General features: G+C 53.7%; 11 protein-coding genes across 48 annotated transcripts in view; 5 read left to right on the forward strand and 6 right to left on the reverse strand.

The window, feature by feature from the left end:
* EPHB4 (EPH receptor B4) overlaps positions 1-2,340 on the forward strand; it is a 19,378-nt gene extending 17,038 nt beyond the window's left edge. For all 4 annotated transcript variants that reach the window (XM_075908440.2, XM_075908441.2, XM_075908439.2 and 1 more), the window contains 2 exons: positions 279-434; positions 651-2,340. In XM_075908440.2, coding sequence (XP_075764555.1) covers positions 279-434; positions 651-774 — 280 coding nt within the window. In that variant the 3' untranslated portion in view covers positions 775-2,340. The remainder of the gene's footprint in view (positions 1-278; positions 435-650) is intronic.
* An 8,679-nt stretch (positions 2,341-11,019) lies between these two features.
* Positions 11,020-58,004, reverse strand: ZAN (zonadhesin). The gene is made up of 53 exons (XM_089772717.1): positions 57,962-58,004; positions 57,595-57,735; positions 56,974-57,233; positions 56,529-56,607; positions 55,170-55,319; positions 54,691-54,858; positions 53,617-53,723; positions 53,436-53,502; positions 52,856-53,002; positions 52,429-52,697; positions 51,859-51,943; positions 50,354-51,592; positions 50,010-50,224; positions 49,749-49,893; positions 49,388-49,635; positions 49,042-49,190; positions 45,294-45,419; positions 44,742-44,880; positions 44,207-44,348; positions 43,595-43,791; positions 43,296-43,437; positions 42,931-43,047; positions 42,143-42,267; positions 38,187-38,332; positions 37,896-38,039; positions 37,564-37,659; positions 37,215-37,384; positions 36,923-37,128; positions 36,708-36,849; positions 36,357-36,604; positions 35,932-36,112; positions 33,957-34,068; positions 33,109-33,203; positions 26,737-26,913; positions 26,202-26,407; positions 25,791-25,935; positions 25,408-25,652; positions 25,110-25,274; positions 24,704-24,831; positions 23,726-23,997; positions 20,900-21,108; positions 20,668-20,812; positions 20,284-20,534; positions 20,047-20,176; positions 19,716-19,905; positions 19,187-19,348; positions 18,620-18,750; positions 12,818-13,017; positions 12,451-12,592; positions 12,073-12,222; positions 11,634-11,727; positions 11,401-11,453; positions 11,020-11,158 (listed from the first exon to the last, which is right to left on the reverse strand). The coding sequence occupies exons 1-53, from the start codon at positions 58,002-58,004 to the stop codon at positions 11,106-11,108; spliced, it is 9,288 nt and encodes a 3,095-aa protein (XP_089628843.1). The 3' UTR covers positions 11,020-11,105.
* A 3,871-nt stretch (positions 58,005-61,875) lies between these two features.
* Positions 61,876-76,193, reverse strand: ACTL6B (actin like 6B). 5 transcript variants are annotated; one of them, XM_075907724.2, is made up of 15 exons: positions 76,059-76,193; positions 74,476-74,626; positions 73,934-74,010; positions 73,388-73,553; positions 72,911-73,011; positions 72,132-72,229; positions 71,586-71,680; positions 71,263-71,369; positions 71,002-71,091; positions 64,710-64,771; positions 64,458-64,572; positions 64,118-64,198; positions 63,413-63,508; positions 62,736-62,822; positions 61,876-62,618 (listed from the first exon to the last, which is right to left on the reverse strand). In XM_075907724.2, exons 2-15 carry the CDS (start codon positions 74,498-74,500, stop codon positions 62,538-62,540), a joined length of 1,281 nt encoding a protein of 426 aa, XP_075763839.1. In that variant the 5' UTR covers positions 74,501-74,626; positions 76,059-76,193; the 3' UTR covers positions 61,876-62,537. The 5 variants fall into 5 exon arrangements, with proteins under 5 accessions (XP_075763839.1, XP_075763835.1, XP_075763838.1 ...); XM_075907720.2 differs by having other exon boundaries at positions 74,476-74,700; positions 76,059-76,183; XM_075907723.2 differs by lacking the exon at positions 76,059-76,193 and adding an exon at positions 75,391-76,049.
* Position 76,194: 1 nt separating this feature from the next.
* On the forward strand, positions 76,195-81,584 carry GNB2 (G protein subunit beta 2). Its single transcript, XM_075907728.2, has 10 exons — positions 76,195-76,376; positions 77,922-78,032; positions 78,279-78,317; positions 78,428-78,534; positions 78,895-78,958; positions 79,311-79,473; positions 79,630-79,696; positions 80,042-80,243; positions 80,528-80,744; positions 80,909-81,584. The coding sequence occupies exons 2-10, from the start codon at positions 77,976-77,978 to the stop codon at positions 81,013-81,015; spliced, it is 1,023 nt and encodes a 340-aa protein (XP_075763843.1). The 5' UTR covers positions 76,195-76,376; positions 77,922-77,975; the 3' UTR covers positions 81,016-81,584.
* Positions 81,585-82,146: 562 nt separating this feature from the next.
* GIGYF1 (GRB10 interacting GYF protein 1) lies at positions 82,147-118,966 on the reverse strand. 13 transcript variants are annotated; one of them, XR_012897471.2, is made up of 27 exons: positions 118,820-118,966; positions 103,356-103,527; positions 102,753-102,819; positions 102,576-102,658; positions 102,022-102,151; positions 101,168-101,263; positions 100,723-100,834; positions 100,358-100,466; positions 100,241-100,281; positions 99,637-99,846; positions 99,111-99,331; positions 98,686-98,821; positions 98,385-98,585; positions 92,205-92,350; positions 91,772-91,931; positions 91,199-91,365; positions 90,946-91,061; positions 90,568-90,675; positions 90,080-90,180; positions 89,921-90,003; positions 89,531-89,659; positions 88,839-89,000; positions 87,846-88,015; positions 87,579-87,736; positions 87,217-87,380; positions 85,043-87,106; positions 82,147-84,904 (listed from the first exon to the last, which is right to left on the reverse strand). XR_012897471.2 is itself a non-coding variant. In XM_075907719.2 (27 exons), exons 4-27 carry the CDS (start codon positions 102,608-102,610, stop codon positions 86,707-86,709), a joined length of 3,132 nt encoding a protein of 1,043 aa, XP_075763834.2. In that variant the 5' UTR covers positions 102,611-102,658; positions 102,753-102,819; positions 103,356-103,527; positions 118,820-118,966; the 3' UTR covers positions 82,147-86,706. The 13 variants fall into 13 exon arrangements, 12 of the variants coding, with proteins under 12 accessions (XP_075763834.2, XP_075763833.2, XP_075763831.2 ...); XM_075907719.2 differs by having other exon boundaries at positions 82,147-86,759; positions 86,965-87,106; positions 90,568-90,672; positions 90,961-91,061; XM_075907718.2 differs by having other exon boundaries at positions 82,147-86,759; positions 86,965-87,106; positions 90,961-91,061.
* A 1,137-nt stretch (positions 118,967-120,103) lies between these two features.
* LOC102446628 (chloride channel protein ClC-Kb-like) lies at positions 120,104-133,998 on the reverse strand. Of its 2 annotated transcripts, none has more exons than XM_075907925.2 (22): positions 133,824-133,998; positions 132,788-132,916; positions 132,425-132,553; positions 131,876-132,015; positions 131,485-131,562; positions 131,155-131,233; positions 130,790-130,915; positions 130,425-130,509; positions 130,138-130,239; positions 129,540-129,624; positions 129,284-129,463; positions 128,754-128,823; positions 128,470-128,580; positions 127,672-127,885; positions 127,142-127,275; positions 126,532-126,659; positions 126,272-126,317; positions 126,115-126,167; positions 125,807-125,854; positions 125,110-125,214; positions 121,333-121,419; positions 120,104-121,057 (listed from the first exon to the last, which is right to left on the reverse strand). In XM_075907925.2, the coding sequence occupies exons 1-22, from the start codon at positions 133,996-133,998 to the stop codon at positions 120,950-120,952; spliced, it is 2,412 nt and encodes an 803-aa protein (XP_075764040.2). In that variant the 3' UTR covers positions 120,104-120,949. The 2 variants fall into 2 exon arrangements, with proteins under 2 accessions (XP_075764040.2, XP_089628735.1); XM_089772609.1 differs by having other exon boundaries at positions 126,553-126,659; positions 133,824-133,988.
* Positions 133,999-135,605: 1,607 nt separating this feature from the next.
* Positions 135,606-137,177, forward strand: POP7 (POP7 ribonuclease P/MRP subunit). Its single transcript, XM_075908412.2, has 2 exons — positions 135,606-135,759; positions 136,093-137,177. The coding sequence occupies exon 2, from the start codon at positions 136,097-136,099 to the stop codon at positions 136,487-136,489; it is 393 nt and encodes a 130-aa protein (XP_075764527.2). The 5' UTR covers positions 135,606-135,759; positions 136,093-136,096; the 3' UTR covers positions 136,490-137,177.
* Positions 137,178-141,204: 4,027 nt separating this feature from the next.
* On the forward strand, positions 141,205-149,242 carry EPO (erythropoietin). 6 transcript variants are annotated; one of them, XM_075908410.2, is made up of 7 exons: positions 141,205-141,861; positions 144,686-145,337; positions 146,449-146,632; positions 147,526-147,656; positions 147,808-147,894; positions 148,050-148,214; positions 148,382-149,242. In XM_075908410.2, the coding sequence occupies exons 4-7, from the start codon at positions 147,612-147,614 to the stop codon at positions 148,520-148,522; spliced, it is 438 nt and encodes a 145-aa protein (XP_075764525.1). In that variant the 5' UTR covers positions 141,205-141,861; positions 144,686-145,337; positions 146,449-146,632; positions 147,526-147,611; the 3' UTR covers positions 148,523-149,242. The 6 variants fall into 6 exon arrangements, with proteins under 6 accessions (XP_075764525.1, XP_025036240.1, XP_089628384.1 ...); XM_025180455.3 differs by lacking the exon at positions 146,449-146,632; XM_089772258.1 differs by lacking the exon at positions 146,449-146,632 and having other exon boundaries at positions 144,955-145,337.
* Positions 149,243-150,873: 1,631 nt separating this feature from the next.
* TFR2 (transferrin receptor 2) lies at positions 150,874-168,305 on the forward strand. 3 transcript variants are annotated; one of them, XM_006114663.5, is made up of 19 exons: positions 150,895-150,936; positions 151,972-152,021; positions 152,406-152,610; positions 153,318-153,513; positions 154,046-154,186; positions 154,431-154,542; positions 155,161-155,283; positions 155,397-155,513; positions 159,271-159,410; positions 160,034-160,206; positions 162,221-162,340; positions 162,690-162,772; positions 163,652-163,715; positions 163,883-163,950; positions 164,661-164,731; positions 165,374-165,458; positions 165,567-165,794; positions 166,132-166,272; positions 166,642-168,305. In XM_006114663.5, exons 2-19 carry the CDS (start codon positions 151,989-151,991, stop codon positions 166,882-166,884), a joined length of 2,343 nt encoding a protein of 780 aa, XP_006114725.2. In that variant the 5' UTR covers positions 150,895-150,936; positions 151,972-151,988; the 3' UTR covers positions 166,885-168,305. The 3 variants fall into 3 exon arrangements, with proteins under 3 accessions (XP_014424830.1, XP_006114725.2, XP_014424829.2); XM_014569344.4 differs by lacking the exon at positions 151,972-152,021 and having other exon boundaries at positions 150,874-150,936; XM_014569343.4 differs by lacking the exon at positions 150,895-150,936 and having other exon boundaries at positions 151,716-152,021.
* LOC102462482 (phosphatidylinositol 4,5-bisphosphate 3-kinase catalytic subunit alpha isoform-like) lies at positions 167,484-183,660 on the reverse strand. Of its 4 annotated transcripts, XM_089772256.1 has the most exons (24): positions 183,521-183,655; positions 183,360-183,403; positions 183,216-183,251; positions 181,361-181,618; positions 176,952-177,114; positions 176,638-176,847; positions 176,026-176,276; positions 175,333-175,575; positions 175,047-175,132; positions 174,796-174,901; positions 174,470-174,622; positions 173,498-173,632; positions 173,140-173,264; positions 172,888-172,969; positions 172,528-172,692; positions 172,246-172,349; positions 171,554-171,725; positions 171,357-171,463; positions 171,132-171,253; positions 170,924-171,002; positions 170,477-170,647; positions 170,232-170,349; positions 169,950-170,101; positions 167,484-169,804 (listed from the first exon to the last, which is right to left on the reverse strand). In XM_089772256.1, exons 4-24 carry the CDS (start codon positions 181,547-181,549, stop codon positions 169,519-169,521), a joined length of 3,219 nt encoding a protein of 1,072 aa, XP_089628382.1. In that variant the 5' UTR covers positions 181,550-181,618; positions 183,216-183,251; positions 183,360-183,403; positions 183,521-183,655; the 3' UTR covers positions 167,484-169,518. The 4 variants fall into 4 exon arrangements, with proteins under 4 accessions (XP_089628382.1, XP_075764518.1, XP_075764520.1 ...); XM_075908403.2 differs by lacking the exon at positions 183,216-183,251; XM_089772257.1 differs by lacking the exon at positions 183,216-183,251 and having other exon boundaries at positions 169,665-170,101; positions 183,360-183,660.
* Positions 183,661-196,539: 12,879 nt separating this feature from the next.
* The window catches only part of ZCWPW1 (zinc finger CW-type and PWWP domain containing 1), a 115,531-nt gene continuing 35,128 nt past the window's right edge, over positions 196,540-276,942 (reverse strand). For 2 of the 8 annotated variants that reach the window (XM_006114661.5, XM_025180446.3), the window contains exons 6-17: positions 267,876-268,027; positions 267,487-267,618; positions 265,701-265,817; positions 261,113-261,233; positions 242,101-242,176; positions 239,686-239,790; positions 219,347-219,430; positions 217,532-217,598; positions 214,745-214,809; positions 199,630-199,681; positions 198,582-198,722; positions 196,540-197,953 (exon numbers count right to left, since the gene is read on the reverse strand). In XM_006114661.5, the coding sequence (XP_006114723.3) occupies positions 197,643-197,953; positions 198,582-198,722; positions 199,630-199,681; positions 214,745-214,809; positions 217,532-217,598; positions 219,347-219,430; positions 239,686-239,790; positions 242,101-242,176; positions 261,113-261,233; positions 265,701-265,817; positions 267,487-267,618; positions 267,876-268,027 (1,423 nt within the window). In that variant the 3' untranslated portion in view covers positions 196,540-197,642. The remainder of the gene's footprint in view (positions 197,954-198,581; positions 198,723-199,629; positions 199,682-214,744; positions 214,810-217,531; positions 217,599-219,346; positions 219,431-239,685; positions 239,791-242,100; positions 242,177-261,112; positions 261,234-265,700; positions 265,818-267,486; positions 267,619-267,875; positions 268,028-276,942) is intronic. The other 6 variants (XM_075907296.2, XM_075907294.2, XM_075907295.2 and 3 more) reach the window with 6 other exon arrangements.

Below are 276,942 nucleotides of genomic sequence, written 5' to 3' on the forward strand. Positions count from 1 at the left end.
GGCTGGAAGATCAGGGACTGTATATGGGGGGCTGGGAGTGGCTGGAAGATCGGGGGCTGGATAGGGTTGGTTGCATAATGGGGGATTGGATAGTCTCCCCCTTTTCCCACTCCTCCTTTTTGGCCCCCCCATCTCTTCATGCTACCCAACGGTGGCTTCAGCCAGAACCCCCAATTCCTGTTCCCCCTTGGGATAAACAGTTCTGATCTCAGGGTGTCTGGGAGGGGCAGAGCAGCCTCATGAGAATTGACGGTACCCCATCCCCCTCTCCCCTGCAGGCCTTCCCACCCCCTGCTGGACCAGCGGGCCCCCCACTGTTCCTCCTTCAGCTCCATTGGCGACTGGCTCCGTGCCCTCAACATGGGCTGCTACGAGGAGAAATTCAGCACCGCCGGGTTCAGCTCCTTCGAACTGGTCAGCCAGATCTCAGCCGAGTGAGTGCCTCCAGGGGCTGCAAGTTGAGAGTTAGGGGCACCCACAGAGCTGGGGACATGTAGGGCTTGGCCAGCAGGGGCTGCAGGTCAGGAATGAAGGGCACCGGCAGAACAGAGTGGAGTCTAGGGCTGGGCTGGCAGGGATGCGGGTCAGGAGTGAGGGGCACCAGTGGCGCTTTGGGGAGCTGCTAATGCCCCATCTCTCTGCCCTCTCAGGGACCTGCTCCGAATTGGGGTAACGCTGGCTGGCCACCAGAAGAAGATTCTCTCCAGCGTGCAGAACATGCGTAACCAGAACAAAACGGCCCCGTCTGGAGGAGCTGCAGGGGGGCGATTCTGACTGTCCTCCGACCCCTGGAGCTGGGACTTCACCGGATCCTGGGTTACTAATGGGACCCTGGTTGCACTGCAGGGCTTTTCCCCTGGAACTTGGGGGGGTCAAGCTTCTCCCACCCCTTCAGGGATTGCACTTTGTATATTTGAGCAGGAAGAGTTTTGTCGTTGGGGAGGACATGGCCTCTTGGTTGAGGGTTCCAAGATGGCTGCCCTCTAACCAAGTCTCAAGATGACTGATGAGCTCTTTGGTCAATGGCCAAGATGGCTGCAGTTAAGTCATCGCACAAGATGGCTGCTCTTGCTTGGGGGTCCCTAGGCAAGTGCCGTGCAGTGCTCATGCTCTCCTGAAGGCCAGCCATTGGGTGTCTCCCAAGATGACTAGTGGCTGGCTGGAATGCCCTTTGTGTGGGGCAACCAACATGGCTGATGGATGGCAGTGACTTCTGGAGATGGCTGCCCGTTGATAGTCCAGGTTCTCAAAATGACTGCCTGTTGGACAAGGAATGCATGATGGCTGCTCCGTGGGGGACACCAAAGCCAGGTGACCCTTAACATGGACATTCAAAATGGCTGCACTGCAGTCAGGTGCAAGGCTGGCTGCCAGTGACCAACATGGCCGCTCTTTCACTAGAAGCCTTATCGTCTCCCCCCAATATTTGAGCGGTAGTGATGTAATGTAATCAGGGTGCCCCCTCATCTCCCCAAAGATTGGGGGATGTCTCCCTGGTATCTACTTGAATCTCATCCCCTCTCCACCATGGGGGGGGGGAACTAAAAATATGGGGTTGCCTCCCACAAAGCCAAAGAATGACTGTCGTCAGTGATGTCATTGCTACTCAATGATGTAATTGATTTGGGATAGCCAATATCAGCAAAATCAGGGGTTGGGAGATGCCACCAGCCAGCTGCCATCTTGTGATGTCATAGGCATCGGCAGTGATGCCATTGCTGTGGCTATGTGATGTCATTGGGAGTGGCTATGGCAGTGATGAGAGAACTGGTGAAACGGAGGATGGATGATGTCAGCGCCAGATAACTCCAGGAAAGTAGTGTGTGGAATCATGATGTCTGCATAGGCAGCGTGTGATCTCATAGCCATATTGCATAATGATGTCATCAATGCTATTGTGTAACATCATCTCTGAATCATCTGGTGACAAGATCAGACAGGATTGTGATGTCACTATTACTAGCCTATGATGGATGATACTGTGCTACTGGAACTCTTGCCTACTCCCCCTGTGATGTCATTGAGCTGTGAGATCATGGTGGCTGGACCTTGGGGACGGGGGCAATGTCATGATGTCATTGTGAGGTCAGTACCTGGCACAGGGCTTTCACCTTCATATTGAAGGTGAATTTAATGTATGTGTGCTGTGACTTGCTTTTGAACCAAAGTTTTGGGGGTGGAATTGTGGGGGAGGTAATTTCCCCTGCCATTGATCTCCCAACAATGGGACCAGCCCCCTGCCCTGGAGCCAGGACAGCATACAGGGCATCAGGCTCTCCCCTGAGCCAGTGTGGAATCGGGGTGTCCCCCACCCCTCAAAATAAAGTGGGATTAAATCAAGTTAGAGGAAATGCTTGGAGATGGCACGTGATTGGGAGAGCTGCCAATTTTGCCTGGGGGTGGGGCCTCTGGGATGGAGGGGCCTGGATCAGGCTTGCCCCAGGCGCTGGGGGCTTGATGAGACTAGAGAGACTCTGAACTGGGGCCTGGGAACTGGGTTCTCTCCCTGGCTCTGGGATGTAGCTAGAACAGCTGCTGTTCCTGTGACCCAGGCAACCAGGACAGAAAGGGGAGGGGAGGAGGGAGGAAGGAAGCTGCCGCCCAGGCCCACCTCTACCCTTGGCACAGTGTGCGGACAAAAGGAATCAGTGCTGGCGGGTGGGGTCCCCAGCGCCATGAACCCCACCCAAGAGCTGGAAGAGAGCCCAGGAGTCCTGGCACCCTGCCCTGCTGTGGCCCACCAGCCCCTGCTCCTGCTATTCATGCCTTATGCACTCAGTTGATGTTTCCTTCCATTTGCACGTGGGGGGAGGAGCAGGGAGGGTTGATCTATAAAAGGGAAAGTTTATGCATTTGCAGCAGGGAATGTAAATACAGTGACAGAGGGAGGGGTTGAGCTAGCAGGGTCTGTAGGTGGGGAGAGGGGCAGGGCTGGGAGGGGCTGTGGGTTGGGAGTAAGGGGCACTGTCTGGGCTGTGGGGCAAAGCTGGGCTGAGGGGCTGTGGGTCGGGAGTGAGGGGTACTGGCAGACTGGGGGGCTGCGCTGTGGGGGCAGGACTGGGCTGGCAGAGGCTGTGGGTTGGGAGTGAGAGGTACTGGCAGACTGGGGGCCTGAGCTGGGGGGGCAGAACTGGTCTGGCAGGGGCTGTGGGTTGGGAGTGAGGGGTACTGGCAGACTGGGGGGCAGGACTGGGGCTGGCAGAGGCTGTGGGTCAGGAGTGAGGGGTACTGGCAGACTGGGGGGCAGGACTGGGCTGGCAGGGACTGTGGGTTGGGAGTGAGGGATACCAGTAGACTGGGGAGCTGGGCTGGGCTGGCAGGGGCTGTGGGTCAGGAGTGAGGGGTACTGGCAGACTGGGGGGCAGGACTGGGCTGGCAGGAGCTGTGGGTCAGGAGTGAGGGGTGCTGGCAGACTGGGGGGCCTGGGCTGGGCTGGCAGGGGCTGTGGGTCAGGAGTGAGGGGTACTGGCAGAGCTGGGGGGCTGGGCTGGCAGGGGCTGTGGGTCGGGAGTGAGGGGTACTGGCAGACTGGGGGGCTGGGCTGGGCTGGCAGGGGCTGTAGGTCAGGAGTGAGGGGTATTGGCAGACTGGGGGGCATGGCTGGGCTGGCAGGGGCTGTGGGTCGGAAGTGAGGGGTACTGGCAGACGGGGGGGCTGGGCTGGGCTGGCAGGGGCTGTGGGTCGGGAGTGAGGGGTATTGGCAGACTGGGGGGCTGGGCTGGGCTGGCAGGGGCTGTGGGTCGGGAGTGAGGGGTAGTGGCAGACTGGGGGCAGGGATGGGCTAGCAGGGGCTGTGGGTCGGGAGTGAGGGGTATTGGCAGACGGGGGGGCTGGGCTGGCAGGGGCTGTGGGTCGGGAGTGAGGGGTACTGGCAGACTGGGGGGCTGGGCTGGCAGGGGCTGTGGGTCGGGAGTGAGGGGTACTGGCAGACTGGGGGGCTGGGCTGGCAGGGGCTGTTGGTCAGGAGTGAGGGGTACTGGCAGACGGGGGGCCTGGGCTGGCAGGGGCTGTGGGTCGGGAGTGAGGGGTATTGGCAGACCGGGGGTCATGACTGGGCTGGCAGGGGCTGTGGGTCGGGAGTGAGGGGTACTGGCAGACTGGGGGCAGGGCTGGGCTAGCAGGGGCTGTGGGTCGGGAGTGAGGGGTACTGGCAGACTGGGGGGCTGGGCTGGCAGGGGCTGTGGGTCGGGAGTGAGGGGTACTGGCAGACTGGGGGGCTGGGCTGGCAGGGGCTGTGGGTCGGGAGTGAGGGGTACTGGCAGACGGGGGGCCTGGGCTGGCAGGGGCTGTGGGTCGGGAGTGAGGGGTACTGGCAGACGGGGGGCCTGGGCTGGCAGGGGCTGTGGGTCGGGAGTGAGGGGTACTGGCAGACGGGGGGCCTGGGCTGGCAGGGGCTGTGGGTCGGGAGTGAGGGGTACTGGCAGACGGGGGGCCTGGGCTGGCAGGGGCTGTGGGTCAAGAGTGAGGGGTACTGGCAGACGGGGGGGCTGGGCTGGGCTGGCAGGGGCTGTGGGTCATTAGTGAGGGGTATTGGCAGACGGGGGCGCTGGGCTGGGCTGGCAGGCGCTGTGGGTCGAGAGTGAGGGGTTCTGGCAGACGGAGGGGCTGGGCTGGCAGGGGCTGTAGGTCAGGAGTGAGGGGTATTGGCAGACTGGGGGGCATGGCTGGGCTGGCAGGGGCTGTGGGTCGAGAGTGAGGGGTTCTGGCAGACTGGGGGGCTGGGCTGGGCTGGCAGGGGCTGTAGGTCGGGAGTGAGGGGTACTGGCAGACGGGGGGGCTGGGCTGGCAGGGGCTGTGGGTCGGGAGTGAGGGGTATTGGCAGACGGGGGGGCTGGGCTGGCAGGGGCTGTGGGTCAGGAGTGAGGGGTACTGGCAGACGGGGGGGCTGGGCTGGCAGGGGCTGTGGGTCGGGAGTGAGGGGTATTGGCAGACGGGGGGGCTGGGCTGGCAGGGGCTGTGGGTCGGGAGTGAGGGGTACTGGCAGACGGGGGGGCTGGGCTGGCAGGGGCTGTGGGTCGGGAGTGAGGGGTATTGGCAGACTGGGGGCAGGGCTGGGCTGGCAGGGGCTGTTGGTCAGGAGTGAGGGGTACTGGCAGACGGGGGGGCTGGGCTGGCAGGGGCTGTGGGTTGGGAGTGAGGGGTACTGGCAGACTGGGGGGCAGGGCTGGGCTGGCAGGGGCTGTGGGTCGGGAGTGAGGGGTATTGGCAGACTGGGGGCAGGGCTGGGCTGGCAGGGGCTGTGGGTCAGGAGTGAGGGGCATCAGGCTTCTGTCTGTTGTCCCTGAAAAGGGGGCGAGCGACCTTTGGCCGCTTGGGTTTGCAGTGAACCCCCCGCCCCCAGTCGCTCCCTTTCTCCGAGTCCCAGCCTTGCCTACCCGGGTGCGCCCAGCTCCGCTCCGCTCCCCTCCCCTCCCCTCCAGTCCTCGCCGCCCACGGGCCCAGTAAAATTGATCCACAGCGCCTCCACGTGGCCCGTTTTGGTACTGCGCGTAACTGGCTCGAACGGGAACGGGGGCGGGTTGGTGGTAAAGCCCTGGCGGCAAAGGAAGGAGCCAGGACGCCTGGGTTCTTTCCCGCCGCGGGGGGAGCTGGCTGGGTCAGAGTACGGGGCTGTGAGCCCCGTCTCCTGAGTTTTTCCCTTGGATGTTTCCTGCACCATGTTCTGCGGTGTTTCCCAGAAATAAAGCCACTTGAATGTGAAGCAAAATCCCAAGTTTTTGTTTTTATTTGTTTCAAGTACAAATCAGAGACGTGGAGGACCCTCATGCTTTGTGGGGTGAGGGGGTCCCCTTGTCCCTACGTTCCCGAAGTGAGTTGGGGGGAATAGACCTAGCATTCTTAGCCCTCTATTCCAAAACCAGGGTTGGGGGGGGGGGAGGGCTGCGTCAAAAATCCAGGCGTGCCACCTTCAGGACCAGGCATCTGGTGCTGCTTCCATCAGCCACAACGGATTGGTTGGGGTGAGTGGCAGAAATCTAGGAGAGATGGTAAAGAGAGGAGATGAGGGGACAGCACCCCATGGGACATGATGGGAAACAGCTGAGCAAAGATAAACTTCAGTTTCAGGGCACTGTTAACTTCTGGAACTCCCCACCACTAGATGCTGGAGGCTAGAGCCAGAGTGGGAGAAGTGGTGGGGCACCAGGAGGAGGGGGAGAGGAGAAGGAGGCAGGAATATAGGGGGATAAGGGCTTGCAGCACCCTGCCCTCCAGAAGGAGAGAATAGCTGCAGTTGAGTCAAAGTAATGCACATCGAGAAAAATAACCCCAACTATACGTACAGTATGATGGGGGCTAATTTGGCTACGTCAAATCAGGAAAGAGAGGTTGGAGTTATCGTGGACAGTTCTCTGAAATCTTCCACACGGTGTGCAGCGGCGGTTAAAAAGGCAAATAGGATGCTAGGAATTGTTAAGAAAGGGATAGAAAATAAAACCCAGAATATTTTACTGCCCCTGTATAAAACTATGGTACGCCCACATCTTGAACACTGTGTACAGATGTGGTCTCCTCACCTCAAAAAAGATATTTTGGCCTTGGAAAGGGTTCAGAAAAGGGCAACTAAAATGATTAGGGGCTTGGAACGGGTCCTATATGAGGAGAGGTTAAAGCGACTGGGACTTTTCAGTTTAGAAAAGAGGAGACTGAGGGGGGTTATGATAGAGGTATATAAAATCATGAATGGTGTGGAGAGGGCGGATAAAGAAAAGTTATTTATTAGTTCCCTAAATAGAAGAACTAGAGGACACCAAATGAAATTAATGGGTAGCAGGTTTAAAACTAATAAAAGAAAGTTCTTCTTCACACAGCGTGTAGTCAACCTGTGGAACTCCTTGCCAGAGGAGGCTGTGAAGACTAGGACTATAAGAGAGTTTAAAGAGAAGCTAGATAACTTCATGGAGGTTAGGTCCATAAAAGGCAATTAGCCAGGGGATAAAATGGTGTCCTTGGCCTCTGTTTGTCAGAGGCTGGAGAGGGATGGCAGGAGACAAATCGCTTGATCATTGTCTTCGGTCCACCCTCTCTTGGGGCACCTGGTGCTGGCCACTGTCGGCAGACAGGATACTGGGCTAGATGGACCTTTGGTCTGACCCAGTACGGCCGTTCTTATGTTCTAAAAGCTAGGTGTTGTTAACCCGTAGAACTCCCCACCACCAGGCACAGCAGAGCTGGCTTTAATCTTCCACAAGATTCCACAGGGATGAGACTGATTTGGAGGGGAGTGAGAAGGGAAAGGTGAAACTATGAAGGAGGACATCAGGGGACAAGGGTAATTGTTTATAAGAAAGTCACAGGGGTAGACTCAGGGTACAGCAAGCACTATCCCGGCATTGTTATGAGCAATGAAATGTCAGGGTGGTGTTAACCTGCAGAACTACCCACCACAAGATTCTGCCATCTCCTACCTCTGACTTTAGCATCCCAGCCCGCTGAAGGTCCCAATTCGGTCCAGCTTCATCCCGAAGCAGCCCTGAGGATGCGGTGCCTTCTTGGTCCTGCCCCGAAACTTCCTCTGCCCGTTCATGAAGTCAGTGAAAAATCGGACCCAGGTGGGGTCGACGGAGGGGGGCTCAGGGGCATCACGCAGGGGACGGTTTCCCACCCAAGGGAAAAGGGAATGGTGAGCCACAGGGACGTTGATGGAGTGTGGGGTAGCCAGGGCATCACTCACTACAGCAAGAAGAGTCTGGAGATACAGAAAGGGACTTTGTTAAAGAGGGAGACCAGACGGCACAAAAAGAGAGAGAGACCCCCCCCCCCCCCACTCCCATCATAGCTCAGTCCCCAGACATGGTCCCAACTCTGGGACAGGAGTGGGGGCTGGTGGGTTAGAGCAGGAGGCTGGGAGCCAGTCTCCTCAGCTCAGGGAGGAGGAGCTGGTGGGTTAGGGTTAGAGCTTGGAACCAGGTTGCCTGGGCTCTTCCCTGGCTCTGGAAAGGGTGGTGGGGTGAATGGGTCAGAGCAGAGGGGGGGCTGAGCACCAGGACTCCTGGGTTCCATCCCTAGCAAGGTACCTACCTGGGGGGGGTGGCGGGGGGCCGGCGAGGTGAGGGGGAGGAGGAGGAGAAAGAGCAGGGTGGAGTAAGGCTCCATGTTACCCGTGTGTGCGATAGGCCCCAATCTGGGGTGTCGAGTCCTGGAGTGTCCCTGCGTGTGGTGGGGGCTCGGCGCAGTGTCTGGGTTCCTCTGCTTTCTCCTCTACCCCAGCCTGACTCTATAAAGGGCCTCAAGGTGGTGACGTTCCCATGATCCCCCCCCTCCTAGATGTATCACCCAGGGCAACAGATCCCTGCCCCCGCTGGGGCAGGAAGGGGTGGTAGCAAGGGGGGATGCAATGGGGGGCCATTGTGTGGGTTGTCGGGGTGATGAGTTACTGGAAGCAGAAGGGAGTCTGTAAATGGATGCTCTTCACTCCTGACCTGCAGCCCGTGCCAGCCCAGCCCTGGGCTCCCCCAGCCCTGCTGGTGCCCCTCATTCCCGAACCACAGATCCTGCCCTGCCCCTCCCCTGCCCTGTCGGTGCCCCTCACTCCCAACCTGCAGCCCCTGCCAGCCTGGCCCTGGGCTCCTCTCCTTTGTATTATTACATTCCCATCTCATGCCCTAGCCAAAGCAGTTTCATGTATTTCTCCAGAGCCCCAGGGTCCTCACACCCCCTTCCAGGCCTCACAGAATCCATCACACAGGGTAACCTGGAGGGGGCTGGGAAACATCCGGGGAGAACAGGGCCAGCCCCGGGAATTCAGCAGCAGGTTGCCCCAGAGACCAGGCAGCCACCCAGGGGGAATGCAGCTTCCAGCTGCTATGGGCTGGGTGGGAACCAGGCTGACTCGGGGAAGGGAGACAGGCAGGGGTTAAGGGCCTGTCCCCTCAAGGAGGCGCCAGCCTCTAACCAGGCTGGGAGTTTGAGACAGGAAGTGGCTCTGGGAGTCATCCCAAAATCCTGCCCTCCCCAGCTGTTAATTAACGGCCTAATCCCTGGATTAAGGAGCACAGGGGGCTAATTAAGACACAGGGGGATTAGGGCCCATTGAGCCAGGCCCAGGCCTGATGGCCCAGCGTGGGATGAGCCAGGCCATTGTGTGCAGTGCAGTGCAGTGCAGTGTGTGTGTGTGGGGGGGGGGGGGGGCGAGGGCTGACAGTGCCTCCTCCCAGCAGGGGCCCTGCTGAACCTGGCCTAGCTGGGATGGTGGGACCAGAGTCTCTGGCTGCCATGGGCACTGGGCCACCTGGGGTAGGGACTGGGGGTCAGCCTGGCCTCGTTTGGAAAGTGGGATGGGAAGGGGGAGTCCTGCTCTTCTGCTGCCCCAAGGGAGCTGGTTTAGTGCCCCCCAGTTGTGTCTGCCTCCGCACACCCCTTTTTCCTCAGTGCCCCCTGCCAGTGTCTCCCTCTCCCACCCCCTTTTCTTCAGTGCCCCCCGCCTATGTCTGCCTCCCCTCCCCCTTTTTTCAGTGCCCACCCTGTCTGCCTCTCCTCCCCCTTTTCTTCAGTGCCCCCCGCCTATGTCTGCCCCCCTTTTTTCAGTGCCCACCGTGTGTCTGCCCCCTTCCCCTTTTTTCAGTGCCCACCCTGTGTCTGCCCCCTTCCCCTTTTTTCTCTGTGCCCACAGCTGTGTCTGCATCCTCCCTCACTCCTTTTTCTTCAGTGCCCCCTCCTGTGTCTGCCTCCCCAACCCTTTTCTTCAGATTCCCCTGCCTGCCTCCTCCCACCCCTTTTCTTCTGTGTCTGCCTCCCCTTTTCTTTAGTGCCCCCTTCAGTGCCCCGCCTGTGTCTGCCTCCTCCACTTTTCTCCATTCCTCACTTTGCTTGCACTTGGTTTCCTGTCCCAAGCAGGATGCTCCTGGCCCTAGGTTCCCTCCTGGGCTCCCTCCCACCCTTTCTCACGTCCAGGCAGTACTGGTCGCTTGCTGCCCTGCACTCGCCCCTGGAGGCCTGGCTCTGGAGGAGGCTGGTTCACAGGCCACTTCTAGTGCCACACAGAGCCATAGCGTGCCCACATGTCTCAGCTGCTGCTCTGGGGTGGCCAGATGGCAGCTCATCTGTGGGGCAGCCCCATACTGGTGCTACCAATGTCTGTCCCTACCTTGGGTGTTGGCAGGTGGGGGGAAGGGGTAGTGCAGCCAAGCCTCAGAGAAGGGGGGTGCCCAGAGGAACCCCACATGGCCTCCTGCATCTCCATTTGGGACACCCCACTATCTGAGCCTGGTGATTCCCCCTCTCCTGACCTGGCCTAGGGGAAGGGAAAAAGCCCGGACTCCTGTGTTCCTGTGCTTAGCGAGCTATTCAGTAGGGCCCCTGGCTTGCCAACCAGATGTCATGCACTGACGCAGGCTCAGGGAGGCCATGACCTGGCCCCACCCACCCCTCAAAAGGCCAGGCTAAAAATAAAACTAGGCCAGCCCCCATCCCTGAGATCAAGTTGGGGGTGGGAGCAGCTAGGGGCTACCCAGGGAGACAAAGACACAAAGATTCCTACCACCCATGCGGAGTTCCCTGGCCAACCCCCTATTCACCAGCCACCAGGCTGACGTCAGACGTAAAAGGCCCCAGGGCTCCCTCCCACCCCGCAGTCAGGCCCCCCAGGGGCCGGTGCCTCCTACAAGGTCCTGTTCAGTGCTATCTCTGGGCCCAGCCCCAAGCTGAGTCCTGATTCAGGGCTGGTGCTTATTGGAAAGCGGCAGTTTTAGAGGGAAATGGGAGACAGAGCCCCCCGAGCCTCAGTCAGTCCCAACCTGCATTTCCCTACCAGAGGCTGGGAGAGAATCCAGGAGTCCTGGCTCCCAGCTCTAACCCACCAGCCCTCACTCCCCTCCCAGAGGTGGGGATGAGACCCAAGCATCATGGTGGACAGTCGGAGGTTGACAGAGCAGTAAACACAAGAACCAAGGCCAGGTAGTAGAAGTGGAAATTTATTCTCCTCCCAAGACCGTTGTGCGTCTCCCAGACGGTGGCGGCGGGAGGGGGAACTACACTGAGTTTGGCTCTGGGAGGCACCCGCAGTCACAGGACAGGCCCATCTGGTGGTAGATCTCAGGTGGGGCCAGCCAAGTGCTACTGCCCTGCCCTGGGTGACAGGCTGGGCTGGCGTGAGGCAGGTACTGGCCTCAGAACTGGGTGATGCGGATGTTGGCGGCAGCGCTCATGGGGTCCCCCTCACCTACAAGAGAGAGAGAGAGAGAGAGAGACAGAGAAAGAGTCACATTCACGTCCTTTGCCTGGCACCCACCCTCTGAGATGCAGCCACCTCGTTGGCAGAGCAGCTAGTTACCAGCAGTTTGGGACAGGAAGTGATGAATCCTGTTTCTCATGAGATGCCTTTAGGGGGATTTAGGGAGGCAGCTGGTTTCTTTCCCCAACTTTCCCGCCCTTCCACATGACTCCCCCCCACCTCCATCTTACCCAGGGGTGTTGGCATTAGGATGCTGCTTCTGTCTCCTAGACGAGTCTTCCCTCTGCAGGGGAAATGGCAGGATTAGGTACTGAATAGGGGATACGCCAGCTGGGGCTTCCCCAATGAGACCCATTCCCCGCCCCCCTGAGCATGCCAGTCCCTGCCCTGGGGCTGGGTGGGAGCCAGCACCCCCAAGAGGGGACATGCCCGTGCCCCATTCCCTGACCCCCTGAAATCTCACCTCCGTCTCTGGCGGTAGAGGCAGACTCCAGTGACCAGGACGAGGATCAGCCCCAATGGTACAAGGACTCCCACAAGGATGGCGGTGAGGTTATCTGTGGGCAGAGGTAAGACAAAGCTGAGCAGAGTGTGGGGTGCAGGGCTCAGCAGGGGTCGCTGTCCCTTGGGCGGCAGGGCTGGCCTCAGGAGTGGCACTAGAGGAACTGGGGGCAGGGAGCGGGGTGGGGCTCAGCAGGGGTTGCTTTCCCCTGGGCTGCAGGACAGGCCCCAGAGAGGCGCTAGGGGGCGCTGTGGGGCAGGGAGCAGGATGGGGCTCAGCAGGTGGTACTCTCCCTTGACATGCAGGGCTGGCCCCAGAGTGGCACTAGGGAAACTGGGGGGGCTGGGTACTCAGCAGGGGGCGCTCTTCACTGGCAAGCAGGGCTGTGGCAGTCCTGTACCTGGCGGGGGAAGGCTCTCAGGGGGCACTTCAGGCGTCACACGCTCGCACTCTTGTCCTTCGTAGCCCTCGGCACAGTCACAGGTGAACCCGCCGTCCGTCTCCCGGCACCAGCCCTCGTTCTGGCACGGGCTGCTGAGACACGGGCTGGCTGGAGAGACACAGGCGAGTGAGTGCCAGCCATCCCAGCCCCCATTTCCCTCCAAGAGCTAGGGAGCGAACCCAGGAGTCCTGGCTCCCAGCCGCCCTCCTCTAACCTACTCCCCACAGCCAAACCAAGATGCAGCCATGGCATGTATCATGGCTTCTGTGCAGTTCTCAGCCAGGGGTGATTCCCCAGCTCTGCATAGATGTGCTGGGCCCCTGGCTGCCCTCTCACCACGGTAGCAGCCCCAGGTATAGTTGGCGAGAGTGCAGATATCCGGCGCAAGGCAGCAGGGGGCGGGCTCGCATTGCAAGGTGCCCGTGTCTTGGCAGGTGCAGCGCTGGGTGCAGTCAGTCGTCAGGAATGTCTGGTTGATCTGGGGTGGGGTAGGAGAGAGTCAGCAACTGCATAGAACCCAGGCGTCCTGGCTCACAAACCACCCCCGCTCCTGCACTCCCACTCCTACTTCCCTCCCAGTACCAGAGACAGAACCCAGGAGTCATGGCCCCCGCCCCCTGCTCTAACCACCAGCCCCCACTCTCCTCCCAGATCAAAGCAGAGAACCCAGGTATCTGGGCAGGGACCCAAGCATCTGGCACACCGGGTAGTACTGGCCATCATGGCTGCATCCGCACTGGTTGTAGGGGACGCTGTCCAGATTGCTAAGCACATAACCGGGGTCGCTGGCACAGCCCTCCACACAGAGAGCATCGCAGGTTGAGGGTGCAGCCAGGTGGGCACAGCTGGCAGGACAGGCCGTCATGCAGGGCTGGTAGGTGGTATGGGCTGGGCAGGCCATGGCTGCAGGGAGAGACAGTAGTTAGTGAGGTTGGGAATGGGGGGGGCTCTTTGGGCAGGGGGCTGCGATTCAGGACTAAGTGGCACTGGGAGGGTGGGGGCTGCAGGCTGGGAGTGAGGGGCTTCACAGGCTGCAAGCTGCAGGTCAGAAGTGGGTAGTGCTGCAGGAGTGAGGGCACCATGGGCAGGAGGCTATGGGGCAGGAGTGAGGGGCACAGTGGGGATGCAGGCCGGGAGAGAAGGGCACTATGGGCAGGGGGCTGCATGTGGTGAGGGAGGGGCACTGCAGGGCTGTGGGTCAGGAGGGAGGGGCACCATGGAGCTGCAGGTTGGGAGTGGGGGGCATTGCGGAGTGGGAGTGAGGACAGAGGAATCATTTCAGATTTTGGTTGGGGAAGAAACCTATGCATATTGTGATGGGTAAGAGAAAGTGAGAGCATGGGGGGCAGACTGAGGACAGCAGCTTCAGCAGTGTTATTGAGCATGCTCAGTACTAGCTAAGCAGCAAATTTGGAGGGGGACTGATCCCATTCACCCTCCCCCACACACATATCACCTTTTTCTAAGGCTACTAAGATGGGGAAATTCTAGTTTTTCTGGCAGCTAACTTAGCGAATAGCTGGCAGAAGCCTTGTATCTAATTCCTATGTAAAAGAAAGAAAATGAAATAAATATCAGACTCACTCAGCTCTATACCAACACTTTCTGACATCTTGTGGCAAGTCCCTTAAGGACCCTGGTCAGCCTCAACATTGTAACATTCAGTCTTACTTTGTTACTAACTGCTGAGAGAGACACAGTCAGGACTCTTGGGCTCGCCCTCAGCTCTGGCAGTGCAGTGGGGTTACAGCAGGGGGCAGGTACATTTGGGCTCTATATAAGATCAGACCAATGGCCCATCTAGCCCAGTGTTCTGTCTGGCCAATGCCAGATGCTTCGGAAGGCATGAGCAGAAGAGGCATCATCAATTGATCCTTTCTCTGTCGCCAGTTCCCAGCTTTTGCCAAACAGAGGCTGGGACACCATCCCTGCCCATTCTGGTGAGATGGAGCAGCCACTCCTTGAACTTATTTTGTTCTTATTGGAACCCTGGTATAATTTGGGCCTTTCCACTATCTCCTGGCAAAGAGTTCCACAGGTTGACTGTGAAAAAATACTTTTTTTTGTTTGTTTTAAATCTGCTGCCTATAAATTTAATTGGGTCAGCTTCTTGTGTTATGTTAGTAAAGGAATGAATAACATATCCTTATTCTATTTCTCTACAACATTAATGATTTCCTAGATCTCTAACAAATCCCCCTCCCCACACCCTTTAGTCATTTCTTCTCCAAGCTGAAAAGTCCCATTCTTGTTAATCTCTCCTCTTATGGAAGCTGTTTCTTACCCCTCATAATTTCTGTTGCCTTTTCTGTACCTTTTCCAAATCCAATAGATCTTTTTGTTTTAGATGGAGTGAGCAGATCGGCATGAAGTATTCAAGATGTGGGCATACCATGACTTTATATAGAAGCAATATGATATTTTCAGTCTTATTATCTATTCCTTTCCTAATGATTCCCTATATTCTGTGAGGCCTGGTCTACACTAGGATCTTAGTCCAAAATAATTCCCCAAGATCAAATTTGTAAGCAATGCATCCACACTACCAAGCCTGTTATTCCGGAATAAAGGGCCATGGAATTCAGACTCTGTACTCCTGCATTTCATGAGGAGTAACGCTATTCCTGAACTTGTAAGTCCTAAATAATGTGAGTGCGGATGCTCCGGTGCTGCTAATTCAAATTTATTGGCCTCCGGAGGCCTCCCGCAGCTCCCCAGAGTGCTTCCTGGGGTTCTGAGTTTGAAGTAGCATGTCCACATTATCAGAACCTGCCTCGGACGACATTCGATTCTTCCCCGCAGTGAAGACACAGAACTTCGAATTTGTAAAACTGGGTGCCCAGAAGTTAAAGTCAGTAAATTCAAAATAATCTCCTAGTGTAGACATGGCCTTAGTTTTTAGACTTCCACTGCACATTGTGCATATGTTTTCAGGCAACTATCCACAATAATTTCAAGATCTCTTTCTTGAGTGGTAACAGCTAATTTAGACTCCATCATTTTTGTATCTTGGGACAGGGCCCTGCAACCCCGCACTAAAGCCCCTGCGGCAAGCGCTCTATTCGGGCGGCGGGGAGGCGCGCACCGGCATTGTGCCGGGTGTACCCACGCTGCGGACCAGCTGGCAGCCTCAGGCGCAGCGGCTGCGGCACGGACGCTGTGGGAGGGGTGGAGCTAGCCGGTGACGTCAGGATGACGTGCCCCTCCGGCGCTGGGCACGGCGGGAGTTTTAAATGCCGCTCCCGGGTTGTGTGGAGGAGGGGGATGTGGAGGGAAGACAAATGCCGGAGATTGGAGCTTTCGACCCCGGAGGACGGGTGAGGACACGAACCAGCGGCCATGGAAGGCAGGACATTGCAGACACCCGTGGAGCAACGGGGTCCAGAAGGCTGTCCGGAGCGACGAGCGGCTGGCCTGCGGAGTGCCGGGTAAGCCAGCAGCAGGGGAGGGGTGATGGAATGGAGAGGAAGTAGCCCAGGGCGGGGTCATATAAGAACCCCACAGATTGGCAGGTTTCGGCAGGACGCCCCTTTCAGCTGGACCAAAACCGGTCCCTGTCCTTTAGGGCCCTGGGCTGGGGCCTGGAAGTGAGGGTGGGCCTGGGCCCCCCTCTCCCCTCTCTACCCTTCTGCCCCTCCTGGAAAGAAATGCCAAGAGAGCAAACAAGGGGCGTTTCAGACATGTGTCGCCGGGGGCTGGTGAGAAAAGTACGTCATAGGGGGCGACGATAAGGGCGCGGAACAAGGGGGCACCAGACTATTCTGTGCGCACTCGGACGCCCCGAACTATCCCCGGAAGGGGTAAAACCCAGGCTGTGTGGGCACTGTTGGAGGACAGTGACCTGAATAGAATAGCGCCGCCGCCGTCAGAGCCAATTCCCCAAAATCAACGACGGGCGACGCTGTAGGGGGGGTCAGAATCCCTACATATCTATAGTTAGGATTTTATTTTTCCATGTGCATTACTTCGCACTTATCAACACTGAATTCCATCTGCCCTTGTGTTGCCCAATCACCCAGTTTGGCGAGATCCTTTTGTAATTCTTTGCAGTCAGCTTTGGACTTAACTATTTTGAGTAATTTTATAGCATCTGCAAATGTTGCCACCTGACTGGTTTACCCCTTTTTCAAGAACATTTATAAGGTTAACAATAGTGGTCCAAATGCAGATAATCCCAGGAGCACAACGCTCATTGCTACTCTTCTTTTAAGTGGAGGACCCGGCAATGTTTTCATGAGGGATCTATCCTCTGTGATTTGAATGCCCAGCCTTTTGTTATTCTTAATCATCTGCCTCCCTCTGTTTATAACAAACTCCCTGCCCCAAAGGCAAAGCTGCAAGCTGTTCAAACTCTATTGCAGTTAAGAGCTGCCTCTGGAGTCAGAGCATGCAGCTTTAAGCAGACTTCAAGTATGAAATCCAGGGGCTCCAACTTTTGGGCCCCAGCCGCCCTAACTGATGCCCTTGAGGGAGGGGCATTAAAGGGCTGCAGGTCAGGAGGGAGGGCACTATGAGGCTGTGTAGGGGAGGGTGGACACTATGGGACTATGTGGTGGGAGGGAGGGGTGCTATAGGGCTGCGGGTCAGGTGGGAGGACACTATGGGGCTTTGTGGGAAAGAAGTGGCACTACAAGGCTGTGTGTCAGGAGGGAGGGCACTATGGGACTGTGGGGAGGGGGAGTGCTATGGGGCTATGTCGGAGGGAGGGTGCTATGGGGCTGTTTGGGGAGGGAAGGAGCTAGGGGGCTGTGTGTCAGGAGGGAGGGCACTATGGGACTGTGTAGGGGGAGGGCACTATGGGGTGATGTGGTGAGGAAGGGCGCTATGGGGCTACGTGGAGAGGACGCTATGGGATTGTGTCAGGGGAGGGAACTATGGGGCTGTATCGGGGGGAGGGCATTATGGGGCTACATTGGGGGAAGGTGCTATGTGGGGAGGGCGCTATGTGGAGAGGGCACTATGGGGCTGTGCCGGGGGAGGGTGCTATGGGGCTGTGCCGGGGGAGGGCGCTATGTGGAGAGGGCACTATGAGGCTGTGCCGGGGGAGGGTGCTATGGGGCTGTGCCGGGGGAGGGTGCTATGTGGGGAGGGTGCTATGGGGCTGTGCCGGGGGAGGGTGCTATGTGGGGAGGGTGCTATGGGGCTGTGCCGGGGGAGGGTGCTATGTGGGGAGGGTGCTATGGGGCTGTGCCAGGGGAGGGTGCTATGTGGAGAGGGCACTATGGGGCTGTGCCAGGGGAGGGTGCTATGTGGAGAGGGCGCTATGGGGCTGTGCCAGGGGAGGGTGCTATGTGGAGAGGGCGCTATGGGGCTGTGCCGGGGGAGGGTGCTATGTGGAGAGGGCACTATGGGGCTGTGCCAGGGGAGGGTGCTATGTGGGGAGGGTGCTATGGGGCTGTGGCGGGGGAGGGTGCTATGTGGGGAGGGTGCTATGGGGCTGTGCCGGGGGAGGGTGCTATGTGGAGAGGGCACTATGGGGCTGTGCCGGGGGAGGGTGCTATGTGGGGAGGGTGCTATGGGGCTGTGCCGGGGGAGGGTGCTATGTGGGGAGGGTGCTATGGGGCTGTGCCAGGGGAGGGTGCTATGTGGAGAGGGCACTATGGGGCTGTGCCAGGGGAGGGTGCTATGTGGAGAGGGCGCTATGGGGCTGTGCCAGGGGAGGATGCTATGTGGAGAGGGCGCTATGGGGCTGTGCCGGGGGAGGGTGCTATGTGGAGAGGGCACTATGGGGCTGTGCCGGGGGAGGGTGCTATGTGGGGAGGGCACTATGGGGCTGTGCCAGGGGAGGGTGCTATGTGGGGAGGGTGCTATGGGGCTGTGCCAGGGGAGGGTGCTATGTGGGGAGGGTGCTATGGGGCTGTGCCGGGGGAGGGTGCTATGTGGAGAGGGCACTATGGGGCTGTGCCAGGGGAGGGTGCTATGTGGGGAGGGTGCTATGGGGCTGTGCCGGGGGAGGGTGCTATGTGGGGAGGGTGCTATGGGGCTGTGCCGGGGGAGGGTACTATGTGGAGAGGGCACTATGGGGCTGTGCCGGGGGAGGGTGCTATGTGGGGAGGGTGCTATGGGGCTGTGCCAGGGGAGGGCGCTATGTGGAGAGGGCACTATGAGGCTGTGCCAGGGGAGGGTGCTATGTGGAGAGGGCACTATGGGGCTGTGCCGGGGGAGGGTGCTATGTGGGGAGGGTGCTATGGGGCTGTGCCGGGGGAGGGTGCTATGTGGGGAGGGTGCTATGGGGCTGTGCCGGGGGAGGGTGCTATGTGGGGAGGGTGCTATGGGGCTGTGCCAGGGGAGGGCACTATGTGGAGAGGGCACTATGGGGCTGTGCCAGGGGAGGGTGCTATGTGGGGAGGGTGCTATGTGGGGAGGGTGCTATGGGGCTGTGCCAGGGGAGGGTGCTATGTGGGGAGGGTGCTATGGGGCTGTGCCAGGGGAGGGTGCTATGTGGGGAGGGTGCTATGTGGGGAGGGTGCTATGGGGCTGTGCCAGGGGAGGGTGCAAGCCGTACCACAGCCTGTGTGCTGTCTCCAGCTGGGCAGAAGCAGCCCCAGGGCCTGGCACTGCTGGGCGTAGTCACTGAGGCTCTGGCAGAGCAGCTCCGTGCTGCTGGGCACAGCGCAGACGTCGTACACGCAGTTTCTGGCGGGACAGGGCAGGTTAGAGACAACACAACACAACTCCCCCACAACACGACATCCACCAGTGCTACACAACCTCCCAACACCTCACAGCACCCCGCATTGCCACACTAGCCTGTCTCCAAATATTGCCCATAGCACAGCACCGCACGAATTGTCAGAGCGCGCGTGACAGCGACACACAAAAACATACACACATCCCAGCAGGGACACACATACACAGCAAAGGGTGCAGGGACATGCATGCACATCCACACACACATACTGGGAAACACACGTACAGCAGGAGGTCACAGGGACACATGCACGCACACACAAACATACAGAGCAGGGAGCTGTGGGGACTCACACACACACTGGCAAGGGACACATACACAGCGGGGGTTCAGGGACACAAACGCACACGTACACACACACACCACGAATGCATTACGCACTCCTGGAAAGTGCTGGGGTCCAGATGTCCATGGCAGGCCTGGAAGGGTCCCTGGGGATCAGCCAGGGTCCCACAAAGCCCCGTCCCGTTCACCTGCACCAACTGATCTGCGCTGCACATCACCTCAAATCCCGACTCCACCGCCGTCTCTGGTGCCTGTCGCCTGGGGGAGACCATGAGACACCCACTGACTGAGGTGGGGAGAGACTATGAGAGACCCACTGATTGGGGGAGGGGAGAGGCTGTGAGAGATCCACTGATTGGGGGGAGACCATGAGACACCCAGTAACTGGGGAAGTGGGGAGAGATGAGAGACACCCACTGACTGGGGTGAGGGGTGACCATAAGACAGTCGCTGACTGGGGCTTGGGGAGAGACTGTGAGACACCTACTGATTGGGGGTTTGGGGAGGGACTGTGGAACACTCACTGATTGGGGTGGAAGGTGACCACGAGACACCCACTGACTGGGGGAGGGGAGAGATTGTGAGAGACCCACTGACAGGGCCGAGCAAAGTTTAGGGGTCTTACCTGGTCCGGGGGGGCTCTATGTGACTGAGTTCCCTACTCCAGGGGCTCCTGACGGCCCAGCTCTCTCCGAATTCAGTGGGTCTGCGGGTCCTGGTGCCATCTGGCTTGGTGTATTCATTGTCCCGGCGCCCATCAAAATTCCCACACAGGCCCCCCACATAGCTCTGGTAGGTGGTTGGAAGCACAATTTCTGAGAAAGGAGAGAGAGAGAGAGTACAAACACAGTGCCCCCAAATCCAGGCCACTGCCCCGCTGAGCCAGCCAGTCCCTCCCCTGGGGCTGAGTGGGAGCTGGTGCCTCTTGGAGGGGACAGGCCGGTGCCCCATTTTACCTGAGTGGTCCCTGCCATTAAAAGAGACTGAGAGGCCAAAGTCTGTCTGCAGAAAAAGGCTGCGTCCCTTCTGAGTTACAATGAGCCCTTCCAAGGGTTGGAACGGGGGGGTCACATGCAGCCCATCAACCTAGCGGAGGCACAAAACAAGGAGAAGAACCGGTTAAACAGAGACCTCTTGCTTGGTGCTGAGATGCAGACACCTCTGGGGGAAGGCTGGTTCTATGGGGTGCTCACCACCAGTTTGCGGCCCTCCATCATGGTGACCTTGTAGCCATACACTGAGACATAGACCTCCCGCAAGAAGGACACACGGTGCCAAGCCACCCGGCGCCGGTTCCGGCCCATGATGCTCAGCGAGGGCAGGGCTCCGGGCAGCGTGGCCAGGGTGGTGGTCAGGGTGTAGGTGGCCCGGCCCTGGAAGTGGTAGACGTAGCCGTCGAAGGTGCGGTAGTGGGGGTCGCCGGAGATGGTGCACTGGTAATACTCTGGCAGAGGGGTGAGGAGATGTTAGGGGGTCTTTAGGGGCATCTCTGCTCCCTCCCCCACTGCCCAGATCCCTCCCAAATCAGTCGCGCTCCCCAGTCCCGCTGCCAGGAACCCTCCCTGACTGTCACTCACTGGTGGGTTTGCAGTAGCGGTTCCCAGCACTGCTGAGGGCGCAGTGGGACCCCATCTGGCACTGGAACAGCTGGCAGGAGGTGCTGCCATTCACCAGGCAGGTACAGCGCTGGCTGCAGTCACTGCTCAACCATGTGTCCCCCATCTGGAAGGATAGAGCCAGGAGGGTCACAACCTGCCTCCAACTCCTGCCCCATTTCTGTACACCTGCCCTCCCCCCCACTGCACTCACGCTATGGTAACCCTGCTGGTCATCCAGGCAACCGCACGCTCCCATGTCGACACAGGTCTCATCGCTCAGCACATAGCCACGGTTGCAGGCGCAGCCCTCCACGCAGGCCGCAGGGTTTGGGCAGCTGGCCGCAGAGTAAAGATTGGTGCAGGTGGCCGGACAGGGCGAGGCGCACTCAGTGTAGTGGCTGTGCGGGGGACATGGCAGGGCTGGAGAGACAAGGAAGTTTGTTTTGGAAGTTTCAATTAACAAAGTCTCCCCCCTTAGGATTTCCGTTATTGTTAGGGTGTTTTTTGTTTTTGGGGGAAATAAGGACATTTTTAAGGTCATCGCAGTCCAAAAATGTTGTTAAACTGTAGAAATGTCTATGGGAAATATCAGGAAATTCCCACCCAGAAAATCTTCACGTGACACTAAACTATGAAATAAATACAGCAATTCCAGCTGGAAAAAATATTAAACAAATCTGCAGCAACTCTGTGATATAACTATAGAATTTTAAATGGAAGAACTAAGGAAATTCCTGACCAGAAATCCTTCGTGTGTCACTAGTTAAACTGAAAAAAATAAAAGGCAATTCCCAGCCATGAAAACTTTGTGACACTAAACTATAGAAATCTCTGTGGAAGAGCAAATGAAATTCCTGGCCAAAATACTTTTGTGGACCTGAAAGGAAAATCCCAGGCAAATAGTTGTGAAGCTGGCTAATCCAAAAGAACAAAGGACATTCCCAGGCAAAACCATGTTGTACCATTGCAGGCTTTGCTGGGGAAAAAAGACACTTCCAGATAAAAACTTGGTGGAATTGGCTAAAAAATAAAGAAATTCACCAACAAAACAAAAGCCTTTGTGAATGTGGCTACAAAACTAAGGAAATTCCCACACAAAAACAAACAAACAAACAAAAACAAACAAACAAAAACAACCTCCTTTGTGATTCTGGCTACCACATGGGGACATTTCCAGACCAAAAAATGAGCAGGCCTGGCCAAACAAGAAAGGAAATTCCCAGACAAAAAATGTGAAATCTAGCAAAAACTTCAGGCAAGTCTTACAGGCAAAAAGGAACAAACAAAACCAACCCCAACTTTGTGAATCTGGCAAAAAGACTAAGGAAGTTGTTAAGAACATAAGAATGGCAAGACTGGGTCACACCAAAGGTCTGTCTAACCCAGTATCCTTGTTTTTCGACAGTGACCAATGCTAGGTGCCCCAGAAGGAATGAACAGGGCGAGAATCATTAAGTGATCCCTCCCCTGTCATCCATTGTTAGCTTCTGACAAACAGACTAGGGACACATCCCTGATCAGCCTGGCTAATAGTCAGTGATAGACCTATCCTCCATGAATTTATCTAGCTCTTCTTTGAACCCTGTTAAAGTCTTGATCTTCATAACATCCTCCGGAAGGGAGTTCCACAGGTTGACTGTGTGCTGTGTGAAGAAGTACTTCCTTTAGTTTGTTTTAAACTTGCTACCTATTAATTTCATTTGGTGACCCCTACTTCTTATGTTGTGGAAACAAGTAAATAACTTTTCCTTATTCACTTTCTCCACACCAGTCATGATTTTATAGACCTCGATCATATCCCACCAAAGGGTGCCTCTACACTGCACCCTAAATTTGAAATAAGATACACAATTTGCGCTATGCACATTGTGTATCTTATTTTGATTTTATTTCACAATAGCTTATTTTGAAATTTGGCACATCTATACAGTGCCAAATTTCAAAATAAAACACCGTTTTGAGCCATCCCTTATTCTGCATGCAATAAGGTTTGATAGGATGGAGAAATAGTGCACCCATTATTTTAAAAAATGTTTCGAAATAATGGGCGGCTTGTGTAGACGCAGGGTATCTATTTTGGGAAATAGCCTTGCAGTGTAGATGTACCCTTAGTCTCCTCTTTTCTAATTTGAAAAGTACCAGTGTTTTTAACCTCTCCTCATACGGCTGCCATTCCAAATTCCTAATATTTTTCGTTGCCCTTTTCTGAACTTTTTCCAGTGTCAAGATAGGCATTTGCAATGAGGCAACCACTTCTGCATGCAGTATTCAAAATATGGGTGTACCGTCGATTTATACAGAGGCAATAAGATATTCTCTGTGTTATTTTTTATCCCTTTTGTTAATGATTCCTAACATTCTGTTTGCTTTTTTGACTGATGCTCCACATTGAGTAGATGTTTTCAGAGAATTACCCACAATGACTCCAAGATCTCTTCCTTGAGTGGTAACAGCTAATTTAGTTCCCATCATTTTGTATTTATAGTTGGGATTATGTTTTCCAATGTGCATTAATTTGCATTTATCAAAATTAAAATTCATCTGCCATTTTGTTGTCCAATCACCTAGTTTTGTGAGATCCTTTTGAAGCTCTTCACAGTTACTTTGGTCTTAACTATCATGAGCATTTTAGAATCATCTGCAAGTTTTGCCACGTAACTGTTTACTCTTCTCTCTCTAAATCATTTATGAATATGCAGAATAGGATTGGTCCCAGTACAGACCCCTGTGCAACACCACCAGTTCCCTGTTTCTGTTAAATAGGAAACGTTGTGGATGTGGCTAAAACCATAGATGGTCCAAGTCTGCTGTCAGTGGTGGTGGGTTACAACCCCGAACAGCTCAAGTCACACCCCTACCTTGCCCTACCGGTTAGTCCTCCTTCTAGAAAGCAGCCCCTACCCAGGAAAGCAGCAGCCCTTCCATGTGGGCCTGGCTACACCGCTGCAAGCTAAAGAAACTCCCCAGCCCAAAGCTTTGCAATTTGCCAAGCTGGATGCCCCACAGGGAGCTCTTGGCAGAGCCTCATGGCTCTTACGGCAGAAGGTGCTGTTCCTCCAGGAGAGGCCAGCCACGCCCTGGCTCTTGCAGGCCTCGGCGTACACCTGGATGTTGTCACAGAGGGTGGAGACCATGCCCTGGTACTCGCACATGTCGAAGAGGCAACTCTGGATGAAGGGCTGGGGGGGCAGAACCCCATGGCAGGCCTGGTATTTGGGGGCCAGGATCTCTCGGCACAGGGCACTGAAGCGCTCCTTCTCCAGTGGGCTGCAGTGAGGCTCCAGGTCCTCCCGGTTGTCTGGCTGGCAGCTGGCAGCAGGACAAGGGCAGGTGAGTGGAGAAAGGGGTGTAGAGCAACTGTCTCCCCCCATGAATGGTTTAAACTAGGCTCCACCTCCACCCAAAGAAGTGGTTTAGTCCATTTCCCCTCCCAGACAATGGTTTAGCTTCCCCCCCCACACACCTAGTGAATGCTCTAGCCCACACCCCCCACAAGTCAATGGTCTACCTTCTCCCACAACCTGTGCCCTAGTGAATGGTCTATTCCAGTGCCCCATACTAGTCAATGATCCAGCCCACCCACCCCCAGACAATGATTTAGTCCATCCCCCCCACACCAGTCCCCCAACAGTCAATGATTTGGTGCAGGTACCTCTCTCTCATGGTCAATAGTCCAGCACAGGAACCCCTCCCAGACACCAAATCAATGACTTGCACTCCCCTTGGTCAATGGTCCAGCCCAGGCCCCTCTCACAGACAATAGTCCAGCCCTGGCCCAACTCATGGTCAATGGTCCAGTCCAGGCCTCCATTCCCAGCAGCCAATGATCCATCCCTGCCCCCCCCCCCGTGGTCAATGGGTCAGCTCACAGTCAATGGTCCAGCCCAGGACCCCTCCTCTAGTCAATTGTCAAGCCCAAGCCCCCTACTCTGTGGCCAATGGTCCAGTTCACTTCCCCCTCCACCACAGACAATGGTCCCGCTGTTCTCCCCCAGTCAGTGGTCTCTGCGCTTACCCCGGGTCTGGGTCGCCAGGCGCCTGCCAGCTGTTGCCGAAGTCAGTGGCGTTGGCGGCTGGGTGCCCACTGGGCAGGGCAAGGTCATCCTGGCTCTGATTGTTGTAGTTCCCGCACATACCACACACCTGGGAGAGGGTTCAGAGGTCAGAGTCACCTAAAGGTCAAGGGTCAGCCGCACCCTCCCACAGATTTGGGTCATGGGGCGGTGGGAGGAATCAGGAAGGAGTCTGGTCAATGGGGGCATGAACAGGATCTCGGGGTGTGGCCAAGGTGTGGTCAGACCCTGGGGTGTGGTCAGACAGGGTTCCCACCCGAGGCAGACATGACTAGGCAGGGGTGGAGCCATGAAGGGGTCCTGCTAATGGGGACAGAGCCAAACCCAGGGGGGTGGAGCCACGCTCACCTGGCTAAAGTAGGCGCCGGAGAGCTGGATCTCCAGGTGCTGATTGCCATCAAAGCGGACGAGCAGCCCGGCCTGGCTGCGCAGCTCCGTGTAGATGCCACTGGTGCTGATGGAGACACCGGGAACCCAGCCAAGCACTGGGGTGCGCACCCGCTCCCCATCCACCTGCAGGACAGCCTCAATCAGGGCTGACAAAATCCCATCCCAAAACGAGCCCCTCGCTTCCCTCCCTCACATAGCCAGGATGCCACTCCCTTGCCTGCTCCCATTCCCCCATGGCCCCTCTGCCCCATCTCACCAGCACCCGCCGGTTCTTCATGAGAGTGAAGCGTGTGCCACCAAGCTCCACATGCACCAGGCGCAGGTAGGAGGCCTTAGACTGGCCCCGCTCCTCGTTCTTCCCAGTGATGTTGAAGGGCTGCAAGCGCCCGTCCCTGCTGCACAGGCTCACCAGAGTATAGGTGCAGGTGCCCTGGAATGTCACCATGGCCCCGTCAAAGGTGAAGTAGTGCGGGTCCCCAGCCACATGGCAGGAAGCCACACCTGGGAGAGATGAAACCCGGGATGAGAGAGACACATACTGCTGGTGATGAGAAGTGCCCAATTCTGGGGCAGAGTGGCTGGTTACCCACTTTGCGCAGCGCTGGGATACAGCCACTTCTGGGGTGGGGTGGAGCCTACCTGTGTCCTGACAGCCCAGCAGGCCGTCCTCCGGCTGACACTGCTGCACAGGGCTGCAGCTCCAAGGCTCACAGCTGATGTTGTTGGAGCTCATGCAGGTGCAGCGCTCGGTGCAGTGGTCATTTGCCATCCAGCTCTCACCCACCTGGGGGAGTGGGAAACCTGATGAGCTGCCAGGGAGAGAACCCAGGAGTCCTGGCTCCCAACCCCCCTGCTCTAATCCACCAGCCCCCCCGGCCACTTGCCTCCCAGGAGTCCTGGCTCCCAGCCCGTCTGCTCTAATCCATCAGCTCCCACTCGCCTCCCAGGAGTCCTGGTTCCCAGCCCCTGTGCTCTAATTCATCAGCTCCCACTCGCCTCCCAGGAGTCCTGGCTCCCAGCCCTACAGCTCTAACCACTCCCCTGCCTCACCAGGTGGTATCGCCCATCACTGGCAGTGCATCCACATTGGCTCAGGGGGACGCACATGTCCCCACTGAGAATGTATCCTTCATTGCAGGCACAGGCTTCCACGCAGGGCAGGGAGAGGCAGCTGTTGGGGGCCCCTAGATCTGTGCAGCTGGATGGGCAGGGGCTGGCACAGGGGGTGTAGGTGCTGCCTGGGGGGCAGTTCAAGGCTGTGGGAAAGACGAGACCAGGAGGTGAGACACATCCATCTTGCCCAATGCTGATATGTGCCCAGCTCTGGGTTGGGACACCTCGCCTGGCACTAATATGCAGCCACCTCTGAGATGGGGCGGCTATTTACATAGGGATCCCTCACCCGGCCTGGGATATAGCCAGAATTCTCCTGTTAGCTGTGTTCATATAGAGCCACAAAGCTTTAGGTCTGAGAATTTCCCTACTTTTTACTCTAAAAATTAAACCTCAGAGTCCTGGTTCCCAGCCCCCCCTGCTCTAACACACCAGCCCCCACACCCCACCCAGGCATCCAGGCAGTGCTTACGGCACAAGGTACTGTTCCTCCATGCAATGGGGATCCCCGCCTGGGCACAGCCATCAGCATAGGACTGCAGGGCATAGCAGAGCGTGGTTGTTTCGCCCCTCGTGCCACACAGATCATAGTGGCAGGTCTTGAAGGAGTCCGCAGGGGGCACAGCTCCATGGCAGGGAGCAAAGGGGCCTGAAATATAGAAAGTCAGATGGGATGTGAGCATGGTGTGATGGAGTGGGGGAGTTATGGGGTGCTTGAAGGAGTTGTCTGCAGCACTCACTGTCTCTGGGTGTTACTGGTTTAATGAGGGGAGGGGAAAGGGAGTTTGTCTCAGGGACCAGCATGGAACTGGGGACTCTGACAAGTGTCATGGAGAATGGAACCCCCAGCGACTGGTGACCAGGAGACCCAGAGGAGATAGCACAGACAGTTCCAGCCAGTGGGAGGACAAGGGGCTGTGGGGAGAGGACCCCAGGGACCTGCCCATCTGGTATCATTTTTGTATTTGAAGTTCTAAGAACTGGCTCTGTCCTCGCATTTGAAATATTTGCTCCTGGGAGTTATCAACAGGCATCACCCAGCCTTTGTGTAAGGGTGGCTAGTCAGTGACAATGGGCCTTGGCTGGTGCCGATCCACAGCTGAGGAGCTTCCCTGTGATGGTTCAGACCAGCCCGTGAGCGATGGCTGCTCAGGCCTGAGTCAGGCATGGACAGTGACTGGTCACGTGACAAACGCCATTGCGGGAGGCTCTTTCACAGCAGGCGAGCAGTGGGATTCCCTCCAAGTGGGCAAGGGTAGAACGAGGGCCCTGGGGGCTCCTTCATCTTGTCTTCACTCCAGCTCATCCCTTCAGGGGCAGCTTTGCTATGAGCCCCAAAGGACTGATGACCCACCCTAGCAAAGGACGTATTCAAGGGACACAAGACAGTAGTTTATTCCATCTCTGCTGCAGGCCTCACCAGGAACTTTACTATTGGGGTACGTAATATAACTTCTTTAACAATTTTATTCTCAACCTTTTCTTTCTTTTATGAACAAGCCTTTAGCTGTTAGATTCTAAAGGATTGGGGCAGCGTGCTCCTTTGGGTGGGATCTGACATATAAATTGACCTGGGAAAGTGGCTGATTCCTTGAGATAAGAAGAACCTATTAGGATTTGGTGAGATTGGTTTTCATAACCTCCCGTCTGAATAAGGAGAGGTACTGCTTGTGGCACAGGAGACGCTGGAGTGTCTAAGGGGGTTGCCTGTGTGACTTCTTGTTGGCCCGTGTGGTGAACTGAAATGCATTTTGTGTCTGGTTTGGTGTCTTATAATGAATGGAGGACCCCCAGTCTTGGTCTGTAAGTCGCCCTGTTTCTAAGCAATTCTCTCTGGTTTGACCTTCTCAGTGGTGCCCCCAGAACCTGTTATATTACAGTGGTGCAGTTGTGCTTGGATCCACAGAGCTAGGTCAATTAAGCTTTGGATCAGAACTCCACACTATTCCAAATTTGAATTTTGGGATTGTGAGTTTTGTTGGTTAAAAATCACTTGCAATGAGTCAGCAACAATATGAGGATCTTGACAAAAAGGACCTGGAAGATTTTTGCTCACGGAAGAGAATCTCCTTTTGGGAGAAAGCCACAAATCAAGAATGCGGATCCTTGCACATGGACAGCAACCAGCAGACAGTGAAGGAACTGTAGCTGGAGCATGAACAAAAGCTTTAAGACATTAGTTTAAAGGAAAAAGAAAAGGTACATAAGAACATAAGAACAGTCATACTGGTCAGACCAAAGGTCCATCTAGCCCAGTATCCTGTTTTCTGACAGTGACCAACCCCAGGTGCCCCAGAAGGAATGAACAGAGCAAGGAATCATTAAGTGATCCCTCCCCTGTTACCCATTTCCAGCTTCTGACAAACAGAGACTAGGGACACATCCCTGCCCAGCCTGGCTAATAGCCATTGAGGGACCTAACCTTTGTGAAATCTATCTAGTTCTTTTTAAAACCCGGTTAAAGTCCTGATCTTCACAATCTCCTCTGGCAAGGAGTTCCACGAGTTGACTGTGTGCTGTTTGAAGAAAAATGTCCTTTTGTTTGTTTCAGACCTGCTACCTATTAATTTCATTTGGTGACTCCTAATTTTTAAGGTAGTTAAATTGGAGAGAGAAACTGCTAAAAGAAAAGGGGAAGATGCTGAAAGAAAGAGGCCCCTGCAAGGCAAATGGAACTACTGTCTGCTGAAGAGAAAGCCAGACAAGTTGCAGAGACGGCTGACCAACTTCAGCTATGAGGAGCTGCAGTAGCTGCAATGCCCTGGAAGTCCACCCCTTCTGGACAGCAGAAGCTGGGAAAGGCTGTGTCCTATTTACAAGGTTACTGAGGATATAGAGGAATTTTGGTCTACCAGTGAATGTCTATGCAATGTGAGCCGAATCCCAGATGACCGGCAGATGCCTGTTCTGATGACCAGATTGACTAGAAAAGCCAGGGAGGTATTTAATTAATTGGGGGGACAAGAAGCTTTAGACTAAGTATGTCTTAAGGATTCTGTATTGAGGCAGTTTAAGGTCACCTCTGAATCTCACAGGATTCAATTTCGGAAGTTTAGACTGTCTAGTGAATGCGCTTATGTGGAGTGTGCTCATAAACTGATGGGTTTTGTTAAAAAGTGGGATGGGGGGGGAGCAAATTGGCATTTTGAAAAACTGCTGGATTTGATAACTTTGGAGCAATTGTTGGGTACTGTTCCTGACCATGTTAGAGCAGCTGTTTGTGGACAGAGAGCCTGTGTCGGTCCTACGGGCTGCAGAGTTTGCAGATGCACACACCCAAACTGGGGCTCCAGAAGGGTTTAACCCCCCTAGTAAGAGTAATACTATTCTTCTCAATCTAGAAGAAGAGAAGAATTTAAAGGTGGGACTGGCCCCACTGCCATTAGAAAAGCTCATGAGCAAAAAAACTCCTACTCTAAGAGAAGACAAGTGGTTGTGTCGTTTGTGTGGGATACCTGGACACATCAAACCAGAGGGTCCAAATCTAACAAATAAGTCACCAAACCCAATAAATGCTAATCCTGCTCCTCTAAACATACAGACAAGTCCCACAGAGCCCAGCATGGGGGCCCTGTGTGCAAATGCTGTTTCTGTTGTCTCTCAAGGGCTTGACCTTAAAACTAGTATTAGCTAAATATGGGAACAATCATGCAGAGTTCATTAGTAGTGCTGAAGTTAATGGAGCCAAGTGCGAGGCGTGGAGAGATACTGCAGCAGAGATTACACTGGTTAAAGCCAGCCTTGTCAAGGAGGAAGATTATCTGCCAGAAGAAAGCCTGACTGTTGTAGCCTTGCCTGAGTATTTTGTAACAGAGCCATTGGCTAGAATCCATCTTACACGGAAGGGATTTGAGGCACCAAGGTTGTGGGAGTGAAAAATACAATTCCTGAGGATCTGCTGATTGAGCTTTGTTCAGTCAAGTTAGTGTCCTGAATGAAGCACAGGAGAGAAATGATCCTGAGCCTTTGTCTAAGGGGCAATAACTGACCCAGGATGGGTTTCTCTAGATGTTTGCCTGAGGAAGACAGCTGGGTGTCTATGCAGGAAAACTGGGTGTCTGTGAATGAAGTTTTTGAATGCCCATCTAATGTCTCAGAAGTGAGGCTGGAATTAGATCAAGCACACAAAGAACTCAGGCCAGGCTGACACTAGACCCGACAGGTCGGTTTATGGCACGCAGCTCCAGGTATACAAAATGTGTAGATGGAGTTGGCTTACTTTCAACTGAGCAATGGCAACTTCCCTTACTCCCTGCAGAAGGAGGAATACCAGAGGCCGGTGAGGGCTGCCCTCCTTGTCTGTAAAGGAAGCTTCTGTCTCCTTGTCTGCAAAGGAAGCTTCTGTCTCCTTGTCTGCAAAGGAAGCTGTCTCAATTTCCAGGTGGATGTCTGAAATCAGCCAGGGTGCTGAGACAAAGCAGAGATTGGCACCAATGGCTTGTTTGTGTGTGGCAGCAGCAGCATGTCTGGGGAGAAAGTTTCTTCCCAGTCCTTTATCTGCAGAAGGTGCCTCTCAGGCAGTAGTGGCTGAGGATAATGCAGTTGTCCCAGGGTTGGTTCTGGATACAAATGAAGCCCAGAAGGGAATGGTCCTAAGTTTGTGTCAGCTGGGGAGAATGATGCTGTAACTCAGTTAAATCTAGTTAGCGCCATGTCAGAATCCAGAGAGCCAACAATTCTGGTGCTGGTATTTTGCCTGTTGCTGGCGTGTTGCTGGGAAAGGGTGAAACAACTGTCTGATCCGGGTAGTACCTTAGCCACAGTAGCATAAAGAAACATAAAGGCAATTTAATTGTGGTGCCTACTGACGGTGTGGAAACTTGTAGCAAGGATGAATGGGAAACTGTTGAGCTGGAATTCATATGCAAATTTGACACCCTAAATCAACCATATTGCTTTCATGGCTAAATGCCAAGAGTCCCACACAAGGGAGAACATAGGTATCTACAGTGACTGGATGTTTATTGGATTCCAAACATTTGCCAGAATGTGTATGGATAAATTAACTATTTTCTTTAGCTCTTGGCAAGATCACATAGGACATATGGGAACCATGCTGCAAAAGCAGATAAAATCCTCTAGTGTTCTGACCAAGTTATACTTTGGCTTTGCAAAAGGATTCAGTGATACTGTTATACCATGTTGAATCTTACAATGATGAAGCTCATTTTAGACAAACATGGGTTTCATAAACTGTTCCAGTTAGACACAGATATTTCTAACATTGGATTAGAAGCTATAGTAACACACAGCCATACATGGGAAGGCCCTGTGATGCAGTCAGAGATGTTACTTCATCCCTTCCTGCATCAATTTTATATTGGGGGTGCGACATTATTGAATTGTGATATGAACGTGCAAAACATTTGTATATGTTTAGAACTGTTCTATGTTTGCACTAAATCTTGCGTCCTGTGAGGTGTCTGTCGAAAGCTGATGATTCACTGGCTCTGTTTGTGCTGCTCGTGGGCAGGTGTCATTTTTGAATTTGAACTTCTGAGAACTGGTTCTGTCCTCACATTCCAAATGTTCGCTCCTGGGAGTTATCAACAGGCGTCGCCCAGCCATTGTGTAAGGGTGGCTAGTCAGCGACTAGCAGCACTTCGCTGGCAATGGGCCTCCAGCGGTGCCGATTCACAGCTGAGGAACTTGGCTGTGACGGTTCAGACCAGCCCATGAGGGATGGCTGCTCAGGCCTGAGTCAGGCATGGACAGTGACTGGTCACGTGACAAACACCATTGCGGGAGGCTCTTTCACAGCAGGAGAGCAGTGAGATTCCCTCCGCGTGGGCAAGGGTAGAAAGAGGGCCCTGGGAGCTCCTCCAGCTTTGTCTTCACTCCAGCTCATCCCCTCAGGGGCAGTTTTGCTATGAGCCCCAAAGGACTGACGACCCACCCTAGCAGAGGACGTATTCAAGGGACACAAGACAGCAGTTTATTCCATCTCTGCTGCAGGCCTCACCAGGAACTTTACAATTGGGGTACGTAATATAACTTCTTTAACAATTTTATTCTCAACCTTTTCTTTCTTTTATGAATAACCCTTTAGCTGTTAGATTCTAAAGGACTGGCGCAGCGTGCTCCTTTGGGTGGGATCTGACGTATAAATTGACCTGGAAATGTGACTGGTCCTTTGGGATCAGGGGAACATGTTTGGGGCTGGTCCGATTGGTTTTCATAACCTCTTATCTATGTAGTGTGCTGGTGGTGGCTCAGAAAGTGGGTTGCTTGTGTGACTTCTTGCAGGCCAGTGTGGCGAACAGAGGTATGACTGGTTTGGTGCCTTTCAGTGAAGGACCCCCAGTTTTGGGCTGTAAGTAGCCCTGTTTTTAAGCAAGTCACCCTGATTTGACCTCTCCCAGGGGGTCCAAAGGAGTGTTTCCTCTAGTCTTTTCTATCCATGTGCACAATACATTTTGTTATGTGCACCAAGGCACCCAGGAGAATGTGCACCACCAAAGGAAACACAAACTTCTCTGGGTGCTCTGCACTGGAATCTCTCCTGAGCAGCTGCTCAATTGCTCAATTTACAGATGACAGTGGCTCAGAGCGAGTGGACTTCCCAAGGAGGCCCATGGCAGAGGCAGGCACGCTGGGGCTCAGAAAGCTGCAGTCCCAGGAGGCAGAGGGATAACCCCCGAGAGAGAGTGGACCCCCAAGAAGGGGCTGTCACATTGAAGGGGGGCCTCCATGACAGTCCCCTCTCCCCTCCCAGAACCAAGAGGGAACCCTGGCATCTGGCCTCCCAGCCCCCCTCCCCCACTCTAATCCACCAGCCCCCACTTCCCTCCCAGAACCAGGGAGGGAACTCAGGAGTCCTGGCTCCCAGCCCTAGAAGACTCACCCTGTGGGTCAGTCAGGGCTCCACAGCTGGTTGGTTTCTGAGCTTCCTTGCTGATCTCTGGGTCACATTCACCCGGGTCCCCAATGTTGGTGCAGCTGGGTGGAGGGAGGAAAATCAGCACCAGTCAAACATCCCCACTTGGGGTCACCCCTTTACACAGACACCTTCCTCGGTGCTGCGGAGAGAGTCCAGGAGTCCTGGTGCCCAGCCGCTACTGCAGGGGTGTTCAAACTTTTTTCAAAGAGGGCCAGATTTGATGAAGTGAACATGCGTAAGGGCCGACCATTTTGCCTGACATTCTTTGAACCATTAAAATTAAATGCAAATTAACTATTTTATGCAAAGTTTATTGCAAACGGCATACTTTTCATTTCGTCACATGGATGACAAATCTAAACAGGTGTTAAATCACTCTACCTTTCATATCTGAAGGCCAGATGAAAAAAAAAAATCCAGGAAGCTGAAATATATGTCAGGAACATTGTAAAGTACATTACATATTATTGGTAATAAAGGTTGTCTGTCAACTTTTAAGTTCAAAAAATATGAACAGGAACATAACACCAAGTATATATGTTGTGTCCAAATATATTTATAACTGATTTAGACCAACTGACATTAACTGAGATTTTACAATGTATTCATCTCAATACATATGGATTCGTTGGGGGCCATAAAAGATAGATATTGCCAAATTACCTGTGGGGCCGTATTAAACCGGAACACGGGCCGCAATTGGCCCGCGGGCCGGACTTTGGACATGCCTGCGCTACTGCTTTGACCTACAGCCCCCTCCCTCCTCCTAGACAGGCATCCTGGCTCCCAGCCCCCTACTCTCTTCCACTCACCCAGGGCTGCTGGCGTCCGGCACCATCCAGCTCTCCCCCAGGCGGTCGACGTTGCTGGCTGAGGTGCCATTAGGCATGAGGTTGTCGTCGGAATTCTGTCCATTGTAGTTGCCTGGAAGGCGAGGTGAGATGGAAGGGTGTCACTGGGGTTGGATCCAGGAGTCCGAGTGGGACAGAGGAGCAGTTGGGGACCCAGGTGTTCAGAAACTAGGCTGGGACATTATTGGACTGTGATACGAACATACTAATTATTGTTGCAACCACTGTTGTATGTTCGCCACAAATCTTGTACAAAGAGGGTCATGTTAGGTGCCTCTGAAAAGCGGATGATTTGCTGGTTCTGGCGATACCATTTGTGGGTGTGTATCAATTTTGTACATAAAGATCTGAACATTAGATCTGTGTCTGTATTTCTGATATCATCTCCTGGAGTAACAGCCACCCAGCAATTCTCCAGCTTGTCTGGGAAAGGCTGCTCCAGCTGATTGGCACGTCAAGAAGTACTTGATGGACAATGGGCCTTGGGAGGCACCACCCACATCTGATGAGCTTTTCTGTGAATGTCCAGACCAGCACGGGAGACACCAACTGCACTGACTGGACTTTCCTGACAACCTTCAATATGGATTGTGGCTTAGGGTGTCCGCCTGCAAAAACCAGAGTGTTGCATGGACAGGGGACTGGCCCATGTTGCTCCAAGCTCCATCTTGGGAGCCATTTCTCCAAAGTGAGAACAATGGGAATCCCTCCACATGGGCCAAAGATATAAAGGGCCTGGGGATTCCTCCATTTGATCATCAGTCCTTCTTACATCTGGAAGATCTTTGCTACAAACTGAAGCTTTAAACAAAGGACTAGATGACCCATCCCAGCTGTGGAGGTGCTCCAGAGACATGCCAGCAACTTCTTCCATCTCAGCTACAGGCTACATAGCTACAAGAATGTTAAAATTGGTGGGCGTATTTGATTCCTTTATCAATTTTAACCTTCCTTCCTTCCTTCCTTCCTTCCTTCCTTCCTTCCATCCATCCATCCATCTATCTAATTCTAAAAAATTGGCACAACATGCTCCTTTGGCTAAGGTCTGATGTATAAATTAGTCTGGGAATGTGGCTGCTCCTTTGGGACCAGGAGAACCTGTTTGGATCTAGCAAAATGGGTTTTCATAGCCTCTCACCTGGGTAAGGAGCGGTGCTGGCTGTGGCACAGGGGAAGCTGGAATGCCTAAGGCGGTTGCTTGTGTGACTTCTTGCTGGCCACTGTGGCAAACAGAAGTGTTCTCAGTGACTGGTGTGGTATCTTGGGGTATGTCTACACTACCCCGCTAGTTCGAACTAGCGGGGTAATGTATGCATACCGAACTTGCTAATGAAGCCCGGGATTTGAATTTCCCGGGCTTCATTAGCATAAAGCCGGCGCCGCCATTTTTAAAAGCCGGCTAGTGCGAACCCCGTGCCGCGCGGCTACACGCGGCACGGGCTAGATAGTTCGAACTAGGTAGCCATTCTGAACTATCTGTACACCTCGTTCCACGAGGCGTACAGATAGTTTGGAATGGCTACCTAGTTCGAACTATCTAGCCCGGGCCGCGTGTAGCCGCGCGGCACGGGGTTCGCACTAGCCGGCTTTTAAAAATGGCGGCGCGGCTTTATGCTAATGAAGCCCGGGAAATTCAAATCCCGGGCTTCATTAGCAAGTTTGGTATGCATACATTACCCCGCTAGTTCGAACTAGCGGGGTAGTGTAGACATACCCTTGTAGTGGAGGCCCCAAGTGTTAGATTGTAAGTGGCCCTGTCTCCAAGCAATTTGGCCAGGACTGACCGTCACTGCGGTGCCCCCCACTAAGTCTCTCTAGTACACCGAAGACCAGGTGTGTAAGTGGAACAGAGGAGGTTGGGGCCCCAAGCTCAGGGAACCCAACATATGAACAGCACAATGGCACCAGCAGTCCTAGGCGCTCAGGCCGCACTCACCACAGAGCCCACAGAGCTGTCCAGCATAGGATGAGGGCACCTGCACCTCGACTCGCTGTGTCCCATCATAGCGAACTCGCAGCCCGAAGTCTGTCTGCAGCAGGGCATAAGCGCCACTCACTTGTACCCTGAGCTGGCCCTGCGCCAGGGCCACCGGAAGAGTCACCCGTTGTCCGTCCACCTGCAGGAGAGAGGTGGGGTGAAGAGCACTGGCAGGCTGGGTTGGCAGGGACTGTGGGTTAGGAATCAGGGGCACTGGCAGAGCTGGGGAAGCCCAGGGTGGCAGGGGCTGTGGCCCGGGAGTGAGGGGCACCAGCAAATCTGGTGGGGAGCCCAGGGTTGGCCTGGCAGGGACTACGGGGCTGGAGTGAGGGGCATTGGCAGGGCTGGAGTGTGGGGGGTTGTGGGAGCAACAGAGGTCTCACCGTCACTCTGCGTCCCTTTAGCAGTGCCACCCGGTGGCCGTACACCTCCACAGCCACAGCACGAACGTAGGAAACCTGGGCGCTGGCCCCCCGGTGCTCATTAGCAGCCTCCACGGTGAAATTGGGGAGCCCAGATCTCCCATCACACACTCGGCTCAGGATGTAGCTGCAAGTGCCCATGAAGTGCAGGAGTCGCCCATCGAAGGTGGTGTAGTGAGGGTCCCCTGCCACCACACAGCTCCCCCAGCCTGTGGGGAGGCGACGTTAGACACTGCAGCTGCAGCCTCAGGACCCAGAGGAGACTGCAGCTCAGTGCTGGGTGAGGGGCCCGAGGATGGGCATGTTTCTCACCAGTTGGGTGGCAGCCATACTCTCCGTCCTGCAGCTGGCAGCTCTCCTGTGGCTGGCAGTCGGCAGCCTGGCAGTGGATGGCATCCTGGCCCTGGCAGGTGCATTTCTCGCTGCAGTCTGCATTGAGCCAGACGTCGCCAAGCTGGGAGGAGAGGTGAGTCATGGGGAGGCCAGGGAAGGGGCTGCCACACCTGTCCTCACCCCCCAGCACTCACCGGGTGGTACCCGCCATTGGGCACCGTGCACCCGCACTGGCTGGCCGGCACACACTTCTGCCCACTCAGCACGAAGCCCGGAAGGCAGTCGCAGCCCTCCACACAGCGCTGGGCCGGGCACTCGATGGGCACGAAAGCCGCGCTGCAAGTCTCTGGGCACAGCTGGGCACACAGGGCATAGGAGCTGTTGGCTGGGCACTCCAGAGCTGCAGGGCAGAGAGACAGGTGTGTCTATGGTAGCCAGGATGCCTGGGTTCTGGGAGGGGAGAAGGGTTGGGTTCTAGCTACTCACGGCAAAGTTCAGGGCCCCTCCAGGGGAACACAGTGGCACCCATGGCCTGGCAGGCAGCCGTGTAGGCCTGGAGCTGGGCACAGAGGGACTCCTGCAGCCCCTGGTACTGACACATGTCAAACAGGCAATTCTCAAAATAGGGAGTGGGGGAGATGTGTTTGTGGCAGTCCCTAGGGAGAGGCAGAGAGTCAGCACAGAGCCCCTCGCAGCACGGAACCCCCCAGCACCCCTCCCCTCCAGGCCCCCTAGTATCCTTCCAACTTAGCACAGAGCCCCTTAGCACTCCTCCCCCACAGCAAAGAACATCCCTAGTGCCCCTCCCCACAGCACAGAGACCCCCCCCCTTTACCTAAATGCCCCCTGGGGGTCTTGAAGCTTTTCACAGCTGGCCTTCATTTCGCTGTCTGGGGTGCAGACTGGCTTGTCTGAGATGTCGGGTTGGCACCTGGCAGGGGGAAATAACTTCAGCATTTATCACAGCTCCCGGAAGGGCTGGTTTCCTCCTGCCCCTCACGGCTCTCCAGTAAGGCTGTGCCCTCCCTGCCCCGGGGCTTCCTGCTAAGGTGCCAGACTCATGCAGTGGCAGGTAGTTCCACCGACATTCCCACTCTCCTGCACCTCGCCTAGCACCCAGTAGGGGGTAGCAGAGGCTGCGGCTGGATGGGAGGAGCTGGGACTCACTCAGGGTCCTCGTCGTCAGGGGTTTGCCAACTGTTCCCCAGCACATCCCCATCCGTGGCTGGCTGCCCATCTGGCTTCAGGTTGTCGTTGTTGGAGTTTCCATCATAGTTCCCGCAAAGACCACAGAGCAGCCCAGAATAGGAGCTGGAGAGGGGGTGAGATGGCAATGAAGGGACAGGGGCTGTGGGTCAGGAATGAGAGGCACTGGCAGGGCTGGGGGGGCAGGGGCTGCGGGTCAGAAGTGAGGGGCACTGGTAGAGCTGGGGGAGGGGGCCTACCAGCTATACTTACCTGGGGGCCTGGATTTCCAGGTAGTGGTTCCCATCCCAGCGCACAGCCAGCCCGAACAAAGTCTGCACAGCAACGTAGTGACCGCTGTGGGCCACAGATGTGTCCCGAGTGGGCTTGGCCGGCAGCGTCACACGTGTCCCATTGACCTGGGGGGAGATGGATGGGATTTTTCACACCCAGAGCAGGGAGCTCTCATTACCCACCCCAGATCCTGGAGCAGGGTGAAAACTGGGCAACTCCCAGCAAAGAATCTCGCTGGGAGGGGCGATATGTGGGGAGCGGGGCAGGACTGGGTGGGTTTGAGGGGATGATGTTATCTCTGATGAGACCTTACAGATCCCTGTTGCTACCACTGATCTATATTTGCAACAAACCTGATGCAAACGAGGGCAAGTGAGGTGTCGATGAAAAGCTAATGGTTTGCTGGTTCTGATCGTGTCTTTTAGACACATTGTAATACAGGAGGTTTCGGGTGGCACTGCTCAGAGGGTCAAATCAGGGTGAATTGCCTAGAGACAGGGCTACTTACAGCCCAAGAATAGGGGTCCTCTGCTATAAGGCACCTAACCAGTCACAAAGAACATTTCTGTTCCCCACACTGGTTAACAAGAAACTGTACAAGCAATTACCTCAGGCTATGGCTAGGCTACAGGGTTTTTTTGGGGATACCAGAGGTATTCCCAAAAAAACTCCACCATGTCCAGGGAACATGTCTGCTCTTCTGCTTTTTTTTTGGTGGAAGAGCAGATGCACTCTTTTGGAAGCCCTATCTTCCTCCTCCCATGAGAAAGAACGGCTCTTCCAAAAGAGAATTTTTTTTCCCCAAAATTTGGCCCAGTGTAGACGGGCCAAATTTCAGAAAAGCCTCTTTCAAAAAAATTATTGGAAAAAAGTATGCAAATTGCAGAGTACAATTTGTGTACCTTTTTCCAATAAAGCCCCGTAGTGTATACATAGCCTCAGACACTCCACTTCTCTGCTGACACCACCAGCTCTGCTCTGCACAGATGAGAGGTTATGAAAACCCATCTCACCAAATCCAAATTCCAATCCCAAATGACCAGCCACAGTCCCAGGTCAATTTATACCTCAGCTCTCACCCAAAAGAGCACACTGTGGTTTTAGAATCTAACATCTTTTAGAATCTTTTAGACTCTAAAAGAAAAAGAAAGAAATAAAGGTGAGAATTCAAGTTGTTAAAGAAATCAAATATACACACCAATTCAACTGCACAGCTCTTGTTGCGGGCTTGGAGCAGAGCTCATAGCAAATATGCTGCAAAGGTGATGAGCTGGACTGAAGAGAAATGCAGGAGTCCCCAGGCCCTCGTTCTACCCTTGCCCACGTGGCAGGAATCCCATTGCTCACCTCCCGAAATGGCGTTTGTCACGTGAGCCAGTCATTGACCATGCCTGACTCAGGCCTGAGCAGCCATCCCTCATGGGCTGGTCTGAACCTTCACAGCCAAGTTCCTCAGCTGTGGATCGGCACCACTGGATGCCCATTGCCGGCCAAGTGCTGCTAGTCGCTGACTAGCCACCCTTACACAATGGCTGGGCGACGCCTGTTGATAACTCCCAGGAGCGAACATTTGGAATGCGAGGACAGAGCCAGTTCTTAGAACTTCAAATACAAAAATGACACCTGCCCACGAGCAGCACAAACAGAATCAGCAAATCATCAGCTTTTCAGAGACACCTCACAGAGCCCACTTTGTACAAGATTTGGTGCAAACACAGAACAGTGGTGGCACCAGTGGTTTGTACGTTCATCTCACAATCCAATAATGTCACACACGTGTATCACTTTTGTACGTGAAGTTCAGAGTATTGGCTCTGTACTTGCATTTCAGATGTTTGCTTTTGGGGGACTGTAAGGAAGTGGGGCATTTGTGAAGGTTTGAAGGGGTTGCATGTGTAGGGAGCACTCAGTGTCCCCAGCTGTTATTGGTTTAATGAGGGGAGGAGGAGGGAGTTTGTTGTAACAGGGACTAGCACAGAACTGGAGACCCCCAGCTGGTGACTGGGAGACCCAGCTGGGCTGGCACAGCCAGGACTGGCCAATGGGGCCAATGGGCTGCAAGGAAAGGACCCTGGTGACCTGCCCAGCTGGTCTCAACCAGTGGGGGAGACAAAGGGTGGAGGAGAGGGGAGGTGGACAAGAGAGGACCCAGGTGACCCTGGTTACCTGGGCAGAAGACCGAGGCCAGGGGAGGGGCTGCTGGGGAGGGATTTGGGGGCTGGGCTGGAAGGAGGGGGCTGCTGGGGAGGGATTTGGGAGGCTGGGCTGGGAGGAGGGGGCTGCTGGCCTGGGCAGGGGGAGCAGGCAGAGCCCACCTGGCTGCAGGGGAGACTCAGACGAGCTGGGCTGAGGGGGGCCAGGCCTGCAGGCCTGAGAGTTCCTGTGCTGGGTTCAGTGCTCAATGAACCCTCCTGTGTGCCGCTGGCGGAGAGTCGCTCCGGTCTGAGAACAGGGCTGCACTGGCCCCCCTGCGAGTGGAGGCCCCGGGGGCCCAGAGCAAGTGGACTCCCTGAGGGGGCCCACAGCAGAGCCAGGTGCACTGGGGGCTCAAAGAGGGGCTGTCCCAGGAGGCTGAGGGGCTCAACCTCAGGAGAAAGTGTCTGTCTGTCACATCACCGAGGGTTTCCCTATGGACCGTATGGCCCAAGCGTGGGCATGACCTGTGAGTCCTTGACAGAGACAAGAGGTTTGGCCAATGTAGTGGGAAGGGACTATTCAGGCTGAGTAGGAGCACTTGATGGACAGTGGACCGGGGGAGGTGCAAATCCACAGTGGGTGAGCTTTTCTGTGTTTGCCTGCAAAGAACAGGCAGGTGCTTTGCCCATGTGTCTCCAGACTCAATCTTGTCACTGTAATTTTCCACAGAAAGGGCCACGGGAGTCCTTCCGCATGGCTGAAGCTATAAAAGGCCGTGGGAACTCCTCCAGCTGACCTCCTCCTTTCTCCGTCTCTAGGGTCACACCAATGGGCACATCCTAACCAAGGGACTTTCCAGTGATTTGGAAGTGACCAGAGACATGACTTGAACCAGCAGTTTTATTCCATTGCTGCTGCCAGCCAAAGCCAAGGAATTCTGTCCCGGGTGGGAGAGCTATGGCCTGCAGGCCAGATCTGGCCCCTGGCATACATGCATGCAGCCCATGGGCCAGATCCGGCCCCCGGCTTACTTGGAGTTGGCCCATGGCAAAGCTCAGGGTTTTCCCTGGCAGCAGGGTGAACCAGTGCTCATGCTGGGGGAAGCCCTGAGCTTGTTGGGGACCAGGTCAGTGAATTCTGGTTTTTTGCTTCTCACTTGTGTATGGCCCCGACTGATTTTTCTGTGGGTCAGTGACCTCCGACCCCAAAAAGGTTCCCCACCCCTGCACCGTTTGACGTGCACCTCTATTTCTCTTTTACGAATAAAGCCTTGGATGTTAGATTCCAAAGGATCGGGCAGCATGATTCTTGGATGAGAGCTAAGGTATAAATTGACCCAGGATGTGACTGATTCTTTGGGGTCAGAAGAAGCTTTTGATTTGGTGAGATGGATTTTCATATCCTCATGTCTGTACAAGGAGTGGTGCTAGTGGTGGCCCAGGAGAACCGGAGTCTCTAAGGAAATTGCTTGTGTAATTTCTTGCTGGCCAGCTGGCTGAGAAGTTCTCATTTGAGAAAGGAGCCCCAGTTTGAGGTGGTAAGTGGCCCAGTTTCTAAGCACTTCGTACTGAAATTGTGCTGATACTCTCAGTACTGATACTCTCAGAAGTGTCCCACCAGAGCCAACCCTGTTACTAGGGGCAGGAAGGGTCAGTGGGTGGGTAGCTGGGGGTGTGGATGGGTGAATGAAGGGAAGGAGGCAGGAAGAGAGGAGGGTATGGGCGGCTGGGAGGCTGGGGGCCAGGAAGGAAGGAAGGGGGGTGAGTAGCTGGTGGGCTGCGGGCTGGTGCTGGTCTCACCAGGACGCGCTGCCCCTTGAGCAGGGTGAGGCTGGTTCCCGGCAGGCTGATGTAGACCTTGCGCAGGTAGGAGATGCCCCGGCGTCCCCGGGCCTCATTCTTGCCCTCCACGCTGAACCAGGGCCCTGGGGGGAGAATAGAGTGAGAGGGGCATCGCTGGCAGAGCTGGCATCTCAGGGCACCCCCTGCATGCTGGGCAAAAGGCTGGTCTTGTAGCAGCCTGGGTTTGGTTCTGAAAACGGTGGCACGTCCCACACGCAGTTCTCACACTTCCCCAGCATTTCCCTGTTGTCTGTGCCCCGCTAATTAATGAACCTGGCAAACGAGGCTGGGGACTTGTTGGCTGGGAGAAGACACTATCTATATGGATCCGATGCTGGGTCCCAGGGCTCTGGCCCGTCTGGGGCCACATGTGACATGAAGCCCCCCAGAGCCAAGTAAGGGGCCCTGTTGAACAGGTTTTTGGGAGACTGGCTGTGTATCCCACTACAGCCACCTGCAGGGATTATGGACTGTCTGTAAGCTTCACCACTCGACTCACATTGCCTTTTCCTGGCTAACAACCTGCTGGGAGAATCAGCCGCCAGCAGGGCTTTGGCACAAGACCTGGTTCCCCCACTGATCTGGCCCGGATTCTTGGGAAGGTGGGAGCAGCTGGATGGATTTAGGGTCTAAATGCCGGGGGCAGGCAAGTGATCCAGGGGTTTATAACTGGGGTTGTCTGGGTGAAAGTGGGACCAGGCGCCCACCACCTACATCTGTTTCCCACACCCCATCCGGGCCCATACCTGTGTAGTTCCCGCAGGGCCGGGCCAGAGTGTATGTGCAGGTGCCCATGAAGTCGAACCGGTGTCTGTCAAAGGTTTGGTAGTGAGGGTCCCCAGAGACGTAGCAGGGGGCGCTGGCTGCAGGAGAAGAGAACAGAGGGGTTGGTCATGGGTGGAAGGAGGGCTGGGGGGCTGGCAAGGAATATGGGGGCTCTGAGATTCTAGGGGAAGCAGTGGGGGGTAGGGTCCCCAATCTGCTCCTGGCTCTGACCATGAACCGCCCCCAAGTTCTGGGTTTAACTCATTGGGAGTAGGAGGCAGCAGTGGGTATGTGGGGGAGGGGAAATGTGGGTAAGGGATGACTTGGAGGGGGGAAGGGATGTTACCTGTGGGGTGGCAGCCATACTGGCCATTGTGGAGGCCACAGGTCTCTGTGAGGTGGCACTGCCAGGCCTGACATTGAGTCCGGTTTCCCCCTTCGCAGCGACACCGCGACCCACAGCCCAGACTAAAAAACTCCTCGCCTGGCTGTGGGGGGAGAGAGAAGGGGTGAGTAGTCAGACATCCCCCCAAGATCCCATCCAGAGCTGCTTCCCCACCCCTGCCAGAGCCTCTCCCCCACCCACCACCCCACTCCACCACCGGTGACTTCTGAGTCCCTCCCTGCCTCTGAGCACCCCCTTACCTGGTAGTACCTGCCCCTGTAGCTGCAGCCACAGCCCCGCTGGGGGACACAGCTGCCTCCGCTGAGAAGAAAGCCTGGATCACACTGACACCCCTCCAGGCAGGGCCCCTGGCAGCCCATCACCCCAGCCTCGGGGCAGACAGCGGGGCAGGCTGGCCCGCAGGCTTCATAATGGCTGTTGGGAGGGCAGAGCAGGGCTGATAGGGAAGGGAGAAGAGGAGTAAATGCATCACACCTAATGCCCAGTAAATGCTGAGCCCCCATCCCTGGCCTACCCTCTCCCCTGATCCCTGCCCCATGGCTCCCCACGGCCTAGACTCTTTCCCTACCTCACAGTGCCCCCCGGCCAAGCCCTTCCCCCAGCCCCTGCCCCAGGGCACTTCTGGCCTAGCCTGTCCCCTGTCTCCTGATCCACAGCACGCCTGGGCTTAGCCCCTCTGCCCCATGGAACTGTTTGGCCTATCCCCAAACCCAACCTCACAGCGCCCCGTACTGGGCACCCGTGCCCAATAGCATCCCATGACCTAGCCCCCCTGCCTCATGGTGCTGCCTGGACTAGCTCTTCCCCTCTGCTGAGCCCTGCCATCCCCCCTCCTGCCCCGCCCCACTCACGGCAGAACGTTTGGTTGCGCCAGGTGCCCAGGGTGAGGTTTCGATCCTGGCACTGGGCCCCATAGTTGCCCAGAGCGGCACAGAGCTGGCGCCGGTCACCCTCACCCGCACACAAGTCGAACACACAGTCCCGGAAGAAGGTCTGGTTGGGAGAGGATGGGGTCATGGGAAGGTCCTGGCAATGGGGGATCCCATGGACCCATCCACAACCCTGCATCCCAGGAAGCCAGGGCAGGGTGTGCGGGGCACTGCAGGCCCCCCATGCCAGCCCCCCATGAACCCTGGACTCCTTGGTGAGGCCCTAAAACCCCCACAACCCCACAATCCCCTCGGCCCCCTCCCCACCCGTGATCCCCCAATCCCCTGCCACACTCCCATAACCATCCCAATCACCTCTAGCCCCCTCCCCATGATCCCTCATGGCCTCTGAATCCTCAATTCCACTAACTCTCCACCTCCACACTCCCTGGATCCCCCAATTCCCCCAGTCCCCCTAACCCATGGCCTCCACCCTAGACCCCCACGCCCCACTCACCATGGGGCTGAGAAGACTGTGGCAGGGGGAGAAGGGCCCATTGGGGGCCAGCAGAATCCCACAGGCCCTGGGTCCCTCGTACTCCAGCTGTGCCTCCGCCGGGCATGGAGGCGTAACAGAAGGGCTGGATGAGGTGCAGCTGCGGTGGGGCGGGGAGCAGAGAGGTGAGGCAGGCAGAAAGAGGGTTTTCCAGGGCTCAGGGCCACTGGGAGTCTGTGGAGTGCACTCTGTTGGAGGGGATGGGGGTGTATGGAGTGGTTGGGGGTGTGAAGGTGGCCTGAAGGAGGTGTAGGAGGCTTGGGGAGGCCCTCTGGGCTGTGTGAGGCGTGGAGGTTTTAGGAGGTTTTAGGAGGGCTGTAGGGGCAAGGGAGATCTGGAGGGCTGTTGGGGGTGTAAGAAGATTTGGGGGACACTATAGGGCATGTGCAGTGTATGGGTTGGGAGCTGTCATGGGGCAGTAGGAGACATGCAGGGTTGGGAGGTGGCAGGGAAGCCAGAGGGGAATGGAAGGTTTGGCAGAGCCATAGTCGGGCGCAAGGGGGTGTCACTCACTTGCCAACACTCCAGCTGTCCCCAAAGTCCCCAGCTGAGCTGACTGCATCCCCCATCGGAGTCTGGAAGTCATTGTTAGGGTCCCCATCATAGTCACCGCAGAGTCCACACAGCGAGCTCCAGTACCTGGGGGGTGCAGGGGCATCAGACGGGGACAGAGACAGAACTCCCTGTAAAACCCCCTCAACTCCCTACTTCTCCCCTGCCCAGAGCCATGCCCATCTAGTTCCTCCCAACTCCCTGTGATGAAGTGGGGATTGTGGGGATTTTATTCTCTTTGGGTACGTCTACACTACAGCGCTAGTTCGAACTAACGCATCTAGAACTAAAAACTAGTTCAAATTAGCGTTTTGCTAGTTCGAACTAGCAAGTCCACATTGAGTGGACTCTGAACAGGGCTTAAGGATGGCCGGAAGCAGTGCCGGCAGGGCATAAGAGGAGGACTTAGAGCGTGGAGATGCTGTCTCAGGCTAGCCGAGGGCTGCGCTTAAAGGGTCCCGACCCCCACCCCGGACAGACAGTTCTAAGGGGTGCCCCGCTTGCAAAGAAGTTCTGGCTTAGAGTGCCCTGAGTGCCCACACTGGGCACATCACACCACTCGGCCATCAGCCCAGCTGCACTTGCCGCAGGCTGCCATCTGGGGAGAGGGAGTAATTGGGGGGCTGCAGGAGAGCTTCCACCCCCAGAAGCCCGCAGAGCCAGCCCAGTCCTCCCCATCGGGGGCTCGTACCCCATTCCTCCCTCACCTCCTTCCACTTACCCTTCCCTAGCCCCCCTTCTTATTGATGTACAAAATAAAGATAACGTTTCTTCCAACATTGACTCTGTCTTTATTGAAAAAAACTGGGGGAGACTGGGAAAAGGAGGTGGGAGAGGGGAAGAGAAAGGCTGGGAGAGGGGAGGGCAACTAACATGATCAGGGGTTGGGAACAGGTCCCAGATGAAGAAAGGCTACAGAGACTGGGACTGTTCAGCTTAGAAAAGAGGAGACGGAGGGGGGACAGGATAGAGGTCTCTAAAAGCAGGGGTTGGGTGGAGAGGGTGCATTCAGAAAAGTTCTTCCTGAGTTCCCATAAAGAAGGACTAGAGGACACCAAAGGAAAGGAATGGGTATCAGGCTTGAAACTAGTAAGAGAAAGTTGTTGTTCTTGACAAAGCAAATAGTTAACCTGTGGAACTCCTTGCTGCAGGAGGCTGTGAAGGCTACAACTAGAACAGAGTTTAAAGGGAAGTGAGATCAAGTCATGGAGGTTGGGTCCATGGAGTCCTATTAGCCAGAGGGTAGGAGTGGTGTCCCTGCCCAAAGTTTGTGGAAGGCTGGAGAGGGATGGCACGAGACAAATGGCTTGGTCACTGTCTTCGGTCCATCCCCTCCAGGGTCCCTAGGGTTGGCCGCTGTCGGCAGACAGGCTACTGGGCTAGATGGACCTTTGGTCTGACCCAGGACGGCCATAGTAAGCTCAGGGTCGGGGGTCTCAGTGGACCCCCTTGATTTTCATGCACACCTGCTCCTGGGTGGCCAGGCTGGCAGCTCTCCTGCCCTAGATGGCCACTTTCCTGTGCCTAGTGCGGAGATCGTGGACGAGGTCCACGATCTCCGCACTAGCCCAGGAAGGTGCCCGCCTCTTGCGGTCCAGGGCAAGCTCCCGGGAGCCGCCAGCCTGGTCCCGGCAAGAGGGGGTGGGCTGGGGGGCATCAGGTGGGTGGCTCTGTGCCGTGCCAGGTGCAGGGTCTGTTAGCTGGGTGCTGGCTGGCTTGCACCTGGCACGGGCACCGTAGCCAGCCCGTGCCCCTTTAAGGGGTCCGGGGCCGGGAGGGGGGCATAGAGTTTCCCTGGTGTTGGCCAGAGTGGCCACCAGGGAAACCTGGGGAGGGCTAGCCTCCCACTAGTTCGAACTAAAGGGCTACACAGCCCTTAGTTCGAACTAGCTAGTTCGAACTAGGCGTTAGTCCTCGTAAAATGAGGTTTACCTAGTTCGAACTAAGCACTCCGCTAGTTCGATTAAAATTCGAACTAGCGGAGCGCTAGTGTAGCACCTATTAAAGTTAGTTCGAACTAACCTGTAGTAACCTCAGTTTCCCTGAGCATTGCACCAATACTAGATGGTGAGGGGGATTTTGGTGTGACAGCCTCCAGCACATACACAATGGCTGATGCCCTTCATAACCTGAGCCCAGGAGAGGGTACAGCCAAGTGATAACTCCCCACCCTCCCCAAGTAGGACAAAGTCTGGAGGAGAAACTTGGCTGGGTTAAGGAAGTATGGCTTGGATAAATGGACTGTAAAGTGGATAGAAAGTTGGCTAGATTGTTGGGCCCAACGGGAGGTGATCAACGGCTCAATGTCTGGCTGGCAGTTGGTATCAAGTGGGGTACCAAAGGGTCGGGGCTGGTTTTGTTCAACATCTTTAGTAATGTCCTGGATGCGGGGATGGATTGCACCTTCAGCAAGTTTGTGGATGACACTAAGCTAGGGGGAGAGGTAGATAGGCTGGAGGACAGGGAAAGGGTCCAGAATGACCTAGACGAAGTGGAGGATTGGGCCAAAAGAAATCTGATGAGATTCAACAAGGACAAGTGCAGAGTCACGGAAGAATCCCAAACATTGTTACAGGCTGGGGTCCAACTGGCTCAGCAGCAGTTTGACAGAAAATGACCTGGGGGTTACAGTGGATGAGAAGCTGGATAAGAGTCACCAGTGCGCCCTTGTAGCGAAGAAGGCTAACGGCATATTAGCGTGCATTTGTAGGAGCATTGCCAGCAAATCTAGGGATGTGTTTATTCCCCTTTATTTGGCTCTGGTGAGGCCACAACTGGAGTACTGTGTCCAGTTCTGGGCCCCCCATTACAGAAGGGATGTGGCTGCACTGGAGAAAGTCCAGTGGAAGGCAATCAAAATGATAAGGGTATTGGAGCACATGACTTATGAGGAGAGATTGAGGGATTTGGGTTTGTTTAGTCTGCAGAAGAGAAAAGTGAGGAGCGATTTGAGAGCAGCCGCCAACTATCTGAAGGGGGTTTCAAAGATGGATGGCAAAACGAGGAGCAATGGTCTCAAGTCTAGGGAGATCTAGATTGGCTATTAGGAAAAGCTCTTTCCCTAGGAGGGTGGTGAAGCACTGGGATGGGGTCCCTAGGGAGGGAGTGAAATCTCCATCCCTAGAGGTTTTTAAGTCTGACTTGACAAAGCTCTGGCTGGGATGATTGAGTTGGGATTGGTCCTGCTTTGGGCAGAGGGTTGGACTCGACCTCCTGAGGTCTCCTCCAACCCTATGAGTCTATGATTCCATGAATGCTGGGACCAAGAGCTGGGAGTGGGTCTTACTGGTTTGGGGTGCAAGGAGGAGATCAGGGGCCCTTGGCTCTGGGCCTCCCTCTTCCCAGATGGATGGTGCTGGCTGCTTCTGGTTTCTGTGCTGACAAGTCTGTTCTACACTGTCCCTGTCAACTAATAAACCATTTGTTCTACCTACCAGCTGTCGGTGAATGGGGTGCAGGGCCGGTGACTCCACTTCTTGGTAAGTCCCCTCAATCTCTGCTGACCCCCAGCCCTTTCCTTCACCCTTCCTGCCCCCTTCCCCCAACTTGTACCATCCCCTCCCCAACTCCTGGACTGTCTCTTGTTCCTGCTAACCCCTTCCATGACCCCCCACCAACTCCCCTGGCTCCCTGAACCCTATGACCCCAGCCCTCCATATTGCATCCCCTCTCACCCCCACTCCCTCCTTTCACCCTTTGCTGGACTCACTGGCTGCTGACCCGGACCTCAGCATAGTGGTTCCCGTCATACCGCACCACCATCCCAAAATCCGTCCGCACCTCAGCAAAGGTCCCAGACAGATAGACAGACACACCAGGGGTAGGAGCAGCTGGGAGGGTCACCTGAGAGCCATTCACCTATAAAAACCAGCAGTTTAGGGTTGTATAATCTGGGGTTAGACAGGGATCCCCATCTGGTGCTGGGATGCACCCACCTCTGGGGTGAGGTGGCTCCTTGCAGCCCCTAGTGCTGCCCTAGGGCCACCCCAGACCGGCAGGAGAGAGCACCCCCTGCTGAGCTCCCACCCCGCTCCTTGACCCACAGTGCCCCCTACCTGCACCACGTGGTTCTTTAGCAGGGCGATGGTGGTGCCTGGCAGCTCCACGGACAGAGCCCGGACATAGGCCACAGAGTTCTGGCCGAAGCGGTTCTCGTTCTCAGCATAGATGGCAAAAGGGGCCAAGGCCAGGCTGGCATTGCAGGGCCGGGCCAGGACGTAGGTGCAGGTCCCCTGGAAATCAAACTTCCTCTTGTCGAAGGTGGTGTAGTGAGGGTCGCCTGACGCCACGCAGGCTGCCGAGTCTGGGGGCAGAGAGGGCAGCCAAAGCTAAGCACTAGGTCCTGTGTCCTTCCCAGAGCCGGGGAGAGACCTCAGGAGTCCTGCTCCCTCAGTATGGAGTCCTGCCAGCACCCACCTATTGGGAAGCAGCCCTGAACTCCATCCCTATGGCTGGCGCAATACTGGCTGGGTCCACAGCTGGCATTAGAGCAGTGGGTTTCGTTGTTAGAGAGACACTGGCAGATCTCCAGGCAGTCTTCAGAGTAGATTATCTCACCAGGCTAGGGACAGACACAGGTGAGAGAACTCAGGAGTCCTGGTTCCCAGCCCCCTGCTGTAACCACCAGCCCCCACTCCCCTCCCAGGTCCGGGCAGAGAACCTAGGAGTCTGACTGACCTGGTAGTAGGTGTGGTTGTGGAAGCAGCCACAGTCGGCGTGGGGGACACAGTGCTCCCCACTCAGCAGATGGCCCGGGTTACACTGGCAGCCTGGCTGGCAGGGCAGGCTGCAGCTGGGGTGGGAGTCATTGCAGCGTGGGGGGCAAGCTGGGCCGCAGGCCTCATAGTGGGCGTTGGGGGGGCATGGGTTGGGGGTGCCTGCAGGGAGAGAGTCTGGTCACACCATGGCCCTGAGACAGTTGGGGTTGGTCTGTCCGCACTGAGCCTCCTGCCCGCAGGGATTATGGGACACTGGGAGGCAGGACGCAGCCAACCACCCTCTGCCTCCATGGGGCCACCCACCTGGCAGAGTCGAGGGGATCACAGAGGGGGCTGGAGACCCAGAAGTGGGGGCAGTGGCGGTTGCTATAGTGATGATTGTCGGGCTGCTGGGGCTGTTGCTGTTTACTTGAGTGGTAGTTGCCTGGGTGCTGCTGGAAGCAGTGCCAGTTACTATGGGGATGATTGCTGTGGTGCCGCTGAGGGTGGTGCCTGTTGCTATGGTAGTGGTTGCCATAGTGCTGCTGGTGGCAGTTCCAATTGCTATGGTGGTGGTGGCTGTGGTACTGCTGGGGGTAATGCTGGTTGCTAAGGGGCTGGTTGTCATGGTGCCACTGGGGACAGTGCTGTTTGCTATGGGGATGGTTGTTGTGCTGCTGGTTTCTATGAGACTGGTTGTTGCAGTGCTGCTGGGGATGGTGCCAGTTGCTATGGGGATGGTTGTCATGGTGCCACTGGGGACAGTGCTGGTTGCCATGGTGGCGTTTGCTGTGGTCCCACTGGAGGTGGTGCCAGTTACTATGGTAGTTGTTGCTGTGGTGTCACTGGGAGTGGTGCCAGTTGCTACAGAGCTGCTTTTCATGGTGCCAGTTGTGGTGGTGCCAGTTGCAACGAGGGTGCAACTTGTGGTGCTGCTGTGGGTGGTGCTGTTTGCCATAGGATTGGCTGTTGTGGTTTCACTGGAGGCAGTGCCAGTTTCATTAGGGCTGGTTGCCATAGTGCCACTGGGGGCAGTGCCAGTTGCTATAGTGGCATTTGCTGTGGTCCCACTGGGGACGGTGCTGGTTACGATGCTGCTGGTTGTCATGGTGCCACTGGGGGCAGTGCCAGTTGCTATGGTAGTTGTTGCCGTGGTGTCACTGGAGGTGGTGGTGGTTGCTAAGGAGCTGCTTGCCATGGTGCTGATGATGGTGGTCTCAGTTGCATTGGGGGAGCTTGTAGTGGTGCCACTGGGGTCAGTGTTGTTTGCTATAGGACTGATTACTGTGGTTCCACTGAGGGCAGTGCCAGTTGCTAGTGTGGCGGTTTCTGTGGTGTTACCGGGGGTGGTGCTGGCTGCTCGGGTGGTTGTTCCTGTGGTGTCCCCTGGGGCAGTGCCAGTTGTTATGGTGGCATTTGTTGTGGCCCCACTGGCGGCAGTAGTGGTTGCTATGGTGCTGATTGTCATGATGCCACTGGAGGTAGTGCTGGTTGCTATTGTGCCAGTTGCTGGCGTACAGCTGGGGCAGATAGTGGAGCTGGGAGCTATCGTGGCTGGTGCCTCTGGGGTGGGGGGACAAGACAGAGACACATGTGAGTAGAAGGGACACACTTGGCTCTCCCTGACATGGGTGCCATGCTACATGCCTTGCACACCCTCCTTGCATGCTTAACACACACCCTGCACACACCTTGCACACATCCGCGCACATGCCCTGCACAAGCCCTGCACATGACAACCCTCTGTTACTTCCCCTGCCCCCAGTCGGCTTGCCCACCCCTTCCCATGGACACAGCCTTCCCAGCCCAACCAACCCAGTGCCTCTCACCAGGGCAGGGACCCCTCCGCACCGATAGGTTGTCCAAGGCCACATCGAGGTAGGGGAGGTTGCCCCGCACCACTTCAAAAATGATCTAATTCAACAGAACAGAGTTAGGGGTCTGCCAGCCTACTCACCTCTCCTGCCTCTCTCCCATCTATCCCAGCCTTCCACCTGCCCTGAGATCAGCCCATAGGGCACATCTACTCCGGCCTCCCGCCTGCCCCAAGATCATTCCTGGTGGGCCCATCTACCCCAGCTTCCTGCCTGTCTTGAAATCAGTCCTAATGGGCCCATATACCCTAGCCTTCCATTTGCCCTGAGCATAATCCCTAAGGTCTATCTACTCTGGCCTCCCGCCTGTCCTGAGCTCAGTCCCCTGAGCCCATCTACCCCAGCCTCCTGCCTTTTCTGAGCTCAGTCTCCTGGCACTGTCCACCCCAGCAGCAGGGAGTTCCAGGGATACTGAAGTGAAAGTAGCAATCACCCAGATGATTCACAAATTGGGAAGCTGCCCCAGACTGGGGGTTGTGCCCCCTCCCCCACAGCCCTGCACCCTTTCCCCATACTCCCACTCACCTTAGTGGGCTGCAGGCGGCCGGCGGGTATGGTGATGGCGCCCAGTAGCCAAGCTGGGGTCTGGATACTGGTGCGAGTCCAGAGAGTTTGGGGAGGGCCAGAAGGTCCCCGGGCCAGCACCCGCAGCTGGGTCTCTGTGTGTACCACACCAGACATGTAATAGTAAAACTCCACGCAGGCGGCAGCAGGGAGGCAGTAATCCTGGGACTCCAGGTGCATGGACTGGCCGGGCCTCAGGCTCCCAGCCTCCGCGTAGATGTAATAACCCTCTGTGGAGATGGAGGAAATTCCCAGACAAGACATTTTTGGGTAAATTTACTTTGGGTAAATTCAGCTTACGGAACACAAAGTGAACGGCTGGGGGACAGATTGACGGGAGGGGGGGCAGGGCTGGGGGGGCAGATGGGGCAGCCCAGCCTCTCCTTACCCCCATGGGGATAGTCCCCCGGTGGGCCAGTCTCCTCAGTGGGCGTGGGCTGGTTAGTGTGGATCCACTCGCCATCATCATCCTGGGGCTGGGCCCAGCCGCACAGCGGGTCACTGGCATTGTTGAAGTCGCACTGGGTGAAGGTCTCTGTGTGGGGTGGGGCAGTCAGGTCAGAGGGGCTGGGATGCCCCTCCCTCGCACCCAGCTCCCCACCTTTCTGCAGCAGCGATGCCCTGCTAAGACTGAGCGCTCGCCCTGTCTGTTCTCAGCAGGGCCGTGCTACTCCACTTTGCCCTCCCCAGTCAGCGTCTGCAGGGCACGTTCGTGTTTGTGTGTCTTGCTCTCATGCCAGCCTGCTCTTGTGAACACATGGGCACCACCATGCTCTCCTGCCTGTGAATGCAGACTCAGGAGCAGGGGGTGGTGGTGCTTGCTCGTGCATTCGTGAGCGCACACACATGGGCCTCCTTGCATGTGCACTCATGCACAGTCTCCCTCATCAGCAGGCTGTCTAAGCCCCCCAAAACCGTATCTCACTGAGATCCCTGCCTCCCCCGTGCCCGCCCTGCAGGGGCCCTACCTTCGCACTGCCACACTCGCACACTGTCCACAGCTAGCCCCGGCTCTGGCATCTCACTGTAGCTACCCTGGAAAACAAACTGGGGGGATACACAGGGGTGTGAGGGGGTTAGATGGGCTGGGTTAGGCAGATAACATCCACTCCTTGGGGCCCATCCCCTGCCCCTCCTGCCCCTCCTTACCTGAATCTCATTGGTCCCACTATAATTCACCTGTCCCAGTTGCCAGGCTGCTCCCTGGTCTCCCTTGAGGCTTAGAAGGGGGGTCCCCAGATCAGCTTCTGTTGCCCCTGCAGGCAAGGAGAAACACAGGTTATACACAGGGTCCCCTCACCTGGCTCTTAGGGTGTGTCTAGACTACTGAGTTTTGTCGACAAAAGTGGACTTTTGTCGACAAAACTATACCTGCGTCTACACTACCACTGAGTTCTGTCGACATAACGTCGACAGAACTCAGCAGTTTTGTCGACGCTGGTAAACCTCATTTTACGAGGCATAACACCTTCTGTCAACAGAGTTCTGTCGATAGAAGGTGTTATCGCCTGTAGGGTTGCGTCTAGACTACAGGGTTTTGTCGACAAAGCAGCTTGCTTTGTCGACAGAACTGAATGTGTCTAGACGCTCTATGTCCACAGAAGTTTTGTCGACAGTATCTGTTGACAAAACTTCCGTTGACAAAACCCTGTAGTCTAGACGTACCCTTAGATGCAGCCACCTCTGGGGTGCAGTGGCTGGTTACGTAGGACTGTTCTTTGAGAACAATTGTCTCAGGCTCTCCACACATTCAGGCCCCTGTTGTTGCCTTGGGTGCCACTTTTGAGCCACCCCAAGTACAAGCAAAGCAGCCTGAGTCTGCCATGCGGCTGAGCCGATTGCTCTCCTCCATGCATCGCATTGGGGTGCTAATTTCCAGCACTGCTTTCTGAGGCATGGGGGCAAACCCCACCCCAGTTGGCAGCTATGGAGCAGGAAGGCCTCCCCTGCCAACAGAGATATCCCTGCAGCAGGGCTAAACTCCCAATATCCCACTGCTCTCACCAGCGCTTTGCTGGGAAGGGAATTTTCCTGGCTTTTTCTGTTAGGGCCAATTCAAAGTGGGGTGGGGCTGAAATATGGGGGCAGGGTCTTGTGGTGAGGGGTGTGGTTTAATCCAAACCTGTATTTCAGACCAGGTCAAGAAGCAGGGGCTACAGGGAGTGGGATGGGGTGGGGAGACAGACACAGCCCTGCCTGAGTCCCAGCTAGATCCACACATGCCTGCAGGGGCAGCGTAGATGTTGAGTGTGGCAGAGGGAGATTTGCCATGGATGATGTAGTAGAAACTCAGGGCCAGGCACCCCCCTGGTGACGAAAAGGGGGGGCTCCGAAGCAGGGCTCTTCCTCCAGCTTCCAGCTCCAGGAATTCCATCAGCATGTAGTAGCCGACTGTGAGGAGAGGACAGAGAGATAGTCACCACCAGATGCGGAGATTCAGCCACCTCTGGGGCTGGCAGCTGGTTACACAAGGACCCCTCACCAATGCTGAGATGTGGCCACATCTGTGGTGAAGTGGCCAGATACACATTTACCCTTCACCTGGTGCTGAGATGCAGCCACCTCTGGGGCAGAGCAGCTGGTTACACAGGAATCCTGGACTCCTGAGTTTGCCTGGGGAACTGCAAAGCCCATGTGGGATCAGGCCCATGTTTGGGACTCGCGGGGAAAGTTGGCACCTGGGGGAATTGTTAGGTACTCACATCCAGGCTTAGAGAAATCGTCCTGTGGGCCGACCCCTGCTATGTCCCCAGACCCAACCCATTGCTTCCAGCTGGCGGTGCTGGTACCAGGTGGGTTCTCCCAGCCACAAAGGGCATCAAGGGCATCGAAATCACAGCTGGTCTCACAGGCTATGAGAGAGAGACAGCCATAAATAACACAATGAAATGGTCCATGCATCCATTGCCAACACACTCTGCTATCCCTACTCCCTCCCTCTCGCCCCCCATCCCGACAAGTCCACCTGTCTCCCCTTCTAGCTTTCCCTCCCTCCATCCCAACACACATCTGCTTATCATCTGTCTATCTGTCTGTCTATCTCCACACATTCTCCTTTGTTAGCCTATCACTGTACCCACCACTCTATCGCCCTGTCTGCACCCCCAGACTCCCCATAACATCTGCCTGTCATTGATTGACCCTCTCTCAGCCCCCATCTGAGGCCCAATGGACTCACTACAGCTAACATGCTGGTGTCGGGCTATGTGCCTCACGGTGGACATGTGAGATCTCACCAGAAAGCTCCCACTGCATGCCTCCCTGCTGTGCTCGCCCAGCATGTGCCCTGGCCCTGGCACTATCTGCTGGTAATGTGGGTAGAAGTTCAGGCTGGCGTTAGGGGGCAGCTGAAACTTTGGCTTTCTCCAGCCAGAGAGAGAAGCCGGAGGGATCTTTCACCGGGGTGGCTTGTTTGCAGTGGAGTGTGCATGGAGAGTTCACTAGAAGCATGAAAGCACAGGCATCCCTGTGGTGTCCTGCCACACAACCCAGCGTCTCCCCACTTTCCCTTCAGGCGACTCCAGGTTCCTTGGCCTCCGCAGAAGATGTGTGACATTATTACAACGTGCACAGGGGCAAGCAAATTGCCTGGGGCCCTGAATTCCAGGGGGCAACCCTTGGTTTATTTCTGAGAAGCACCTTTGCCCAGGCTGGCAGACTCAGGCCAGCTGAGAGCAGGGGCCAGAGGGGGCAGATAGTTCAGAGAGATACAGGGCTCTGTGGGAGCCAGGCCCGCGGGTGAATCGGAATTTAAAGTCCAAGGAAATTCCAAGAGGAATGATTTGGGGAAGGTCAACCCACAGCGGAGCCAGAGAGCGGGGAGGAGTTGGGGAGGGGGTGAGCAAGCATCCATCTGTCTATACCAGGGAGGGGAACTTAAGGCCCAGGGGCTGGATGCAGCTCCTGGCTTGCTTGGATCTGGCCCCTGAAAGTGGGTTTGTGTTTGTGGGTTTTGGGGTTTTTTTTTTTGCTTCTCACTTGTGTGCGGCCCCTGACTGATTTTTCTGTGGGTCAGTGCCCCCCAACTCAAAAAAGGTTCCCCACCCCTGGTCAATACATACGGGAGCAGGGCCCCAGCTGGATGGAGATGGAGTCCAGGGCCAGGTAAAACTCTGGGGTGCGGGCGGCGCGGAAAACAGCCTGCAGGGGAGGGCACATACAAGGGCGGGGCATCAGACACAGCTTCAGGGAGCATCCCCCGGAGCCCCCCCTCTCATCAGCCCCACATTCCCACCCACACAACACTCTCTAGCCCACAACAATCCCCTTCTTCCCCCTCTGGCTTTCCCCTCCTCCCTCCAAGCCCTGCCCCTCCCACACCCATCTTCCCCTCCCCCAACTGGCCTCTGCCCTGCCCCTTCTCCTTCCTCAACCTCACAGCCATCACCCACCCAGTCTCCCTTCCCCCCTGCACGCCTCCCACAAAGTGTCCCCAGCTACGTGTATGGGGGTCAGCTGGTGTGTGGTATAGAGCCCCTGCCCCCACCAGCCATCCAACCCCCTCACCTTAAAGAGGCGCTCGGAGGGGGCCTTCAGGGTGATGGCTCCCCTCAGCCAGGCCGAGCTCTGCTGTCCTGTCCGGTTCCACTGGGGGACACTGTAGCCGGCAGGGCCGTGGGACAGCACCTCGAGCCAGGACCCCTCGCTCACGGTGCCGTACATGTAGTACAGGAACTCCAGGCACACGGCTGAGGCCACCTCCAACTCCGGACTGAACAGCTCCACGATGCTGGGGGCCCGGGCTGCAGGAGTGATGTAATACCCCGCTGGGGGGGAGGAGGGGAGAGCCGCCAGTTAGCCAGGGATCCCTCACCTGGCGCTAAGATGAGGCCACCTCTGGGGCAAGGCGGCTGGTTACACAGGGTCCCCTCGCCCAGCACTGAGATGCGGCCACCTCTGGGGCAGGGCGGCTGGTTACACAGGGACCCCTTGTCTGGCACTGAGATGCAGCTGCTTTTGGGGGGACAGTTGGTTATACAGGGACCCTTTGTTCAGTGCAGAGATGCAGCCACTTTGGGGTGGTGGTGTGGCTGGTCACATAGGGACCCCTCACCCGGTGCTGAGATGCGGCCACCTCTGGGGCGGGGCAGCTGGTCAGACAGGGACTCCAGCAGCCCTCCTTCTCACCTCTCTCAGGAGTCCCTTCTGGAGGCCCGGGGCTCTCCCCGGGGGCCAGGCCCTGGGTCCGGATCCATTCCTCGGCATGAGGCTGCGTCCAGCGGCAGAGGGGCTGTTCACTGTTGTCAAAGTCGCACTGTGCGAGCTCAGCTGGCAGGGGAGAGGGATGTGAGACCCCTACTGTGGGGGGCCGGGGAAGCTGCCAGAGCCCTACAGGCTGCCTGCCCCATGTACTTATGAAGAGACTGGGGGTCGGGGGGTCAAGGCCAAAGGGCTCGGGCTGTGGGCAGGTGGCCCCTGGCCCACAGTGACAGGGGGTGGACAGACAGATAGCTGGGGGGGCGGGGCTACCTGGGCCCCTGGTTCCAATACTCACCGACTCCAACAGAGGGCTCCTTGGGGCCGTGCAATGAGCCCATCCTGCAGAAAAAGCGTGGAGGGATTGAGGGATCATATCCAACCAGGCAAGGGGAGAGCCGTGACCCAGGTGTTCTGGCTCCCAGCCCTCCCCCGCCCCGTCCGCTCTGACCCACCAGCCCTGAAGCAGGAGCAGACAAGGACCCGTCAAAGGAGGCAGAGCCCCAGGGCAGGATGGGGCCGCCCTGAGCGGGCCCAGCGAGGTCCGCACTGCCCCATAGCACTCGGTGTGCAGAGGCGGCTCGCCAGGCCACGCAGTACCTAGAGCAGTGGGTCAGGCATGCGGGGGGGACACCACCACTATCAGCTTGAAGGGATCCAGCTGTCTCGCTGCGGGGAGAAGCGGTCCCGAGGAGCTCAGGCTGCCCCAGCTAAGCCAGGGGTCCCCGAGAATTAACGTTGCTTCCCTTCCTCAGTGGGGGATTGTGGCAGGGGGGAAGCCAACAGGCTGAGCAAGGGAGGGACCAGCCATGTGGCAAGGGGGCTGGATGGCAAAGGTGAATCAGGAGGGCAGGTTTTCCCAGGCGGGGGTAAAACTGCACAGATAGCACCAAGCCCCTGCTACCGGGACCACGCTGTAATAGCAAGTTAGCCTGCCCCCAGCTTGGGGTGGACACAGGAAAATGTGGAGAGAGAAAAGAGAGTCTGGAAAAAGCAACTCCACCAAGAATGGGAGGTTTGAACCATCACCTGGTTGACTGGAAATGTGTCCCAGAAGGGCAGGATGCCTTTAGGAAAAGCTTCCTACTTGTCAGGGTGGTTAAACACTGGAATAAATTGTGGAATCTCCATCACTGGAGATATTTGAGAGCAACTTGGTTAGACATCTATCAGGGACGGTCTAGACCAGTGGTGTGCAATGTATAGGTTGCGACCCCCTAGGGGGTCAAGGATGTCTTCCTGGGGGGTCGCCGCTCCGCGCGGCTGCCAACGGCTGGACCCAGCCCCCAGCTGCCCGGATCTGAGCACCACGCCACACGGCTGCCAATGGCCAGGTCCAGCCTTGGGGGTCGCAGTTAAAGAAAGGTTGTGTACCACTGGTCTAGATGGTGCTTGGTCCTGCTGTGAGGACAAGGGACTGGACTCGATGACTCTCGAGGTCCCTTCCAGTTCTAGTGGTCTATGAGTCTACGATTTCTAAACCGCACTAACAGCTTCTTCTTGGAGCAGCTGGTCCTGGGAAGCCACCAGGGAAGAGCCAATTCTCTCTTGACTCGCAAGCAGCACTCATGGGACCCGGGCTGAGCGGCGAATAGATTCAAACCCCTCAGTAACTGTGACTGTCGGGGCATTAGCTTTAACATCCCCTGTGGGGAAGAAAAGCCAGCAGAGATGCGCCCCACGGTCACACTGAATGACACAAAAGGGGAAACTGGTGGGAAAATGAGGCAGCTATGACATGGAAATGAGAAGCCTCTGTCATAGGAGTAAAATTCCTGCAAACTTCAAGAAGGTGGGTTTAAAACCACCACAAAGAGAGGCCCAAATTCAAGGGCTTTCCAAAATTCAAACAAGGTACTAACAGAACCCCCCTAGGCGAAACAGCAGAGTATGCAAGGCAGTCAGAGGGGAAAAGGCAACATGCCAAATGGGAAGGCAACCCTTCGCCAGGGCAAGAGGTATCTAAAACATCCGCTTGTCAAATGTAAAAACTAGAAAGGCCAAAAAGGACTTTGAAAAACACACAGAAAGTATGTTGGAAGCAAGAAGCCTGGTAAATAACCTGTTGGGCTAATTGGAGTGCTCTAACCCAGCAGCCCCACTGCCACCCCAGAGCTGGGGAAAAAAACCAGGAATCCTGGCTCCCAGCCCCCCTGCTCTATCCCAGCAGCCCCACTGCCCCCCCGAGCTGGGGAGAGAACCCAGGGAGTCCTGGTTCCCAGCCAATGACCCCCTCCCAGCCCCGCTGCTCTAACCCACCAGCTGCCACCCCCTCTCCAAGCTGGGACGAGCACCCAGGTGTCCTGCCCTCCAGTATCACAAACTCACCCTGCCGCAGCAGTGCCCTCCAGGGCTAGGAGAAGGCAGAGCCAGTATCTGCCCCTCAGGCCCATGATGGATGGACTCATGGACACCTAGGCTGAACCTACGGTTCCCCTAGGCAGATATACTCTCCCGCCCCCCCCCCCGCCTGCCTTGGCCCCACCTAGACAGGGACCCACAGACTTATCATTATTATACAGCTGCCTGTAATTCCCCCTCCACCCCACCACGTCAGCAAGACGTGGCTCAACCTTGTCCCCCCACCACACCTTGAGTCACAACCTGCTTTGAAGAAAGCTATGGCAGAGAGCCAGGACATCTGCCCAGAGCTGCAAGGGGAGCGAGGTCTGTTTGCTTGCAGGGAAGGGGTCAGGATTCCTGGGTCCATCCCTGAGTGTTTCAGTGGTTGGTATTAATGTTTAAGGATGGCCCGAGGAATTTGCTTGTTCTTGGGTGGCTGCCAGAATCGTGCTACTAATGTTTTCAGTATTCAGTGCGGCTGGCAGGGTTCCCATCATGCCAGCGGTTCCTAGGATTTCCCTCCTGACCCCCTGTGGCCTATGGGACTCCCTGCCATCAGACCGCCTGCCTGTTAGTATTCATTACTTCAATCACCCAGACACCTGGATGCCACCTTTCCAGCCACCTAGCTCAAGGTCCCAGTGTGCCCCCACCCTGCAGCATTTCTGTTAAGGACAGGGGGAAACTGAGGCAGGGCACTTCTTCCCTTAGTATTTATATTCTGTTGCCATAGCAGCACCAGTCAAACAGTCTAGCTCTGGCATCAGAGGATGCCAATAAAGTGCCAACAACTGGGTCATAAGCTCAAGTTGCAGGCACGGTGGATCTGGGGGCCCCATCCTGGTGCCAAGCCAAGCTGTGGGAAGAAGAGACTCCCCACAGGAAGTCCAAGAAGAGATTCAGAGTATGGGGCTAGGTGACTGAAGGGGCCAGGTTTCTCTGTGCTGCCAGCTGTCCTAGAACTGCAGCTTGGGGTTGAAAACAAAGATGCTTCTGATCTTTGGGGTTAAGGAAAAAACAACTAAAAGGTGACACTGCTGGAGTGTGCAGAGAGCCTGCACTGGTCACTCAGAGAGCTGTGAATGTCCCGGCTGTCACCAGCCCTGTGACACTGCCGGAATCTGCAGAGAGGCTGCGCCAGTCGCTCAGAAATGTGTGAACGTCCCGGCTGTCACTGACCCTGTGACACTGCTGGAGTCTGCAGAGAGGCTGTGCCAGTCGCTCAGAAATGTGTGAACGTCCCGGCTGTCACTGACCCTGTGACACTGCTGGAGTCTGCAGAGAGGCTGCGCTGGTTGCTCAATAAATAGCTGATGTCCAGTACCATTACTTGGGGGGCTACCCAAGGGGGAAGGGGCTATGTGGGTGACAGAAGGAGGAGAGCACAACCCCCCTTCTCCAGCAGCATAGGAGCAGCAGAGCTCGGGGAGGATCTCAAGTGGGGTGTGCGTGAAATTAATCCCTTGGAATGGGCAGGTTAGCTGGGTGCCCCCGCCCCCGGGGTCGGACAGGCAAATGCGTCAGCCCTAAAGGGTGAATGTCCAGGGAACAGGCAGGAGATAGGGGTGGGGTGGGGTGGGGCATGCCTGTGACAAACCTGCCCCACCCTGACCCAAAGGTCAGAGCCACCTGTGGGGCAGTAAATAACAGCCCTGTGCCTAGCAACTCCCTGCCCCACCCATCAGAGCTGGAATGCCATAGAGGGGAAAGCCCTGTGGGTCATTCCCTGCCTCCAGGCAAGCCTGATCCCCACCCCGTAGCAGGCTTGGACAGGGTAGAGGGGGCTGGTGGTTAGAGCAGGGGGCTGGGAGCCAGGTCTCCTGGGTCCCTTTGGCAGGCGGGAGGCATTATGAAGACACCACTTTCCGGTTTTATCCTTTTTGGATGTTTATTGTGGAGCATTCTCTAGACTCCACATTCACACCCATGAAAATGAAACAAATCAATTAATTAACCACGTAATGAGCTGATAGGGGGCACAGGCAGAGAAATGGGGAAAGCCCAGGGCATGGGGAAATGGCACAGGTGATGGGGGGTCATGACTGGGAGGGAGCAAGGAGAGAATTGGGCATGTGCCTGTCTCCCTCTGAACTGCAGGGGACGCCGCCTCCCACAGGGCACCCTAAGGTCTGAACTCAACTGCACTTCCTCAAACAATACCCACTAAATTATGGGGCTCCCACCCCAGCTCCCTATCTGTGCTTTGCTTTAGCTGATGTCCCCAACAGCATTAGAAATGGGGAACTGGGAGCCAGGACTCCTGGGTTCTCTCCCCGGCTCTGGGAGATAGTGGCCGAGGGGCCCTGGGAGGGGAGAGGGCAATGATGAAAGGATAAGAATTGGTGCGCAAGTGGGGGAGACTGTCTCCCATGTGACCCTCCCCCAGCTCATCCCTCCCTGCCAGGCAAATATGTTGTGAACATGATGGTTAAAGACACGACAGGAGGCGTGGAAGGAGAGGGGCGGGGAGGAGATGCCGGGGGCAGAAGCCCATTGGTCCCCAGTCAGACCACCAGAAGATGCCGTGTGCCTCAGGGGCATTTCCGCTCCACACATTGCTTCCCGCCCTCCTCGTACTCTTGCTTGGAGATCCACATCTGCTGGAAGGTGCCCTGGGGAGGAGAGACCAGGATAGAGCCCAGGACTCAGTCCTGGCAACCAGCTGCCCCCACCCCAATGCCCAAGCCAGGGAGAGGATCCAGGCATCCTGCCTCCTCAGGGTCACTCACCAGGGAGGCAAGGATGGACCCCCCAATCCAGGGGCTGAATCTCCGCTCCATGGTGCTGTTGCTGGCAATGAGTTTGAGGCGCATGCTCTGGGGAGAGGGAAAGAAAGAAAAGTGGGGAGAGTGCCCCGGGTGGCAGGCACTGAGCATAGACACGGACACAGAAGCAGGGGGCAGCGCTGCGTGCGCACTCACACACACACACTCCTCCCCCAGATCTTCCTCCTGAGACACACACACACCTCAGCAGGGGGCGGTACCAAAAGCACACACACCAGCATGGGGCAGCACCACACCTTCTAGCAGGGAACAGCACTAGGCGCAAGCCGCACGCACACACCCATATACAAGCCCCCCCAGCATAGAGCAGCACTGTGTGCACACACACCAGCAAGGGGCAGCATCGAGAACACACACACACACACACCAGCAGGGGGCAGCACTGTGCATGTGTGCGCACACACCCACGCCTCCCAGCATGGGGCAGCACCATGCACGCACACACACCATCAGCAGGCAGTGATGCACACACACACACACCAGCATGGGGAAGCACTACGCACACACACACCCCTCCACACTAGGGCAGCACTGCACGCATGCACACACACACGCACGCCAGCATGGGGCAGCGCTGCACCTGTGCGCACACACGCGCAGGCACACATGTACACACTCACAGGTGGGGTTTTCTGCGATAGCTCTCTGTTCAGCCGGTCGGTGAACCCCTGCAGCAGTGTGTTGCCCCCAGTCACAATGACGCTGCCATAGAGACCCTGGGAGTCCCGGAGAGATGGTTAGTCCAAGGTCTCCACATGGGCCCATCTTCCCTGGTGTCCAACCTGCCAGCCCCTCATGAGTCCATCTCCCCCTGGCATCTAACCTGCTGTCCCCCTCCCCACAGGCCCATCTTCCCCGGTGTCCAGCCTGCCCCCTGGGGCCATCTCCCCTAGCATCCATCCTGCCATCCCCTTATGGGTCCATCTTCCCCTGGCATCTAACCTGTTGTTCCCGGCCCCGACCCATTTCCCCTGGCATCCAGCTTGCTGTCCCCCTCAGTCCTATCTCTCCTGGTGTCCAGTCTGCTGTCTACCCGCAAGCCCAACAGCCCTGGCATCTGGCCTGCCAGCTCCCCACAGGCCATGGTGTCTAGCCTGATGCACACCCTATGGGCCCATCTGCCCCCTAACTCCACAGGCCCATCTCCCCAGTGTCTGGTCTGCTGCCCCCTACAGACACTTCTTCCCTGACATCCTGCCCGCCTTGGCTCCAATGGGGCCATCTTCCCTGGCATCATGCCCAGAGTGAGTCCAGTTGCAGGAGCTGTCACACAGCCTCAGGTTCCAGCCCCACATCCCATGGCGCAGGAATGGTGGGGGACGTACCGGCCTGATGTCGATATCACACATGCCGATGCTGGTGGTGACCACGTGCCCGACACCCAGCATGGTGTTTCCAGAGAGACCCTGTAAGGGGAAAATGAATCAGGGGATGGGAGAGTTACCAGGGGGGCTGCTTCTCCTCTACTCTCCCTTCCCCAATACCACCCCACCCCACAACTCCCAGCCCCGTCCCAGACAAGGCACCCCCCCAAGGGAAACTGAGGAAGGGAGAGATGAAAAGGATCTTGGAGTGGGAACTGGTGGGTTAGAGCAGGTGGAATGGGCTGGGAGCCAGGACTCCTGTGTTCTTTCCCCAGTTTGGGGAGAGGCAGGGAGGACCTACCTTGACATTGGAGGGATCAAATAGCCCCTCAGGGATGCGCAGCCGCTCGGCCCCATAGTCTGTGTTGTACCCATTGGGCATCTCGTAGTGGACCGTGGGCATTTGGGCAGCCACCCTGTGGGAGGAGGGAAGTTGGAGAGGGGGCAGTGCCGACCCCGCCTATAGCCACAGGCCGCCCCTGCCCCCCCAACCTGGAGAGCCCAGCCTGCTGCTGTCCTGCCCCCTCAGAGCCTGCCAAGCCCCGGCACTCACTGCTCATCGTATGGCGAGTCGGAGACCTGCAGCACAGAGGCCTGGAAATCCTGGATCACCTCCTGGGGGTGGAAATGATGGTTGTCAGTGACTGAGGGAAGAACCCAGGAGTCCTGGCTCCAGACCCCAGCTCCGTCCCACTGCAGCAAAGTGGGGGATCTGTGAGGGTTTGAAGGGGTTGGAAGCAGAGGGGAGCACTCAGGCCATATCTAACTATGCAGACAGTTGATCTTCTGGGGTTCGATTTATCGAGTCTAGTGAAGATCCACTAAATCAAACTCAGAGGGCACCACCCGTCAGTGCTGACTCTCCTGTTCCCCATGAAAGAAGGGAAGCAGATGGGAGTGTTAGCTCCCATCAGCCTCCCACTGTGGGGACAGCGCAGAAACACCATGTTATAGATAAGTCAACTCCCACTACATCATTCACAGAGCTGGAGCTGTGTTTCTTACTTCCACTTTCCCATCTAGAGTAGACCAGACCTCAATATCCCTGGCTGTTACTGGTTTAACGAGGGGACGGGGAGGGAATATGTTGTACCAGGGATCAGCACAGAACTGGGGATTGCAGTGACTGGTGACCGGGAGAGCCAGCTGGGATGGCACGGCTGGGTCTGGCCAATGGGCTGTGGGGAAAAGACCCCCGTGACTTGCCCAGATGGTCCCAGCCAGGGGGGAAAAAGGGCAGAGGAGGGGGGATGTGAAAAAGAGGGGAGCCCAGGCGACCCTGGTTACCTGGGCAGAAGACAGAGGCCGGGGAGGGGCTGCTGGGGAGGGATTTGGGGGCTGGGCTGGGAGGAGGGGGCTGCTGGCCTGGGCAGGGGGAGCAGGCAGAGCCCACCTGCCTGCAGGGGAGACTCAGACGTGCTGGGCTGAGGGGGGCCAGGCCTGCAGGCCTGAGAGTTCCTGTGCTGGGTTCAGTGCTCAATGAACCCTCCTGTGTGCCGCTGGCGGAGAGTCGCTCCGGTCTGAGAACAGGGCTGCACTGGCCCCCCTGCGAGTGGAGGCCCTGGGGCCCCAGGGCAGAGCCAGGAGCTCTGAGAGCTCTGGGAGCTCAGAGAGGGGCAGACCCCACAGCAGAGAGTGGCCCCCCAAGAAGGGGCTGTCGCATTGTCGGGGGTTTCTCCTGGGGACCGATGGGCCAAGCGTGGGCACCACCTGTGAGCTGTGCCGAGGTGGCAGCAGAGGCTGGTGTGTGGTGCACCCTGTAGGTAGCATTGCCAGGTCTCCGGTTTTGAACCGGTCAGTCCAGTACTTGAGCTTTCTGTTCGGGAAACAAATTGAGAAAATAGAAGTGTCCGGTATTTCCTTACGATGTGACGTAGATTGTGATGGAATGTCAACTATTTGGTGTCCAGTATTTTTGTTGAAACCATCTGGCAACCCTACCTGTAGGCCGCTGGCTGCGGGTGCTTTGCAGTGAGCGGCTGCCAGTGACAAACGAGGGTGTTGAAGGAACCAGGGGGGAAATGGCCTGTGCCCGGCTCTGTCAGAGCGACCTGGCACGTCTGTTCAGGGGGGGGCTGAGCCGCGGGAGGCTCACTAAGGAGCAGCTGATGGCTCGGCTAGTGGAGAATGACCTTCCAGATCCCAGTGGGGCTCCCGTGCAGCCCGAGGAGCTGGGGGCAGCCACGGGGGCAGACAGGGTGGCAGCCGGGAGCCCATCAGACCTGATTCCCAGGTCAGCAGGATGGCCCCCGATCCGGGTTCTCCCCAGAGGAGCTGCGGAGACAGGCTGGAGCTGAAAGCGAAGGAGCTGGTGCTAGGGGAGCGGAGGCTGGTGGACAGAGAGCGACAGGACCCTGCTGTATGAGCTGGGGTTGGGGGAGAGGTGGCCAAGGGGGTAAGTGGGGGAAGGGTGCTGGGGGCCACTCCGCAGAGGATGTGTCACCTGGTGGGGGTGGAGCAGCTGTAGGGGATTTGCCCTCCAGCCCTAGGGGTGTGGCCGGCCGACTGGCAGCCCAAAGATCTGCGCAGTGCGGGGACACTGGCCGATGGGCTTGCGCCAGCAGATCGGAGCAGGGTGGGGGAGACCCACATCGGGGGCTCAGAGGTGGAGTCACCCAGAGACCCCTCGAAGGTGGGACTCTGAGAAGCCCAGCCCAGGGTGGCCCTGAATGCTGGGGCTGGCTGCCCCCCCCAGGGGACTAGAGGGACCTGAAACGCAATTACTGGGGCCAAAAGGGACAGATGGTGACACAGGGCTGGGGGATGAAGGAAATGGCAGCCAGGCGGAGCCTCCGAGTCCCTGCTGGGTGGGAGCCCAGGGTGGGAGCCCACCTGGAGGAGGCACCACCTGCCCGAGGGAGGATGCAGTTGACTGGGCTGTGCCAAGGGGAGGGGACCCCCAGGCCAGGCCAGGCAAGCTGGGGAAGGTGGGGAGCCAGCCCCAGAATACCCGTACTCAATCCGAGTGTGGGACAGGCCCCGGGAACAATCACCACATCATCCCCACTGAGGTGGGGGGAAGGAGCGTCCAGGGGTTCTGGGACATGGGCGTGGAGGTGACACTGACACAGCCCCAGGTCGTGGGCCCAACCAGCTAGTGCCCTGCACATACCTGACCCTGAAGGAGTCTTTGGGCCAAGCCACGGTGCCTGTAGCAAAGATTCACCTGAAATGGGGTCTAAGGAGAGGCCCAAAGAGGCTGGGGGGCATGATCAGCTACCCACGCAGGAGCTAATGGGTAACGACTGGAGGACTGGCCAGAGGACACTCAGAACACCCTGGTCCTCACCTGAAGCCAGTTAGTGAGGGATGCAAGACCTCCCAAAGGGGGGAGTGAAACACTGAGGGCAGGGCTAGACAGGGGAAGGCCAGAACCTCGGGCCCAAGGTAGGGAAACTGAGGCATGACCCTCCAGAGCCATACCCTCAACCCCAGCAGTGGAATTCCAGATGTAGCTACACAAGGATCCCTCCTCGGAGAAGCTGAGGCCCCTGGCTGGCCACGGGGGTGCAGGATCCAAGGGGGTGGACCATAGGGAGAGGTTCTTGTGGGAGCCGGGATTCCTGTGCCAGGAATGGATTGGCCCGGAGCAAACTGAACCTTGGAAAGCCGGAGGCAGTTGGGGGTTCCCCAGCGGTACCACCACGGGCTGTTGTACCTGGCCCACGATGTCCCCTTTTTGGGGCATCAGGGACTCCAGTGCACCGGGCAGAAGCTGCTGCAGAAGCCTTTTTTGGTGGCCCAACAATGCTGGACTCCTGCTGGGAGGAGGGGGCGGCCCAGGATAAGTCTAAAGCAGCTTTGAGGGCCCTGCCCATCACAGAAGGTGGCCCTGGACACAGTGGGGCCCCTGAGCCAGGCGACCTGATCTGGGAAGAAATACATCCTGGGGGCAGTGGATTTCGTTATTGGCTACCCCCAGGCTCTGGCGCCATCCTCTTTCAAGGCAGACACTGCGGCCGATGCTCTGCTGGCCATTTTCAGCAGGGTCGGGTTCCCCAAGGAGGTCCCAGCCAGGGCGCAGAAGGGGCAGAAAGTCTGGTACGACGGCTCCGCACGTGCCCGTTCCTATGCCACAGGGCCAGGTGATGCATCTCATCCCCGTGAGGACGACCAAGCTGCAAGCGGCCTGGGACGGCCCCTTCAGGGTCATCAGAGAGGTAAATGAGGAGAACTACGTGGTGGAACCTCCAACTGGGCACACAGCCACCCGGTCACCATGTCAGCATGATGAGCCGCACGGGGACAGGGAGAAGTTGGTGCTGGCTGTGTGTGGGCAGTGGGGGGACAGGGAGAAGGGATCCCCTGGTGGGTCTCTTTCCAGAGGCCAAGGCTGGCACCTCGCTGGAATCAGTTCCCCTCTCAGACCAGCTAACTCCTGCCCGGCACACAGAGATCAGAGAGCTGCTGCGCTCCCACCAGCGGCTGCCTCTGTCTGGCCTGGGCTCACTAACCTGGCTGTTCACCAGTGGGGACAGGAGCCCATCACCCCTCAGGCATAGCCCATCCTGGGACACTGGGAAAGCAGCCCAGGATCCGGAGAGAGGGGTCGGCGACAGGCCGGCTTTAGGGGCGATCCCCCCTTTCTCCAGCCCTGGGCCTCGCCCCTGGTGTTGGTTCCCAAGAAGGACAGGACAATCCGGGTCTGGGTGGACTGTCGGAAGCTCCGTGCCATCACCGTGTCCGACGCCTCCCCCATGCCCAGGCCTGACGAGACTCTAGACAAGTTGGGGGGCCCAGGACCTCACTGCTGTGGATCTCACCAAGGCTACTGGCGGTGGCTTTGGACCCAGAGGCCAGGGCACAGTCGGCCGTCACCACCCAATAGGTTCCTTCCAGTGCCTGGTCCTGCCTTTTGGCCACAGGGGGGCGCCTGCCGCTTTCTAGCGCCTGGCGGAGCAGTTGCTGGGGGGGTGCACAGCTTGGCTCTGGCTCATAGTGACGATATCTGTGTCTCTAGCCAGACCTGGGGCACCATGTGTCGCAGGTGAAGAAGGTGCAAGGCGGGGATGGCAGAGGTGTCCAATCTGGGCCACAAGGTCGGCGTGGCCATCTGAAGCCGGAGCCGGCTAACGTGGAGGCCTTCAGGGCTTGGCCAGTCCCCAGACTAAGAGGCAGGTCCAGGCTTTCACTGGGATGGCGGGCACTACCGGAGGTTTGTGCCCCTTTAGCACCCTGGCAGCTCCCCTGACAGAGCTGGGTGGGACGGGCCAGCCGGACAGGGTGGCTGGACTGAGCAGTGCCAGGGGGCTCTCTGTGCGCTGAAGGCGGCACTAGTCCAAGGCCCACAGCCGGTCAACCCGGGTTTTAGCAAATCCTTCCTGGGGTTCACCCAGCCCCAGAGCCCGGGCTGGGCGCGGTGCTGATGCAAACTGGCCTAGTGGGGAGAAGCGCCCCACTGTGCACTCAGCAAGACGCTGCTGCCCCGGGAACAGCGCTCCGCGGCCAGAGAAGCAACGCCAGGCCCCGGGCTGGGCCCTTCCAACGCTGCAGCCCTGTCTATTTGGGCGGAGATTCCCGGTGTGCGCTGACCCCGCCCCCTGACCTGGCTGCACCAGGGGAAAGGGGCCAACGCCGAGCTGGGGCCTGCTCCTGCAGGATTACGACATGGAGGTGGGTCCATGTGAAGGGGAGCGCTAATGTCACAGCGGATGCTTTACCCCGGGGCGGGGCCCTGCACTTCCCCAGGCCACTGGCCAAGTGACCCTGCTCAGTTCAGACTGGAAGGGGAGAGTTGTGACAAAGTGGGAGGGTTTGTGGGGGTTCAGTGTCCCTGGCTGTAACTGGTTTAAGAAGGGGAGGGGAAGGGGAAGGGAGTTTGTTGTTCCAGGGTCCAGCACAAACTGGAGACCCCAGCAACTAGTGACCAGGAGACCCAGATCAGATGGCACCTGGGCAGAAGACAGGGTATGTCCACTCCAGTTTTTTCTGGAAAAACTATACTTACGTCCACACTGCTATTGCGTTCTTTTGACAGAAAGTCGAAAGAACAAAGGGGATTTTCCAACAGCAGTAAACCTCTTTCTATGAGGAAGAAACCTTTTTCCAAAAAAGCTTTTTCGGAAAAAGGCAGAAAAGGGCGTTCTTTCGAAAGAAATGGCCTCCAGGAAATAACACAGGTGCCCTGGTGGCCATTCCGCCCATACTAATCACAACTTAAATGCGAGATAGTGTCCAATCAATGTGGACACTATTTTTGGAAAAAGCAGATCGCTTTTTCATTGTGCTTTTACTGTGTGGATGCTCTTCCCAAATAAGCTTTTTTCCAGAAAAGCTTCTTCCAAAAGAAGCTTGAAGCTTGCAGTCTAGATGTAGCCACAAAGGCCAGGAGAGGGGCTGCTGGGGAGGGATTTGGGGGCTGGGCTGGGAGGAGGGGGCTGCTGGCCTGGGCAGGGGGAGCAGGCAGAGCCCACCTGGCTGCAGGGGAGACTCAGACGTGCTGGGCTGAGGGGGGCCAGGCCTGCAGGCCTGAGAGTTCCTGTGCTGGGTTCAGTGCTCAATGAACCCTCCTGTGTGCCGCTGGCAGAGAGTCGCTCCGGTCTGAGAACAGGGCTGCACTGGCCCCCCTGCGAGTGGAGGCCCTGGGGGCCCAGAGCGAGTGGACTCCCTGAGGGGCCCAGGGCAGAGCCAGGTGCGCTGGGAGCTCAGAGAGGGGTGGTCCCAGGAGGCAGATGGGCTAAATCCTGAAAGAGTGGCCTCGTGAGAAGGGGCTGTTGCACTAACAGGGGTTCCTCCGGGAGCCATACAGGCCAAGTGTGGGCATAACCTGTGAGTCCCTGACACCCAGGAGTCTCTAGTCCCCTTGCAAAGCCAGGCATGCAGCCCTTCCCCTCCCCCTATCTTACATTGCAGGTGTAGTTGTGCCATGACTTGGAGACCTGGGGCAGCTTCTCCTTCTTCTTCCAGTTCGGGGGTGCCCCTTCACGCACGGGGTCCTGAGGAGGGAGGAAGATGGGGCAGAAGGGCAGCCATGAACCATTCCCCCTCTGACCCCCAATGCCCCAGCCACTGCCCCCAGACTCCCCTCAGCCACCACCCCTCAACTCCTGCCTTCCCCCAGCCCATCCTCTCCCGATCGTGCCCTCCCTTCTCCCCCTCCCCCGCACCTTGGCAGCGATCATGTAGGGGGGCACAATCTCGATGTTCATCTCCTGGAAGAGCTCCCGGCACTGCATGGAGATGAAATCCCCGGCCAGCGGTGACTTCACGATGCCTGGAAGCCCCCAGAGCTGGGAATGAACCCAGGAGTCTGGGCTCCCAGCCCCGACTTCTCTAACCCACCAGCCCCCATGGCCCTCCCATAGCAGGGGAGAGAACCCAGGATTTTGAGTTTTCAGCTCCCCTCTCCCACCAACACCCCCTCCAACCCACCAGCCCCACTTCCCTCTCAGGGCTGGGGAGAGAACCCAGATGCCCGGGCAGTGCCCACCTTGCTGCAGGATGTAGCCGTCATGCACAGGGATGGCCGTGGTGTGTGTGGCCCCACTGTCCAGCACAAGCCCTGTGCTGCGCCCGTTGGCAAAGCTGGGATCCGGGCAGTGAGTGGGTCAAGGGAGCAAGACAGGCAGTGGGGTACGTGGAACTCCTTGCCACTGGAGCATGTCACCTACTTCTTAGCACCTCACAGCTCTGCCTGTGTCCTCCACATGTCCCCTGAGCCCCAGAGGGCCCCCTGCAGGACCCTTTGCCAGATACTCTCCCATCCTCCTTCTGTCCCCCAGATTACCCCCCAGTGTCTGCCCAGCTCCTCTTCAACCCCAGTGCTCTGCTCCCTCTTTGCCACCAGTCCAATTTCCAGCCCTCAATCTCTTCCCAGTCCCCCACATCCTCTCCAGACCTCCCAGCACCTCCCAGGGCAGCTCCCAATCCCTCCCCAGCCCCACACATCATGTCCACTGGTTTCTTCTCCAGCCCTTACTTGTCCTCTCCAACCTCCCAGCCATTGTCTGCCAGTCCCCCGAGCCTCTCAGGATACGCGGTGAGCACAGCAGTCTTGCAGAGGAAGAAAGCTGGGATGCTGTAGTGCTCGAACATCAGCTCTGTCAGCTTCTCCCGCTTGGCCCGAGTGTTCCACTGCCGGGAGACAGAGGGCTGGGGGGCTGGGGGCGTATTGGGGCACTGAGGGCATGTTGGGGGCTCAGGGGCATCAGGGAGCATTAGGAAATGCAGTAGGGGTGCATGTTGCCTCCAGACCAACTGGAGGCCGGAGGAGAGGCCTCAGTGGAGCAGTGGGGATGATGTGAGGGTGCAGGCGGGTGAGGTGAGGTTGGGATACCCAGTGAGACCTCCTGATGCCTCGGACAGAAGCATGGGCTGCAGCAATGATGTTAGGGTACAGGTGTGCAGGGAGAGATACTGGGGTGCAGTGGCAGATATTAGGGCACAGAGGGCAATATCAGAGGTACAAGGGGTGATGCTGGGATGCAGGGGTGGTATCAGGGCACAGAGAGAAATGTTGAGGTGCAGGATGATGTCATGGTGGAGTGGTGATATTGGGGTGCAGGGGTGATGTTGGGCATGGGGTAATATTGGGGAGCAGGGATGATGTCAGGGCACATAGAGTAATGTTGGGGTGCAGGGGGAAATGTCAGGGAGCAGGGGCAATGTTGGGGTGCAGGGATGCAGCGGGTGATAGCAGGGCACAAAGAGCAATGTCAGGATACAGGGGGTGATATCAGGGTGCTGGGGGCAATATCAAGGTGTAGGGAAGATATTGGGGTACAGGGGCTGATCTCAAGGCACAGAGAGACCTACCGGTGCCTCAGACATGAGGACGGGGTGCAGGCTTGGCTCTGACTTCACGTGTTTGCCATAGGTGTGGTCCAGGATGGCCTGGAAGCAGTCCCAGTCTTCAACTGGGAGAGGGAGGGAGAAGAGACAGAGAAAGGGGGTCAGTTAAAGTGGCACTAGCCCATATGCCCCACGAGGAAGTAGGGAAACCACATGGGGGGCTGCCACCAGTGGTAGAGAGAAGGGCACATAAGCTGTGGGGGGCACAGCGGGGGGTCATGGCAGTAGGTGGCAAGGTGGGGTATGATGGGTCTGCAGCATGGGCATAGCAGTGGGTCAGATGGAGGGACCATGGCAGTGCATAGCAGGGGGTGTGGGGAAAATGCCATGGGAATCTGGTGGGGACACTGGTTGAGGGGCCATGGCTGGGGGGCCCTGTGGCTGGGGCAAAGCAGGTTGTCCCATGTAGGAGGGGAGGAGTCCCGGGAGCCCAAGCCTCACTCATGCCATTCTTGAGGGGCGACAGGACTTCTGTGTTCTCCCGCGGGACATGCAGCGAGTTGGTATCGATGTAATAAACCTTCCCTGGCTTCTTCTCCTTCTCCCCATCCAGCTCCAGCGCCGCCTCTTCCGGGGCCAAAAGTCCCACTGTGGTGGGGAAATCTGCCTGCAATGGGGCAAGAGGGTGACATGCAGGGCTTGTCTCTACGGGCACCGGCTCCCACCCGGCTCCAGGGCAAGGGACTGGCTGGCTCAAGGGGGCAGGGAATGGAGTATGGGGCTTGTCTCCTCTAGGGGGCGCTGGTTCCCATCCAACCCCAGAATAGGAGGGTTTCATAGGGCCGTGGTGTCCAACCAGTTCTGAAGCACTATACGGGCTACTGCTATAGACAACTAGCCACACTCAACCAGCCAAATAGTCACATTGCTCAAGCCACATACCACACTCAACCAGCCAAATTAGCCACATGTGGCTAGTGGCTAACATGTTGGACATCGCGGTCATAGGGGAAAGTTGAGGGGGGTTCCAGGAATGCCTGGATGTACCTTTGGGCAGTCTTCTCCAGCATAACCAGCTCGCACTGAAAATGAGCCGATGTCAAAAACAAGAGCTCCAACCTCATCTGGGAGAGAGATAGAAACAGTCACTACCAATCACCTATGCAGCCACCTCTGGGACAAGGACCCCTCGCCCAGCACTGAGATGTGGCCACCTCTGGGACAGTGTATCTGGTTATCCAGGGACCCTTCACTCAGAGCTGAGATGCAGCTACCTCTGGAGCGGGGTGGCTGGTTACACAGGGACCCCTTGCTTGGCACTGAGATGTGCCAACTGCCGGGGTGGTGCACTGACCACTCTGCAATGCTGCACAGAGGCACAGACAATCCCCGCTCCAACAGACAATGTCTGGATCTGGAATTTGCTCAGATGCTAATGTTCATGCGCCAAGAAAAGGGGCCAGCCCTGATTCCAAGGGGAGAGTACCCCCTGCTGACTCTAGCCCCTCCCTGCAGCAGAGCACCCCCTGTGGGTCACGTGCCAATGCTGTGAAGAAAAAAGGGGGGCAGCCTTAAAGAGGATCCCTTACCTCCTCCATAGACACCCCCACTCATCCTGGCTCTGCTACGCCCCCTGCCCCGTACAGATCCTTGAGGGAGGTCCGGGATGTAGGGGAGGCTGGGTGCAGGGGGCTATTCAGCACCCAGGCGACTGGACAGCGACCGTGGAGGGGAGGGGGGCTATAGAGAGAGACGTAGAGGGGAGCTTCCACCTCAGCCAATCACAGGCTGCACCCCCCCAACCGAGGCAGCTCCTGATTGGTTAACAAAATAGACAATAAGTGATAATCTGGGGTTTTCTTAAAGAGGCAGGTAGGTGATTAGTGTCTGGGGAGGGGGTTAGTTCTCAAGTAGCAAGCATTATTCCCCTCCCAGAGTCAGGGAGAGAACCCAGGAGTCCTGGCTCCCAGCCCTCCACCCCACTCTAACCCACCAGATCCCACATTCTATTTAATTACTCCAGGTACCTCTCCAAAAATTATTATCCAAACATCCATCCCTGCCCCTCTTCATCCAACCATACATGCTCCCACCTCCTCTAGCCAGCCCCTTTCAACCTCCCCCCACTCTGCAATTCCATGCCCTGGGTTGTTCCAAAACAGCAAAATTCACCTAGACGAGGGGACAGATCCTGAACTAGGATGTACAGGAATTCAGGAGGGGTTCAGAGTCAGGACTCCTGGGTTCGCTCCTGGTTCTAGGAGGGGAGTGGGGGCTGGTGGATCAGAGGGGAGGGGAGGGCTGAGAGTCAGGACTCCTGGGTTAGTGGTTAGAGCAAGGGAGGCTGGCAGCCCGGACGCCTGGGTTTGCTGGGAGGAGAGTGGGGGCTGATGGGTCAGGGCAGGGGCGGGGGCTGGGAGTCAGGACTCCTGGGTTCTCTGGGAGGCAGGTGGGTTAGAGCAGGGGGGACTGCGAGTTGATTCCCCCTTCCTAGTTTGACTGACCCATTGCAGAGAACATCAGGGTTGGTACAACTCATCTCTCCCCTCTGCTTTCATTAGTTGGTCTCGCCCTGTCCTGGTATCTCCCATCTTTATTTCCTCTCTCCCTCCTCCCCCCCCCCCCAGAAGCTGAGTTGTCTCCCTCCCTCCTCCGCCCCCCAGGAAATGAGCAACCTCCCCTGCTTGTTCTCCACCCATCCAGGACTGAACCCTGCCTGCCCCTTCTCAGAGAGAGTTGGTATCTCCCGTTCCTACTTGGGGGGGGGGTGCTCTGATGGGTCTCCCTAGAGAGTTGGTATGGGTCATTTTCTCCTTTTCCTCATTGGAGCATCGGTCTCACGTCACCCCGGAATCGATTTGGTGTATCCTATTGTTAGCCCCCTTCTAAATACAGTGGGTAGTCTCACCTCCCCCCTTGAAGTGCATTGGTTTCTTCCACCTCTGACCGCCCCCTCCCTATAGTAAATGGTCTCACACTCATAGAATGTAATCAGAGAACACTAGAACTGGAAAAGACCAGTTCCCTACCCTCGTGGCAGGACCCAGCACCATTCTAGACCGTCCCTGACAAGCATCTGTCCAACCTGCTCTTAAATATCTCCAGATCCCACAACCTCCCTAGGCTGGGAAGTGAATTGGTTTAGCCCATTAAAGGATGAATTCACTCTCACCACAGAAACGAATCCATAGCACCCCTCATATGGAAGGTGGTCTCACCCGGTGGACCAGGAAGTGGGTTGGTATCTCCCATTCCATAGCACCCCTCTATATGGTAGATGGTTTCTCCCTCATTCCTCCCCCGCCCCTTTCATTTGGTGCGTCTCGGGCTCTGGGCGCGGCCGCCCGCAGCCGCATCACCGGGGCTAGCAGGCGGGGGGGGCGGATCGCTCCGCCGCTGAGGGCCGAAGCGGAGCCCGATCCGGATCCTTCCGCCCAGGGGAGCGGCCGCGGAAAGGAGTCCCCGGCCCCCCAGAAGCAGGCTGCGCCAGGTAGGAGGGAGGAGAAGGGGGCCCCAGCTGTCAGATCGGCAGGGGCTGGGCGCAGTCACGAGCGGGCCCAGGCTCCCGTCCCAGCTGCGGCCCGGAGAGCTGCCCACGCTGCGCTTCCCCCCTCGCAGCCCCGCACCGGGAAAACAGCCCCCCTGCTGGGGAGAGAGCCCAGGAGTCCGGGGCTCCCGGCCCTACCCCCCCCTTCCGGGCCGGGGACCCAGGAGTCCGGGGCTCCCGGCCCTTCCCCCCCCTTCCGGGCCGGGGACCCAGGAGTCCGGGGCTCCCGGCCCTTGCCCCCCCCCCCCCCCCTTCCGGGCCGGGGACCCAGGAGTCCGGGGCTGCCGGCCCTTCCCCCCCCCCCCTTCCGGGCCGGGGACCCAGGAGTCCGGGGCTGCCGGCCCTTCCCCCCCCCTTCCGGGCCGGGGACCCAGGAGTCCGGGGCTGCCGGCCCTTCCCCCCCCCCCCTTCCGGGCCGGGGACCCAGGAGTCCGGGGCTGCCGGCCCTTCCCCCCCCCCCCCTTCCGGGCCGGGGACCCAGGAGTCCGGGGCTGCCGGCCCTTCCCCCCCCCCCTTCCGGGCCGGGGACCCAGGAGTCCGGGGCTGCCGGCCCTTCCCCCTCCCCCCCCCCCTTCCGGGCCGGGGACCCAGGAGTCCGGGGCTGCCGGCCCTTCCCCCCCCCCCCCTTCCCCCCCCCCCGGCCGGCCCCCCCCCCCCCTTCCGGGCCGGGGACCCAGGAGTCCGGGGCTGCCGGCCCTTCCCCCCCCCCCCCCCCCTTCCGGGCCGGGGACCCAGGAGTCCGGGGCTGCCGGCCCTTCCCCCCCCCCCCCTTGGGCCCCCACTTCCGGGCCGGGGACCCAGGAGTCCGGTGCTGCCGGCCCTCCCCCCCCCCCCCTTCCGGGCCGGGGACCCAGGAGTCCGGCCCTCCCCCCCCCCCCCCCCCCCTTCCGGGCCGGGGACCCAGGAGTCCAGGATAGTGCCATTGCCCTGGGGGGCATTTACTGGCTGTGGAATTTCTTACGGAAGCAAATGGGATCAGCAGTTATGCCCAGTTCGGACAATCTGCTATGCCCCGGGCCACACTCACCCACTGCCTGCCTCCCAGCCAGTCAGTGGCTGGTGGGAGCACCCTGCTATCCTGTTCCCTGCCCCCCATTTTTGCTCCATCCTAAATCTTGTCTGAGTCTCCTATCCTGTTGCCTTGGCAACCATCAGTTGAAGGGAGCTGGGGCTAAGCCTCTCCCATCACCACAGCAACTACTGATTGTCCTCAGCGCCCCCCCCCCCACCCCCCAGATGCTGTAACACACTGGAAGGAACACAGAGAATCCGCAGTGCCAGACACCTGCCCCCCCTCAGCCACTCTGGCCCCATGACTGGCCAAGAGAATGGGAAAAATAATGCTTGGGAGCCAGAGCTCCTGAGTTCTCTTCCCTGGCTCTGGGAGGGGAATGGGGACTGGGTTGGGCCTGGTAGGGCTGGGAGCCAGAACTCTCCACAGCAGGTCTAGGGGCCCCATATCCCACTAAGCATTCCTCCTCTGTGCAGGTTCCCGCCAGCTGAGCGGAGCCGTGGCGCCAGCGCTGCCCCCCCACCACAGCCATGAGTGAGCTGGAGCAGCTTCGGCAGGAGGCAGAGCAGCTGCGGAACCAGATCCGGGTGTGTGGAGCCCATGGGGGTTGGAGCCCCCAATGCTGAACCCAGGAGTCCTGGCTGCCAGACTTCTCCCCCATGGGGGTCTTTATGGCTACTGTTTTTTTGGGGGGGGGGTAGCGCTTCCTGCTGTCCACATGGGGGCACTAGGAGTCGACACCCGAGTTCTGTCCCTGGCTCTGGGAGTAGGGTTAAAGCAAGGGGGGTATTGGGCAGTTCAGATTTTAACCCAAGGTCTCCCTCCCCCCCCAGGATGCGAGGAAGGCATGTGGTGACTCCACTCTGAGCCAGGTGAGCAATGTTGGGCCTGTTACTGGCATCCCCATGCAGCCCCTTTCCCCTGCCTCCAGGTTCCCTGGCTGGGTGCGGCTCCATGCCTCACCTGTCCGCCCCTCCCCTAGATCACAGCCGGGATGGACCCTGTGGGACGTATCCAGATGCGGACACGACGCACCCTGCGAGGCCACCTGGCGAAAATCTATGCCATGCACTGGGGCACTGATTCCAGGTGAGAGCTGGGATGAGCGAGCTATATGGGCATCCTTCACCTAGCACTCTGATGTGGCCACCTCTAGGGCAGGGCATCTAGTTATACAGGGACCTCTCTCTCAGGCTGAGATGCAGCCACCTCTGGGGCAGAGCATCTGGTTAGAGAGGGAACCTGGCTCAGTGTTGGTGGCCAGGAGAGGAGGATCATTTTCTCCATTGGCCTGGGGGGGAGGGGTCGCTTTGGTTTTGATTGGCCTTGGCCTAGTTACTGGGAGGGGCAAGGCAGGGGAAGGGCTGATAGCAAATAATGGGAGTATTTTGAGCCACCACCCACAGCGCAGTGCCACTCTGGCTCATCAGAGGGCTCTCTGCCTCTTAGGCTGCTGGTCAGTGCATCGCAGGACGGGAAACTCATCATCTGGGACAGTTACACCACGAACAAGGTGAGGGAGTTGACTGGTGAGATACTGGGGTAAAGGGTCCCAGGAAGGGGGCAGCTGACAGGATACTGGAATAGATGGGCTGAATGGATTTGGCAGGGAGGATACCAGGGTAAAGGGCCTCTGGGTGGGGGAGGGGGGAGGAAGCAGGTGTAGATTTAGATGGGTCCCAGGGTAGAGGGGGGAGAGACAGCAGGTGGGATACTGAGGAAGAGAGGTTGGGGGGGTACCCCCAGGATAGCAGGGTAGATGAGCCTGGAAGTGGCAGCAGGCTGGATACTGGCTTAGATGGGCTAGGGAAGGGGACATTTGGCTTCATACCTGGGTAGGTAGAGTAATTTCTCCTTTTCCCCAGGTCCACGCCATCCCACTGCGTTCGTCCTGGGTCATGACTTGCGCTTATGCCCCATCAGGGAACTATGTGGCCTGCGGGGGCCTGGATAACATCTGTTCCATCTACAGCCTGAAAACCCGGGAGGGGAACGTCCGTGTCAGCCGAGAACTGCCAGGGCACACGGGTGAGCCCTCGACTGCTAGGATTTACTCCTCCCTCGGGGAGGGAACAGGGGTCTGGTGGTTACAGCGTGGGGGCTGGGAACCCAGATTCCTGGATATGCGCTCCTGCCAGTACCCCGGCTCCCAGCTAATCAGCATCTTGCTGTCCCCCCCGGAAGGTTACCTCTCCTGCTGCCGCTTCCTCGATGACAATCAAATCATCACCAGCTCCGGGGACACCACCTGGTGAGCCTCTTCCCCTTCTTCAGGCCCCTGTGCTTGGGGGGGGTGTAGAGGAATCAGCTCCCCAGAACCACAGCTTGGGGGGAAAGGATAAGGGAAGGCTGGGTCTGTGGAGGTGCCCAAGGGAGAGGCTGGAGTAGGTGGGGCCAGTGGGTGGGCAAGAGGGTAGGGATGGATTGCAGCTGGCAGGCAGGATCAGTGGGACCGACCATGGAGTCAGCTGGTGGGAATGGGGGCAGAGCCTGTGTGAGGGGCAAAGTAGGTGGTGGGGATGGGGGTGGAACCAACAGAGGGGAAGAGCCAAGGTGGAGCCAGGAGAGGGCATTCCAGCCTGTCTCCCCTCTCCAGTGCACTGTGGGACATCGAGACGGGACAACAGACAACAACATTTGGGGGGCACAGTGGGGATGTGATGAGCCTGTCGCTGGCTCCTGATGCTCGGAGCTTTGTGTCCGGGGCCTGCGATGCCTCCATCAAGCTGTGGGATGTGCGGGACAGCATGTGCCGGCAGACGTTCACTGGGCACGAGTCCGACATCAACGCCGTGTGTGTGAGTGTCCCCTGGGCCCTGCCCTTACCTGTCCCGAACACCAGTGAGCGTATGGCCCTTACACACACGGTCACGTACTCCCCCAGAGCATGGGCCAATCCCTGCAGCACTTACCTCATGGGGCATAACCCCCCTCACAGCATGCAAATGAGCTGCACCTGAACAAAGAAATCCCATCTCGGGAGGCCCTGGGAGCCTGGACTGCTGAGTTCTCCCCAACTCGGGGTGGGGGGCCTGGGAGCCAGGACTCTTGTTTCCTGATGACACCCTCTCCCACCACCCAGTTCTTCCCCAATGGGAATGCCTTTGCCACGGGCTCGGATGACGCTACCTGCCGACTCTTCGACCTGCGAGCTGACCAGGAGCTTATGATGTACTCGCATGACAACATCATCTGTGGCATCACCTCAGTGGCATTTTCCAAGAGTGGGCGCCTCCTGCTGGCTGGCTATGATGACTTCAACTGCAACATCTGGGACGCCATGAAGGGAGACCGCGCAGGTCAGCCAGAATGTCTGGGTGCCATCTGGGGAAAAGGGGTGGTTAGAGGAGGAGGGGTTGGGAGCTTGGACTCCTGGGTACTCTTCCCCAGCTGTGGGAGGGGGTTTGTTGGGTCAGACTCCTGGATTCTCTCTGGCCAGTCTCACCCTCCTCTCTGCCTGCAGGGGTCCTGGCTGGCCACGACAACCGCGTCAGCTGCTTGGGGGTGACAGACGATGGAATGGCTGTAGCCACTGGCTCCTGGGACAGCTTCCTGAAAATCTGGAACTAGCCCCTCTCTGTGCCATGCCTGTATGACGGGGTGTGTGTGGCTCCTGCTGGCCCTACCCACAGCAGGGAGGGGTCCTGGTTTAGCCTCTCCCCCTTTGGTTTTTGCCCATTTGGTTTTTTTTCTTCTCCTTGGTAAAAAGAAGGAAAAATATCCTGCTGGGGGGAGGGGCCTGTGTCTAGCTCTTACTTTTGAGCTGGGGGTGGGGCAGGCACCGATGGAGGGCTTTTACTCCAGTTTTCCTCCCCCTCCCCATTTCCCCCCAAGTTCCTAAGGCTTTCAGGGGGGAGGGGTTGCTGCGCTACTCTGCTCTGCCCCCAGCTGGGGGGAGGTGCAGTCCAGGGTCTTATATCCCCCCAAACCTGACCTGGGGTGGTGGCCCCCCCCGTGGGACACTGAGATAGATGGTCCATGATTGTGGAGCAACTTTGGAGCAGACCCAGATATGTGGGGGTAGAGGAAACAGCCTCCTGCTCCCCAGGAGTCCCTTTCCCCACCAGGGCTCTATCTGGTGGTGGGGAGTTTGTAGCCGGCTCCCGGCACCATGTTAAACCTTAAATGACCAAAACCAACCAGCCTCCCTGTCATTACTTGGCATTGGGGCACCTGGGTTCTCTCCCCAGCTCTGGGAGGGAAGGAGAGAGGGGGGGACCTGGCAGCCAGAACTCCTGGGTTCTCTCCTCAGCTTGGGAGGAGAAAAACTCTTTTTACTGGATCCTGTGTCGTCATCTTCCCCCCCCCCCGCCCCTGGGCATCACCCACTGGCACGCAGCAGGACCAAATACCCTGCTGCAGGGAGCTCGTAGTGGGATGTACCTCCTGGCCAGACCTGTTGCTTTTATCTTTTAGACCCATTCCTCCCCTCCCCCCCGTGGCAGAAGCCAGTTACTGTGGGATGCACCAACTGGCCACCTGCTCCAGTAACTGACCTTCACCAGATGGTGCTGCCCTGACATCTGCCCCAGGCTGTTTGGGGGTCAGGAACCCCCCACTCTAGCTCCAGGGAGCTGCAGCCACCTCAGGCTGGAAGGCACTGACCTAACCTGGTTCTGCAGGTGCTTCTAGCCCTTCCCTGTTCCCAGGGGTCCCTCCATGGCACTGCAGAGATCCCCAAGCTGTTTTTTTTTGGGGGGGGGGGGGGGGAGAGGTTGCAAGTAGCCAGTATGGCCTGGGAATGCCCCAGTATTGGCAGGAACGGTTAAGCTAAGTGTCTGGCTGGCCACACACCAGCCTGGCTAATGATCTCAGGCCACCTGATTTCACAAACAGCCTCCACCAGGTTAGTCCAGCCATGCCCCTGCTGCAGAAACTGCTTCTCCAACCTGCTTGTCAGAAACAGGGCACCTGGCCTGGGGAAGGAGAATCCAGGAGTCCTGGCAGTTAGGTGGCTGCTGAGAGGGGCTGGGCAGGGATCATTTGCCCTCCTCCCACCCCTGGAGAAACTGAGGCAAGGCAGGAAGAGCCCTGGTGCAGGTGAAACAGAGAGCCTGGAGGCCTATGAACTGCTACCTGTCCTGCTGTGGGGTGCTGATCCCACCTTGAGCTAGGGAGCTAAACCCCAGGACTTTGCCATCCCTTTAAGACTCAGTAGACCTGGGGCCAGTACTGCCCCCCTTCCCAGGTGGGGAATAGGTAACCTTGCTCCCTTAAATACAGTGTAAACTTAAACATCCCAGGTGACTGGGGTGAGTCCCCTTCTGGCAGAGCCAGTTTTTCAACTCGCCTTTGTAGAAACTTTCCCATCTCTCTTCCCCAGGAAGGGCCTGGCAGAAACAACCCAAAATCCCACTTTTTTGTGTGTGTGTGTGGGGGGGGGGTTGGTTGGGGGGGGAGGGAGCGATGTTAAGCCCACACCTATTCTGCACCCTGCCAAACCAGCTCTGGCATCTGCCAATAAAGGGGGGATGTCAGTGAGCCTGCTCCCCCCATGGGGCAAGACAAAGATCAGTTCTCGGAGGGGGGGGAGAGGACAGGAAATAGCTACAAACTTTAATTCCACACAGGCAAGACACACAAAAAACAGGGTCCTTTCCCCACCACCAGGTGGCTTGAGAACAAGCCCTTTCCCCCACTCCCACCAAGGTCCATGGGGGGTGGGGGGGAGGGCACAGAGCTGCTGCAGGGTGGATCCATGGATGCACATTGGCACAGCTAGATGCAGAGGGAAAACAAGGGCCACCCCAGCCAGGAGTGAGGCCGTGCAGCAAGCAACCGCATTCAGTTTGTTATTGCTAGATAGACAAAGAAATGTCCGGCCTGATCTGGCAGCTGCAAGCCACACTAATACTGCCCCCACATGTCAGCGGGGCTGATTTCCCTTTTCTTCAAACAAAAAATACACAGAGATAAGGCAAACGTTGCAGGAACTGAGCAGGGTGGTGAGCCGACAGTATCTGTCCAGCCAGAGAAAAGGCCCACAGGGTGGATATAAAAAGCCTCCTGCCATGCATGCCAAGGGACGTGTCCTTCAGTCAGTGGCCTTCTCTACCATGGGCCAGAGGAGACTTTGGTTCTGCCTGCCCCCTCCACAGTCAGATCGCTTGGGTGGATCCATTGTAAATGTCCCCCGTCGTGATCAGGAGGGTTCTGCCATTTCACCGGGAAACAAGGGGGAGCGAACCAGGGAGACAGCCCTTAGGTGGAAGGTCCAAGAGCAGCGAATTTCCAAATACATTCTTGTGGCAAATTCAAATGCCAATGTTGGGATGGGGGCTGCCCACAGGAAAAACTGGCAGCCAGGCAATGTCTCCTTGTCATCTCCCACTTGATACTAGTCCATGGGAGGAGGTGGCTGTCTTTCAAGCAGACATGGGAGGGTAAAGGGTGCTCAGGACTGAAGTTGGCCAGCTGCTGGCAATTCCAGGATACTGTCATTGGTTGGGCAGCAGGCTCACTTTGCTGGATTGTCCCACGCTGCACCAAGTGGCCCAAGGGGTCTCCCAGCTGTATGCAGGAAGCCCTTGCTGTCAGCTCATTGGATTGCCCCGTATGCCCCAGGACCCTTGTCAGATGGCTTCCCCCGTGGGCAGAGACTCACCATTCCATTGGAGTCAGGAGATACCAAGGGCTGGGGGATTCTGTGACAGCAAACAGGTAGGGTAAATCCTTTGCCAGCCTATTGCACACTGAGTGGAGGCCACTACAGGCCAATACTGACAGACAGGGCATGAAGGTGGAGGGTAGAAAACCAGGTCAGGTGACATCTGAGTCCTGTGTCCTTTGATCCACTGACCAGGTGAAGGGAGCAAAAGGTTTTTTTTTTGGGGGGGGGGGCAAATCCCCCCTGCCCCCACTAACACAGTAACCATGGAACCTCACAGCATTTGTTGTAGGGCCTATCAAAACCAAAGGGCCCCAACCTTAAACTCCCCCCCCCCCACCTCCCCCCAACATCTCAAAAATAAAAGTGTCTTTGCTATTTGGTCGATTGAAAATTCATAAACCTAAACTTCAGAACAAAAAATAAACGGAAACCTCCCAGGTTGGTTGTTCTTTTAACCACCCCAAAGCTGCTCTGACTTGGAAAACTCAAAATCAGGGGAAGGAAGAACACATGAGAGAAACTCTTAAGTCCGACTTCACAAAGAGCCCAGCCATTTGGTGCGAAACCTTCAACGTGGAGTTCACAGCACCTGACAACAGCTAGGCCAACATGTTTCCTGGATTGCTCCAAATGGGGCAAAGCGTTGTCTCTGAGGAGTCCAGTGTCTCGTGCAGAGAATGGGAGAACTTTCCTCCTTCCCCTCCCACAAACCAATTTCTGATGCGATACTTGTAAGAGGGGAAAAAATAAAAACAACAACCCACATCTCCTCTTCAGGAAGATTTTGACTTTGAAAAGTACCCTGTGTAGTGGCAACCGTCCCATGAGACACAACGTCCCAGAGATGGTCTGTAAACAGAAATAACAGATTCATACGCGCAATTTAAAAAATATTCAAGCCCAAATTAAAACAAAACAAAAAAAACCAGACTTCTCCCTCCCCTCCAAAATCTGTACAGCTGCATTATCTATAGAGAAATCTCTCACCTCTCCGCGTGGTGATCGTTCAAAAGAAAATTCAACTGTTTCTTGGTTTTAAAAAATATAGATCTTGCGTGCAAGAGAGAGACCAGAGCTTTATTTACTTGTGTCTAAGCCACAGACCAATCCGTGGTGCCAGGAGGATTTCACGGATTCTGTCTTTCCAATTCTCGTTCAAAAATACATTCATAAATGAGTGCAGTGCAGGTTTAGCGCCCCCCCAGCTGCCACACCCATGCACAGAACTGCTTCAACACCACTGCCTCTGTCAAAAATCCAAACCCCACAAGGACCACTGGGATGGGGGTGTGTGCCTCGGGAGTGAGGAAAAGGCAAAATTAAAAATTAAACAAGATGCCCAGAGAGCTTAAAAAGTGCCTCAACCCCAGAAAAAAAATGTGCCAAAGAAATCCTCTTCTTATCAGCCAGGGAGGATAAAGCAGGCCAGGTGGGGGAGGCAATGAAATTCACAGAAGGACGGCTTCTTGGCGCAGAGCATGTAGGGGAAATCCAGCCAGAGAGGTTGAGCTTGTAGGGGAAATCCAGCTGGGGAGGCAGAGCTTGTACGGGAAATCCAGACAGGAGGTGGAGCTTGTTGCAGGGAGCTTGCAGGAAGCCAGCGGAGACTGCAGAGCTCACAGGAACTGATCCATCTGTAACAGGGGAGCTCAGGAGAACAGGCAGGAAACCAGGTGACAGAGACTGGCAAGAAGTCAGGAGAGCTAGCAGGCTAGGAGCTCTCACCGAGCTAGAGGAGTAGCCAGAGCGCAGGAACCCCAATGAGCTTGTTACATGAAAGCTAGTGGGAAGAGCACCTGGCTCTGGTGAATGCAGTCAGATGTTGTGCCCTTAGCTATCTGCCCCACTCCTCTGAAGCCTGCTCCGTACTGAATGCAGCCAGGCACCAAACTGTAACGAGGGAACCAACAGGAGGGAGGGAAGTTGTTTGTTTCTCGGTTGTGCAACTTTCAAAAATGCAAAGTCTCGCTTTAAAAAAAAATGGCCTCTTGAAAAGAGAAAATATCCCATGTGGAACTATATATAGAGATATTTACATCCAGGCCTGCAGCGCAAGAGAAACAGGCCAGTTCCCAAAAAACAAACGAAAGTCAGTCCGTAGGATAAGTGCATTTCTTCAAGTTTTGTTGTTTGTTTTTTTAGGTTTTTTTTTTTTATTATTAAATCTTCTCTTTTCTGCTTCCCCAGTTTTCTGTTTTTCCTCTTCCCCTTGCCACCGTGGGAAAATAACAGTGTTTGATAGAACAATTCCTTTTTTTGTATTTTTTTTTAAAGTTTCTTTATAAAAATTTCCTCCAGAATCACAAAAAAAAAAATCAAATTTTTTCCTTTTTTGTGTGTTTTTAATCAGTTCTTTGTAAAAAGTCTTGATAAAGTGCATCAACAGGTTGCATTTTAAGGTGCTTCGTGTGTTGGAGAAAGAAGTGCTCACATACTCCTCTTCCGAAGGCGGCTCACTAGCGGCCCCAATCCGAGCGGACACGCCTCCCAGCCGCCATCCACTGTGCCCCCCCGCTCACTGGGAGGGCGAGAGAGGGCGGGAGGAAAGGGAGGAGGGTGCAGCAAGGCCACCTCGTCCCTTCGCAGTGCACATTCAGGTAAGACTGAATCGGTTAAGAAGGCAGCAGAGATTTTACTATTGCTACAAGACTTCAGTAGTCTTCTATGGTTTCCATCTCTCCTGATGGGCCGTGCAGCGAATAGCCTGTGGACAGAGTGGGTCATGAAGGATTAAAAGGCTGTACCTCTTGCTCTATCCCACCAGCCCCCACTCCCCTTCAAGAGCTGGGGAGAGAACCCAGAAGTCCTGGCTCTCAGGCTCCCCTGCTCTAACTCACCAGCCCCCACTTCCCTCCAAGAGCTGGGGAGAGAACCCAGATGTCCTGGGCTCCCCGCAGGCTCTGCCCTACCCAGGATGCTGGGGTCAGCATGCAGCATGACAGGTCTCCTCTTGATCTTCACGGGCTGGCTGCCCTCAAAAGGTGGCTGCTTGGAGCTGTGGTTGGCCGGGAACAGAGAGGGCAGGTTGCCAGAGCTCAACCATGAGGCTTCCTGGTAAGGGGCACAGAGGGGGAAGGATTAGCACAGAGCCCTGCCTCCTGCCTAGCCCTACCCCCTGTGGCCATGGGACTAGTGCAGGGCAAACCCAGAGCACCCCCTACCTGCTGCTGCTGGCGCTGCTGGCTGGCTTTCTGCTTGGCGCGCCGTTCCAAGAACTGCTTGGCAAACTCTTTGGCTTCCAGCGTGTCACCCAGGTAGGAGCGGATGAAGTCATGGACGTCGTATGGAGACTCCATCTCCTTCAGGAAAGCTACCACCGTCGGTACTGCGGGGAGGAGAGGTGGGGGGTGTCAAGGAGACCTGGCCCTCCTTCAGCTCACCCAGTCTGACACACCCTGCCTGCATTATCCCAATCACCAACAGGACCTGGGAGAGGCCTTTGGGAGTGGCAGGAAACTGAGGCACACAGAGGGGAAACTGAGGTACACAGAGCTGGGGACAGCTACCCCTGCCCACAGCATACCGTCGAGGCTACTGGAGGTGTTCAGGGCATGCAGCATCTGCTCGCACCACTGCGTGAAGCCATCCTGGGGCTTGTGGAACCCCTGAAGCAGTTTGAGCAGCTTCTCCTCCTCGTCCGTCTTCTTCCGGCTCTGCCGGCCTGGCCCCCCGTAAGTGTCCCTGTGCCAGGGGAGTGGGAGGGAGAGTCAGACAGAGCCTGGAGCCCAGTGCCCTCACTCCCAACCCACAGCCCCTGCCCATGCCCCTCACGCCTGACCCCCAGGCTCACCCGAGGGAGGGGCTGCTGCGGCTGTTCTTAAGGCCCATGCTCCTCACAAGTGGGCCAGCATTCTTGACGGTCTCCTCCCATAGGCTCATGTTCTTCTCGTGGCTACTCCAGAGCTGGCTGGAGTCAGCGCCCCATTGTGAGAGGTGGCTGTTCATAGCAAGAGCCCCATGCTGGGAAGGGAGAGACAGGTCACCACACCTGGCACTGAGATGTGGCCACCTCTGGGGCAGGGTGGCTGGTTATCCATGTTGTGCCCCCAGCAGCTCCTGCTCCACAGGTGATGGGAAGGGACCCTGGCTCAGGGACACATCTCCTGGGTGAGGCAGGCACTAGGACAGCTGATATGATGGGGGGCTGGGATTGTGGAAGGGTTTTGGTGCCCAGGTGAGTGGCAGTAAACTGCCCAGTTGAGATGGGGCTGGGCCACTGGAGAAGCGGAGCCTATCTGAGGTAAGGATGACAACAGCAGGACAGGGATGGGAAGAGCTTACCCCACAGAAGCAGGGGTGTTGCTGGAGACAGGCCAGGTGGGAGGTGGGACTAGGCTGGGGTGGGTCACAGGAAATCATGGGCTTGGGGCCAGGCTGGGGGGGGAAGGCTAGGGGGGTATGTCTACACTACCACCCTAGTTCGAACTAGGGTGGTAATGTGGGCAACCGGAGTTACAAATGAAGCCTGGGATTTGAATTTCCCGGACTTCATTTGCATAAAACCGGGCGCCGCCATTTTTAAATGTCCGCTAGTGCGGACTCCGTGCCGTGCAGCTACACGCGGCACGGACTAGGTAGTTCGGACTAGGCTTCCTAGTCCGAACTACCGTTACTCCTCGTGACCGTTACTCCTCCTCGAACTAGGGTGGTAATGTAGACATACCCGGGGAGAGCATGAGCGTTGGGTTATGGAGAAAATGGGGGCAGAGCCAGGGAGACAATGGGGGGGGGGGGCTGGCTGGCTGGCTTGGGGGGAACAGAGGGGTGGGGTCAGGCCACTCACTGCTCTCTGTTGTGCCCGCTGCTGCTTCTGCAGCTGCCGCTCACTTTCCTGCAGCTCCAGTAGGGCCTTCATGCCCCCAGGTGGCTTGGTCAGGCCCCCCCAGGGCACGGTCTGCGCCTGGCTGTGCTGCAACAGTTTCAGCACCAGCTCCTGCTGCCGGCACTGTAGAGGTAGATGGGTTAGTGCGAAGCCACCAGACCAGCCCGCCTCTGAGCCCCTGGCACCCAGGAACCCTTCCCCCCCAATGGGTGGGGGAGCATCACTGATGGCTGCTCCTAGAAGGAGGAAGTGGGGATCTGTGGAGCAGATCGAGGCCCCTAGAACAAGAGTAAACACTAAACAGAATACACTACAGGCCTAGGGTTGCCAGGTGTCCGGTTTTGAACTAGACAGTCCAGTATCTGAGCTTTCTGTTCAGGAAACAAATTGAGAAAATAGAAATGTCCGGTATATTCTAATTAAGATGTAATGTAGATGGTGATTTAACGTCAAGTGTGTCCTATATTTGTTGAAACCGTCTGGCAACCCTATATAGACCAGAGAACCCAGGAGTCCTGGCTCCCAGCCGCACTCCCCTCCCAGAGCTGGGAAGAGAATCCAGGGGTAGGGATGGGTCTGGGTCACCCTGTCCCTCCAGCAGGTAGGCCTGGATGCAGTAGTGGGGGAGTGATGGGGGCACGGGCCCTTCCCACCTGCTTGCGCCGATAGAGCTCCTCCTCCTCGCGTCGCTTCTGTTCCTCCTGGCGCCGCTTCTCCTCGCGCCGCTTGCGCTCCTCCTCCTCCCGCTTAGCCCTGAGTTCCGCATCGCGGCGCTCCTGGAGCTGCAGCAATGAGAGCAAGGCGGTGAGGCGGGCCAGACTATAACAGAACCCCCCGCCACCAGGCACATGGACAGCACTGAGATCGTATGCAGCCCCTCCGCCAAACCGCAGCTGGTGCTGAGCATCAGAACCCAGGCATCCTGGCTCCCAGTCCCCCTGCTCTGACCCACCAGCTCCCACTTCCCTCTCAGAGCTGAGGCAAGACCCAGGCGGACTAGCTCCCAGCCCCCACTCTAGCAGTGCTGACAGCCTAGCACTCACTTTCTGTTGTAGTTGCAGTTGTTCTAAGATTGGACCCTGAGATGAAGAATTAATTGGTATATCCCATAGACTGGCCTCACCGCCTGCAGGAGAGACAGGAGAGTCAGACCAGGCGTGGGGCCCTGTGCTGTGCCTCCCCCTCACAACGATCCCCCTTACCTGCAGGCTGTGAGGCTGAGGTATGCGTGTCCCACAGGGACCCCGTGTCTGGCACGGACATGGATCTGTTCATCGCCGGCATCATGCTCTGCTCCCCTGCTCTGCAAGGCAAGGGAGTCACTTGCTCAGCATCCCCAGGAGGAGGAGAGCACTGCAGTCCAGGGCACCTCAGCCACCCCCCGAGGTTCTCCTGTGCTGCTACCAAAGCTGGGGAGAGATCCCAGGAGTCCTGGCTTCCAGCACCCCTTCTCTAACCACCTGCCCCCATCTTCCTCCCAGAGCTAGGGAGAGAACCCAGGAGTCCTGGCCTGTCAAACTCTGCAAGCCCCTCCCCGATATCAGCAGAAGTGGGATGGGTTGGCAAGTGGAAGTCAGAGTGCAAGCAGGTGAGGGGGCTGGGCCTGGCCATGGCCACAGAAAGAGGACAGTGAGGGGGGAGGGGCTGGCCATGTGAAGCGGGCCAGTGGGGGGCCGCGAGGGGCACTAACCTGGGTTTCAGAGCTTGCAGCTGCTGCAGGAAAGCCGTGAGCTGCTGCTGGGTCAGGTCCCCTGTCGCCACCTTCTGCTGTAGCGCACAGGGGGCAAACTGCTGCCTGCTGGGCAAGAGGGCCAGGGAGTCGCTACTAGCCACAGCCCAGGGACCTCCACGTGGGGCATGACCTACTTCCCCCCCCCCCAGCCCCTAGAAAGGGAATGGGGGAAGTGTTTGACCTGCCCCCCATACCCAGTTCCAGGGCTGGGGGCAGAGGAAGGTGACAGGCCGGTCCCAGGGCAGGGGGAAGGTCCCCGCCCCCCATGCCCAGGGCTGGGGGAAGGTGATGGACCCACACCCCACCCACTCCAAGGCACCAGGGGAGGGATTGTACCTGTCCGGCAGGTACCTGTTGATGAGCTGTAGGAACTGCTGATGCTGGAGCTGCTGGTAGAGGGCGGCTGCAGCCAGCTCTTGCTGCTTCTTCAGCCGTTCCTGGTCTAGGTTCCCCTATGGAGCAAGGGGCAGAGACAAGACTTCATCACGCTCGGGACAGGTGCCACCCCCAACCCTGGGTCCTCCAGGGGAGCCCAGCCCTTGGCAGGTGCAACAGAAGGAACAGACCCCATCCCAGGGGCTCTGCTCACCAGCAGGGGAGGTGGCGATGGGCCTGGAGCGAAAGGCACTCTTCCCCACATCTTGATAACTTCTCCCAGCGGCTGGAAGCCCTCGTCGCAGCCTCGCTTCACCAGCAGGGACATGGTGAAATAGCCAGCCTGGAACCACTCCGCCATCTCCTGCGTCGTGAAGGGCCCTAGGGAAGTCAAAAGAAAGCATGGTTATGCAGGAACTCCACACCTAGCACTGAAATGCAGTCACCTCTGGGATGGGCTAAATGATTACACAGGAACCCCCTCTTGCCTGGCCCTGAGTTGCAGCCATGAAGGACATGGGAACGTCAGAGAACCAGTGTCTCCCTGCCTGGACCTCCCCTCCCCCCTCAGCTAGGGATGTAAAATCCTGTTTAATTGGTTAACCAGTTAACAATAATGTTTAATCAGTTAAAGCGGGGTGCAGCAGGCTGGAATGCTCCCCTCCCCCCCCCGCCCACAGCAGGCCACATGGGACTGGAGCAGCCCCCACCAGTTAACAAACCAGTAAGCCTCACCTGTTAAGGGTGAGACTTACCAGTTAACCATTCACATCCCTATCCCCCACACCTTGGATCTCCCCCTGGGGGTCCTTGTAGAACCACTTCATGGCAGCCTCATGTGAGAGGGGCAGGGCAGCGGCTGTGTTGCGAGGCTCCTGCATGGCCTGGCTGAAGCCTTCCTCTTCCAGGGAGCTTTCCTGCAACGAAGCCACCATCTTCTCCGCTTCCTGGAGGGGGAGGGGGAAACCGAGGTGAGACCATGCCCCTGCACCCCCAAAGACAGGGGAATGGATAGGGAGAGGAGGGTGCCACTCCCTCTGCAGGGTGGAGGGGAGATCAGTAGCAAAGGCGTCACCTTTAACTGAAGCAGGAGAAGGTTGTACTCTTTCCCACAGCATAAGCTGGTGGGGAAGGGAACCCAGGTGTCCTGGCCACTCCCCCACCCCACTCCCCTCTCAGAGCTGGGGGGAGAACCCAGGAGTCCTGTCTCTCCCATTCACCTGTTGAAGATGTTTCATCCCATCGTCATCCTCGTTGTCCCCGATGGAGAACTCAGTAGCAGCATTGGTGATGGAGGAAGGGGAGGAGAGGGTGGAGACAGCGTCTGGACTAAGCTGAGACTGGAGGCCCAGGACACCTGGGTCCCCTGAAGAAGAAAGGAGGGAGGGAGGGGGTCACAACACCACTCCAGGACACCCGTGTGCTGGGTTTTCCAAGTACAGGGTCTCAGCCCTCTGAAGAAAACTGGTACAGTAGATTTCCGATAATCCGGAACCTATGGGACCTAGGTGGTGCCGGATTATCAGATATGCCGGACCATCAGGAGATACTAGAAGCTGTTTTTTTTTTTTTTTTAATATATATATACACACACACACACACACACACACACACACACACAGTATACATGATATACTGTATATAAAGTGTTCTTAACCCTTTTTATTGTACATACTGTATACAGTATACTGTGATGTTTTATTTTTTTTAAGCCTTTTTTACCCTTTTTGCTCAGTTCAGCTGCTGCCGCTGTTACCTTGTGACTCATTTTTTGCTGAAGCTCACTCACTAGGCTCTTGCCATTTTGATGCTGGACTATCAGGAGTGCCAGACTATTGGATGCCGGACTATTGGAGTTTTACTGTACTAGCCTTTCGTAAGTGGTGTTCAAGATGTGTTAGTCACACCCATTCCAATTGCACTTGTGTGCATGCCTGTTAGAAACTTTCCCTAGCAGTCTCCGGGGGGTGAGACAGGGAGCCTTGGAAGCAGCACTGATAATAACCCAACTGACCCGTCGCTTCCTCAGTTCCTTTGTGCCAGTTACTCCCACCGAGGGGGGAGGAGGATGGGTACTGGAATGGACACAAACACCACATCTCGAACAGTTACAAAAGGCTACTAACCATTTTTTCTTCGAGTGCTTGTTCATGTTAATTCCAACTGAGAAGAGTCCCCAAAGGTGGGGTCGGAGCTAGTTCGCCACGGACTGCAGGACTGCCCTGTTTACAGCAGCGTCATCTCGGGCCGGGAGGTCAATGGCATAACGGGCCGTGTACGTGTGAATCAAGCCCTGCATATGTCCTGGATTGGAACTTGGGCAAAGAAGGCCATAGAAGAGGCCACAGCACTAGTAGAATGCGCAGTGATCTCAGGGATAGAGACACCTGCTCACTCTTAGCACTTGTGGATACAGTCCGTGAGCCAAGAGGAAATGCATGAAAAGGAAACGGGACGACCTCTTGTGCGTTTTACAATCGCCACAAAGTTGCGAGGCTCTCTCAAGGGCTTTGTTTGCTCGCTCACTATAAAAAGCGAGTGCTCTAGGGACAACTAGGGAGTGCAGCAGCTGTTGCCATGCACTAGTATGCAGCTGAGGAGAGTACACTGGGAGAAGAATGTCCTGACCCAACAAACTGTGAACCCAGCTTGGGGAGGGAGGCCGGGCGAGGCCTGAGCTGTACATCGTCCCTGTGGAAAGTCATATTGGGTGGTTCAGGCATGAGTGCTCTCAGCTCCAAAACCCTTCTGGTGGACGTAATCGCCACTAAAAAGTCTACCTTCCATGAGAGGTAGAGGAGCAAGTGACTCAAAGGGTGGCTGCATCAGTCTTGAGGGTACCAAGTTAAGGTCCTACACAGGAAGCAGCTGCCTCACCTCAGGGAGGGATCTATCTAGCCCCTTAAGGAAACGCCCTACCAAGGGATTTACGAAAACTGAGCAGTCCCATCCCCGGGGTGGAACATGGAGACAGCCACAGGTAAACTCAGACTGAAGAAAGGGCTAACCCTTGCTCCTTCAAGTGGAGCAGGTCTTTGAGGATGAAAGGCATAGAGGCCAGCAAGAGAACATATTCCTCTTAGCCAGATAAGTGGCCCTGGTGGTTGGTTTCCTACTGCCTAACAGACTCTGTTAAACCTGAAGGAAACACTAATGTTCTGTGACATTCAGCCACAGAGCTTCCAGGTCATTAGAAACAAGAAGGAAGGTCTGAATGTCATAGATGTTGTGATGTAGTGGGGGGGGGGCGGGGGGGGGGGGGAGACAGTCCACTCGCTGGTCGCTATGCTTGGCTGTGGATGACCCCTACTGGCCTCTGTCTGTAAGCACTGCCCAGCGAGGGGTCGCCCTGAGGGCCCCCATGTCATGTAGACAGTGACCCAACCAGTTCTCACCAGAGAGGGAAGGAGTTGGAACAAAGGAAGGGGCCGGTTTGAGGAAGAGTCAGTTTTGGCTAAAGAAACATGGAGAGAGGAGACTAAGCAGAGTGCTGGGAGTTGAGGGGCCTATGCACTCCTGCCCCCAAAGAGTCTAGGGCTGTGCTGGACCACACCACACCTATGCTGTGCTGTATCCTGAAGAAGCAATAAACGCTCTCTATTCTACTGGCTGGCGGAGTCTCATCTTGCTGCTATGGGGGTGCAGGATCGGGGGGGATCCCCGACGTGCTGTCACAGATGTCTACAGTCCTGCAAGATTAGGTCTGGGTAAATGGAGAACTCTATGAGCAGCTCCACAATGCACCAATGCTGGCACAGCCAAGCCAGCACCAGTAGGATCACCTGGGCAATTTTCCCTGATTCACTGGGGAAATCCTCAAAATCTGCAGGGAAAGGGCGGGAAGGCATAGAACATTCATGGCAGCATGAATACATCTACCAGCGACCCAGGGCTGTGGCCCCTGAACAAGCATTTCCTGTTGGAGTCTGTTGTGAACAGGTTGATCTAGGGAGTTCCCCAGCGATGAGAGAGAGAGAGACAGAGAGAGGAACATTGTCCCTCACCGCCTCCTCATGGCTCAGGAAGGACCTGCTGAGACAGTCCACCACTACATTCCTGAGCCTGGGAGATAAGAAGTCCCAAGGTGAATGGAGTAGGCAGAACTTTGTGTCATAGTGGTGGGGACCTTGCATACCCTGCTTGTTGATGTAAAACATGGCTGTGTCAGAATGGTCACGCTGTAACCTGCCATAGTAGGGTGAAAGGTCTGATAGGGAACTCAGGGTGGTTCGTTCGGCCTGACACTGACTGTGCAAGAGTGTCTCATTGTCTGACCCTCTCCAGGTCCACCCCCATCCTAGGTCTGATGCGTCCATGAGAAGCATCATCTCTGGCTAGAGGGCCCAAAAGGGGACACCCACACAGGCCACCTGAGGATCCACCCACCCCAGCAGGGACTGGAGGACATTCAGTGGAATTGGAAGCACTCTGGGCAGCAGACTGAGGAAAGGCAGCTGTGGAGAGACCCGAGTCTCAGTCCAGCACATGTAACCATGTAGGTGCACGCTGCCATGTGGCCAAATAGGTTCAGGCAGCTCCTGGCTGTGGGCCACTGGTGCAGTGATCTAATGAGTCATCATGTGGCCTGGATCCTGAAGTCCAGCAGGGAGGCTGTGGCTGTCGAGGCATCAAGGATGGTCCCAGTGAACTCTATTCTTTGGGCGGGAATGAGAATAGAGTTCCCTAGGATAAGGATGCCCAACATCTGGATAGTGTCCTTGACGAGGAAGAGGTGCACCTCCACCTGAGTGGCCTCTCAGCAGCCAATCATCGAGGTATGGGTACACCTTGACTCTACTTTGGCAGAGAAATGCCACCACTACCACTATGCACTTTGTGAACACATGGGAGGCTGTGGAAAGGCTGAAGAGAAGCCTATGAACTTACTACAAGACAGAGGAAATGGTGTGGTCGATAAATGGGCATACGAGAATAGGCGTCTTTCAAGTCGAGGGTTGTGTACCAATCCCCTGGCTCCAGGGAGGGGTAACCAAGGCTAGCAAAGGAAGGCGGAACTTCAGTTTCAACAGGAACTCGTTGAAGCTGCAGAGATCCAAGATGGATCTGCAACTCCCTTTCACCTTTGGAGCAACGAAATCGTGGGAATGGTTCCCTTTTCCCCTGAGCGCCTGAGGAACCTCCTCTATCGCCCCATGGCCAGGTGATTGCACTTTCCACTGATGGAGTTGTTGGGAGTCATGCTGGTGACTACTATCCAGCAAAGCTTGTTCTGTGGCAGCAGGGTTGGATGCAGGTCTTTGTGGCCCAATCAGTCACTCATGCTAGGTGACTTGGAGATGGAAGCCTCCAGTAGGCGAGGCATCAAGGAAGGAGCCTTTGGCAACTTGGGATGGTGTCGCCCAAATGCCACTGACCTGGAGGCCATGGCAGGTCCTCCTGGGCCTGATGATATGCCCAGGGGTCCAGAACAGCCTCTGTGGTGGAGGCTATCATGGCTACCACTGCATGCTACCATTGTATGGTAAGATGGTCTTCTGGAGCGGACGGACTCCTCTTCAGAGAACAATGATGCTGAAGGTGAAGACCAAAGTGGGGCCAATGAACCTTGCAGCAGGTCTCAGTACCAAGAAGAGGAAGAGCAGGACTGATGCCAGGGGAAACATGGTGAGGACCTGTGAGCACTCTCTGTGCTGGTGATTGGTACTGTGATCCCGACATCAAGGAGGACCAGGGCTGAAGCCTTGTGCGTGGAGATGATGACACCTCACGCCTTTGTGCCAGTGGGTGGTGTAGGATGAAAATTTCTGAGGCAGGCTATGATATTCTGTTAAGAACCCCTATTGTAAATTTGGAGTCTGGACTGGCACACACAGTACATGATGGTTACCCCCCCCCCCACACACACACACACCCACCCACCCCCCACCCCCACCCCTCCTGGTGGGAGACAGGACATGACACATTCAATGCTGCTAGGGATAACTGTGCCATTGTTAAGTACTTTTAATGTCTCTGCTTTAATCCCCAGATGGACCACATCCTACAGAGACACCTTTTTGAAGCTGACAGACATATCACCACTTAACTGATAATTGATGTCTGCTTTGTTTAAATACTTGTTTTACTGGAAACACTATGGGTACGTCTACACTGGCCCCTTTTCCGAAAGGGGCATGCTAATTTTACAGGTCATAATAGGGAAATCCGCGGGGGATTTAAATATCCCCCGCGGCATTTAAATAAAAATGTCCGCCGCTTTTTTCCGGCTTTTAGAAAAGCCGGAAAAGAGCGTCTACAGTGGCCCCGATCCTCCGGAAAAAAGCCCTTTTCCGGAGGATCTCTTGTAGGAATAAGAGATCCTCCAGAAAAGGGCTTTTTTCCGGAGGATCGGGGCCAGTGTAGACGCTCTTTTCCGGCTTTTCTAAAAGCCGGAAAAAAGCGGCGGACATTTTTATTTAAATGCCGCGGGGGATATTTAAATCCCCCGCGGATTTCCCTATTACGACCTGTAAAATTAGCATGCCCCTTTCGGAAAAGGGGCCAGTGTAGAAATAGCCTATGTAACTTTATATTATTGCTCTTATCTTGCCTTACTATTAGCATCTATCCAGGGGGTCCGGGATCTTCCCCCTCCCATCACTTTGATCTGCTTGCTTCACATATGGTGTCGAGATTCTATTCCTTCAGGTGGGTAGAGACCAGAGCCAGTGTCAAGAGCTGGTGAGCAGTAAGAGTCTCCCCCAGTACTGCTACATGGTACAGCTCCTGCAGCAGGGCTGAGGGACAGCCTTCCTGAGCCAGTGACGAGCAAGCATAATGCAAGCTCCTCCCGGGGACAGGTGCTGGCCATGATGTGACTTGAGGAAGTTCAGGGCCCAGTGCCAATCAGGCAATGGCGAATGCCCAATCATCACTGCTGGCTTCCCTCACAAAATTTTGATGTCTCGGTGCCGCAGGCTTCAAAGCCTTTGGCTGCTGTTGCGGTGCCACGATTTCAATGAGAGAGCCTAATTCGAACTACCTACTCTGTGCCGCGTGTAGCTGCGGGCACGGAGTCTGCACTAACGGGGATTTAAAAATGGCAGCGCCCAGCAAGATGCAAATGAAGCCCGGGATATTTAAATCCCAGGCTTCATTTGTGACTTCGAATGCCTACGTTAGCCACCTTAGTTCGAACTAGGGTGGTAGTGTAGACATACCCTCAGGGACTTCATTAGTCCTTCCTCTCAAAATACCACTCCCTGCTTTTAGAGAGTGGCCCAATGTTAGTCCAAAACCCCTTTGTAAGCTTCATGACAGCTTGAGACAAGCCTGGGACCCACCAGAGTTGGGCTGTTAACTCTGGATCCTACAGATGGCAGGTCAGGACCAAGTCTAACAGGCTTGAGCCACAGGAGATGGGAGTGGGGAGGAGAAGGAGATGCATCCCAACCTCCTACCCTGCTTGGTACCTTCCACAGCAGGCTCCTTGTCGCAGGTGCCAATAGGCGCAGTGGGGTCGGAGCCCCCCAGCGGGGCACTCTCACATTCACTAGTGGCAGTGGTGATAGCAGCAGCAAAAGGGGGGCCCGACAGCCAGGGGACACCGGGCGGGGAACAGCACTTCTCCTCCGGGGCACTCGAAGGATCCTTCCTGGCCTCTGGAGGGAGAGAGAATGAGTGACCATCTGATGGGCTGTGCTGCTCTCCCCGTACAGTTGGATGCGTGCCTCCTCCCCTTGAGCCTCCTGTCCGCCATACCTTTTTCAGGGGCCTCCTTCAAGCTGGGCTCAGAGCCATCCCACACATCCTCCTTTAGTTTCAACCTCTCGTCCTCTTCTTGCAGGGGATGGAAGTCGAACTCCTGCTCCTCAGGGATTGGCTCCTTGGGGCTCTTCTGTCAGAGAGGAGGACGTGATGGGTGTCAGAGGTTAAACCAGGATCCCAGCTATACATCCATGGGGGGAGGGAGGTGAAGCATCCTACCCAGGTCCTGTCAATCTGACCACCATTTCTGCCCACTCCCTGGCCCCGTCAACAGCTGGAAGCCAGGACTCCTGTTTTCTCCCCCCACTCTGTGAGGGAAGTGGGGGCTGGTGGATCAGAGCAGGTGAGTGGGAGCAGGGAGCAGGAGGAGGACAGGGAACCAGAACTTTCCTGGCTTCTCCCCCATCCTTTCCCACTACCTTGAGGGGCATGAAGGCACCAGATGAGTCGAAGGTGCCCATCTCCTCGTCCTCGTCGTCCATGCACCACTCAGGCAGTCCATCCTTGTCATCCTCAAAGGCATCACTGCCCCGGTGCCGCCGCCCACCTCGTTCCTCCTCCCGCTCCCGGAAATCGAAGTCGAACTTGCGCCGCCGGCCCTCAGGGTGCTCCCGCCAGCCTGCTGAGCGGGGTGCGCCATCTGAGGGGGGGGGTTAGACACTGAGCACAAAGAAGGGACAGCCCTGTGCCAGGGGGACCTGGGCTGTCATAAGGGGTCCTCCTGGCCCTGTCCACAAACTCAGAATGAGGAAGGGACCCGAATGAGGAAGGGACCCACCTAGGCATGCCCAGAAGGGGAAGAGCTCCACCACTGTCCATCCTGCCATGGCCCCGCCCACAAACCCAAAAGAGGGAGAGCTCCACCACTGTCTCTGCCCCCGGCCTGTCATCCCTTGGCCCTGCCCGCAAATGTCTCGGAGCCCCCTCCCTTGCGACAGGCCTTACCTGGGCTGGCCGACCGCCAGCGATCGCTTTCACGCCGGCCCCCGCTCAGCCGCCAGCTGCCCCCCACAGCTCCCCCAGCGGGGGTGGGGCCAGCACCCCCGCCTCCCTCTTCCTCCTCTTCGTGTTCCTCCCGCAGCGTCCGCCAGTTGTTGCTGTCCGAGCGGGCATAGTCCTTGCGGGGGGGTGGCCCCTCCTCAAAGGGAGCCCGGGCTGGGGGTGGAACAGAAAAAGTAGTCAGTGTGGGGACCTGTGACCCCATGACCAGCTTCCCTAGGAGATCCCATGTTCCCTCCCACCTGTAACCACCTACACAGGCCGGCAGCTAAGGAAAGAGCTTCCCCAGCAGCGCACCAGGAAGAAAGGGAGCTCCCTGTGTTGAAGACAGTCCCCTCTTCCTCAGAGTGTCTAGGTGCTACCAGTCAACAGGGGCCCCATTTCTTGAGCATGACTGTGGGATTCCTCCCCCCATCCCAACACGATCTCTATAGGATCCCCAACAGAAAGCATCCCCCCAGGTCTCCCCAAGCCAATCACCAGGACTGACCAGGCTGTTACAGGCCCCATCACTCCCAGTTCCCCCCACAGAGGACCAGGAGCCACCTACTTCCATCTCGACGGGTTGGTTTCTCAAACCTCCGCTCCCCCCTGTCAGAGAGAGAGATTGATCAGAGTTGGCTCCCCTATCCCCATGGGCCTCCAGCCCAAACGTGCCCCAGCTCACCTGTCGTCCCAGCTCTGGCTGCGATGGATCTCTCGGCCCCCACGCCCAAATGCCCCCTCCGCCTCCTCTGGGCTTCTTTGGTAAAACCCACTCTCGCCTCGGCCCCGGCCTAAGGGGAAAAACAGCTGAGACCTGGGCAGGGGCTTCCCTGCCACCTCCTGGGATCCCAGGAGGTTAGAGGGCAGTCAGGGACAGCCCCTCCCCTTCTCCCAATTCACCTAGCTGAGTCCTCACACCTGGGGCATGCCCACCTCCCTTCCCGCCCCAGTCAGCATTAATCCCATGTCTCCATCTGTGGCATTAGCTTCCCTTCTCTCTTCCCCCCACCCAGTTCTGCTGCCCAGTCCCCAGCCCCCCCCAGATACCTCGGCTCCGGGTACTGCCCCTCCCCCGGGAGACTCCTGTGGGGGCAGCTCCACCTCCTTTTCCCATCAGCCTTAGCACTGCCACGCTGTTCACAGACATGGAGAAATTCCTCTGCAACAGAGCCAGGGGCAGCATGATTAGCACAGAGAGATCACTAGATCATGTCTCAGGTGGGAACCAGTGCCCCCCCTAGAGGGGACAGGTCCCATGACCCCATTTCCCACCCCCGTGAGCCAGCCAATCCCTGCCCTAGGGCTGGCCCTCTTTACATAAAAAGGTGTTTGCATTCACCCAGCACAACAGGGCCTCCAATCTCTGTCATGGGAGAGAGGGCTAATTGTGTGCAGCCCCTCGCACGAGGGGATTCTGCTCGGGGGTTGGGGCTGGGATGCCCAGGGGCCCCGATGCCCAGGGGCCCCACAAAGTACTGCCCAGCCCCAATACCTGCTCCTCCTCTGTGAGTGGTACAAGGGCCAGCGGCTGCAGCGGCTCCTCCTGCAGGATGGCAGCGAACTCCTTGTCCAGGATCTCCTCTGGGACCTGAGGAAGGGCAAAGAGAGCAGCTGGGGTGCCACCTATCATGCTGGCTTGGCCACACCCCCTTTTTAAGAATAGCTTCCCCCACACAGCTGTGACCCCTCCCCCTCCCCCCCACTTCACCACAGAGAAAGCTGGGAGGGGAGGCTTAACCAAGCACTGATTTCAGCTCCTGTCTGGGGAACCCATCCATCCCCCAACAACTAGTGGCCCCTCAATGCAGGACACACAGGGCCTCTGCATGGGTCCTCCCGCCACGAACCTTGAAACAGGCTGCCCCCCATAGAGCTGGGCAACCATAACTCCACCTCTGGTCACTGCCATGCCATGAACCCTGGGACACTGTGGGTCACCCCACTGGGCAGCCATAATCCCTCCCCAGCACTATTATGGGAGGAGCCCAGGTGTACTACAGGTTGCCCCATTGGGCATCTATAGCCCTGCCCCGGTCACTGCCATGAGCCCTAGGATACTACAGTCCCACTGGAAACTCTTGCCCCACCTTCTCCTCCCTCCATTTGCCTGGCTTAAGGGAAGCTCCACAGCATGGACTGGGCTTTGGCTACCCACCTTGGCTAGCACCTTAAAGGTAGGTGTTACAAAACCAGCTCCCAGGCACCCCTACCCACAGCCAGGCCTTGGGACTACCTCTTTCCTCAGTTCCCCAAACTCTGTAAGACCCTGGTTGACCCCCTCTTCCCCCCGCCTGGGAATCTGCCTCCTACAACTGGGGCCTCACCATGCAGCTGGGGCACACGCACCTTGTTCTCTTTGACGTAAAGTGCTAGCATCTCTTCTCTGCCGTAGCGATACTCAGCAAGCTTGTACTTTGGCATGGCAGGAGAGGGTGGGGGGGAGGCCAAGCTCCCCCCACTGGACAGCGCACGGAGCCTGAGGGACAGGACAGATGGACAGTCAGCCATGGCATGAGGCGAGGCTCTGGGCATACACAGCCACTGACACACAGCGAGGCCACTGGGGTGTCTGGCCAGCAAGGAGCCTACAAGTCAGAACAGTTTAGACCAGTGAGAGGGTGGGGGAAGGAAACCAAGATGCCTGGGTTCTCTCCCCAGCTCTGGGCGGGGAGTGGGGGCTGGCAGCTAGGACACCTGGGATCTCACCCCAGCTCAGGAGGTCTAGTGGTGGGACAGGAATGAGGGGAGCAGAGCTTTATCACCCTCTTTGCTGTGTGTGTGTGTGTGTGTGTGTGTGTGTGTGTGTGTGTGTGTGTGTGTGTGTCCGTCCGTCCGTCCCCAGCTTCCCTCTTGCCCGCCCGCCCCCCCGCTACCCTCCCCATGCCCTGGCCCCTGCTCACCATTCTGGTCCAAAATTGAGTGTCTCAGCAGCCATCTCCCTCTGTGTGTGCGCTGGATTTGCTTGTGGTTTCCTATGACCTGGCTGGCAAGGAAGAAAACCCAGCGATGAAAGACTGGGAGACCCAGTCTCTGAACTCCTCCCCACTTCCTTGCCCTTCCCACACCCCCTTTCTTACCTGTGCGCTAGAGCCCCGCACTCCTCACCATGGAAAACTGGGCCAGTAGCAGCACCAACCAGTGAACCTGCAGCAGGGAGACAGAACCCAAAGAGGGCAGAATTAGGATTCAGAACTATCCCCTCGGCCCCCCATTTCACATCCCCCCACCCACCTCTGTCGGCCCCTCCATTGGTCCTCCCAGTGCTGATCCACAGGGGATTGAGAAGGAGACAGCCCCCTCGAGTGGAGCAATGCTCGAGGGGAAAAGATGTAGAGGTCTCTTGGAAAAAGTTCACTGGCCTCCCCAAAACACGGATCCATTTCAGACATGTACCATTACCTAAGGGGTAAATAATTCTACCCACCCCAGCACCATCCAGTATTATCCCCCAAATCCTCCCAGGAACCAGATCTAGGGTCTAGTTGCTCAAGCCCGGTGTATATGTGCGTGTGTGTGTGCGCGCACGCAAGATGGGGCTGGGAGCCAGGACTCCTGGGTTCTCTCTCTGGCTCTGGGAGGGCAGTGGGGCCTGGGGGAAAGAGGGCTGGAAGACAGAATTCTTGTGTTCTCTCCCCAGCCATTTGTGTGTACTGTCTCCCTAGTCCCCAGGAGTTTCTCACCAAGACAGCAGCTGTTTGCTGGGGGATCTCTGAAAGGAGAGGGGTGAGGAACTGGCGTGTGCCCGTCTGTCCAGGTCGCTAACAGAGCAGGGGGTGGGCTGGGGTGCTGATGGAGCTGTTGGCCCTTCTCCCCCCACAACAGAGTCAGAAGCCGGATTCACATTGGGCACAGCTGCAGGAAAAAGAGAGGGGGAGCGTTACTCCACAGGGATGGGTTGGGGGGTGGGGGGACACACACACACAAAGGCACTGTGTTCAGACCCCTGTACCCTGGAGCCCCCAGCACATAGGATGGAGACAATTCTCCAGTCAGTAGTATTGGGCATATGACACACAGCACAACAACAATTTCCATCACACCCACTGGAGGGCACAAAAACATAAGGCACCTATATCACTGTCCTTAGCACAAAGGCAAGGGACTTGTCTCATTATCACCAAAGGCGGGGGAGAGAACCCAGGAGTTCTGGCTCCCAACCCCCCTGCTCTAACCAACTAGACCCCAAACCTGAGACTAGAACCCAGGAATCCTGACTCAGTACATGAATCAGTGTGTGGCAGGGAATTCCATGGACTAGGTCGGCCCACAGTGCTCTCTGAAGCCTGGTTGTGACAGGTTCCATGTCAGCCTGCCCCCATCCCCAGAGACCCTGCTGTGCCTGAGCCTAAAGAACTGCAGTGCAGTCAGTTCAGCCCCAGAAAGTGGGTTGCACAACACCCAGGCCGACTGTTAAGGGAGCCACATGACAAGACTGGCAAACCACAAAAGGCAGAGCAGCCAATCCTCTGGCAGGACTGCTGCAGAAAGTCACACCAGAGCTAACGAACAAACCCTAATCAGGGAGTCACTTGGGCAGAGCCAGGAAGAGAACCCAGGAATTCTGGCACCCAGCTGCCATTCTAACCACTACACCTTAATTCCACCCTTCAGAGCTAGAAACCAACAGGAAACTGCTGCCTCATGTACAATCTGATCACCCCAAGACCTGCAGGACTGTGTGGGTTTTGAGCTAGGGGATTCTATCACAGCCAGGCCTATGTGGTACCTAAGGGGCCCCACTCCAACAGAGACCAGCGGATCTGCATTATTTTAGGTACCACACAGACCCACCTAAAACATAAGAATGGTCAGACTGAGCCAGACCAAAAGTCACTGTAGCCCAGCATCCTGTCCTCCAACAGTGGCCAATGCCAGGTGCCCCAGGGAGTATGAACAGAACAGGAAATCATCAGGTGATCCATCCCATGTCGCTCATGACAAACAGAGGCTGCAACACCATCCCTGCCCAGCCTAGCTAAGAGCCATTGATGGATCTATGGTCCATGAATTTATCTAGCTCTTCTTGAACCCTATTGAAGTCCTCGTCTTCACAATAGGGATGTCACAGTGTGAACCAGTAAATGGATAACTGATGAGCCTAGACTCATGGGTTAACCTTCACAGTTACAAACAGCCCGCCTCCCCCAACCTGCTGCTGGCTCTGTATCAGAGGCAGCAGCAGGGGAAGGGGACGCAGACAGAAATTGGTGCTCGCAGGAAACCGATTGCCCCCTTGCAGGGGGGCAGGCAGGAGCTGCTTTGCATGGGGAGCTAATTTTTAAGCTGGCCCCACACATACTGGCTCCCATGGAACTGCTTGACACCACACCCCACACTGGTGCCTCCGATACAGAGGCAGCATCGGGGGGGAAGAGGGGGGAAGACAGCTCCCCACCAAGCGTAAACGTGTACCTGCTAAAAATTTCAGCAAGTACACATTTACCAATATAAATTAATTTTAATATCCCTGTCGCAACATTCCCTGGCAGGGAGTTCCACAGGTTGATTGTGTGTTACATGAAGAAATACTTCCTTCTGTTTTAAACCTGCTGCCTATTAATTTCATTGGTGACCCCCTTCCCCCAATTCTTGCTTATTCTAACTTTTCCTTATTCACTTTCTCCATACCAGTCATGAGTTTATAGATTTCTATCTTATCCCCCCTTAGGCTTTTCTTTTTAATATGAAAAGTCTGTCTTCTTAATCTCTACTCATACGTCAGCCGTTCCAAACCCCTAATCATTCTTATTGCCATTTTCCGAACTTTCTCCAATGCCAGCATATTTTTTTGAGATGAGGCATCCACACCTGCATGCAGTATCCAAGATGTGGGTATACCACAGATTTATACAGAGGCAATAAGATAATCTCTGTTATCTCTATCCCTTTAATTGGCCCTAACATTCTATTTGCTTTTTACACTGCTATTGAACATTGAGTGGATGTTTTCAGAGAACTATCCACAACGACTCCAAGACCTCTCGAGTGATAATACCTAATGTAGTTCCCATCATTTTGTATGTATAGTTGGGAATGTTTTCTAATATGCATTACTTCCAATCATCTAGCTTTTTGAGATCCTTTTGAAGCTCTTCATAGTCTGCTTTGGACTTTACGTTGAGCAGTTTACAAATTTTGCCACCTCACTGTTTACCCCTTTCTCCATATCACTTATGAATATGTTGAATAGAATTGGTCCCAGTACAAACTCCTGCGGGACCCCACTAGTTACTGCTCTCCATTCTGAAAACTGATCATTTATTCCTACCCTGTTTCCTATCTTTTAACCAGTTATCAGTCCATGAGAGGCCCTTCCCTCTTATCCCATGACAACTTACTTTACGGTAGAGCCTGTGGCGAGGGATATCATCAAATGCTACATTTAACTGGTTAACCCTGCAGCAGCCCCTCCTCTGCCCCCAACGTGGCTGCAGACAGGGTCCAGCCAGCCAGGCCATTTAACCAGTTACCCAATAAGCAAGCCAATAAGCAGCCTGCTTACTGGGTAATTAGTTAACTGGTTTATGTCTTATATCCCTAAGTGGCATAGCTATGCCTCTGCCTCCTTTAACCTGGAACTGGGACTTTGTCTGGCTGTGTGTCTGGGCAGCACCTGGCACAACTGTGCCCTGACCTCAGTTGGCACAGGGATTGTCTCTCTCTGAATGTCTGAGCAGTGCCCGGCATGATGGGGCCCTGATCTCAGCAGGGGCAGGTCTGTCTGTTCCACTGCATCTGGGATTTGGTCAGCTGGGGTTTTCAGCCACAATTGGAGCACACAGAAATAATTACAGATTGGAGGCACCTGTGAGAATCGGATCTGAACAAGATGACAATTTCCGATTCACATCTGGCTAAGATGCTAATAAAGCAAATCTCCACACTGAGCTCTTTCAGCACCATGCTGCGCTACAGTGGCAGGTGAGACGTATCAGACCATCTAAGATGTATCAACATAATTTCCCCAGTGAGATTTCAGATTCAGCAACCCAAGCCAGCAGTGCACAGAGTCTCTCCTGGGAGATATTCTCTCACGCACACAAAAGCTATCGGTGTTCAGGTCTCTCATCCAGTCCCACAACCCCCTCTAATGATTACTCAAGTTTAACAAACAGATGTTTCTCTCTTAGGATGGCGACATGGCATGATGGGGGCCCCGATCCCTTACTGTACCACAGACATTGCTTTCTGGGCCCAAATACTTGTTCACATTAGAGGATGAACTTGCTGCTTTTACAAGATGTGAAGATAAACACCCACAGTCATCCCTCCCCAGTTCCAACCAACAGACTCTGCTCTCCTCCCAGGAGAAGCCAGGAGTCTGGCTCCCAGCTCTAACCCATTAGCCCTCACTCCTCTCCCAAAGCTGGGGAGAGATCCCAGGTGTCCTGGCCTCCTGCTTTAACCAACTACACACCCCTCTCCATCTTGGTAGAAACCACAAGATAGAGAGCCAAGTTTCTGAGAAGCAAGTGACAATTTTGGATGTCTAACTTGTCTAATTTTCATGGGATCAGTGCTCAGTGCTTTCAGAAAGATTCCCATCACCCCAGCCAATGTCTCAAGTCTGAACCCTCTCCCCCCAAAAAATAATTCATTTCCCAACTAACACCACTGTGGGTGGACTCCCTGTGGTTTGATGGCTTTGGATGCAGACCAGAATGCCTATGGCAAACACAAGATTGGATGGAGTATGGAGGTAAGTGGTGAAACTCCAGCCTGTGTGACACAGGTGATCAGACTAGGCCTAAATAGAGTCTATTTGGCCAGAAGAGACCACTAACAATGTAATCCCTACACCACACATCAAGAGTCACAGGCCCTGACCACGCAAAGTGCAACACGCAGTGCACCTCCTCTAGCGTGTCAAATACCCCAGTAACAATGGTCCTGGGTGAAACCAAACAGAATCCAACAAACACACACCGAAACAAAAAAAAAATACAGGACTATGTAGCACTTTAAAGACTAACAAGATGGTTTATTAGATGATGAGCTTTCGTGGGCCAGACCCACTTCCTCAGATCAAATAATGGAAGAAAATAGTCACAACCATATATACCAAAGGATACAATTAAAAAAAAAAAATGAACACACATGAAAAGGACAAATCACATTACAGAACAGAAGGGGGATGTGGGGGGGGGGGGGGAAGGAAGGTGAATGCCAGTGAGTTAATGATATTAGAAGTGGGGAAGGGGAAATGTCTGTGAGTTAATAGTATTAGAGGTGATAATTGGGGAAGCTATCTTTGTAATGGGTAAGATAGTTGGAGTCTTTGTTAATTCCCCTGCGGAGAGTGTCGAATTTTAGCATGAATGCCAGTTCAGAGGATTCCCTTTCAAGTGCAGATTTGAATGTCTTCTGAAGTAGGATGCAGGTTAGCAGGTCATTCAGACAGTGTCTTTTCTGGTTGAAATGACAAGCAACTGTTTTTTCTTTGTGATCCTGTCTAATGTCTGTTTTGTGGGCATTGATTCTTTGGCGAAGTGTCAGACGTTTGTCCAATGTACATAGCAGACAGACACTTTCGGCACATGATAGCATAGATTATATTTCTGGAGGCGCAGGAATATGTATTCTTGATCTTATAACTCACTTGGTTAGGCCCAATAATGGTGTCAGCAGAGTGAATATGTAGAGAAAGCTGGCAGCGGGGTTTGTTGCAAGGGAAAGTACCAGGGTTGGTATTAGTGTGGTATGTCCTGTGGTTGTTGGTAAGAATCATCTTGAGGTTAGGTGGTTGTCTATAGGAGACTACGGGTCCGTCTCCCAGAGCTTCTTGGAGTTTAGTGTCCTGTTCCAGTATAGGCTGTAATCTATTGATAATGTGTTGGACAGGTATAAGTTGGGAAACAAAAAAGGGTCCAAGCCAGCATAGTGCCAGCAGACAAACAATTTTCTCAAAGCTGTCACACTGTATCTGACCACTCAGGACACCAAAGTAAATCCGCAGGCACCACCTTAAGGGAAGCACTTAAATTACTAACTCCACTAGCCACAAAAAAACCATGACACTGGTTTTATGGCTCATTTAAATTTCTCACCACCACTGGCTAACCCTTAATTCCCCACTCCATTTTATGTGGTCACCCACAACGTGGGTTAACCACTTTTGCTCAATCATCTATAGTAACTTGGATATAGCTCAAATACACTAGTTTCCTTTCTGAAGAACTCCATGAAGCTCAAACATTTTTGGCTCCCCCCAATAAACACTGGGGCAATAAAAGACAACCCACTCAAAGAGATGACCTCACTCACATTGTCTCAATTCATGAATGCCCCAAGCAAGAGAATTTCAGCTAACCACGAATCCAGAACTTAGGGCTAAGTTAGAGCGTGTTTCAAAAGAAACCCAAGTCTTGGTTTAAAAGATCCTAAGTGACAGAGTATTCCCCTCTACCCAGCATATGTTTATAGATCATCCCCCTCAGTGCCATCCTGGGGGCATGTCTCCAGAAGGACAAGAGGATGGTTCCTGTCTAAACTACTCTGACCATGAGTTCTTGCAATGCTTTTGTTGTGGCTGCACCCAGCACCCTGACAAGAATGCACCCCCAACACCCGACCTTTCTTCTTCATCCCCACAGTTAAGATCTCTAACTTACAGCAACCTCCCCTGGCCTTGATAAGTGTGGCTCACCTGACTCCTTTCACGCTAACACTGTCCAGCTCATTCTCCTAGCCTGCCACATTGACCATGGCCCCTGCATCTCTCCACTGGCTCCCCTTTCTCCATGAAACTTAAGCTACGTGTCTTTGCTTTCCAGGCTCTTCACCACTGACCTCCACTCAACTGATCATCTCGCTCAGCATGGTGCCTCCCATCAAGCCAACGCCGCCAGTCCCCATCGTTCACTTCAGCCCTTCTACCATGCTGCCCCTTGCACAGCTCCTTGTGAACCCTAGAGCACCCTCACTCTGATCTTTACATATTCTTTGGACATGACACTTACCAAAAAACTCAACGGTCGTGTACTAGCCAACACCGTCCTGTTATCCCCCAGTGGGGCTCTTGTTCATTTCAAAAGGAGAATTGCAGCAGAAACGGTGTGAGCGGAGACAGCTTCAGTCCCTGCTCACACTGTTTCCTGTTGTACCTTTACGTCCCTTGCCCCCTGTGCAAATGGTGTTGGGGAGGAACAGGCTTTTAAGCCGGCTCCCATCAGCAACGTCTCCTGGTCTCCCCACTTGCTGCCTCTCTCTGATAGAGGCAAGGGGTAGGGGGCTGGGGGGAGTGACTAGTCACATCACTAGTTGACTATCCAATAAGCATAAGCTTATCAGATAGTCAACTAGACACTTACATTCCTAATTCATAGGTCACAACGGTTCCTTCCAGCTTTGGAATCATCTAGTTCAGAGCTAATAACCCCAGAGCTACAAAGTGATCAGTCAAACACACACCTCATTCAGAATGGAAAGTGCACAGAAACCAAAAAAAGGCAAATACAGTCCAGTACTAGGTTAAACTATTTAAAAACATAGGGACATTAAAAAAATTGACAAAGAAAGGAAGCTGTTTCTGTGCTTCTTCCATTTAAATTAACAGGGTAAAAACCAGCATTTTTCTTCAGAACAGTAAAGTTTCACAGCTGACTTGAGTCAATGTTCAGTTTGTGAACTTTTGACAGAACCACCAGAACATTTTGTTTAGTTACAGACAACCTCTGTTCCCAAGGCAGTTGTAATGGTGAGGTTCTACTGTCCTCAGACCTCAGGGTGTCAAATTAGCCATCAGCATAACCCAAATGAGCCATAGCAGTGCAAATTCATCATTTCAGTTATTGTAGTATTTTCTTCTTTTTCTATTTTAGAATAGAATAAAAATCTGTATGTCCATCCATCTGTTAGTCCACTGTTCAAGAAAATCTCATAAATGGTAAGTGCTAGGACCAACAAACTTGGCATGCAGCTTCCTCTTATAACTGAATGCAGTGTCAGGGTTTGGTTGTGCCAGGACAATGGGAAATGCCTGGCATTCGATCATTTCTCCTAAAGTGGAAAGGGGAGGTCTGGCAGGAGGAACAGTTATACTGCAGAATGACCAGAGAAGGGCAGCAAGGGGCCAGAAAGGGGGATGGGACAGCTATAACCCCATTGGACCATCAGGGAGCATGGGTGGAGAAAGGGACAGCTATCTGCTCTATATTTCAGAGAGTTTGTCTATTTCTGTGTCTGTCTGTCCCCCAGCCAGGGAAGATGCACCCCTCCCCAACTGTTTCCATAGTAACTGTAGCAGTCAGGGACAGGCACTATTCATCTGGCCCCAAGGGCTGAGGTTGTCCTCTCTCCTCAGGCAGCCTGCATACTGAGCCCCTCATTCTCAACCACACCTCAGAGCAATGATTTAAATAAAGAAAAACAAAACTTATTTGGAGTCAAGAACTCAAGCAATGCCAGGTAAATCTTCTAGTAGATTCATACATAAACAGTATGATGGGGAGCTATATTACTATTCTCAAAGCAAAACGAAAGACCAAGTATTATTATTTTATCAACTACCATTGGTTAACATAGAAGAAGCAGCTTGATTGGTTAACTGTTAAATCACGGTGCTTTAACATCACGTGTAGAAAAGAGGAGACACCCTAAAAAGCCACTTGCAGCTCACAAGCCTGAGCTGGAGTATCATTGATCTAATCTGACCTCCTGGATGACATAGGCTGGACAACTGCCTGGAATTCATTTCCAACTGACCTAAAGAAGAGCTTTTGAAAAAAAAATCCAAAGTGGCAATCCCTCTGGAGCTAGCACTGTGCCAATGAAATACAAACCAGGTAGCAACCAAGTCTAGCCAAATCTAAAGGCTGCATCAAACACTAAACTAATGGTAGCCCTTTAAAATTAAAGAACAAATCTATTCACCAGACCATAAAAACAAGCCTGGCTCCTTGTTCCACCTACTGAGGCATGGAAGGATTAGATTTTTATCAGTAAATGTTGGTAAACAATTTCATCATACATACACAAATCCAAGAAAAAATATTTCCACTAACAGAAATTTATAGATTGGCAAAGTACAAAAAATACAGCTTGAAAATGTGTTAGAATTTGTCTGTTTTGATATATGATGTCTACAATGTGTTCTAATGGTTATAAACCTTTAACTTTTTGAATCTCAACAACTGTTATTTAATGACGATAAACATCTATCACCCCCCCCTACTGTGAATTTAAAAATAAATAGAAGTATTTTAAAATGCCCTAAAGTTCACATTATTTTATAATTTTGATGGATAATATCGAAGTAAAAATTGAATTCTGCTAAGCCTGTACAAACACCAAATGGTACTGATAAAAAGCATAGATGGGAGTAGGTTCCAGGAAAGTAGATATGCATTCAAATATACCCAATTTATTATATATTTGAGTCTGTCTGAGAGCAAGCGAGTATGTCCAGCTGTCCATTTGTTCAAGAATTCCTCTTACACCGTAAGAGACCACCAAATTTGGTATTCAGTAGGAGGGAGTGAAGCTTCCCCCTCCCAATGCATATGGGCAGGGCTCGACAAATACATTCGCCCGTGGCAAGTAGATTTTGCCAGCTGGTGAATGCAGGGGCGGACTGACCCAGTGGGCCGTTGTAACGGGCTGGCTGAAGCCCGCACTACGGGCAGCGCAGCCCCATCCAATCCGCCAGCCAGCAGAGGAGCAGAGCGCTGCCGGGGAGGGGGAACTGCGGCAATTCTCAGCGCCGGGCTGCCTGCGTGCAGCTGCGGCGCAAGGAGGCGGAGCACCAGCAGACGCCAGGACGCTCGTGTGACATGGCCCCGCCAATTTTAAAGGGCTGCGGCACGCAGCAGAGCCAGGCTCCAGTCCTGCCACAGCCCCAGCCCCTCGCCAGCGACAGACCGCTCCCTGCTGACCACCCGGATTGCTGCGCCCGCTCTGCGCCCCATCTGGCTCCCGCCGCCCATTCCCCATGCCGCCCCTGCACTGTGCACCCCGGATCCTCTGCTCTCCCTCTGGCTCTGCACCGTCCTTGCACCCTGCTCCACCCCCAGCTCTGTGCTGCCCGTTCCCTGCACTGCCCCTAGACCCTGATCCCTCTGCCCCTCCCCTTCCCCGCATTCCATTCCCCGTGCCTCCACTACACCCCACACATTGCTCCCCCCGATCCCTGCGTCCCTCTGCCTCTGTGCCTCCTGTTCCCTGCGCCACCCGTTCCTCCCTCCCCCTACTGTTCCCTGCACCCCTCTGGCTCTGTGCTGTCCCTGTACCCTGTTTCCCCTGTGGGTTAGGAGTGAGGGGTGCTTGTCCATAGGGAGGGGTTGGACAGGGCAGGGAAAAGTCTGCTGTGACCCAGCAGCAAGTGAAAGGGGGAGTTTACTTGAAGCATCTTTGCCTTTATGGAAAAAAATTAATAAAAATGCTATTTGCTATTTATAGGGCTAAAATGCTGAGACAAAAATAAAACAAACAAATAAAAACCATTGCAAAATGCAAACGTGTATAAGACAACAAAAAAAGGGGGGGGGGAATGTTTTGCTTGGCCCTGGGGGAGGGGAAGCGGCTGGGCTGGGCTGTGGGGAGGGGAGAGGAAAAATATGGGGAAGGGGCTTGTGCTGAGGAGAGGAGAGGGGAGGAGGTCAGGAGAAGAAGAAGAAGAAAGGGGAAGGCACCAAGGGACAGGGGTGCAGGAGAGACAAATCCCAGGGGGCCAAGTGCAGACAATGGGGAGGTGTCAGTGGGAGGGGGGAACAGGGTGATGCTGGGAGAGGAGAGGGTAAGGGCACTGGGGGCTAGAGGGAGGAAGGGGAGGTGCTGGGAAAAGGCTTGAAAGAAGGGGTGGGCATGAGGAAGGTGGAGATGGAGCAAGGCATGTGTGAGGGCACAGGGGCATGAGGGGAATGGGGGTATCAGGGAAAAAGGGGGCAGGGGAAGTGAAGGAAGGGGGAGGAACCAGGAGGGTGCAGGTGCCAGGAGATTCTGGGGATGAAGCAGAAGGGCAGACACCTGCAGGGGAGTGACCAGCACCAGAGGAGAGAGGCAGGGCAGGTGTGTAGAGGGAGGTGTTAGGAGAGGGAATGAGGAGAGGTAGCTCACTTGATCAGAGTGGGGCTACTGGAGGAGTGCGCACAGGGCGGAGAGAAGGGCTTGTGGAGGGAGGCTGCAGGCAGCGAGAAGGGCAAGAGTCAGGACAGCAGAGGAGGGTGAGGGGTTGGGGGGCAGCAGGCACCAGGGGAGCTCATGGAGCAAGGGGAGGAGACATGGCAGCAGAGGGAAAAGGCAGAAGTTTATAAGATATGTATTAATAACTTGGGTGATATTTATTAAGAACGTATTAGCAATTACTGTTCTTATTAGGAATTTACGCCATTAAAAAACAATTGGGGGGAGGGGAGGAGAGGCTGGCGAGTCCCCTTTCTGTCTGGCGAGTAGGGTTTTCCATAATTTGTCAAGCCCTGCCTACGGGAATGTATAAAACCATACAGAAAAGAGAATCACCAGGCAAGTGAAAAGGGCTGGCTGGCCTCCAACCCCCGGTCAGGACTGGCCCAGTTCCTCCCCACACCATTTGTATGGGAACATTGCTGGCTATTCCCCTTCAGCAGAGTGAGAGGAAAAATGAAGAGTTTGTTCCATTCTTCAATCAGTCTAGGGAGCACAGGGGACAGACAAATCTGGACCTGCATCAGCCAGGGGACATGCACCCTGCCTCTATCTACACCTACTGGAGCTGCAGTGGCCATGGAGAGGTGCTTCTCATTTGGCCCAAGCTACTGTGTTGAGAGGGGGGCTGAGGTAGTCCTCCGGGGCAGCCTGCATACTGAACCCCTCATCTCCAGCCCCACCCCAGAGCAATGATTTAAATGAAGCATAACAAATATTAATTGAGTTAAGGACATAAGTAATACTGGGTAAGTAGTTCATAAATAGGCTTTGATTTCTTAATAATCTTGGATGGATAGTTTTTTAAGCATTATCAATTTAAATTTGCACACGACTATGCAAAATTTGGAGTTTAGAGGCTTTTTGTGTTTTTACCAATTTAAAGGTTCATCTTTGTAGGAAACTGGGAGGAGTCAGTTAGCAATTATTTAGTTACAATAGAGTAAGGTTCACAAGGTTAAAAGCTTTATATCTATTAAAACTAGAGATGTGAAAATGTAACCATTTACACAGTTAATTACTGAGCCTGGGCTCATCAGTTAACATTCATGATTTCATGCAGGCTCCTGGTTTGGGGAGGGAGCTGGCTTAAGCACCTTCCCCAGCATCGCACTGCTGCCTCTGTATCAGTGGCAACAGCACATGGGCAGAGGGCAAGGTGTTGGGCTGCGACCCTGAGAGTAACCATGTAACTACTGAAATTTTCAGCAGTTACACGATTACTTTATTAAACACACATTAACATTCCTAGTTAAAACACATTGTCAACATTGCACATCAAAGCAGACATCAATTAGACAGGCAACACCCATCCCACAAATATTTCCATGGATAAATGCAATTCATAGACGGCAAAGAAAGAAAAACACTGCTTGAGAATGTATTAGTTTGACATAAGCCACGTTATTTTCACTTTACCTGTCTGGAAATTTCAAAGAGCAACAGAAACTTTTTTTATATGGGTTGTGTGTGTCCCGTGAAAATGACATTTACAGAAAACTTCTAATAAAAAAACTTCTAACTTTCAAAGTCCACTAATAATTGTCCACAAACCACTTAGCACATTTTAAACAAACATCCTTAATGCTGACCTGTATCCCTGTCCCAAATCAAATACTCAGTTCCCACAAGCATAGTCATGCTCCAAAGACAGCCTTAATCTCATCTGTGCTTCCCTCCACACCTGTCTCATCCAGCTGCCCTACCCCACCCCAAACTCAACACACCTCTAAAGTCATTGCGGCACTACCATGACATTTGGTGCCATCAGTTTGTTCACTCTGTGCATGACACTTCTTCCCATCCCTGCTTCTGTATGATCTCATAGCAGAGACCATCTGCAACTCTGTGTTTGTACAGCGCCTTGCGCAAGGGGATACCTTAGACCAAGAACAGGATCCTTTGAATAAAGATTAATAACAACAATCTATTCAAATGTACCCCCCCATGAAACAAGCGTAAGTTTCTAGACAACCTTAGCTGAGACCTGTTCACAGCCCATTTTACCCATTCGTATCCACATTGAACCAGACCATGTACCTTTCCATTGTCAGAGGTAACATACAGATACAGTTATAACAAACACATCTTGCGCCAACTCCAGACAGCATCATGGCTGGACAAACTCTTGTACATCCCAAGCTGGTGTCTTATCTGACTGTTCACATAGCACAAATCGGAGAACTGACTGTCCCAGGTTTCCTGTATCAAGCCCAAATTTCTGCTTGATACGGAGCATATCATTTAGAAAGACACTCCCCAAACCCGATTCAAACTCCAGGAGCGGGAGAACCCACTCATTAGTTGCTGCAATGGGTCAGTTGCTGCAATAGGTTAATTTTAAGAATGTTGAAGAGCAGTTATTTGGCTAATTGTGTAGTCAATGCAATGTCAGCCCAGTAGCAGCCCCTGTTCGAGGCAGCTGGGACTGCTGCTGGAGAAGCCTCTGCCCATGGCCAGCCTGAGCCACTGCGAACAGGGACTGCTTTGCAGCACCAGCCCCTGTCTGCGAGGGAACAGGGACCCACCTCTCCACTGGGACCCCAGAGGACAGGGACTGCTGCCGGACCAGTCTCAGCCTACAGCAGCCTCCCCTACACCACCCCCCTCCTGCTGCCTCTGACAGAAGCATCAAGGAGTGGGGGAAATGAGTAGTTGAGTAATTGACTTGACTACCTAATAAGCACAGCCTTATCAGGTAGTCGAATACTCAACTCCTCGATTATATCCCTAGTTAATTTCCCTCCCTGGTCCAAAGCTGTGACTTGTTTCTAGTGTGAATTAATCTCACTGCAGCTCCCCAACACTGAGTCACCCTCAGAGAGCTCTCTCCCCACAATAGAGACCAGGATCAAGTCACCTTTTCATGGTCTCTTGGATTACTCCGAACCCAGCCCCAATGCAGATTTTAAAATTGCATTTCTGCCTCTCAGGGCAGCGAGATGACAACACTGAAATGCAGCATCTAAAGCTGGGAGACCAAGATCCCAGGTCTAAGCCCAGCCCTGCAGCAGAGCCCTGGTGACCATGTCTCCCAAGCTGTATTGAGGGAACAGACTTAGTAAACCACAGTCACTCTATCAAGCTGGCAGTTTTCAGGTGCCCCATTGGGGTCTAGTGGTTACACCCCTTTGACCAAGCATTCCTAGTAGTGAGTAATGTGACAGATGGCAGCAAAGCAGAGGCGGAGCGCACACAGGCTCTCATGCTAGCCAGGACTTCATCTGGACCTCAGGATGACCAATGGGGAGCAGCCTGTAAGCTCTTCCAGCACAGGTTTGTATAGCACTTGTCCCAGAGGAAGCAACACCACTGCACTGGTATGCCAGGGTTCTCTCCCCAGCTCCGCCACCATCTGATTGCTTTCCCTTCACTGTGCTTCAGTTTGCCCTCACAACCTTAGGCCAAGCTATACAGGGTTCCTTGCATGCGAGGAGCCCCCTGCACAAAGGGCAGCCCCTGAGCTCACCCAGCAGGGGCCTGTGCACCACCTGGCACAACTGGGGGGCCCCTTGAGCTCAGTTGGCAGGAGGAGGCTATGCAGCACAGCTGTAATACAGGGCTCCCCCAAATCCCTGTTATTGTTATAATACAGCCAATGAATTCTGCACCTACTCTTATGCCAAGATATTTTATGCAGCGCCACATTTGTTTTCATGCTTTACACCCGCAACTCATTTTTCTGAAAGTCAGCCATGCCAGTGTTGTATAGCTCAGAAAGTTTCCTGCTGCCCTGAGCATCTACAAACTCGCTTGGGTACCTAGCCCCAGTGCAGAATAGAGCAGACACTTGAGTGGTGGGCAGAGACCCCAAGGGACCATTGTGAATATCTACTCTGACTCTCTGAAGGCAGACCCAAAGCAGGGTTTTCAGGAATACAGCCTGGAGAGTACACTCCAAAACCTTAGTATGTTGTCCCAATGAGTCATTACCCACCATGTCAAAAACGAACACCTTATTTCCAACAAGACCGTTCCCCCAGTTGGTCTTCCCAAGAACAACTTGTTCATACGTAAACTCCTTTGCCAGCTAAAAGTGTCTTTCATTCCCTCAGACAACAGCCACATCAGTGCCTAGCACAACAGGGGCCGACCCCTGATCTCATCTGGGTGGGTGGGGGTGTGCCTATGCAACATGTGGCACAACCAGGGACCACAATCTCAGTGCGACACCCAGCAAAACAGGGGACGTGATGTTTGATGTAACAGGCTTGGGGCTTTTCAATTCCATTGGCATCTCAATTCTTTCAGTAAATCCCTGCAACTATAGGTGAGACCTAGAAATTCATGCAAGAGCAAGGAGCCAACACATATCTAGGCAAAAAGGCAGAGGCTGGCTAGACTGCCAGTTGTGCAGAAGGGCAGCAAGACAACCAGCACCCACGACACACATCCCTGCAATGGAAGGTAGCTAGAGAAATACCCCACACACACAGCCTGGGAAAGGGAGCCTGAACAACAAGAAACAAGGGGGCTTCTGAGGCCCCCCACAACGAATCCCTCCCCCCAATTTGTCCACCAGCCCTGGAATGGGAAAGTGGGGTAACAAGAAAAGTTTGACACAGCAATGTCTGGGCCAATTCTACAGCCACAGTCAGGAAAGGGGACCAACCCAGAAGATCAATGCACATCCCTGGGCAGAGGGGAACCAATGCACAGCACTTGGGGGGCAGAGGCGCATCCTTGAGGGAAGGGGGCAGGCAGGGGTCTGCACAGCATCCGCAAGGAGGCAGCCCCACCCCTAGCACTCCACTTCCAGGAACATTTGCGTAGGAGGGGGGTGAGCCGGGACAGCACCCCCACACCCGAGGGCTGGCACCAAACACCCCTCAGCCGATTCCCCCAAGGGTTCCCCCTTCCCTGCCCTCCCGATGGCACCCCACTGTCCGCCTCCCAGGGCTTTGCGGGCATGTCGAGGAGGGGCCGCCCCAACCCCTCCGCGGGGCCCGGCCCGGGATTTCTAGGGCCCCCTCCCCACGGTATCTCCATAGCGACGGGCCGGGTAAGGAAGGGCCCCGTGTCTCACCGCGGCGCCCAGCGGGGGGCGGGGCCTGGCGCGGAGGGGGCGGGGCCTAGCCGCGCGCGCGGCAGGAAGGCGGGGGGGGGACTCCGGGTCTCTCGCCGCCGCCGCCGCCTATCGCCGCTTGTTTGTGTTTGTACCAAGATGGCGGCACGGAGCCCCGTCACGTGACGAGGGAACGCGGAGGGGGAGCTCAAGGGCCCACGTGACACAGGAGCTCGGCCGCAGGAGGAGGGTGTCACGTGATGGGGTGGAGCCCGCAGAGGAGGGGGAAGCGCGGGAGCCACATGACAGGGGAGAAGCCAAATTGCCGCCCGGCTCGCGTGACCCCGCGCTTCGCTATGGCCGCGCGCGTATCTCTCCTTCCCCACCCCCTCCCGGCGCCACCATAGTCCTGCGCAGGGAGGCTAAAGCAGCCCCCGCGCCACAGCGTCACGTGACGGACGACGGCCTTGGCCCGACGTACTACCCAGGTCACGCGTTCGGGTCACGTGACGATCCCTTCACAAAACGATGGACCCCCTCCTTAGAAGACGGTGACGTCACCACTCTCCCGAACTGTGAGGTCACCAGTCGGCTTTACCACCAAGACCTGTGGTGCAATTGTCACACACTGTGTCCATGTGATGTCACTACGAGCCCTATGACATCATCAATCTCACGTGATGTCATCACATGGCTTTCTGCTGTCACTGTCCTGCCCTGTGATCTCATCTGCACCATGTCATTGCTTCACCAGATAACGTCTCCAGAAGGCAGTGTGATGTCCTTGTGTCACCTTGCGATGTCAACCCCAGCCCTGTGTTGTCACTATCTCAGCAGCTGCCATTGTGTCACGCTGCCTCAGTAAATAGGGTTACCAGATGGCTTAACAAAAAATACTGAACACCCCCCCCCCCCCAAAAAAATAAAACACCAGGGAAAAATTCTATTGAGAAAAAAAAGGGGGAGACCAAAGTTGTTGAGCAAAAAAATTTTTTTTTAATTAAAAAAAAAGTGTGACCCCTTTAAGAAATTCTTTTGAGGCTTTTTGGCCCTAATAGGCTGCTGGCGGCCACCCACCATCTTGTCTTCCTGCTCCGGGCCGGACAGCTCCCCTGCGGAACCTGGTAAGCACCTGGGATTTTCGCCTTCTGTCCGGGAAAAAAAAATCAGAAAATACCAGACATTTTAGGTGTCTGGTATTTTCTGAATTTTTTTACTGGACAGGAGGTGAAAATACCGGACGGTCCGTGTCAATACCGGACACCTGGCAACCCTATCAGTAAAAAGTGCCACCACCTGGCCCCGCTGCCTAGGTCACTATCTCAGGACACTGAGTTATTCCTCAGTCTACCATAGCCCCACATACTCCTCCTGGCAACTCCTGATGGTGCATGATGATATTGTGGCATTATGCTGCAATGTGAGACTATGATGTCACCAAATGCAGCCACAAAGTCACTGGGGTGTCCAGTGACCAAACACAGCTTCCAGCATATCAACAGCAGAAGGCCCTGATGTCAAACACAATGCTGAGAGGTTACATCTACCCTACGATATCATCAACGGAAAAACATCATCCCACAGTGCACCTGTGACAACACAAGACCATGTTGTCATTGTGTAGGAACATGATGGCATCATCTCACATCCAGGCACCACGATGACCATGAGTTTCATCATGACTGTGGCTGGAGTCTCTTTGCCTGCTTGCAGAATCAACTAGCTTGTTACATCACATCTCCACATTCAGGAGAGAGAACCCAGGAGTCTACCTCCCTGTTCTACCCACCAGCCTCCACTCCCCACTCAGAGCTGGACAGAAAACCCAGGAGTCCTGGCTCCCAAGCCCACAGCTCTAACCGTCCAGCCCCCTAGAAAGATGTAGAAAGGAGGAATAATAAACACCGACAAAAAATGTAACTGGATCTTTACTGGGTGATTTTGAGTGGAGCTGCCAAAAGTTACTCACATTATTCAGTGAGGGCAGAAAATGGAGGTTTAATAATTTAGGGGTTGCTGGAATGGCCAGGGCTATTGTAGCTGGAGTGCAAGAGAAACAGAGAGGGGCTAAGTGGTAGCTCCCCCTGCCCTGTCCCCCATGGGCTCCAGAGGAATGTGGAATCAGGAGTAGGCCGCATGTTCCAGTCCCTGCTAGGCTGAGGATCCATTGGGATCGGGGTCTCCTTCGACTTGCCCCTCATCATGGGGCTGGCGCTTGGCGAAAGTGCCCTTGACTGATCCCTCCACAGCGGCTTTGAGCTGGTTGGGGGACAGAGGCAGCACGTCAGGGACACACCCCACACCATCACCTCTCAGCCCCCAAATCCCTGAACCCCCTCATTTCCCATAACCCCCACCTGCTGCCCCGGCTCCTTCCTTGAATTTCTTGAACCCCAAAGACTCTCCCTGACCCAGTAGACCCTGCAACCTGCCCCCTATGTTCCTCATGAGCTCCCTGACCTCTCCAGGATCCATGCAACAGCCCTGTGCTCCCCACCCCATGCCCCCCTGTGCCTCCCACCCTTCAGCCCTACCTCTCGGAGGCTGACCACACCAACCAGCTGGCCCATGTTGGTGACGTATGCTGTCCGCAGTCCCAGCAGGTTAAAGAGGTCATAACACTGTGGAGCAGAAATGGGTGTGTGCATGTCAGGAGACAAACTGAGGAGGGGAGGATGGATCAAAATAGGGTAGGGTTAGGGATCAGCCCTCACTGAGACTGCAGGACAGTGGGGCTGGGGGGGGGGGGGGCTCTTGGCAGCAGGTGGCACATTATCAGGGGGTGACAATGTGGGGATTCTATTCGCTCTGTTCACTTTGTTATGTTGCATGTGATTTCCATTGTCCTGTACTGTTCTGTAGTAACTCTGTGTGTGCATGCTTCAGTTTCTCTAGGCACTGCACCAGTGCCCCGATGGAGATGGGAATTTTGGGTGTGACTCTCACTGAGGGGAGGCTGCCCCAGGCTGCCCAGGCAAGCACATTCACAATGGCCAAGAGTCCCTGGAACATGAGGTGAAAACAGGGGACACCTTTTGCCTGAGAAGCTGGACAAAGGAGGAAGTGGGACTGCCAGTAAGGCAGGGACCAGTAGCTAAGTGTGTGAATTATTCTCTGCTGACTTAAGAGACAGGGAGGGGACCCAGGGCCCTGGCTCTGGGCCTCCCTCTCCCTAAGACAAATTGTATTGGCTGCTTCTGGTTCCTGGGGTAACAAGTCTGTTTTACAATGTGTCCCTGTGAACTAATACATTATCTGTTCTACCTGCTGGCGGAGAGTCATGTCTGGCTGCGGATGGGGATTCAGGGCCCAGTGGCTCCCTGTACCTCAGTGATGGGGAGGGGGGCAGGGGGGAGAGGACCAAAATGACATGCAAATGAGTATTGCTTATTGAGTATGCAAATAAGTCTCCACTTATACTGTTCATATGCAAATGAGCAAGCAACTCAAATGTGCAGACAGTGCTCATTTGCATATGCAAATGCACAACCCCTCCCACCTAAGTTTCCAGTAAGCTGCATGGCTGCATGATGGCATAGCTGTTTTCTGAGCTCTGCTCAGAAGTTTAAAGCTCTCATGCAGGCAAGAAGCTCAGCTGACCGGCAGGGGAAATATGTCATCTTGCTGAGCAAACAGTTAAACTGGGCTGTTCCATGCTTGAAATGGAGCAGCTCCCAGAGCAGGTAATAAAAAGTGAGATAAGGAGACAATAAGTGACTGGGGGGGGGGAGTGGGTGGGTGGGTAATTGGCTGAAGTGGAGTCAGAGCAGAGGAAAGTTTGGAGAGTCCAATCCGCCCCAGGAGAGAAAGGCAGGAACTCAGCACTCTCAAGCCTCCTGAGAAAGGAGATATGGGGCTGGCTGCATAAGATGAGTGTTTGTACCAGAATACTTGCATGGCTATGTCTAGACTGGCATGATTTTCCACAAATGCTATTAACGGAAACGTTTTTCCGTTAAAAGCATTTGCGGAAAAGAGCGTCTAGATTGGCACGGACGCTTTTCCGCAAAAGCACTTTTTGTGGAAAAGCGTCCATGCCAATCTATATGTGGTTTTGCACAAGAAAGCCCCGATCGCCATTTTCGCCATAGGGGCTTTTTTGTGCAAAACAGTTTTTAGCTGTCTACACTGGCCCTCTTGCACAAAAACATTTCTGGAAAAGGGCTTTTGCCCGAACGGGAACGTCAAAGCATTTGCGCAAGAAGCACTGATTTCGGACAGTAGAACATCAGTGCTTTTGCGCAAAATCAAGCAGCCAGTGTAGACAGCTGGCAAGTTTTTGCGCAAAAGCAAGTGCTTTTGCGGAAAAACTTGCCAGTCTAGATGCAGCCGCATGAGTACATTTCAAACAAAGTTTACCTAGGTGTTAATGGCTTAAGGTAAGAATAAAAAAATCTATTAAAATATTTTATAAGTGTTGCATATATCTAAAACTCTGAATTTAATTATTTTTTTAAATCCTGTGTTGCTAATTAATACATGAAAAATTGTATTGCATTAAGGCCAGATCTTTGCTATGTGGTAGAGTTCTGGAAGATCGCATCTTCCCATCCTGATTGCATATGCAAACTGACATGCCAGACCCTCCCACCTGATTGACTATGCAAATTTACTAAGATCCACCACCAAATTTAATATGCAAATATACCTGCCACCTTCTCCCACCCTAACTGCATGCACAAATGGATGTCAGCCCTTCCTTCCCTAATTGTATATGCAAATTCACAAAGATCCCAGTGATTTCATATGCAAATTGACTTGCATAAGCGTTCTGGCTCTTATGAGTCAGAAGTAGCAAGTACTAGGTGGGATGCTAGTTGTTTTGTAGGATGAAGCCTTATTTGCAAGCTCTTTGAAACATGCATCTGTCTTCAAACCCTGAAGCAATGTGTTAATTTGTTCTGTGGCTTCTACATCCATCCATCTAAAATGTGTGTTTTTTTGCTTTTATTGGTGGTGCATATCCACATACTATCTCAATATTGGTGTTGAACAAAAGAAATTTCAGCTAGCCCAAGGATAGAAAATGTTAGCGGGAACACTGCCTCCCACCCTAACTCTGTATGCCCATTTCTCCTCCTTCTGGCATTTGCAAACTGACATGCAGACCCTCCCACCTGATTGACTATGCAAATTTACCAAGATCCACCACCAAATTTAATATGCAAATAGACCTGCCACCTTCTCCCACCCTAATTGCATGCACAAATGGATGTCAGCCCTTCCTTCCCTAATTGTATATGCAAATTCACAAAGATCCCAGTGATTTCATATGCAAATTGACTTATCAGCTTCTCCACCATAATTGCATATGCAAATCAATGTGCCAGCCCCTCCCGACCTGATTGCATATGCAAATTGATTATCTAACTCCTCCCACCCTGTGTGCATATGCAAATTAACACATCATTCCCATTCCACCCTAATTGTATATGTAAATTCACTCACATCTCCTCCCTTCTCTAATTGCATATGCAAATTCTTATCAACATACATAAGGCATTACTTCCAAAGATTAAGTATATTGAGGTATGAATGCAAATGACCTGCAGATGGATTTGAATATTTAATTGTCCTTCCCCCCATAAATGCTAATTGCTCTTCCCAAGGGCTATGTCTACACTGGCAGCTTCTTGTGCAAGAACATTTTGCACAGGGGTTCTTGTGTAAGAAGTCTTGTGGAAGAAAACATCCACACTACCATGTGCGAGCTGTGCTTTTGCGCAAGAGCGCTCATGGCAGTGTGGACACTCTCTTGAGCAAGAAAGCTCTGATGGCCATTTTAGCCATAGGGCTTTCTTGCGCAAGAAATCCTGGCCGAGAATCCGCACTGCCCTCTTGCGCAAGAGCTGCTGCGCAAGAGGGCTTACACCAGTTAAAAAAGAGCGTAGCTCTTGTGCAAGAAGGCCTCTCTTACCACGCCGTACTGTAAATTTCCTTGTGCAAGAGAGGGCGGGCAGTGTGGATGCTTTGCGGATTCTTGCACAAGAATGGCCATACTAGTGTAGACATAGCCCAAGTGTGCAGCATATGCCAACAACAGTCCTATTCATATACAGATTCATGCAAATGTGAGATCTGCTCAGGTCTACCCTACCTATTCCGTGCCTGGCTGAAGCTGGCACCAATACTAATGGGTTTGGGATGGCCTGCCCAGTTCTATCCCTCCCATGCTCCCAGTCCCAGAACCATTTGTATCACTGCTGAGCACAATCACTGCAAAATTTTCTGGGAACACCAGCCACCCCCACAGGAGCCTATGCCCACCATGCAAAGAATGCTGGGAGGACACGCCAGGCAAGGGCACCCACCTGATAGAGTGTTTCTTTCTCCAGCAACCGGTAGGGGGCTGGGTCGATGGGTAGCTCCTCCAACCGGACCAGCCCCTGCAGCTGCTGGCATTCCCACTCCTCCACCTGCAGTCGGGGCACACAGCATGCTGGGAAATATCCAACCCCACCCTCCCAGAGTCCTTTGTGCCAGTCCCACCAAGCATGCTGGGAAATATCTGCCCCTCAGGGGTTCTCCCAGAATACTTTGCACTAGGCTCACTAAGCAGTGGGGCAAAGCATGCTGGGAACTTTGGCCATGCTCCAATGCAAAGGATTCTGGGAACACCAGCTATGCTCCAGCATCATCAATTGCCTTCCAGCATCCTTTGTGCTAGCAGATGGGACAAATCATGCTGGGAACACCCCAAGAAGCATATGGGGTGGGAAACTGCCCCCCATTCCAAACCCTGATACTCTTTGTTCCCACCAATCTGGACCCCAATACTCTGGGGTCCCCTGAATACAGCCCCCAATACTTGGGTTCCCCCTACTCTGAAACCCTGATATTCGGGGGTCCCTCGAGTCCACACCCTGATAGTCTGGGGGGAGATTTGAAACCCCCATCTCTTCCATTGTCCTGCAGACAGCGGGAGGGGTGGGCTTGGCGGGGTCACATCCCCCATCCAAGGTACTTGGTGGGGGTCCCCACAGACAGGTTGCTCCACCCGCAACGTACCAAGTGACGGACATCTTTCATCTTGACAGACAGCTGGGCGCTTTGCTCCTGCAGGGTGTGGGGGAGACATGGATCAGCTCCCATGGTTTCACTGTGTGATGGGAGTGCTACAGCCTTCCCAGCCCCCCAGTCCCACAGCTGCAATCCACAGGCCTCTCCTTACTTGTCCCCACAATCCCCTCCACTCTCTTCCATCCCTCACACAAGAGCAATCAATCCAAGAGGCCAAATACCCCATCCCACCTGCACCCTCTCAAAGGAGGGCCCCCTCACTGGACACCTTCCCAGCCCCCTGACTCTGTCATCACCTCCTCCTTCAATGACTGTCCATCGCCCTGCTTGGTCACAGCCCTTGGCATTTCTGCAAAAGAGACAGACACAGCGAGGGGAAGGCCAGATTGATCCCCCTATGCACAAAAATCCTAAACTGTTCCCTTCCTGGAACCTATGTGCCTGGCCTCTCACCTGGCTTCTCCTCTGGGCTCCCCAAAGCTCCATCCTCACCTAGAAGCTGGAATGGAAACAATTCCAGACTCAAATCCATGGCACTTTGTGTAGTGCTGAAATGCAGCCACCCCTGGGGCATGGTGGCTGGTTACACAGGGACCTTTTGCCCAGTGCTGAGATGCGGCCAATTCTGGGGTAGGGTGACAGGTTACACAAGGATCCCGCTCCTAACACTGAGATTCAGCCACCTCTGGGACAGGGCAGCCAGTTGCACTCACAGGCTCTGCGATGCTGCTGACCTCAGACTGGTGGAGCAAATACTGGAATCGCTTCTCCGTGCTCAGCTGCTCTGATAGCAGCTTGGCCAGGTGTTTCCTCCGGATGGAGCCCAGCAAGATCCTGGACTCTGTAAACAAGAACAGGGGGTGGGGAATGGGGTATGGGGTGTGACAAAGTAGGGGATTTGTGGGTTTTGCATGGGGCATACTCAGTGGTTTAACAACAAGAGGAGGAGGAGGAGTTTGATGTTACATGGACCAGCACAGAACTGAAGCCCCCAGGGGCCAGTGACTGGGAGACCCAGCTTGGGCAGCACAGCCAGTTCTGGTCAATGGGAGGCCAATCGGTTGTAGGGAGAGGGCCCCAGTGGGTGACCAGGTCACCAGTCGCTGGGGTCTTCAGTTCTGTGCTTGTCCCTGTATAACAACAAACTTCTCTACTTACCGCGTTAAACTGGACACTGAGCGCCCCCCTGCAGGCAACCCACAGATCCCCCACTACATCACACTTGCCTGTCCCCTCTATGGGGTGCTGGCTCCCACGCAGCTCCAGCACAGGGGCTGGCTGGCTTGTTGGGGGGTGGGACCAGGGGGCATAGTCTGCACTTACCTTGGGTGTCCACCAGGGGGAACTGTTTAAGGCCAGAGCTCTTGAGCAGGCCCCGCACATCCTTGTACCTGCAGTCCCGGGGCAGGTATTTGAGATCTGTGACCATAAAATCCTCTGCGTAGATGTCATGGGCCCTGCAGCAGGGGCAGAGGGGAGTAAGGCCAGGGAAAGAACCCAGGAGTTCTGGCTCCCAGCCTCCTGCTGTAATCCACCAGTCCCTCCACCCGAGCTGGGGAGAGAACCCAGAAATCCTGGCTCCCAGCCCCCTGCTCTAACCCACGAGCCTCCACTGTTTCCCCCCCCCCCCATCTGAGCTGGGGAGAGAACCCAGGAGTCTTGGCTACCAGCCCCCCTGCTCTAACCACCAGCCCCCATGCCCCTCCAGAGCCGGGGAGAGAAGAACCCAGGAGTCCTGGCTCCCACGCTCCCTCCTCTAACCCACCAGCCGCCACCCCACCCATGCCCCTAGAGCCAGGGAGAGAACCCAGGTGCCTGGGTTGCCACTCCCCAGCGGGAGTCCCCTGGCTGACCCGCTCTTGCCCACGCTGAGCTTGGGAAGGTAGGGCAGCTTCTTGACGATGATGATGCCATCGAAGAAAGAGGGCTGGCAGCGCTGGCTCAGGGCATTGGCCACCAGGACCGCAATGAGCACTGGCAGCACGTGCGACATCTGCCCCGTCAGCTCAAATACCAGCAGTGCCGTGGAGAGCGTGTGGGTCACTGCACCTGAGTAGGCTGCTGCACCTGGGGGGGGGGCAGGGATGATCATCTGGCAGAGTCTAAGTGTCCTCCCCCTACTCTGTCTGCCTGCACCCCTGAGCCCCCAGGTCTCTGCAAAGCTCCTCCCACCTCGCCCAACCTGCCCTGCCCTTCCCCTTTGAGTCCCCCTGGCCACCTCCAAAGCTCCTCCCACCTCTCCCAACCAAACATCTGCCCCCTTGAGGCCCCCAGCCTTTCCCAAAGCTCCTCCCACCTCTCCCTGTCTGTGCTGCCCCCTTGAGGCCCCCAGCCTCCCCCAAAGTTCCTCCCACCTGTCCCAACCTGCTCTGTCCCCTTGAGCCCCCCAGCTGCCCCCAAAGCTCCTCCCAACTCTCCCCACCTACCCTGCCTCCTTGAGACTCCCGGATGCCCCCAAAGCTCCATCCTACCTTTCCCTACCTGCCTTGCCCTGCGCCCCCTGAACCCTCTGCCTAACCTGCCTTCACTGCCTGCCTGCCCCCAACCTCCTCCTCTTGCTCCCCATATAGCCATCCTGAGCCTCCCAAAGCTCTTCTGAGCCCCAGCACCTCTTCCCACTACTGAGCCCCCCTGGCCCTGGCGTCTCGCACCAGCCAAGGCGTAGGCTGCAGGTGCAATGGCGATGCGGATGCCTTCAGAGACAATCCCTTCAGGGAAAACCTTGGCCATGATCTCTCCATAGAGCCGTCCGAGCCCTGCTCCTGTGGATACAGAGCCCCCCTCCCCCTCTGTGGTTAGATGGGGAAAGCCCAAGCCAGAGTCCCCCGAGCAGCACCCCCTCCTGCAGCCCCCCCCCCAGCATCTCCCTCAGCCCAGAGCCAGCCAGTGCTGCAGCCTGGGCAGGGGCTGGGAGCCAGGATGCCTGGGTTCTCACCGTAGACGAAGACAGGCAGGAAGTAGCCGGCTGGGACAATCATGGTGGTGGCGAGAAGCAACATGAAGAACTGGGACAAAGCAAGCAAATGAAACTGCCCCACCTGAGCCCTCCATCCACCTACCATAGCCCTCTGCTCCCAGCAACACCCCACATTGCCTCCTGTACCCCATCCCAGTCCTGCCTTCCACCAGAGCCCCCATTCATGGAGTTGGCCCAGTTCTCCCACCCGCTCCTCTCCCCCGGTGCCCCACAGTACCTGCCACCACCTGCCCCTCACTAGAGCCCCCATGTTCACAGCTCCCCCCATGACACCACACAGTACTCCCCTACAACTAACTGGAGTCCCCCATTCACAGCTCCCTACACTAACACCCCACAGTACCCCATCACTGCTCTTCCCAACACTCCACAGTACTCCATCACCACTCACCCAAGCCCCCCTGTCCATAGGTTCCCCCTGTAATACCACATGGGGCCTCCTGTCTCCCATCCCATCCTCCCATCCATCAACACCCCCCAAGCTGCACCTTGGTAAGAACGAAGAAACTTAGCATTTCAAGGGCGGAGATCTGGGGGTGGGTCCACTGGAGCCAGGGCTCAGCATAGGAGGGTTGGGGGGGCTGCTGGCTGGCATTCAGCCCCCCCAGCTCTGCTCGGCCCCACGTGCAGTTGTTGAAAAAGGTCTCCAGCAGCTCCTTCATGGTGAGCTGGGGGGACACAGAGCAAGGGGACATTAGGTGCGGGGGGAGAGGCTGGCATGGGGGGGAAGGTAGGGGTACTCACCCGTGCCCCAAAGTACTGTCCCAGCCCATGGGGGAAGGTGATGCTCGCCAGCACCAGGGACACCAGCCCCGCATGCAGGATTTTGCTGGAGATGGAGAGAAAAAAATTAGGAAAATGTTAAATGAAAAGGAGGGTTAAGAGAGACAGGGCACTGGGTGAGGGAGGGGCATGGTGCTGGTAGACAAGAGGCTGGGGGGGACGATGGGTGGTTGGGCAGGGGAGGGGCCAGCTTCTGGGAGGTGGGGACTGTGGGGGAGGGACACTGAGTAGGGTCAGGGGGATATGGAGGTATTGGAGGGGGTTGAGACACAGGGAGATAGGGGACTGTTGGGGGAGGACACAGGCGCCATGGGGTTGAGCTAGAGGGTATGTAAGGATAGGGGGCCAAGAGGGGCTGTCAGGGGTAGAGCTCCATAGCTCAGGAGGTTGGCATGGAGGTGCAAATATCTGGGTGCCCTCCTTGCTGTGGGATAGGGGTTTCTGGTCTCCCCCATCAGTCGTCACCTGGTCCTGTGGACCTGAGCAAGCTTGTGGGGCACCGGGGGACTAAAAGGAGCTGAGCGGCAAGGCACCAAAGGGGAGCTCAGGGGTCACTCACTTTTGGCCCAGCAGGCGGCGGGGCAGGGGCCGATCCTGCAGCAGCAGCAAGAGGTTGCGATGGCAGAAGAGGTAAAGGCAGCAGAGCGCCCCGCACAGCGCCCTGCGGAGACATGGGTCAGGGTAAACCCAGGCATCTGGGCACCACCCCATCCGTGTCCCCCCTTCCCCTGGGATGGGAGGGAGGCGGACCCACAATGGGCATAGCTGAGGCCAGCAGGGAACAGAAGAGCCAGATAGGCCAAGGGTGGGGCCAAGCCAGCAGGGTGTCAGGGTGCCCCCACTCACCCCAGCAAGGCAAAGGAGAGCAGCTCGGGTAGGTCGAAGGGGAACTCAACACGCCAGCTGGTAGAGAACAGCACGGCCACCGTCTCTGGGGAGCACCGGTGAGGGTGGGTTAGTATGGGGGAGCTGGGTCCCCTATCTCCACTGCCTGGACCCCCACCGCCTCCCATGGGCCTGGGATCTTGGCCAGTGCATCCCATTTCTCCAGACCCCCCCCCCGGCCCTCACCCCATACCCCATTTCTCCAGCCTCCCAGAACTGCTCCTCCCATCCCACCATCCCCCCCTTTGCCTCTACTCTCCGCTTCCCCATACCTCTGATTCTGCACTATACTCTGCTCCCACACAGCCCCAATACTGCCCCCATACCGCTCTCTCCATGCAGCAGTGGCAGGAGGCGGAAGGTCAGGGCTGCGCAGGTGGCGGCAAAGAAGCCGCGCCAGTAATCACGCACTGCAAAGTGTGAGCCGGTCGCTTCCACTGAGAAGAGCACCCCTGGGGAGTAAGGGGAGGGGTCAGCCAGGAACCGGCTCCTCCACAAGCCCTCTGCTTTGTTCCCCAGGCTCCAGCCCCAAATGGCCCATGCACCCTCTGACTCCCATCTCCTCCCAGGCACATCCAACAAGAACAGCTTGCCCCCTGGGGTCACCAGGAAACCAGCCCCCACCCTGGGCTGTACCCCAACTGTCTCCCACCACCTCCACAGCCTCCCCAAGTGCTTTGGGATCACTCACCCCCCACAGGGGCCACGAAGCAGCAAGCCACCCCCACGGCCGCCCCGGCCACCAACATCTCGTACTTGCGGGCAGGGTTCTGGGGGGCAGAGATGGGGGATCAGGCATGACAGTGGGAGCTGGGGAAAAAGAGGAGCCCAGAACGCCAGAGTGGGGGGCACAGAGGTGGTTCGGAGGTGGGGCTGAGGGAAGATGAAGTGTGAGGGAGGGGCTGGGGCAGAGTTGAGGGCTGAGGGCAATTTGGGATGCAGGGAAAAGGCTGTGGGGCCGAGAAGTTTGGGGTGAGAGAGAGGGGCAAGGGTAGAGAACCAGAATCCCCCTCAGACTCACCTCGGTGGAGCCAGCAACCCGCACCATGACCCGGCCCAGCTGAGTGGCCAGGATTGTGGCCATGTGAACGAAGGGGCCCTGTGGAAAGACCTGGAGTCAGCATGGCCCATGCAGCCCCCTGACCCCTCCACCCCTCTGTGCCCCCAATCCTCCCCAATTCCTCCTCATTCCAACCCAACCCCTCTGTGCCCCCAGTTCTGCCACAGCACGCCCTGACCCCCCACCCTTCCCCACCTCCAATTCCTCCTCATTCTGCCCTACCCCCTGAATCCACTTCTGTGCCCCTCAATTCCACCCCAGTGCTCCCACCCCTCTGTGCCCCCCAATTCTGCCTCATTATGCCCCCACCCCTCTGTGTCACCCAATACCTCTGGCTGCCCCCCACACTCACCACTTTGCCCAGGAAGATGGTGCTCCCAGCAGCCAAGGTGCAGATCACCCCAACCAGCTTGGCCAGCCCCGTGCGCAGGGTGAAGAACTCGCTCAGCACAACTCCCCGCAGTGTCACCTTCAACTCAGGGATCCCAGAGCCTGCAGGGTAAGTGTTAGAGCCCCTGCCCGGGGGAGAGGAGATCCCGCACTCACAGACCTCCATGGCTCTGAAGATCTCACATTTACAGCCCCTGGCCCTGGGGGGACTCTATGTTTACAACTCCCCATGGCCTGGGGGCGGAGACTCCCTGTTCACAGTCCCCCACGCTGTGGGGATCCCCTGTTCACAGTCCCCAAAGGCACTGGTGACCCTGTGTTCACAGGCTCCCATGACCCTGGGGGGGGGGGTCCTGTGTTCACGGCTCCCCATGGCCTGGGGGAGGGGGATGCCACATTCACAGCCCCCCATGGTCCCAGGGAGAGAGACCCCGGGTTCACAGACCCCCATAACCCCAGGGCTCAGCGATCCCCCTGCCATCTTCCCAGGGCAGGGGAACTTGAGACCTACCTGCAGCCTGTGGGGAGATGTATTTGGCAACCCCAGCAGACACCATCATGAGGCCCATGTGGTAGAGGACCCAGGAGAAATACTGCAGGGCGCGGTACCCCTCCAGTGCATCATACACCCACAGGTTGGCTGCAGGTGAGAAGGGAGGTCAGCGCAGGGCCCAGCCACTCCCCCATTTCCCAATGCCCCATGGGTGGCTCTACAGAGGCCAGGGATCTGGGGGTAGCCTGAGGGACTTCCCAGGGGACCCTAAAGGTCCCTGAGGTTCACAGGGGACCCTAAAACCCATCTCCATTATACTGTGGCTCCTGGCCCTTCCCAGTGACTCCCATGGCTCTGGGGTCCTGTAGGATGGTGAGGCACCTCTCTGGAACTTGGAGATAATGACATCGAGGCCGAAGCTGATGGTTGCCATGGAGATGCCCAGGAGGAAGAGGAAGATCCAATCCTCACCCAGCTTCAGGATGTGTGAGCGGATGGACAGACCCAGTGCTGCAAGAGACGGACAGGAAAGGTGCCCCTCACTCCCGAACTGCAGCCCCTGCCTAACCCTGCCAGAGCCCCTCACTCCCGACCCACAACCTCGTTTCTGCAGAAAGATTTTCAGGGCTTAGGGAGTTTGCTGCAGAATCCCTTTCCTCTCCCCATTCCCTTCCTCCCCCATCCAGAGCAGTCTAAGAGGGGATCCAGTTTGTCCAGGTCTGGAAAATCCTTAAGGCAGCTGCTGTCCTTGACCAAGGGCTGATGCGTGTTTGTATCACACTCCCCGTGACATGAGACCAGGGCTGGGAAACCCAAACCCCAACCGGTCCCAGCCTGAATCCCCACAAAAGCTGGACACCCAACCCTGTTTATACTCCAAATACAGATTGTAACAATGTGATTCCCTCCTAGCCTGCAGCTCAGGCTCCCTCCCAGCCCTGCCAGTGCCCCTCATTCCTAACCCATAGCCCCTGTCAGCCCAACCCTAGGCTCCCCCAGCTCTGCCAGTGCCCCTCACCCTGACCTGCAGCCCCTGCCAGTCAAGCCCTGGGCTCCTCCAGCCCTGCAGATGCCCCTCGCCCCCAACCTGCAGCCCCTGCCAGTCCAGCTCTGGGCTCCCCCAGCCCTGCAGATGCCCCTCGCCCCCGACCTGCAGCCCCTGCCAGTCAAGCCCTGGGCTCCTCCAGCCCTGCAGATGCCCCTTGCCCCCAACCTGCAGCCCCTGCCAGTCCAGCTCTGGGCTCCCCCAGCCCTGCAGATGCCCCTCGCCCCCGACCTGCAGCCCCTGCCAGTCAAGCCCTGGGCTCCCCCAGCCCTGCTAATGCCCCTCGCCCCCGACCTGCAGCCCCTGCCAGTCCAGCCCTGGGCTCCCCCAGCCCTGCTGATGCCCCTCACTCCCAACTTGCAGCCCCCTTACGTCTCAGAGCCTGTCCCACTCTTTGCACAGCTTTGCACCCCAGCAGTTGCCGGTCCCTGCCAAAGAGCTGCTGGTACGGCTCCCCGAGCAGCTCCCTGTCCAGGTGCTGCCCTTGGGGTCCAGGCCCCATAGCCATCTCCTTGGATTCCTTCTTCCTGGAGTTGCACAGCCCCATGCCCCTGCTTGACTCCACTGGCTGGCACCCAGCCCTCTGCCCAGGGTTTATAGCCCCAGATCCTGGCCCCACCCTGTGACAGCGGAACCAGCTCACCAAAGCCAGGGCCACCGGTCTGGGCTGGGTGAAGGCAGGTTGGAGGGGGGTGTAGACAGAGTGAGAAAGAGAGGGAGTGATTAGGTGGGTGGGTTGAGACAGACTGATAGTCAGATGGATAGTGGGGGTGTGTGGGGACGGATAGATTAGATAAGTTAGGGGATTGTGTATGGGGGTGGATGGATGGATGGATGAATAAAGGGGCTTTTATACCCACAGATGGATGGAGGTTGGGATGGGGGTGGCCAGTTGGGCTGTATTTCAGAACATGCAAACAACCATGCAGCTAATAACTGGGCTCTGGCCCAGTAGTTTAAACCCACATCCAGTAGTTGGTCATTATCGTGCTCAGGGTTCCACATTGCTTTTGCTGGAACAGGGGACCCCTCTGCAGTGTCACTGAGCATGTGCATCCAAGGGTGAGGTGAGAGCATTTCCTGCATCAACTTTTCTTAGCTCTGGACAGATAGACAGAAACAGATTCCAGCCAAAGCCACTGGCTCCAATCTGGCTCCAGGGCTAGGCAGGGGCTGGCTCTGCTCCAAGGAAAAGGTGGTGGTGGGGTCAGAATCGTCCAGTTGTCTGGTGCCTGTAGGAGACACTCTGACTGGGGCACTAGGTACTGGAGGGGGAGTCAAGACTACTGGGTTCTCTCCCCAGCTCTGGGAGAAGAGTGGGAGCTGATGGGTTGGAGCAGGGGAGGGGGTGATGGGAGCCAGGACTCCTGGGTACAGCTCTGGGTTATGGATTAACATGGAGGGAGAGCAAGCAAAAGACCAGGCTGGGTCCAAGGTGACCTTTGGCTCCTGAGAGCAATGAAAGGCATCCTCCACAGGTGAAAAATAAACTGGGCATGAAACCTTCAGGTGGTTCAGGTCCCTCCTCCCCCTCTGATCAGCCCCCACATAAGGTGGAAAGAATGTCAAGGCCCCCTCCCCAGCCCTGGAATTCAGAGGGGGGAGGGGGAGAAATGGACTTATGCTGCCCGGGACTGGGGGTTGAATAGTTCAGGGAGGGACCTGTAGGGCAGGGACTTCTTTCCTTCCGGACCTTTTCCCCCGGGCCCCCTATTTTCACCTCCCCCCACATCTCCCCAGTCTGCTGGGTCCCAGGCTCCTGTAACTCTCCAGGACCACAGCTCTTCGGAGGGCCTTCTAGCTTCTGGGGTCTCATCTCTCTTTTGTCCCCTCTTTCCCCAACTCCCCCACATTCTCCCCTTCGCCACCTCCTTCCTCCTCCCCTCCTCAACATCTTTCCTAACTCCCATGTCCTTAATTATCACTAGGCGCTCCCGGGAAGAGAGCGACGCGCGCGTGGGCTATGAACGTTCCACGCGTATTCCAATCAAGGGGGAAGGGCAGCATGAACATTCCACGCGCGCTTGGAGAGGGGGGTTTCTGTGTGAAGGTTCTACGCGCGCTCCGGTAGGGGTGGTATGAACGTTCCACGCGCACTCCCGTCAGAGAGAGGGGGGAAATATGAAAGTTCCACGCGCGCACGGGATGGTGGTGGCTTTGCGAACGTCCTACGCGAGCTCCGGTAGACATGTGAACTTTCCTTGCGCGCCCCCGCCGCGGAGAAGGGGGGGGGAGGGGAGAGGGTGGAGTCGGAAGTTAAAACCGGAAAGGGAAGCGGAGGTTCGGCCTGCTTTGGAGACTCGGGGAGGTGAGTGAGGGGGCAGCGGCGGGGGATCAAGTTGTGGTGTCATTCACGGCTCTCTGGAGTGTGGGGGTGGGGTAGAGAGGGTGGTCTTGTGAGACTGGAGACAAAGCAGAGGAGTATGGGGGCAGAGGGATGTCTGTGGGGGGAGGGTGATTCTCAGTGGGGCAGGTGGATATGTGGACTGGGGGAGCTGACAATGTCTGCAACGGGCTGGGCAATGTCTGGACTGGGGAAAGTTGCTCACAGATTATGGGTTGGGGCACAGGCAGCTGATTCAGGGCATAGGGAAAGGGGGCCACAATGCAGGCAGCACTAGACTCCCCCCTCTCCCTCCAGAGCTATGTCGGAGCCAGCACCCCCAGTGGCAGAGCTGACCCTGCGGCGCCGTTTGCCCCCCCGGCTGCCTCGCCGCCGGGGTGACGTCTATGTCAACATGAAGACAGATTTCAAGGCCCAACTGAGCCGGTGCCAGAAGCTGCTGGGGCCTGGCGGGGGCTGCACAGAAATTTGCATCCACGGGCTGGGCCTGGCCATCAACCGGGCCATCAACATCGCCTTGCAGTTGCAGGCAGGTGGTGCTGGAGCCCTGCGCCTGGCTGCCAACACCTCCACCGTGGAGCTGGCTGATGTGCTGGAGGCCCAGAGTGATGAGGACGGGCACCCACCATTGGCCCGGGCCCGCAACAACTCTGCCATCCACATCCGAGTGTGCTGGGTTTCCCCACCACCATGAGAGACAGTGCCCCAGCACGGAGCCGGCCCTGGAGACCCCTGCTTGCCGCAGTGCCTCAGCACAAAGATGGAGCCAGCTTTGGAGAACCCTGTCTGCTGTGGCACCTTAGCACGGAGCTGGCCCCAGAGACTCCTGCCTGGCCACCCCCAGAGACCACTGCCATCTCATCCCCAGGACAGAGCCCTGGCACAGAGCCTGCTCTGGAGACCCCTGCTGCAGCATCCCCAGAACAGAGCACTAGCACAGAGCTGGCATGTAGACCTTGGCTGCAGCACCTTCAGGAGACAGTCCTGGCACAGACCATTGTCACAGTGCCCTAGGACAGAAGAATTCCAGCTGCATGGCATGGAGCTGCCCCCAGGCAAACTTGTCTAGCTCCCTTTATAGGAGATGGTTTTGACTGCAGGGGTGGGTAGACGGGATGGTCTTGACCTTTAATCTCTTCTGGACCACCCTCCCTCCCATCCACTGTCCCCCTTCCCAAGAAACCCGGGTGGAACATCTCCCCAAAGTGGAACTGGATGCCGGAGACTGAGGATATGTATCTGGGGAGGAAGGAAGCAGATCCGGGGGGAGGCAGGATTCTGACTTTGGGGTGATGGAGTGGGCTGGGGAAAGGTCCCTCCTCTTAGCGGGGATCTGCCTCATGCCCTAAATCTGTGAGATTCAACAATAAAAACTAACTGGGGCTGTGTGATGTCACTTATGGGCCAAGAGCTTGTGAGGGGGTGGGGAATGGGGCCCTGGTCCTTTCCCCTCTAGGGGATGTCAGCTCCCTTCTGGCCCCAGTGAAAGGACTGGCTGCCTCAGGGGGGTAGGGTGGGATATGGGGCCTGTTGTGCTGGTAGTGGGATGCTGCCAGGGTCTGAGAGATTCGAGGATTCCTGCAGCAGATGTGGCCATATTAGGTACTCCCAGGGCCAGGCCTTTCCTAGGTTTGGTTCCTGCCAAGAACAACCTGGCTGTATCATCCCTTCGGAAACCAGCCTCTGCTCCCTCGTGTGCTAAATCCTGATCCCCCGCGACAGGGCATGAAGCTGGGGTCCTGCCAACAGCTCAGTGGAACCAGACACCCTGTACCAGAGGTGGCTGCCTCTCAGTGCTGGGTGAGGGCTCCCTGGCTACATCTAGACTGGCATGATTTTCCGGAAATGCTTTTAATGGAAAAGTTTTCCGTTAAAAGCATTTTCGGAACAGAGCGTCTAGATTGGCACGGACGCTTTTCCGCAAAAGCACTTTGGCCACGGACACTTTTCCGCAAAATCTAGACGCGCTTTTGCGCAAAAAAGCCCCGCTCGCCATTTTCGTGATCGGGGCTTTTTTGCAGAAAACAAGTCTCAGCTGTCTACACTGGCCCTTTTGCGCAAAAGGGACTTTTGCCCGAACGGGAGCAGCATAGTATTTCCGCAAGAAGCACTGATTTCTTCTGCAAGAAGCACCCAAGATGTGGCCGCATTTCAGTGCCAGGCAAGGGATCCTTAATCAACCTCCCTGGTTGGGCCAATGGTATGGAAATTCCAGGTGTGACATGATCTAGGTAGTGATGGATAGAACCCAGCAGTCCTGGCTCCCACACACTCCCCTCCTGGAGCTGGGGAAAGAACTCAGGTATCCTAGCTTCCAGACCCCTGCTCTGACCTACCAGCTCCCACTCCGTCCCCAGAGCAGGGAGAGAATCCAGGCATCTTGGTTAGGGATGTTAAATACAGGGGGGTAGGGTGGGATATGGGTGCTGAATAGTCGAGTAACTTCATGAATTCTTATTGGTTAGTCGACTATTCTATAGTCCCCGGGGACGGGTCTAGCAGTCTGCACTCCAGCTTCACTGCCAAGGAGCCCCCGCAACCCTGCCCTGCTGCCTCTGTGGGGTGCTAGGCAGGAGCTGGTCTGTGAGGGGATCCAGATTAAAAACCAACTCCCCTCATAGCCCAGCCCTCCCCTTCCTCGCCCCCCCGCACTGCTGCCTCTGATAAAGAAGCAGCAGCACCTGTCTGGGGGAGAGGGGAGCATTCTGAGCTCCCGGACCTGGCACAAGCTGGAACTGACCTGGGCTGCCTGCCCGCCCAGCTCCTAATACACTTTAAATGCAGAGCTGTAGCAGGGATAGGTCCCAGACCTGACACAAGCCATGACTGATCTGGGCTGCTGGCCAGCCTGCTAAATGTCCTGGCAAGGTGGGGGAGGGAAATGTGTGTAGTCTATAGCATTAACCTATAAGCTTTTGCTTATCGGTTAATCAGTTAATTGGCTACACTATTACATCCCTAGTCCTGATTCCCAGCCCTGACCACACCCATTGCTGGCTGCACATGCTGGTCCCAGCCAGCCCTGACTAGGTTCAGTCCCTCTCCCTGAGCCAGAGCAGTGCCCCACTGATGGCTGGCTTGGGGGTGGGGAGGTTTTGGCCTAAATAGATTATAGGCCTTAGTCCAGGGATCTAGCCAGGCCAGGCACCTGTCAGAGCTGGGTTCAAGAACCAAGTGTGGAGCTAGGGGCACTGTGCCAAGGGGGGCTGGGCAGGGGGTGCAGAGGGCAGGCATTTGGGTAGGAGACAGAGGGGACCTGGGTGGGGGGCTCAGCAGGGCCTGTGCTTGCCCCAGCTGCCCTTTGCCCCGCTGGCCCCCCGGTTGATGAGTGACTGGGCCTGGCGCCGGTAGACTGGCTCTGTTTGCCGAAGGCTCCGGGATCAATGGCTCTGGCAGCACCCACGGCTTTGCTCCCTGCAGCCCAGCACGTATCAGCTGCTGTTATCCTTGGCCCAGGCCCAGCACAGAATAGTTGCCACCTGCTGGGGGGGCCTGCTCTAGCCCCTGGGGCACCTCCCCCCTCCTCCCGTAACATGGTACCCCTCTCCAGGTGTGAGATGCCTTTGGCCAGAGCTCAGCCCAGGCAGGACTCCGGGGTTCTCTCCCCAGTGCTGGGCATGGGGGATGTTGAGTCAGATTAAGGGGCTGGAACCAGGACTCCCGGGTTGTCTTCTTGCTGCAAGCCCAGGGTACAGTGGTTATGATACCAGCCCAAACCGTGATTATTGGATCTGTGCCCTCAACCCTTTTGAATGTCAGGGTGGACCCCATATGGGGCTTGGGGCATTGGACTGTGTGTGTGTGTGTGTGTGGGGGGGTCTATTGGGCACATTCTCCCCATCTGTGCCCATTCTGCTTCTAAATATCCCCTTCTGCTCCTGTCCTGTCAGGAATACCTCATCCTGTCCTAAGCTGTTATGCATTGCTCTGCCCATTATCCAGCTGTCCCGCCCCAGAGGTGGCTGCATCTCAGCGCCGGGCGAGGGCTCACGTGCCTCGTTGGGGTGACAGACATCTGGAGCCACTGGACAGCGTCAGAGTCATAGACAATCAAGTCCCCATTGTTAGCGGCTTCCTCCCACATGGAGATGATGGAAAATGAAGCGGCCGGTTCCTGTGGCTTCTCCAGGCAGCCCGACGCCACCACGGGCTCTGCAGCCCAAATTGCTGGTCTGAGACACTCCCCTGGGCAGGAAGCGTCGCCAATGGGACCCCCATCCCCGGCCTACGTGTTGGCTTCCAGGCAAAGAGTGATAGGGGTCACCTGAAACCAGGGGGGTCTCTGACAACTGAATAGAGTGTGTGCTCGGGAACCCAGGCATCCTGGCCCCCAGCCCGAATGGCAGGAGCCCAGTGATTTTAACATCTATATTCCTTCCCCCCCCCCCCCAGCCCTGCCAGTGCCTCTCACTCTGGACCCACAGCCCCTGCCAGCCCTTCAGGTGCCCCAGACGTCTATCCCACTGCCGCTGCCCCTGCCAGACCAGCCCTGGGCACTCCCCACCCCCAGTCCTGCTGGTGCCCCTCACTCCTGACCTGCAGCCCCTGCAAACCTGGCCCAGAATGAAGGGCCCAGAAACCAGACATGTATTTGAACCAGAGGATTTTCAGCAGCTCTTCAGGGTTGTGTTTTCCCATGGCCCCAGAGCTGGGAAAAAAGCGATTGCGCCAGGGGCATCAGCCAGATATTACATTGAGAGCTCACCCTGCCACACCCTGTATGGCACACAGACTCCCTGCCCTTCCTCCACCCCCCACACCCGCCCCACACACACTGTTAGCCAAGAGCCCAGGAGTCCTGGCTCCAGTCCTGCCCCATCTCAACTCACAGGACTCGTGGTTACTATTCCCGATGCTGAGAGGGGAGTGGGTGCTGGTGGGTTAGAGCAGGGGGGCTAGGAGCCAGGATTCCTGGGTTCTCTCCTGGCTGTGAGAGGTTAGAGGTGGCTAGTGGTTAGAGCAGGGGGGTTGAGAGTCGGGAATCAAGGGTTCTCTCTTGGGCTTTGGGAGGGGAGAGGGGGCTAGTGGTTAGTGCATGGGAGTCTGGGAGCCAGGACTCCTGGATTCTCTCACTGGCTCTGGAGGGGAGCAGGAGCTGGTGGGTCAGGGCATGGGGGGCTAGCAACCAGAACTCCTGGGTTCTCTCACTAGGTCTGGGAGGGGAGAGGGGGCTAGTGGTTAGAGCAGGGGGGTCTGGGAGCCAGGACTTTCCCAGGCATTGGGAGGGCAGAGGGAGCTGGTGGTTGGAGGGGGGAAGCTGGGACTCCTGGATTCTCTCCCTGGCTCTGGGAGGCGAGAGGGGGCTGGTGGGTCAGAGAATGGGGGGCTGAGAACCAGGACTCCTGGGTTCTCTCCCGGGTTTTGAGAGGGCAGAGGGGGCTGGTGGATCATAGTGGGGGGCTGCATTGTGTCCCGGGTTCTGTGGGGGTGGATGGGTTAGAGTAGGGTGTCTGGGAGTCAGGACACCTGGGTTCCACCCACCCCCCGGAAAGCACCCAAAGGTCGCGTGGGGGTGGGCTGACAGCTGTCATTCTAAGCAGCGGAGGCGGCAGGGGGGCATCTGGCCACCTCTCTGCCCCCAGCCTGCACAGTGAGCCAGCGGCGCGACCTTGGGCCTCTAACCTGTCGCTGCCTTGTGGCGCCAGGCCAAGAGCCGACGTGCGGCCGCCCGTGTGGCCTTTTCCTCGAAGACGCTTTCCCGGCGCGGGCCTGAGGAAACCCCCCGGCTTCCGCCCCCCTCCCCGTTGTCTAAAGGGCCCGGCTCCAGCCGCAGCCCCCCGGCGCATTCCTGCCGCCGGACAGTCACCCGCGACCTCGGGAACCAGAGTTCGGATGAAACATTAACTCCAGCTCCGCTTGCTGCAGCCGCGGCGAGAGGGAAGAGCGCGGCCGCAGCTGTCGGGTGGGGGGCACTTTGCTTTGGGCGTGGGGGAGGTGAGATCCAGGCAGGCGATGCCCCCTCCGGAGTAGCCAGGACGTCCCGGGGCCCGCCGATTTCACATGGGGATGGGAGCCGTGGGCCCCGCTAGGCCGTGAGGCGATGCAGACTGGCTATGGGGAGATCTGGTGAGTAGCCGCGTGCTGGACGCCTGGGTCCCGCCGCAGAGGGGGAGGGAGGCGTGTCTCATTTGCAGGAGGCTTGCCAAAGCTGCGCTTGCTCCTCCACAGATGGGAGAATGGGGAAGGGCCCCATAGCCCACCTGGGCTCCCATCCTGGGCCTGCATTAGAGCCGGTGTCCCCCCCTGGAGGGGGAAGGCTCCCTTCCCATCCCCGCCTGTCCACTTTGGATCAGGCTCCAGAGCTCAAGAATTAACATGTGTGCAGACGGAGACTGAGATTCAGAACCAGACAGCGAACCCAGGAGTCCTGGCTCCCAGCCCCCCTGCTCTGACCCACCAGCCCCCACTCCTCTCCTAGAACCATGGAGAGAACCCAGGAATCCTGGTTCTCCCTACATACCCCCACGTGGCCACAAGCCTGAAGATCTGTATAATGCAATGGAGGTAGGTGGCAAGGGATATGGGGCAGGGATGGAGGGGTGTGAATGGAGGCAGGTAGAAGAGACTTGGGGCCAGAGGAGTGCCTGGTGCATGTAGCATTGTAGGAGGCAGGTGCCCGCCAGCTAACGTCAGCTGTGAACCCTCCGGCTCTGGTGCCCGCCCGGTTTGGGAGCCTGCAGTCTGATGAGTCAGGAGAGGCAGAGCTGATGTGACCTGACCCGGGAGAGGTGACCTGCCAGAGAACCATGCTAGAGAGGCCATTTCGGGAAGGCACAGGGCTCTGAAGCTGGAGAGGTCTGGCCTGCCCCAGAGGTCTTCACCAGGCAGGCGATTTGGGACCATCACATGGAAATCAGGGAGCTCCTTAGCTCGCATCCCAGGTCTGAGGGAAAGATCCCGAAGGAAGCTTTCTCAGCAGCCAGTGAGAGGCTGAAGTGTTGCCCCCGGAGGCTGAAAATGTCCTTTGCCTCTGCCCGAACTCTGCCCCGAGTGAAGCTGAAACCGGCCTCCTGCCTGCGCTGTCAGAGGTCGCTCCAGGCACGAGCGAGAGCCCCGGGCCAGCCCTCTCTGTGATCTCTTGGTCTGGAGGTTTTCTTCTGCCGGTCCTGCCAGTGCCCTTGTTCTAGACAGATGCCCGTCTGTCCCTAAACAGCTTCGGTGCAACGGATCCCGGCACTCTGTGTAAACACACCAATTCCTGGCTTCATCTGCCGGCACCGCAGGGCCAAGGTCGCTGACTCTTCTTGTGTTTCTGTGTCCGATGAACATAGATGGGGAGCAACCAGTGGGCCAGCGAAGGACACAATCTGTGGTTTAGGAACCATGACCGATGAGGAAGGAGGCACTATGTCTAGAGGAGAGACAGCTAGAGAGGGGCAAGCCACGCTCTTTGTGAAGGGGAAAACTTGTTAGAGAGAGGCCACCAGAGTCAGGTAGGGAGGGCACTGGAGTTTTTAAACAACAGGTTGGGGGGTAAACCCCCTCCCAGGGATGGGCTAGGCTCGCCCATGCGACAAAGCTGGACTGTTTGGAGAAGCCAGCCTGTGCCTCAGATTCCCCCTGTGCTACGCAGTGACCTGGGATTGGGGCAAATACACAAATGGGCAGGACAAACAGAGAAGTGGAGCAACTGTCTTGACTGATGCAGATAAACATGGGGGGACCTAAAGAGCTGCTGTAAGCTCCATGAGCCGGCTCCATGCAGGAGCAGGGGGCCTGGACACACCAGGTGGCCAAGTAGGCCTGGCAAACTTTGGCAGAAATTGATGGAGGGGCCCTGTCCCAGGGGTCTGTGCTGGGCCCTCAGAGGCAGGTAAACAGCTGAGGCAGAGACCGGACCCTGGGGCTCTGTGACAATTGGCCAATGGGCTCTGTGACAACTCTCCAGGTCCCTTCCAGCTCATCCTTCCTGGATTTCCTTTGCTGTCCAAAGCTGCAGGTGGGATCTGGGAGTGGGCAGAAGAGAAGGAGGCTGCTTCATCACACGCAGCCCCTTGTCTCGTCCTGGGCAGCGCTGGGGTCCAAAAGGCCAGTCTGGAGGAAGCAAAGTGGAGATTTCAGCTTAGTCTCTGGTCCCAGTGCTGGGTCCCACAGTCGGTTCCGGTGCTCAGTGCACAAGAAGGATGAAGGCTGGAAACGCTACCTCAGAGCCAGGACTCCGGGGCTCTTGGGCAACACTTGATCCCTAGAGTAGAGGAAGGTCTCACAGCCGGAAGATGCAGCTAAAGAAACATGGACTGGAAATGCGGGGCAAATTTTGAATGGTGGAGGGGAATTAAGCAGAGAAGCGGCTTCCCAAAGGTCATGCAGATTCTCCATGGCCGCCTGGAAGAGATCCGCTCTGGTTCAACCACTATGTCTACACTACAAGGTTTTGCGCAAAAACCTGCTGAGTGTCCACACCTCAAATGCACTTTTGTGCAAGTAAATCAGCAGTAAAATGTCAGAACAAAGGGCTTTTGCTGGTGTTGGTAAATCTCATTCTATGAGGCATAACTCCCTTTTGTGCTACGACTATTGCGCAAAAAGGCAAGTGTGGATACTCGAGGGGTTTCTTGTGCAAGAAAAAGCACAGATGCTCAGAGCTTTCTTGCACAAGAGGGTCCATGCAGTGTGGACGCTCTCTTGCACAAAAGCACATCACTTTTGCAATGTGCTTTGAGGTGTGGCCGTAAAAAGGCTTCTTGTGCAAGAAGCCTGCAGTGTAGACATAGCCTCATTGTACCAAGAGTAAGGGTGTGAATACACAGCAGGGCTTAACTCTAAATAAACTATGCAAATTGAGCTATGTTAATTGAGTAGTTTAGTTCAAAATAATTTATTTTGAAATTGGGAGCATCTACACAGCACTTATTTCTAAATAGAGCACTATTCTTCTGACTTCCCTTAGGCTACCTCTAGACTGCTGCTTTTTATCCGCTAATGTTACAATCAACACAACTGAAGAAGCCACCTCTAGCTGGCACAAATAGCAACTGATAGACACATGCAAGTGACATAATTACCACAGTGACATAAATTAGGTCAGCCTCCTTTGGTCAAGTAGACATGGCCTAACACGGAGGAAGAGTTCTCCATGGGCATTAAATCCTCTATAATGCCTATGTCATGAAAAGACCTTTTCTCATCTCAATTATGACTGAAAGTCTTGTCCTTGAGGGCCAACTCAACAACCAAGAGAAAGAAGCAAGATGTGACAAGATTTTCGGTGGGAATTGGTTGCTTTGGGACACCCCTGGAAGATGTCAGCAGCAAAAAACAAGTGACAATGATCATGACAAAGAGATGGAAGATCCATCAAGTGAGGCACCAGTCTTGTAAAAGGTCAGTTTGGTTGGATCTCAAATCTTTTGTCACTAGAGTGCACAGGAGAAACCTCACCTACTTATCCTCTTTGAGGTCCATTTGAGCTCGAATCAACAGTGAAGGGCATTTCAGTCGGAACGGACATCTTCTCTTGGTTTGTCCTGCTGCGGAGAGCCAACGATGTTTGTAAACATGCAGAACAAAATCTGCCCCTTTGGAAGAACATCATGTTCAAGGTACCTGGAAATTTGTCTACACAGCAACATTATTTCTAATTAACTAACGTTATTTCTAAATAACATACTCTACATATATGTGCATGTTTACATAGCACCCTAAACTCAAAATAAGATACTCAATTTGTGCTATGCAAATTGCATAGCTTATTTTAAGTCTATTTCGAAATAGCTTATTTTGTCATTTGGCACTGTGTATACAGCACCACATTTCAAAATTTCAAGCCATCCCTACTCATCGTACAATGAGGTTTAAAGGGATGGCAAAATAGCATGTCTGCTATATTTCGAAATAGTGGATGCGTTCAAAAACGTGGGGTAGCTATTTCGGGATACATCTGGTATCCCAAAATAACTTTGCTGTGTAGACATACCCAAACACAGCCAGCAGTTATTTCGACATAATGTTGAAATACTGTCAATCTGGAGGACTTTTATTCCTACTCCTGTAATTCTCATTTTAGGAGGAGTAAGAAGTATCCCAAAATAGCTACCCTACACTAAGCATCCCTGTAACCCTCATTCCACCAGGGTTAAAGGATATCTTCAAATAGCACATTATTTCAAAATTTGGTGCTGTGTAGATGCGCCAAATTTCAAAATACGCTATTTAAAAATTTGATCGAAATAAGATACGTAATTTGCATAGTGCAACTTATGTAGCATATTTTGAGTTTAGCCCTGCTGTGTAGACACACCCTCATGGTAAATCACAGAGGACTTACTTCAGCATACCAAGGTATCCCAAAAATAGCTACCCCAGATCTTAGAAATATTTTCCAAAATAACGGGCACGCTATTTCATCATCCCCATAAACCTCATTGCATCAGTGTTAAGGGATGTCTCAAAATAGTGCACTATTTTGAAATTTGGCACTATATAGATGTTCCAAATTTTGAAATATGCTATTTTGAAATTTGATCAAGATAAGATACACAATTTGCATAGCGCAAATTGTGTATCTTATTTTGAGTTTCGGGTGCTGTGTACACACACTCAGCTCAAGGGAGAGTGCTCTATTTTAAAATAAGTGTTGTGTAGAAAGCACCAAAATTCAAAATAAAGTATTTTGAAATAAGCTAAGCAATTGACTTGGCTCAATCTGCGTAGCTTTTTTCCAGTTAAGCCCTGATGTGTAGATGCACCCTGATCAGTCTGCACTGAGAGCCTGTGGAGACATCCTTGAGAAAGACAGATGGCTTCTTTTTGCCTAGCCTCAAAAATCTGACCCCTCTGTGGAAAGAATCTGTGAGCAGGAAGAGAGTGTTGGAGGAGACCGAGAACTTCTTCCAGGGTAATTCAGAAAGAAGAGACAAATTACAACCCCTCTTGGGAAGATAAAATGAGCATGGGATGTGAAAGATTGGCTCAGAGCATGAATTTGGCTCCAAATCAAGTGTGTGATCCTTGTGCGTGATGTTTGATCATTGTGTGATGTTCATTCTGGGGACGGATTGATCTGAATTCACTCTCCCTGGTTGCAGTGTAGGGGGGCTGCCACCAATGGCATCTTTAGTATTTACAGATCTCTTCCCCTTGTCATGGGGGTGTGAGCAAAGAAGTAGCATGCAAGAGTTTCCACAGGGACTGTGGGAGAGAGGCAAAGGCTGGAGTTAGCAGATAGCTGCTTGCAAGTCGGACAGATGCAGCAAATGTGCGGCAGAGTTATGGGGAAGGTGGGAGGAGATAGCTTTGCGGCGAGGGAATGGCGCTCACCTAGGGTACATCTACACAGCAGCGTTATTTCGGAATAACATCCGTTATTCCAAAATAACTATGCGAGTGTCTACACAGCTAACCCATTATTTTGGAATTTGTAAAACTCATTCCATGAGGAATAACGATTCATAATAGCTATTTTGGAATAGCAGTAGCATGGACACGCTACTGCTGCTATTTTGAAATAGCTCCTCCCCCAGGCCATTCAAAGTAATTACTCCCCAGTGCTTCTTGAGGCTCCAAATTGAGGTAGTACTTCCACATTAGGGGAACCTGCCTCAGACTAAGTTTCCCTGTAGTGTAGATGTGCTATTTCGAAATAAGCTACTTTCTTCTGGAATAGCTTATTCCGAAATAATTGTGCAGTGTAGATGTAGCCCTATGAGGGAGGGATGGGTGTGACAGGGATAGATGGATGGAGGGATGCAGGGGTCCCTGTGTCTCACAACCCTTCCTCCCACCCTGCAGGGCTCTGTGCTTTGCTGTTGTTACTGTTGGAACTCGCTGCACTCACTCACCCCTCTCCATTGCACCCCATTTGCGACGCACGAGTCATGGAGAAATTCATCAAGGAAGCCAGAGACACTGAAAACGCCATGGTAGGTTCCCAACCACATCAGCCTCAAGACCCAGGGGGAGGGGTCCCTGTTAACCAGCCTCCCCTCCCCAGAAGTGAATGCATCTTAGCGCTGGGCAAGGGGTCCCTATGTAACCAGCTACACGATGTCAGGTGATTTGGTCTCTTTACAGGAAGGTTGTGCAAATTCTTGCAACTTCTCAGAAGTTCTCACAGTGCCTGACACAAAAGTTAATTTTAACAAGTGGAAGAAAATGGACGTGAGTCTGAGTGGGCCCCGGGGCAGGGGGAGTCTGAGGTGGAGGTTCTTGGGTGGGGCACACAGGGATCTGATCCGGGGGTGTTGGACTAAGGCATCCGGGGGTCTGATCCGGGGGTGCTGGGTTGGGGCTCTGATCGTCTCCTCCCTCCTCAGAGGCAGAGGCAGGCAGCTGAGGTGTGGGAGGGACAGGCTCTCCTCTCAGCTGCTGTGCTCCGAGCCCGGGACCTAGTGGCTGATCCCTCCCTGAGCCAGCAGCTCGGCCGCACCTACAGCAACCTGCGCAGCGTCGGTCAGATCCTGCGCAGCCACAATGCCCAGGTGAGGGGCTCCTGGGTCAGGGCAAGGCTGGGGGCAGGATGGCTGGGAGGAGATTGCTGCGTGGGGCAGGATGGAGCAGCAGTGTGTGTGTGGGCGGGGGGAGGGTCGGAGAGGCAAAGGGATACCATAAAAGCTTCTCTCCTCAAATTATCCCTCATCTCCCATAGATGGAGCCAGCCCTGCCCTCTGCACCACCCCCCACCCTCAGCGTCCGGACTTTAGCCAAGCTGCTCAGCATTCACTCCAACTTTCTGCGGGGCCGGGTTAAGCTCTTTCTGACGGACGCCTGTCGGCCCGAGGCTGGGTGAGGGGTTCCCGGCCTCCCCCGCTTGCCACAGCACTCCGCCCTCCCCCCCCGGAATCTTCCCGGTGACGGACCGGACGACTGACAGCCGCCAATCATCTGCCCACTGGACAGCGGCCCCGGAGCCTCGGCACAACCTCGCTGAGGAATGATTGACGCCTGTCACCCAATCCCGAGTGCATCACAGCCTGGGCCAGAGAGCTCGCTGCCCTTCTGGTGTGACAATGATTGACAGCTGCCCATCAACCCAGTCAGGACTCAATGCACCAATCTGATCCCCCCAACACCAGCTGGAAACTAGAGGAGCAAAACTGACAGACAACTGAAGCCCTGGACCTGGGAGTTACCCGTGTAACAGGCCACCCTGCCCCAGAGGTGGCTGCATTTCAACACCCTGCTCTCGGATCCTGGCCTCGCAGACAGGTGCTGCTGGATCGCTCATGGCTGATGATCCCCCCGTAAGAGCAGGGAGCCTGAACATCCAAATCTCTCCTGCCCTGCTTGAAACGGCAGCAGGGCCAGGGACTCAGAGGAGGCTGAAGTGCCGGGGCCCAGGGGCCTTCACTATAGAGTTTATATTTTATATTAAGTTAAGGTGCAAAGTATTTTGTGTCTAGTTCTTGTTTCTCCTGAAGGATGAAGGAGATGGAGCCTGAGGTTCACCCTCGTGGAGGGTTCTGCCTCCATCTGGCCCTTCCTGACCTGCAGCCCCTGCCAGCCAAGCCCTGGGCTCCCCCAGCCCTGCAGGTGCCCCTCATTCCCAACCTGCAGCCCCGCCCTGGGATTCCCCCGCCCTGCCGCTAGGGGGCGCTGTGGGACAGGGAACGGGGCAGGGGCTCACTCCTGACCTGCAGTCTCCGCCAGCCCAGCCCTGGGCTCCCCCTGTCCTGTCGGTGCCCCTCACTCCCCACCCTCAGCCCATTTGTTAACGTCATGTGGCTTGCCCCGTGTAAACCAAGTCTGGCTGCTGCCAGTGAAAATATCAGAGGTCCCATTTGCTTTGACAGCTGCCATGCTGGGTTCAGTCCAGCAAGGTGGGCTTGGAAACCAACAGCCAGGACGCCTGGGTTCTCTCCCCAGCACTGGGAGGGGAGGAGGGCAGGCGGCTGGGAGCCAGGACTCCTGGGTTCTCTCCCCAGCACTGGGAGGGGAGGAGGGCAGGCGGCTGGGAGCCAGGACTCCTGGGTTCTCTCCCCAGCACTGGGAGGGGAGGAGGGCAGGCGGCTGGGAGCCAGGACTCCTGGGTTCTCTCCGTTGATTTTGAGCCCGACTTGCCCTCTGCACACAGCAGATCACGTCTGAGAACGTGGCGTGGGAGAGGGGTTGGATGGATTCGGGAGGGCAGGGGAGTGGAGGAACCAGAAAATGCCAAGAGCCTGGTTTGATGTGTCAGCTTCCCAGTGCACTGTGCTCCCCGGACTACGCAGCTGCCTGTAGCAGTTGGGGGGGGGGAGAAATCCAGCAGGAACAGCCCCAGTCTCTGCGCAGTGTCAGGTGGGGAAGGGAGGTGCAGGGCGCTCCCATCGCGAGGGCGGAGGGATTTAGGGGTAAAGAATGAAAACGGACCCGGCTCCCTGCCTCGCAGCGCTCCCTAGAGCCACCCAGGGGCCAGTTCTGCCTGCCAGAGGAGAGCAGCCCTTGCTGAGCCCCTGTCCCACAGCGCCCCCTAGCGGCACCCAGGGGCCAGCCCTGACTGCCAGGGGATAGCGCCTCGGCTGACCCCCCTCCCTGCCTCACAGCACCCTCGACAGCCGCGTTCAGGTATCAGGCTGCCCTACTCCAGGTTTCATTGTTTTTCACAAGATAGAACCGAGGTACGGGCAGCCCACGGACTTGGTGGCACCTGCGGTGCAGGGTATAAGATCCTAAACTACCAGTCCTAGGGGAGGGTGTTTAATACAAATGGCTGCATCTCAGCACCTGGCGAAGGGTCCTGGTGTAACTGGCTGCCCCAGCTACATCTTTGCCATTATTTTGCCACCTAGATTTTCAGGTTATTTTAGTCTATGCTCTGGTGCCTCCTACAGGCTGTTGACAGGATTGTAGTTCCCCATTCTCCTGCCCTGAGCCAGCTAGTCCCCACTCTGGGGCCGGGTGGGAGCTGCTGCCTGCAAGAGGGACAGTTCCCTGCCCCATTCCTTGTACCCCTGAGCCTGCCCATTTACGGGCTAAGAGCTCCCCTGGGCCTGAGCTGCATTAGCGCTAGAAGCGGGGCTCCCTGTTCCGTTCCCTGCAGCACAACACCCTCCACTGCTGACCGGGTGTCCTGACTGGGCCCGGGCTGGGCTGGGCTGGGGCTGGGTGTGAGCGGCTTCTGACAGGGGAGGAGGCCTGGGTGTCATTGCAGTGGGTGGGATCTGGGGTTTGTATCAGACACAAACAGCAGCTTGTCAACTCCCAGCACCGGGCACCAGCTCTGTGAGTGTCCCTGGAGGGCTGGGGAGAGGGCAGGGGAGGGACTTTGAGAACCCCTTAAATCTCGCACAGCAGCCTGTCCCAGCCCAGACAGAACAAGACACATTTTACAGGAACTTTGGGGGGCTGCAAGTCAGGAGTGAGGGGCAACAGCAGGAGTAGGGGAGGAGCCCAGGGCTGGGCTGGCAGGGCTGAGAGTTGGGAGTGAGGGGCACTAGCAGCACTGGGAGGGGGCCAAGGTTGGGCTAGAAGGGGCTGCAGGCTAGTAGTGAGGGGCACCAGCCAGGCTGGGGGGGACCAGGGCTGGGCTGGTAGGGGCTGCAGGTAGGGAGTGAGTACTGGGGGGTCCAAGGCTGGGCTATCAGGGGCTGTGGGTTAGGAGTGAGGGGCACCAGTGGGAGCAGGGGAAGCTGCTTACGTGACTCTGGGACATGTGGTATCAGCTCCTAGCCCCTCCACCCGCCCCTGGCTCTTATCACCTCAGCCAGGCTCCTGCCCTTCCCAACCCTGAATTTTTTCCCAGCTCCAAAGTCCCCCATCTGGCAGCCTGCTTGGCTTCCCCTCACTCTCCACTCCCCTGGGATTCCCTTTTCCCATCACAGTTACTCGCCCCACTGAATTGTTCCCAACCCCAAGCTCCACTCTGACCCATTTCTGCCTAACTGAATCCTGGGATATTTTCCAGCAACCTATGTGGTGCAAGGTGGGGGTGGGGGCTCACCAGGGGGCGCTGTGGGGCAGGGAGTGGGGGAGGCTCAGCAGGGGGCACTCGCTCCCACCCTGACAGGCAGGGCTGGCCCCTGTGCTGCCCTTTAGTGACCCCGGCAGGCCGGCGCCAGTCTGATGAATCAATACCTCACTACCAGCCTTTGTACCTCCGTTGACGGGAAAAATATTTGGTAACCCTCCCCCGCCTCCAGCAGTGCTGGTGCCCCTCACTCCAAACTCGCAGCCCACCTCTGTTCCGGAAAGGGGCAGAGAAAGGGGGTCCCTCCCGACTTCTCCCAATTGGCTGCCAGGGCCTGTCTCTCTCCCCAGGACGCGAGAAGGCTTCAATGGAGACACTGAGATTCCTGCTTCACCGTGCGGTATGACAGGTCCAAACCTTTCCCAAACTCCCCAGGGGGAGTGCATATTCCCCAATGCCCCTCGCTCCTGACCTGCAGCCCCTGCTAGCCCAGCCCTGGGCTCTCCCAGCCCTGCCGGTGCCCCTCACTCCTGACCCGCAGACCCCCAGCTCAGCCAGTGCCCCTCACTCCCAACCCGCAGCCTTTCCAGTCCAACCCTGGGCTTTCCCAGCCCTGCCGGTGCCCCTCACTCCTGAAACCACAGCCTCTGCCAGCCCAGCCATGCCAGTGCCCCTCACTCTCTACCTGCAGTTTTTGCAGGCCCTGTTCTGTCCTCTGAACCATGCCAGTGCCCTTCATTCCTGACCTGCAGCTTCTCTCATAATGACTTCCATGTCCCCACAGCGTGGCAAGCGACCTGGCCGACGCTCTTACTCCATCTACCGGAACGTGGAGGGACCAGGTGGGGAGGGGGCTGCAGGGTTGGAGCTGAAGGTCACTGACGGGGAGGAGGATGAAGATATGGCCGCCCTGGTGACCCCCAGCCCACGGAACCGGACCAAGGCTCTGACCTATCTGGTGCTCAGCGCCCTGCTCGTCTTCACCGTTGGTAAGGACCTGCCCCCAAAGTCTGTCTCTATCCAGTGACTCCACCTCTGGTCCAAAGCTGTGCCCCCATACCAGTAGCTCTGCCTTCCCCTTGTCTGACAGCCCAACCCTTTGGCCCTGAAGTCTGTCCCCTGAAGTCTGACAGCTCCGCCTCTTCACAGATAGCTCCCCCCATTCTGACACTTCCAACACTCCAGTCATCTGAAGAAGTGGGTTGTACCCATGAAAGCTCATGATTCCATCTACATGTTTTGTTAGTCTTTAAAGTGCTACCAAACTATTTGTTGTTTTTTAAAGTTTTTCCTGTTACAGACTAATTGGCTACCCCTCTGAACCCATTCTGAGGGTCATGCTCCCCGGACAGATGGCCCCGCCCTGCCTTGAGAGCCCTGCCCCCTGTCCTGACAGTTCAGCCTCCTGGACTGATATCCACAACCCCTTCAAAGATAGCCCCACTTCCTGCCTGTTAGCCACACCCCTGTCAGTGACAGACTTGCCTTCTGCCTTCACTAATAGCCCCGTCCCTGCCTGATAGTCCCTCCTTGCAGACAGCACCGCCCCTGCCTGTTAGCCACACCCCCTTCACACATAGCCCTGCCTTGTGCCTGTTAACCCCCCCTGCCTGTTAGGCACTGCCCCCCACCCACACCCCATCTGTCTCCTGTGTTTGTGCCCCTCCTGCCCATGCCCCGTTTCCCTGCTGTGCAGCCTTCCTCCTGGGCTATGTGGCACTGCGGGGAAGCTGCCCATCCTGCGCAGGGCTGCGGGGGGACCTACTGGCTGTGGTGAGTGACGAGGGGACCGTGGAAGAGCTGCCGGCCCCAGGACCTCCCCTCTACTGGGCTGACTTGAAGGAGATGTTCCAGAAATACCTGCGGGAGGAGAGTATCGAGCGTACCATTCGGTGAGCTGGCACTAGGGCTCCTGCCCTCAGAAAACTCCCAAACCTCCCAGGTCGCCCCACCCCACAGGGCACTCCCAGTCCCATAGATTTTCCCATGGGGAACCAACACCCCAGGGGGACCTCCTGCCCCACATGGATCCCCTCTCCATAGATCCTCATGCCTCATGCAGACACCCCATCCCACTTGGAAGCCTTATTGTCAAAGATCCTCCCATGAGAAACTCACACCCCATGGGACCCTCTGCCCCACGCAGATCCCCATCCCACTAGGAACTCCTGCTGTCAAGGATCCTCCCATGGGGAATCCCCACCCTGAACTCTGAATTCCCCTCCAAGACCCCAACCCTCAAATGCAGGGTCCTCCCCCAATCATCCCTCCTTGGGGACCCCTCTGCTCCATGGCCCACCACCCTCGAAAACACCAAACTGGATCCCCATTTTCTAATTTCCCCACCACAGCTAGACAGGGTAGGTGGGGGGCAGCTGGCTCCAGCTCCCCCTGACACCTCCCTTTTTTGCCACCATTGCCCAGGTGGGTGAGTGAGGGCCCCCACCCGCCCGGTTCACCCCGCATGGATGCCCTGACCCACCGGCTGCTGGAGAGTTTCACCTCCTACAGGCTGGACCGGGCCTGGACTGACACCCACTACGTGGGGCTACAGTACCCTGACAGGTCTGTGCAGGAGGGAGGTCACCCAGAAGGGATGGAGGGAGAGACTAAGGAGGTGGGCAGAGGGTGCTGCTTCACATGGGGAGGGGGATTTGGAGTCAAGGGTGGGAGGTGGGGTCAGAAGGAGAGGGAGTGTTGGGTGGGGGTGGGGCCAGCCCAAGGGGGATGGGAGATGGGGGCATAGGATACAAGGTGGGGTCCCAAGGGCCCTGCAGGCTGGGCTAAGATCCCCTCTCCCCATCCCTAGGCAGAACCCCAACTTCCTGCACCTACTGGATACACAGGGGGGCATCCTGGAGAAGTTGCCACTGGAGGATCCCGAGATGTACTGCCCCTACAGCGCGCCTGGCAATGCCACGGTAACTACCCTGGCAACACCCTGTCACCCCCATTACTGCTCCTACAGCGTCCTGGCAATGCCACGCTAATGACCCCAGCAATGCCCTGTCACCTCCAGTACTGCTCATTCAGTGCCTCAGAAGTGTCACGGTAACAACTCTGGTAATGCCCTGTCACCCCCGTTACTGCTCCTACAGCACCCCAGAAATGCCATGGTAACGACCTCAGCAACACCCTGTCACCCCTGGTACTGCCCCTATAGTGACCCCTGGCAAAGCAAAGGTAACGGATCCCGGCAATGCCCTCTCACCCCTGCTACTGCTCCTATAGGGGCCCTGGCAAAGCCATGGTAATGACCCTGGCAAGGCCCTGTCACCTCCTGTACTGCCCCTACACAGCCCCCGTTACCTCTATTACAGCACCCCTGTCAATGCCATGGCAATGCCCCCCAGCAACACCCTATCTCCCCCCGATACTGACCCTACAACACCCCCAGTAACACCATAGTAATACCTCTATCCACCTCCTCCCATCCTGCTCCCCATCCTTACTCTGGAAGCTCCCCCATCTCTTCCCTTCTCTTGAGGGGATTGGGTTTTGGGGATGCCCCCCATGTTCAACCCCAACTTTCTCCCCAGGGGGGGCTGGTCTATGCCAACTATGGGCGCCAGGAGGATTTTGATGCCTTGAGACAGCTGGGAGTGAACCCCCAGGGCCACCTGGTTATTGTCAGAGTGGGACAGATAAGCTACGCTGAGAAGGTGAGCCTGGACACCTGGGTCTTTTCCCTGGTTCTCCGAGGCGCGGGAAAGGGGGCTGGTGGGTTGGAACGGGGCTGGGAGCCAGGACTCCTGTATTCTCTCTTTTTCTTCAGGTGGCAAATGCAGAGTCAGCCCAGGCCCGGGGGGTGCTGATTTACCCTGACCCCTGGGACATCCCCCAGGATCCTCGCAAACTGGGTCTGTCACAGAACCGGGCAGTTTATGGACACGTGAGTCCTGCGGACATAAAGCAAGGAGGGGTCTGCATGGGACTTCGAAGCGAGGGGTCAGGGTCCCAGGAAAGTGGGGTGCTGATGGGTGGGGAGGCAGGTTGCTCTGGGATATCGATCCCAGGCAAGTTAATGAAGCAGTTTATTCAGGCCTCAACGAATAAAGAATTGAAGGGGCAGGACATGGAACTAATGCCCATCCTGCCACGTCATGCTACTGAGATGGGAGCTCAATGGCTATGATGGGCCTTCGACTCCCGCCAGCCTCCAGCTCAGTATTGGGACTGAAGGAGGCAGGTTTCCACAACAAGACAGGGCTTCCCAACTGGCTAGCTGATAGATCTCCATTCATGCCTGGCGCCAGGAGGCCAGCTGCTCTGCCACAGCGCTTCGTTTCCTGGGGCTATTTAGCATCTCTTCCTCTCTCTCCACCCTGGAAGCAAATGTAAAATCCTCCCTGACAGTTTGCTGAGGACATGGTGTTGTGAGCCGGTCCCTCTGGGACTCCCCTCCACACCTGGACCGGCTGTCGGTAAACTCCTCAGCCAGCCACCCTGCGCTGGGCCGGTCCTCCCGCTATTTGTCCCCCAGCCACAGTCTCAGGTTGGGGGGGGCAGTGTTCATACCATCAGCTCAGCCAGGTCCTCCGTGGTTTGGGCCCTGCCCCACCTGCCCATTTGCGGGCGTATGGCCCCATGCGGCGGGCCAGGTAGGTCTCCCTGAGGCCTTCTGCGAACTCCAGAACCTTTTCCTGTTCGTCTCGAGAGTCAGCCCACCCCTGTGCAGCAGGGCCTGTCTGAACAGCTCAGAGTGCCCTGCCTCCACCCCATCCCTCTGGCTGAGCATCCCTGGGCCTGGGATCCCGTAAGGGGGTGAGATGCGGGAGCCTGTCTGCTGGGTCGGCTTGGTGCAGGTTGCAGGCTTTCTCAAAGGCAGCAAGGAGGGATCTATGCCCCCCTCCCTTACACTGGGGCAGCACGTCCACATCCTAGTTCCATGCAGTCCTGGGCCCCCTGGCCCTTCCCTACTCACCACAGCTGGGGTCTCTGCCTCTCAGCTCCACTATGGGCAGCTCATGCTGCCACTGCCTCTCCTGGTCCTCCAGTTCTTTTAGCTGCAGTTCAAGTTCCAGTTGTCCAGCTCCAATGCGGGAGAACCCAGATGGGATGAACTGGTGCTGGCTGAGTGGGTCTTAGCGGGCACCGTGTGGGTCTGGTTGCCTCCAGCCCTTTCCCTGTCCTCGTCCCTAAAGCACCCTCAGGGGCTGTCTGGTGGTTCCTAGCTGGGACAGGAACAGCTCCAGGATCATTCTCTTCCAGCCGGGTGGTTATCTGGGCTTTGGCGAATTTCCCAATTCGCAGCCCTCTCCTTGTTCAGATCATCAACGTCCTTCTTAAGGAGATGGTTCTAGACAAGAGGTCGGCAGCCTTTTCAGACCAAAGAGTCAAACAAACTACATCAGCATTCAGACCAAGTGGTCACCAAAGAGCCATATAAGAATGCCCATTCGCATGACTGAAAATATACAACTTAACACTATTGATAATTGACATGATTAATAATAGCATAAATGAAACACTGTACTCACTGACTTTATTTAATGGGACTTACACTGCTGCTGGGGGTGCAGTTTGTGACTGTGGGGGTGCAGGAGTTAGGGTTGGGGTGTATGAGGGGCTCAGGGCAGGCAGTTGGGGTGTGTGGGCGGTGCAGGAGCAGGGCAGGACACTGGGGTGGGAAGTAGAGTATGGGGGGAGCCCTGGGGCCGGATTACCTTACTTGGCCAAGGCTGGGCTGCTGCACCTGGGCAGCAGTGGCTGAATGAGGGGCCGGGCCAGGATCACCACAGCTGGATCGTGGCTTCCCCTCCTACCTTTGTTGCAGCAGGACAGCCACCACCAGCCCTTCCTGAGGCCAGATGGGGGCTGGACCGTGGGGCCTGCCCCAGGATTGGGGCTGGGGATAGGACACTGCAGCCAGATGGGGGTTGGGACCTGATTGGGGCCTTGTTGGCCAGACTGCCACCACCACTGCCGGAGCCTGAGCCTGAGCCGGCTGCCACGGTCAGGCTGTTGCAGCAGTTGCGAGGCCGCCATGGCTGGGCTGCAGGATCTGCCCCAGGAGCACAGTGGCTGGGGACAGATGGTGGCCATCAGATGGGGGCTGGAGCTGGGCCATTGCGCCAGATGGAGGCATCTGTCGCCGCCAGCCCCTCTCACTATCACAGCGTGGAGTGTGTACACGTCCCCTACAGCGCGCCTCAGCCAGCCCTTGAAAGGAGCAGCGTGCCCCAGCCAGTTCTAAGCAGGGTGCAGCACCTTACTTCACCTCTGGGTAACGGTGAAATAGACAAAAAAGAGCATCCTGACCTGAGTAATGGCATGTTTTTCAAATTTAGAATTTATTTTTCATTTTAATTTAATTTTAAAAGTTGTGTGTATTTTGGGAGGGTCAAAAGAGCCATATTTGGCTCGAGAGCCATAGATTGCTGACCCCTGTTCTAGACCATCTCCTTGCTGTTCCCAAGGGGTTGCAAACTGACAGGCCCATGTTTGCAGCACCCCCCAGTTCCCAGGAAGAACGCTTCAGTGTGCCAGCCTACTTGAGGGTCACAGGCCATAGGCCTCTCTGCTTCCTGGGACCACTTCCCACAGTCCCTAGGTAGAACAGCTCCTGGGGCTGACACCCCTTCTCGAGGACCACACTCTTTCTGGTTAGGCCGTAGGCCCCTCCGCTTCCTGGGACCGCTCCTCACTGGCCTTCAGTGTACCTGTCGCTTGCTAGTTCCCCTTCTTTCTACTGCACCTCAGTCACTTACTCAAGGGCGGAGTTTCGGCAGGGCAGGGGGGCAGCAGCCATGTGCACTGGGACGCAGCTTGTTTTTCATCCTGTTCCCAGACCATCAGGGAGCGAGGGGAAAGTACTTGGAGTCCATGATTTACTCCTCTGCCCCCTCCCTTCGCCAGCCAGGAGTGAGAGACATGCACGGATTGCAAGTACTGGGCTGGGGCCCAGACTGGGAAGGACCTGGTTGAGATGGTGGAGCTTGAGCAGCTGTATGAATGCGGCCCCCTGACCTGAGGATGTGGTTGGTGGACAAGAAGCCGAAAGACCAACCCAGCACAGGGCAATTGGCTGATGAGCTTACAGGGAGCTGGTGCAGGTGTGGAGAGGAACCTCTGAGGGACCAGCTCACAACAGCTGGCAGGTAGAACAGAAGGTCTGTTAGTCGACAGGCACACATGGAGGAACAGACTTGTCAGCGCAGGAACCAGAAGCAGCCAGCACCATCCATCTCTGCAAATGCACCCCCAGGCCAGCGAGAGCCTCTCACACACTCAGCAGCCCACCCCAGTCCTGCCTCTGGCCTTTGTCCAGCTTCCTGGGCAAAAGGTGTCACCTGGTCACACCCGCTTCCCAGGCTCAGGTTGCAGAAAGCATCAGCCACTGTGTACGTGGGGGAGGTTGACACACTGAAATGCCCATCAGATCTAGGTACTGGTCAGTGCCCAGAGAAACTGAGGCACGCACACAGGGTTACTACAGCACAGTAGAAAACACATGCAACATAACAAAGTGAAACAGTGAATTCAATCCCCACATCATCACATACAGTGATCAGGGAGTGGGGGAGGGGTGAAATGGGAATCTAGCCTGGAGGGGAACAGGTGCTTACCTCTGCAAATGTCAGCAGGGCAAGAAGCAGGGTGGGCGGGCACTGCCTCCCTCCCACGCCTGCTGTATATGCCTCCCACAGGTCCACATGGGGACCGGCGACCCCTACACCCCTGGCTTCCCCTCCTTCAATCACACCCAGTTCCCCCCTGTGCTGTCTTCTGGGCTGCCCAGTATCCCAGCCCACCCCATCAGTGCCAGTACGGCCGCCCGCCTCCTCAGGTAAGGGGGCATGCAGGATGTCTGGGTTCTCTTCCTGATTCTGGGAGGGGAGTGGGGGCTGGTGGGTTATAGCAGAGGAGCTGGGAGCCAGGACTCCTTGGTTCTCTCCCTGGCTCTGGGACTGTGGTGGGGGATGTTACGAGGTGGGTAATTGGCTAATCATGTAGTCGATACAATTGTTATCAACTACACAATTAGCCGATACGGGAAGGCACTCTGTTCCTGTTTGTGCCAGGTCCAGGATACACTCCTGCTGTGGCTCTGCAGCTTAAATGTAGTAGGAGCCAGGTGCGCAGGCAGCCTGGCTCCTATTACATTTGAACTGCAGAGCCACAGCCAGGGTAGCTCCCGGGGCCCATGCAAACTGGGATTGAGCAGTTCTGTCTCACGCTAGCTCCGAGACCATTGTGACTCTGCCTACCCTGCTCCCCTACCGCGCACCACAGAGACGGTGCTAGGGGGAACCAGCTTTTAAGATATAGAAGCAGGGGAGGGGAGAGCGAGTAGTTTAGTCACTCGACTGTCCAGCAAGTCGAGGCTTATCTGGTAATCAGCTACTCAACTAGTCGTTTACATCCCTAGTGGGGGAAGATCTCAGGTATACCCTTCTCCTTCCCCTGCAGTAAGCTGACAGGCCTGGCTGCCCCACGCAACTGGAAGGGCCGCCTGGCCGAGGTCCCATACCACCTTGGCCCCGGGGACTCAGGCACCCGGGTGCATCTCCAGGTGAACAACATCAAGACTTCAACCATGATCAGCAACATCTTCGGGTGCCTTGAGGGGAGATTTGAACCTGGTGAGGCTGGGGGAAGGGTGTGGAGAGGGGAAGAGGAGGGCTCGTTGGGTGGGAGAAATTGATGTGGGGGAATAGGAAGAGGACTGGGGGTGGGGTGGATGCCTGGGAGGGCTGTGGGACATGGAGAGGTGGGGGAACTAGGGACTGGGGGGCTACGTCTACACTGGCCCCTCTTCCGGAAGGGGCATGTAAATTTCAGCAGTCGTCGTAGGGAAATCCGCGGGGGATTTAAATATCCCCCGCGGCATTTAAATAAAAATGTCCGCCGCTTTTTTCCGCTTTTTAAAAAGCCGGAAAAGAGCGTCTAGACTGGCCCCGATCCTCCGGAAAAAGTGCCCTTTTCCGGAGGGTCTTATTCCTACTTCAAAGGGCACTTTTTCCGGAGGATCGGGGCCAGTCTAGACGCTCTTTTCCGGCTTTTTTAAAAGCCGGAAAAAAGCGGCGGACATTTTTATTTAAATGCCGCGGGGGATATTTAAATCCCCCGCGGATTTCCCTACGACGACTGCTGAAATTTACATGCCCCTTCCGGAAGGGGGCCAGTGTAGACGTAGCCGGGGTGTGTTGGGAGGGGGCAGGTGTGGGGCTGTGGCTGTGGGGGACAGAGTCTTTTTTCCCCCAAATCTTGGCTCCCCCTGTAATATTACAGATTCTGGGGACATCACCGAGAGCTCATATCAGGGTGAATTGCTTACAACCAGGGCTCCTTACAGTCTAAGACTGGGGGTCCTCCTCCATAAGGCACCAAACCAGTCACTAAAAGCACTTCTGTTTGCCACACTGGCCAGCAAGAAGTCACACAAGCAACCCCCTTAGGTACCCAGCTTCTCCTGTGCCACAGCCAGCGCAGCTCTTACACAGGTGAGAGGTTATGAAAACCCGTCTCACCAAAACCCAGCAGGCTCTCCTGCCCAACAGACCAGTCACTGTCCCAGGTCAATTTATACCTTAGATCCCACCCAAAGGAGCACGCTGCACCGATCCTTTAGAATCTAACAGCTAAAGATTTATTCATAAAAGAAAGAAAAGGTTGGAAATAAAACAATTGAAGAAACAGATTGCACACGCCAATTACAAAGTTCCTGGTGAGGCCTATAGCAGAGATGGAATAAATTGCTGTCCCTGGAAGACGTCCTCTGCTAGGGTGGGTCGTCAGTCCTTTCGGGCTCATGTCCTTGAGGGGATGAGCTGGAGTGAAGACAAAGCTGGAGGAGCCCCCAGGGCCCTCGTTCTACCCTTGCCCACGCAGAGGGAATCCCACTGCTCTCCTGCTGTGAAAGTGCCTCCCACAATGGCGTTTGTCACGTGACCAGTCACTGTCCATGCCTGACTCAGGCCTTAGCAGCCATCACTCAAGGGCTGGTCTGAACCGTCATAGCCAAGTTCCTCAGCTGTGGATCGGCACCACAGGCCACCCATTGCCAGCGAAGTGCTGCAAGTCACGTGACTAGCCACCCTTAGGCTCTGTCTAGACTGCATTGCTTTTCCGGGATACCCCGGGTATCCCGCAAAAGCAATGCCACATGCAAGGAATGTGTCTGCTTTTCTGAAATTTTTTTCAAAAAAGCAGGTGCGCTCTTTGCCATCCCTGTAAACCTCATTCTACAAGGCATAAGGGATGTGTCGAAAGAGCACTTTTTTTCAAAATTTGGCTCTGTGAGGATGCGCCAATTTTTGGAAACGCCTCTTTTGAAAGTAAATCGGAAAAAGATTTGCAATTTGCGTACTGCAAATTGTGTCTCTTTTTCCAATTTAATTCTGCAGTCTAGATGTAGCCTTACACAATGGCTGGGCGACGCCTGTTGATAACTCCCAGGAGCGAACATTTGGAATGCGAGGACAGAGCCAGTTCTCAGAACTTCAAATACAAAAATGACACCTGCCCATGAGCAGCACAAACAGAGCCAGTGAATCATCAGCTTTCGACAGACACCTCACAGGGCGCTAGATATGATGCAAACACAGGTTGCAATAATGTATGTTCATCTAAAAAATTCAATAACATCCCCCCTAGATCACTACGTGATTGTCGGGGCCCAGCGGGACTCATTGGGCCCCGGGGCAGCCGGCTCAGGTGTGGGCACAGCCCTGCTACTAGAGCTGGCCCGGACCTTCTCCACCATGGTGCGCAATGGTAAGAGGACCAGGGGAAGGGATGTCTGAGGGGGCAGGGATGGTTAATGGGGTGGGGCAACACCAGGGAAGCAGGAGGAAGGGCTGGCTAAGAGTGTGTTGCTGGCACCAAATAGGGCAGGGATGGGACCAGATGAGGTGTGGGGCTGGTACTAGGGAGCAGGGGCTGCGGCTGGTTGAGGGGGCGGGATTGGCCATCAGATGGGGACCTTGCTTCCCCAAGGAGAAGAGAATAGTCATCAGCCTGTCAAAAAAGATGGCCATCTTAAAGGGGTAGGATAGAACTTCCCAGGATCCTGGGATGCTTGGGTTTGAGGCTGCCCTCCTGCTCATTTCATTTCCTCTCTCAGGCTTCCAGCTGCGCCGCACTTTGCTCTTTGCTAGCTGGGATGCAGGAGACTTTGGCAGCATTGGCTCCACCGAATGGCTAGAGGTAACCAGATGCTTGGGTCCCCTCTGTGGGGTGGGAGAGGGGAGGGGAGGGAGAGAGTTCTAGCACACCTACGGAGCCTACTGCTCCTGTTCCCCCCACCCCAGCCAAAACACAATGCTGGGAAAGGAGTGGGGGCTGGTGGGTTAGAGTGGGGCAGGGGCAGGACTCCTGGGTTCTCTTGTAGTCTGCCAGGAGTCATAAGGCTGCATGCACCACTGTGTGGTAAGGAGGGTAAATAGCCACTTCCATCCCTGATGAGTGGGTTCCAACCAAAGTCACAGCTATGAAAAACACACCACGGACCATGAAATGTGGCCTTTCCTGCACTTTTACCTTCTACTATAGAGATTTCCTGGGGGAGACCAGCCTTCCTCAGATTGGGAGTCCTGACCCAAAAGGAAGTTGCAGGATGGTGCGGGGCACAAGGATATTTACCCTTATGTCTGTGCTACCGTGAGGTGGGTGCCCCGAGAGAGACAGCTGCTGAGCCAGGCTCTAGCTCTGATGGCAGCTGAGTCAATGTGAGGGCGGCAACACCATACCATGCTCCTGGCCACCAGCTGCCTCTCTCTGGCTGCCCAGCTCTGAAGGCAGCACCAACAGCACGCAGCAGTGAGGGTTGCAACACCCCAACCCCTGCACAATAATCTTGTGCCCTTCCCACATCCCCTCCAGGAGCCTAGGCCCCACAATTACCATGATGTTTCAGACCAAAATGGCAGAAAGCATGAAATGTTCCATGTTTAAAATCCTACCACTGTGAAAAGAACCCAAGTGGACCCTGAATTCGGTGGGGCCCTCCTGATGAGCTGAGGGCTGTTGAATTTGGATCACCCCGTATTGTAACTCACCTCCTCCCAAACCTCCTTTCCCTTCCAGGGGTACCTCACCATGCTGCACCTCAAAGCTGTGGCATACATCAGCCTGGACAACGCCGTGCTAGGTACGCAACAGGGCCTGGACTCCTGGGTTCGCTCCAAGATCAGTGCTCCACCACCCACAGGGGTGGGGGTAGGGAATATCCCCACAAAGTGGGGTGGGTGGGAACCAAGGCTCTGCTGTTGGACTGACCCACCTTAATGGGTTTCTCTTTCCTCCCCTAAATGGCAGGAGATGACAAATTCTACGCCAAAACCAGCCCTGTACTCGTCAGCCTCATTGAGAGCGTCCTCAAGCAGGTGGGGGTTAGGGTTGTCAGATGGTTTCAGCAAAAATACAGGACCCCTCACCCCCCCCAAAAGAGCCAGGAAAATAAAAAAACAGGAAGATTTTTGTTGACCCCCCATCCCCTCCCCCTCCCGCCAAACAAAAACACCGGGGAAATTTTGGTTGAGCAAAAAACACCCCAAAAGTCTCCCAGGCTGCCAAAATTCAGGCGTTCAGTCCCAGCCCCTTTAATTAGCGGGCCCGCTCCCCTGACACTCCCCCCGCCATTGCCGCATGTCCATCAGGCACCGAGCCAGGAGAAGTACTGGACATTCTGTATATCCGGTATTTTCTCAATTTATTTATTGGATAGAAGGTGCAAATACTGGTCTGTCCAGTTCAATACCTGACACTTGGCAACCCTAGTGGGGGTAGTCTCCAGACTCCTGGGTTAATTCCCCGGCTCTAGGAGGGCAGTAGGAGCTGGTGGGTCAGAGCAGGGGTTGGGATCCAGGAGTCTGGAGCAGAGCGGGGGTTAGAGGAGGGTAGGGGGGAGAGGTCAGGGAAGGTTCATTTCCATTAGAGGTGTCTGGTTATGATCCACCTATGCGGAAGGTTTAGTTAGAGGTTAAAGGTCAGGGTCCCTGCATTAGTTGACTCTGTGAGTCAGAGGGCCACAGAATCAGGGGTTGGAAGGTCAGGGGTTAAAGTTCAAAGGTCAACCCTGACTCCTGCCCACCAGGTCGACAGCCCGAACCGCAGCAGCCAGAGTCTGTACGAGCAGGTGACCTTCCCAGACCGGCCTGGGACTGTGTAAGTGGCGCTCACGCCTGGGCCACAAGGATCCTTCACTTCCTCCCTCTGCCTCTGCCCACACTGACCCTGCCTAGCAGTGACCCTTCACCTCTGCCACTTCTCATGCTGATGCCTACTCAGCGTGGCCCTTTACTTCCCACCCTTCACCTCTGTCCCCTTGTGCACAGGCTCCTCTCAAACGTGACCTTTAACTTGTAGTCTCTGCCCTGTGTGTTGACCTTAGCCACCAGTGACCCTTCACCTCTGACCTTACAATAATCTTGAGCTTTCTTGACCTTTGACTTTGGTCCCACCCTCTTTTTACACTGACCCTGCCCACGGGCAGAAGCTTCCTGTGGCCAATTGTGTCCCATCACCTCCAACCTCTGACCTTCCTGCTTTCATCTTTGACTCCAAGTATCACTGACCCTTAAACGCTGACCCCCTGAGCCCATTGATGCCCTAACCTGGCCTGTGCTGCTATCCTAGCCCTGAACCCAACTCCCTAGCCAGCCACAGATGCAGGGCCCAAGCCTCCTGCCTGTCCCATGTCCTCCTGTTGCCCCCAGGGCTGTCTCTGGGGCAGCCCAGGATGGGACAATGGGGACCCCCACCTTGGCTCCCTTTCTCCCCAGCTCTGATCCTTCTTCTCCCCTGCAGGATGCAGCCACTCTCCATGGACAGCAGCGCCTACACCTTCATCACCTTCGCTGGCGTCCCGGGAGTAGAATTCTCCTTCACCGAGGTAAGCCCTTGCCCCTCACTCCTGACCTGCAGCCCATCTCTGCCCCTCCCAACCCTCCCCGTGCCCCATTCCTGATCCACAGCCCCACTCTCACACTTTCCCGCACAGGACGGCCGCCTCTACCCATTCCTGAACACCCAGGATGACACCTACGAGAACCTGAATGCGCTGCTCTTCGGGCGGCTCCCGGCTGTGGCCAGATCTGTGGCTGAGGTCGTGGGGCAGCTGCTGATTAAGCTGACCCATGACCACCTGGTGCCCCTGGACTTTGCCTGCTACGGCGATGCTCTGGTGCAGCAGATCACTCCGTTCAACCTGTACAGCAGCGAGCTAAAGGTAGTGCCAGGGGAACCAGCCCCCAGCAGTCCCCAGGGGGATCCAGGGCTGCCTCCATTTGCCCTGCACGGAATCTCATGGGGCACAGACCTGAGTTTGTGTAGGGGGTGGATAGGCCCATGGAGGGGAATATAGCTCAGGTGGGTGGGGTTTGGAGGTTCAGTGAGGTGAGTAACTAGAGCTGGGGGCGCGTAGGGCTGGGCTGGAAGGGGCTGCGGGTGGGGAGTGAGGGGCACTGGCAGGGCTGGGGAGGGGCAGGGCTGTGCTGGAGAGGCTGCAGTTCGGGAGTGAGGGGCATCAGCAGGCTGAGGGGAGTCTTTCTCTCCCCCACCCCCAGAGCCGCGGACTAACCCTGCAGTGGATGTACTCGGCACGGGGTGATTATATCCGGGCGGCCGAGAAGCTGCGACAGGAGATCTACAGCTCGGACGAGCGGAACGAGCGGCTCAACCGAATGTACAATGTCCGCATCATGCGGGTGAGCAGGGGATGGGGGGTGCATCATCCTGCAGCCTCCCACCCACTGCATGCGCCTCCCTGACCCTGGCATGCCTGCCTGCGTCTGCTGCAGTGGGACGCGCATTGAGGCGAGTCTGCCACTGGGTGCCGTGCTGCTGCGCTGGTGCATGGCGTTGTGTGGCCCCGACTGGCTGCATGCATTGCTGCGCTGGGGGAGGCCCTGTCGCATGGCCACCACTCTCTGCCACCCTGCTGCCAAGGGGGCCAGGTGTGCTGCACAGCCGAACCTGCCTCCCTGGCTGCCTTTCTGCCCCACAGGTTGCAGGGAGGAGGGGGGTCCTGGCAGGGTTTGGGGGTCAGATTCTCCTAACCACCCTGCCCCCCTCAGGTGGAGTTCTACTTCCTGTCCCCCTACGTGTCAGTCACGGAGACGCCCTTCCGGCACATCCTGCATGGACGGGGGGCCCACACATTGCAGGCATTGCTGGAGCATCTGAGGCTGCTGCGGGAGGCACCCGGGCGCTTCAATGAGGCACTTTTCCGGCGCCAGCTGGCCCTGGTCACCTGGACCCTGCAGGGGGCAGCCAATGCTCTGAGCGGGGAAGTATGGGACATTGACAATAACTTCTGAGCCCCCTGGGGAATCCCCTGGCTTCCCTACCCCCTCCTGTCCCCCCAGTCCTCCCATCTCCCCATCTTCACCCAATCCCCCAGGGTCCCTCCACCATGCAAAGTTGTTTGTGCCCTTGCCCCATACTCTGCCCACTCCCAAATCCCTGCCCCCCCCACTTGCCAGCCCAGCTGATCCCTCCCCCCCACTGAACCCCTAGATTCTACCCACCCACATCTCCCCCTGCGCAACCCTCCTGAGCCCTCCAATCTGTGGCCCCTTCTCTTGCTCCCCCCTTCCTTTTCAATCTCCCCCCAGAGGGACCCTGGCATTCTTCCCCCCAAATCTGAATCCATATTGGAGGCCCCCTTTTGCTGCCTGCTCTCTTCTTGCCCCCCCAGGCCTGCTGCCTCCTTCTGTTAATTTATCAGTGGCCGCACCCTTTATGAATGGTTCCTTTCATTGCTGTGTGATAGATTTAACCCTCTGTCAGAAGCAGTAGCTTCTATACCCACCACCCCACTGACAGACCTGACCCAGGAAGGTGCAATGATTGGAGGCATGTGAGAGTCTTCAAGACATTGCGAGACCAGCTAACATAGGGGCTAATTTTATTTTACACACATTTATCCATGCTGTTGAGCCCCCAGACAGATGAGTTAGAAGTGGGCCTCTGGGCTGCATTGTTCCAAGAGGCAAAAGAGAATAACACCTAGTCTTGTGTCCAGTATGAAGCTATTCTCCCAAGCGATAAACTACTCATTCCAGGTACTCCGCCACCCAGGACAGGGGCACACAACACTTTTTTTTCTTTTGGGATTGGGAAGAGAGTAGGAGGAAGATCTGAAGGGGAGGCTGTGAGACACAAGCCCCACACTGGGGAGGAAAGGGTTAAGGAGTCGCTCTGGACCGATAAAACCATGCCCAGGCACTCCTGTCACACATGGTCACCATGGAGACTGACTTACAGGCCTTTCAGTCATGGAGGTTGACTTCAACGGCCTAGTGATCAGGCCAGAGTATTGCCACCAGGGGGTACTGTCCTCACAGGAGAGGATGCCAAACCCCTTCCCCCAGTAGCATGCTGTATCATCATTAAGATCAGAAAGATCAATGGACAAGCAGCATCCAGCTCCTCGCAATGTCCCTGCCTCCCTCCACTACCCTAAAAGTCCACAGGCCCATCTCACCAGAGCCCCTGGGCTGCGGCCTCTGGTGGCAGGAATCCTGGGTTCTCTGCCCAGCGCTGGGAGGAAAGTGGGGGCTGGTGGGTTAGAGCAGGGGGTGGGGAGCCAGGACTCCTGGGTTCTTCCTAATGCTCTCTACCTAGCTCCTCCCCCTCTGTGTGCCTTACTTCCCCCAGCCCTAATGTGGAGGGGGCTCCCTTGGAATGGTGACCCCTCCCTCCCCAGGCAGAAAACACAATAAAAATGATGCAGCTGCCTGTGTCTCTATTTCCAGGAACCTCCATCCTGAACCTCCCCCGCACCAATGCCTCCCAGGTTTCCCCTGCACATGGGCCTGTCCCCTCTACGGGGCACGAGCTCCCATCCAGCCCCAGGGCAGGGACTGGCAGACTCAGAAGGGCTGGGGAATGAGGAAGAGGCCTGTCCCCTCTAGGGGGGCACTGGCATTGTTCCATGTGCCACTGCCCACATCTGTGGCACCAACTGCACCCCATACCCAGGGATCACTGGGCCAGGCTGGTCGAGGGGCCAGAGAGGTATTCTCCCCCTGCCCAGCCTCCCCACTGCAGTTCAGAGCCAGTTTGGGCTACTTTTAAAATTGTATTTTGGGAAAATATATTATCCAGGCACAAATTTCAAGTATCTGCCCCTCCCTTCCCCCACCCTCTTCAGCCTCCCCCCGCCAGGCAGATGGGGGGACAGAAATCAAGTCTAGACGAGGGTAGGGGCTCAGGTGCATGGGAAGATTTTGAAGGGGATGACTAGGGGGCTACAAGGTGTTTCTCCCTCAAAAACAGTGACCAAACTCCCTTTACTGATCCCAAATTTCTGAGTGGGGTTGGAGGTACAAGGGATAGGACCATCCCCTACAGATAGCAGTGATTGGAGTGGGGGGGGGGTTCTACCCACAAGAAGGAGCTTTGGTACTGGCTCTGCCCCCTCAGTGCAGACCCCCCCCCCATGAGGAGTGTTTAAGGCTCTCTGGCTGCTGCCCCAAGAGGGAGGGCCTAATGCATTTCACCCCTACCCCTCACTTCCTCCTATGAAAAGGGTGGAGCTTCAAGGCCCCAGCCCCTCCATTACCTGCCCACACCTAGAATGGGAGGGGCACAAGGCACAAGGAGGAGCTTTGGTGCTTGGCTACACTCTCTGAGGGGAAAGGACTCCTTCTCTAAGCCCACCCCTGCCACCCCAGGCCCTCTGGGTCCTTCACCAGTGGGAGGAGCAAGGAAGCCTGAGCAAGGAGGGTGGAGCTTGTGTTCCTGTGACACACCCCCAAAGAGGAGGGATACCAGTTGCCATACCCTATGTCACTCAAGGCCCATTCCCCTCCAGAAGGGGCGGGGCTTATAGATATGGCTCCACCCCTGTTTCAGACACACCCCAAGACAAAGGGGGTGGGGTCAGGCACCAGGGGCAGGGCCTAGTGCAATAGCCACGCCCCCTCAGCAGGCAGCGCCCCAGCCCCTCAGTCATGCCCTGCCTCAGTGAGGGGCATGTGGCGGATGGTGTGGAAGATCCAGTCCATCTTGGTGGTCCAGCCGCCGTGGTGTGCTTCGTTCATCTGCTTGGTGAAGTACTCAAGGGCCTGCTGCTCTGAGGTGTCGAGCGCCAGTGTCTTGCGCAGGTAGGCGATGTCGTCAAAGCTCTGCAGCTCCGGCAGCCCTGAACTCAGCATCAGCGAGAACAGGGTGATCAGCAGGTTGGCGTGTTGCCGGATGGCCAGGTAGGCTGCGTAGCACATCTCCTGGAACCTGCCGGGTGCAGCCGGGATCAGTATGCTGGGGTCTCTGCCCTGATGCTGGGAGCCAGGACTCCTGGGAGAAGTGGCTGGGGGGATCACAGCTGGGAGCCAGGACTCTCCCTGGAACTGAGAGGGCAGTGGGGAGGGGGATTCACCTCTCAAACTCCTTGGTTTTGGTGCACTCCTGCACCCCTTTGCTGATGACGAGGAGGAAGTCCTGGGTGAGGACGAAGGGGACCCGTTCACGCTTGTAGCCAAATTTCTTCTTCTTGTGATCCAAGAAGTGGCCGAAGTCAATGTGGAAGAGCTAGGAGAAGGACTCAGATGAGGCCTGGGGCACAGGGCCTGTCCCTTCTAGCAGGTACTGGCTCCCAGCGCCAGGGCGGTGACTGGCTGGCATGGGAGGGGTAGGGAATGGCGGTGAAGGGGCATCTCACCTGCCCGTCGTCCTTCACCATAATGTTGCTGTTGTGTCGGTCTCCGATGCCCAGGACAAAGGTGGCCACACAGTACCCAGCACACGAGCGGGTGAACAGGTCAATGGCTGCGTCATAACTGAGCCAGAGCATCTGGGATTAATTACACACCCTCATCCGCCTCTGCAGACTCTCCTGCCCTGGCCCCTGCAGCCCCCACCCTCCAACTAGAGCAGACGCCACCCCCAGTCCAGACCCAACCTCACCTGTCCCCCTTGTTCTTCTCCCGCAGCCAGTGGTGCAGCGCATGGCTGTTGAACTGCAGCGCCCCCTTCAGGCCACCCTTGCACTGGATCTGCATGATGGTGTGCGAGCTCCTCACCACTTCAATCAGCCCCACGCAGTCCCCTATGGACAGGCAGCCATAGGGCAGCATCCTGTGGGCGCATGGGGGTGGAGAGGAGATTACTCAGGGACCCCTCACCCGGCTCTGAGATGCAGCCACCTCTGGAGTAGGGCTGCTGGTTATGCTAAGCAGCGGAGTGGAAGGCTGGAGCTGTGAGTTGGCTTGAATGCCTAGGTTTGTACCCTGAGTTTGCAGGAAGGAGAGGGTGATTTTTATAGACTCTCAGGACTCAAGAGATAGGCCTGGCCCCACCCCTGTCTGACCCATCCTCCCCCGCACACTTCATCTCTTGCAAGGACCCCAGTACCGAAGGTCCAGTCCTTGATTCTGCCACATGTTCTCCATGATCCGGATAATCTGCAGTGTCAGCATGTCCTGCCGGAGATCTACAGCCACATACAGACAGACTGAGGTCAACGCTGCCCCTCAATCCCAACCCGCATCCCCTGCCAGCCCAGCCCTGGGCTCCCTCCGCCCTGCTGATGCCCCTCACTCCCGACCTGTAGCCCCCTCACCGTCCCCATTTTTGAAGATGATTTCATGGTTAGTGAAGAGAAGCTCCGACATGATGTCTGGATTCTCCCAGTTTAGCCAGAGCGGCCGCTTGGCAGACGACATGATCCTACATTCATCCAGCCTGCAGGGTAGGGAGACCTGTCAGGGAGAGAACCCAGGAGTCCTGGCTTCCAACCCCTTGCTCTAGCCCACCAGCCACTCCCGAGCACCAGGGACAGACTCACCGGATGTTCCCCAGCTGGTGGACGGGGTTCAGGGGACAGACGAAGCCCTGGAGTGCATCCATGTAATCCGGGCGTCGCATCTGCTCCACCAAGAACTTCATCTGCATCTGCGGGGGACAGAGGACAGTTAGGTGGGAAGAAGAGCCCAGAGTTCCCACCCCCCACCACCAGCAGAGGGTGTCCCAAGGCCCACAGACCTTCTGGGTCTCATCCTTCTTCTCCTGCCTCAGCGTGTCTGTCAGGTTGACAAGTTTCTCCATTGCCTCCACCTGCCGGTTGAGGTGTTTCAGGTACATGCCACAGCCCCGGCAGAATGCCTCGAGCATGAGTCCGAACCGCTGGCTCACCGTCCTGCTGTGCATCTCTGACCTGCAGGGGTAGCACACACAGAGTCACCCTTCGCGCTCGCCCCGCAGCCCCCGCCAGCCCAGCCCTGGGCTCCCCCCGCCCTACCGGTGCCCCTCACTCCCGATCTGCAGCCCCTGCCAGCCCAGCCCTGGGCTCCCCCCGCCCTTCAGGTGCCCCTCACTTCCAACCCACAGCCCCTGCCAGCCCAGCCCTGGGCTCCCCCCGCCCTACCGGTGCCCCTCACTCCCGATCTGCAGCCCCTGCCAGCCCAGCCCTGGGCTCCCCCTGCCCTTCCGGTGCCCCTCACTTCCAACCCACAGCCCCTGCCAGCTCAGCCCTGGGCTCCCCCCGCCCTACCGGTGCCCCTCACTCCCGATCTGCAGCCCCTGCCAGCCCAGCCCTGGGCTCCCCCCGCCCTACCGGTGCCCCTCACTCCCAACCCACAGCCCCTGCCAGCCCAGCCCTGAGCCCTCTCAGCGCCCCTCACTCCCGATCTGCAGCCCTGCTACCCCAGTCCCCCAGCTCTGCTAGTGCCCCTCACTTGAGGTGCCAGAAGTAGAAGTGGCCGATGCGCTGGTTGGTCAGAGCTTTTCGGAGCAGGAATCGGGCCAGTGGGTTGTCCAGGTACTGCTCATACTTCAGGACCTGCCGGGGAGCCACACAGACAGGCTGAGACCTTCCTGACCTGCTGGGGGCGCTGTGGGCCAGGAAGCGGGGCAGGGGCTCAGCAGGGGGCGCTCTCCCCTGGCAGGCAGGCTGGCCCCAGGGCGGTGCTAGGGGGTGCTGTGGGGCAGGGAGAGCAGTACTGGTGGTGCCGCAGTACCTGGACCAGCTGGATGAGGTATTGGCTCAGCTTGTCGTCTGTCAGCCCCTTAACCAGGCACTTGAGGGCGAATTCCCGGACCCGGGGGTCGGGGAAGTTACAATCCAGCAGCTCCATGGACAGCTCAGGCTTGATGAGGGGCCACTCCTGCAGCAGGCAGTACATCTATGGCAAGTGAGGAGAAAGAGAGAGGCTTGGGTGGCCCCTACCACTGCACGCACAGAGGTTCAAACCTCTCCTGCCCACCCTCCAAGGCTGGAGGGGAGGGGCTCCTGGGTCTGATCTGTCAGGGAGGAGATACCAGGCCAGAGGGAAGCTGGGGGGTTCTCAGGCTGAAGGGGCCGGTGCCACCCTGCGTACCTGAGCCACTTCATCCCGTGAATTCCACTTGACAGACAGCAGCAGCTTGGGCAGGGTGTCTGGGATGTTCACACAGTAATGTCTGCGAAGAGAACAGAGGGTGTCAGGGTTGTGCTCCCCACTCCCCGCTCACCCCCTGCATCATGGGGGAGAGAACCTAGGAGTCCTGGCTCCCAGCCCCCAATGCTCTCACCACTAGCCTCTACTCCCCTCCCAGGTCAAGGAGGGAACCCAGGCGTCCGGGCTGCCTACCGGTGCCTCCAGAGGAAATCTTTCTCCTGCTCAGTGATCTCCGACAGGGGGTCACGGTGGCAGATGCTGTGGAGCTGCTCCAGTTCACTATCCAGCAGGCTGCTGTCCCGGGCCAGGCGATTACTCTGCAGGGAATGCAGCGGGAGGGTCCCTCCATAACACCCACAGTGCTCAGCTACTGGAGACCCAAAAACAGCCCCTGGCCTCCCTCCTCATCCCCTGCTCTGGGGCCAGGTGGGAGCCAGTGCCCCCTAGAGGGGACAGGCCCTTGCCCCAATTCCAGCCCCCCATAGCCAACCAGTCCCTGCCCTGGGGCTGGGTGGAAGCCAGTGCCTCCAGGAGGGACGACCCCCCTTACCAGGCCCACCAGACAGCAGTTGAGGCCCAGCTCCCGCAACATGCTCCTGTTAGCATGCTCCTCAATCTGCACTGCATCAGCGAACTTCACTGCATGGCTGAAACAGGTGAACTCCAGCTCAAGGCAGGGGGTTTCCTGGCAGGTGGGAGGGAGGGAGAGGAGAGGGGAGTAAAATGGTGGGTGAAAACCCTCAGCAGCCCCCCTCCTCCCTCCAAACGGGATCACCCATAAGTCACTTCACAAATCCTGTGCTCAGAGCCATCCGATTTATGTAGGCCCTACAACAACACATACAAGGGCCAAACGGAACTATTATTGTAGCACCTACCAAGCTTTTCCTCCCCATGGGCTGACCCGGCTGTCATTGCAGGGCCCTGCCCTACTCGGCAGATCATGCCAGCTCAGAGTATTTACATAGGCACTAGCTTAACAACCAAACCATGCCAGACCTGTGTACTTATGTAGGCCCTAACTGAATAGCCAGATCATGCTAGGTTGACCATTTTGGCCCAGCATGGTCGAGTACCTAACAGCCAGCTGCCCACTCCCTGCAGGCAGAGAAGTTGGCCGCAGTGCCAGGCAATCACCACATGAGGGACTCAACTGGGCTCGAGGCTGCAGACAGGCCAAGATGGGGTTAATAGTCAGACACCCTACAGAGGGGAGTCCCAGGCTGGGCTAGCAGGGGCTGTGAGTTGGAAATGAGGGGCACTAACAACTGGGGAGCAAGTCTGGGCAGGCAGGGGCTGCAGATCGGGAGTGAGGGGCACTGGCTGGGCTGGGCAGGCAGGGGCTGCGGGTCGGGAGTGAGGGGCACTGGCTGGGCTGGGCAGGCAGGGGCTGCGGGTCGGGAGTGAGGGGCACTGGCTAGGCTGGGGGGCAGGGCTGGGCTGGCAGATGCTGGGCAGGCAGGAGCTGCGGGTCAGGAGCGAGGGGCAGCAGTAGGACTGGGAGAGGGAGGAGTACACACACCTTATTGGGGTTTGAGCCCCCCACTCCAATGGGATTCAGCAAGTCCTCCAGGCCGTGGGGCACTGGCCACAGGTTCAGCGCCATCTTCCCGGCTACCAAGGTGTCTTTATAATCAAAGAGATTGATGTTCCCCCAGGCCAGGGGGCAGTGCTCCTGCCAGGGTGGGGGGACAGAGAACAAAAGGGGTCACAGACAGCCTGCCCTCCATTTCCACCCCCCTAAGGCCTGCGACCGGAGGGAAGCTGGTGCCCTCTTGAGGGGACAGTCTCCGTGTCCCATTCCCTGCTCTCCTAAGACACTTCCCTGAACTAGCTAGGTCTCCCTACCTCTTTAGTCCCCTTGCGGCCCTTGACGCAGCAGATGGAGAGGCAGAGCCGGGCAGCACGGGGGAGGTCAGCCAGGTATATGTCGTAGGAAAGCCATTCATTCCACCTGAGGAGAGGGACGGAGATGGGGCTCACCTCTGGTAACCAGGGGCAAGTCCCCATTTTATGGAGTCCCCCACACTGCTCCCAGCCCCCCGCCTGCCTCTGCCTGCCAGGGGAGAGTGCCCCCTGCTGAGCCCCCACCCTGCTACCTGGGGTTGGAGCAGAGAACGCGCTGGGTGTTTACGTTGTCACAGAGGGGCTCCCCACCATGGTAAATTCCTGTCCGCACGTAGATCTAAGAATGGGAGAGAAGGAACCATTATGCCAGGGGACCAGGTCCAGGCTCCCAGCCCCCCCTGCTCTGACCCACCAGCCTCCACTCCCCTCCCAGAGCTGGGAAGAGAACCCAGGAGTCCTGGCTCCCAGCCCACCACTCTGAGCCTCACCCCCCACCCATCCTCAGGTGGAAGAGGACCCCAGCATCCAGAGGCTCGCCTTGTCAATGTCGCGGATGTTGACGTTGACGTAGGTGGCGCAAACGATGCAGATGCGTAGGAGACTGGGGACCGACCAGAGGGACTTGGCAGGCAGGTCCCCGGTGGCATGGGTGGAGGGGCCGGGCCGGCGGGCGTACGAGGGCAGCACGAAGACATTGGCTGGCAGCTGGCTGTACAGACTCTCCTTGGACATGAGCATCAGGTGGGGCAGGCGCCCAGTGGCGACGCAGTTCCTGATGTACTGAGGCACAGACAGCGAGCAATCGCACAGAGACACGGGGCTGAGCCAGGACGGAGCCCCTCCTTGTGCCAGCTGAGTGGGACGGGGGGGGGGGGGGCAGGCCTGAGGCTAGAACAGGGATGGAAGGCTGAGCTGGAGGTCACAAGGCTGAGCTGGGGGTCCCAGGGCCGGGCCGGGGATAGCAGGGCTGAGCTGGCTGGGATGCGGGTGACAGGGCTGAGCTGGGGGTCCCAGGGCCAGGATGGGGGAGGCAGGGCTGAGCTGGCTGGGATGCAGGTGACAGGGCTGAGCTGGAGATCCCAGGGCTGGGATGGGGGTGACAGGACTGAGCTGGGGGTCCCAGGGCCAGGATGGGGGTGGCAGGGCTGAGCTGGGGGTCCCAGGACTGGGATAGGGGTGGCAGGGCTGAGCTGGGGGTGCCTGTGCCAGACCAGGGGCCAGGCCCCTCACCTTGTACTGGCTGAGCGGGCACGGGGCCAGCAGGAATTCATCACAGCCGCACACCTTGAGCAGGTACTGGCCCCGGTACTCCTGCACACAGCGCCGCAGCTGCTCAGGCGAGAGCTGCATGCTGCGAGTGCGCTTGCGGATCGCTTCCGCTACCAGCTGCTCGGGCAGCGCATCATGGGGCATCTGCAGTGTGTACTTCTGCTTGTCCTGCTGTGGCGCCACCAGCACCCACACGGCCACCATCAGCCGGCCTGCAGTGCCAGGGGCAGAAGAGAGGCAGGTTTGGAAGGCACGGACCCTGCCACTTTCCCCCCACCCCAACCTGCTTCTTCCATGCTGTGGCACCCAGTAGCCTGGGACATGCAGGCACCACCCCAGCCCCATGGCATGCACACAGCCAAGGGTGCCCATCCCCCATCTCCATAGCACACAGATCCCCAGAACCACATAGTCCTTGGCTCCCATGGTGCACAGGCTCCCCCCCCCATGACACGCACAGATGCCCTTTATCCCCTGCCCCATGGCACACAGACCCCTGTTACTCCAGACCCCATTTCCCCTCTGCCCCATGGCACACAAACCCCAGTCTGAGCAGTTTGGGATTTTCCTCACCGCAGTCCAGCTTGCAGTAGACATGCTTGGGCAGCTCAGCGCTGGACTCCACATTGGGGGGGTAGACATACAGGGCCTGGCTGTGGGGCCCACCAGCCTCCCGTGTCTCCACAGCCTCGCGGCAGACGGCCAGGATGGAGCGGCGGAAATCCTGCACCTCGGGGTCTTTCACCAGCTCCAGCTCACAGACGGGCATGCCGATGGCAAAGCCTGAGGTGGGCAGGGTGTGGTGGGGTTAAGACCCAACGGAGCCACCCCCAACACTGAGAATCACCCTTCCCCCCCAGCTCAGGTCCTCACCCGGCCCAGCTCACCGATCTCCCGGTTCAGGATCTTCTCCTCCCGGTTCCCCACTGGCTCAATCACCTTCAGGATGGGTTGGAAGAGCCGCAAGTCGCAGAGCCGCCGCGACTCATCGAAGAACTCCTCCCGCTCTGCCTCCTGAGTCACCCCCACAAAGATGTAGCAGGATTCATCCTGGTGTGTGGGGGGGGGAAGGTACAGATACTGCAATCAACCTGTCATGGCCATCCTTCCTCCCCTCCCAGGCTACGTTTGTACTATGGGGCTTTGTTGGAAAAAGGTACGCAAATTGCACTCCACTTTTTTTTGGATAGTTTTTTCGGAAGATCTTTTCCAAAATTTGGCCCATCTACACTGGGCCAAATTTTGAAAGCTTCCTCTTTCAGAAGAGCCCTTCTTCCTTGTGAAAGCAGGAAGACGGGGCTTCTGAAAGAGCCCTAACGTAGTGCCTAACGTAGTGAATACAAGCAGAGAGAGGGTAAGTTTAGAAGATAGGATACACAAAGAACAAGTTAAAAATCACTTAGGAAAGTTAGATGTCAGCAAGTCACCAGGTCCTGATGAAATGCATCCCAGGATACTCAAGGAGCTGATAGAGCAGGTATCTGAGCCTTTAGCTATGATTTTTGAAAAATCATGGCAGACAGGGGAGATTCCAGAAGACTGGAAAAGGGCAAATATTGTGCCCATCTATAAAAAGGGGAATAAGAACAACCCAGGAAACTACAGACCGGTCAGGTTAACGTCTGTCCCAGGGAAGATAATGGAGCAGGTAATTAAGGAAATCATGTGCAAACACTTGGAAGGTAATAAAGTGATAGGGAATAGCCAGCATGGGTTTGTGAAGAACAAGTCATGCCAAACTAATCTGATAGCTTTCTTGGATAGGATAACGAGCCTTGTGGATAAGGGAGAAGCGGTGGATGTCATATACCTAGACTTTAGTAAGGCATTTGATACGGTCTCGCATGATATTCTTATTGATAAACTAGGCAAATATAACTTAGGGCCACGATAAGGTGGGTGCATAATTGGCTGGATAACCGTAGTCAGAGAGTTGTTGTTAACGGTGCTAAATCCTGCTGGAAAGGGATAACAAGTGGAGTTCCTCAAGGGTCTGTTTTGGGACCCGTACTGTTCAATATCTTCATCAATGATGTAGATATTGGGATAGAGAGTACGCTTATTAAGTTTGCAGATGACACCAAACTGGGTGGGGTTGCAACTTCTTTGGAGGGTAGGGACATAATTCAAAATGACCTTAGCAAGTTAGAGAAATGGTCAGAGGTAAACAGGATGAGAAGGTTTAATAAGGAGAAATGCAAAGTGCTCCACTTAGGAAGGAACAATCAGTTCCATACATACAAGATGGGAAGTGACTGTCTAGGAAGGAGCATGGCGGAAAGGGATCTAGGGGTCATAGTGGACCACAAGTTGAATATGAGTCAACAGTGTGATGCTGTTGCAAAAAAAGCAAATATGATTCTAGGTTGTATCAACAGGTGTGTTGTAAGCAAAACTCGTGAAGTCATTCTGCCGCTCTACTCTGCACTAGTTAGGCCTCAGCTGGAGTACTGTGTCCAGTTCTGGGCGCCACATTTCAAGAAAGATGTGGAGAAATTGGAAAGGGTACAGAGAAGAGCGACAAGAATGATTAAAGGCCTAGAGAACATGACCTATGAAGCCAGGCTTCATGAACTGGGCTTGTTTAGTTTGGAAAAAAGATGATTAAGGGGGGACATGATAGTGGTTTTCAAATATCTAAAAGGGTGTCACAAGGAGGAAGGAGAAAATTTGTTCCTCTTGGTTTCTGAGGACAGGACAAGGAGTAATGGGCTTAAAGTGCAGCAGGGGAGGTTTAGATTGGACATTAGGAAAAAATTCCTAACTGTCAGGGTGGTCAAATATTGGAATAAATTGCCAAGGGAGGTGGTGGAATCTCCCTCTCTGGAGATATTTAAGAACAGGTTATATAGACATCTGTCAGGGATGGTGTAGACGGAGCTTGGTCCTGCCTTGAGGGCGGGGGGCTTGACTCGATGACCTCTCGAGGTCCCTTCCAGTCCTATTATTCTATGATTCTATGATTAATACATGGCAACTAAAGTGACTCCTCACCAAACCTCCAGTTGAACTTCGTTCTGCCTTAACTCCGTTTAAAGTTAGGTGTGTGCATGGGCAGTCGGTGAAGGCAGGGCTGGGGGAGGCAAGCCCCCAGCCCTGCCCCTTTTGCTGGGTCCCGCTCCTTCCCCACCCCCAGGAGATAGGGCAGGGCACCACTTGCATTTTCCCCCTTCCAACCACAGGGAGGGGAGGGAAAGGGAAAGCGGGGAGCAGGCTCATGCTAGCTGCAGCATCCCCCCCCCCCAGAATGCCTATAGAGTGTGGGTGGCAGCATGCCGGGCGGCTTGGGACGGCAGAGCCTTCCCCACCTTACATACCTGATGCCCATGGTGTGTCTATGTAATCTGTACAAAACACCTTTTCCTGCGGCACCGCAGAGTGATGTCGTCATGTCACTGCATCCCCAGGGGCCCTGACCAAGTGACCACTCTGTGAAATGGGGGGGCAGGTGCTCCATCCCCATGCGCCCCTCTGGACCAGCATCTGCCTGTCTCAGGGCCCCGCCCCCAGCCAGCCCGGCCTACATGCTCGCACCACTTGGGGGCCGTGCTGCAGGCCTCCCACTGAGCAGGTGGCTCCGGTGTGCCGGTAACTCGGGCCAGGCCCCTGGCTCAGGTGCACTCTCCCAGGAGCTGCATCCCCCGCACTCCCTGGACCAATGTCCACCTGCCTCTGGGTCCTGCCCCAGTCTGCCCAGTCCATGCGCCTGCCGTGCGACTTGGCTCTGTGAGGCCCAGGCTCAGGTGTGCTCCCCTGGGCCCACCACAAGCTGGGCCAGTCTTGCACCCCAGCTGCTTCCCCGGCTCTCCAGAGCCTCTGGTCTGGGCTCCCTGGGCTCACCGAGGAGCAAAGCTGCCACAACAGGCCCGTTGGGAAAGGCTGGGCTGGGGGCAGGCTGTGGCTCTTGCTGCGATGGCTGGGGCTGTGTTCCTGTGGGGGAGGGGAGCGCAGCGCAACAAAGTCATGGGAGGGGACAGGGGGTGTGTGGAGGAGGAGGAAGGGGATAGGAGTGTATGTGGGGTGGGTGGTGCAATAAGGGGGGATGATAAGGATGAAGGGGATATAGGAATGGAGGCAGGGGGATGGGCAGTGTGGGGGTGGGAAAGGGGAGGGGTTAGGAAGGCTGGTGAGTTCAGGAGCTGGAGTTGATCCGGCTTCAGCCCTGCCCAACAACTGCAGGGGAGGGCCAGGGCTGGCCCAGCCTTAGCCCTGTCTGATGGCTGGGTGAGGGGAGAGAGCTGGGGCTGGGCCAGCCTTGGCCCAGTGGCTGGGGGGAGGGTGCAGGCAGGGGCTGCCACGCCTTGGCCCAGCCCTCCCTGGTGGCCGGCAGAGAGCTGGGGCTGCCTACCACAGAGATAGGGGGAGGGGGAGTGGTGAGCCTAGCAAGCAGGGGGCACTGCCCCCTAGTCTCATTTAAAAGTGTGGTGTATATGTATGTGTGGGGGGGGGAGGCGGGTTGTCAAGGGAGCAGGCCCTGAAGCCAGCCTGTCAGGGTGATCAGCTGCCAGCACCACCCTGACGGCCAAAAAACAATGTGAACAAGCCCTGCAAAAGAACCCACCCCAGAAGCAGAGAGACAAAGGCGCCATCAAGAAAAGATCAGAATCACATCTACTGTTAACTGGTGACTGATGGTCACACAGTGCCCTGGGGCAGGAGGATAGGACAGGGTCTATGGATGAAAACATAAAAAGATGGCTGCAAAACTATAGAATTGGGCCTTTCGGTTCTACAATGATCCTCCTAGAGCAGTGGTTCTTAACCTTACTGCAGCCTGCACCTCTTTGGTTGGCAAAATATGTTCTCACACCCCTTATTAAAAATTGTTGACGTAGGTCAGTTTTAAACCTAAGATATATCATAAAAATCTAGCATATCTTGCACCCCCAGGAGGGTGTGCACCCCAGGTTAAGAACCACTGTCCTAGGGCATCGGTGCGCAGTGACACATCCCACTGTCCAGGGGACTAGCCTGGGCAACTGAGGCTGGCCATTACGTCTCATCTATAGAGCTCTGTGCATACGAGGGGGTACGCATTTTTGTACCTAGGGACAGTAAAAGAATTGTGCCTTCACAATAAATGCAGCATGTTGCCTTATTATCCCCCAAATAAGATTCTGTTAGTTCTATTCTACAAGTGCAACACCAGCCTCTACCCCCCTTCTAACCCGCCAGCCCCCACTTCCCTCCCAGAGTCAGGAGAGAACCTGGGAGTCCTGGCACCCAGCCCCCTTGTTCTGAACCACCTGCATGCACCACACCCAAAGCTGGAGAATGACACAGGTGTCCATCTGACCTGCAGCAGGTGGGAGAGGGGATATTTCTGGGCCTCTCGGAAGAGTTCGTGTTTGATGCCCAGCAGTGCAGCCTCCCGCAGACACTCCAGGGTGACCAAGATGCCGTTGGGCAGGCAGCAGTCCACCATGATCCGGGGAGGCATGAGATGCAGCCCCCACAGCTCTCCAGACGATGGCCGTGGTGGCATGGCTGTGCTGGTAAAGAGGGGCCCTTACTCTGCTAGAGACACAGCTGGGGACTAAGGCATTGCACACACCTGGGGAGAGAGCAGAGATGCTCCTTATTTCAGACTCGCAGCCCCCTGCAGCTCCACTGGTACCACTCAGCCTTGATATGGTGAGAGACAATCCCTGCCCCAGGTGAGATCCGGGCCCCATGGTGCCGTGTGTTGCACAGACACACAATGAGAGACAGTCCCTGCCCCAGCTGAGATCAAGGCCCCATGGAGCCATGTGCTACACAACAAGAGGCAGTCCCTGTCCAAAGATACAATAGTAGCACACCCTCTTCAGGACCTTGGCATAGTGGAGCGGACAAGCCAAAACTTCCTAGCAAGTGGCCAAATATATCCCAGAGAGGAAAGAAATTCACCAAACCTCCCCTTTTATTATTAACCCTCATCTTCCAACTGCCTTCTAATGAAAGTTTATGTTCCCTGAGCCTATGAACACTTCAGGCTGGGTACTGCTCAGGAACCAGTGTGGGATCGATGTATTAATGTTGACCCCTGTCTCAGTTTCCCCAACAGTAAAATGGGCATAAACACACTGTTCTCTGTGCGGACTGGCCAGGGACCCTCTTTTGGTGTGTCTGCAGAATGTGGTACAATGGGAAGGGCCCTAATCTATGTCAGAGGGCAGGAATCTGCACATCAGCTAGCACCAGGGAGTGGTCCTCTTTTCATCTCTGGGCCCATTGGTGGTGCTGAGAAATGCCCCTCACCTCTCTCCCCTGCCTTTGTCAGGAACCCAAGCACAAGAGGAAGTGCAAATGACCAGAGAGACAGAAGACACAATTCGCTGCTTCATATCATCTCCAGTCAAGGGTGATTAAAAACAAAGAAATCCCTTATTTAAAAACAGGAGAAATTAAAATGTTGGCTCTGCAGAGACAATGGAGATGAAAACAAAAAACCCGACACTCCACCCGAACTGCGGGGTTTGATGAGAGCTGGGGGATGAAGGGACGGTGACAAAAGATGTGGACTGTGTTGTAAGTTATTTGTGTTACAGCAAGGCTTAGCAGTCTCAGCTGACAACAGGCCTGCAGAGACCTCCCCCCCAAACTGAGCTCAGTGGGCCCCTGCTGTGCCAGGTAGATGCAGTGCCCCAACTCTGATGAGTTCACAATCCAAACAAACCTAGCTCAGCCGAAAAAGAAACAGCAGCATTGGGGCAAAGGCAGGGGCAAAGAGACAGGCCCAAGGTCACCCCGGCAGCTTAATGGCAGAGTTGGGAATAGACCCCAGGCCTGTCTTGACTTTGCTGCACATGACATCCTGCCCCCCATTTATGGGAGGGGAAAAGACAAATACTTTTTTGAATCCCAATGAGCCGGGTTATATACTAGGGCCCTTTCTATCTGTAAGCAGCATTCTTCTCTTTGTCACCTGCCCCTAGAAACCAGCCCTCATCTTACCATGGGAAGCTGCAGAGGGGGCTTTTTTAAACCAGCTCTCAGCCCTGGAAAGGGAATGGTGGAGGAACCCACACAAGCATGCATTGGATGAAATTATACCTCCTTCTCCTCCTCGGGGCATTAAAAGAACAGGCAAACCAAGGGGGCTGTGCCAGACAGAGGCTGGGGGCAACTTATCCTTGCAAGATGGAAAATTAAATCTGCCCTTTTCTTACCCTGCATTTTGTTGTCTCTGCTCAGGGAGCCCCCATCTGAAAGAAAGGAGCAGGGAGCTTGCACCTCTCTCTAGAAGTTAGTGATGGCAGAGCATTATTTCTCCCACGCCACCCCACCCCAGAGAGGGGACCCTGGCTACTTACACGCTGGCTGGGTCTTTGCCTTTAGTGGATTTCCTCTTCCAAAACTGACCAATTCCCAGAGCCAGAAAGGGAAGAAAAAAATACACAGGATTGTTAGACCCCTGCACTGAACAATTCCCACAACGCAAAACTACCCGCCGCCAGCAATCTGCTGCACACACCACTAGCAGCTAGGGCCAGAGGAAGAGAAATCAGATAGACATTTCTGCCTCTTTGCAAGATCTCTTTGACTTCCCCCACATCTTTCCTCCCCGCCTTTTGTGGGAAAAGCTTTTGCAAGCAGTATCCGGGCATGGAAATGCCTTGGATTTCCGCTAGCTTTACACTCCTCACACACAGCTGGGGAGAGCGTCTCTCCTCCCTGGAAAAATACCACCACCAAATCAAATCCCTCTGTATTCAGAAAGATGCAGCCCCAAGGCCCTTGGGGGGAGAGGGGGGGCTAGTGCTGGGTTTAGGGGCAGATCCTTGCAAGCCACAGGCAGATCTGCACCTGGAAAAGGAAGGGAGGGGTGGGCTTCTATAAAACTTCATGGCTCTAGATAGGATAGCAAATATGGTGTATATAAAAGGTGGGAAAGTATGAGAACAGCTAGACAAGGGGAGTATATAGGGACAGAGAGAATAAGGGTGTGTATGAAAATAAATCAATATAATTTGGTTAGATACAGAGGCATGTATGGGGAGAGCTACACAGAGGAACATATAAGAGAGTAGATAGGGAGAGATTGGATAGGTGTGTATGGAAAACTAGAGTTAGAGTGCTTAATAAAGTAATTCAAGAAAGGAAATTCTAGGTGACAGACTTAATTAAGGTGATATTATGGTGGCTAAAGATTTAGTTATGTAACTGCAAAAATCATGAGTGAATTGTGGCGTAGGTAGCTAGGCATACAGGAGATGTACGAATAAATAGAGGCATGTATATGGGATTAGGTGGATAAATAGACCAGTGTGAAGAGGGAGGATAGATAGATGCTGACAGAGGGTGATTGATTTTTTTAAAAATAAGAAAGTTTTGAGACTAAAATCTTCCTTATATGTTGCTTACAATTTAGACAAATGAAAGAGAGTATTTTAGACAGGTGAAAATAAAGTACTTAATTTTTTTCTGTAAGAATGGAAGTTCTCATGAGAAAAAAAAGCATTAACCTGGAGTTCAAGTTGAGAGTAAGATGGAGGGATGGCTGGAGAAAGGGGTATATTGGGGGTGGATGGACGGGTGTGTATGGAATGGAGGATGGATGGTGCAGTTCTTCAGGAAGGCAGTCAGTCAGGATTTACTGCAGAGGTGTCCTCACAGGTCTCTGGCTCCGTTGATGATGAGAACCAGAAGGCTGCTTGCGTGTGTGCTCAGTGATGTGTGCATGTTGACTTGTGCACTTAGTCTCCACAGCAGACCCCAAGAGAGCCCCCAAAGACCACAACCCAGATAAGGATCGAAGGTGCCAGGCCAGGTTTACTGTAGAGCGAAGTACAGTAAGGGTATGTCTACACTACCCTCCTAGTTCGAACTAGCGGGGTAATGTAGGCATACTGCACTTGCAAATGAAGCCCGGGATTTGAATTTCCCAGACTTCATTTGCATAAGCGGGGCTCCGCCATTTTTAAATCCCCGCTCATTCGAACCCCATGCAGCGTGGCTACACGCGGCACGAACTAGGTAGTTCGAACTAGGCTTCCTAGTTTGTGCCAAGTTCTGTGAGCTGGGGCCTGCCTCTTACTTACAGCTTAGCTTTGCTTTATGTTAACCATGTTTTGCCCATTGTTAACTAGGCCTCAGGCCTCAAACAAGGCCCATGCTGCATGGGCTTATGTTTCAGGCCCTCATCTTACTACAGATGGGTGGGGATGGGGATGGGGATGGATAGAAAGGTGTGTGGGGACAGAGGAAATTAAATTAACAGGCAGCAGGTTTAAAAGAAACCAAAGGCAGTAATATTTCTTTACCCAACACAGAGTGAACTTGTGGAACTCCCTGCCAGAAGATGTTGTGAAGGCCAAGACTAGAAGCTATCCATGTATCATTGACCTGCATTTAATGCTTAAGCATTCTTGCAGTGCAGTAGGCCCAGAGGACGGTTGGGGACCAGAAACTCAGTAGAAGACCTGAAATCTTGTCCTTTAAGGTCTAGGGCCCCAAGACACACTAGTGTATTTGAAAGTCTCAGAGGGGTAGCCCCATTAGTCTGTAACTAAAAAAACATAAAAAAACAATGGCCCTGTAGCACCTTAGAGACTAACAAAAATATATAAATAGTATCATGAGCTTTCATGGGCACAACCCACTTCTTCAGAAGACAAATATGGAGCAAGGGGCACAGAATTTGAAATATAAAGCAGAAAAAGAGTGGAGAGGGAGAGGAGAACGAAAAAAACCAATTGTTTTGTAAGAGAATATCTACTTTTCAATCCATTCATGAGTGCCCGGGCAGGTTTAAATGCTCCAACAGGTTTCTGTGTGTTACTATTTTGAATATCTGTCCATTAACCTGTCCAGTTTGACCAATATACATGGCAGAGGGGCATTGCTGGAACTTGATGGCATAGATCACATTGGTGGATGTGATGTTATATGAGCCTCTGATGTGGAGGCTTATGTGGTTAGGTCCTGTATTGATATCACTTATGTAGCTGTGTGGACAAAGCTGGCATCTGGGTTTATTGCAGAGGTGGGTTCCTGAGTGAGTATGTTTGAGGTGTGAGGTGTGGCTGCTGGATAGGATATTTTTCAGGTTGGGGGGTTGTCTGTAGGTGAGGATTGGCTTGTCTCCCCAGGCCTCTGAGAGTGAGGGGTCGTTTTCCAGGATAGGATGTGGATTGTCAATGATGTGCTGGAGGGGTTTAAGCTGGGGGCCATAGGTGATGACCAGTAGTGGTCTATTATTTTCTTTGTTGGACCTGTCTTGAAGAAGCAGATTCCTGGGTACTCGTCTGGCTCTGTCAATCTGTTTTTTCACTTCCCTAGGTGGGTATTTATGTTTTAAGAATGCCTGATAGAGATCCTGTAGGCGTTTGTCTCTGTGGGATTGGAGCAAATCCGGTTGTATCTTAGGGCCTGGTTGTAAACAATGGATCAGGTAAGGTGTCCTGGATATAAGCTAGAGGCATATTGGTAAGTATAACAGTTGGTAGGTTTCCGGTATAAGCTGGTAGAAATGTGGCCATTATTTAATTGTACTGTAGTGCTTTATATTTCAAAATCTGTGCCCCTTGCTCCATATTTGTCAATTGAAGAAGTGGGCTGTGCCCACAAAAGCTCATGATACTATTTATATATTTTTGTTAGTCGCTAAGGTGCTATAGAACCATTGTGGTTTTTAAAGGTTTTTTTAGTGTATTCGAGTATTTCCTGTGTATCAGACAACTCATGTGCAGAAAGCTAAACATGTACAGGTGGTGTAACCATCAGGATGCTGTACAAGACACCTTTCTCTCTCACTGGCTCTCTCGGGGATTTTGAATCCAGTCCAAGACAAAGTTACTCACCTTGTGCTGTATCGATGTTTCTTCGAAATGTGTGTCCCTGTGTTGTGCTCCATTCTAGGTGTCGGTGCGTCCTTGTGACAGCTATTGGACATTTTTCCCTTCGCAGTGTCTTGCTGCACCGTGCATGCACAGTGGTCACTTTATGTTGTTGTGTCCATTGACTGCGCACGCAGTGAGATCCATTAACACTGCTAGTTCGCTCACTCTACGAGTGGATATAATTGCCAATAAGAATACCACTTTTGTGTTGAGCATCAATAACGACGTGGTGGCTAGTGGCTCAAAGGGTGGCTACATTAATGTGCCGAGGACCAAATCCAAACTCCAAGTGGGGGAGACAGGTCTTCATGGAGGTTTAAGGTTAGCTATTCCCTTAAGCAGTCTTTTGGTCATGGGATGAGCAAAGATGGAATGGCCTTCGGTGGTGGCATGGAAAGCGATGATTGCCGAGAGGTGAACTCTCAGCGTAGAGATCGAAAGACCCACCTGGTGTAGGAAAAGGATATAATCAAGGATCTCATGCGTTGGCCAACCCTAGGGACCCTGGAGGGGATGGACCGAAGACAGTGACCAAGCCATTTGTCTCGTGCCATCCCTCTCCAGCCTTCCACAAACTTTGGGCAGGGACACCACTCCTACCCCCTGGCTAATACCACTCCATGGACCCAACCTCCATGACTTGATCTCACTTCCCTTTAAACTCTGTTCTAGTTGTAGCCTTCACAGCCTCCTGCAGCAAGGAGTTCCACAGGTTAACTATTTGCTTTGTCAAGAACAACTTTCTCTTACTAGTTTCAAGCCTGCTACCCATTCCTTTCCTTTGGTGTCCTCTAGTCCTTCTTTATGGGAACTCAGGAAGAACTTTTCTGAATGCACCCTCTCCACCCAACCCCTGCTTTTAGAGACCTCTATCCTGTCCCCCCTCCGTCTCCTCTTTTCTAAGCTGAACAGTCCCAGTCTCTGTAGCCTTTCTTCATCTGGGACCTGTTCCCAACCCCTGATCATGTTAGTTGCCCTCCCCTCTCCCAGCCTTTCTCTTCCCCTCTCCCACCTCCTTTTCCCAGTCTCCCCCAGTTTTGTTCAATAAAGACAGATTCCATTTTGGAACACAATTGTCCTTTATTTTGTACATCAAGAAAAGGGGCTAGGGAAGGGTAAGTGGAAGGAGGTGAGGGGGGAATGGGGTACGAGCCCCCGATGGGGAGGACTGGGCTGGCTCTGCGGGCTTCTGGGGGTGGAAGCTCTCCTGCAGCCCCCCAATTTCCCCCTCTCCCCAGATGGCAGCCTGCGGCAAGTGCAGCCGGGCTGATGGCCGAGTGCTGTGATGTGCCCAGTGTGGGCATTCCGGGCACTCCAAGCCAGGACTGGTTTTCAAGCAGGGCACCCCTGAGAACTGTCTGTCCGGGGTGGGGGTCGGGTCCCTTTAAGCGCAGCCCTCCGCTAGCCTGAGACAGCATCTCCACGCTCTAAGTCCTCCTCTGATGCCCTGCCAGCACTGCTTCCGGCCATCCTTAAGCCCTGTACAGGGTCCACTCAATGTGGACATGCTAGTTCGAATTAGCAAAACGCTAATTCGAACTATTTTTTAGTTCTAGACGTGTTAGTTCAAATTAGCTTAGTTTGGTTTTGGAGATTGGTTTTGGAACTAGGTGACACTGGTTGAGTTGACCCAACCAGGTTTATTTGATGGCTCTATGGGACAGGATTCATGAATTTTCTGGTAATCAACACAGTCTTCTCCCCAGACAGTATGATTTGTGGGTTTGATAGCAACATGCCTTAACATCAGGGAGAGCCGCATTTTCTTTGTATAGTGTTGAATCAATTTTGTTTCCTGCTTGGAAATTGCTCCAAGTTTTTTCATTAAAGAGGCCTGTTTTGGGACCGGTTCTGTTCAATATCTTCATCAACGATTTAGATATTGGCATAGAGAGTACGCTTATTAAGTTTGCATATGATACCAAGCTTGGAGGGGGTTGCAACTACTTTGGAGGATAGGGTCATAATTCAAAATGATCTGGACAAATTGGAGAAATGGTCTGAGGTAAACAGGATGAAGTTTAATAAAGACAAATGCAAAGTGCTCCAGGAGGAACAATCAGTTTCACACATATAGAATGGGAAGCGACTGTCTAGGAAGGAGTATGGCAGAAAGGTATCTAGGGGATTCTAGGATGCATTAATAGATGTGTTGTGAGCAAGACACGAGAAGTCATTCTTCCGCTCTACTCTGCGCTGGTTAGGCCTCAGTTGGATTACTGTGTCCAGTTCTGGGAACCACATTTCAAGAAAGATGTGGAAAAACTGGAGAAGGTCCAGAGAAGAGCAACAAGAATGATTAAAGGTCTAGAGAACATGTCCTATGAAGGAAGGCTGAAAGAACTGAGTTTGTTTAGCTCAGAAAAGAGAAGATTGAGGGGGAACATGACAGCAGTTTTCAGGTATCTAAAAGGGTGTCATAAGGAGGAGGGAGAAAACTTGTTCATCTTGGCCTCTGAGGATAGAACAAGAAGCAATGGGCTTAAACTGCAGCAAGGGAGGGTTAGGTTGGACATTAGGAAAAAATGTCCTAACTGTCAGGGTAGTCAAATACTGGAATAAATTGCCCAGGAAGGTTGTGGAAAACAGAGAGTATGTCTACACTACAGTGCTATTTCAAATTAACTTAATTCAAAATAGTTAATTCGAATTAAGCTAATTCGAAATAATGCATCTATACACAAAAACTATTAGCATTTTGCTATTTCGAAACAGCATGTCCACACTGAGTGGACCCTGAACCGAAGTTAAGGCTGGCCAGAACCAGTGCCAGCAGGGCATCAGGTTAGGACTTCGTGTGTGGGGCTGCTGCCTGCGGCTAACTGAGCTCCATGCTTAAAGAGACCCTACCCCCACCACGGACAGACAGTTCCCAGGATTCCCCGCTTGCTTGTCTACTTTGATGAGGGACAGCAAAGCAGTCCTGTCTTGGAGTGCCCTCAGTGCCCACACTCGGGACACCACAGCACTCGGCTTCATGGAGCCAGTACTGCCCCTGGGCATGCCAGTGCATCTTGTGGGGTCGTTGCCATAAGCCTGGCTGCACTTGCTGCAGGCTGCCATCTGGGGGGGGTTCATCGGGGGGCTGTCAGGATCCAGGAGGCCCTGAGGGAGAGCGTCCACCCCTCAGAGCCTCCCTGGTCCTCCACACCGGGGGCTCATGCCTTCCACTAGCCCCCCTTCCTGATATCATATAAAAGACACATATGTTCAAAAACAGAAACTGAGTTTATTGAACAAAACTGGGGGGAGGGGGATGAACCTCTGGGGAGACTGGGAAAAGGAGGTGGGAGAGGGGAAGAGAGAAGGTGGAAGAGGGAAAGGGGAAACCTGGGAGGAGGGAGCTGGAAGGGGGAAGCAAGAGGAAGAAGGGGGAGGGGAAGCTCAGGGCTCAGGGTTGGGGTCTTGCCAGACCAACTTGACTTTCATGCAAACCTGCTCCTGGGTTTGCATGTGGCCTTTGGTGGCCAAGCTGGCAGCTATACTGCCATAGACGGCCTCATTCCTCCATCTAGTGCGGAGATCATGGAGATTAGGGGCATCCCCCCAAACCTGAATAAGGTCCACAATCTCCACCCTGGACCAGGAAGGCGCCTGCCTTCTCCAGTCCCCGTCAGGCTCTTAGGAGCTGACAGACTCCTCCTGGGGAGTGGTGGAGGGCTGGCTGCCAGTGGCTTGCTGGCTCATGTTTTGGGGCCACTGGGTCAGGGACCCCGGTGGTCACTGCTGGCTCTGGGCTGGCAGGTTTGGAGCTGGCACAGGCACTGTGGCCAGGGTCTACCCTTTTAATGGCTCTGGGGCTGGGGGAGAGGAGAATAAGTTTTCCTGGTTGTGCCCAGAGTGGCCACCAGAGTTCTCTGGGAAGGGCTGAAGGCCCCCTATTTCGAATTAAGTGTCTACACAGCACTTAATTCGAAAAAGCTATTTTGAAGTTGGTGTTACTCCTCATAGAATGAGGTTTACCAAATTCGAAATAAGGGCTCCACTATTTCGAATTTATTTCGAAATAGCGGTTTGCCTGTGTAGACGCTATTAAAGTTAATTAGAAATAACTGCTGTTATTTCGAATTAACTTTGTAGTGTAGACATACCCAGAAAGAATTGAGCTTGTTTAGTTTGGAAAAGAGAAGATTGAGAGGGGACATGATAGCAGTTTTCAGGTATCTAAAAGAGTGTCACAAGGAAGAGGGAGAAAAATTGTTTTTCCTGCCCTCTGAGGATAGAACAAGAAGGAATGGGCTTAAACTGCAGCAAGGGAGGTTTAGATTGGCCACTAGGAAAAAGTTCCTAACTGTCAAGGTGGTTAAACACCGGAATAAATTGCCTAGGGAGGTTGTGGAATCTCCATCTCTGGAGATATTTAAGAGTAGGTTAGATAAATGTCTATCAGGGATGGTCTAGACAGTGCTGGGTCCTGCCATAAGGGTAGGGGACTGGACTCGATGACCTCTCGAGGTCCCTTCCAGTCCTAGTATTCTATGATTCTATGAAAATCCTCATTGAGATAGGTCCTGCTTGAATACTGTGTGCAGTTCTAGTTGCCTCATGTCAAAAAATATACCTTAGAATTGGAAAAGATGCCAAGAAGGGCAAAAAAATTATTATAATTGTATGTCTTATTGAAGGCACAGAAAGAAACCATCCCGACATGTAGCAAGAGAGGCAAACATGGTAGGAGACCAGATTGGCTTACAGGGGAAATCCTTGGTGAACTTAAGCGCAAAAAGGAAGCTTACAATAAGTAGAAACTTGGATAACTGACCAAGGAGGGGTTTAAATGTATAGCTCGAGAATGCCGGGGGGTTATCAGGAAGGCTAAAGCACAATTGGAATTGCGACTGGCTAAGGATGTGAAGGATAACAAGAAAGGTTTCTACAGGCATGTTAACAAGAAGAAGGTAATCAGAGAGGGTGTGAAGCCCCTACTGGATGAAGGAAGTAACCTAGTGATAGATGATATGGGGAAAGCTGAAGTACTCAATGCTTTCTTTGCCTCTGTATTCACGGACAAGGTTGGCTCCCGGACTAATGCGCTAAGTGATGCAAGATGGGATGAAGATGGACAGCCCTTGGTGGGTAAAGATCAGGTTAGGAACTATTTAGAAAAGCTAAACGTACAAAAATCCATGGGTCTGGACTTAATACATCCGAGGGTACTGAGGGAGTTGGCAAATGTCAAAGAGCCTTTGGCGATTATCTTTGAAAAGTCGTGGAGATCAGGAGAAATCCCGGATGATTGGAAAAAGGCAAATGTAGTGCCCATCTTCAAAAAAGGGAAGAAGGATGATCCAGGGAACTATAGGCCAGTCAGTCTTACCTTGGTTCCTGGAAAAATCATGGAAGGGATCCTTAAGGAATCCATTTTGAGGCACTTGGAAGAGAGGAAAGTGATTAGGAATAGTCAGCATGGATTTACAAAGGGAAAGTCGTGCCTGACCAATCTGATTAGCTTCCATGATGAGGTAACTGGCTCTGTGGACATGGGAAAGTCAGTGGATGTGATATACCTTGACTTTAGCAAGGATTTTGATATGGTCTCCCACAATATTCTTGCCAGCAAGTTAAGGGAATGTGGATTGGATAAATGGACAGTAAGATGGATAGAAAGATGGCTAGAAGGCCAGGCCCAGCGGGTAGTGGAGCACTTGCTCCCTAGGAGAGGCATGGGGCTTTGGAAAGAAAACTAGGAGGTAAATTTCTTGGGACAGATGGAACGGTGACACCACCTTGGGGAGAAAAGCCGGGTGAGGACGAACCCTCACATTATTCTCCGAGAACACTAGGTAGGCGGGTTTACAGTTAGCGCCCTCAGTTCGGAGACCCTGCGAGCCAACGTAATGGCTACAATGAACGCAACCTTCACAGAAAGGTGCTTCAAAGAGCACGTGGCCAGCGGCTCAAACGGGGTGACACAAGTCTAGAGAAGACGAGGTTAAGGTCCCAAGTGGGGAGAGGGGATTTAACCGAGGGGTACAACTTATCCAAACCCTTAAGGAACCTTTTGACCACAGGGACAGAAGACAGAGAGATTCCAGCCAATCCAACATGGAAGGCGGAGAGCGAGGCCACGTGTACTTTGATAAAAGAGGTAGAGAGCCCACCGGACCTGCGTTCGAAGAGGTAGTCCAGAATGGACAGGACAGGTGCACAGGACGGGTGCATCCCCCTTCTGGACACCCAAGACGAGAACCGCCGCCACTTGGCTGCATAGGACCGCCTGGTGGATGGCTTCCTGCTACCTAGGAGCACCATCTGCACCTCCTAGGAACATTCCTTTTCCAGTTGCGTCAGCCACGGATAAACCAAGCGGTCAGATGGAGAGAGATGAGATTTGGATGAACCATGAGCCCTCCGTCCCAGGGCTGGGTCAGGAGATCTTGATCTGGCGGGAGCGTTATAGGCTCCTGGTCAGAACCATGAGAATTAGGGGAAATGGAGGGAATGAATAGAGGATGCCCACCAGCCACAGCACAGTAATGGAATCGCCTCTGGAGTGCTCCCCCAACCCCAGTAGAGAGCAGTGACTCTGACACTTCCTGTTGTGTGCCGATGCAAACAGGTCTACTAGGGGACAACCACACCTGAGGAAATCCTGATATAGGGCCGTATCCTTCAGGGACCGTTCGTGGGCTCCGAAGGACCTGCTCAAAGCGTCGGCCAGCAAGTTTTTGCATCCCGGCAGGTATTCTGCCTGCAAAAGTATATTGTGCGCTACGCACAGGTCCCAAAGCAGCAAAGCCTCACAACAGAGGGGAGGCGACCAGGCTCCCCCTGCCTGTTGATGAAGAACACAGCTGCTGTGTTGTCCAGGTGCACCAGGGCGGATTGGCGCGACAGCCTCATCAGGAAGGCCTCGCAAGCTCTCCTGACTGCCCTGAGCTCCCGGACATTTATATGTAGGGCCCGCTCTGCAGGGGACCACAAACCCTGGGTCCTGTGACGCCCCAGGTGTGCTCCTCAACCCAGGTCTGAAGTGTCTGTGACTATCATTACCGAGGGGGGAAGTACAGTAAATGGAACACTGCTGCACACGACAGCCTCCTGAGTCCACCACTGTAAGAAGGCAATTACCGCTGGAGGTACAGTCAGTACCATGTCCCAGAGACCCCTGGACTGGTTGAACGCCTTTGCTAACCAGGCCTGCAACGATCTGAGCCTCATTCGAGCGTGGCGTACTACATAAGTGCATGCCGCCATGTCTCCCAGCAGCCTTGAGCAGACTCGGGTGGTTGTAATGGGGAACCAGGTTAATTTGGAGACCAGCTCCACTATAGCCACAAATCTGTTCCTGGGGAGGAATGCCTGCGCCAGCCTGGCATCCAAGAGGGCCGCCACGAATTCTAGGTGCTGAAAAGGAGTCAACAATGACTTTTCCTCGTTCAGCATGAAGCCTAGTCTTAAGAAGAGAGTCCTTGTAAGGGAAACATGAGCCGCCATTTGTTCGTAGGATCGACTACGAATTAGCCAGTCGTCTAGGTACGGAAAGACGTGTACCCCATTTTTTGCGGAGGAACGCTGCTACGACTGACAAGAATTTTGTGAAGGCCCTGGGTGCTGTCAAAAGTCCAAAGGGGAGCACCGTAAACTGGAAGTGACAGCGGGACAGTATGAAGCGGAGAAACCTCCTGTGCCTGGATCTTACTGCCACGTGGAAGTAAGCATCCTTGAGATCGAGAGTTGCATACTAGTCCCCTAACTGTAACACCGGGATGACAGAGGCCAGGGTTACCATTCTGAATTTGGATTTCACCACAGTCTTGTTGAGGTCCCTAAGGTCTAGAATGGGATGAACCCCGCCCTTGGGCTTTGGGACTATAAAATACCAGGAATAAAACCCCTTGTCCCTTAAATGTGAAGGGACCCTCTTTACCGCTCCCTTTTGGAGGAACGCTAACACCTCCTGATGGAGAATGCCTTCGTGAGAGGTGTCCCTGAAAAGGGACGGGGCGGGCGGGTTGGAAGGGGGCGAACCCAGGAAAGGAATAGTATAGCCATCCCAGACTATTCTCAGAACCCAGTCATCGGTGGTGATTTCTGCCCAGGTGGGGGCAAAGTGGGATAACCTGGCCCCAAACAGGGCCAGGGAGAGGAACTGGTGCGCAACTCTCTAGGGGTATGTCTACACTACCCCGCTAGTTCGAACTAGCGGGGTAATGTATGCATACCGCACTTGCTAATGAAGCCCGGGATTTGAATTTCCCGGGCTTCATTAGCATAAGCGGGGAGCCGCCATTTTTAAATCCCCGCTGCTTCGAACCCCGTGCAGCGCGGCTACACGGGGCTCGAACTAGGTAGTTCGGACTAGGCTTCCTATTCCGAACTACCGTTACTCCTCGTGAAACGAGGTGTACCGGTAGTTCGGAATAGGCACCCTAGTCCGAACTACCGAGTTCGAGCCCCGTGTAGCCGCGCTGCACGGGGTTCGAAGCAGCGGGGATTTAAAAATGGCGGCTCCCCGCTTATGCTAATGAAGCCCGGGAAATTCAAATCCCGGGCTTCATTAGCAAGTGCGGTATGCATACATTACCCCGCTAGTTCGAACTAGCGGGGTAGTGTAGACATACCCTCGGGGACCATTAAAACGGGTACTTGGACTGTTGAGAGGGGCCCTGTCCAACCCCACGGGGGTTGTCACCTCTTGGGTGGCGACGACGACCTCTGGCCGATGACGGGACCGCAGCCGCCCCTGCACCTCCACTGGGAGCATGAGTACAGCGTCTCCAGTAATGCCCATGGGGAACCTGGGACTGCGTTCTCCCCTGTTGTCTGTAGGGAAGCTGATGTCGCTGAGGAGCCTCGTGAAACGAGGTTTACAGGAGCGCTCGACAAAGGCTTCCCTTGTCGACTGATCTGCATCTTGACTCGCGTGCTGTGCCAACGATCAGCTGAGCTGGCATAGCGCGGTGGCCATTTTTATTTTAATGAAGCTGGGGATATTTAAATCCCCACTTCATTGACTATGTCAGGTAGCCTATTTTACATGCCTCTGTCGGCATGTAATCTAGACGTACCCTATGGCTATGTCTAGACTGCAAGCCTCTTTTGAAAGAGGCTCTTTCGAAAGATACTTTCGAAAGAGCCTCTTTCGAAAGAGAGCGTCTAGACTGCACGTTGAACTTTCGAAAAAGCGGCTTGCTTTTTCGAAAGAAAGCATCCAGTGAGTCTGGATGCTCTCTTTCGAAGAAGCCCTATTTACATTGAAGAATGCCTTCTTTCGAAAGAGGAACTTTCGAAAGAAGGCGTTCTTCCTCGTGAAATGAGGTTTACCGCCATCGAAAGAAAAGCCGCGTTCTTTCGATTTAATTTCGAAAGAACATGGCTTGAGTCTGGACGCAGGGGAAGTTTTTTCGGAAAAAGGATACTTTTCCCGAAAAAACCCCTGAGTCTGGACACAGCCTCTGTGTCCAGATTTAAAGAGTAATCAGAGAAACTTTACTAAATCACATCTGCTAGATCCTAGCAATTCAAGATTCCCTACAGTCTGTTTCCCAGGCCTCCCTGATTCCCTTTGCTACCTTTCAAATCTCTGTAGATGCTTTTTAAGTCACGTCTGAGTCATTAATTAATCAAGCTACCGTGATTAGTATGAGTAGGTGTTGAAAACCAACTGGCTGAGACGCAACAATAAAAACAATGGAGTTAAAGACACTGTAATGAACCAAGAATTGGAATTTTATCATACTTTAGCTTATCTACAACCAGGACTGAATAGAAGCTGCAGGATTTTATTTACATGTAACCGTTACAGAATGTAAATGAGTGTTTAACCTTTGAGGGTGTTGCAGCCATAAACTTCTTAAGACCTAGTTCTGCCATCCTTAGTCAACCCTTAACTTGGACTCAACTTTCTGAGGGAAATTAATCCCCATGGAAAAGGTCTATTTATGCCCACTTGTGCCTTCAGAGGGTTGGTTCACTCCATAGGGCAAATTTTCCCCTACTGGATGCATAAAAGCCAGTCTTTTTACAAGTGTGTAACAGATAAACATAAAACTACAAATCCAGTAACTTGTTAAACACAACAGTAGCAACTAGGAAGTTCAGGTATCATTATCTTGTATCTCATATATCTACTTTTTATGCATGGGACTAATAATTATGGAATTTCACCAGCAGCATGTGGCTAGGTTTGTAAGGGAGTTAGAACATAACAGATTATAGAATAGTTATACTGGAATTTAGATCCAGAACTTGGACGCCAAATGCTTTCCGATCTGAAGAGCCAGTAGCTGCTCTTTATATTCAGCCATTTGTAAAGACATAATAATAAAGGCAGCAATTTATACACAGGTTCAATCTGTACCAGATGTAAATCAGTGTAATTCCATTAATGACTCTGGCTCTATCACCCAATACCTTGAATGATCAAAAACTGTTTAAAAAAATCATGCACTGGAAATGAGATCCAAGGAAATGACACGCTGTGTGAGGCTGGCAGAATTACACAAGATTCAGCACCCTAAGTTTTTTTAAAAAAATATTGTGGATTCCCCCCTATCTTTACAGATTAATATTTCAGAGGAGGGAGAGGGAAACCTTTATAGGCAGAGCTAGATGTTAAAATCCACAGCTGTTGTCCCAACAGTCTCACATCTTCCTCAAACACAAACCAAGTTAAAACTAGATTGAATTTATTTTCCCATAAACCAGCCACTTTTCTGGAGCACTTTGCTTTCTAATTTTTCTCTAATTCCCATCACCTTCAGGGAGATAGTATGACTCTGCTGCCCCATGGCAGGTTTGTTATTTCAGTGGCTACTCTTCAAATAAGATCAGGGAACAATCTTCAGAGGATTCATTTTTCTCTGTTTCCTGGATGTCAGGTGCTTCCTTGGCCTTCTCTAGCTCTTCCGCTTTCTGGAGTTCTTCAAAGACCACACCACTGCTATATGCCTTTGGGTGGTTCATGGTGGAACTGTCTTTCACCTGCAACATTTCCAGAACCTCCGGATTCAAGTCATCTTGACAAGATGGTATAAGGTTAACTTTGCTTCCTCCCACTGGTGGTTTGGGCTGGTTGGATCCTAGGCTTTTGTTTCCTGGAACAGTGAACTTTTTCTTAAGGCCTGCAAGGAATACAAACCAATGCAATCCTCAGAATCCAACAAGGAAAAGGAAGAATGAATCATGCCAGAAAAGCACAAATCCTCTGCCCCTCTCCCATTGGTAAATCAAATGGTGAGTCAACATAGCCTCACATATCAGAGATTCTCCAGACTTTTCCGTCAAAATCTCTATGGCATGGGGGAAAGGCTGTGAGGGACTCCATTTCTACATAACGAAAAAACATAAGAACGGCCGTACTGTGTCAGACCAATGGTCCACCTGTCTTTCCACAGTGGCTAATGCCAGGTGTTTCAGAGAGACTGAACAGAACAGGTGATCATCAAGTGAGCCATCCCTTGTCACCCCCTCCCAGCTTCTCCAATTTGCACTCCTAAGTTACACTGCTCCCCACAGAGGCTGGGAGGAGATTTTGATCTCCAGGACCATTCAATCCTTGGCCTCACAACTGAGGTTGCTAGCTGGGAGGCCAGCTGATGCCAACTGTGATAGGAAGAAACTGAACTGAGATTCCAGGTTTTCAATCATATACAACTGGCACCAGACTGAAACTCACGATCTAGAAGTGATCATCTCTGGCAGGAGGAGTTACAACTTAGGCCTGAGCTAGATAGAGCAACTTGATCTTACATTTGGTATCACTCCTCCCACTCTCCTGTCTTTCTTTCACAATTCGGGCCTCTTTTTTGTCTGTACATTCCTTGGACACTGGCTCTTGTCCCTTGCTCTTCTTTTGTAAGCGCTCACTCCCAAACACTGGACCTGTGTTTTCTTGCACAAACAAAGATAAAAATGTGTTGTTATTTACAAACAAGAGCCAATGAGTGTGGTCTGCCTAGGTTCTGGGGATGAATGGCTGACATGTCAGTGACAACTGCACTAAGAATAGTGATAGAAATGTAGCCGTGTTAGTCTGGTGTAGCTGAAACAATGGCTGGATTACCTTTTGCAAGCTTATAGCCAAGACAGGAAAAAAAACCCAGGAGTCCAGACTCCTGCCCCCATGCCACTGCTTCTAACCTCTAGATCCCACTCCTCTTCCAGAGCAAGGAATAAAATCCAACTTGACCACCAAATCTCTTTACATCTGCAAAACTGTCCCAATATCCACCTATGAATTCCTCCTCAAAACTCTCCGTTAGCACAAAGACAACAAAAAACTTGACCATAGCTAGGCTGCTGGTATGCTAAGACCTCTGCATGCCATACTAATTCATACTGGCTCATTGTTTGCTTGTATTCTCCCTTCTATCTGTCTCCACTTTTGTCTTACGTTGTAATCACTGTGGGCAGAGACTATGTTTTTGTTCTGTGTTTGTACAGTCCCTGGCACAATGGCAATAAAGCAGAAGTAATTATAACAACAATACTAACCAATGGACCATGCCTCCCTCAAAAACAATTGATGGAGCTCTGTGGGAAAGAACAGTCAGCTGTCTGAAGCAGGTACACATTTCATCCTGGTTGGTTTGGACAAGTATACATGGGCAACTAAAAGACACAGTCCCAATTCCTCCTGCTCCATGAAAGCCAGGATGGTAGATGAGTAAACAATATTAATTTGAGTATCACAGACCTTACCCTAACCCTTCTTAATTTGTTACATTAGCCACCTTGCAATGTGGCTACAATCTGACCTTTTAAGACACTGCAAAAGTAGCTGGGTTGTATTACTAACCTTTCAGAAAGGTTTTCTTCTTGAAATGTGAAGCTGGTAGCACCATCGCATCCTAGAACACAAGCATTAAGTAGTCAGACATGAAAGAGAATATAGTTATTATACTGCAATTCTGTATCCAGCTCTGATGCCCATATATTACCTGGGTGTTGATCAAATGGAAAGGGTTCATAAAAAAGCAATGAGGAAGGATTAATTCAACCCATGCCCTGTGTTATACAGCAGTTGATCAGATCCCAGTGATTCCTTCTGGCTTGATAATCTACAATCAGTTTGAGGGCTGGAAAATGTGACAGGTAGTAAGCGAGTAAAGCTGGATTATTTTGAGATGGTATGATCGCCGCCCATAATAGCTGCCCCAGGGAAAAGGATTTCTGACACCAAAGGGCTGTTTAATCTATCTGGGAACAGCAGATCCAACATTGATGTGAAACAAATTCAGACTGGAAACAAGGTGTACATTTTTAACAGGATGAATAATTAATCACTGGAACTGAATTCCACTACAATCACTGAATTCCAGTTCAGCTGTCTCCTTTTGTAATCTGGTTTTGAAATTTTTTTGTGGAAAGGTTGCTACTTTTAAATCAGTTCCTGAATGTCCAGGGAGGTGTGACAGGCTGCAGCTAAGCCAGAGGTCTGTCACTACAGATTGTCTGAAAAGAACAGCGGAAGCCAGCTGAGCAAGCCCATGCCTTAGGACCTAGTGGGAAATATCTGTGGGTCTCATTAGCCAGAAGGCTAGATAAGGCAGCCAGAGGGGAAGTGGAAGGGGAGGAGCCAGAGAGTGGCTGAGTGTGCTCCCCAGCCAGAAGGAGAGGCTAGCTGAGTTGGCTGAAGGAATGACAAACAACGCTTTATAAATAGAAGGTGGTAGGAAATAAGGCATCCCAGGGTGAGGGGCCTGGGCAAGAACCTTGCCACAGAGGTTAAAGTATTTCCCTACAGGTTTATGTATGTTACCATTCCTCATGTCCTACATTCAGACCATCATAGGATCTAACGACAAAAGCCACCACATCAGAGGCTCATCCATCTGCACATCCACTAATGTGATCTATGCCATCATGTGCCAGCCATGCCCCGCTGCCATGTATTCTGGCCAAAGTCTCTACACCAAAGGATAAATGGATACAAACCAGACATCAGGAACGGTAACACACACACCTCTGTAGGGGAACACTATAACCACCCTGGACATTCAATAATGGATTTAAAAGTACAGGCAGTCCCCGGGTTACGTACAAGATAGGGACTGTAGGTTTGTTCTTAAGTTGAATCTGTATGTAAGTCGGAACTGGCATCCAGATTCAGCCGCTGCTGAAACTGACCGCCAGTTCTGACTTACATACAGAATCAACTTAAGAACCCCAAGCGTCCCCAAGTCAGCTGCTGCTGAAACTGATCAGCGGCTGATTCCAGGAAGCCCGGGGCAGAGCAACTCTGCCTCGGGCTTCCTGTAGTCAGCGCTGGTCAGTTTCAGCAGCAGCTGACTTGGGGATGCCTGGGGCAGAGCAGCTGGGGTGCTGCTGGGTTGCTCCAATAGCGCCGCTCCTTGGCGCTACTGGACCAACCCAGCAGCACCCCAGCTGCTCTGCCCCAGGCGTCCTGATTCAGCCGCTGCTGAAACTGACCAGCAGCGGCTGAATCAGGACGCCTGGGGCAGAGCAGCTGGGGTGCTGCCGGGTTGGTCCAGTAGTGCCCAGAGCGGCGCTGCGGGACCAACCGGCAGCGCCCCAGCTGCTCTGCCCCAGGGTCCACAACAAAAGCCTGGTCTGCTGGGGGGGGAGCACACTAGCTGCGCCCCCCCCCCCAGCAGACCAGGGACACGGGGAGCAAAGCCGCAGCGGCAGCGAGAGCAAAGCCTCAGAAGCGCAAGATCCCGCCGTGGCTGCGGCTTTGCTCCCGGTGCCCCTGGTCTGCTGGAGACGGTCCCTAGCAGACCAGGGACACCGGGAGCAGCTTTTCTCGCCCCGGAGGTCGAGGTGGCGGACCGCTGCCTGCGAGCTCCAGGGCGAGAAAGCCCCGTTCGTAAGTGCGGATCCGACATAAGTTGGATCCGCGTAAGTCGGGGACTGCCTGTAGCTATTCTTCTACAAAAGAATTTCAAAACCCGATTACAAAAGGAGACAGATGAACAGGAATTAATTAGCAAATTCAATACTATCAACTTAAGATTCAATAAAGATCTTAACTGGTTAACACATTATATAGGCAATTTCCTCTCTCTTGATACCCACATTTCCATATCAACTGCTGTGAATAAGCCACTTCCACCCTGACTTGATTAGCCTCATTTACACAAGTGCCCTCTTTCTTTTGTTGGCCTTATATATTGTCGGTCATCTGAAGAAGTGGGCTCATGATACCATCTACATGTTTTGTTAGTCTTTAAAGTGCTACCAGACTGTTGTTTTATAAGTTTTTCTTATATATTGTGGCAGACACAGGGCAGTTGGCTACTATAGATTGGTGGAGGGTAGAGATACTGGGAGCTGGTTGAATGGTTTTCTGTTTTTTGAATAAACTGACAGAGAGTGCAGCCACATAATCAAGGTAGGCATCTGAGTTAAGAGCTTGCATGAAGCAGCAGGCTAAACAGGCAACTGCAGCCAATTAAGGCCTGCTGGGCTTCTTTAAAAGGTTTCCCTCCAGGTAAGAGAGGGGGAAGGAGAAGAGTGAAGGACTTAGAGGAGGAATAGTGATAGAAATGTAGCCGTGTTAGTCTGGGGTAGCTGAAGCAAAATGCAGGTCAATGTAGCACTTTAAAGACTAACAAGATGGTTTATTAGATGATGAGCTTTCGTGGGCCAGCCCCACTTCCTCCTATTTGATCTGAGGAAGTGGGTCTGGCCCACAAAAGCTCATCATCTAATAAACCATCTTGTTAGTCTTTAAAGTGCTACATTGTCCTGCATTTTGCTTAGAGGAGGAAGTGTGTTGTTCAAGAGCTGGGGATGCAAAGAGGAAAGAGTATTTCAGCTAAAGTCGGAAAGATTTGCTCAAGTATCAGGGAGAAGGTACTAAAGGAGCTTTTGCTGAAGTGGTCCTGGGAAAGGGTTGCTGTACTGGGGTTAGGGGAAATACCCTGACAGTTGCTGCTATCTAGTGTTCCTGGGCCAGAACCTGGAGTAGTGGGCTCTCCCTGGGTTTTCACCAACCCTCCCCATGCCACTAAAAAAAGTCTGTTCCTAGAAAGGGAGGCCAGGATTATGGAGGGGCTTCACCCTTGACTTTGCCAGTGATGAGGATGGCTCAGTATACTGTGACCCTGGCATCTAGAAAAGATAAGAGGCAGTGTGTGGGGAGGAGGGGGGGGTCACAGCGAACCTCTGAGGCATACAATAACTGCCTAGAAGCACAAGACCCACAGCACATGCCCAGAGCTTTGCCACAATATATACTCATGTCTCTGTAAACTATACTCCAATTCATCTGATGAAGTGGGTTTTACCCATAAAAGTTTATGCCCTAATAAATCTGTTCATCTCTAAGGGTACGTCTACACAAGCCCCCTAGATCGATCTAGGGAGGCTAATGAGGGCGACCAGAATTGCAAATCAAGCCCGGGATTTAAATATCCCATGCTTGATTTGCATGTTCCCAGCCGGTTGCCATTTTAGAAACTGACTAGCCCAAAGTAACTGCCCGCGTCTACACACGGCAGTGAAACGGGATTCCGATTTAAAGCCCCTAATTCGAATTAGCTGGTAAACCTCATTGCAGGAGGAATATCAGCTAATTCGAGTTAGGGCTTTAAATCGGAATCCCGTTTCACTGCCACATATAGACACAGGCAGTTACTTCAGGCTAGTCAATTTCTAAAATGGCGACCGGCCGGGAACATGCAAATCAAGCGCAGGATATATAAATCCCGGGCTTGATTTGCAATTTCGGACACCCTCATTAGCCTCCCTAGATTGATCTAAGGGGCTAGTGTAGACGTACCCTAAGGTGCCACAGGACTCCTCATTGCTATTGCAGATACAGACTAACATGACTACTCCACCAAGACTTTTCACCATGCAAGGCACTGCATTAGCTGTATGAAGTGGAAATCCATCAACTTCATGACGACATTCACACAGATACAAACAGATATAATCTTCCTCTCCAAGTGCAAACAGATGGACATGATACCCAGTGGACTGAAAGTGAAAAATCCATTACAATCAATATATTGCACAAACTATAGTGAGAGATTGTGCCACACACTTTCAAAGAAACTAAAGAACCACCTAATCAGCAACCTATATAGCAAATAGGAGAAGATCAATAATGAGCTTTCAAAACTGGAAACTCTCATAATAAACCAAACTTCCACACAAACTTCCACATGACTGGACTTTACAAACACAAGACAAGTCATTTAAAATGTACACTTCATTTCCTTATAAAAAAAAAAAAGGACAATAAACTATCTAAACCCCTACAAGCCACAGGGGGTTACAACTATGGTACCCTCAACTCACCCAACAACCTTTTTTAACCTATCCAACCACCTACAAAGCCCAGCTGAGGAGTCTGTCCAATCTTGAGGACTCTCTTTCTGCCCCATCAACTCCACGCACATGATATTGTTCTATGGTGACTTGGAAGCCTATTTTTACCCTCTCCTAATCAAGGAATCTTTCCAACACACCACTGAACATTGCACTGGCCCCCAGGATCCCTCCTACCAACACTATAAGAAAAAGAATTCAATGGACTTCTGCTGGTCGAAATGACAGTCTGGACCTCTACACTGGATGCTTCCGCAAGCATGTACAGGCTGACATTGTGAACAAACAACATCATGTGCCCCATAACTGCAGCCGTGCAGAACACAATGCTATCCACAGCCTCAAAAACAATTCTGACACTATAATCAACGAGGCTGTCACGCTATCGGATTTTAATGTGAATAGGCAGATCATTGTTGCACCCAGCGATGCATCTGACGAAGTGGGTCTTTGCCCATGAAAGCTTATGCTCCAATAAATCTGTTAGGGTATGTCTACACAGCAAAGTTATTTAGAAATAACAGCCCTTATTTCGAAATAACTTTCCTAGCGTCTACACAGCCAAACCACTATTTCAAAATAAATTCAAAATAACGGAGCGCTTATTTCAAATTTGGTAAACCTCATTCTATGAGGAATAACGCCAAATTCGAAATAGCTATTTCGAAATAAGTGCTGTGTAGGCACTTATTTTGAAATAGGGAGCCTCCAGCCTTCCCAGGGTGCCCTGGTGGCCACTCCAGCCTCAACCAAGAACACTCCTCTCCTTACTCCCTTCCCGGAGCCCTTAAAGGAGTTGACTCTGGTCACAGTACCTGTGCCAGCTCCAAGCCTGCCAGCCCAGAGCCAGCAGTCACTGCCCCTGACCCAGTGGCCCCAAAACATGAGCCAGCAAGCCACTGGCAGCCAGCCCTCCACCGCTCCCGAGGAGCAGTCTGCCAGCTCCCAGGGGTCTGCCAGGGCCCGGAGAAGGTGGGTGCCTTCCTGGTCCAGGGTGGAGATCATGGACCTCTTTTGGAAAAAGCCGTGTGTGGATGGGGAAGTTCTTTTGAAAGAAGAGAAAAGAGGAAAAGCACAGGTGCCCTGGTGGCCACTCCGTTCATAACAATCACAGCTTAAATGCGAGATAGCGTCCATTCAGTGTGGACGCTATCTTTCGAAAAAGCAGATCGCTTTTTCAATGCACTTTTGTGTGTACACTCTCTTTCAGAAGATTTTTTGGAAGATCTCTTCTAAAAAATGTTCTTCTGAAAGAAGCCTGCAGTCTAGACATAGCCTGGGAGACAGCAGTAGGCATCGACCACCTATTGTGAGGGACGGTTACTCAATGCTGCATGGACAATGGCTCTTCAGAGTTACCAACTGACACCTGAGGAGCATACAATGGCCTCTTGCCTGAGAAAGACACACCTAGATACTTCATGGATCCTTGCCTAAAAAGAACATAAACCAGTTTATAAATCATGTGGTCAGCTCCATTTTGGGAGGCATCATCACCCAGGAGAACAATGGATTTCCCTCTGCATGAGCAAGGTTATAAAAGTATCCTGGGGATGCTTCTATTTTGTCTTCAATCCTGCTCTTGACTTCAGAAGCATCCTTGCTATGGACAGAGGGTTGGGAAGGATTTGTTGACCCATTCTAACATAGAATGTACTCCAGAGACTTTTAAGCTAGCAATTTGTTACATCTCTGCTAAGAGCCTGCATCAAGAACTTGGTGATTAATGTATGTATTGTATTTTTTTTAACCATCCTACTCTCAATCTTTTCTTTCTTTTATTAATAAACCTTTAGATTTTAGTTTCTAAAGGATTGGCACAGCGTGCTCTTTTGGGTAAGATCTCAGGGTATGTCTACACTACAGCGCTATTTCAAATTAGTTAATTCGAAATAACACATCTAGACACAAAAACTAATTTGAAATAGCATTTTTCTAATTCGAAGTAGCGCGTCCACATTGAGTGGACCCTGAATCGAAGGTAGGCTGGCCGGAACCAGTGCCAAAAGGGCATCAGAGTCGGACTTAGTGTGTGGGGCTGCTGCCTCAGGCTAGCCAAGGTCTGTGCTTAAAGGGACCCGACCCCCCATCCCGGACAGACAGTTCTCAGGTTTCTCTGCTTGCTGGTCTACCTCGCTGAGGGACAGCAAACCATTTGTGTCTCGGAGTGCTCTGCTTGCCCTCATGCAGGACATCACAGCACTCTGCAACATGGAACCAGACCTGCCCCCAGGGACTCTGCTGCGTTTCATGGACACGTTGCCAGCAACCTGGCTGCACTATCTGCAGGCTGTCATCTGGGAGCACCATCGAGGGGCTGTCAGGATCCAAGGGGCCCTGCAGAGAGCTTCCACCCTGAGGAACGCTAACAGTCTCCCCGGTCTGCCCCACTGGGGGCTTGTGCCCCTTTCCTCCCTCTCGTCCTTCCACTTACCTGTCCCTAGCCCCCCCTTCCTGATGTCAAATAAAAGACACGTATTTTCAAAAATATAAACTGTCTTTATATTTATATTTAACACAACTGGGGAGGAGGAATGAAACTCTGGGGAGACGGGGGAAAGGAGGCGGGAGAGGGCAGGAGAGAGGATGGGAGAGGGGAGGGGGAAAACTGGGAGGAGGGAGCTGGAAGGGGGAAGCAAGGGGAAGAAGGGGGAGGGGAAGCTCAGCACTTAGGGCTGGGGGTCTCGCCGGGCCAACCACCTCCCAGCATGGCTGGGGAGGGGGCCTTGGTGTCCCCGGGAGGATGTGGAGGAGGGTGCGGAGGTTGAGGTGGGGGGTGTGGAGATTGAGGACAAGGGTGTGGAGGTTGAGGAGGAAGAGGCGGGGGGGCAGGAGTGGGAGGAGGAACAGTAGTTGGGGGAGCAGCAGGCGCAGGACCGGCACAGGGCAGCATGCTCTGCAGCAGGGTCTGCAGGTTAGAATTCATGGCTCAGTCCTGAGCAAGCTGCTCCCGGCAGAGCTGCAGGTCCTCCAGCATCCAGGCTTGGATGGTGCAGTGCAGGGCTCGCAGGGCCCCCAGGCGCTGGTCCCAGTACTCCTGCCGCATGGTGGTGGTCCGGAGGAGCCCTCGGGTGCGGGAGCATGTCCCGGGCGGGGTGGTGCACCCTGCACGAGCAGGTGGTGCGACTATAGAGAAAGAAGAGCAGTGGTCAGTTCTCCCTGGGGACACAGTGGATGATGCCCAGACCCCCCCCGCGACGTGAGGGCGACGATGCCCTGCACCATCAGAGCTGATGTGCTTGCACAGAGGCCATGGTCAGGATGTGTGGCTCTCCCTAGGACTGGGAGCTGCCCCAAGATTGCACCCATGCCCCTGTGCTCTGTACAGTGTGGCCAGGGCGGCGGGGAGATGCCCCCTGCCTCTGTGTAGAGGGGGCTTGTGAAGGGAGAGCATCCTGCTGGGTCCCGCCCCAGGGTTGGGAGCATGTCAGATCTCTTCACACACACATGTGCCTATTGAGCCACAGCCCCTGAGTGTCACGCAGCTGGAGCATGTGCACAGGTGGCTGCGTGATCCATGGGAGGCATGGCCCATGCATGTGGTCCCTGTTCTCTCTCTCCGCCTCCCCCCCAGGTAGGGGAAAGTGCTGGCATTTACCTGGTATGGCCTCCCTGGACGACCCTGCTGACTCTGGTGCCGGGACAGCTGGTGGTGGCACCTCTGGTGTGCCCACTTCAGAGCCCTCCGGTCCCAGCTCACTGCCTCCCGGGCTGGCGCAGACCGCCCTGCCCCCCAGGAGTTGGTCGAGGGCGGGGAAGTAGGGGCAGGTGTCAGCCCCTGCTGTGGTGCTGCCCCTGGTGGCCCTGGTGTATGCCTGCCACGGCTCCTTCACCATCAGGCGCTCCTGCTCTTGGGTGCGTCTGTGGCCTTTCCTGGCCGTGGTAGCCACTATGCGGCTGTAGACAGAAGCGTTCCTCCACCTAGTGTGGAGATCATGGATGTTGGGGACCTCCCCCCAAATCTCAATGAGGTCCATGATCTCCACACTAGTCCGTGAGGGCACGCACCGTCTATGGCCCCTGGGTGCTGGGGGACTGGGCGGGGGACAGCTGGCTGCCACTGGTTGCCATCATGTGGCCACTGGCTGAAGGTCTGCAGCTGCTGGCAGGCTTGGCTCTTTCACATGCCTAGTGGCCCGAGTCTGCCCCTTTAAGGGCTCCGGAGCTGGGAGGAGAGGAGTTTTCCTGGTTTTGCCCAGAGTGGCCACTAGGGGAAACTGGGAAGGGCTGGAGTCCTCCTAATTCGAAATAAGTGTCTACACAGCACTTATTTCGAATTAGCTATTTTGAATTTGGTGTTATTCCTCGTAGAATGAGGTTTACCAAATTCGAAATAAGGGCTCCACTATTTTGAATTTATTTCGAAATAGCGGTTTGTATGTGTAGACGCTATTAAAGTTAATTTGAAATAACGGCTGTTCATAACCTCTCATCAGTGTAAAGTTGGTGCTGGTTGTGACACAGGTAAAGCTGGGATGTCTAAGGGGATTTGCTTGTGCAACTTCTTGCTGGCTAGATTGGCTGCTGAAGTGTTCTGTGTGACTGGTTGGGTTTCTTATAGGGGGGACCCCAGTTTTGGGCTGTAAGGAGCCTTGGTTATAAGCAATTCACCCTGATTTGATCCTCTCAGAGGTGCCCCAGACCCCCTGTTATATTACAGATGCTGACAAAAGCGGTACTGTGATCATCATAAATAGGTCAGATTATGAGCAAGAGGCTGCCAGGCAACTCTCCAACACCATATTCTATAGGCTTCTTTCCTCTGACCCCACTGAGGAATACCAAAAGAAACTATACTATCTGCTCAAAAAACTCCCTGCAACAGCACAGAACCAAATCTACAAAGAAACACCCCTAGATCCTGACAGGAGTATTCTATCTGCTACCCAAGATCCATATACTTGGAAATCCTGGACACCATGGATGTAGAAACTCTCTATCCTAATATTTCAAATGAGGATGGACTAGGACTGTCAGGAACAGTATCCTTGATGATGCCATGGCACAGCTAGTGGCCGAGCTATATGACTTTGTCTTCATTCACAACCATTTCCAATTTGGGGACAACTTATACCTTCGGCTAAGTCTAGACTGCAGGCATCTTTCAGAAGATCCTTTTTTCAGAATAGATCTTCCGAAAAAACTTCTTCCAAAGAGATGTTCCGAAAAAACTTCTTCCGAAAGAGAGCATCCACACACAAAAGCACATTGAAAAAGTGCATTAAAAAAGAGATCTGCTATCTTGCATTTAAGCTATGATTACTATGGACGGAGCTGCTCATCCACTGAGGTAAGTAGCTGACCAGTGCTCAGTGGATGAGCAGCCAGACAGATGGAAGGAGCATTTTGTAGAAGTGTTAAACAGACCACCACCAACAAATCCACTACAACCGTGGTCCCCAACACGGTGCCCGCGGGCGCCATGGCAGGGGCATTTCAATGCGCCCGCCAGGTGCTCGGGGCTGGCCTGGCCCCAGGCACATGGCGCACGGGGGCTTGTGGGGGGAGCGCGCTTGGCGGGGGGAGCGCCGGGCGCGCGGCACTCAGCAGGAGGGGCGGGGAGGAGCGCCGGCCCCGGGCACGCGGCGGGGGGAGCGCCGGCCCCGGGCGCGCAGCGGGGGGAGCGCTGGCCCCGGGCGCGCGGCAGGGGGGAGCGCCGGCCCCGGACGCTCGGCACTCAGCGGGGGGGGGGGCGGGGAGCACCAGCCCCGGGCGCGCGGCACTCAGCGGGGAGTGCCGGCCCCGGGCGCGCGGCCCTTGGAGGGGGCCCTGCCCCCGGGCGCGCAGTTATGGGGGGGGCCCTTGCCCCCAGGTGCGTGGCTAGGTGGGGCCTCTGCCCCCGGGCGCGCGGCTGGGGGGGCCGCCCTCCGGGCGCGCAAGTGTCCCCGCCCCCGGCGGGCAAACGGCCACGCCCCCTGGTGCCCAACAACCTCAAAAGGTTGGGGACCACTGCACTACAACTAGAAGCAGGAGAGTCCCTAGACATCAACACTGGGGCAATTACAAAAGAGGAAGTCTGCAAGGCAATAAGGAACCTAAAGAATGGCAAGGCAGCAAGACCTGATAATATTCCATCTGAAGCACTAAAAGAAGGAGGAGCTGCTATAGTGGACCAGCTACACAGTTTGCTAAATCTGATATGGACAACAGAAGAGGTTCCAAAGGACTGGAGAAAAGGGCTGCTAGTGAAACTCCCTAAAACCGGTGATCTGTCACTGTGTGAAAAGTGGAGGAGGATTACTAATAAAATAGATATAGACTATGGACGGAGTGGCTATCAGGAAACTTGTGCTTTTCCCTCTTCCCTCTTCTTTTGAAAGAACTCCCTCTTCCCCGTCCCCACGCACCTTTTTCCGAAAGAGCCATACAAATTTTGGCACATTGTGAGGCCATGCAGTTACCCATAGCAGTGCTGCTGAAGGGTATGTCTACACTACAGAGTTTTGTCAGAAAAATGGCTGTTTTTCCGACAAAACCTGAGTTATGTCCACACTGCAATTGTGTTTTTCCCAAAACTAAATCGAAAGAACCGAGGGGTTTTTCCAGTATTGGTAATTCTCTTTCTACGAGGAAGAAGCCTTTTTCCAAAAAAACTCTTTTGGAAAAAGGCGTGTATGGACAGGGAAGAGGGAGTTCTTTCGAAAAAAGAGGGAAGAGGAAAAAGCACAGGTGCCCTGGTGGATACTCGGTCCATAGTAACCACAGCTTAAATGGAGATAGCGTCCATTCAGTGTTGATGCTATCTTTCGAAAAAGCAGATTGCTTTTTCAATGCACTTTGGCAGTGTGGACACTTACTTTCAGAATATGTTTTTTTGGAAGATCTCTTCTGGAAAAGCTTCTTCCAAAAGAAGTCTGCAGTCTAGATGTAGCCTCAGAGGCTCATCCATCTGCACATCCACTAATGTGATATATGTCACCATGTGCCAGCAATGCCCTTCTGCCATGTAGTGGCCAAAGTGGACAGTCTCTATGCCAAAGGATAAATGGACACAAATCAGACATCAGGAACAGTAACATACATAAACTGGTAGGTGAACACTTTAACTATCCTTGACATTCAATAATGGATTTAAAAGTAGCCATTCTTCTACAAAAGAATTTCAAAACCCAATTACAAAGGGAGTTATCTGAAAGAAATTCCTTTGCAAATTCAATACTATCAATTTAGGATTGAATAAGGATCTTAACAAATTACAAAGGCAATTTCCCCTCTCTTGATATCCACATTTGCATATTTACCATTGTGAATAGGCTAATTCCATCCTGACTTGATTAGCCTCATTTACACAAGTACCCTCTTTATTTTCAAGTATCAGAGGGATAGCCGTGTTAGTCTGAATCTGCAAAAGCAGCGAGGAGTCCTGTGGCACCTTATAGACTAAGCTGCTTTTGTAGTTAGCTAGCCATTCACAGTCTTAGCTTCTCCTCTCTTGGAATTCACACCTCCGGATCAGCTACTAGAAGTGGGCCTCATCCTCCCTGATTGGATCCACCTCGTCATCTCCAGCCTGATTCTGGCCTGCATATTTATACCCTGCCTCTGGAAATTTCCACTACATGCATCTGACGAAGTGGGTCTTTGCCCACGAAAACTTAGGCTCCAACACTTCGGTTAGTTTATAAGGTGTCACAGGTCTCCTCGCCCCTCTTTATTTTTATATATATACACACAAATCCACACACCCATGTTTCTGTAAACTCCACTCCAATTCATCTGATTAAGTGGATTTTACCCACAAAAGTTTATGCCCTAATAAATCTGTTAGGGTATGTCTACATTACAAAGTTAGTTCGAACTAACGGACGTTAGTTCGAACTAACTTTCATAGGCGCTACACTAGCGCTCCGTTAGTTCGAATTTAAATCGAACTAGCGGAGCGCTTAGTTCGAACTAGGAAAACCTCATTTTACGAGGATTAAGCCTAGTTCGAACTAGCTAGTTCGAATTAAGGGGTGTGTAGCCCCTTAATTCGAACTAGTGGTAGGCTAGCCCTCCCCAGGTTTCCCTGGTGGCCACTCTGGCCAACACCAGGGAAACTCTATTGCCCCACTCCCGGCCCCGGACCCCTTAAAGGGGCATGGGCTGGCTACGGTGCCCGTGCCAGGTGCAAGCCTGCCAGCACCCAGCTAGCAGACCCTGCACCTGGCACGGATCGAGCCACCCACTCGATGCCCCCCAGCCCTCCCCCTCTTCCCGGGACCAGGCTGGCGGCTCCTGGGAGCTTGCCCGGGACAGCAAGAGGCGGGCACCTGCCTGGGCTAGTGCGGACATCGTGGACCTCGTCCACGATCTCCGCACTAGGCACAGGACAGTGGCCGTCTAGGGCACGAGAGCTGCCAGCCTGGCCACCCAGGAGCAGGTGTGCATGAAAATCAAGGTGGTCCACTGAGACCCCCGACCTTGAGCCCACAATGGCCGTACTGGGTCAGACCAAAGGTCCATCTAGCCCAATAGCCTGTCTGCAGACAGTGGCCAACACTAGGAACCCTGGAGGGGATGGACCGAAACAATGACCAAGCCATTTTTCTCCTGCCATCCCTCTCCAGCCTTCCACAAACTTGGGGCAGGGACACCACTCCTATCCCCTGGCTAATACCACTGCATGGACCCAAGCTCCATGACTTTATCTCACTTCTCTTTAAACTCTGTTCTAGTTGTAGCCATCACAGCCTCCTGCAGCAAAGAATTCCACAGGTTGACTCTTTGCTTTGTGAAGAAGAACTTTCTGTTACTAGTTTGAAGCCTGCTACCCATTCCTTTCCTTTGGTGTCCTCTAGTCCTTCTATTATGGGAACTAATGAAGAACTTTTCTGTATGCACCCTCTCCACCCAACTCCTGCTTTTAGAGACCTCTATCCTGTCCCCCCTCCGTCTCCTCTTTTCTAAGCTGAAAAGTCCCAGTCTCTTTAGCCTCTCTTCATATGGGACCTGTTCCAAACCCCTCATCATTGTAGTTGCCTTCCCCTCTCCCACCCTCTCTCTTCCCCTCTCCCACCTCCTTTTCCTGGTCTCCCCCAGTTTTGTTCAATAAAGACAGATTCCATTTTGGAAGACACGTGTCCTTTATTTTGTACATCAAGAAGAGGGGCTAGGGAGGGGTAAGTGGAAGGAGGTGAGGGAGGAATGGGGCACGAGCCCCCAATGGGGAGGACTGGGCTGGCTCTGCGGGCTTCTGGGGGTGGAAGCTCTCCTGCAGCCCCCCAATTTCCCCCTCTCCTCAGATGGCAGCCTGCGGCAAGTGCAGCCGGTCTGATGGCCAAGAGCTGTGATGTGCCCAGTGTGGATAGTCCAGGCAATCCAAGCCAGGACTGCTCTGCAAGCGGGGCACTCCTGAGAACTGTCTGTCCGGGGTGGGGGTCGGGACCCTTTAAGCATAGCCTTCGGCTAGCCTGAGAAAGCAGCTCCACACTCTAATTTCTCCTCTGATGCCCTGCCAGCACTGCTTCCGGCCATCCTTAAGCCCGGTTCAGGGTCCACTTAATGTGGACATGCTAGTTCGAATTAGCAAAATGCTAATGAATGAATTATACAGTTTATTGATGTGGCCCAATATAGTCCTCACTGATTCAATCAAAGCACTTTCATGAATTTTTATTATAGATTAACACAGTCCACATGGACAGTTAGCTCATGTCAGACTAGTGTGTATAAATTCACTCCACCACTTGCTGCAAACTATTTGTTCCTATAGACAAGGCCTACATGATTTATGCAAAGTCACACAGAGCAAGTAAACTTGAACCTGGATTACTTTTAGGTAGAAATCTAATCTTGTTTTAGGGATCTTTTGAAGATTCTTTAACTTTAAAGACTCATCAATGGCTAGCAAAATGCTAATTCGAACTAGTTTTTTAGTCTGGATGCGTTAGTTCGAATTAGCTTAGTTCAAATTAACTAATTCGAACTAAGTTAGTTCGAATTAACGTTGTAGTGTAGACGTACCCCCTGTCTCTAAAACATAACAGGACTCCTCATTGTTTCTGAGGGTACAGACTAACATGACTGCCCCTCTGAGACTTTTCATTCTTATACTGTAAGCTCATTCTCTCTCTGTTAAGGCAGCGCTGGCTGAAATATGACTTTTAAAAGAAATGAATGAATTATACAGTTTATTGATGTGGCCCAATATAGTCCTCACTGATTCAATCAAAGCACTTTCATGAATTTTTATTAACACAGTCCACATGGACAGTTAGCTCATGTCAGACTAGTGTGTATAAATTCACTCCACCACTTGCTGCAAACTATTTGTTCATATAGACAAGGCCTACATGATTTATGCAAAGTCACACAGAGCAAGTAAACTTGAACCTGGATTACTTTTAGGTAGAAATCTAATCTTGTTTTAGGGATCTTTTGAAGATTCTTTAACTTTAAAGACTCATCAATGGCTAGCCATTGGAGATCTTCTCTTAAACTCATGGATAAACTCAACAAATTGAGCATCCCCTACTGGCTAACCAATAATCTTTGTGGGCATGGTTTTAAGTGGAAGCACTTTACTATATTTTTGTTATGATGGGTGAGGGGGGAGAGACAGAATCAATGAAGAGTCAAGACTACAAACCCTTTTCTTTTAAACCATTTTCCCCATCTTCTGTCTGACTTACCATAGTCTCACTTCCATCATGGGACTGCTTCTGCTCTTTGGGCTTAACGGCCATGTTGAATAGTCCTAGAAGACAAAAACAATAACTCACTCACAAAGCACACCTTTTAATGCCACATGGCAAACTTACTATAAGTTGAACCATCATACATGGTTCAAGTGTCAAATCCAAGTAGATGTTTCATTATACCAATGTTCCAAACGTTAATTACTACTAACAAAACTGCACCTTATGTGCCATCTGAATTTGTTTAGCTTTAGCTTCCAGCCATTAGATCTTACTTACCTTTACTTGTCTTTGTTAAGCTAAATAGACTGAGTTCCTGGTGTCTCTCACTGAAAGGCCAGTTTTCCAATCCTTGAATCATTCTCATGGCTCTTTTCTGACCCTCTCCAATTTATCAACATTCTTTTTGGTTTGTGAACCCCAGAACTGGACACACGATTCCAGCGGCAGTCGCACCAGTGCTACATACAGAGGGAATAAAACCTCCCTACTGCTATGTGAGATTCCTGTTTATATAGACAAGATTGAAATAAGCTCTTTCTGCCACAGAGTCATGCAGGAAGCTTCTGCTACTGATCTTTCCTTCATTTGCTGCCTTACTGTGCCACAAACATTGTGTTGGAACATGAGGCAAATCACATTAATCTCTCCATGCTTCAGTTTCCTCATTAAGAAAGGGGAGCGAGACATACATTATAAGGCCAGATGGGACCACTATGACCATCCAATCAGACCTCCTTCAAAACACCACCCAATGAACTACAGTAAGGTTTCCTTTGCATAAAGATCATGCTAAATGACAGCAACACAAGTCTTAGTGGGGACTCTAGCCAGCGAAGGTTGGGATTTGCTAAATAGAAATCAGTGACTAGAATTACTATTGTTTTAAAATGAGCTGTATTAAGGTCCCTGTTTAAAAGAGTGTATAGGCTCTGCACAGGCTCCCTCCAGCCTACATTAACCCTGGCTGGAAGGGGTTAATGCAGGCTGGAGGGAGCCTGTGCAGAGCCCTGGCCAATTAGGAAGTGGCTTTTAAGTTGCCAATCAGATTGTAGCTTGCTGAGGCAGCCCTGTATATAAGAAGCTGCCTAGTAAAGTGAGACAGTTAAGCCCTGACAAGGGAAAGTGTAGGACTTGGTTCCCAGAGAAGTACCTTTGGGAGAGCATTTCTGGACAGGCTCAGGGGGGCTAGAGAGGGAGACTCCTGCCTGATACCTGCCAGGCCACTAGCTTGCTACAAGGGCCAGGAAGATGAAAAGGATCACAGAGGAAGTGGTCCAGGGAACTAGAGGCAGTAAAGAAGTGTAGAGGAGGGCAGAACAAGGCTGCTGCCAGAAGGCCCCTGGGCCTGAGTTCCCTCCTTCCCCATTGGACCACACCTAGCCACCAAGGCATGGCCAATACAGACTGTGGCTCGCCCCTGAGGTAATGAGCTATACTTTGGGGCCACAGGTGGCCACAGTGGCGGGTGAAACAGAACTGCTGATACCCTCCTGGAAGGAGGGTATGGCCCATACAGACTGTGGCTAGCCCCTAAAACAGAGGGGCTAGGTTTGCAGGCCACAGTAAGCCACGGTGGCAATAGAGACTCAGGACTGCTCATAAAGCCCTAGAAGTGGGCGAGAGACCACTGGAGTGGGCACTGCCGGAGGGCAGTGTCCTGAAGAGGACATTGTGGCCTGGGAGCAATGTGTGTCCAGATTAGGAGCATGGAGCACGGACGGGGGAGACACCAGTCTGAAGGAGGCACCCTACTGATGAAAGGATTAATTCCCCAGAGCTTCCATCAGGAGGTGCCTCAGTGGTGAGTCCCACAAACAAAGAATTAGAATTAGTGAGATTCTGTGGCCTGCGTCATACAAGATAATAGGGATGTTGAAAGACTAGAGAGGGGGCAGAGAAGAGCTACAGAAAGGATTTGAGGGTTGGAAAAATGCCTGAGAGTGAGAGACTTAAATAAGTTTGCTCAGTTTAGCTTATACAAATAAAATGGAGAAGTGACTCGATCATGAAGCACTGACTACTAACCTGCTCTTTAACTGAGCAGAGAAAGGCAGAAAAGAACCAGCGATTAGAAGCCAGACACATTCAAATCACAAGGCACATTTTTTCACAGTATTAGGGTATGTCTACACTACCCCGCTAGTTCGAACTAGCGGGGTAATGTATGCATACCGAACGTGCAAATGAAGCCCGGGATTTGAATTTCCCGGGCTTCATTTGCATAAGCCGGCCGGCGCCATTTTTAAATGCCGGCTTGTTCGAACCCCGTGCTGCGCGGCTACACGCGGCACGGGCTAGATAGTTCGAACTAGCAAGCCATTCCGAACTATCTGTACACCTCGTTCCACGAGGCATACAGATAGTTCGGAATGGCTTGCTAGTTCGAACTATCTAGCCCGTGCCGCGTGTAGCCGCGCGGCACGGGGTTCGAACAAGCCGGCATTTAAAAATGGCGCCGGCCGGCTTATGCAAATGAAGCCCGGGAAATTCAAATCCCGGGCTTCATTTGCACGTTCGGTATGCATACATTACCCCGCTAGTTCGAACTAGCGGGGTAGTGTAGACATACCCTTAGTGATTAACTATTGGAACAAATTTCTCAGGAAAAAAGGGGCAGATTCTCCACTGCTTCCTCTCCTCCAATTCAGACTGGACGATTCACACAATCCAGCACAAGTTAGTGGGGTCAGTACATAGGGACCTGGGTGAAATTCCTCAGCATTTGCAATCTGATCTGTGGGATACTGAGAGGGAAAGCAGAAGGCTACAGCATGATACCTTCGAAGTCCTCATGCAATCTTCCCTCACTGTATCGACTGATGAACCCAAATCTCATCACTCTCTCCTGAAGAAAGGGAAGAAAAAGGAGACATTGTTAACTGAGGCTGTGTCTACACTACAAAGAAAAGTCGAAAAAAGATACGCAAATTGCAAGCCGCAATTTGCGTTTTTTTCCTCTTTTCTTCTGAAAGAGGCTTTTTGGCCCATCTATACAAGGCCAAATGTTGGAACACCCCTTCTTCCTTGTAGAACGAGGTTTACAGGGATGCTGAAAAAAGTGTCTGCTTTTCTGATTTTTTTTTCCAGAAAAGCAGACATGTTCTTTGGATGTGGCAGAGCTTTTCTGGGATATCAGAGGTATCCCAGAAAAGCTCTGCAGTCTAGACGTACCCACAGATGGTGGTCTGCTGAAATCCTGGGAGAGGGAAGTGGAGTCCATTGAGTGACTGCCCCCTTTGGATGAGGAAGAAGCCAAACAATCAGCATTTAATGAAGGTCTAGGCAAAGGTTCAATATGTGGGACAGCAAGCAAAGAACCTTAGATGAGATCCACTACTCTGAGATATGTAGATGTTCAATGGACAAAGACCAGAAGAGATCACTAGGGAATTCCGAATAAGGTACTCTTCTTCCAGAACAAAAGTGTCTACACAGGGAGTTAATCGGGTACAGTGAATCAGGAATAACACCTTGGCTGTGTCTACATTGGCACCCATTTCTGGAAAAGGGATGCTAATGAGACAAGTCGGAATTGCAAATGCTGTGGGGGATTTAAATATCCCCCGCGGCATCTGCATGAACATGGCTGCCGCTTTTTTCCGGCTCGGGGCTTTGCCAGAGAAAAGCACCAGTCTAGACGGGATCTTTCGGAAAATAAAGCCTTTTCCAGAAGATTCCTTATTCCTCTTTAAATCCCCCGCGGCATTTGCAATTCCGAAGTGTCTCATTAGCATCTCTTTTCCGGAAAAGGGTGCCAATGTAGACACAGCCCTGGTGTAGAAACGCCTGTATCTCCTCACCTCAAAGCATATAAACCATTGTATGATTAACCTTCACGATACTCCCCTGAGGGAAGTAAGGAAACTAAACCACTGGATGCTTCCCCAAGGTCACAAAAAGAGGAATAATCAGGAATACTGACTTTCAGTCTCTCCTTTTTCTAACCCCTAAAGCCCACGCCTCAACCAGAGCAAAAGACTGAACTCCGGAATCCTGGCTTCCAGCCCCACCATGTTCTAACACACTAACCCCCACCTCCATCCCAGAGTTGAGGATAAAACCTAGGAATCCCAGTTCACAGTTCCCCCTCCCACACTCTAACACACCAGACTCCACTCACATCCCAGAGCTGAGGAGAGAACTCAGGAGTCTTTATTTCAAACCCTCATTCACTCAGGCTTTAGTTGGTATCCCAGCCAACTCATGTCAGGCCTGGCCAAAGAGTTTGTGTGGCCCCAGGTGGCATGTTGTGGTTGGCTGCACCACATAGCCGGGCGGCTCCCAACCAAGGCAGTGAGCAAGCAATCGGGTGGCGGGCCTGCGGGGCCCAAGCCAACCGCCTTGCTCTCTTTACCCTAAGGCCTGGCCTGACTAAAATTACTGGCATCACAGAAGATGGGTTATAGGTTTGTGTGCATTCAGGGGGTGAGTTAACAGTTGAATACAAGTTAACCGCACAGTGAAGATGATCCCTATTTAATCCCAGAAAAGGCAAGCTAGCATTTCCTCCCACCTCTCCCTGTGCCAGCGGGATGCACAGGGAAATCTGCAGAGGCTCAGGCCTCCCCTCAGTAGCATGACAGAGGTTCATACCTGAATGCTGATTTGCTCAGCTTCCTTTGCCATTTTCACAGCACTGTCCAGTTTCTGGCAGTAATCTTTGTTCCTGAGTTTCTTCTGAAAGAGTGAGAGAATTGGTCTTTATGGTGCCTAAAATGCATCAAAACTTTATCTCTTCCCCCCAAACCAGTGACAAGAAACACACTCTGTGAAGGACCAGAGCAGAAATCTTTCTGGTACCAGCGGCTCCTTTCCACAGGAATAATTCACACTGGGGAGAGGAGCAGTAGCAGATATTCATTCAGTGCCTAGTGCAATGGGGTCCTGGTCTCTCTCCCATGCTGGGAGATTGGGGGACCCTAGATGATGGGGCAAGAGACATAAAGCCTCTAGCATAGTGGTAGAAGGGGGAACCCTGGTATGGGAGATGGAGCACACTCAGAACCCCTGATGGGGTGGAAAATGGAAATTGGGGTATGTCTACACTACCACCCTAGTTCGAACTAGGGTGGTTAATGTAGGCAACCGGAGTTGCAAATGAAGCCCGGGATTTGAATTTCCCGGGCTTCATTTGCATATTGCCGGGCGCCGCCATTTTTAAATGTCCGCTAGTTCGGACTCCGTGCCCGTGGCTACACGCGGCACAAACTAGATAGTTCGGATTAGGCTTCCTATTCCGAACTACCGTTACTCCTCATGGAACGAGGTGTACCGGTAGTTCAGAATAGGAAGCCTAATCCGAACTACCTAGTTCGTGCCGCGTGTAGCCGCGGGCACGGAGTCCGAACTAGCGGACATTTAAAAATGGCGGCGCCCGGCAATATGCAAATGAAGCCCGGGAAATTCAAATCCCGGGCTTCATTTGCAACTCCGGTTGCCTATATTAACCACCCTAGTTCGAACTAGGGTGGTAGTGTAGACATACCCTTGGAGAGGAGGTACAGAAAGCACATTTAGCCACAGGCATGAGGGGAGAATGGGAAACCCTGGTATGAGAGAAAAGAGGAACAGGGAGCATACATGAGGAGATATGGTGGTATGAGGGCAAGGAGTCCCTGAAATAAAGACAGATGGCAGGGTGGCACACTGAGAACCCTTGAGGAATCTTTTCATGATTGGGTGTGCAAAAATTGATGAGTCATCTAGCTTTAGATGAAAGGTAGAACAACGAGATGTATCTTCACAGAGCTGATGGCAAGGCTTGTCATTGATGATGAAACACAAGGAATGAAAGAGGTCCTTGGTGGTAGATGTCGTGTTGAGAGTTTCCACACTCTCTCATTTATAAGACAATCATTGAAATAAGGAAAAATTATCACTTCTTGTTGTCGAAGGTATATGGCAACTATTGAAAAATACCCTAGGGGCTGAGGGGAAGCCTAATGGTAAAACTCTGAGGGTATGTCTACACTACAGCAGTAATTCGAACTAACTTAATTCAAATTAGTTAATTCGAACTAGTGCATCTAGACCTAAAAACTAGTTCGAATTAGCATTTTGCTCATTCGAACTAGCATGTCCACATTGAGTGGACCCTGAACCGGGGTTAAGGATGTCCAGAAGCAGTGCCGGCAGGGCAGCAGATTAGGACTTAGAGTGTGGAGCTGCTGCCTCAGGCTAGCCGAGGGCTGTGCTTAAAGGGACCAGACCCCCAACCCGGACAGACAGTTCTCAGGGGTTCCCCGCTCGCTTGTCTAACTTGATGAGGGACAGCAAAGCAGTCCTGGCTTGGAGTGCCCTGAGTGCCCACACTCAGCACATCACAGCACTCGGCCATCAGCCCGGCTGCACTTGCTGCAGGCTGCCATCCGGGGGGGGGGGGGTCAATCGAGGGGCTGCAGGAGAGTTTCCACCCCGAGGAGCCCGCAGAGCCATCCCAGTCCTCCCCATCGGGGGCTTGTACCCCATTCCTCCCTCACCTTTTTCCACTTACCCCTCCCTAGCCCACATGCACTCGATGAGGGCGTGCCGGCACCGGGAAGACCGGTCCCGGTCCTGGTGCCGGTGCCTGGTGCAGTGCCAGGTGCAGCACCAGGAGAACAGGTCCCAGTGCTGTGAGTGGAGCCGGCTGCGGCACCAGGAAAACCGGTCCTGGTGCCTGAAGTGGAGTTGATGCCGAGAGGACAGATCCCGGTGCCTGGGGTGGAGCCGGTTGCGGCACCGGGAGGAACGGTCCCGGTGCCGACACAGAGCATGACTGCGCTGCTGAAGTCGGTATCGGTTGTGAGACGAACCCCGAAGAAGCCGCTGTCACCGGTGATGGCGGCACCAGCATGGCCCACGGGGTCGATGCCGGTGCCTGTGATGGTGCCAAAACGTGCATCGGTGCTGAAGAGGCTGATGCTGAAGGGCCCAGTGCCGATGACTGGAATGGCACCCCGGGAAAGCTGCTCAGCGCCGGTATCGAAGATGATGATGGTGCCATAGACGTCGCCACAAGGCCAGGGTGATACGGCACTGATGCAGCCAAAACAGGGTCTGGAAGGGGTCCCACCACCGAAGGAGGTCGAGCCCAGTCGAGTGCCAAGTGAAGCCTGGCTGCCTGCGTTGAGGCCGGCACCGATGTGGAGGCAAGCAGTACTGGTCCCACAGGGGACAGTCCTGCTGCATAAGCAACCGGTGCCGTCCAGTCATGCCGGTGCGGAGGCAAAGCTGGTGCCAACACAGCCTCCGGCATAGGCAACCTCGACCCCTCTGCCTCAACCAACAAACTAATTCAAACTAACGCATCTAGAACTCAAAACTAGTTCGAATTAGCGTTTTGCTAATTCGAACTAGCAAGTCCACATTGAGTGGACCCTGAACAGGGCTTAAGGATGGCCGGAAGCAGTGCCGGCAGGGCATCAGAGGAGGACTTAGAGCGTGGAGATGCTGTCTCAGGCTAGCCGAGGGCTGTGCTTAAAGGGACCCGACCCCCACCCCGGACAGACAGTTCTCAGGGGTGCCCCGCTTGAAAACCAGTCCTGGCTTGGAGTGCCCGGAATGCCCACACTGGGCACATCACAGCACTCGGCCATCAGACCGGCTGCACTTGCCGCAGGCTGCCATCTGGGGAGAGGGGGTAATTGGGGGGCTGCAGGAGAGCTTCCACCCCCAGAAGCCCACAGAGCCAGCCCAGTCCTCCCCATCGGGGGCTCGTGCCCCATTCCTCCCTCACCTCCTTCCACTTACCCTTCCCTAGCCCCCCTTCCTGATGTACAAAATAAAGATAACGTTTCTTCCAACATTGACTCTGTCTTTATTGAACAAAACTGGGGGAGACTGGGAAAAGGAGGTGGGAGAGGGGAAGAGAAAGGCTGGGAGAGGGGAGGGCAACTACAATGATCAGGGGTGGGGAACAGGTCCCAGATGAAGAGAGGCTACAGAGACTGGGACTGTTCAGCTTAGAAAAGAGGAGATGGAGCGGGGACAGGATAGAGGTCTCTAAAAGCAGGGGTTGGGTGGAGAGGGTGCATTCAGAAAAGTTCTTCATGAGTTCCCATAAAGAAGGACTAGAGGACACCAAAGGAAAGGAATGGGTAGCAGGCTTCAAACTAGTAAGAAAAAGTTGTTCTTCACAAAGCAAAGTTAACCGGTGGAACTCCTGGCTGCAGGAGGCTGTGAAGGCTACAACTAGAACAGAGTTTAAAGGGAAGTGAGATCAAGTCATGGAGGTTGGGTCCATGGAGTAGTCTTAGCCAGGGGGTAGGAGTGGTGTCCCTGCCCAAAGTTTGTGGAAGGCTGGAGAGGGATGGCACGGGACAAATGGCTTGGTCACTGTCTTCGGTCCATCCCCTCCAGGGTCCCTAGTGTTGGCCGCTGTCAGCAGACAGGCTACTGGGCTAGATGGACCTTTGGTCTGACCCAGTACGGCCATTGTAAGCTCAGGGTCGGGGGTCTCAGTGGACCCCCTTGATTTTCATGCACACCTGCTCCTGGGTGGCCAGGCTGGCAGCTCTCCTGCCCTAGCCGGCCACTTTCCTGTGCCTAGTGCGGAGATCGTGGACAAGGTCCACGATGTCTGCACTAGCCCAGGAAGGTGCCCGCCTCTTGCGGTCCCGGGCAAGCTCCCGGGAGCCTCCAGCCTGGTCCCGGGAAGAGGGGATGGGCTGGGGGACATCGGGTGGCTGGCTCTGTGCTGTGTCAGGTGCAGGGTCTGCTGGCTGGGTGCTGGCAGGCTTGCACCTGGCACAGGCACCGTAGCCAGCCCGTGCCCCTTTAAGGGGTCCGGGGCCGGGAGGGGGGGCAATAGAGTTTCCCTGGTGTTGGCCAGAGTGGCCACCAGGGAAACCAGGGGAGGGCTAGCCGCCTACTAGTTCGAATTAAGGGGCTACACACCCCTTAATTCGAACTAGTAAGTTCGAACTAGGCTTAATCCTCGTAAAATGAGGTTTTCCTAGTTCGAACTAAGCGCTCCGCTAGTTCGATTTAAATTCGAACTAGCGGAGCGCTAGTGTAGCGCCTATGAATGTTAGTTCGAACTAACGTCCGTTAGTTCGAACTAACATTATAGTGTAGACATACCCTAAGTGAGGCTAATAAGGTCATGCGCCGCCTCACGTGTCCGGTGTGGAGGGGCGGTGCGAGGGTAGTTGCCCTGGACTGGATGGACGTCCCGCTCGCTTACGCCACACTGTGGTGGATGAGGACATGCGCACCGGAGACTCAGCACCGTGGTGTAGGCTCGACTTGGACGTCCAACTTGGAAACCTACCACAAGACGTTCTCGACCTCTTCGGTGGCGGAGAGTGAGACCGGTGCCAGGCCCTCGACGTTGAGGCCCGGTCCCGAGATGGAGCATTTCGCGTGGATGCTGGTGCACTGCACACCACAGAGTGCCCAGCCGGTGCTGGCTGTAAAGCCGCCTCCATGAGGAGAAACTTTAGACGAGAGTCTCTCTCCCTCTTAGTGTGCGGCTTAAATGACTTGCAGATCTTACAGGCGTCTGTAAGATGGCCCTCACCCAGACATTTCAGACAACTGTCATGAGGGTCTCCTTTGGGCATTAACTTTGCGCAGACAGCGCACGCCTTAAAGCCTTGCGGCCCTGGCATTTCTCACCCCCAAAGGGGGAGAAGGAAAACAACAAGACACTTACTATCTAACTAATTGAACTATTTAGAACTATCTACAATACTAAGAGAAACGGGAACCATTAACTGATCTAAGAGAGACACGCTCCAACGACCATCACAAGCGGTAAGAAGGAACTTAGGTGGGGGAGCGCCAGCAGGGGTACTTATGCCCTGCCATGGCAGTGCCACTCCAGGGGGGGCCCTGCCGGCGCTACGGGTACTGCTAGGGAAAACGCTCTGGAAGACGCGGTGCATGTGGTGCGCACACCTAATCCGAATGGACATGAGCAACCACTCAAAGAAGAACTGTGGTTGTGGTACCAGAAGTCCCTGGCTTATCACTGGTGCTGACACAGGCAGACAAAGATGCTGGCAAGGAGTGCGTTGGTGAGACTCTCCTTTTCGGCACCGTTTTCAATGCTGGAGAGCTTGCCCTTCGTTTTTCATCTCTGAGAAGCTTGGAGGGAGAGGAAGAATCCCTAGACCCGTGGTCCCCAACACGGTGCCCGCGGGCGCCATGGCGCCCGTGGGGGCATTTGTCTGCGCCCGCCAAGTGCTCAGGGCTGGCCTGGCCCCGGGCACATGGCGCATGCGCGGTGCTGGAGCCGGCCCCAGGCGCACGGGGAACGCTAGCCCCGGGAGCGCGGCAAAGTGGCCACCTACGCCCTGGGTGCACGGCACATGGGGAGTGCCGGCCCCGAGTGCATGGTGAATTGGCCGTGCTTTTTTATGTATTTGTTTAGTGGTTTTAGGTCAAGAATCTGTCTCCACTCGCCCGTTTTCTTTCTATGAGAAAATGAAAGTAAAAACTGGTTCTCTTAAACTGCTGGGTAACTGGTTCTATGGCCCCTAGTTGCAGCCAGTGATTCACATATGGTCTCGTGAGAGGGGTCCCTGAAAAGGGATGGGGTGGATGGGTGGAGTAGGGGGCGAGAAAGGAAAGTGATAGTGTATCCTGAGGAGACAGTTTGTATCACACATGTATCCAATGTAATGGATTGCTATTCTTGAAGAAATGGTAGCAGGCCATTGGTAGTGGAAATGGTAGTGGAACAGGTTTGTTACATTTTGAGACTCTGGGTGATGTGTTTTTCAGTCTCTCAACGGGTGTTTCAAATTTGCTTATTTGGTTGGGATGGATGACTGGGGTTGTTGTTTTGGGGGTGCTGTCTTTGTTGTCTATTCTTTTCTCTTTGTTGGTATGATGGATGATCCTGTCTTTGATAATGATATGTAGTTTGTGGTTATCTCTGTCTCTGATATGGTTGATACCTGTATTGTCTTGATTTTGCTGCAGGTGTTTGGATTCCCAGCAAACGTAGTATCTCCCTGGAGTCTTTCATGGATTGTAGTACTTCGTTGGTTTTTGCCAAGAAGAGCTTCTCACTCGAATGGCAGGTCTTCAACTGATAGTTGGAGTTGGCGGGGAAAGAGGAAGATACTCACCTTGTGCAGTAACGACGTTTCTTCGGTGTATGTCCCCGTGGGTGCTCCACTTGGTGTCGGGCTCGTCCCGGCGCCACAGGTCGGAAAGTCATCAGCCATGGTCCAGCCGGACCGCGCATGCGTGGGGCGCGTGCTGCTTGCGCTGATTGTTAGCTTGCGCTGAGTCCAGCTTCCCGCCAGTTCCTCCGAACTGGATCACTCTTGAAAAACATAAGGAAGAAACTCTGAAGAGGGGAGGAGGGTGGGTTGTGGAGCACCCACGGGGACATACACCTCAAAGAAACGTCATTACTGCACAGGGTGAGTAAATTCCTCTTCTTCTTCAGTGGGGTCCCCGTGGGTGCTCCACTTGAGGTGAGTAGAGAGCAGTAGCCTCATCTGTGGAGGCAGGATTGGAGTCAAGATCTGTCTGCTGTGGACAGCACTGCAGAGGCCAGTGCTGATTCTCGAGCAATTGTGTTGATGGAATAGTGCTTAGCAAAAGTTATGTCCGAAGACCATGTCGATGTACGGTGAATGCCTTTGATTGAGACTCCTTTGAGAAAAGCTAGGGAAGTAAATGTTGCTCTAGTGGAATGAGCCATAATAGGCATTGATATGGACTTATTCTGTAAAGTATAGCAAGTGGTAATGCATTTCACGATTATTTTAGATATTTTCTGCTAAAACAACGGTTGGCCCTTGGATCTTCCATCAGAGCACAAGAAAAGCTGCTGGGATCGTCGAAATGGGCGAGTCCGTTCCAGATAAAAAGCGAGTGCCCTGCTGATGTCTAAGGTATGTAGATAGGCTTCATAAGTCGTTGCATGTGGTTTGGGGTAAAAAGTCGAGTATTATCGGTTCATTGATATGAAATTCCGAATTCACCTTCGGCAGAAATTTTGGGTGAGATCGTATTATTACCCCTTGGTTGGTGAACAGGGTATATGGAGGAGCGGCCAAAAGAGCTGCCAATTCTCCAACTTGTCTGGCCGATGTTATAGCTAGAAGGAATACCACCTTTATGGTGAGAGTCTGAATGCCACATGTGGCTAGAGACTCAAAGGGTGGATATGTGAGAGTGACCAAAACAAACTCAAGATCCCACAGAGCAGATGGTTTCCTGTGCGGAGAGTGTAAGTTCATTAAACCCTTCAGGAAACGTTTAGTCATCAGGTAAGACATAATTGAAAAGCCTTCAATTGATTGTCTAAATGCAGAAATCGCTTAAAGATGGACTTTAACAGATGAAAGACCCAGTTTAGAGCAGTGTAGATGGAGGGCATAGTCCAGAATGCAGTGAATTGGAGTGGACATCGCATCGAAACCATTGGCTATACACCAAGAATGGAACCGATGCCACTTTTAAAGGTAAGTCTTTCGTGTGGAGTCACATCTGCTACGAAGTAATATTTGTTTCATGTTTTGTGAACAAAGTGCTTCTGTGCTATGGAACCAGCTAGGAGCCATGCTGTGAGGTGCATTCGGTCGATTTGCAGTTGTGGTATGAACATCCCTGGCTGCATGAGCAAATCCAGTCGTTTGGTAACGGATATGGTGGTCAGCAAGACATCTGCAGTAGAAGAGGGAGCCAGGTCTGTCTGGGCCAGAAGGGGGCTATTAGTATCACCATGGCCCTGTCGTCCATTATCTTTTCCAATACTCTTGGGAGAAAAAATTTTGAAGGAGAAAGTAGTTAGAGACATTGAAGCTAATGGCAATTGGGACAAATTACAACATGGTTTTACAAAAGGTAGATCGTGCCAAACCAACCTGATCTCCTTTTTTGAGAAAGTAACAGAATTTTTAGATAAAGGAAATGCAGCGGATCTAATCTACCTCGACTTTAGTAAGGCATTTGATACGGTACCACATGGGGAATTATTGGTTAAATTGGAAATGATAGGGATTAATATGAAAGTTGAGAGGTGGATAAGCAACTGGTTAAAGGGGAGACTACAGCGAGTCATATTGAAAGGTGAACTGTCAGGTTGGAGGAAGGTTACTAGAGGAGTTCCTCAGGGATCAATTTTGGGGCCAATTTTATTTAATCTTTTTATTGCTGATCTTGGCACCAAAAGTGGAAGTGTCCTAATAAAATTTGCGGATGACACAAAATTGGGAGCTATTGCCAATTCAGAAAAGGATCGGGATATCATACAGGAAGATCTGGATGATCTTGTAAATTGGAGTGATAGCAATAGGATGAAATTTAATAGTGAGAAGTGTAAGGTTATGCATTTAGGGATTAACAACAAGAATTTTAGTTATAAGCTGGGGACACATCAGTTGGAAGTAACGGAGGAGGAGAAGGACCTCGGAGTCCTGGTTGATTATAGAATGACTATGAGCCACCATTGTGACATGGCCGTGAAAAAGGCAAATACGATCTTGGGATGTATTAGGAGAGGTATTTCCAGTAGGGATGAGGTGTTAGTGCCATTATACAAGGCACTGGTGAGACCCCATTTGGAATACTGTATGCAGTTCTGGTCTCCCATGTTTAAGAAGGATGAATTCAAACTGGAACAGGTACAAAGAAGGGCCACTAGGATGATCCGAGGAATGGAAAACCTGTCTTATGAAAGGAGACTCAAGGAGCTTGGCTTGTTTACCTTAACCAAAAGAAGGCTGAGGGGGGACATGATTGCACTTTTTAAATATATTAGAGGGATAAATTCCAGGGAGGGACAGGAATTATTTAAGCTTAATACCAATGTGGACACAAGAACAAATGGATATAAGCTGGCTAGTAGGAAGTTTAGACTTGAGATTAGACGAAGGTTTCTAACCATTAGAGGAGTGAGGGTATGTCTACACTAGAAAGTTAGTTCGAACTAACGGACGTTAGTTCGAACTAACTTTCCTATGCGCTACACTAGCGCTCCGCTAGTTCGAATTTGAATCGAACTAGCGGAGCGCTTAGTTCGAACTAGGTAAACCTCATTTTACGAGGACTAACGCCTAGTTCGAACTAGCTAGTTCGAACTAAGGGCTGTGTAGCCCTTTAGTTCGAACTAGTGGGAGGCTAGCCCTCCCCAGGTTTCCCTGGTGGCCACTCTGGCCAACACCAGGGAAACTCTATGCCCCCCTCCCGGCCCCGGACCTCTTAAAGGGGCACGGGCTGGCTACGGTGCCCGTGCCAGGTGCAAGCCTGCCAGCACCCAGCTAGCAGACCCTGCACCTGGCACGGCACAGAGCCACCCACCCGATGCCCCCCAGCCCACCCCCTCTTGCCGGGACCAGGCTGGCGGCTCCCAGGAGCTTGCCCTGGACCGCAAGAGGCGGGCACCTTCCTGGGCTAGTGCGGACATCGTGGACCTCGTCCACGATCTCCGCACTAGGCACAGGAAAGTGGCCGTCTAGGGCAGGAGAGCTGCCAGCCTGGCCACCCAGGACCAGGTGTGCATGAAAATCAAGGGGGTCCACTGAGACCCCCGACACTGAGCCCTGAGCTTACAATGGCCGTACTGGGTCAGACCAAAGGTCCATCTAGCCCAGTAGCCTGTCTGCCAACAGCGGCCAACCCTAGGGACCCTGGAGGGGATGGACCGAAGACAATGACCAAGCCATTTGTCTCGTGCCATCCCTCTCCAGCCTTCCACAAACTTTGGGCAGGGATACCACTCCTACCCTCTGGCTAATAGGACTCCATGGACCCAACCTCCATCACTTTATCTCACTTCCCTTTCAACTCTGTTCTAGTTGTAGCCTTCACAGCCTCCTGCAGCAAGGAGTTCCACAGGTTAACTATTTGCTTTGTCAAGAACAACAACTTTCTCTTACTAGTTTCAAGCCTGCTACCCATTCCTTTCCTTTGGTGTCCTCTAGTCCTTCTTTATGGGAACTCAGGAAGAACTTTTCTGAATGCACCCTCTCCACCCAACCCCTGCTTTTAGAGACCTCTATCCTGTCCCCCCTCCGTCTCCTCTTTTCTAAGCTGAACAGTCCCAGTCTCTGTAGCCTCTCTTCATCTGGGACCTGTTCCCAACCCCTGATCATGTTAGTTGCCCTCCCCTCTCCCAGCCTTTCTCTTCCCCTCTCCCACCTCCTTTTCCCAGTCTCCCCCAGTTTTGTTCAATAAAGACAGAGTCAATGTTGGAAGAAACGTTATCTTTATTTTGTACATCAATAAGAAGGGGGGCTAGGGAAGGGCAAGTGGAAGGAGGTGAGGGAGGAATGGGGTACGAGCCCCCGATGGGGAGGACTGGGCTGGCTCTGCGGGCTTCTGGGGGTGGAAGCTCTCCTGCAGCCCCCCAATTACTCCCTCTCCCCAGATGGCAGCCTGCGGCAAGTGCAGCCGGGCTGATGGCCGAGTGGTGTGATGTGCCCAGTGTGGGCACTCAGGGCACTCCAAGCCAGAACTTCTTTGCAAGCGGGGCACCCCTTAGAACTGTGTGTCCGGGGTGGGGGTCGGGACCCTTTAAGCGCAGCCCTCGGCTAGCCTGAGACAGCATCTCCATACTCTAAGTCCTCCTTTTATGCCCTGCCGGCACTGCTTCCGGCCATCATTAAGCCCTGTTCAGAGTCCACTCAATGTGGACTTACTAGTTCGAACTAGCAAAACGCTAGTTCGAACTAGTTTTTAGTTCTAGATGCGTTAGTTCGAACTAGCTTAGTTCGAATTAACTAATTCGAACTAAGTTAGTTCGAACTAGCGCTGTAGTGTAGACGTACCCTGAGGTTCTGGAACGGCCTTCCAAGGGAAGTAGTGGGAGCAAAAGATCTATCTGGCTTCAAGATTAAACTAGATGGGTTTATGAAAGGGATGGTTTGATGAGATAACATGATCTTGGTAACTAATTGACCATTCATTATCAGTGGGAAATAGGTCAATGGAGGGATGATAGGAATTACTAGAGAACTTTCTGGGTGTCTGGCTGATGAGTCTTGCCCACATGCTCAGGGTTTAGCTGATCGCCATATTTGGGGTTGGGAAGGAATTTTCCTCCAGGGTAGATTGGCAGAGGCCCTGGAGGTTTTTCGCCTTCCTCTGTAGCATGGGGCACAGATCACAGCTGGAGGATGCTCTGCATTCAAAGTATTTGAAGGCTTCAATATCTGAGATATAGGTGAGAGGATTATTCTGGGAGGGGTGGGTGAGATTCTGTGTGGCCTGCACTGTGCAGGGGGTCAGACTAGATGATCATAATGGTCCCTTCTGACCTTAAAGTCTATGAGTCTATGAGAAGTGGAACAGGAGGGAAAGCGTTGAGAAGATGATGAGCCCAGCTTATCAAGAATGCATCCCCCAGAAATTTGGGGCCCAGACTGGCTCTGGAACAGTATCTGGGACATTTGGCATTGTGATGTGTGGCAAACAAGTCTATACTGGGATGTCCCCAGCGTTGAAATATCAAAAAAGTCACTTCATGATTGAGTTCCCACTCATGTTAAGGAAACAGGTGTCTGCTCAAGGCATCTGCAATGGAATTGTCTTTGCCACGTTGGTACATTGCTATGAGAGTGATTTTGTGACCGATATACCAATTCCATAGGTTCATGGCTTCCGCACACAGGGATCTTGATCGGGCTTCTCCCTGTCGGTTGATGAAGTACACTGTGGTGGTGGTGTCAGAGAAGACTTGAACCATCTGACCACAGATCCTGAGAAGGAATGGCTTGCATGCCTTGAACACCGCCCTGAGTTCCAAAAGATTTATGTGCTGCAGGGCTTCCTGAGCATTTCACTGGCCTTGAGCGAATTTGCCCTCACAGTGGGCTCCCCATCCTAGGATAGAGGCGTCCGGAGTAACTTGGACAGTGGGATGCGGACGGTGGAAAGGGACCCCGGAGAGCATGTTGGTGGGAGAAGTCCACCACATGAGGGAACATTTCACTGTCAAAGGCAATGTTACTAGCCTGTGTAGATTGCAATTGCCCGGGCGATATATGGACTCCATCAAATGTTGAAGGCACCTGAGACGTAGTCTGGCATGCTGTACACGTATGTCGTTGCCGCCATGTGCCTCAAGAGTTGCAGACAGGTAAGTATTGACACTCTTGGGCTGAGGGATAGTGTCTGCGTGAGGCTCTGTATTCTGTGGAATCTCTCTAGGAAGATAGGCCTTGGTTGCTGTACAATCTAACCATGCCCCAATGAACACGAGGGATCTTTGTGGTATGAGCGAGGACTTCGGGACGTTCAACACAAGTCCCAGATCCGTGAACAAGTCTCTTGTGACCTGAGTGGCTGTCAGTGCACATTTGAACATATGAGCCTTGATCAGGCAATCGTCTAGATATGGGAAGATCATGATGCCTTGACGATGAAGATACGCTGCCACCACCGTGAGGGTCTTCGAGAAAACCCTGGGTGCGGATGACAGGCCGAATGGAAGAACTTTGTACTGAAAATGCTGTGTGCCTACGACAAATCTCAGGAAACGTCTGTGTGCTGGGTGTATCGTTACATAGAAATACGCGTCTTGTAAATTGAGGAACGTGAACCAATCCCTTTTGTTCAATGCTGGGAATATAGAAGTTAGAGTCACCATCCTGAATCTCTGTTTCCTGAGATACCGATAGAGATTGCAAAGGTCTAGAATGGGTCTCCATCCTCCCGATTTCTTCTCGGTGAGAAAATAGCAAGAGTAGAATCCCTTGCCCCAAAATTGATCAGGTACTGCCTCCACCGCACCAATCTCTACGAGACGGAGAACCGCCTGCATTAGGAGATTCACGTGAGATGGGTCCCTGAAAAGGGAGGGTTTTGGAGGGGTGGTGGGGGACGGGAAAGAAGAAGGATGGAGTATCCTGATGTTATTATCTCCTGGACACGGCGGTTTGCGGTGATGGTAAACCATCTGTGCTGGTACAGTCTCAACTGATGATGGAATAACTTCTGTGTTCCCGGGTCGTACGTTAAAATAATGGTTCTCAGTTACTTTATTGGACCATCAAACTTGCTGTCTGTTGTTTTGGGAATTAGGATTTCATCCGGTTTGCAGTCTTCACTTTTGTTGACATGGTCTGGGGTGTTGTTGTGGGTGGTCCTGTTGTCTGAACCTGGGCGCCCCATACGAGAAGGGCCTCTGTCTGAAGTAGGATGTATATCGTTTGCAACAATATGGGGGTATATACATCCTTAACGTTTGTAGGGTAGTTCTAGAATCCTTGCCCAAGTGCAAAACTTGGTCCATTTTCTCTGCAAATAGACTCTGTCAAAGGGCATGTCTTCTACCTTAGGTTGCAAATCATTAGGTACAGATGCCATCTGTAGCCACGAAGACCTCCTCATAACTACTGATGTCGCCGTGGCCTGTGCCGCTGCATTGGCAATATCCAGGGAAATTCGTAAGGCCATTGTTGAGGCTGTATAGCCTTCCTGGATAACTAATTTTAAGAGCTTCTGTTTCTCATCATGCAAGTTCTCTAAAACTGCTACCATCTTTGAATAATTATCAAAGCTATGGTTAAACAGATGAGCAATGTAGTTTGCCATTCTCAGTGTAAGTGTGGCTGAAGAATAAACTTTTCGTCCAAAAAGATCTAAGCATTTTGATTCTTTATCAGCAGCAGCATTCCTATGTTGTGGCATCTTGGATTTTTGCTGGGCTGCATCCATGACTAAGGAGTTCGGTCGAGGGTGCATGAACAAAAATTCCATCCCCTTTGGGGGAACGAAATATTTCTTGTCCGCCCTCTTATGAGAAGGCTGAGAGGACACCGGTGTCTGCCATATGTCATCAGCAATTTCTAGGATTGTGTCATCAAAGGGAAATGCCATTTTGGATTTTGGGGATTTTTGAAGGTTCTTCAACAGCTTATGTTGTTTTTGTTGAACCTCTGCTACATGCAGGTCCTGTGATTCTGCCACTCTTTTAAAGAGCTCTTGAAACTGCCGAGTGTCATCTACTGGAGAGGAATCGCCAGGGAACACTGCATCATCCCGGGAGGAAGAAACAACAGAGTAGTCCACTGGGGATTGTTCCTGCATTTGTGGCTGTTCTGGTGTCACTGGCTGTGCTGGCTCTGGGTGTACCAGAGGGAGAGGCACATTCCCAGACAATGTCGAGGGTCGAGCGGAAACGCCTGGTGGCATAGAGACCCTGGAGCTGCTGTGAGAATGATACTGATAGCGTCGTGGAGATCAGGAAGAAGAACGTCCAGAAGAGTATTGTCACTCATTATGACAGTCACTATGGCAGCGACGATGATCACGATAATAACAAGACGATGGATATGCAGGTGAATATCACTGTCGGTACTCGTGACAATATCGGGATGAAGATGAGCGTGTAGGCGACCTAGGTGAGCGAAATCTGCATCTGGTGTATGAAGGTGATCGAGAACATCTGCGATAGCAATGAGGTGATGGTGAGTATTGTTGATAGTGTCTTCTCAAGATATTAGTAGCATGAGTCTCATGTCTATGCGGCTCAGAGAAGGCAGAAGAAGGTGATCTGGGCTGTGAATAGGGAGCTAATTGTTCAGGGCTTGGTGAAAGATGAAACCCTGTGCCTGCTGAATGGTCAGCTCCTGCAGACAGCATTGACTGATGTGACCTTGGGGGGAGCTGTGTTGCTGCGGTGACTGTGAGTGATCTGAAAGCCGGCAGGGTGCAGCCGTGGAGGCTGAGACAGTAGCGCTTCAGCGCTTATCAGTTTCAAGGGCTGAAGCCGGTGCTGGCGAAGAGCTTGTTGATAATGAGCTCAGCACCAGTGATAGTGCCAGAGAGAAGGGGCATTGAGCTTGCATTGAGACAGCCGGTGCTGCACTCGGTGCCGTAGCAGCTGGCACCGAGGTGGCGGTACCACAGTCACCAATGCTGAGATCACCGGTGCTGCAGTAGCCGGCGTGGAAACAGGTGGAGCCAGCATGAGCTGGATCGGTGCTCGGAGTCAACGTTGTCAGGGTTGGTGCCGCTGATGCTGGGGCCGATATCGGGACCGCCTGGGCTGAAGCACCTGCAGCCGCGGGTGTGTGAGGGTGCCTGAGGACCGGCGCCGGTGCCGATTCTTGTCTGGGAGGCACAGCCATTGCCCAATCCGCCCCCCTGCTAAAGGTGGGGCTGGGCTCAGAGACACTGTGGCTCTTTCCATGCCGCTCACCTTGATGATGTTGCCTGGTTGATTTCTGACCTCTGGCTTTAAATGACACGGTCAGGGTTTTCACTGCCGCTGCGGTAATTAGCTCTGATTGCCCCTGTTGAGTATCCTGTAGCTGAAGCACCTTGCTGTATAGAAGCATCTTCAGCGGCATCTTGCGGTCCCATCACGCTCTGCCAGTCAGTTTCTGACAGTGTGGGCATTTGTGGGGTACATGCCCCTCGCCCAGACATTTAACATAGAATGAGTGTCCATCAGACATCAGCATAGCGTCATGGCCCTCAGAACACTTTTTGAAGCCAGAGGAAGCTGGCATTATGAACTGAGGAAAAAAAACTTTTGTTTTTTATTTTTCAAATGGAGAACTATTAAAAAACTGTGCCTAACTAACTAACTTAGTAACTAATAACTAACGGCTGACTAACTATTTACAGAAATCTTTCTTAAACAGCTGAAGAGAAGGGATTTGCTCCACTTGCGACCGTTGAACGGTAAGGAGGAACTGGCAGGAAGCCGGACTCAGCACAAGCTAACAATCAGCGCGAGCAGCACGCGCCCCATGCATGCGAGGTCCAGTTGGACCACAGCTGACGACTCTCCGACCTGCGGCGCCGAGATGAGCCCGACTCCAAGAGGAGCACCCACGGGGACACCACCGAAGAAGAAAGCAGAGTTGAACCATGAGGCTCATCACATAGTCACTGCCGTGGCTGTTGTTCTTGTCGCCAACTCTGCGGCATCAAGGGCAGCTTGGAATGCTATACATAATACTGCTTGTCTTTCAGACATGATCGCTCTGAATTAAGCCTTTTTGTTGTCGGGAATATCCTCAATAAAGGTGTTGTGCTTTCCATAATTGTTAAAATCATATTTGCTGAGTAATGCGGTGTAGTTCATTGCTCTCATTTGGAGAGGGCCGAGGCATATACCTTTTTCCCCAGTGAGTCAAGTCTTTTGTTGTCTTTGTCCAATGGAGTAGAACGATTCTGTTTATTTCTCTGCTGTGCCGCATCCACTATTGGGGTGTGTCTAGACTACAGGGTTTTGTCGACAAAAGTGGACTTTTATCGACAAAACAATACCTGTGTCTACACTGCCGCTGAGTTCTGTCGACATAACATCAACAGAACTCAGCAGTTTTGTCGACGGCGGTAAACCTCATTCTATGAAGAATAACGCCTTTTGTCGACAGAGTTCTAGCAACAGAAGGCGTTATTGCATCTATACTGTCCTTTGCATCAACACTGTCATGCCGACAAAGCGGCTTGCTTTGTCGACAGAACTGGATGTAGTCTAGACACTCTTTGTCGACAGAAGCTTTGTCGACAGTATCTGTCGACAAAACTTCTGTCGACAAAAGCCTGTAGTCTAGACATACCCTAAGGGAGTTAGGCAGAGAGTGTGTGAAAAGGAATTCAGATCCTTTGGGAGGGACATAGTATTTCCAGTCTGCTTTTACAGATCGGTGGCAAGGTGGGTGTTTGCCACAAGGATTTTGCTGGTTTTAATATGGCTGGATTAATTGGTAAGGCAATTTTGGTGGATGGAGTTGCCTGAAGGATGTTTGTCAGTTCATGGTGAGAGTCCTGCACCTCCTCCATGAGGATATTTAAATAATCTGTGACTCTTTGGAAGAGATCTTGAAAGGAAGAAATGTCCTCTGTGTTGTTGGAGGACAGTGGTATGATTGCTTCCTCTGTGCCAGCCAGTGAGTGCATGTGCAATAAATTTGCAGGCGCAGAATTTGGGGAGTCTTGGTTGTCAATATCATTTTTCCCCGTGCTCATTCAGAGTGAGTAGGTCAGGGCAGAGCGAGGCCTTATCATGTGTTTGGTTTTACGTGGTCTCTTTCTAGGTTGCTGAGGCCATTGATTCCACATTTGCCAATGTGGGGGGTAAGGCACTGGTGGTGGCATCCAGGGATATGGAGCCCAGGGAGCCATTTATGCTCTAATGATATCTGGTTGTGCCTGACTGAATGACATTCCTGATCCTTGTTTGTGTGGAGATAACTGAGGTGAAAAGACAGTTAAGTCTTCTTCCCCTTCCACTGATGGGGGGAGGGTGATTTAGAGTAAACAGAGACTGGTTGAGTGAGGATGTCTGTCTTCACTCAAAATCGGAGAATGGAGTATAAAATGGCTGAGTCCCTGTGCTCCCTGTAATTCATAACAGGAGTGTGTGGCTTGGGGAGCTGTGTTGCCACTGAGAGGAATGCCTGCTGCGCCACAGTAGCAGAGCTCACAGCATGAGGGATTGCTCCTGACAACAGAGGGGGAAGGGCGGTGCCAAGCGGCTGCTCTGTTAGCTGCTTCAGTAACGTGTCGAGCACCTGAGGCACAGGTGGCGCTTGTGTGGAGGTAAGCGGTGCTGTGCTCAGTACCGCATTACTTGAGGCAAGCACAGAGTGGCCTGTTGCCTCTGCAAGAGCAGTCTTTTTTGTGCTCTTGTGCTTAGTGCGCTTCTCGCCCGAAGTACCTAGGCAGTCAAATGTGTTCAGGCGGCATTTATCGGAGTAATCTGACTTTTTCCCAGCAGAATGCCTCTTAGGCGAATGCTGGGGCAGTGAGCTTGCCTGCCTCTTTGTGGGCTTAGGGTATTTATCCCTTCATTCTGCGCTATTCTGCCCCGATCCTGGGTCAGAAGAATTGTGATTGCCCTTGTCCGCCAGAAGCATCTTTAAGCATAGCTCTCTAAGCTTTGCACAGTGCAGACCATCTCTGAAGAGCGCACAGCATTTAAAGCCGGACAATCCCATGCTACAGTAATATCCTGCGAGTGGAGGTCATTTTTTGGGGTTGTTTTGTTTTGTTTTAATTCTTAACTAACAACTAAGAACTGAAGGTTGAACTAAATAACTAGAAAAACATTAAAGAAGAGTCAAAGAACGAAAGCACTGCAGAGTTCCCTCTGAAATCGGGGACAGTAGAAAGGAACTGAAGAGCGGGGGGCCGCACATGCGCGATGGCATTGGGGGTGGGGGGCCATGCACACCACGCACTACACATGCACGGTCCCAAATGCACTGCTAGCAAAAATCTGTTGAGAGAAACTGGGACACTCTAGCACCTAATGTGGAGTACCCCCAGAGATGCCTCTTGAAGAAGAACGAGTGGCTGTACCTCCCTTAGGGGTATGTCTAGACTACAGGGTCTGTCGACATAACTTCAACAGAACTCAGCAGTTTTGTCGACGGCGGTAAACCTCATTCTATGAGGAATAACGCCTTTTGTCAACAGAGTTCTAGCAAGAGAAGGCGTTATTGCAGCTGTACTGTCCTTTGCGTCTACACTGTCATGTCGACAAAGCGGCTTGCTTTGTCGACAGAACTGGATGTAGTCTAGATGCTCTTTGTCGACAGAAGCTTTGTCGACAGTATCTGTCGACAAAACTTCTGTCGACAAAAGCCTGTAGTCTAAACATACCCTTAGTGTCCTCTCATACACCAACCTGAACATGTAAAGTTTCTCAGATGACCTGCTGCTCGGAAAAAGGGCCTCAGTTTATCTGTAGCTGTAATGTGTTTGAGGCAGACACCATCCTGTGCAGACTCCATGGAGACCCTCATAATCACTCATTGTCATTGCGTGCAGTCTGGTTAACCTGATGGAAGACTCCAACTGAGGGGGTGACCTATGCAGGCAATGGCCAATTTTGTGTAGTCATAAACCGAAAAACATTCCAGTATGGTTCCTAAGAGTGTCCAGTCACGGATCCAATTTTCTGTTTCACACCAAAACACTTTACCTCAATTGGTAATCAAGGGATGTTCCCTATCCATGCCTTTGAGAATGCAACCATAATTATTTCAGATTCCCACTATCAATATTTAGTGGTCCAAAGTACTCCAACATTTTTGGTCCACATTCCTCCTGTAGGTTTAAATTAAAACAACTATTGGCCCGAAAAGATGCTTACCTTATCCAAATCACCAATGATACGGATAAGGCACAATACGTGGTACTTAGCTGTTAGAGGAGGATGAACCAGAAACAGATGTCCCTTGGAGGCACATAACCTAAAAGTATGGGTCATTGTTCAAGGAGTTGCAATAAGACTTGTGTTTATTATAATGGGTTCTCAACATTGTAAGGTCGCCTACCTATCTCAGTGCATGACCAGACGATCCACACCTGTACAAATTACAGGGTCAGGTGAATGTGATACAATTGTTCCAGAGGAGACAAAGTATCAAGAAATGCTTTCTTTGAGTAGTGCTACAACATTACCATCTATTTTAGTGTGATGAGTGGTTATTTTTCTGCAATCACCCCATCAAAGCTTGTAACCTGCAAATCTATATACTTTCCTAACTTTTTAACTATATTTTAGTAATGCAAAATCTGCAGGACTTATCTGGTATGAGGTACCTTTAGCAGTAGTATAGTGTGATAAGTAAGGGGTAATATCTCTTTTAGAAATTACTAGGGGGCGGTGCCCCCTGCTCGCTAGTCTCACCAACCCCCCTCTCTTGAGGTAGACAGCCCCACTCCCCCTCTGGCTACCAGGGAAGGCCAGGCCAGGCCAAGGCGTAGCAGTTCTGGTCTGCCCCAGCTCTCTCCCCCCGGCCCCTGGGCCCCCCCAAAGCCAGGCAAGCCCTGACTCTCCCCCCTCCCTTGGCTGCCAGGGGGTTGGGCTGGGCCAAGGCTGGCCCAACTCTCTCCCTTTGGCCACCAGGGGGGTTGTCACTCTTTGCAATCAGCTTTGGTTCTAACTATTATGAGCAATTATATCATATGTAAATGTTGCCACCTGACCGTTCATCCTCCTTTTCCAGGATATTTATGAATGTATTGAACAGCACTGGTTCCAGTGCAGATCTTTGGGAGGACCCGCTATTTACCAAACCAAGGCTGTACGTAGACAACTCATGGAAGTTTCTGAGCTTGGTTGCAGAGATCCAGGCGCGGGAGACAGAGTTACCAAAAAACGTCACATGGTACTTGGACTGCAAAGAGAAATGGACAGCACTAGGTTAACTTTGTGTCACAATTCTAGAGAGGGACAAAATGGGTCTATTATTGGACCAACTTCTGGAGCTCGTCTGCAGGTCTGGTGAAGTAAGGAAAATATCGGCACTAAATACAAGTTGGTATGGAGTGTTAAGGGGAAGGGGGAATGCCTGTTGCAGGAGGAAATGAAGTGGGCAATTGGGGGCCAGATTGTTATGCAAAAAAGGTATGAAGTAGGTAATTAAGGGTAGCTGTTGTGTGTTACAAATTGCTGGAATGAGTCATAAAATCAGTGTCTCTGTTAAATCTGTGGCTTTTGGTGTCTAGCTGAATTTCCAGGGTTGCCTCTTCCTTTGAATACAAGGACTGAAAAATCATCTATGGCAGTGGTCACCAACCAGTAGATCGGTATCTACTGGTAGATCTTGGAACCACTGATAGGTGATCTTGACTGGTTTGACCAAGAGACTATCAAGTGCCAGCACTTCAGCTGCCCTTTCCCCCACTGCTGCGCAACTCCTGCCCTTTGACTTGGAGTTGCCTCCCCCCATCCCCAGGAGCCTCCTGCTTGCTGTGCACGGCAGGGAAGGAAGAAGAGGGGCACTGATGTCAAGGTGCCCCCTCTCCCACTCTGTATCCTATCTTCACAGAGTGGAGGGGGAGGCACAACAGGGCTTGGAATGGAGGGCCTTTGCTGGCTGCTTTTGGGAGTGGGGCAGGGCAGGGGTGAGCCTGTCTTAGTCCCACTGCACCACCACCCAGAAGCAGTGCTCAGTCGGAAACCACATCCTGAAACCCTACCCCAGTCATGAACCCCCTCCTGTACCCCAAGCCCCTGCCCTAGACTCAAACACCCCTGCATCCAAACACCTTCCCAGACCTTGCACCTAGAACCCCGTCTGGCACCCTAACTGCTTACCCCAAACTCAGATGAGAGCCCTTCCTACACTCCAAATCCCTTAATCCAAGACCAAAGCCTGCCTCCCCAACCTGCTGCCCCTGCCTGTTGAAAGTGAGGGAGGATGGGGGAAGGAGGAAGGATGGAGCAAGCAGGGGTGGAACCTTGGAGACAGGGTGGGAAGGAGGCAGGGCAAGGGTGTTTCAGTTTGAGGTAGATCCTGGATTTTGTGCTTTAAAAGGTTGGAGACCCCTGATATATGGAATGATGGCTTTGCAACAATTGTTTGCCCAAAAACAATATGGTATTTTGGTCTTTTACCATTTTCCTGTGTAAGTTCATTTGAGTGCATAGCAACTGTCTGGTTTCACCCAGATAGTTGTTACTGGGGCCTTTGATGTCCTCCAGTGGGATGAGGTTTGGCTGGCATGAGATTGTAGGGGAAATTACAAAGAGAGCACCCTTTGTTCTGTAATGACACGAGGGTGGAAAATGACTAGACAAAGTGTATATGGACTCATAGTCATGCTGGCTACACCAGTAATGTGAAACAGGGAATGCCACTATAATAGAGGGAGGTAGGGAGGGATAAACATAGAGCCCTGCCATGGGAAAGTAAGTGAGGGTAAGTAAGGAGAATGAATGGGTACATATAGCCCAGGGGCAGATATGGCCTCTGGGCCAGATCCAGTTCACCAAGCCTTTGGATATAGCCTGTAGCCTAGCAGGATTCTCAAGCAGGCTAGGCTCCCTGCTTGTCACAGCCCCAGGCCATTCTAAACAGTCAGCTGATGGGTCTATGTGCAGCCAATGGGAGCTGCAATGATTTGGCTGAGGGCAGAGGCAGCATGTTAAGTATCTGCCCCCATTGGTGTACAGTGCAGAGACACACATGGCCCCAGCAGCCAACCACTTTGAGTAGCCTGGGGCTGCGGCATGCAGGGAGCTTGCTTGAGGGTCCTGCTGGGCTGCTGGCCAGGAGTCACCTATGTAAGCATCTCCCAGCCAGAGCTTGCATCTGGCACCCCAACACATCCCACTCCCTAACTCCCTGCCCCAGGTCACCACCCAAACTCTCTGAAACCTCCCTCCCCATGCTCAGGGTTACAGCACACATGGAGCCCATATGCTCTTCTGCATCCAAACTACATCTCAGACCCTACACCTCCTCCATAGAAAAGTGCAGTCCTTGAACACTTACCAAAATCTGGCAGTGACCCCCATCAAAAATTATTGCTTATTTCTAATATAGCCACTAGCATGGGGACGGGGAGTTTCAGGGAGACCCAAAATAGAAGGGGATGAGAATGTGACACAGAGGAGATTTGGGGGAGGAACAGAGCCTTCCAATGGGTAAAGTAAGCTCATAAAGAATACGACCACATGTGTAAAGTATAATATCACTTACAGGAAGAGAATCCAACCGGGATGAAAACAGAAAATACTCCCCGATGTCAGGGTCACATTCCACCATGCCAGGCCACCTGTGTGCATAACAAAAAGGTAACAGCAATAGGTATGGGCTGCTCATTTTCTGATTTCCTTTCAGATATTAAAACAAAAAAATTGTGAGGGTTGGTTTACACGGTACCAGTGTTTACAGCACTCAGTCAACCTGCTCTGTCTGTCTCTGAAATCAAGTGCTGTGTATGGATCCTTAGAAGAAAGGGATGAAACAGAATAAAATGTGAGGAGAATAATAAGAGAGATACATGCAGCTAGCTGCTGCATTTTCTACTGTGATCTACTCCTGCCAGGCCAGCTGGCCCCTGAAATTTTGAAATTGCTTTCTAGAAGGGTACAGGAAATGGGATTAGTGCAGCAGGTAATATGTTTGTGATGATCTGTTGACACACCAAATTCTGAGATCACCGCTAAGAACTAGATGAACAGGTTTCAAGTCCAAAAGGGACATCTTGTATATATCATATGTTAGAGAATTTCACCTGGTTACCCCTGTGCTGAACCCAACAAGTTGTGTTGGTAAAGTATATCTTCTAGAAAGATATCCAAGCTAGGTTTGAAGACATTAAGAGATTATTATGCATTCCTTCTTCCCTGGGGAATTTGTTCCAATGGTTAATCACCCTCACCATAAAAAGTACTGCCTTATTTGGCATAAGGCTTCCAGATGACGATTTTTGTTCTGTCACTCTCCACTAGACTAGAGAGCCCTTCACTACCCAGTGTTTTCTCCCCAGATATTGAGATGCCAGGATCAAGTTGTGACAGAGTGAGGTCACAGAGGAACCTTTGGGGTTGCTTCCCAGTATGCTGACAAAGCCACTGACATGTGCCTCCTTGCTCTCTGGAGCTTCTCACCACCCTGTCCTGCTGAGTCAGATCGCTTGGTCTCCCCCAGCTAAGGGACACAGCTGAGATCACCACCACCCCAAACAGCAATGCAGACATTGAATCACTTCAGGCCTGATAAGAATGCAGTTTTAGGCATCGAGGAAATCTATCCCCCAAATGGGATCAGAACCCCAAATAAATAATTCAGACAAGCCCCCTTTAATAATGAAAGGAAGATGTACATGCTGATTGCTCCCCCTGGTAACAATTATTTACACTGGGCTTGATAGTAAATACAATTAATGTTATTAAGTACAAAAGTAGGATTTAAGTGGTTGCAAGTGAAATTGGACACAGCAATGTAAATTATAAATTTAAAATAACAGAAAATGCATAGCTAGTTCTAACACATTAAAGCTTATTGCAAACGTACCCTAAAACTGTTCCTATTTCAGCTAAACCTCCAAGCCAGGGAAGATCTCTTTCTCCCTGGGGTCACTGCCTATTATCCTTGGGTGTGTCCAGGCAGTCAAAGACAAAGAGTCTGGAAACCTTACATCTTAAATAGACTTCCTTTTGGGTGGGAAGAAAGAGTTACTCACCTTGTGCAGTAACGGTTGTTCTTCGAGATGTGTCCCCGTGGGTGCTCCACTCTAGGTGCTGGTGCATCCTCGCGCCGGCTACTGGAGACTTTTTCTAGCTGTTTCTGCCGCGGCGCGCAGGCGCCATGGCGCCTTCTAGTGTCGTTGGGACTGAATGGCGCCTGCGCGCGCGCGCGGCTCCTCTGTTCCTTCTCTACCCGCCAGAGTATCAGGTTCCAAGCAGGGGAAGGAGGGAGGGTAGTGGAGCACCCACGGAAACACATCTCGAAGAACAACCGTTACTGCACAAGGTGAGTAACTCTTTCTTCTCCTTCGAGTGGTCCCCGTGAGTGCTCCACTTTAGGTGACTACACAGCAGTTGTCGGCTCGCGGAGGTGGGTTTGGAGCCGTGTGGTAGTAACTGTGGATAGCACCACTTGTCCAACCGCCATAGAAGATGCTATCGAGCTGGAGAGAGCATAGTGTTGCGCAAACGAGTGGTCTGATGACCAGGTAGCAGCGTTGCAAATGTCCTGCAATGGAACATTACGAAGAAAAGCGGTCATGGAAGCTACCGCTTTAGTGGAATGAGCTGTGATAAGTCCAGGTAAGTCTTTGTTATGTAAGGTATAAGAGGTTTTAATACAGGATGTAATCCATTTAGAGATTCTCTGAGCTGAGACTGCTTGTCCCTTAGATCTTTCAGCATATGAGATGAAAAGTCTAGGCGAGGCTCGCCAGGGTCTCGTGCGATCTATGTAAAATGCCAATGCTCGTTGGACGTCGAGAGTGTGCCACACGGTCTGCATCGGTTCCGTGTGCGGTTTCGGAAAGAAGGCAGGTAAGTGTATGGGTTCATTCACATGGAAGGGAGAGGGTACTTTAGGTAGGAACTTAGGGTGGGGTCGGAGTACCACCCTGTCCTGTAAAAATACGGTGTATGGAGGGTCAGCCATTAAGGCTGCAAGCTCACTCACCCTCCTACTGGAGGTAATGGCGACGAGAAAAGCCACTTTCATGGACAGATGAGACAAAGAGCAGGTCGCTATTGGTTCAAACGGGGTTTTTGTGAGGCTCTTAAGGACATGGTTCAGGTCCCAAATGGGGACTGGTGGCCGAACTGGAGGGAAGGTGTTCTGCAGGCCTTTGAAGAAACGCTTGGTCAGTGGGTCAGTGAGAAAGGAAGTGCCTCGTAGAGAACGGTGAAAAGCCTCTATGGCCACAGCATGGACCTTGATAGTACTGAGTGCTAGGCCGGAGTGTTTTAGAGAGAGTAAGTAGTCCAATAAGTTATGTAAAGGAGCAAGATGTGGTGGGCTTGCATGGGTTTGAGCGTACCATTGGGAGAAACGCGTCCACTTGTACCGGTAGGTTTTCCTGGTGGAGCGTCTCCGACTATTAATTAGTATGTGTCTCACTTGTTCTGAACAGGCCGTTTCGGCATCTTGGAGTCATGAAGGAACCAGGCGTGGAGCTTCAGCTTGGGGATGTCCAGGTGAAGGGTCCGACCATGGTTTTGTGAGAGGAGGTCACGATGTGGAGGGAAGGGATACGGGTCTGTTACCATCATCTTGAGGAGGTAAGGGTACCATCTTCGTCTGGGCCAAGCAGGTGCCACCAGAATCACCCGTGCCTGGCTCGATCTGATCTTGTCCAGGACTCTGTGTAGGAGGGGAAGAGGGGGAAAGGCGTAGAGGAGGGAGGCGTCCCATGCGATGGAAAAGGCGTCTCCGAGGGAACTTCTGCCCAAGGCTCCCCTGGAGCAGTAGAGGTGGCACTTTCGATTGTTCTTTGTGGCGAAGAGGTTGACTTCCAGTTGGCCCCAGTGAAGGAAGATCGGAGTGAGGGCGTGTCTGTCGATCTCCCACTCGTGCTGGTCCATGAACATGCGACTTAGGGCGTCTGCTGTGACGTTGAGTATTCCGGGAAGATATACAGCAGAAGGGGTGACCCCATGTGAGAGGCACCAGGTCCAGAATTTGGCGGCTTCCGAGCATAGGGAAGGGGAACGGGCGCCACCCTGACGGTTGATGTAGTACATGCAGGTGGTATTGTCCGTCATAATGGTGATGGTCTTGTGGGCTATATGGTGAATGAAGTATTGGCATGCATATCTGACTGCCCGTAACTCGAGGAGGTTGATGTGGAGTGTTTGCTCCACAAATGACCATTTGCCTTGGGCTGTGATGCTTCCCAAATGGGCTCCCCATCCCATGAGTGAGGCATCTGTTATAAGCGTGAGAGTGGAAGTTGGACGTTGAAAGGGGACGCCGTGTAGCATGTTTTGAGGAATTGTCCACCAGAGCATGGAATTGATAATGCGTGGTGGGATAGCGACGTACTTGGAGATTTGGTCCCTGAAGGGTCTGTACACCATAGCGAGCCAGGACTGAAGAGGTCTCATGTGGAGTCAGGCCAAACTGATGACGTAAGTCGTGGAGGCCATGTGTCCGAGGATTTTGAGGCAGTGGCGGACCGTGACAGTAGGTACCGCTTGTGTTGCTCGGACAAGGTCACGTATTATCGCAAACCTGTGTTCGGGAAGAGTGGCCCTTGCTGCGATTGTATCGAGGAGGCCACCTATGAACTCCAGTCTTTGTGTTGGGCGTAAAGTGGATTTTGCGTAATTTACATGAAACCTGAGACTGAGTAAAAGGGCTACTGTGGTATCTGTCATGGCCTTCGTTTCGTTGAAAGACGCAGCTTTTATGAGGCAATCGTCCAGGTATGGGAATATTATGATGCCTTGGCGTCGAAGAAAGGCCATTACTACCGATAGGGTTTTGGAAAATACCCTGGGGGCCGTAGAGAGGCCAAACGGGAGCACCCTGTATTGGTAGTGTTGGGTACCCACTGTAAATCGGAGGAAGCGTCTGTGAGCAGGATGAATTGTAATATGGAAATATGCGTCCTGAAGGTCGAGAGCCGAAAGCCAATCGTGTTGGTCGAGTGCAAGAATGATAGTTGAGAGGGTAACCATCTTGAAACGGTGGTATGCAATGTATTTGTTGAGGCGCCTGAGGTCTAAGATGGGGCGCCAACCTCCTGTCTTCTTCTGGGTCAGGAAGTACGTTGAGTAGAATCCCCGGCCTCGGAATTGTGTTGGTATGTGTTCTACTGCGCCCAGTTGAATGAGGTGTGAAACCTCCTGCAGGAGTACGGCTTCGTGAGAGGGGTCCCTGAAAAGGGATGGGGTAGGAGGGTGGTTGGGCGGGGTAGAGGTAAAGGGGATGACGTAGCCCGATTGGACTAGGTTCAAAACCCACTTGTCCGAGGTAATGAGGGACCATTGGTGGAAAAACGCTCGGAGGAGGTGGTGGAACTGAAGGGTAGCAGTCGGGAGGGTCAGCAGATTGGCTTCCTGGCTCTCGACCAGGCCTTCAAACCTGCTGCTTGCTGGCTGGGGGATGAGGTGTGGCATGTTGTTGTTGTTAGCGTTGTGGTCTACGACACTGGGATCTCTGTTTGCGGAAATCATATTTGGGTTGACGGAACGGTTCTCTCGGTCATTGGTAAGGCTGGTATCTGGTCCTTCTAAATGGAGGAGTATACATTCCTAGGGTCCTTAGAGTTGTACAGGAGTCCTTCATAGAATGCAACACCTCATCGGTCTTGGTTGCAAATAGGTTGGTCCGATCGAAGGGTAAATCCTCGACCTTTTGTTGGAGGTCCCTAGGTACGCCAGAGGCTTGTAGCCATGACATTTGGCGGACCACTATTGCCGAGGCCGTGATTCGAGCCGCGGTGTCTGCCACGTCCATAGCGGACTGCAAAGCTGTGCGGGAAATGGTGAGGCCTTCCTGCATAATACTAAGCAGGGTTGGCCGTTTATGCTCTGGAAGATGTAAGAGGAGGTCCTGGAGCTTTGAGTAATTGGCATTATCATAGTCTGCGAGCATAGCAGTGTAATTGGCCGCCCTAAGGAGCAATGTGGATGAAGAATAAACCTTTCGGCCCATAATGTTCACCTTTTTGTGGTCCCTGTCTTGTGGGGTTGTTCTTAGGTTAGGTTGTTTACCCTTGTGACGTACAGAATCCACTACTAGGGAGTTAGGGAGTGGGTGGGTGGGTGAAAAGAAAGTCCATATCCTTTGGAGCGATGAAGTATTTGCGGTCTGCTCTCTTATTTGTTGGAGGGATGGATGCTGGGGTCTGTCAAATATTGTCAGCTGGGTCCATAATGGCCTCATCCATAGGGATGGCAATTCTGGAAGCAGTTGGAGGTTGAAGCGTGCGAAGGAGTCGATATTGTTTGACCTGCACCTCTTGAAGATCTTTTTCCTGCGCTACGGCAACTCTTTTAAACAACTCTTGAAACTTTTTTGTATCGTCTCCCGACGGTGGGGCATCGGTGGTGACCGCTTCGTCTGGGGAGGAGGAGGAATTGTGTAGCGGAGATCTGGTCTCGCCCTCAGAGAGGGAGTCATGGCCGCCTGAAGGAGCTGGAGAATTCGGCTCTGTGGCCGATGTGGTGGCAGGAGGAGAGGCCGGAGGTGGCCTGGAAGCGGTAGAAGAGGGTCGATGGTGAGACCTCTTTGGATGTGAGTTCCACGGTTGCCATTGGGTGGCATATGGCGGGGGTGGATAGGCATACTGGTGTGGATACTACGGATGCGGAGAGGAGGGTATGCATATTGAACTGCAGGCATTTGCCAGGATGGAGGTCTGTGAGCCGGGCTAGAATGTTGCGACGAGAACCTGCTTCTGGGTTCGGTGCCGATGTCACTAGCTGAACGAGAAGCGGCCGAGGAATGGTGCGATCTCGCTGAGTGGATAGAGGAACCCGGGGACGGCGGTGCCGAAGAGGTGTGGCTCCGCACCGGGGATCGGTACCGGCTTCGGCTTTGGGACGGTGCCGAGCGGTGTGGTCTCGGTGGAGATGAAGGTGCCGACGTGCATCCCGGCACCGAAGTGCTAGGAGGTGGATTATCGGTGCGGGCCTTTTTCGGTGCCGAGCCCGGTGCCGTTTGGTGGTGCTTCGGTGCCGAGTGCTCTCTAGGCGGCGCTGTCGGTGCCGAGGACGGCTTCAGTGCCATAGCGGTCGGTGCCGCTGATTTTTGTTTTGGCTCAGAATGAGCTCTCATGTGTGGTGCCTGCATCTTAGATCGCGGCACACCAGAGGTTCCCGGTGTGTCCTCAGTGCTCACCCGCGATGCTGAGGGTGCCGAGGATATAGCTGGAGCCGGAGAGAGAGTGCGGTTTTTGACACCGCAGAGGAAGAGTGGGTAGGGGGTTGGTCTTTTTCCATACCCTTAGTCGGCTGAGGCGGAGGCGAGTCCTCTGAGGAGGGACGGAGCGACTTCTCATACAATAGAGTCGTCAGTCTATTGGCTCTGTCACGGCGCGCCCTCGCTGTCAATTTAGAGCAATGCAGGCACTTTTGTGTCTGGTGTGCCTCCCCAAGACACTTAATACAGGCGGAATGTCCGTCGGACGCCGGCATGGCATCCCGACATGTCTCGCAACGTTTGAAGCCCGGTGAGCCGGGCATGAAGGGTTGGGGAACAAGCGGCAAGCCACAACGAGAGAAATTTTTTTTTTTTTTTTAAGAACTAGTTGGGGGGGGGTTCGAAAACTTGGTTGATGAGGTAACTAGGGGATAAAACGAAGAATTTAACTGTTTTTTTCCCTCAGGAATAAGGCAAAGAGAGGGCTCCATCTGCTGCCGAGGACGGTAGAGAAGGAACTGAGGAGCCGCGCGCGCGCAGGCGCCCTTCAGTCCCAACGACACTAGAGGGCGCCACGGCGCCTGCGCGCCGCGGCAGAAACAGCTAGAAAAAGTCTCCGGTCGCCGGCGCGAGGACGCACCAGCACCTAGAGTGGAGCACCCACAGGGACCACTCGAAGGAGAATTCTTGTTTCTACATTCTCCCCTTACGTGGAAAATTAGCTGGTCAGACCCTATCAGTTGAGGTGGTCATATGTATTCCTAAGAGCAACCAGTTCTTAGGTAAAGGACAAAGGAGGCTGTTACAGGTGATCACCCAGACACTGAGAGATCCGAGCACTGGAAACACCCTCGATGGCCTTCATATGCACATTTAAAACCATAAACCATTCCCTCCCCCTAACTTTACATATAGGAGTGATACATATCTCTAACTTTACATATAAGAGTGATACATATACCAAAATAAGATACAGATCCAGCAGATTGTGACATTAAAATTGATAGGTTACATGAAGTATTTTGTCCAAAGCATCTTAAGAACATAAGAATGGCCATACTGGGTCAGACCAACGGTCCATCCAGTCCAGTATCCTGTCTACTGACAGTGGCCAATACCAGATGCCCCGGAGAGAGGGAACACAACAGGTAATCCTCACTTGATCCCTCCCCTGTCATTCACCTCCAGAGAAACAAAGGCTAGGGACACCATTCCTACCCATCCCAGCTAATAGCCATTGATGGACCTAACCTCAATGAATCTATCTAGCTCTTTTTTGAACCCTGTTAAAGTCCTAGCCTTCATCACATCCTCTGGCAAGGAGTTCCAGAGGTTGACTGTGCGCTGAGGGAAGAAAAACTTCCTTTTGTTTATTTTAAACCTGATGCCTATTAATTTCATTTGGTGACCCAAATGATCTTCAAGTGATCTTCAAGTTCTACATAGTAGTATCCATAAGACAATTTCATAAAACATGGGAGGTCCATCACGTAAGTCACTGCTCAGTCTTCATTTTTATAAACTAGACAGACTGAGCATCTTAATGGCTTGTCTACACTACCACTAATAGTAGTGTAGACAATGTAAGTTATATCACCATAAAATGGTGCTGACACGGTACTAGGTCAGCAGGAAACCATCTCTCACTGGCATTGCTTCCACCTCTTGTAGAGGTGGAATAATTACATCCCCTCCAATCAATAATAGCACATCTTCGCATGACATAATGTGGTAATGAAGGCAAGCCCTAATTCTCCCACTGGGGTTCCTAGGTGCGACCACAATAGAAAGAGATAATAGTTGCAAGTTCACATAAGACACACCTTACCCATTCATTCAAAGCCTTAAAAGCATGGCAATCAGAAGCGAAGGGGAAAGTGTCCTGCATCCCTTGCCACTTTCATGCTGCTTACAGTATTTGTGTGTACCACTCTCCAAAATGCCATAAAACTTTTACATCACACTCCAGAAGGTGTTGGGAAGCAACACACACCCGACCTTCTTACAACTCCAGCTAGGCCTCATGCATTTTTAGCATTCCTAACCCTGCTGTAGTTTCAAAAAGAATTATTTAGGGGCAGTCCTGTGGCCTGCATTATGCAAGAAGCTAGACTAGATGATCACAAGGCCTCAGAACTTATGAGTCAGCAGGATAGCATGTGCCACACATGGTCAGTTTTTAGGATGCAGTTCTGTTTTATAAGACCTTGTTGGCAGATTTCATCAATATACTTATACCATGACAGATTACAGACAAGCCCTCTACTGCCACAGCTCTCAACCAGGGCTCTGGGGCTGGACCATGAGCAGGTTTCAGGGGGTTTGCCAAGCAGGTCTGATGTTAGATTCACTGGGGCCCAGGGCAGAAAGCCAAACTTGGAGCCCCAAGCCTCACCATCTGGGACAGAAGCCTGAGCAACTTAGCTTTACGGGGGCTCCCTTTGGCACAGGGCCCTGGCCAATTGCTCTGCTTCCTATCCTTAATACGAGCATGGCTTTTCTATGTAGAAAAATAGTTGTTGTGGAACTGGTGGAGTGTGGAATTATATTAACATGTTGGGTAGGCCTCAGAAAGAACAAGATTGTGAACCCCTGTATTGGTATATAGGCATTGTCATAGCAATGTAAATATGTTTACACTTGGACTGTGTCTACATTGGCACCCTTTTCCGGAAACGGGATGCTAATGAGACACTTAGGAATTGCAAATGCCGCGTGGGATTTAAGTATCCCCCACGGCATTTGCATGAACATGGCTGCCGCTTTTTTTCGGCTCGGGGTTTTGCCGGAGAAAAGCGCCAGTCTAGATGGGATCTTGCAGAAAATAAACCCTTTTCTGGAAGATCCCTTATTCCTACTTTCAAGTAGGATCCTTTCAAGTAGGAATACGGGATCTTCCCGAAAAGGGTTTATTTTCCGCAAGATCCCGTCTAGACTGCCGCTTTTCTCCGGCAAAACCCCGAGCCGGAAAAAAGCGGCAGCCATGTTCATGCAAATGCCGCGGGGGATATTTAAATCACCCGTGGCATTTGCAATTCCGAAGTGTCTCATTAGCATCCCTTTTCCGGAAAAGGGTGCCAATGTAGACACAGCCCTGGGCTTTGGATATCTCTACATTACGGAGACTATACCAGGATCATTATGTAGGCAGAGCCCTGGGATGCAGAGGTAGCCTGTCCAGACAAAAAGGGGTTTTTTTGTTGCTCAAACAAAGTTAGCTATAGGTATGGCTACACCTCAAACTTTGCTGCATCACTGCGGCTGCACCACTGTAATGCTTCAGTGTAGACACAACCTATGCTGATGGGAGAGGTTCCCACATCAGCATAGATAATCCATCTCCCCAAGAAAAGGTGGCTAGGCTGACAGAAGAATTTTTCCATTGTCCTAGAACTCTCTACATGAAGACATGGGCCACCTTAATGCCATGGATTTTTCATGCCCCTGCTGATGTAGAATAGTGATAGAAATGTAGTAGTTAAACTAACCTAATTTTCTAGGGTAGGCTAGGCCTACCTCTATGGTCACAGCTGCATCTAGGCTGAGGGTTATGTCAGCATAATTAAGTCAATGTGTTTTTTTCACACTCCTAACCAATACAACTAAGCCAATATAACTTTTCAGCATAGATTAGGCCCTGTCTTGGCTCAGATAGGTTGGTTACAAAATATCACATCCCTAATGGACATATCTGTGCAGGTAAAACTGTAAGTACAGAGTAGTATTGATGCGGAGGTACAGACTAGGCCTTATTGTCAGGTTTTAACAGCCATCTCTGCCATCTTACAGTCTTTAAATGGATGGGCCTGGCAAAACTCCCATTAACAGCAATGGGAGAGGAACTGGAACCTGTTTTCCTAGTCGCTTGTGCAGTGCTAAGAGTGAGAATCCATTGTCTCTAGTACCACTAAAATCCAAGGCAATTCAAATGAATGTAAACATCTACCTGTGGAGGGAGTTCCAGGCTTGGAACTATTGGGGTCAGGTGGAGGGTTGAGGTGTTGAGCAAGCCATAGGCTTGTGGATGTGAGGGTGCAGGAGTTTGGGTTGGGGTGTATGGGGCTTCCTACATGTATCTCACTGTAGGGGCAAGTGCCTGGGAGAGCTAAATGGAGTTAATGAAGTATGCCATTGTCTCTCTGTCTGTTTTTCAGCTAAAAATAGCAGTTCCTGCTGCAGAGTGCCCAGAAAGGCCAGGGGAAACCTGGACTGCATGGCAGGAGATTTAAGGAGTCAGCTGCTGTGGAGACCACAGCAAGCCAGTCTCAATTGGAGAATGTTCTTGCTAGCATATTTAAACTGGCTGGTGCTGAATAAAACAAGATCATGTGAGACGCAGGCCAGGCCATCTGCCCTGCCACACAGGAGACGGCAACTTGCCAGTCTCTGGCTCCCCAAGATGACATGGGCTTGGGCTAATAAGCATGTCCAAAAAGGGATGTGAGGGCACCACGTTGCCGCACAACTGATATCTGCTGGCACTGCTAGCCTCTTTCATCTGTGAAGACCAAAGGACCTCTGAAACATTGATATACAACTTACATGGGCATCACTTCTGCAACTGTTGAGATGCAGCCACCACCTGGGTGGAGCACAGCAGCAGATAAACAATGCAAAGCACATTGGTGTGGGAAGTGAAGAAAGATTTTCTTAGCCAATCAAAACTGGAAGGGGGAATTTGGGGAGGCAGAATGGAATGAGCAGCAGGCCTGTGAGTAACAGCTCTGCCACAGTCTATGTATGACCTTCTGCAACCCACCTTGGGTCTGTCTTCACTGCAAAGTTAGCTTAGGTGATTAGCCTAGCTCAGAGGTTCTGTGTTCTCACCAGTGTATGTGACCAGGTCTTGGGCAGGGGGGCACATCTATGGCCCCTAGGACCTCAGTATATAGAGCTGCTCTATGCTTCATCCCCAGTGAATTGTATGTGAATTTGTCTGTCCTTCTAAGTACACAGGGGTATGGGAAGGCACCAGAAGACCATCAGCTAGCCCAGTGGTCGCCAACCTTTTTACACCCAAGATCACTTTTTAAATGTCAGGACAAACCAAGATCTACCCCACCCCTTCCTTGAGGCCCCACCCTCTCTGCTCCCCTCCTCTCCATCACTTACTATCCCCATCCCTTATACATTCTCACTGGGTTGAGACATTAGGTGCGGTCTCTGGGGCGGAAAAGAGGGATTTGGGTGTGGGAAGGGGTGAGAAGTGCAAGCTCTGGGAGGGAATCTGGATACAGGAGGAGGTGGAGAAGGGGATGTTAGCTCGGGTAGGGAGCTCCAGTCTGGGAAGTGTTGGGGTCAGGTGGAGGGTTGGGGTGTTGAGCAAGCCACAGGCTTGTGGATGTGAGGGTGTAGGAGTTTGGGTTGGGGTGTGTGAAGGGCTCAGGGCAGGGAGGTTCAGAGTATGATGGACTCAGGACACAGATTTGTGGATGGTTCAGGAATGTTGTGGCACAAGACTGAAGATGTGGGGGTGCAGGAGTTTGGGAATGTGAGAGGCTCAGGGCAGGGGGTTTCCAGTGTATGATAGGCTCAGGTTTGGAGTCTGGAGGGGATGCAGGAGTGTTATGATGCTGCGGCCAGATCGGAGCTTGTCCCCAATTGGCAGGTTGTTGGTCAGGCTTCATTTTTAAATAAAATATTATGTCAAACAAAATCATAGAATCATAGAATACTAGGACTGGAAGGGACCTCGAGAGGTCATCGAGTCCAGTCCCTTGCCCTCATGGCAGGACCAAATACTGTCTAGACCATCCCTGATAGACATTTATCTAACCTACTCTTAAATATCTCCAGAAATGGGGATTCCACAACCTCCTGGGCAATTTATTCCAGTGTTTGACTACCCTGACAGTTAGGAAATGTTTTGCTAATGTCCAACCTAAACCTCCCTTGCTGTAGTTTAAGCCCATTGCTTCTTGTTCTATCCTCAGAGGCCAAGATGAACAAGTTTTCTCCCTCCTCCTTATGACACCCTTTCAGATACCTGAAAACTGCTGTCATGTCCCCCCTCAATCTTTTCTTTTCTAAGCTAAAAAAACCCAATTATTTCAGCCTTCCTTCATAGGTCATGTTCTCTAGACCTTTAATCATTCTTGTTGCTCTTCTCTGGACCCTCTCCAAGGGTATGTCTACACTACAAAGTTAATTCGAACAAACAGACGTTAGTTCGAATTAACTTTGATAGGCGCTACACTAGCAAACCGCTAGTTCGAACTTAATTCAAACTAGCGGAGCGCTTAATTCAAACTAGATAAACCTCATTCCACGAGGACTAACGCCTAGTTTGAATTAACTAGTTAGAATTAAGGGCTGTGTAGCCACTTAATTCGAACTAGTGGGAGGCTAGCCCTCCCCAGCTTTCCCTGGTGGCCACTCTGGGCACCACCAGGGAAACTCTTCTGCCCCCCTCCTGGCCTCAGAGCCCTTAAAGGGGCATGGGCTGGCTACGGTGCCCGTGCCAGGTGCAAGCCTGCCAGCACCCAGCCAGCAGACCCTGCACCTGGCACAGCACGAACCAGCCACCAGCTGCCACCCAGCCCTCCCCCTCTTCCCGGGACCAGGCTGGAGGCTCCCGGGAGCCGGCCCAGGTCCGCAAGAGGCGGGCGCCCGCCTGGTCTAGTGCAGACATCGTGGACCTCATGCACGACCTCCGCACTAGGCACAGGAAAGTGGCCGTCTAGGGCAGGATAGCTGCCAGCCTGGCCACCCAGGAGCAGGTGTGCATGAAAATCAAAGTGGTCCAGTGAGACCCCCGACGCTGAGCCCTGAGTTTAGAATGGCCGTACTGGGTCAGACCAAAGGTCCATCTAGCCCAGTAGCCTGTCTGCCAACAGCGGCCAACACTAGGTACCCTGGAGGGGATGGACCAAAGACAATGACCAAGCCATTTGTCTCGTGCCATCCACCTCCAGCCTTCCACAAACAGAGGCCAGGGACACCATTTCTACCCCCTGACTAATAGCACTCCATGGACCCAACCTCCATGACTTTATCTCGCTTCTCTTTAAACTCTGTTCTACTTCTAGCCTTCACAGCCTCCTGCAGCAAGGAGTTCCACAGGTTGACTATTTGCTTTGTGAAGAAGAACTTTCTGTTATTAGTTTGAACCCTGCTCCCCATTCATTTCATTTGGTGTCCTCTAGTCCTTCTATTATGGGAACTAACGAAGAACTTTTCTTTATGCACCCTCTCCACACCACTCGTGCTTTTTATAGACCTCTATCATATCCCCCCTCAGTCTCCTCTTTTCTAAGCTGAGAAGTCCCAGTCTCTTTAGCCTCTCCTCATTTGGGACCTGTTCCAAACCCCTGATCATTTTAGTTGCCCTCCCCTCTCTCACCCTCTCTCTTCCCCTCTCCCACCTCCTTTTCCCAGTCTCCCCGAGTTTGTTCAATAAAGAGAGTTTCTATTTCTGAACACATGTGTCTTTTATTTTGTACATCAGGAAGGGGGGCTAGGGAGGGGTAAGTGGAAAAAGGTGAGGGAGGAATGGGGTACGAGCCCCCGATGGGGAGGACTGGGATGGCTCTGCGGGCTCCTCGGGGTGGAAGCTGTCCTGCAGCCCCCAGATTGATCCCCCTCCCCGGATGGCAGCCTGCGGCAAGTGCAGCCGGGCTGATGGCCGAGTGCTGTGATGTGCCAAGTGTGGGCACTCAGGACACTCCAAGCCAGGACTGCTTTGCTGTCCCTCATCGAGTTAGACAACCCCTGAGAACTGTCTGTCCGGGGTGGGAGTCAGGTCCCTTTAAACAGAGCCCTCGGCTAGCCTGAGACAGCAGCTCCACGTTCTAAGTCCTAATCTGATGCCCTGCCGGCACTGCTTCCGGCCATCCTTAACCCTGGTTCAGGGCCCACTCAATGTGGACATGCTAGTTCAAATTAGCAAAACACTAATTCGAACTAGTTTTTAGGTTTAGATGCACTAGTTCGAATTAGCTTAGTTCGAATTAACTAATTTGAATTAAGTTAGTTCGAATTAGTGCTGTAGTGTAGACATACCCCAATTTCTCCACATCTTTCGTGAAATGCGGTGCCCAGAACTGGACACAATACTCCAACTGAGGCCTAACCAGCGCAGAGTAGAGCTGAAGAATGACTTCTCGTGTCTTGCTCACAACACACCATTAACATGCATCCCAGAATCATGTTTGCTTTTTTTGCAACAACATCACACTGCTGACTTATATTCAGCTTGTGGTCCACTATAACCCCTAGATCCCTTTCTGCCGTACTCCTTTATAAAAGTCGCTTCCCATTCTGGATGGGTGTGTCTAAACTACATGGCTCCATCGATGGAGCCATGTAGATTAGGCTGATCGACAGAGGGAAATGAAGCCGCGATTCAAATAATTGCGGCTTCATTTAAATTTAAATGGCTGCCGCGCTGAGCCGACAAACAGCTAATAAGCTGTTTATCGGCTCAGAGCGCTAGTCTGGACGCTCCCGCGCTAACCTGAAAGCCCTTTATCGACCTCCCCATTATGCCTCGTAGGTTGAGGTTTACCGGGGAGGTCGATAAAGGGCTTTCATGTTGACAGGGGAGCGTCCAGACGGCCCCAATCTGCCGACAAACAGCTGATCAGCAAAGCGGGGCAGCCATTTAAATTTAAATGAAGCCGCGATTATTTAAATCGCAGCTTCATTTCCCTTTGCCGATCAAACAAATCTACATGTCTCCGTCAACGGAGCCATGTAGTCTAGACGTATCCTATGTGTGAAACTGACTGTTCCTTCCTAAGTGGAGCACTTTGCATTTGTCAACCTGTTTACCTCAGACCATTTCTCCAATTTGTCCAGATCATTTTGAATTATGACTCTATCCTCCAGAGCAGTCGCAACCCCTCCCAGCTTGGTATCATCTGCAAACTTAATAAGCGTACTTTCTATGCCAATATCTAAATCGTTGATGAAGATATTGAACAGAGCAGGTCCCAAAACAGACCCCTGTGGAACCCCACTTGTTATACCTTTCCAGCAGGATTGTGAACCATTAATAACTACTCTCTGAGTACGGTTATCCAGCCAGTTATGCACCCACCTTATAGTAGCCCCATCTAAGTTGTATTTGCCTAGTTTATTGATAAGAATATCATGCGAGACCATATCAAATGCCTTACTAAAGTCTAGGTATACCACATCCACTGCTTCTCCCTTATCCACAAGACTCGTTATCCTATCAAAGAAACTCATTATCCTATCAAAGAATGTTTCAGCATTGTCTTTATTTATGAGAGGGGCGGGGAACCTGTTTTGAGTCAGGGGTCACTGACCCACAGAGAAGTCAGTGAGGGCCACACAAGTAGATGCAAAAAAAAACAACCCCTCCAAAACCCCCCAAGCTTCACTAATGTGGCCCCCACTGAGACACCTCACTCCTCTGGCACTCCAAGCCCAGACCAGATTAACTCTTCTGGGGTATGTCTACACTGCCAACCTAGTTCGAACTAGGGTGGCTAATGTAGGCAATCGAAGTTGCAAATGAAGCCCGGGATTTAAATATCCCGGGCTTCATTTGCATCTTGCCGGGCGCCACCATTTTTAAATCCCCATTAGTGCGGACTCCATGCCCGCGGCTACATGCAACACGGAGTAGGTAGTTCCAATTAGGCTCTCTAATTCAAACTACCATTACTCCTCGTGGGAGGTATAACGGTAATTTGAATTAGAGAGCCTAATTCGAACTACCTACTCTGTGCCGCGTGTAGCCACGGGCACGGAGTCTGCACTAACGGGGATTTAAAAATGGCGGCGCCTGGCAAGATGCAAATGAAGCCCGGGATATTTAAATCCCAGGATTCATTTGCAACTTCGATTGCCTACATTAGCCACCCTAGTTCGAACTAGGGTGGCAGTGTAGACATACCCCTGGGTACCAGGGTTAGTGGCATTTGTGGGCCCCGCTACAAAAATGAGGGCTCCAGTGTGCAGGACAGGGCTGCCAGTGAGTGGGATAGGGATGGGGGTACAGAATCTGGGTGGGAAATAGGGTACAGGAGCAAGCTGGGGGTAGGTGTCTGGCCAGAAGGGAGGGGGCAGGAGCAAGGTGCTCATGGGGGTCTGGCCAGGGGACAAGGTGCTCATGGGACTCTGGCCAGGGGGCAGGAGCTAGGTGCTGCTGGGGGTTTGGGCAGGGTTCAGGGAGTCTGGCTGGGGGCAGGTTGCTGGTAGGTGTCTGGCCAGGGGGCAGGGTACTGGTGGGGACTGGGGCAGGAGGCAGGGTGCTGGGGCAGGGTGCTGGTGGGGGCTGGGGCAGGGTGCTAAGGCTGTGTGCTGGCGCAGGGTGCTAAGGCAGGGTGCTGGTAGGGGCACGCCAGGTCCAGGAAGTGCGCGGTCTGCTTCCCCCTCCCCCAAACAGCTGGTGTGTTACCTGAAACGCTGGTCTGTTGCAAGCCAATTACTTCTTTCCCCCTGCTGCCTTCCTGCGCAGGGGGCGGGGAGTAGGAGTCCCAGGACTACGCCAGCTCCAACTGCTCAGGCAGCGCGCGCCCTGCTCCTATGCTCCCCACGGCAGCACGCACTGCCTGAGCAGTTGGAACTAGCACAGTCCCGGTACTCCTACTTCCCTTCCTCCCCACCGTGCAGGAAGGCAGCAGGGGAAAGAAAGTCGCTGGTGTGTGACAAACACAGCGTTTCAGATACCACACCAGCTGTTTGGGGAGGGAAGAAGACCAGCCTTCCCACTTCCTGGACCTGGCATGCAGCTGCAGAACTCCCCCCCACATCCCGCAGGAAGCCCACGCTACCTCCATTGCCGCTGGAGGTAGTGCCAGCACAGGGTTCTTCTTGGGGGTAAAGGAGACTGAGGGGGGAAGCCCACGAAAGCCTTGTGATCGACTGGTCGAGCCCCCAGGATCGACCAATCGTTCACGATCGACAGGTTAGTGACCGCGGAGCTAGCCCTTAAATGATTTAGTCTGTGTCCCCACCACAAAGTTAATGAAAGCCTCCGATCAGGCTTATCCTGTATCAGACAGGCCTGCTAGACTGAGTTCAAAAGCACCACTAAACCTGAGGCAAAGGATTTTATATGTAGATGGGAGCCAGGAAAGGGGAAACACTCAAATAAGAGCCCAGGTTATCTGTACAATGAAGACATACCCCCTAAAGTCTCTTTCCCCTTCTGAAATATAATCCTGTGCTTGTCTTATTTATGTAGAGTGTGAGATTGTTGAGGCAGAGATTGTTTCTCACTACCTGTTTGTGCTGTGCCCAGTTCATCAGGACCCTGATCTCAAACAGTGCTACCTTATTGCTTTTAATTATTTATATGAGAGGAACACCAAGAAGCCTAACCTCAGACAAGGGCCGTATGGCACCAGGCTCAGCAAGGGCACAAAATGAGAGACAGTCACCAACCCAAGAACTGATAGTCTAAACCTGGCCTGGGCAAAATATGGCCCACAGCCTGGATCCAACCTGTCAAGCTACCAGATCCAGCCTGCAGACGCAGAGGCATCCAGACCCCATTTCTGTTTCAAAACTGAAGGCGTGGGAGGAAAGCTTCAGGAGATGCCCCTGCCTCAGCACAATCCCATTGGCTGATTTCTAGACAGCAACTGGCCAATGAGAGCTGCCTGTTTGAATAACAGGCAGCCAAGAAGAACCACACCCCCTCTCCTCAGCTGGGTTATTCATACAAGCACATGGTCAGGCAGGCAGGCTGGTTGGCTGGGAAACATTTTAAGCTCTGCAGGCGAGCACGCTGGTATGGCTGCTGGCTGGTAAGTCTTCTGGCCAGAGCCTGCATCTGGCACCCCAGCTCCACCTTTCCCCAACCCTCTGCCCCCACCACCCCCATCAACATACACAAATCCTCTGACCCCCTCTTGCATCCATGCCTCCTCCCAGATCTGGCACCCCAATTTCCTGCCCCAGATTACAATCCCCTCCTACCCTAGGTCACATCCCAAACCCCTACACTCCAGTCCCCTGCCCTAGGTCATATCCGCCTCCTTCACCCAAACTCCCCCCCAGACTCCATTCTCCCTCCTGCACCCCAGTCCTTTACCCCAAGCTCCCTTCTGCACCCAACCTCCATCCCATATCCCATCTCCTCCATTAGTATGATGGAAGAGCGTGGCGCTTGTCCACTTTCCAAAATCTTGGAGTGGCCCCCCCTCATCAAAAATTATTGCCCACCCAGGTCTAAACATACAAGTTTTGTGGGGAAACTGAGACATGGAGTGGTAAAATAACTTTGTCACTTGGCAGACAAATGGTAGAACCAGAAATAGATATCAGGTCTCTACAGTGCAAATCCAGCACTCTGGCTAGCTCACACTCTATGTTTTACATGTGTACTGTGCTGTCCATTTTTAAAAGCTCTGTTCATAGTTGACCAGCTTACCATTTTTCCAGCATTATGGACACCTACCATGGGTAGCCAAACTGTTTGGCCCATATGATTGACCCAGGCACATAGGTAGCATACACTACATCGTTTTCAGATCCCGACCACATCTCCTCGGGGGCATCGCAGCTCTTGTACTGCAAGTCTGCAATACACAAACAACAACAGCCACAGCTGAGTGAGAAATTCTGAGATTTTGTAAATCTCAAATGGGGGTGAAAAACAGAAATAGAGTTTATTGTGAAATGAAATATTCCAAAATATTTTATTTCAACCTCATCATATGGTTTTGTTTCAACTTTATTGTTTTGATTCATATCTATTTATATATTTTAGAAATATGCATCTAGGTGGGTGGCTGTCTGTGAGTCCATTTGTTCAAGAGTTCCTCCTAAACAATGTTAGGACCACCAAATTAGGTTTGCAGCTTCCTCTTATCCTAACTTAAAGCCAAGTCAGGGTTTGATTGTGCCAGGAAAACAGGATCTGCCTGGAATGGGATTGTTTTCCAAAACATGAAGAAAAAGGGGGCTGATTGGAAAACAGCGAAACTGAAGAATGACCACTAGGGGCAGTGAACACAGGGGAGAGCTATAATGCAGCGTGATCACTGCGAGCAGCCACACCACCGAGAGAGTGGCTTGGGCTCACCACACTGTTAGCCACTGGACAGGGTAAGTGGCCATCCTGCCCCAAACCCGCCCCCTGCCCTTGGCCACAGCATTGGGTTGTGGGGGGAGAAAACCCTACTGGACGAGGGCCCAGGAGGGAGAAAGATGGGGGGAGAGGGAGAAAGTTATGTTGGACCGGGGGTGAGGAAAGGGGAGGGAGAAAGCTGCACTGGGACTGGGAGATGGGGGAGAGAGAAAGCCCCTGGAACTGGCCTGTGTAGCCCCCCCCTGTACTGGGCGTTCCCCAGGCTGGCCCCAGGAGAAGCCTGGGGGCAGGGTGCGTGTCCCACCCCTATCCTGGGCCTACCCCGGGAGTAGCCAGAGGCAGGATGTGCAGCCCTTACCTTCACCCCAGGGACTAGGTGGGATGTGACAGATGGGTCCCCACCGCCCTGGGCTGCTTCTGGAGAGAAGCCAGTAGCCACCCCCTGAGCTCTCCTCCTCCTAACCCACTGCCCTGATTCCTGCACTTTCACCCTCTGCCCTGAGCCATTCATCAACCCCTCACCCTGACTCCTGCACCCCACAAAGCCCTGGCCTCCTGCCCTGAACCCCTCTTCATCCCCCAACCCTCATTCTCACACACACCCACCTCCCCAGCCTCCTGCCCTGAGCCCCTACATCCCCAAGGCCATGCCCTGACTCCCACAGTCCCCGCATCACCAGCCCCCTACCCTGAAAGACCTGAGAAACACCAAGTAAGTGTTCTAGCAATAGTAAAAATGGTAATGCAAAAACAAAGCATTCAACATTGTCAAAATGAAACCTGCCTCACAGTGAAAGACTATAACAACTCAGTCTGTTTAGGTCAAGGAGCAGCTTAAGGGGTGACTTCATCAGACTCTACAAGTACCTGCATGGGGAAATGGTTTCTGATACTAGACAAATTATTAATCTAGCACACAAAGGCAGCGAGGTTCAGAGGATAGAGAGCTGATGCTAGGCCGGGGTGGGCAATAAGCAGCCTACAGGCCAGATACAGTTCACCAGGCTTATCCCTTGGTGGGTCTTCAGCACTGTACTTACCTGCACATCCACCAGTACAGCCACTTGCAGAGCCCAGATCACTGTTCCCTGTCAATGGGAACTGCAGGAAGTGATGTGGACCAGGACACCACTTCCCACAGCTCCCACTGGCCAAGAACAGTGATCCACTGTCAATGGGAGCTATGAACATCCATACCTGTAGATGAGCAGGGAAATACTGTGTAGATGACCCACCAGGGGCTAACCTTGGGGAACCAGCTCTGGCCCGCAGACCACCCCTGTGCTAGACAAATTCAGACTAGAAAAAAGGTGAGTTTTTGGACAGAGAGGAGAATTTAGTATTGGAATAACTTATGTAGTAGGGATGTAGTGGCTTTTCTACCACTCAGGGCTTTAAATGAAGACTGGATGTCTTTCTCAAAGACCTGCTATAGCTCAAACAGAAGTTATGCAGGAATCCTTGGCATAATTCTCCAGCCTATGCTACACAGGAGAGCAGATTAGGTGCTCAGAATGGGCCCTAAAAAAATCAATGAATCTATTTATCCTCATCTAGGCTTTGTCTACACCACAGGGTTTTTGTGTAAGAAGCTTTTTGTGGAAGAGATCTTCCGCAAAAACTAATTGTGCAAAAGCACATCCACACCTCAAAAGCACATTGCAAAAGCCTGTGCAATGTGCTTTTGCGCAAGAGAGAGTCCACACTGCATGGACGCTCTTGCGCAAGAAAGTTCTAATTGTCACTAACAGAATGGCCATCAGAGCACCTGTGCTTTTTCTGATAGGCTCTTTTTGCGCAAGAAACCCCTGCAGAGCTTCCACACGTGCCTTTTTGCACAAGAGCTCGTGGGGAGAGGAATAACTATTGGCAAAAGCCCGCTATCCTGTCTATTTACTGTATTTGTGTGTGTGTGTGTGTGCGTGCGCGCGCGCAAAAACGTGCTTGAGGTGTGGATGCTCTGCCAGTTTTGCGCAAAAACCTTGTAGTGTAGACACAGCCCTAGTGTAAATCAGCATCACTGACTTCACTGGAGTCAATAAGTGCCAACCAGAATAAATTTCAAGATTTCCTAGCATTTGCAACCAGGACTGGGTTTTCAAAAGAGCTCAAAACTCATTTAGTTCCAAAATAAATGGGCAGGGCTTCCAAAGATCTCAGGAGAATGGGAAGTAGAGCTTTTATGGCAAATCCAGCCCTAAACACCTCTGCTGGCTGAAAACCTGACCCTTGTTTGTGTAACTAAATAGGCGCTGAATGGTCTGCATAAGCTGCTTTCTCAGGAGGCCTATTGTAGAGGATTTTTGTGACGACACTTGTGCTTTAGAAATTATGCTAAGCCCACAAAATTTGTTTCTGCTCTCCTCCTTAATAGCCAGACAAATGATCACTAGTAGTTTGGGCTCAATTTGAGCTGGTGACCTATAGCAGGGGTGGGAAATAATTTTTGATGGGGGTCTACTCCAAGTTTTTGGAAAGGGGTCGAGGGCTGTTCTATGATATTAATGGAGGAGATGCAGGTTGGGTGCAGAAGGGAGCTTGGGGTAAAGGACTGGGGTGCAGGAGGGAGAACACAATTTGGGAGGGAGTTTGGGTGAAAGAGGTGGATATGACCTAGGGCAGGGGACTAGAGTGCAGGGGTTTGGGATGTGACCTAGGATAGGAGGGGATTGTGATCTGGGGCAGGAGACTGGGGTGCCAAATATGGGAGGAGGCATGGGTGCAAGCAGGGGGCAGAGGGTTTGTATATATTGATTGAGGGGAGGCAGAAAAGGGCTGGGGTGCCAGAAGCAGGCTGTGGCCAAGATTCTTACTTGTCAGCTGCAAACTAGCCTGCCTGCCTGAAGAGCTTAAAATGTTTCCCAGCCAGTCAGCCAGCCTGCTTGCCTGGCCATGTGCTTCATGAATAACTCAGCAGTAAAGAGGGGACAGGGGACGTGGTTCTTCTTGGCTGCCTGTTACTCCAACAAGCAGCTCCCATTGGCAGGTTTCTGCAGAAACTGGCCAATGGGAATGTACTGGGGGCGGGGTACTCCTAAATCTTCCTCCCTCCCCTCCAGTTTTACAACAGAAACAGAGCCCTGCAGCTGAGTTTCTGCAGGGCTCACAGGGCTGCAGGGCAAGCAAAGCAGCCTGCCTGGTGCTCCCTGCTGCCTCCACAGGCCAGATCCGGAGGCTTGGTGGGCCAGATCCAGCCTGCAGGCCGTATTTTGCCCAGGCCTAACTTATAGGGATATTAGATACTGTGTAATTTAATAATCATAGCAGTTACACAATTATTCGATAGTCCCTGGAGACAGGGCCAGCAGCCAGTGTGCTCCCAGCCCCACTTCTGGGGGGCCTCATCTGCATCCCACAGAGCAGCCTCTGTCACCAGCAAGCTTGGGCCTGGCGCAGACAGAGGCTGCTCTGCGGCAGCAGCGCCTGTCTGCAGTGGGGGCCCAAGCTCCCTGCGGACAGAGGCTGCTTTGGCATCCAGCCTTCTCCACCCCATGCTGCTGCCTCTGATACAGAGGCAACAGTGGGGGGTAGGGGGAGAGGCAACTCTGTAAAGCTGGTGCTCGGGGGAAGTCAGCTTTTAAGCTGGCTCCCCCTGAGCGTTGGCTCCCACCTGCCTCCCCTCACTTCTACAGAAAGCAACAATACAAGAGAAGCCATCTTGAAAACTGGCTTACCTTGTATACTGGCTCCCTCCTGTTGCTGCCTCTCTATCAGAGGCAGCAGCATGGAGATCGGGGGGGCAGGTGGCTCCACAGGATCTGGTGCTCATGGGGAGTTGGCTCCTGTCTCCCCACCTCTTGCTGCCTCTGATACAGAGGCAGCAGGCAAGGGAGGGACATGCATGTAGTAGTTAGGATTAACTAATAAGCCCAGGCTTATCCGCTAATTGTTTAAACAACTATACACTAACATCCCTAGCGACCGTAAGGTCAAAGAAGGCTGCTACACTGTTTACCGGTGTTTTGGCTGCATGTCCAGTCTTCGGGAAGAACTGAGGGATCGACATCACTACTAAGACGCCGCCATTTCTCACAGCTGGGATAAGAACATTGGACCCATGCCACACACTGATCTACAGAACATCAACAAAAACACACATCAGCAGGCACCTTGCACAACCTAGAGGCTCCAGAAGACAAAGAAACTGAACACGAAATCCTTGTTAATCTAAACTTGCAATTTTTGAGGGTTTGTCTACACAGGTCAGGATAATTTACAGGTGTCACTAATCTGATACAACTACATTGGATGAGCTGCACTGAAAGAAGTCCCTGAGCGGACACACTCGTTTCGATAAAAGTTGCCTGTCAATAAAAGGAGAAGGATATAGCAGTAGTTATAGAGTATTTTTAAAGATAGAATCTCGCTTAAAAAGAATTATTGTGGGGCAGTCCTATGGCCTTTGTTATGCTGGACTTTGTTATGTTAGACTAATTGATCACAAGTCCCTTTTGACCTTGGAACAGGGGTGGGCAATAATTTTTGATGGGGGGGGCACTCCAAAATTTTGGGAAGTGGTGGAGGGCCATACTTTTCCATGATATTAATGGAGCAGATGCAGGTTCTGGGATGCAGGTAGGGTACAGAAGGAGCTTGGGGTAAAGGACTGGGGTGCAGGAGGGAGAATGGCATCTGGGAGGGAGATTGAGTGAAGGAGGTAGATACAACCTAGCGCAGGGAACTGGAGTACAGGGGTTTGGGATGTGACCTAGGATAGGAGATTGTGATCTGGGGCAGCAGATTGGGGTGCCAAATTTGGGAGGAGGAATGGGTGCAAGTGGGGGGTAGAGGGTTTGTGTATGTTGATTGGGGGGGCAGAAGGTTGGTGAAGGGTGGGGCTGGGATGCCAGAGGCAGGCTCTGGCCAGGAGATTTACCAGCCAGCAGCCAAACTAGCCTGCTTGCCTGCAGAGCTAAGGCTTGCAGAGCTTAAAATGTTTCCCAGACAGCCAGCCTGCCTGCCCAGCCATGTGCTTGTGTGAATAACTGAGCCAAGGAGAGTGGGTGTGGTTCTTCTTGGCTGCCTGTTAGTCAAACAGGCAGCTCCCTTTGGCTAGTTGCTGTCTAGAAATCAGCCAATGGGATTGTGATGAGGCAGGGGCAGCTCCTGAAGCTTTCCCCCCATTCCCTCCAGTTCTGAAATAGAAACAGGGATCAGCAGCCATATCATGTGGGGCTGCAGGGAAAGCAATGGAGCCTGACTGGGGTTCCCCACTGCCGCCGCGGGCTGGATCCCATGGCTTGGTGGATCAGATCTGACCCATTTTGCCCAGGCCTCCCTTGGAATCTATGAATCCACTAGCATAGAGCTTGCCAAACCTGTCAGTTTCCTGTAGTGCCAGAAGCTCTCTATGGGGCCTTAGGGAAGACACCACTCCCTGACTCAGTTTCCAATCTATACTATGGGGATAACCGACCCCATGCAGCAGCTGGGATGATAAACATATTAAAAAGTATGATATGCTTTGAGATCAATTGATTATGAAAATAAACCAAATGAAGGCCATTTTTATTCTGAATGAGAGCATTCCTAAGCAACTCTGTTTAAATTCACACCTTTAATTAATCCAGATTAATTTTCCTGAGTATAAACAAAACCTCCCCATTATTTTGAAAGGCATGGGGCTAGCCCCAAGCCAATCAAGTGCTGGAAGTCTCCATGTTTATTCAATTTACACCCAGGTTTCTCTCTTGGCTCTCTCTAACTCGGTGTTAAACTTTCAGAAACAGGACTGAGCTCACTGAAAGCACTTCCTCCTCCTTCCTCCGTTTCCTCTTGGTCAGTGATCAGGGTGTAGCCTTGAACTATTTTCTTTGGCTCTCCTTTCCGGTGACACTTACGCCTTTCTTTGTTCGCTTCCGTGCTCTCATCTGCTACAGACAAAAAGAAAACATAAGACTTAAAAACACAGATGGAAGTGGTGGGAGCAAAGACTGTTGTGACAAAGTCACGGTCTACTGTTGAGTGACAAATACTGGAGCAAACTTCTGTCAGACTTAAAAACTCCTACGCATCCTTGATTTCATGGGGGAGGGGAGGAGGATGCACTCCATTGCAGTAGGCTAGCATAAAGATTTGTAACGCACTTAAATCCTACTTCAGGATATATTTTTACACACAAAAGACTTACACATTTCCTTTCTCTTCTTGTTCAAAGGAAGTTTATTGCATTTCTTTGGTTTGGCCATAGACTCCTTTAGGTCCACAGCAAAGACTCTTCCTTTTGGGTCATCACTCCCCAGAACCAAATTCTCTGCAGGTAGGGATGTTTCCAAAGTTTCTCTAAAAAAAACATTCAGAGGATCAATTTATTATTGTTATTTATCATTTGGATGATGCTGAATGAACAGAGAACAAAAAGATGATCCCCTGATTCATAGTTCACTTGTTAGCATGAGATTAATCTGAATACCATAAAGATGACAATATGACTTGCCTTAACCAATATGAAAAAAATTAAAATACAGATAAATTTCAGAGTGGTAACTGTGTTAATTTGTTTCAGTAAAAACAGATTTAGATAGATCACATTAGGGCTTTGTGTTGCAAAACAGATGTGGAAAGATGATTGTTCTAATTTCAAATCCACTTTGCCTAGAGGAAACAAAAAACAGGACTATGTAGCACTTTAAAGACTAACAAGATGGTTTATTAGGTGATGAGCTTTCGTGGGCCAGACCCACTTCCTCAGATCTGGCCCACAAAAGCTCATCACCTAATAAACCATCTTGTTAGTCTTTAAAGTGCTACATAGTCCTGTTTTTTGTTTCAGCTACACCAGACTAACACGGCTACATTTCTATCACTATTTGCCTAGAAGATGAGTGAGGGGATCAGGTCCGATTTTTATTAAGCTTCACATGACAGTTCATATAGGATAGGTTTTTCAAAACTGCCTGCAGGGATAAAACACTCCACCTCATTCTCTCTGGACCCCTTGAGGGTCCTACTCTTTCAGCATCCTCAAGTTATTTTCTGGTTGATTAATGATATTTTATACAGAGAACTTGCACCACCTAGAGGCCATACCGTATCTTGTACTTCTAAAGCAAGTGCTTGCCCCTTCCCGCTTCCCCTGCAAAAATTAAGTTAAAAAGGGCAAAAGGTCCAGGTCAATAATGGCAGGTGAAGCTAAAGAAACAGGAGAAGGCTGGCTTATTTGTACACAATGCATAGGAATGGTAACAGCTTCATGTGCCTTGAAAATGGCAGTAATACACGTTTGGTTCCCTGGGTGATTGTAACACATTTTAATTAAGCCTCACTGCATCCCCTGTGAAACACAGGCCTTGTCTACACTTGCAAGTTTTGTCGCCAAAAAATCCTTTTTGGTGACAAAACCCAGAGAGCATCCACATTGCGACATGACAAAAATTGCAGCAAACACCCAGTTTTAGCGACAGAAAGCTTCCACCTCTGCATGAGACTCCCCCCCTTTATTGTCACCAATCATGCAGTGTGTACAATAGGGTTTTAATCACCTTTATTCACCTCCAGCATGTTTCCCACAATGCCCGATAAGCCACTCTGATCAGCGCTTTGAACTCTGCTGCTCTGCAGCCACATAAAAAGGTAAACAGATGCTCCACTCCCACCTGCGATCCCTGGTAACTTTAAAAATCCATTTCCTGGTGTCTGGTTTGTTGTGTGGTGGTCTTTATGATGAATTCTCAGGGAATCAGGGGTGAATATTACTCAAAATGCTCTCCTACTTGACGCAATGAAGAGCTTATGAATCTTATCAGTGTGTAGGGAGAAGAATCGGTGTAATCTCAGCTGCGAGTAACCCATAGGAACTAGGACACATACAGTCACATTTCTTAAGCCCTATATTAAAGGAGTATGAGCAAGACACCCTAAAATGCAGAGCCAAGATAAAGAAACTTAAGCATGTGCACCAGAAAGCAAAGGAGGCAAACAGCCAGTCTGGTCTGCAATAGCAACATACCTTTTTATAAAGAACTGGACACAATCCTGGGTGGGGACCTCATGTCCACAACCAAGCAGAGTGTGAATATGTCTGATAGCAAAGAGTCAGAAACACTTGTTTCAGAGACAGAAATTATTGATGAAGAAATAGAAGTAGACAAAGGGCTTAGGGTTCATCCGGTGACAACCAGAGCATTAAGCAGCAAGGAATTGTTCAACATGGATTCATAAAGGGCAAGTCATGCCTGACCAATCTGATTAGCTTCTAAGATGAGGTAACTGGATCTGTGGATATGGGAAAGTCAGTGGATGTGACTTTAGCAAAGCTTCTGATATGGCCTCCCACAATATTCTTGCGAGTAAGTTAAGGGACTATGGATTGGATAAATGGACTTTAAGATGGATAGAAAGCTGGCTAGACTGTCAGGCCCAATAGGTAGTGATCAACGGCTTAATATCAGGTTGGCGGTTGGTTTCTAGCGGAGTGCCCAAGGATCTGTTCTAGGACCGATTTTGTTCAATATCTTTATTAATGACCTGGACGAGGGAATGGATTGTACCCTCAGCAAGTTCACAGATGACACTAAGCTAGGGGGAGAGGTAGATACATTGGGGGGCAGGGATAGGGTCCAAAGTGACCTGGACAGATTAGAGGATTGGGCCACAAGAAACCTGATGAGGTTCAACAAGGACAAGTATAGAGTCCTGCGCTTGGGGCGGAAGACTCCCAAGCATTGTTACAGGCTGGGGACTGAATAGCTAAGTAGGGGTATGTCTACACTACAGCACTAATTCGAACTAACTTAATTCAAATTAGTTAATTCGAACTAAGCTAATTCGAACTAGTGCATCTAGAACTAAAAACTAGTTCAAATTAGCGTTTTGCTAATTCGAACTAGCATGTCCACATTGAGTGGACCCTGAACCGAGGTTAAGGATGGCCGGAAGCAGTGCTGGCAGGGCATCAGATGAGGACTTAGAGCGTGGAGCTGCTGTCTCAGGCTAGCCGAGGGCTGTGCTTAAAGGGACCCGACCCCCACCCCGGACAGACAGTTCTCAGGGGTTCCCCGCTTGCAAAGCAGTCCTGGCTTGGAGTGCCCTGAGTGCCCACACTGGGCACATCACAGCACTCGGCCATCAGCCTGGCTGCACTTGCCGCAGGCTGCCATCCAGGGGGGAAGTTGATCGGAGGGCTGCAGGACAGCTTCCACCCCGAGGAGCCCACAGAGCCACCCCAGTCCTCCCCATTGGGGGCTCATACCCCATTCCTCCCTCACCTCCTTCCACTTACCCCTCCCTAGCCCCCCTTCCTGATGTACAAAATAAAGGACACGTGTGTTCAAAAATAGAAACTCTCTTTATTGAACAAAACTCGGGGAGACTGGGAAAAGGAGGTGGGAGAGGGGAAGAGAGGGGGTGGGAGAGATGAGGGCAACTAAAATGATCAGGGGTTTGGAACAGGTCCCATATGAAGAGAGGCTATAGAGACTGGGACTTTTCAGCTTAGAAAAGAGGAGACTGAGGAGGGATATGATAGAGGTCTATAAAAGCATGAGTAGTGTGGAGAGGGTGCATAAAGAAAAGTTCTTCATTAGTTCCCATAATAGAAGGACTAGAGGACACCAAATGAAATGAATGGGTAGCAGGCTTCAAACTAATAACAGAAAGTTCTTCTTCACAAAGCAAATAGTCAACCTGTGGAACTCCTTGCTGCAGGAGGCTGTGAAGGCTACAACTAGAACAGAGTTTAAAGAGAAGTGAGATAAAGTCATGGAGATTGGGTCCATAGAGTGCTATTAGCCAGGGGGTAGAAATGGTGTTCCTGGCCTCTGTTTGTGGAAGGCTGGAGATGGATGGCACGAGACAAATGGCTTGGTCATTGTCTTTGGTCCATCCCCTCCAGGGTACCTAGTGTTGGCCGCTGTCGGCAGACAGGCTACTGGGCTTGATGGACCTTTGGTCTGATCAAGTACGGCCATTCTTATGTTTTTATGTTCTAAGCTCAGGGCTCAGGTTCAGGGGTCTCACTGGACCACCCTGATTTTCATGCAAACCTGCTCCTGGGTGGTCAGGCTGGCAGCTATCCTGCCCTAGACGGCCACTTTCCTGTGCCTAGTGCGGACGTTGTGGATGAGGTCCACGATCTCCGCACTGGACCAGGTGGGTGCCCGCCTCTTGCGGTCCTGGGCAAGCTCCCGGGAGCCGCCAGCCTGGTCCCGGGAAGAGGGGGAGGGCTGGGGGGCATTGGGTGGCTGGCTCAAGCCGTGCCAGGTGCAGGGTCTGCTGGCTGGGTGCTGGTAGGCTTGCACCTGGCACGGGCATCGTAGCCAGCCCATGCCCCTTTAAGGGGTCCGGGGCCGGGAGGGGGGCAATAGAGTTTCCCTGGTGTTGGCCAGAGTGGCCACCAGGGAAAGCTGGGGAGGGCTAGCCTCCCACTAGTTCGAATTAAGGGGCTACACACCCCTTAATTCGAACTAGTAAGTTCGAACTAGGCTTAGTCCTCATACAATGAGGTTTACCTAGTTCGAAATAAGCGCTCCGCTAGTTCGAATTAAGTTCAAACTAGCAGAGCGCCTGTGTAGCGCCTATCAAAGTTAATTCGAACTAACATCCGTTAGTTCAAATTAACTTTGTAGTGTAGACATACCCACTCTGTGGACAAGTGTAGAATTATTACAAATTGTTTCCATGTGCAATTGCTGCACAAGTCTACACTGTACTTTCTTAGGAACCCATGCCCAATACTCCACCCCTACCCTTTACCAGCCCCTTTAAAGCTCACCATGAACAAAGGGTCTGGAAAGATGTCTTTGACGTTAGAGTAACAACAAAAGTGGCAAGTTTTATTCAGACACATGCATGCTAGCGAAATGCTACAATCTTTATCATGAATAGTACAGTCACTCAATTTGTTAATGGTTCCTTTTCCACACCAGACCTTGAGAAGTTCACCAGCAAACATCACCAGGAGACAGACTCCATCAACTAAGGAAAAAATCATGCAAGATGAGGGAAGATCTGGTCAAGCATGTATTGTGTCACTCAACTCTTCAAACAGAGAAAAGGGAGCAAAGAAAACCTTTGGAGATTAAAGCAAGAACACAAAACACTGAGTGCATGCTAAAGTTCAAGGAAGACCAAAACAAGATGCTGAAATGTTTTATCAAGATGCCGAGAAAACACAATCAGAGGCCTCACTGTCAACACATGCAGAACTCTTTTCATAGCAACCATCCCTCCACACATCAGTCTCCATGGCCACAAAATTCTTTATTCAGCAATCCTCCCTCTATACCTATACACTGTGGCTACATCTACATTGGCATGATCTTGCGCAAATATTCTTTAACTCAAGAGTTTTTGCGTTAAAGTATTTGCGCAAGAGAGTGTCTACACTGGCATGTGCCTTTGCACAAGAGATGTGCTTTTGCGCAAGAGCATCTGTGCCAGTGTAGACGCTCTCTTGTGCAAGAAAGCTCCGATGGCCATTTTAGCCATCAGGCTTTCTTGCGCAAGAAATTCATGTTGCCTGTCTACACTGGCCTCTTGCGCAAGAACAGTTGCGCAAAAGGGCTTATTCCTGAGCGGGAGCATCATAGTTCTTGTGCAAGAAGCACTGATTTCACACATTAAAACGTCAGTGTTCTTGCGCAAGAACTCCCTGCCAGTGTAGACAGGCAGCATGTTTTTGCGCAAAAGCGGCTGCTTTGGCACGAGATCGCGCCAATGTAGACACAGCCTCAGGGTATGTCTACACAGCAGAGCTAAACTTGAAATTGCATTTAGCTAATTGCATAGCTTAAATCAAAATAGCTTTCTTCGAATTTGGGCACATCTACACAGCACTTATTTCAAAATAGAGCTCTCTTCCTCTGACTTCCCTTACACCTCATACAATGAGGTTTACAGAAGTCAGAGCAAGAGGCCTGTTATTTCAAATTTCTTTTGAAATAACAGGCATTGTGTGTAGATGCGCAATATGTTCTTTTAGAATAACTGATGTTATTCCAAAATAACGCTGCTGTGTAGACATACCCTCATTTTCACAACACACTCCACTCCCTGTGAAAGCAGCTGTGACTTTAACAGCTGGATGTTAACACAATTGTGAAGTTTTCCAATAGCCTTTTCCATCCTTTACCTCCAAACATCCTGACTGAAAGACATCAATAAAGATATATATGATGCAGGTTTCCATGAGTTTATTTTGTGTGACACTACTCACACCAATTGCTCTAGCCCCTGCGGGAAGTCTGAAATATCCCTTGGGTTTAGTGGAATGCCCCTCTCGGGATGAGCAGTGGGATGAGGCAAGGAAGCAATCCCAACACAGAAATGTCAGCTCACCTCACTGTCAAATTGATTCCTCAGAGCCTCCCTGATATCAATGGCCACCCTATGGGCTCTTTTAACAATATGAGTGTTTAGCTGTTCAAACTGTGCACCCAGGCACTATGTTTCATAGTTCCACCCACAGCCAAATGCTTCATCCTTACTCTCACACAAATTATGTAAGCAACAGCATGTGGCCACCACTTTGGGGATATAATCCTCCAAAAGGTCTAGGCTGCCATAAATACACCTCCATCTCATTTTCAATCTGCCATGCAACATTGGCTTAGTCTATTGTTGAACTTCTTCTTACTGCTCTCCAGGTGCCCGTGCAAGGCTTAATGAGCTATGGCTATAAAGGGTTAATCACATCACCTAAGATCACTATGGGTACGGTGAACATATTTTCTAAACCAAAAATGGGGACACATTGGCCATGCCCCTTGACTCCATTAGCCATGCCTACTGACCCCGAGGCTCTGCCCACCTGCCATAAGAAGTTCCGCTCCCGTTAGTATTCCTGGGATCAAGATGGACATGACCAGTAGTAAAGGGTGTCATGTGATCTCTCTAAGGATCTCCCACCATCCTCTAACAATAGGGATGGGTTTGGACTCATAGGACTCCCCCATGCAACTATACTGCAATTGCATTAACAACCCCAGCCTCAAACCTGGGGTCCCATAAGACTACAGTGCTAGGAGTCCAACCTCAATTCAAGATGAAATCCAGACTCCTAGGCCTATTTCTTTGCAATGAAGATGCAGCCCCATCTGACTCAAGGCCTGGAAGTCATCCAGAACTATCCCACAATTTCACGGGACAACTTCCTTAATCCTCATAACAAGTGATGCTTACTGGTTCCAATTAATTGGTAATCGGAGGGGCTGGGGGCAGGGGGCTGCTCCAGCCCCACAGAGGGCCTGCTGCACACAGGGGAGTTCTTGTCCAGAGCTGCCCCTTTTTGTGGGGCTGCCGTGGGCCCCACAGGCAGAGATTGCCCCAGTGTCCAGAACAGCCTCCCTCTGTGGGGAGTTCAGCCTGCTGTGGACAGGGACTGCTCAGGAGAGGACTGGGAGCTGCTGGCAGCCCCAGTGTGATGTAATATCAATAGGTTAACTAATTAATGGGAATTTACATCCCTAATGAGAAGTATTGCAACTGCATTTTTTAAGTTACTGCAAAACTATCAAGTGTCCTCTGTTTCCACAAGCCAAAATAACAATATTGAACTAAGCATGACAATTACAGGGTGGAGACCACCATGTCATTAACCCACATCACCAGTGCTTGAAAAGTACATTTCCATAAAGGTCAATGGGGCTGGGCTATTTTATATGTAAAGCTACTGAGAAATTTATATGTAAATACTATGATGGCAATGCCTCTATACTATGTAAATAATATCATATATATAGTAGCCCAATGTCTGTGACTCTGTAACGCTGAAATGTTGGCTGTTCCCTCTGGGCGGCGCTGTTGTCTCCCGCTGTGGCGCTTGGCTAACTTCTGCACTGCTCAGCTGGGCCGCTGCAGGGGAGCCCAAACGGCCGCTTGCTCTGCTTGCTCCCCCGCGGCAGCCCGGCTAAGTGGCACAGAAGTCAGCCGAGCACCACAGCGGGAGGCGAAGGGGGGCGGGGAGGTGATGTGCGGAGTGACAGCGGCTCCATGCCCCGCCCACTGGCCGTGAATGTCACCGCCCCGACCCCCTTTGCCTCCCATTGTAACGCTCAGCTGACTTCTGCACTGCTCAGCCGGGCCACCACGGGGGAGCAAGTGGAGCAAGTGGCCGTTTGGGCTCCCCCGCGGTGGTCCAGCTGAGCGGCGCAGAAGTCAGCTGAGCACCACAGCGGGAGACGAAGGGGGGCGGGGCGGTGACGTGCGGTGTGACAGCGGCTCCAGGCCCCGCCCCCTGGCCATGAATATCACCGCCCCGCCTCCTTTCGCCTCCCGCGTGACACTTGGCTGACTTCTGCACTGCTCAGCCGGGCCACCACGTGGGAGCAAGTGGCACAAACGACCGTTTGGGCTCCATGGTCCCCTGAGTGAGAGGCAGGAGGGGGAGAAGAGAAAGAGAGAGACAGAGAGAGGCAGGAGGCAGAGGAGAGCTGAGGGGGGGGAGGGAGGCAGTAGGAGGAGAGAGAGAGAGAGAGACCGGAGGCACAGGAGAGAAGATCGACATGGAGGAGACACCTGAAAATCCCATCTTATGACGGGCTAATTGGCTAGTCTAATAATAATCACCAAATGAGACCATTTCCCAACCTGCTTACAAAGGACCTGATGCAATTTAAACTTTAAGCTAGGATTGGGCCCAAAGCAATCTGTTGATATTACTCAAGAAGATCCAGTTAACATTTAGTCAACCTTCAAAAATATAGAGGACCAATCAGTAAAAGCCCCAATGCCTGGTAGAGGCAATCTGAAGAAAACTGGAGGGACTTTGAATTGACTTCTTCTGACAACAGCGCTTTCTCGCACTGATTGGTCCCCTATATTTTTGAAGGTCTTTAGCACAGGTTTTACACTGTGTGTCAGAATAACTCAGAAATGCATTGTCACAGCTAACTCCATTCAAGTTGAGGCAACATGAAGCCCAAAGACAGAAGAACAAATCCCTTGAAACTGGAAGTCAAAATATCTCATCTCTTCACAGAACTCACAAAGGGCTTGTTTACTCAGACACGCAAATAATGACAACCCTCTATGTAGAGCATGGATTCCCAAACTGGGGGGCGTGAAGAAATTCCAGGGGGGGGCGCGAGGTGACCCAGCCCCCACTCTTTAAATCCCCCCCTAAGTTTTGCTGCTATTTTTGTTTTTCCGCTCAGGTCAGTTCCTTTTTTTTTTTTTGCTCAACAAGTTTTGCTGTTATGGGGGGGGGTGTGAGGGTTTTTCAAAAATCAAAAAGGGGGCGTGATGCCAAAAAGTTTGGG

The sequence above is a fragment of the Pelodiscus sinensis genome, chromosome 22, assembly GCF_052426305.1.
Source record: "Pelodiscus sinensis isolate ZL-2025 chromosome 22, ASM5242630v1, whole genome shotgun sequence".
NCBI classification, from domain to species: Eukaryota; Metazoa; Chordata; order Testudines; family Trionychidae; genus Pelodiscus; species Pelodiscus sinensis.

Coding starts and splice junctions, on each gene's coding strand:
- GIGYF1 (XM_075907709.2), bottom strand. CDS start 102,610: ATGGCTGCTGAGACACTCAATTTTGGACCAGAATG. Junction 100,467..100,722: donor GGGCAGTACCCGGAGCCGAG/GTATCTGGGGGG, acceptor TTTTCCCCTTAG/GCCGGGGCCGAGGCGAGAGT. Junction 87,381..87,578: donor CACCTCCAGTAGCCTCGACG/GTATGCTGTGGG, acceptor TCCTCCCCGCAG/TACCGACGGTGGTAGCTTTC.
- ZAN (XM_089772717.1), bottom strand. CDS start 58,004: ATGGGCTCATTGCACGGCCCCAAGGAGCCCTCTGTTGGAGTCG. Junction 52,698..52,855: donor GGGGGACTATCCCCATGGGG/GTAAGGAGAGGC, acceptor CCATCTCCACAG/AGGGTTATTACATCTACGCG. Junction 11,159..11,400: donor CCTAATGCCAACACCCCTGG/GTAAGATGGAGG, acceptor TCTCTCTTGTAG/GTGAGGGGGACCCCATGAGC.
- POP7 (XM_075908412.2), top strand. CDS start 136,097: ATGTCGGAGCCAGCACCCCCAGTGGCAGAGCTGACCCTGCGGCGCCGT.
- TFR2 (XM_006114663.5), top strand. CDS start 151,989: ATGGAGACACTGAGATTCCTGCTTCACCGTGCG. Junction 160,207..162,220: donor TGAGGGGAGATTTGAACCTG/GTGAGGCTGGGG, acceptor CATCCCCCCTAG/ATCACTACGTGATTGTCGGG. Junction 163,716..163,882: donor CCTGGACAACGCCGTGCTAG/GTACGCAACAGG, acceptor CCTAAATGGCAG/GAGATGACAAATTCTACGCC.
- LOC102446628 (XM_075907925.2), bottom strand. CDS start 133,998: ATGGGGCTGTGCAACTCCAGGAAGAAGGAATCCAAGGAGATGGCTATG. Junction 132,016..132,424: donor CATCTCCCCACAGGCTGCAG/GTAGGTCTCAAG, acceptor CTTACCCTGCAG/GCTCTGGGATCCCTGAGTTG. Junction 128,824..129,283: donor GTTTCTTCGTTCTTACCAAG/GTGCAGCTTGGG, acceptor GCTTTGTCCCAG/TTCTTCATGTTGCTTCTCGC.
- EPO (XM_006114666.5), top strand. Junction 147,895..148,049: donor ACAAGTGGAAGAAAATGGAC/GTGAGTCTGAGT, acceptor CTCCCTCCTCAG/AGGCAGAGGCAGGCAGCTGA. Junction 148,215..148,381: donor TGCGCAGCCACAATGCCCAG/GTGAGGGGCTCC, acceptor CATCTCCCATAG/ATGGAGCCAGCCCTGCCCTC.
- LOC102462482 (XM_075908403.2), bottom strand. CDS start 181,549: ATGCCACCACGGCCATCGTCTGGAGAGCTGTGGGGGCTGCATCTCATG. Junction 171,464..171,553: donor AGAAGGATGAGACCCAGAAG/GTCTGTGGGCCT, acceptor TGTCCCCCGCAG/ATGCAGATGAAGTTCTTGGT. Junction 170,648..170,923: donor AATCAAGGACTGGACCTTCG/GTACTGGGGTCC, acceptor ATGCGCCCACAG/GATGCTGCCCTATGGCTGCC.
- ACTL6B (XM_075907724.2), bottom strand. CDS start 74,500: ATGAGTGGGGGTGTCTATGGAGGAG. Junction 64,199..64,457: donor TTGATCCCTCCAATGTCAAG/GTAGGTCCTCCC, acceptor TTCCCCTTACAG/GGTCTCTCTGGAAACACCAT. Junction 62,619..62,735: donor GGTCCATCCTTGCCTCCCTG/GTGAGTGACCCT, acceptor TCTCCTCCCCAG/GGCACCTTCCAGCAGATGTG.
- GNB2 (XM_075907728.2), top strand. CDS start 77,976: ATGAGTGAGCTGGAGCAGCTTCGGCAGGAGGCAGAGCAGCTGCGGAAC. Junction 78,033..78,278: donor AGCTGCGGAACCAGATCCGG/GTGTGTGGAGCC, acceptor CTCCCCCCCCAG/GATGCGAGGAAGGCATGTGG. Junction 79,474..79,629: donor AGAACTGCCAGGGCACACGG/GTGAGCCCTCGA, acceptor CCCCCCCGGAAG/GTTACCTCTCCTGCTGCCGC.